A 226,317-nucleotide genomic window follows, 5' to 3' on the forward strand; every position below is an offset into this window, starting at 1 on the left:
AGTGGGGATTTAAAGACCCTCGATTCCCAATTCCCAGGGGAGACTGGGGGAATTATTAAATATAATTAATAAGTGCCATTGTCTACTCTTCAGTCCTCTATCCGCTCTTCGGGGACCACGAAAATCAGCCAGACCTCGATTCATCGGCTGGCGGCGGCTGCAAATCGGTCGATTTACTTTCAGTTATGCAAATCGTCGTGCGGCCGGCGTCATGCGTCACCGCCCAGGAGGAATTCCGCCGCGGAAAAGAGCCGCGAGGAGCGCCTTGGTTTCCCCCGAGACCGCCGATTTTCCCTCTCGAGAAACGGATGGCCCCTTCGAAGTGGTTCTCTCCAGGATAGGGTCAGACCAGGAGAGACGACGGGCGTTCCGCAGTGCGGAATACGGCAGTAACCTTATCCGCCTCCGACCCCGTGCACGGTTTAATGGCTCGGAAGTAACGCCATGGGTCGGACTAGGAGACCGAGCGAAACCAGGTAACGCGGTCGTCAACTGGATCCTGGATCAAAGGAACCCCTAATTCCGTGTTCATGGAAATTTCCAGCCGCCAGGAAATTTCCCTTTCGCTAATAAGCCATGCAGCATCGCTTTGGGATTTATAGAACTTCGAACGACCAAGTTCAGAAGGTCTTACCAGCCTGGTCTGGAGTTTGAGGCCCGGAGAACGAAGGTTAGACCTGGCGCTCTTCGGCCGCCATTTTGGTACCGGGGAGCAGCGCCGCATCTCTTCCTCCTGCACGCCGAAGAATGTCCATCCTCTGCACAAAGGCACCCGAAGGCACCCAAAGTGGACTCCTCTTTTCTCCGGGATCGCGGGAATGCCTGGACCCTCTCCTGGGAACCGAGGATCGCGTCGCGTTAACGGTTATCCGCCATTAAGGCTGAGAGCCTTGGGCGACGCTCCCACGCAAAAGTGGGCCCGACCCGGCATTTTCTGGGCCACAGCCTCGAGGTTGCGACTCACATCTTCGCGGGATCTCGACTTCTCCCTCTCTAAAGACCAGATCCAGCCCAGGGCGTTGGATCCTCTTGGTCCACCCGCGATGCCTCTTCTTGAACCCGACCATCACCCTGTGGACCGCCCAGCAAGGCTCGGACGACTCCAAGTAACCATACCAGCATTAAAAAAATACGTAATTCATAGAACCAAATAAATATCTCTATAAACAATGCCAGAGAAATATTGATATCAAATAAACTGAAATAAATAGTTTTTCTCGGTGGTACAGAAACGAGTGCACTTCTGCATTCCGTCGAACGTCGAGTTCCCATGAGCTCGCTCTTGTCGTCGGCGTGGCGGCGAAACCGATGCGTGTCGAAAGGCGCGTTACACCCGCAATATGGGACGGTGGTCTCACGTTGCATGTCAACCGGTACCGCAAGGTCACCACCAGATAGGATCTAGCATAGAAACGCGCGGCATGTCGAACGGTCCATCGACCATGGACCATCGACTGCCGTCCGATCTCGAGGTCAAGTCCCATGGACCGTACCTCGGCGGTCTCGTCATCGATGGATCGAATGCCATCAGCGGGTGAATACGACGAGCCCAAGATCGAAACCGAGGCCTAGGAGGCCGGAATTTGTCCCCTGTTATCGATTTTCTGGCCGCCGCGCCGATACGTCCATCGATCATCCGATTGACCCGAGATCGGCGAGAGAGAAGCTGGACAGATCTTTCCGAGAGGGTCGAATTGGATGATTTGTGCCGCAGTCGAGGTCGGGCGGCATCGATTGATCGGATTGATCCGCGTCAGGCATCCGATAGCGGATCGATCGCCACAGTGACGCGGGTCCCCATAGCAAAGAAGGACGCTGGAGGTGGAGGGGGACCAGCCTCCAGGAGACGCTTCGGCATCCAGAGGAGATGGATTTGCCGGCTCCTGGAAGCGAATCTTGCGGATCTTCCAGGAGAGTCCCCCTCGGCTCAGGGTCGCCTTTCTTGCCGGGTCCCTTTGTCGGGAGAGATGCAACGCCTGATGGTGGAGGTCGCTAAGACACCTAGAGATCCTCTTGATGATGGTCCACGTTGAATAGTGCCCCATAGGCAGAATGTCTTGGATTTGGGGGTATCGAAATTCCTTGATCCGGGGACCTTGTCTCATCGGGGGACATTTCTTTCAGTCTACATCAGGGCGCCAGAATGCCCTGGAAAAATGGGCAGACCACAACAAAGTACCATCAGCGCGGACCACCGCTGGGCGCTTTATGGTGCGCCCCGACCATAAACGTGGGCGCGCTTTGTCCGAGTAACGGCACTTCCATGGTGCCCTCTCTCCCTCTATTTCCTCCTCTAGCGAGTTCACGACTCGGGATTAGGCGGTCGCCTCGCTGGATGCATGAATATTCAGCTGGAAAGTGGTCGCGCGACTTTGCGCGCCATGACGCTCCCACGGGCGCGGAACTCCCGATTACCTTGCTCGACTTTCCCCCAGCTTGGGATTTTGGGTCCCAATTTTGTGGATGGGTGGAGGGACGCGAGAAGTCTCGGTCTATCTCGACTCTTGAGGGGAAGAGTGGAATTTCTCCCCGGATTCGATTCCCATGGCCCGACCCGCCATTTTTAATTTCTCCCACGAGGGTAACCTAGATCCAGACCTAATCGACTCGAGATACCATCTCACAATGGGTCTTCCGGAAGCTGGCGAGAGGTGTCACCGGCTGTTGATCCTCATTCTACTTCCTACCCGGAATGGCGACTTTGTCCGAATGTGGGAGAAGAATTTGAAGTCTCCATGGGAGAGCAAACGCGGAACTGGAGAGTATGTAGCAGTTTCCGAACAGTGTCTCGGAAAACTGGACCAATCGCATCCGGAGGTCAACGCGTGAACCAGTCGCTCCATATCCCATTGTTCCTGGGATCTGGAACACGCGTGACTATATTTCTAGGATACTCCTACCAGAGGGGCCATTTTCCCTAGAGTTAGGGGACCCGTGAATGTGCGACCTCGAGTCTGATGAAAGTCATTAATTACCCGACTTAATAATCGCTCTACTTAACTAGAAGCCCTCTTGGCAGAGTCTTCGGAGGCTTCTCTAGAAGGCTCCGAGGCGGAAAAAAAATCGCCACCTTTTCAAGGGGTTCGGACTAAAATCCTCAAAATTTCCTAGAGACTCGTTCGCTACCAAGGAGCATTCCAAGCGAAGGATGGAGGATACGGAATCCCTAGGGACTCGATATCCTCGACCACCTGGGCCAGGTACCCTCCAGGTCGTAACCAAATCCGACAATTCGGCGAGGAGTCCTTCGAGCGTTCGATGGCGAGCCAGATGCTCCCCCGAAATCTCGAATTACTCCTAAAAATTCCCCCACATCGGTGGGTCTCCTAACCTCCAAGATATCCCCCGAGAGTTCGAGTTCCTAGTCCCTCTGTGCAGGAATCGTCAAAAGTAACGGCAAAACGTCTGGGGAAAAATTCTTCCCATTTTCCAATCCGGCAGACGCGTCGCTTCCGTAAGGGGAGATATCCTGGTGGGACTTTTTATTCGCGGATTGGTTCGCCGGTTTTTCGTCCTTTTGCGCGAAGGGCGAAGATCGCGCCGACCGCAGCCATCGACGTGGCGTAACGGCTCGATTACACCCAGGGTAACATAATGTTAACCCGTGTATGGATGGATGTGCCTCGGTAGTATAGTGGTCAGTACACCGTGCGGAGGGTACAGTTAACAACCTAAGAGACGTTCGGCCTCGACGTAACACGAGAGGGCCACCGGCATCGAGAGGGTGTCCGATTACGAATTTGTCGCGAATAATCAAAGAACGCGTGGACAGCTCCTCCGGGATACATTCCGCGGAAAAGGATTTCTAATCCTGGAAAAACTGCGCGACCCGTTCTCTCGATGTCGATGTCCATAGCGCTGTCTATGGTAACCTAACCTCGAGGAACTTAACCTAGTCCATGGTAACTTAACCTAATATACCCTCGTTCCCTCCACCCTAGGACTGCGATCTACGTGGGTCACTCTGGATTTCGGGACTGGTGGGGTCGGGATCTCGAAAAAGAAGGAGCAGACGTCCGTGACCGTGCACGGATCGCGACGGACTCGAGGACAACGCTTCGCTGGGGTTGATGGCGCGACTCCTGGAGCCACCTGGAGGCAGCGGCGCGCAGCGCGAGCCCCATTAGCATATCTTCTCACAGCTGAGTTAATGGCCCCCGGTCGAGCACGTACGCTCGCTTTCCCGAGAGGTATGCGCGAGCTCTGGGCTCTCTCGGGTCCACCTACGGGAGCGAGCTGCTCCTAGGGAACTGCTGCACGTTCCAGGAGTTTGTGACACGTTGCAGGAGTCTGCAGCTGCATGCAGCAGTCTGCAGCAGCTTGCATCGGCTCGGCATGCAACGCCAGTTTGCAGCGACTCAGCCTGCTGCAGGACCTTATAGCAGCTCACAGCACCCTGCAGCAGCTCTTCGGCAGCAACCTCCAGCAATCCAAGTGTTCTCTCCCACGAGAGGGCGCCTCGATCCGGATGCACGTGGCACGTAACGGAGTTGCGAAACCGGCCGCGATTCTTTCGCCCGAGTTTGCGCAACGGCGAGCTCTCGTAAGATTCGGGATCTCTCGTCCGAAATATCGATCCTGGCTCGATCGGTCCCAATGTCTCGATTTGCATACGTTGATGGGAAATCGAGAAGGGCGCCGAATCTGGGCAGGGTTTCGAAAAAATCTCACATAATCGGGGAACAGTGCCGATTGTGGAGCGATTCGCCTACGCCTTTGGGCGTAGCGACCGAGTCGAGATTATTCTTTGCCAAGTGGATTCAATGAAGATCCCCGCGAGTTCATAAATTCATGAGCAATCTCTGCACCGTCGATTGCGGTAATAGGCCTCGGTTATGGATTTGACTTTCCGAGCAAGACCGCGGAATAACGCGCAATCGCTATCACGCCACTCGCCCTTATCGCGCCACTTACGATCGAGTGCCCCACCTTCCTTAATAATCCTCCTTGCAGCCGATTCTTGGCTGGTTAAAATCCTTCCCGAATCGATTCGCATCTGCAAATTGATCAATTTTGGCTTCCAATATTTATGGGAGAATTCCCGAGGATCGGTTTTGTCGGGACGAGAAGGACTCTCTTCGGGGTCGGTTACTCGCGGATCCTGGTCCAGAGAGGTAGGTCAGTGTCGGGTATTTTCGGCTCCCCAGCTCCCTCTCTTCTCCCCGGGCCTGGTAGAACCGGAAGATCGACTTTCTCGGGCCCCAAAGGTGCGGGGGGTTCACTTTCCTCCTCGACCTTCGACCTAGATACCCAAGAAGACACCTCCTCGAAGGGCCGGAACCCGATATTCGGTTAATCTGACCAGAGCCGATTGGGATTTCCCGAGGCATTAAAAAGTGCGTTTCTACCCTGAATAGCATATTTCTAATCGATGTATCTAGGTTTCCATTTTTTTTTAACCGCTGATTTTTTTTTTTTCTATCAGAGAATTAGCCTCGATTTCGTTAATCTTGAAGAGAAAAGCAACTTCAGGTCGGACTTCGCTTGTCGCGGGTCCCGATGGGCGCGTCCGCGGTTGCTCGTCAACATGACAGATTGTCTAAATTCACGTGGGATCGCCGAGGATAGCCGATGATCGAGATGTCGGAAGCGTCGATGGAAGTCGGCGTCGGGACGCCCTGCCTGGAGAGGCTGCAACGGGAGGTGCTCCCTCGCCAAAGAATTTCCCAATTTTTCCTGCCCTTTCATAAAGAAATTATCATGAAAATCCTTCAACGAGGTCGATCTTTAAAAATATATCGAAAAGTGGAGGACAAGATGCAGGAGTTTCCAAAGTCGGACTGCCGAGGCGTTTTGTCTTTCCCAGGACGAGATAGCCCCTTCTTCTTGAAGCTAACCTCAAATTATTAATTCACGATAGAAAATATTGTCGCATCTTCTTCCAGGCTCTGGACTGCTTGGACACGTTCCCCTTCAAGGTGACAGAGCTGAACGGCATCATCGAGAGTCACATTCCGCATGCGGTGAAGACCGGAAATGGTCATTTGGATGCCCAAGTAGCCCCAAAAACGGCCTCTTCTTTGCATCTCGACTTCGAGGCCTCCGTGAATCCGGAAACGGACGGTAAGTCCTGGGAATTTCGGCAAGAGTTCATGGAAGACTTTACAAATCCAATTTCCGGAAGTGGCGAGCCGTTTCTCGGGGTCGACACGGATGCAGACGCGGCCATCCCGCGGGATCTGCAAGCGGAGGTACTACCGGATGCGGGGATTCGAGGGATCGGTCACGAGAATACGACCAGGACCCCTGGGCCAGCTTCTGGCCTTCCTGGCAGGGAAGATGGTGTCCTGCACGAGGACCCTGCTGATGACCCCCTCATGGTACATCCTGGAGAGCCTGATATCGGTGCTGCTGCAGAGGTGACTCCTCCACCGCGTTCTCCACATGTCGGACCTATCTAAGAGCTAGGACTTCCCCACTTCCGGTCCAGGCGAGAGCTGAAGAACGCGCGTTGCGGTCCCTCCACCTGGGGAGGATCCTTGGCCAGCTTTAGGATCTCACCCCCGAAGGAGGATTCCACCTGTCTGAGCGGTTTCATCGACCTGCTGAGACCAGCAGCCGTCCAGCTGATCGCCGACACCACCGTGGTGAGTGCCTCCCAGGGTGGGATCCGGACCCCTTCCTTTGGGGTTGCAGCTTCCAAATAATTCCCCCAGCTCAAGAGATGGCTCCAAGCCCTGGCTCTGACTTCCCCGCCATCCTCGGAGCTGCGAAACGCCACCAGGAGCACGGAGACCATCGACTGCTGGGCCTATGAGTTCTTCTTCCACCTGAAGTACCTCAGGGTGAAGAGGGTGCGAGGTGCCGACAAGGTCGGTGAAACTGGGATGGAAATCGCGAGATCGATTGGCAGTTTTGCATTTCCAGGTCAGGGGCTTTGCGATGAACGACGACAACCTCCACACGAGTCTCTGGCACAGGCTGGTCCAGATGAGGGACAACTACGTGATTCTCTACGAGACTCTCAGCGACGATCAGAAGATCCAGGACGCCATCTCGCCCACCTAGGGTCCGGCTCCCAGTTTCCTCGGAATCGAAACCTCTTCTACGTGGCTCGACGACTCCTAGTCTATCGCGAATGTCTGTACACGAGCCCCGGTGATTGTTATTCGTGCAAGAAATCTCATTCCAGCGTCCTGGAGAACACGTGTTGGAAGAACGTCCTATCTTTCGGGTCCTGTCCACTATTCTCGTTATCTTTTGGTGTTATCTCGAAGGAGGCTAGAATACCTAGGGATCATCTCGCCGATCGTCTTCGATAAGCGATATCTGCGGAATCCCCGCGTCTTGGGTCCGTCCTCACCCCTTATCGCGTCGCCCTAACCTCGCTCGTGTCCATCGCTCGTTCCTCCCTTATCATCGCTCTTATCGTTATTGCTTCGTGTTCCCGGCTCGGCGAAGTGGCTCGATCGGCGACTCGCGACGACAAAGTGAAATTTCACTTTCCGTCTGGGATTTCGCAAGCCCCTCGCCGAATTGCGCAAGTGATCCTAGGTCCTTTCGGTTGGCGCCGTCGGGGTTTGCGCAACGGCTTAACGTGAAACCTTTTTCCATGGCAGACAGTCGAGAGGGGCTCCTTCCCTCCCCGTTTCGTCACGACCTACGCCACGGGCCATTGTTGTTAACATTTAGCGAGCGCTTCGCGAAAGACGAGGCTGTCGTAACGTCGTACTTGACATTACGCCATCGGGCCTGCAAGCATTATTTGTAGCCCGGGTCAAGGGGTTAACGGGTCGTCCGGCGACCTTTCCCACTTTCGGCTCCCTCGAGGAACACGGAGAGAGAGAAAAAAAAATTATTCCGTTAATTCACCTAATAACAATTTCATTGAAATGAACTGAAATAATCCGGCGTAATTACGAAGGAACGGTGCAGCCTCTATATTCCAGTTTATCTCGGTGGAATTATTATTCCTTGAATTATTAAAATATTTCGGTGGGTGGATTTTTCCCAAGGGTGGTTTTCCTTCTTTATTAAGCTCGGGGTTAGGTCAGGACCGGATGGACCATTTTTCTTGTCCGGAGTCTGGCCCAAAAGTGATAAATCGGGGATCTCCGACCGCACGGGTCGTATGTCAGTCCTGGAATCCTGCAGGAGCTGGTCCTACTTCTCGATCCCGTTCGTTAGCTTTTCCAGGGACCGATTGTCGCGGTGGTATTGGATGACAGGGGACATTAACGACCTCCAACGACTGCGGGATAACGGGAGCGCGATGTCTTATGCGTTATGCCTCGTGCCTTATGGGACGGGGTAACGAGGATCGACTATCGTCCAGAAAACGTGGAGAGATGCTTCCAGGGGACATTTATCGAGCTCGATCGCTGGAAGCTGCGATGAATCTCGAGAAGAGATCCTTTTTCCGAGCCGGCCGGCGTCTCGGAGAACCGCTCGGCCGGGAGTCACGACTCTGATTGCCGACCTGGTAAAAGTGCGAAAACGACGCCGAGGAGGAAGATGGCGACCCTCCGAAGACATAGAATCGTAATTGGATCGGGTATCGACTAGATAAAAGGAACTCCCGAGCCCGACATCCGGAACCGCCTATCTCTTTTTTTAACGACGATTACTTGATGACTTTAATTAATTTAATAAATTTAATAAATTTATTTAAGCCGTTTTAGACATTGCCTCGACAGGAGGTGCCGAAATGAGGAGACCATTCTCCCGGAGGCGTTATCTATTCAAAGGAGTCGCTGATAAAATCCCACCTCGAGCAGAGAACTGCTGGCCCGTTTTCGTTAACACCGCGATAATCCCTTCCCGCGAACACCTCGTGAAGGACTGTTTGCACATTCCGACGTGCTCGCTCGTATGAGAAAATAATTTCGACGTCCGCTCGACTCGAGGAGTCGCTCGATGATAACCGGGGCTCGAGCTCGATCGGTCGTTGGACTCGAATCGTGTCGCGCTTCGCCGCTCGTTAAACGGCCAATTTTTCTTCCAGTCTGCGGATAACTTTTTCCAGCTAGCGAAGTTAGAAGGAGGCTTGGGCCGTTAAAGTTACCGCTTAACGTCGTCCTCGTTCATCCGGTTAATCCGATTGGTCCGGTTGATGGAGGAGCCTCGGTTAATCGGAATAACTCTCTGTAGAGGGTGTACGTCCTCGAGGAAAAGGAACAGAGGGAGAAAAACGACGCGACGCGCCGCCTCGCGACATATGGCGGCGATGCAACGCTTTCGTTAACGCCTCGTAATTACAGGCCGTGTCGGACTGCGGCTTGCTCGGCCATTAATCAGACAAGTCGCGATGGCCTATCGAGGAAATTCGCCGAATGACGGCCAATCGCCGATGCCGAATCGATTGCCTCGAGAAGGACGCGAAACGGTCGCAGCGACTTCCCCCAAAACGGCGAGAGTCCTCCCCCGTATCTGTCAAATCAAGGAACTCAACACTTGTCGCAAGAATTCCGGAAAGTAATGACCTAGGTATTTATTCATTAATTCCTCATCTTTAAGAATTTTCTCTCCGCATCCCCTGAGCTCGGTCGCTCTCCTTTCGCTGCCAGCCGTTTCGGCCCGGCAGGAAACGCGGCGCACTTTCGCCACGGCCGAAGGACTAAGGTGCAGCTGTTGCTCGGTACTGCATGAAATATTAATCCCTCGCGTTAAATACCAGTTTGCGTATTTATAGCCGGGAGTACGCAATTCATTCAAATCGGCTGCGCGGTGGGAAGGGAACGCGAACGACGTGGGACGTGTCGAAGGGGAGAGAGGAAGAAAAGAAAAAAAAAAAAATTAGTCAAGTCTAAGTCGGATCCGTGGAAATCTCGCTGGCTACTTCCTGGAAGTTTCTACGATGCGCGGGAGAGAGAGAAAAAAAATTGAAAAAGAAAAAATAATGGAAATTGGCCGCAGAGAGCAGGTGGAACTCTCGCGCGGCCGGGGCCAGGTGGAACGCTCGGCGTTGGCCGCCAACGCCCGCGCTGTCGGCTAACGAATATAGGCCGACCGGTGCTCGACTCGATCGCCGTCGCCCACGTGCGACACGCAACCGCGGTGACACGGCAACTTAGCAACGCGTAAAGATAAAGGGGGGAAAGGACAAAAAGAGCAAAAAGTGCGCTCTAAGGCCGGCGACAAGTGGGCCGACCTGCGTCTCACGAGTCGCACACATCGCGTCGCGTCACGCGGCTCGTCCGGCTGCACCCACTCGACGGTGGCGCCCCTTTCGGGTTTAATCGAGGGTTAACCGGGGGTTAACCACGGATTAATCGGCACTCTAAGGGGAGGAAAGAAGGGGACGCTTGGAACTCCTCGTAGGAATTTTTTTTCCAGTTCCTTAAGAGAAGAGAGATTTGAGCAAAGATCAGAAGAGGGGGATTTTTCCCTGGTTTGTTTTTTAAGGGGACCCGGCATATCGGAGACGGTTCCAGGAGGCAAGATGGCGGCGCTGAAAATCCCGGCCGGTTTTTATGGCCAGGAACTCGGGGGGAACGGTTCATCGACATCGAGGTTGACAGTTCCTGAGAGCACGCGAGATGGCAGGTTGTCGGTTGCCGAGGGAGAGGGGACGATGCGTCGCGGCGCAGGGAGAGAGAGAGACGGACGAGGAGAGAGACGGCGCTCGACGCCGACGCCCGTCGGCGGCCTTGCAAGGACGGTCTCTTACTTCTGCTCTCTCGGCACCGACCTAACCATCGGCCCACCATCGGGCCTGCCAACCTCGCCGAACGAATCTTGCGTAATCGCAGGCTCGGCTTCGTCGGCGAGTCGCGAGGTGGAACAAAGCAAGGCGAGACGAGACTCGAAAACCCCGGCTTGGTTTGACTCGACTCCAAGTGAAGCTCGATTTAAGTCGAAAGAAAATTCCAATTGACTCGAAGTAAGCTGGATTTAAGTCGGAATAAAATTCCATGCGACTCAGTGTAAAGCTCGATTTAAGTCAAAAGAAAATTCGAATCGACTCGAAGTAAGCTCGATATAAGTCGAAATAAAATTCGATGCGACTCGTAGTTAAGCTCGACTCGAAACAAAATTGAATTCAACTCGAAGTAAGCTCGATTTAAGTCGAAATAAAATTCGATGCGACTCGCAGTAAAGCTCAACTCGAAACAAAATTCGACTCGAAGCAAAACTCGGAAATAAAGTTCCGCTGGACTCTCAGAACGAACCCAGAAACCCTTCGTAGATTTCCATTCTCCGAGCTTGCAGGAAGGTCTTTCGAGTCGTTTCATGCGCATACTTTTCGCCGGCGCAATCAAACGGTTTACGTCATCCGCGCTACCAATTGCGCTCGTCGTGAGCCAAGGCGTCCATTTTCGTCGCACAAAGCGAATTCCGATCTCATTGGCGCCCCGTATCCCCGATCGGGGGAGTCCCTGCGGAGAGTTTCGAGGTTAGGAATCCGAGGAGTCGGCGTATCTCCCGGTAATTCGTTTTAATTTACTGCCGAAAGTTCCCAGCTCGTATTGTCTGGGCAATCACTCGACCAGATGCGGCGATAAGGAGGGGAGGAATTATTGCGCCGATGGACGGCGTTCCTTATCTGCCCCCGTGACGTCGACAAGGTCGCCCGACGTCCTCCGCGTCGCGTCGCATCATCTCGTGTCGCGGACTCGCCTTAAGGCGCGCAATGGCGTCGCGTGGGCGTCGACGCCGGAGCGCGCTCGCCCGTCGTCTTTTCTTATAATAAACATCCTTCTAAAATTCCTCTTCCCTTCGATTTCCGCATCCCCGAGATCAAAATTCAATGACGTCGCAAAAGGCCGACAAGAGCCATTATGGAACCTCAAGGAGCCCCCGCGAGGTCGGGATTCTAAAAAAAAAAAAAAAAGAAAAAAAGAAAATCCGACAATGAATTATTAACATCATATTTCTATGCTCCTCTCGAAATTCCGCAGAATCGCCCCGGGCGTGGCGGAAGAGCCGTCTTTAAACCGCAAGTCGATCCCCCCAGAACGCACTTTCCGACGCGGAATGCGAGTATCCCTCTCTCTCGTTCTCCATTATGCCTCCTTTCCATCGCAGGCCTCTACGTTACCGTCTCTTGGACCATTTCCTTCGTATTCCCTCCAGGAACCGCCTATCAGGGCAGACGTGGGTTTAGATTTCGGCAAAGGGTGAAATTATGACTTAATTCCCATGAGGATGGGAAGGGAGGATGAAAAATGGCCGGAAATAAGTAGAGGACGACCCAGGACGGGGTTACCGGTCGCGGACTGTAGACCCTCCTTTCCGCCATTTTGCGTTCTTCTTGCTCCTTTTTCCAGAGGGGCGACCACCGGGATGGAGGGAGAGGGAGGAAGTTCGGGAAGGATGCGAAGGGAGAGAAAAGAAAAGAGAAGAAAAGGGAGAAAGATGGCCGCCTCTCGCGCCGCGGCCAGGGAACTCGGCAGGAGGTTAGGTTAGGTTAGAGGAACGACCTTGGGAAGAGCCTTGCAAGGCCGCCATCTTTACCGGCGCGGACGAACGTCTCGGGCCGCTGCACCGGATCTCGCCCGACGAGTTTAGGTGCTCTCGGATTCGAGCTGGCCGATTTTCTTCCGTTTCCTTTTTCCTCCCTTCTTTCCTGCCGCGGCCGAACGCGCGGTCGGTCCGCTCGCGGCGCGTCACTCCCGCGTTACCGACATTGCAGATCCCCGAATATCTCCGATGCCCCTCGACGGAATTTCCCAAAATTTTGGGAAATCGATCTCCAGACCCCCGAGAAAGTCGGCACATGGAGAGAATCGACCAGTGGCCGATTTTCCGCCACCTCTTGCAGGGGACTAGCGATGGAATGCCGCGCCGATCTAGGTTAGGAACTCGCGAGGCCAGGATAAGCGTAATCACCGTCGAGCGGAACGTTCGCGGAAATCTCTCCCCGCACTCTGCCCGCTGTCTATCGGCTATCGACTCCGCGTGACGAGCGGAGGCCTCTGACCGTTGCCCGATGGCTCGCTAACGACGATTCTTTACGACCTCCCTTTTTTTCCAGCCGAGCAGACGCCGCGGCGCCCCCTCGTCCACCACCAATTAGACGAGTGACCTGCCCCGGTGTCACGGGGACACTCCGCGATACCGTCATCGTGCCGATAGCGTAAGAAAAATGCGGCGGAAATTCCTGGAAAGTGGCTCGATTCCTGGAAAACCGAGAAGCAATCCATGGACAAGGTCAGCCAAGAATCGAAATCGGACGGTCAAGATCCCTGGGAAGGAAGGTGGAAAATCGGAAATGAGGTCGAGAGTCGTTGAAATCCCTGATAAGAAACATTGGAGACCCGAAAATGGGGTCGAGAGTCGTTGCGATCGTCGGAAACCCGGAAAAGGGGTCAAAAGGGAGGGAAACGAGCGGCGGCCCTTTTAAGGAGCTTTCCCGGGGCCGCCTCGCCGGGAGAGAGGAAAAGTGGGGGCAACGGGCCCCGCGTGGGCGTCGGGGCCTTGCGTAAGTCGCGGCGGCATTTCCCCCCTGCCCCCCATCCGAGAGGAGGCGAGCGACGAAGGCGTTTTCTCGCGAGTCGACCAGCGAATCGACCGAGTCGCCAATTAAGACGCTATCGCGAGTCCCTCGGGACTCCCCGGTCACGAGTCGATTGAATATTTATCGCCCCTCCCCCCAACCCCCGGGGGTCGGGGGTCGCTGGGCCCGAGTCCCATTTGCCGCTCCTTCGTCCTTTGTTCGTCATCCAGGGATCAGAAGCGGAGTTTGTCCCCTTTCTCTCCCTTTCCCTTCCAGACTTCTAACCCGGGTGGATTCAATTTCCGAAATTTCAATTTTTTTCCCTGGATTTTCCTTCATTTCCCGATTTTCTAAGGTTCACGGGAGGCCTCTCGAGCGAGTCAGTCCAGGTGGAAAAGTAGTTCCGGGAGGCGCGTTACCGGGGAAATTGCGTTCCGCGGTCGGCACGGGTGCGTAAAAGTGCGGCTAAACGCGAGTAAATTCCCTCGGCGTTGCGTAAACGCGAAATGCGCGCCCTGGTAGGTTGGGATCTCGTTAACGCGCCGTTACGGTGGATCTTAAAAGTGAAAGCACTCGCGCACCAGGGCGGCCATCTTGGAGCTCGGAGTTGGCCCGATCGAATTCGATTTTCCGATGCGACGAGGGATTAAGGGTGGAGGGGAGTGCTTTTTCTGTGTCCGTATTTTTACGGAAATTCTCGGCGGAGGAGTTCTGGATATTCCCGGGGCACTTACAGTGCCTGGCGGCGGGCAAAAAGGGTTAATCGGACCTGGTGGTGGTGGGTGGTATGTCGAAAAAAATCCCTAGCCGCGCGGCAGCCTTGTGGTACGGGTTTACGCGGTAATGATGACAAATGACGGCGTAAATCGCGCGACTCTCGACACGAGCGAGGGCAAGGGACGAGCTAGGGACCTGCAGCGACTCTGGGAAAGACCGACAAGGGACCGACAACGAACCGGCAAGGGATCGACAAGGAACCAGCAAGAGACCAGCCGCCATCTTGGTTCCCTCCAACACCGCAGCGAACCCTTTCCGGGATTTTCCCTGGACCCAAGGTCGCATCCAGGATTCGGGGGAGTAGAAAACTTCGGGAGGTGGGAAACTGAAGCAACAAAGGGGGGGCTAAAAAAAGGAAAAGACCGGCCGGGTCGTTCGCCCCGAGTGGCCATAACTCGCGAGGAATTCCTCGCGCGTGATTCTCCCGCCGTTCGCTCTCCCTGTTGCGCGAAACCCAAACAATGGCGACGGACGATAAAATCCTCTCGTGCAACGACCTGGCAAACGCGCTCCCCGCGATATATTCGCGGATCCCGAGAGGAGAAGAAAGAAACGGGAGGGATAAAAGAGAGGAGTTCCCCCGTGGGGCGTCCCGACGCCACTCGGACGTCCTAGATTTCTCCGCGAGTCTGCCGGAGACTGATTACCGATCCCTCGGCAGATAAGGAAGCGCACCTCCACCTGGAGACGTTTCGGTGAAGGTAAAAGAACGGACGAGAAAAAAAAAAAAGACGAGTAAAACAAAGAAACGGAAGAAAACCGGCTTTCCTGCCGGAGGAATCGATTTTTCGAGGTGATAAAGACGTTTCGAGTAGTTGTAAAGTACTCTCTCGGTGATTTCAAAGCGAATCGATCTGCCGTTGCGCGCGCAGCGTCACGTGACGCGGAGTGGGGCGGCGGCGCAAGATGGCCGCCGATCGGTCGGCGCCACCTGGAAAAATCAAAGGGACATTGCCGCGGATTAACGTGGGTTACGTAAAGGGGCGATTTGCATAAATGACCGCGGGACTGGCACGAGTGCATTCGTCATGCCGTCGAGCTTGTGCGGCCCTCCAGGACGGCGTTTCGAGGACAAAACCCTCCTCCGTGGGCTGCGACCAGGTGGCGCCAGGCGCCGTTTCCGCTAAACCGTTCTCTCTCGCAGTTTCCGATGTACCGGATCAGTCGTCCGCGGTTTTGACGTCTTATCGCCGCGCCTTATCGCCCGGCCGCATCTCCGGCCTCTCTAATTATACCTATCCTCCTCTTATTGCGCTCGTCCCGCGCGAAAGGGAGAAGCGAGAAACGGAGAAAGAGGAATCCCTGGAGATTTATAAGGCCGGTATTACGCGTCATAACTCGATCCCGAAGGACTCGCGGACCAAAATGGCGGCCGCGGAGGGGGAAACGAAGAAACGCGGAGGCGGCGGTACGAGGGGGAAAGGGGGACGCAGAAAAAGCACGGCACAGAGCGCACCGACGGGATTTATCGAGCCCGCTAATACCGTCCTCGTCCTCTGTTATAACCGAGGCGCCGATTAAAGAATCGGCTTCCATCCTGGCTCCGACCGATCGGTCGCTCTCGACGCCATGATTCATGATAGTCTCGTCCGGCCCCCTAGATCCCCTGGGTCCCCTCGACGACCTCGATCTCGATCCTCCCCACGACCAAAACGTCCTCTCTAAAACCTTTCCTCCATCTTGAAAATCCGTAAATTCCCTATTAAGAACATCTTCAAATTTCCCACATTTCGGGCATTCCCCTGGGATATTTCCGCGGACTAGCACGTGATATTGAGAAAACGCATCCAAAGACGTGTATTGATAATGAGGGGGGAGTGATAAATAGGAGGAAACGATTTTTCCAACGTGTCATTTTATCATCCTACCGGAAGCATCTACTGGGAGACGCTCGCAGGCGATCGGTAAAATGCCGGACAGGGGGATAAAGAGCGGGGGATAAGAAAAAAGAGGAACGTCGATCGAGAGAGAGAGGCGACTCCTGTGGGAATCCGAGGCCTCGGCACCCCGGCAATGAAATATCAATTAATTGCGCGCGGCCGGGACGCGTCCTAAGCGGCGGCCGCCATAAATATCCGCGCTTTAATGGCGGCCGGGAGCATGCCCGAGGAATCCGTGGGATCGCGAGGCGAATCGCGCCGAGGTCGGAAATTTATCTACTTATGTACATGTACAGGTATACATAACATGTACCCGTACCTGTGACCGCCCCCCGCGCGCGTTTTTCCCGCCGGTCGCTCGACTCTTGAGTGCCCTCCGTCGTCCGCGAAAAGCTCGGAAAAGAAATTTGGAAAATTCTGCCTTGGCATTAGGTTCGATTATGGTTAATCTCGGTAATGCGGATAATGCCGATAATGTGGATAATTTCGGGCGGGCGGATTTATCTTGCATTGCTTTCCCCCCTCTGGGAATGGTCGCCATTAGAGAGGTTATCGGGGAGATTTCGAGGCTCGATCTCGGCGGTCGCGGGTGAAATCCGTATTTACGTCCGCGCTCGTTGCGAATGCAATTCGTTGCGCAAGTCGGTGCACCCAGCGCCAGGAGTGCGCCTCCGTTCCGGCGTTGCGTTGCATAAGAAACGATTGCAAATGTATCGCGGAGCCACCGCGAGTTGTGCACGTCGCCGATTGTGAGCCGGCCTCGGGGCATCGAAATCGGCCCGATTTTCTCCGAGAACCGACGGACCGTAAGAGAAATTCACCCCGGAAGAAGGAGGCCTACGATTAGCCTAGAAAGAAACGGAGGAAAGAAAAGAAAAGAGAAAAAAAAAGAAACAGGAAATTCGCGGTTCCAGGGGGACGCGATCCTGCGACCTCCTCGCTGCGTGAACCGAGGGGGTCGGAAAGGAGAACCCGGGATCCATAGATCAGCGATTAATCGCTCGATTTGCGATTACCGGAGATTCGCTGACCCGGGGTCAACGGCGGCGTGCCATTGGTCAATGGCGTCGTCCCTCTTCCGTAGCCGAAGACGTCCGCCATCGGTTACCGTCGTCCAGGGGTTTCTGCCCCCGGGGGTCCTCATTGAACGTCTATTCACCAGGAACGATTTTTCTGCCAGAGATACCCTCGAGTTCCAGCTTTTCGACGGGACCAAAATGGCGGCTCTCCTTCGGCGTCCCCTTTCGTGACTTCCGGCCGGAAGAGACGACCTCCGCTTAGAGGCCGCTCGGCCGTTTTTGGAGCGCACCGATCGGGTTATTAATAATCGAGCGATCGGCCTTACGGTGTCGCGATAGTGAAACGGGAAATGGAGGTGCCGTTAGGGCGAAGATGGCCGGCGAAACAATTCCGACGGGCCATTAATCAACTCGAATAGTCGGCACTCCAAGCCACGTCGATTCACCTCACGTCCACGCGCCGCCATTTTTCCTGAGACCTCCTGACAAATCGACGAGTCATCGATAAGTCGGAATTAAATTTCACGGGAAAAGTGACCCGCTTCGATTAGCCTTATCCGTATTAAAATTCAACTACCCACGGTGTACGTCGAGCGATGAATTTTGAACGTTTAAAAAAAATTTTTTAAAAAGCGCCTCGCCTGCGCGGCCATCGAAGTCCCCGGCGTTCTCCGGATTGAAGACGCAACTCGACCTTCCCTGTTCCACTAACGACAAACCGCGGCCTCCCGAAAGGGAGGGAAGTAACTGCGAGGATTACACGCGAGCGAAACCCGATCTTACGGATCTTGCGGGTTTTGCGCGGATAGAAAGCCCGACCTCGAAGAGGGAGGAAAAATGGGACCGACGACGTCACCGATAGTGAGGATTTCAACGACGTTATTAGGAATCCTCCTAAAATTCTCTCGCACGGTGGAGGGAAATTAAATGGACACTTAAAAGGGGAGAGAATGGGCATGCTCGGACGTTTTCAGGGCGCTGCACCCTGCTAATATCGCCCTCGAAGTGGAAATTACTCGTGAATTTCGAGGCGAAAGTGTGTACACACGGGGAGTGAAAAGAGACCGAACGGCATTAACGAGAAGGGGTCCACAGGGGCGACTTTTTCTAGGGGTGCAGCTGACCGCGTCGATGCATTCTCGCGTCCCGATTTCACCCTCGATGGCGGTCCCGGGGGTGGAAGGAAAGGGACAAACAAAAAGCGAGCCCCACCCGAGGGCGAGTGCCGATCGCCGGGGGTGAGTGCGTAATCGCTTTACGCATTATGCCTCGCGTAAACAGTGAGTCGGTCGTTCGAAACGTTTCTGCGTCATCCCCCGAGTGGAACGCACCCCCTGGGGGGGTAGAAGAGGACTGCAGGCGTGTTTCGCAGGGGAAACCGTCGCGTTTTATTCCCCGTCAATCGTCGTCAGGTTCTCCGGGTCCTCGAGAACTTTGGTCGGTTTGAGAGCACCCTCGAGAGAGGAAACTATAATCATTCCCGTTTCGAGATGTCGGAAGGGTAGCGGTTCGAAATTAATGCCTTCTACAATTGGCTTTCAGAAGGAGAGAGAGGGAGGAGAGGTACAGCTTAGAGGAAGCATAAGAAGGGGTCCCGTCAGCAGCCATGTTGAATCTTTAAAATCGCCCGTAACTCCCGCGGTTCTCCTTCGATTTTGTTATGGCTTGGCTAGAGGGTGTTATCACAGGGGGTGAATAAGGTGGCGAAGTTTGGAGGTCCTACGTTGGCCAAGTATAAAATGGCGAGGGATGAAAATTTCCAGGTGGGCGTATCGACGCCGTAAAGGCAGATACGGGCCGTTTCTCGCTCTCTCACCTCGGTGGCTCTCTCATCCCGGCGTCTCTCGCGTCCCGACGATCTCTCGGCTTTATCTCTCGGTGTCATCGGAGATAACCCTCTCGCGAGACATGCATCATCCTCGGCGCGGACGGGTGCCAACTCGATTAGCGCGTCGCGAGGCGTCCCGACGCCGGCCGAAATGCGATTAAAATCCGGGATTTCCCCCGAAAGGCGACTCCGCCTCTGGTTGAGAATTCTGGAGCGACTTAAAGGGGGCCCGATCGCTTCGGGGAGACGAATCGGCTCCCGAAATAAACGGGCCGACACTCGGGCGAGCGCGACTCGCGTCCCGATAAAGCTATTTCGAGAGAGCAACGACAAGAGTCGAGTCGCGCCCGCCGGTGACCCTGACCTTCCTCAAGATTCCGGAGATTGCGCCCGCGACCCTGACCTCCTGCAGTCCCGGAGGTTGCCTGGCCCACCGGCGACCCTGACTTCCCCCAAAGTTCCAAAATTTCCACTCCCCAAATTTTTTTTTTCGAACCTTCACATTTCAAGGAGTGTAAAAAAATTTCAGCAAGCTCGTTCTCGACCCTGAGGTTCCTAAAAAATTGTTGAAGATCAGAACAGGCCTTGGTTCAATCCTAACCTCTGAGATTCAACTCCCGAATTCCGCCGACTTCTCTAAGGGGGCATCGCAGGGGGGGGGGGGGGTGGTCGTCAGTAAATCATCGCCTCGCCTCGACTCGGCTCCGGTCGAGAAGCAATGACACGTAGCCTATCAGGACGAGTCTATTAAATCTGCAACACGACGGAATACCTCCTTGGCTATTACCATTCCGCGCCGTAACTTATCTTCGCTGACAGTGCATGCGCATAGAAACGTCTTCCGACCCCCTCTTGAGTGTCCCGTGCGGGAGGAGGCGGGAGAAAAGAGAGAGGGCACGATAGCGGTACGCGCGGGAGCGAGAGAGAGGGAGATACCTCTCGCTAATGAGAGAGCGAGGTACGAAAGAGCGGCCTAACCTTCGCGGTCGGCCTCGGTCCCTGCGAGTGGAGGAAGAGGAAGAGGAGAGCGAAAGAGAGGGAGGAACGGGAATAAAAGAGCGAGGAGGAAGCCAGGAACTCGCGAGAAGAAACGAGAGAAAGAGAGACCCGGAGAACGGGAAGAGGCGGAGAATTCCTCCAACGGGACACTTTTTCACGTTTCCGCCATTTTTATTTCCCCCCCTCGACACCCGCCGAGCGGAAAGTTCCGAAAAGACCAGACAAGAAGACGCGAATGCCGGGCCGGTTATTATTTTCCCGCGAACTTTGCTCAGCCCGCTTGATAACGCTTATCACAGGTGCCGCGAGCTCTTATCACCCCGATATCACGAGTCGGCCGCTCCTTTCCTCGTGCGGATCGAGGCCACCGCGACGAGCAATTTCCGCGACGATTCCGTTCGCCTCCTACCGTAACGCGATCGATTGAAATTCTGGAAAATGTATGAAATTGTAAAAAAAAAAATTAAAAATCCCTCGGAGGGTAAAAATGTCGAGATAGAGATAAAAATGACAATTATTTAGCCTGAATTTCCTCAACGGTGAGCACGTGAAAGTCGTGCGAGCTCGAGTGGACAAGTGACGGGGAAAAGGAGGAAGAAGGAGGGAAAACCGGGAAAGGTCGAAGAGGAGGAGGTTAAAAAAAGAAAAAAAAAAGTGCCAAGCGACAATGGCCCCGCGAGAATGCCGCTAATCCGCCACGCCGGCTCTGCCCTCTCGGGACAACGATAACGATAGCGATCTCGGAAATTTAAATGAAGTCGCTTAAACGACGGCGCGTTATAGTGCGCGCGCAACGGGGCTTTTTTTTTTCCGCCGCGGCGTTATAGCCGCGCCGAGCGCGCGCTATCGCGGGGCGAATTCCTTTTTCGTACTTTTCCCCCCCGAGTATCTCGTTTCCCTCCTCTTCGCCGCTGGTAGAGAGAAACTAAGCGTGTATGCAAAGATTGCAAGCGAGCGCGGAGGTCCTGCAGTAGCAAGAAATCTAGGGGAAAATCTGGGGAAAAGGCGTTAAGAAAGGAATTCATCCGCGGTACCAAAATGGCGGCCGAGTCTGGACTTCGCGGTTTTAGGGGACTCCTTTAGGCTGGGTTAGGCTGTCGGCAGAAAAATGAGGATTGATCCGCCACAATCGTTGATTACTTCGTCGAGGGTCCGCCATGACAGTTGTGGTATCCGCTGAATGGGCGACGCCGAATGTCCCATGAATATGCAGGGTCTCCTTTCAAATATGTCCGGCGCGCGCTATAAACATGTCCGGGGTGTGTGGGTACGTGTACTCGTATTTATGCCCGCGTACCTATCGTCGTGCGTACCGGCGGTGCGCAAAGTGGCGCGATACGCGCGTTTTATCGGCGCCGGCCATCGACGAGGAGCCACTCGAGCGGGGAAGACGAATGCACCGCCTCGGCGTGGGCCGACAATGCGAGTTGAGGGACGTTGATAAACCGAGCCCATGGGGTAAATGGGAGATATGCCGAAGCCAGGGTGACAACCGAAGTGACAATGCAAGATGGCGGATCCCCGTCTAGCTCATGCAAGAGGATTCAGAAAAGGACCCGTAAGCGTCGAAATCTCCTGAGAAGGATTTGCGACCTCGGTAAAAGTCGATAAAAGCCTCGACGTCGAAGATTCCCCAACGTCGCCAGGTTAAATCGCGATAAATCGAACTTTCCCCCCGAGGCGGAAAAACGCTCCCTAATGCAACCGAGGTACCGGGACCTCTCGTGAGAGATAGATGGCGCGTCGGTTTCGAATCGTGATGCGCGACGAGGAGGGTCGGCGAAGGCGAGGGAGAGGGCGAGAGTAATTGTTGTTCCACGGCGATAAACAATGAAGAGCACGAGTCACGAGGTGCGAATCAGATGGCGATCTCTCTTCCTCGTTACGAGGAAGCATGCAGGATTCAGCGACGGGCTCTCTCGGTTGAAGGGAGAGAGGCCCGGCGGCCATCTTGGACGCCTGCCTCCTCGAAATTCAATATCCCCGGCGACGCGAGGAATCCCGGGAATCCAGAAAAACTTCAGAAATCCTTTCCCTCGATTTCACTTCCAGAAGCTCGTCGCGTCGCCTCTCGTCCTTCACCCCCGGGTGCCCTGGTCGCCATTTTGAGATATGATAAATAAATAATTTCAATGGATTTTTCCGTGATGTTTCCTCCCGAGAATTGAGTTTCTAGGTTCTTTTATTGCGGGTCTTTTTTTTATGTCGCAATAGGAGCGCTCCCTCTATGGTACCAACATGGCCGCCGTCAAGTGGAGGGTCAACGAGTCTCTTCTGAAATCTTCCGGACGTCACGGCTTGGTAATGGCACCAAGTGTTACGGTAATACCGAGCGTAACGGGGGGCACGCGGGTCGAGGAGTGCGTTACGCGCATTTCGTAATGGCGGTCCACGTAAGGGGACTCCATTCGGGACGTCGTTATATCGAAAGCGAGCCGCGACAATTGTCCGGCTTAACGACGTGGCTCGCCGTAACGAGCTCGTATTCGAGGGTCCGAAACCGTCCGAAACCAGCTGGACAACCAGCTGGCCCGCTAATGTCGCACCTCGCGACCGCTCGACTTTCTCCCGCCGAGTTTATTTCGGAACGAGGGTCGCGGCCATTTTCCTTCCACTCGAGCACTTATTCGGCCAAACTCGGAAACCCACTCGCTGTTATTGCATTTTCGATTATTGCACGTCGCCAGTCACTCGCTATCTCCGGCATTCCGAGCAGGAACCGGTGGAGACATCGATGCCGGCCACCTGCACAGGCGGTATCGTTCAGCGACAGAAAAAAAATTAATCCCCCAAAACGCGGCCTGATTTCTTCCTTCAAACTATCTCGAAACATTGTCAACACTTAGAGGAGTCTGTAAAAAAATCTAAACCCCACGAAAAAAATTACTTGGAATTAAAAGCAACGCGATATAGGAGGGTGCTGGCGGAGACTTCGATGCTCGCACCTGCACAGACGAGGTCGCGCGGTGGAGAAGAAAAATAAATTCCACGAGAACGCGGCGAAATTAAATTCCTGAAAGTGTTGGAAAAACTTGACAGAGGTGCTGGAACATCTAAAAAATCGTGGGGACGTAGGAAACCGTGTTTTCCGGGGTGAAAATGTAAAATAGGGTGCATAGATGTGCTCGGTAGAGCGCTCCTCGGATTAAGCGGCTCTCGCGCGTCGGCGTCGCCGCCCTAAGGGCAGCCTTTAGGTTTTTACGGTAACGTCCGATCGCGAATAAATTAGTCCCGGTGGCATCCGTGGTATTATTATGTTATTACGGTCGGACGCGGGCCGCGCCATGCCTTTTCTTGCCTATTAATCCATCGACAGGGGCGCATTCTCGAGGGCGCGCGCGCGCAAGCCTTATGAAGCCCGGGGCGTCCATAAACGGCGTCTTAATGGCCGGCAGATACCACCGGCAAATAATCATTACACTCGTACCGACTCACCCTGAAGAGCCATTCCCACCCGTAAACTCTCTTCGGCGACGCTAAAGAAGAAGGTTCATCGAAACCCCCGCTCCCCTCGCCGTAACTCGAGGAAAAATCCCGAATTTCCCGTAGCGTTCCGAGACCCCTTAAGGGTGGAAGAAGAAGATCCAGAGAAAAGACACGAGATTCCATCGCAGGACTTTTCATCGGTTGGTTTTCGCGGTTAACCGCGAACTGTCGGATGAGTTACAACGCGGCGAGGTCGCAAACGCGAATCGAGGATTCGCCGGGGGAGAGGGCCGCCATCTTGGATATCCTTATCCCCGCAGGAACCTTCCCGCCATCTCATTTTTCCGGGTTCCAACCCCTGGTTGATTTTCAGTCAGGATATCGCGACGATCCCGATTTCCGGATCGGTCGAGGACGCCTTTGGAACCGATGACGGAGCCCTAGGGAACAATGACTCCCGCGGGAGTCCTCCTCGATGACAGGACAATGCGTCACGCACGTGCGTGCCGGCCACGCACGTCGCGTTGCGTGACCGATCCGCCGTCCTTCGCGTTCCTCTAGAAGGTGCTCCTCGAGATCGGCGAAAAAGGGGCACTCCAGGCGGAGAGATCGGCAAAAAAGTCAATAGGAAACGGAGGCTTTCGCTCGAGGGGAGGCGCTCGGCTCTCCCTTCGACGTCTCTGCTCGCGGAAACGAAAGACGAGCCACTCGCAACGCGATCGGTTCGTCGGCCTTGGATCCGTCCTTGCGCGACCGGCGACCGGATAATTCGCGAGCCGGTCCGGGGGTTCCGGCGAGGAAAGTCCACTCGAGCTTCCGTCTCGGGTGGCAAAGATCGAGGGATATCGGTATCGATCGCCGCCTATCTCCGGTTTCCCTTCCCTGGGCCGGACCTATCGCTGATTTTTCTCCTGATCGACTTCCGGGTCCTCCTTCAGAGACTTGAAAAATCGGCGAAATCGCGTGCCGACTTTTCTGCGGGTCGGGAAGGTGGAGGGAATTACCCCGGGAGTGTCCCTTTAAGAAGGTCCGGGTATTGTGGCCAGTTGCGCCATTGATGGGGAGGGGATCGTCGGATCGATCGATCCATCGAGATCGGCTCGATCCCCGAGTGCGAGGTCCCCGACCTCTCGGCAGTCTCGCGGCTTCGCGGAAGAATTTATTCCCGACCGATCGCCGTCATGGCGAAAGACACAGCTGGCAGTCGGCTCGAGTGACGCGAACGATCGCCCGTCTTATAACGGAATCGGATTCATTACCGACACGCGATCGCGGACTCGTCCGTCGTCCGGGAAACTTGCGCGGGTGGCTCCTCTCCCTCTCCAGGCAAAGCGAAAAGGAGAGGATAATTCACGCAAAAAAATCGTCCCGATAAAAAGCGTCCCCAAGAAGTGATTAATGACGGTCTTTCCTATCCAGGGGGATTTTTATCTCCAATTAAAAATTGGTGAGATCGATAAGGCGAAAAAAAATGGAGAAACGAAGAGCCGTGGAAAAGTCCGAGGAAAAAGGCGAGCCCGCGAAATCGGTCATCGATCGCTTAATGATCGAGGCTCCCGACTCGATCGGAGATCGAATGCCTTGCCGGCGCCATCGCCGATCGATCGCAGCCTCGATCGGCCTAACGATTGGCGATCGATCGGCCATCGACGGTCGATCGGACGATCGGCCCTCGCGGTTCTCACGGTGGCGAATCGGCGAGTGTCGGGCCCCTTTTTATCGGCTCCTCGGCGGAATCGGAGCCTGGGACTGCGATCGGTGGTCAATCGATCGGGGATTTTCGTAAAAACAAATCGGATACCAGGGACGAGGGGGAGCATCGCGAATGGCTCGGGATTAACGCCGGTGACTTGCGCGATCGTCGCTTCTCTCGCCATTAAAGGCCGATCGGAGTCGATCGCGGCGGACAGATCGAAGCGTCGGATTTGACAGGGCGGACCGATTGCGAATGACAGCGGGGGGAATTTATTTACAGACTCCGACACCTCGTCTGCCCGGCATCGCATAAACGGAGTGGCCGTTGCGACAGGATCGGCTCGATACCGATCGATACTGATCGACCTCGCCCATCTTCATCCTGATTTTTTATTTTTCTCCATAATTCGAAGGAGGTAAATAAAGTCTGACCGACTTTCGAGCCGACCCGAAGACCTAAAATCGGTACCAAAATGGCGGCCATTGATTTCGCATTTTATCGCTCTTTTTTCGCTCTTTTTTTTTGGTTTGTAAGGCGAATAGATGTCGGAGTGGCGCAAAGGAGAGTACGAGGACTTCGCTGCGGATCATCGAAAGGACTTTCTGATGAAGTTGTTCGGATGTTCCGCATGAGCCAATGGGATGCTCGCATGGTTACCGGCGATGATGACAGTAGTTCGATGTGTCGGCGACATCCGCGGATCGCGATTGCCGACCTTGTCCCACCTGCGAATCGACCTGGAAGAGCTGCCACGTAAATTGGCAGGCTCTCCTTTTCCCTTTTCAAATCAGGATCTCCGCTGGTTAATTAAATTAAACATCTCCAAGGGTTGCGATAAAAATAAAAGGAAATTCCTTAAGAGCCCAAAAGGACCTCGAAGAGTCCCATCGGGAACCTGGGAGAATTCAATTTCCATAATTGCAGATTTTTTTCGATTAAAATTAATCGTAGATTAATAAGAGGATACTCATTTCCGGGATCCTTCGGGGGTTTCAAGAGTTAGGCACAAAAACGCGAATTATCGCTATTATCGCGATCCTTAATTACGGATCGCAAGGAAAGGTCCGCCAGGGTCGAAGATTATTATAAAACGCTCCGTTTTACGGCGCCATGCATTTCCAGGGTTGCATCTCGCGGGTGCTGGAGGATGCATCTCATTGGCGACGATTAAAAAAATCCGTTTAATTATACACGAGTTCTGAACCTAATTCTCATTTCACAAAATTCTTAATCGAGTCTGAAAACAATTGAAAAAATATTGAATCAGTGCCTTGCATCTTCTGTAAAGCGCTGCAATGTGGTGCATCCTAGTGGAGGCTGCTGCACCTCGGTGCAGCTCGCTGCAACGCGATACCCCTGAGCCTGATTCCGCGATGCTGGGGCTATTGCACTTTAATCAGCTAGGTAAAAACTCCCGTTGGTTTAATAAATTGACCCCGGCGCATGCGTGGCGCATAAACAAATGAAGGCTGCGCAAAGCCGGCGTAATTACTCGGGGGAGGTAAAAGGGGGCTCGTTACATAAGTCGCCTTCTCGCATCCTCGACCGAGTCGGGACAGCGCGTGAGTGCGAGAGAGACGCAGCGATGCGGGTCGCCGCGGGAGCGAGAGAGAGGCGACTAACGGGCGCAAAATTCCAATGAAACGCGCGTGATTTCAGGGGGATAAAAAAATCGGGAAAAATGAGGAAAAATGAGGAAAAATTGGAAACAAGGAGGAGGCGCCTCGAGGTCGTCCCTCGTCCTCGATCCCGCGTGCGCAAGACCCGTGGGCTTCGTTGAATCACCGCAATCACAGCTGATCGGTCGGAATGAAATATTTATGAATCGTGAGTCATCGCGCATCGCCTGTCAACTCGTCCCTTTGTATTCGGGGAGGAATGTTGCGAAAGTCCGAGTTATGATACGGGGCGTGATATGCGGAAATTAAACCGAAGGAGAAAATATTCGAGGAAAAGGAAACGTCGTTATTGGAGGAAAATGCGGTCATCGGTTCGATCGAGTCGAATATCGATGGTCAAGAGGTTTATCACTGACTCGCCAGTGATAGCCGTAAAAACGTGAAATAACCGCTGATAAGAGACCGAGGTTCCCCCTCCCGGTCGAACCCGGTCGATACCTTTGATCGGACTTTCGATGTCGTCAGCGTGACTCTTGATTTTTATTTCCACTCTTCCTTTTTTTTTTTCTTTTTCTTTGAGGGTGACGTCAAATTCTGGAGGTTTTAGCTTTTTAGGCGAGGCTGCGAGTTTTTTTCACAATTAATCCCGGATTTAGGAATAGCCATTGACGGATGTTATCATCCGGCAGGGTAGAGATATCCGGAGAATGTTGGCGCGATCGACGCCGCCGGAAGTCGCGGACGTGATCCAAGTTGCCGCCAAGATGGCGCCCGGAAACCAGCCAGGAAACCGGAAGTCCTCGCCCGTGTCCTCCGGAGGTCCCTTCGACAAAATTGGGTTTCCAGGAACGAGTCTTCCGACTCGCGGCACGAAACGCGCCGCTCAATCGACTAATCGGAATTCAAATCCTCGGCTAAAATTAATCACGCTCTTACCTCCACCCCAAAGAATCCGGTATTTCCAGAAAATGTCATGAAATGAATTACAGCGACGAAAATACTTCAGAGAAAATCAACTGATAACGCGCCCCGACACCTGTGATAACGCGAACTCCGAATCGCAGTGCAAACGAGTCTGCCTCAACTCTGGCGAGTCTGATTACCACATTTCAGCAAATTCAAGGAAGGTACAATTTTTTTTCTCTTTTCCTTCATTCCAGGTAAAGAGGTGAATTTTATCAACTCTGATAAGAGCGCATCGCGGACGAGGATCGACAGGGAATAATTCGAGGTTAATAGCACCGGACGAGAATACCTCGCAAGTATGTTGCTTGCCAAATGCTTTGCCAAAATATCCGCCAACCGGAATGAACCAGCGAGGAGGAGAGAGAAAGAAGGAGAGAGAGAGAGAGAGAGAAAGGACAGAATCTAGAGCGATTCTAGAGCTCGTCTCGCAAACCCAATCGGACCTCTCCTCTCGATAACGAATCGAGTTTTCCACGAAAAGTGCCCTAATACATATTCGCTCCGAAAACTTAATTTCTAATTAATCGCACTCTGCGCGATAACGCGATAAGCCGCATCCTTGAAAAATCCAGCGTCTTACATTTCGGGAAATTTCGCAAAAATCGCTCTCCGGATTTTTTTCCCGACTTTTTGCGATCCCTACTCGAGCGAGGGCTCGGCTTATCTGCGCGCCTTATCGGCAGAATGATAACTCGCGCGATGATATCGCTTTCTCCCTCGGTCCGATGATTTATGCAATTATCCGGGCGAGTAAGTGAGGCAGGAGGAGGATTTAACCCGGCGGACGTTAAGGGGGGCATTAATCGCGGTTATTAATCGATCCTTAACCGCGTTGGATAACGCGGTTCGGATAAGGCCCCCGCGAGTTATCGCGATGACTCTCTCGTTACGAGATGGATCGAGCCTTTTCTAACCGGGTTCCCGGTCAACTCTTGCCGGGGCATAAAGCACCGAGAGGTCCGTTCCTACATTATGCGGTAAGCGTTGCACCGGATGTGCTAACAATAAGTACACGGTGCAATAAGTACACGCACGGCCGCGCTTACCGTGTTTAAAAAGTGCATAAACCCCCCCTATAGTACGACCAAATAAAAAATCGACTTTAATACATTTCTAATCAATTTTGTCCGGTGGCTTTAAATCGGAGTAGTCGCGATTCCCTTTATTCCTCTGATTGGCGCGAATCGATCGCTGTCGGCTTGGATCAGAGGCATACTATTAGTAATTCTTGGGTCGCCGTAGGCTTCTATTAGCGGGCACAAACAGACCGAATAGATGCGCCGGCCGCCACCGAAATAGAAATAGAACGCGCAACCGCGGCTTGGGACGGTTTTTGCTCGTGTTCCTCGCGTTCCTCGGATGAATCACTAGGGGTTGCCCCTCGCGGCGCGAGTCCCCAGCCCTGATAACCGGGAGCGAGAGTCCCCAATGATAAGGAGGATCGATAGAAAATTCCCAAAATTAGGGAAATCCGTGACAACGGCATAATAGTTCGGATAAGTGATAAGGGAGCGAGCTCGCAAATTCGCGGGACAATTAAAACCACGAAATCCACGCTAAAGTGGGAAATTTTCCAGGGAGGAAAGAAGTAACGCCGAAATATGATTTATGATAAAGAAAAGAAAAACAGAGTCATTAGAGCGGAGAGTGCATCAGAACTCGTCAGAAAAGAGAGGAGCACTCGAGGTCTCCTTTGGCTCCGGCAAAGAGCACGCCGCGAGGTTGAATCACCTCGCTAAATGCAGTTGCGTAATTTTAGGTGGGACGATGAGGTGTACGATCGAAATTCTACGGCAACCGGCCGACACGTCCTATTTAGGCCGTCTGCTCCCGAAGAAGATCCCGAAGAGGATCCCGATGACGAAGAGCATACGTGGCATTCCACCCTTTGCCATCCCCCTTTGGCCTATACGGAGCGCGGGATTATTCATCGTGACCTCACTCAGCATCCAACGCCCTGCCTGCATTAAAAAGCTGTAATAATAAATTCCCTAATTTCCAGAAGAAAAAAAAATTCGGGTATAAAACAGGGAATGGAGAACTCGGGCAGGTTTTCTCGCGTTTTTCCGGCCATTTTCACGTTTCCCGCGTTTCATCCCCCGAGACGGGTAAATCGAGGAGGGAGGAGGGGAGGCCTCTCATCTCGTTTCCTAGACGAAACTGCGGACAATAAATCTCCTCCTCATCACCCTAAGTGGCCGTTCCTCGGCTTCGCATCCCCTAGAAGCTTTCCGGGATGAATAATAAACGCAGCGAGAGGTATAAGGCAGACTCGCGGGGTGCATTTCAAAGTGCATCCCCGTCCGCCATGGACTAGAGAGAGCTTTGAAGAGCCAACCCTGGAGGATATATGCGAGGGCTTTCACGGAGTCTGTGGTCCTCGGTCGAAAATATAGAGGAAACAGGACGAACGCCTTTTACCGAGGGATCGACTCTTCCGACACTTCCAGCTCCCCCTTCGGCGGAATCCGCGGAAAATATGAGCATTCCGCGGCGGCAGTAAAAAAGGAAAATGGACGTAATCAGTCGGGAAAGCGGCCTGGGTCGGTATTTTCTCGCGGGTCCTTTCCGCGAGAACGAAAGAGCAAATCCAGGACGCGCCAGGACCTCTCCTTAGGAGTTTGACATCGATATGCGTGAAAAAAAAGTAATTCCCTTAGGTCGGCATTTTTCTAATTAACGATACTTCTGTCTGCACTAATTATACTTAAAGGATCTAGTTACGGGGAATTAAATCCCGCGTCTCAATGCGGATAAAGTCGACCAGAAGGATGTTTTCTCTCCGCGCGGGACACGATAAGAACGGAATGTCTTAACCGAACAGGACTCGTGCAGTGAACGCTCGTCCTTGGAAGGCTCGGCTGTCGCGTGAGAGGGAAACTTTTATCCAGGGGCAATAAACATACGCTTAACTAAAGTCACGGTCCCGCACTAGATGCGATCTACTTCGAATTCCAATAATCCTGGCGAATTTTCCTGAGAAGGGAAATTACCGGGCAAAGATGCGTTTAATCGGACAAAACTCAAGAGGTCCGTTTAAGTCACGATTTAGGCCGACATTCGTCGCAATGAATTATTTCTTCGAGTAATTATACCGAATAAATATCGCATTAAATACAGTCGCGCATTAATAAAATTGTACATCGGTGTCGTACAAAAATCGCCATCACCGGGATGAGGAGTCGGTCCCGATGTCCTCGTCGCTTTTGTTCCCGGCCACGCGGAGAAGACCAGTCCCAGGAATGCGTCCTCGAGGAGCCCGTTCGCCCCGTTGAAGAAAATCCCGGCCGAAGCGATAAACATTCGTTTATCCCGCGAGGCGCGAGGGCGGCTTCCACCGAGGTCGGAAAAATGCGCGCAAAACGACCAAAGCCTCCAGGAATGTCCCGGGACTTCGGTTTCAGGATCTCCCGGCGAAATCCGAAGGACGTCGCCGCAACTAAGGGACCGCGACGCATTCGATCTCCCTCGCTCCTTTCGGTCTCTCTCCCCTCTCGGCGATGCCATTTCTCCGTCTCTCTCTCCCCAGGGCGACGTCGCCTCTCCGGTCTCTCTCCATCCTAGCGTTATCCTCGCCCCATCTCCGTCCTTCCTTGGCGATATCGTCGCGGCGTCTCGCTCCTTCTCCGGCGTTATTGTCGCAGTATGCAGATTCGAAGGTCGCCGCACAAAGAGAGGCCCGTGGAAAACTCGGAGATTCGGAGGACTCGCCTCCTGGTAAACAGGATCCCCCCTCGCCCCGAAAACTGGCAGGACTCGTTATCCGACTGCAAATCCGGGTCCGCGGGACATTTTCATTTTTTCCGCAAACATCCCGCTAACTCCCGTCTCCTCGGACCTCTTCGATATTCTCCCTTCGATCCTTGTCACCTCGACTCCACTTTCCCCCACCTCCGAGCCCATGAAATACATACTTCAACGTATAATAAACGTTAACCTTTCGACGCAGACGTGCGTAGCAGGATGTCGCAACGCGCTCTCCTGATCCTTGCTGAACTTTGCGTCTACATGTTCATCATACGTTACGTCACGAGTCCTTTGATTATTTTTTTTTCTCCCGTTTTCAAAGGATTACGCGTTATAACGTGCCAAGGATCAGTTTAAACGCGTCTTAATATATATGCATCTCGAGGCGCACGTTTATAGGGATTAATTTGAAAGGGCTTGCAGGAGTCTTGGAGGTCGCTGTGCGCTGCATCTGCATCCGCAGGGACGAAGGGAGAAGAGGCATCCTAAGAGACGAGGGGAATTCTAGCTAGTCCCTGTCCGGCGATCGCTCCTCTCCTTCTTCCCCGTCTTTGTCGAGAGAAGTTCCCGGCTCGGCCTCGGCCGTCCTTGCCCCGTCAAGTAGGCAACAAGTCCGTTACCGGTCGCCTACTAACAGATTCGAAAACATCCGCGTGAACGGATTAGAAAGGTTCCTGCTCGGAGATCGGCGAACGACTCTGCGTAGGAGGGAAAGTTACCAGGAATTCCACCTACTTCGTCGGTTACTTGAGTTCTCCTCGAGATCGGGCCGCGAGGTCGCGCCACGTCGACCCCGCTCGATCCTCCATTTTTTTTCTCCTCTCTCACCATTCCAGTACCTGGAAAATATCCGCTCTGAATATCGATCTACATAAGAAAGGATATTCTAAGATATAAGTATACGCACGGATACGTGGTACCGCATGTACGGGATATTCACGAGGAGGGATTTCTCGCCGACGGGAACCTAACCTTAAAGAGGCCCCGGGGTCCTGGCGCGCGGGGAATTCCGGGGTACGCAGGGGTGACTTCGCCCCTCGAGATATATCCGCCTGCATCGGCTGGCAACCAGTTCCTCCTTCCTAGGAATAATTACCGAAGCCAGGTAATTGCCTGGAATCACGCGTGCGGCGTGAACTTTGTCCCCGGCGAGATCGGGCAGGGCGATGCGCGCGGCCGCCATATTAGGTTGGGTCGGATCGCCTAGGAGTATTTTCGCGTCGCCTCCTAAAGGAGTTTATCGCTCTTTCCTCGGGAAATCGGGACTTTCGGAGAGGGTCCCATATTTACGAAAACCCGGGCGCGCTCAGGTAATTCGGAGGGGATCTCTCCGAAGTGGGTCGGCCGAGCGCGATCGAGAAGGTCGCCATCTTACCAGGGGAAGCCGATGCGGCATCTAAGCATCCCTCCGGTCGCTCCTAAACGGCCGAGAGAGGCCGAGGGGCCCGAGTCCTCCCACTCGGGCGCGCGTTTCGTTCCAAAGGACGCGCCTGCGTGCGTATTACGGCCCGAAGTGGCACGGTTTCGTAACTCGTCCCTGCGCCAGCAATGGCGGCGCTCGCGGAAGAGAGCGGCCTCGGCGGGACTCGGGAGTTTCCGGCGGCGCTCGGCCGCGCCGGCGCGCGGCTGCTCGCGGCTCGCGCCGCCGCGACCGACAGGGGTGGGGGCGGCGAGCGACGCGCGCCGCGCTCAATCCTCAGTGGGCCGTCGCGCGGAGCGGAGCTCCCGAAATTCGCCCTCGTGTTCACCGTCGGGTTAACCGCCATATCCGCCCGAGATGCGAGGCTACGCGACGACGCTCCTGTTCCTCGGCTCTCCCGGAGCCTCCCCTCGCTCCAGCGTCCTTTAGGCGAAGGGAAAGAAGAATTCCTAAGCGGAAGCTGCTAACCCTCCGTCGGGCCGTTCGTTAAACCCGCGACGTGCGCGCGCACCTGCGGCACCGGGTGCCGCCCGGAGTGCCAAGTTCAGGGCCGTGCCAGTCGGCGCTCGCGCCCCGGGGAGAGTGTACGCGAGTGTCGCCCTGTGCCCCGCAGCCCCCGGGAGGCGACGAGCCTCCCCCCGTGGGACCCGCCGGAACCATGACCGCGGATCTCTTCGAGACCACCTGCGTCCCCGGCCACCTCGCTCCCACGCCCCAGCGACTCGAGAGGCTCCTCTCCAAGCAGACCCTCGAGGAACTCTACGACGTCGAGGAGCAGCCTTTCGCCAGGTAACCGGCGTACTCTGGTCTTCGACCCTCTACCTTCAAATAAATATACCTCTGTATCTTCGGACCCTAGTTTTAAGACGATGATTTTATTTCTCCTCGGGAATGATTCCCTACCTCCACGTAAATGTAACCCTGTATTTTCGGACGCTAGTTTTAAGACGCTGATTTTCTTAGCGTGAATAATTGCAGGGAAAAGTTAAGATCGTTATCGTTATACCATTAAGGAGAGACGGACTATGGGTGGGTTTTGATAACGAGAGTAAATCCTGGAATTGGATATTAATTAAATTAATTTTCTGGAGTCTAGAGGCGGTGTATTGGGATTTATGATATGGGGGATTTTTTTTTTTATTTGTGGTTTTAAATAATTAGTCCTTTTCTATCCTGTATTTCTGTACTGAATTATGGAACTTTTCCGTCCGGAAGTATCAAGGCAGTCTCGTGGAAGAGGAGCTCCGGGGGAAGTCCGCGAAAAAGGTCCCCCGTGAAAGTTGACCACGCCGAGAGGGAATTCCTCGCGCGAAATCTCTCTTACGGTATTCCGCGATTCGACGGAAGTCCCGTCGCTCGGCTCTCCTCGTAAACCTCGAAAACTCGGCGGGGAAAATGTCGGAGGGTCGGTCGTTGATTCTCTATTTTGAAAATCCGCGAGAGACCCCAGGAATGCGGACTTAACGCGGGGAGAGGAATTCCTGGGAGGGTGTTGCCCTAGGTCGGGGACCCAGACGGGAGATTTTGCGGAGGAAAATTGGGAGATATACTTTTCCCCGTCCACGAGGTCGACTCCTGACCCTGGGAGCCGTTTCAGGGTCAGCGACGAACCGGAAGGGTACTCGGGGTTAAAGAAAAAAAAAAAGAGAGGAAGAAAAATTCAAGACCCCGTTTTTGCGTTTCCTCTTAGAAGGCCGAAATGTCGGGAAAAATTCGGAATTTTCCGCTGCGAGGTGGGTGGGTCTTGGAAAATGGGCAAATGGACGAATGGGAGGGGGGAATCGCCCCGATGGTCCTTTCGGGTCGTTTTTGGCCCTTTGGAAACGAATTTCGAGGTTCTAGAGAAATCCCCGAATTCTCATGGAATTCTTTTTCGGCGTTCGCCTCTCGCGGAGGGGATCGATAATCGTAAATAAATTGAAAATAAATCGGTAAGCGGGGCGACGAGTCGCGGGTCGAGGGGGTCGGCCATCTCGCGACAAAGGCGTCGTAATCGAGTCGCAACTCGACGCCGGTAGGCGGCTTGTAAATATTATCATGGCAACCCGTGGCCTTCGGTTCGATATTCGCCATGTAAATAAAGCCTGGGTCTCCCCTCGCGCGGATCGATCCTCCGATTTTGCTCGGCTGGAAACGCTCCTCTTCCGCGCCTCCTTCGCCCACCTCGGCGTCTCGAGAGGACCGCCGAGAGAGAGAGAGAGGGGCCGCCATGAGAAATTTTAGCACCGAGTCGAAATTAGCCGTGGCCGGACCGAGTATTCTAAGACCGCGAGGTATGCACTCGCCACTTGATATTTATATCCTTTATTGGCCGGATGGAGCCGCGGGGGATGAAGAACCTTTCGATTGCAGGCATCCTTGTTTTATATTTATTTNTTATTTATTTATTCCACGTTCGATACACCAATTTCCCATTTGGGGAAATGCAGGTGTACGAATGAATGCCGCAGGATGGGATTTTTTTTTTATATTTTCATTTACTCGCGCTTTCTACTTGATTTTCTCTTCGGTGGGCGGATAAATGTGCTGTTGGTTTTTCTATATTGTTTTTTCCCTATCTTATTCAATTTTCCTTCCCCTGGCACGCTTTCTGCGCGCGTTTCGACCGAACTCTCGAGTAGAATCAACACGGGGAAATTCCCCGCTCGTTGCAAGGGCCGCAGCTGCTCCGTCCGGGCCAGCTGGTCCCCAGGGACTGGATGTGCTCCCGAAGGACTCCCTTAGTCTCCATCCTGAATTTTCTTCCAGAGGTCCGCAATGGCCCCTCCCGAGAGGATCCCCGTCTCGGGAGTTCCAGGAAAAACGTTGCAGCCACCTCTTCGTTACCGAAACTCCGAAAAGGGCGGTCTCGGGTCTCTCTCTCTCTCCCACTGAATTCCCATCTCGCGTCCTCCTCGACATCCGTTTTCCTCTCTGTCTTCGAGGGCCGTCCTCGTCGGCCGATCGGCGCCGGGCGCCGCTCCGTCCTTCTCCTTCCGGCGGCGGAGACGAGGAAGAGAGAGAGGGAGAAAGAGACGGACAGAGACGCCCCATTCATAAGTCCGGAACGTCGTACGCGCGAGTCGTCTCTCCGCCGAAAATATATTTATCGTCCCCCTCTTTGCGGCCCCCTTCTCCCTCCCTCCCTCCCTCTCTTTCTCTCTCTTTTTACGAGCGGGAATTGAAGATGCAATTACGCGCGGGCGCATTCCGCTCCCGTTCGGGGAACCGCTTCTTAAATAGCGCCGGCTCGGTTTCTTCACCGGCGAGGAATCGAGGAGGCACGCCGGAATGGCCGGGGAAAAAGAGCGGAAAAAGGATGCGGAGGGAGGGACGAAAAGAACGGAATCCAAGGGGCGCGGGTAAAAAGAAATCCCTACGAGAGTTCACGGTCAAGTTTACACCCCGTTTCTCCTCTCCGTCCATTTCTGCTCCCTTTTTATTTTACCCCCCTTCCCCATTTTGAGGAGCTACGGGATTCCGCTCCACGCGTCTTCGCCATTTTTTTCCGGATTCTTATGTCCCGGGGTACTTTAAATATTTCTCTCCTTTTTTTTTTATATGTATGGATATTTCTCGTGGAAGGCGAATCGAAGGGCGAGGGGGATTAAATTTATACGGGAAAATGGCCGCGCCTAATAGCGAAATGGCGAAACCGCGATTGCCTCGGTGTGCGATTACACCGAGGGGATTACCGGTCGACCTTAGAAGGATATCGGATACTCGGGCAGGTGGAAACACGAGGCTCTCTCGAAAGACGAGAGTCCTCGATCGGCCGCTTAAATGTCCGATATCTCGGGGCTACCCTGGTCTCTCTGCCTTTGATCTCTCTCTCTCTCTCTCACTCTGTCTCTCTCCTTCGCCTTGATCCCGAGGAAAAGCGGCCGAAAGTCATCTGTGGGGAGTCAAAAATATCCTCCCTGGTATGGATTAAGAAAATTAATTATTAGAGGAATTTTCTGATTTTCAAATATATGTTTAAAAGAGGGCCCCTCAAGTGGCAGTAGTATCTACCACAGCAGGCTGAGGAGTGGGTACCTTTTTATTGTCGCAATCGCGGTAACGTTTATTTTTCATTATCATCTCATTCTTCTTCCTTTTTTTTTTCTTAACACAAAGGCTGACCGCCGGTTTATCGGTGAGGTAATGCGGGGAAGGTGGACTGCGCACGCGCGGCCGAGTCACCGGGCTCACGTGACCGAATCGCGGCGCGCCGATTGGCCGGCGCGGCTTGGTCACGTGATCCCGCGAGAGAACGTCACCCACGTGGCAGCCGCGGCATTCCGCGTCGCGACTCCGTCGCGCGCGCGCACTCGGTCTGACGTCGTCCCGTCGATTTTTTCTTTTTTCCTTTTTCATCTTTTTTCCTTTCCCTCCTCCTAGTCTAAACACTAGCGCGCTATCACCGAGTTCTCTCTTTCCGCATCTCGAAACGGACGGAATTACATTTTTTTTTGGTTTTTCTTTCTCGTGCTTTTATTCCTTAAGGATCGATCCAGGGGAGGATCTCGAGACCCAGGGTGAGTCTCCCGTAACTGGAGCTATTCTCGGAGGCTCTTTTTGGGGGAGAAAACTCATTCCGGTCGCCGTTCCTCTTTTCACCTCCCGAGCGATTCCCGACCGGTTCTCGGACTTTAGAAATCGAAACGCCGTCTCTCGAAAATCGAACTTCTCTCTCGACTCTCTTCCGGCGCTCTCTCGGACCCGGAAAGTCTGTCTATCTCTCTCTCGTCCCCTCTCTCTGATAAAGGGACTCTCAGGGAATCCGGCGATTCGTTCACCCTCGTTCTTTCCCCGTTTACCTTTATATGAATTTTTTTTTCAATTAAATTCCCTTTGTCTTTGCCCTGTTTTTTTTTTCTTTTTATTCTTCGCCCGCGCGAAAGCGTGCCTATACGTCGCGGGGTGTCGGTGTGTGCGGGGACGTGCGTGCCTCTTACGTGTCTCTCTATAGACTCGTATCCACGCAGGATGGTCATTCGACGATGACCTGGATGCAGTGAAACCGGCCGCGTGTGGGACGCGAATCGCCCCGAGCGAGCGATTACGCGCTCTCGGGCTAATTGCGATCGGCCCTCGCAAATTACCACCTCGGAGGAGAGGATCGAGGCTTTCCCGATTTCCCGGACGAATTTCGGATCGGGCAGTTTGGAAAGCACGTCGACCGCGATTTTTCTGAATGTTTGGAATTTTTTTTTTTTTGGGGGAATTTTTGCAAGTTTCTAGGATTTTTTTTCCATAATTTACAAGAATGGAGGTTTTACTCTTGTGGGATTTTTAGATAGTACTCTTTTTTTTTTTCGAAGACTATCAGGCGTCTCTCCCCTCGTCGCTTCCTCTCGTCGTCTTTGCAACGGGAGTACATCCTGGCGCCAGCATTGATGCACCATGTGCCCCGTCGGGAATGCATTTACTCGTAGCGAACGATGCACATGCCCGATGCATATAAAAAGCGCCCCCTTACCCGCCCTCCTAGAAGTGCGTCGGTGCATCTGCAACGCGACGATTGTCAGGCGCCGTCGAGTGTCGTAAAGGGAGCTGAAAGGAGTCGATCTTAATGGGGGGGGGGGAAAAAAAAAAAAAAATAGCCACGGGATTTTTAGAACGTTTTTTATTTTTAAATTTTCTGCTGAATTAAAAAGAAATGGAAGAATAACGCACGAAAAAGGTCGTCGCCGGTCTCTCGCGATCGGGATAGAAAGATCCCCCTTTCTTGGATTTTTTTAAACGCCTTTTTTAACATTTTCTGCTGAACTTTGGAGGGAATAAAAAGAAGACAAAATTAGAGTAAGAAAAGGACGGATGAAAATCGTCGAGGGGATCGTCGCCGACTCGGCGGTCTCTCGCGATCGGAATAAAGAGGGCCCGCTTTCTCCGGTGCAGCTGCAGCTGCCGGTAATAAGCGGAACGCGGTTTTTTCCTCCCCGGAGTCGCGACCGGCGAACGTAATAAAGCCGTTCACCGCCGATCGTGTCAGATCGATACCCCTGTTTCTCCTTTTTTCCCTTCCTTCTCTCTCTCTCGCTCTCCTGGCGATCGAACGATCGATCCTACTCCGGTGTCGTCAAGGACGACGGGAATAGCGTCCAACGACGCCGGGGAGACACGAGCATATCCCTTACCTAGGACCGGATTCGAATCGATCGGGATCGATATCGGCCCCCTAAGAATCCGAGTTTAGATCCCTCGCCGAAACCTCGGTATAAAAAAAAAAGAAAAAAAAAATCGAACTTTCGCGAGTCGAAAGGCCGCCGAAAAGGCCGCGGAGGCTAGCGACGGATCGCAAAATGGCGCCCTCGGTGAAAGGTGGAGGGATTTCACTCCTCCGGTCCGTAGGAGTTCTTTCTCCTTCGGCGCGGGACGATTCCGCGGTTAAACGGCCGCATACTGGTTTGGCGTCGGCTTTTAATAGATCCCCCTCGTCCCGATAGAGATCGATCGGTCGATCGGTGAGAGATACGCCGAATTTTTCGGGGGGAGGGCGGGAAAGGATTAATTAATCGCCGCCGTTCTGTTGCTATCCAGAGGTAGATGTGGTTGCGTAGGTGATAAGCAGTCGAGGGCCGATAAAGGGGACGACCAGGTGGAGAGGGCTCGATCCGGGATGGATTCCTGAGATTCCTGAGGGATTCCTCGGGAGTGACTCAACCTGTTCGGCTATGACGATCGTCTTTACCCGAGGTGGACGTTTTCGATATCTCCCCCTATCCGGGATCCGTACGTGTCGACCTGCACGGCCGATAATTCCCGATAGTCCGTGACGAGTCGCCGTGACGAACGGATAGGGAAAACGGCCGGATGCGGAGGTGCGACCTTGCCGTTAATAGGATACTCCCGGCGGGAAAAGGAGGGAATTTCGTGGAGACGCCGTGGATTCGTCACCTGGTCGTGAAAAGTCACACTCGGCGACGCCGGTTTCGAAATCTCCGGCCACGACGGGGCGACAGGCATCTGACTAAGCCCCCGGAAGTGGCTCCTCCCGAAGCCGTGTCTCAAGAATTCCCCAAAAACGCCGTTCGATTAACGATCGCGATAGATCGACGCTCCTCGTACATCTCTTTACTTATTAAATTCATCTTCTGGTTCTATGAATTTTAACGCGAATTCTTTTTTTTTTTGTGAGGGAGGTCATGGAGATGGTACGCGACAAAAGAATTCTCCCTCTGGGGTGAGGGGTCGTGGGGTCGTCGCCCTATCCCGAAAAATCCTCTCTACGGAGGGAAGCAGACATAGGGAGTACCTAGAACCATCAATTTTCAAGGTCCTCCGCCGGGAATTTTTTTTTCTCTCCTTCCCTCTTCCCGTTTCCTTTTTCCGCGAGGCCCTCCGCCGGGCGGGTCTCTTCTCTCTCCTTCATTTCTTTTCCCCCTTTTTCTCACTCCCTCTCCCTCCCTCCGAGCGACGCCTCTCTTTCCCGCGAGAGTCTCCCTCCAAAGTCCGCTCGGTGAGTAATCCCTCAGGAATCTCGCCGAGGAACTTCCTTTCCCGAGGGAGCCCTCCCCCTCGCTTCCGCCCCGCGCCTTGTTATCCGGCGTTAATTGCCCGGAACCTGCGGGAGGAACGGCCCTTCCTATCCGTCGCAGCGATAACGCAACCTGTTCCGAGGTGCCCTCCGTTATCGCCGACTTTAATTTGCGGAAAATTGGATTTTTCTTCCTTTACATTTTTTTTTTTTTTTTTTCTTCCAGGAGGAACTCGGCAATATTAATTTACGCAATTTTAGAGTGCCGCGGAGAGTCCGCTCCGCAATGGCGATCTTTTTTTTTTTTTTGGCTTCTGTTGGGAGAGGAGGCTGGAGAGATACGCGGTCCAGCCTCCTCTCCGCGCCTGGCGGGCGAGAGACGTGAATAATTTACGGCTCGGACGACGTCGAGACTCCTGTCTGAGAGCCCGGCGCGTCCGGCCCCGATTTTTCGCCGGAAGCGGGGCAGAAATTGGGCCTTATGGTCCCAGGGGGGGAGGGGGCCTGAAATCGGGCCCCGAGATGGCCGGAAAGGGCGCGGAAGCCCGCGCTGCCGGGCCCGAGGATCCCGATCCGCGGATGCTGGGACCTTGGGCCTGAGAACGGGCCCGAGAGAGACTCTCCGGCGCGGCCGACTCTTGGTAACCTTCATCCGGGGACCGTTACTCTGCCCCGTGGGGCCCCCCGGCTACGTTATCCGGGTCTCTGGGTCCGTCGTTGTCGACAGCGTCGCTCCGAGGGGGCCCCCTTTCGGTCGGTCCAATTCTCCCCCTCCGGCGGCCCTCTTGCGGTTTTTGGGCCGTAGGGCCCCGTGTCGCCGGACCCGGTCGAATCGTCCTCCGGATAATTGAATGCCTCCGCGTCGACGGGACGCCTCTCCCGTCTGGCTCTGTTTTTCCTTTGTTTCCTGCTTCCTCGATACGTCGGACCCACCGGGCCCGTCGTGCCCAAAGGCACTCGACGATAATTGCCACCCTGTCCGAATCCTCGACTCCTGACACCCCCCGTACCGTCTCGGTGCCAATTAACACCTGACCTTCCGAAAATCAGTCTGTTCCTTGGCCGTGAAAATTTGAGGCCCTCGGGAAAGGGCCCGACAAGCCTCTGCCAAGGGAATGGCGGCGACGCGTTTCTCCGTTGCGTGCCGCGCGGTACGTTTTGCGGTTTTCACGGGCGCTCTTTCTCTCCTCGTTCCTTTTTTTCCTCCCCCCGGGCCCCCGTCCTCCGGCGGTCCCAGAAGCCGGGCCCCATGTGGGCCAGCACGCCGCAAGTGGGTCTCGCAGCCGAACGAACGCCTGCGAGGTCGAGCGCCGCGACGCGGCACGTCGCGGTGCATCGCCGGCAGGTGCAGCGTAGGACCCACTTCCTGTGGGCCCCGAGGGGCCCCTCGGCGGGGCCTTTCCCATGCTCTATTCCACAGGAGTGAGGGGGCAAGGAGTTTTTGCCTCAGTTTTAACGAAGCCCCGCGGGAGGATTCCGCAATACGCGTTAATTTCCCCCTTTTCCGGGTTTTTTCAGACCTCGCGAGGCCGCTCTAAAAATTCGGAAAAAATTCAGTAAAATTCGGGAAAATTCAGTAAAATTCGGGAAAAACTCCTAAACCCTCCGGAGTACTTTTTCATATGTCCGCGCGAGGATTTTACCGTCTCGGCGATATTAATCCACGAAGCGGCGAGCGTTTCGACGCGTCATGTCCGCGCGTTAGACCCGCGTAACGGTGGCGGCCGATTACGAATCGCGTGTGCCAACTGTCGTTCTCGGGGACGTTAATGCCCTGCCGTTTTGACGTAACCCTGGAAAAGCGGGTTTATCGTCCGGGCCCCCGTTGATTTATGGGATTTCTTCCGCGGAAGAGGACCCCTCTCTCTCCTCCATTTTACGCCCCGATCCGACGCCCAGCGTCGCCGTCTTCTCTCTATCTCTCCCCTCGTTCGCTCGGATTTCCGCACACCGCGAGATGCCATTCGCGAGGGTTAATCATTAATTAATAATCCATGTACCCCGAGAATTAGCCGGCAACTTAGTGTATCCATCCCGATCGGTTTCGCACGCGCGCTTGGTGACCGTCGTAAATCAATACGACTTAGTAAATCCGGATTAAGGCTCGTTTAACCGGCGGTACCGGTAATTATCCCCATTGACGTTGTAATCCGGTATTCCCCGCGTTGCGGCATCGGTGACGATTGCGGGGCAGATTTGCGTTTTCAGGGGCCCCAGGGGGCCCGTCCGTCCCATTGGGCCCCATAAATCTGGCCCGGCTCTAAATCACCCGTCGGGCCCAAAAGTAGGGCCAGACATTGAAGACATGACACCGATGACACCGGCCCTGACGATTGCGAGATAATTTCTATACCGTCTCCTTGCCAAAGAGGGGCATTGAAAGACAATAGAAACGGCTAATATTCTAATATTGAACACTACGATTTATACCCGCCTCTCGGAAATCCGCCGGAATTTGGAAAGTGGGCCCAGGAGTCGCAGGTGCGAACTCGGCTCTGCTCACCTGAGTCACCTGAGTCACTTGGGGCCCCCCTTACCCCTTCTTCCCTGGAACCGGTGCCGGCACCACCTGGAAACCGTTAAACCGAAACTCGAAACCGCGGTCGCCGCCTTTCCTCCCCCTCGGGAGGGAATTTTCGAAATTTTCCCTGATAGGGAATCGGGAATAAATTTCTCCCCCCTTCCGGGAAAATCACCTCGGGATAAGATTATCAGACAGGAGGTTGGAAATTTCGAAAGCGTGTCCTGGTGGCCTGGCCAGCCTTAAAAAATTAGTCGAGTGGAGGTTCTTTTTTTTTCTTTTTTTTTTTCCTTACGCCAAGACATTTACGAGCCAGCCCGGGTCTGGCCCCTTTCGCATAAATTAAGCGGAGGAGCGAAAACCGAAGGGAACGAGGGAAATAAAAAGGAAGGGAAACGAGAGGACGAGGAAGAACAACGGGCTCGTCCTCGATTTCCGCGCGCGCCTCCTCGGAAGAGAGGACTCCAGGACGATGTTTCAAATTTCTCGGATATTTCATTGTTTCCTTTTTTTTTTTCTTTTTCTTTTCAATGATCTCTTTTTTGGTTTCCTCCAAGGGGAGAAAGACCCAGGAGATGCCTTCGGCCCGTAAATAACTCAAAAGTCGACGTTCCTCGAGGTCGGCCCTCGGTCCCATTACGGTTTTTCGAGTTCCCCCGCCACCCTGGCCGGGGTCAACGAGTTCGTCTTGTCTGGAGTGCACTAAAGATGTCAAGTCGCCCTCGGAGCCGGCTTTCGACGTGGTCGGGTATCCCGGGTAGGGCGAGACCTCGGGGGAAGGGAGGACAGGGAGAAGGAAGAAGGGTGGAGGGATTATTTCCTTTTACCTTGAAATTTCGTCTCCAGGGGCCCGAATTAACGAGATGTGACTTCCGAAGAGGTCGAGGGACCGATTTAAGCCCCGGTTGGGGGATCTCGGGGTGGCCGTTTAATTTTAGGAATTTATCTCATCGCCTCGGATGTCTTTTTCCGGGCCGGCGGTCGTGTCCGGGTCTCTGAATGAAATACCAAGTCCGCCACGTCGGCGCGGCAATAATTATGAATTATCGCGATCCGCGGCGGCCGGGGCCGGGAAAAGAAGAACGTCGAGTATCAATTCCCGAGGCGCACTTCCGTCGGCGATGCGATTCCATTTTACGATCCCCCACGCCGCGGCGACGGCGAGCGCTGACCTACGCCAAGCTTCGCGGAAGCTCCACGACCAGCCCGGGGTTATTAAACCCATCCGCCGAGGTTTGAGGAAATCCGAACGCATAGGCGAGCTCTTTGAACCCTCCGGGAAACCGCTACGGACCCTTCTTTCGATCTAATTTCTGCGATCTCGAGGGAACTCGCGATTTTTCTGGGGGAACATTCGATGATTTTTCGGGTCTCGCGGAGGTGGTGGGGGTGGAGGAGGAGTGGGGGCGCGAAGCCGTCATGGCGGACGGCGCTCGACGCGCGTCCACCTCGGCACTTTAAATCCTTCTAGAATCCGTTCCCCTGGGAATTTCCGGGTTTTTTCTTCGGAGGATCCTCGAGCTCGATGGCACCCTCGCGCCGCGTCCTCGGACGTGCCGAAATACCCCCCCCCTGGCGGTTTATATTCATTGAATCGCCCTCTCGGACTGGTTACTTCGGCGCACAATGAGCCGGCCCTTCCAATTAGACGGCGCCCGCGGACAATGGCGCGAAATGATTTGCACTTGAATGCGAGCCCGCCCCTCCTCGGGGCGTCCGACGACCGGATGCGGCAGCGACGCGTCGCCGGCCACCGGATACGGTCTCCCATGCGGCCCGGTTAAGAGAAGCACGAACCGCCGTCTTGTCCTCGGATACGGTCCATCTCTTCCCCCCACGACTTCCTTTCCGTTTCGAGAGATAAAAATTCAGCCCTCTTCTATTTTTTTTTTCTTCTTCTTCTTCTTCTTTCCTTTCCCGAAGAAATTATGAAAATGAAGGCGTGTTCCAGGTCGCTCCCACCGACTCGCTTCCCCCGGGGGCACGAGACGTCGCAATTTTCGCTTCCCCGAAGGGAAGAGGGTCTCGCCTCTCGTTGCCCTCGCGTGTCGAGGTTAGATTGCCCCCCTGCCCCCTCCCCAAACCCCCGTCGCACCTTTACGAGGGATCGTTTAACGAACGTGTAGGTATAAGGTAACGTGCCGCTCGGATAAGGTCGAGCGAGCGGGATAATCGCCGGGACGTTTCGCGCTATTCGCCAGCTGCGACGCCGGCCTTCCCGTTTTACCTAGCCCTCGCCATATTTTATTCCCTTATTCATTTATTCATTTATTTATTTATTTATTTATTTGTTTTTCCCTCTTTGTATCAGTCCACGCCATAGGTCCGGAAATCTCCCGCACTTGCCGCATTTTCGAGGTTCATAGCTACGTATTCTCTCGTTCTCTCTCTTTCTACGGTAACCTAGATACTCGGGAAACGTCGACGGGAAATCTTGCCGGCCTAGGGACGGTGGTTATAACAGAATCTCCGAGAGATGGAACCGATCTCGGGTTTATAACGGGTCGTCGATCTTCCTTCCAGGAATAGTGCGTCCTCCGATGGCCGCGAGTCCTCTCTCGCGCCCCCCTCTTCTTCCCTCCTCTTTTCTCCCCCCGGTTGGTACCCTTTCTCGCTAGCCCGTTGCCCTCTCTCTTTCTATCTCCGTGCCCCGCGGAATGCCGACTGCGTTCCCGGCGGGTCGTCGATTCGCCCCGCGAAACTCGTATATGCGCGTCCTCGTCTCTCTCGCGGCGATCGAGGGCGACCGAGAGAGAGAGGGGAAGAATGCGTTTCCTTATCGCACGGGGTTCCTGCTTTTCGATTCCCTCCAATCTTGGCCGATTCGTCTCCGAGCCGCTTCCCACGCGGCCGGGAATCGGGGGACGAGATGCAGAACAGAGCGCGGAGGATTTGGCCAAGTGGAGAACACTGGAGAACGGTGGAGAACGCTAAATGAGTCACGAACACCTGATTTGGCCGTCGAGCGGGACGCACCCTAATTTTGTCGGCCTCGATCCTGACTCATCCGTGATAATAGACCCGGAGGATGTTTATAGACACCCGGTTTTTTTTTTTTTTTTAAGGCCCTCTTCCGTCGGCGCGGCCGGTGGTCTTGCGCAACGCCGCCGCGCGGAACGTCCTTCCCCGAAGGACGGACGCTCCTGGAAGGGCTCGTCCCTGGCTCCTCCTCGGGGTCCTCGGAGTGCCGGGGATATTTTTCCCTGGAAGAGGGGACCATTACCGGGTCGGGGGAATTTTTTTCCGATTTTTCTCACCGCCACAGGGAGCCGGGCGAATTTATTTCCTGGGAGGTTCGGCGGGACTCCGGCGCCGCGGTCCTTGAAAGTAGTCACCGAGTGGGACCTTCCGGAGTATTGATTGGGCTCATCTTCCGCATCTCTCGTGCTAATGGACGTACAATGGCTTGTTTTGTCAGCGGGGAAAGTCCTCCTTCGAAGGACGAATCGGGAAGGATGCTCCGGGAATAGGCATCGACGGTTTCGAGGTTATCCTAGGCCGCGTGGGAGGACAAACTCGATTTGCATTCCGATGAGAAATCGCCTCGTCCATTGGTGTTCTTTTTTATTTGTGGGATTTGTTTTTTCTTTTTTTTTTTTTTTTAGGGGGACTCCGAGTCGCGTTAATCAAATGTTTGTTCGGCACGATTCTCCGCGGATGGGCCGATATTAATTCCAGCCAGGAAGCCGCCGCGTCCTTTACGCGGCTCCGTGGCATTTTTCCTTTCCCTCTGTTTCTTTTTTTATTCTTTTTCTTTTGCCTCCTTTGATGATTCAACGCGCGGCGTAACGCCGTCTAAAACTTACGTCAGCTAGACCGCGAGTTTCGAGGCCGAGTCGGCCACGTGGGTGGACGTCGGCGTTCTTGAAGAGCAAGGCAAAAGGGAGCCACGTGGTCCCTCAGATGGGCAGAGCCTCCTCTAAGAGGGAAATCGAAGCGTGGGTCGTGGTCGTTAAAAAGGAGCGAGGAGAATAAAAAAAAAATCAATTTCACCTTAAAGATAACATTAGCCGTCGATTTTCACCGTTTCATCCGTCAGCAGGTCGAATCGCACGAATCACCTGGGGGTACGGTGGTTGAAATTAATCGGAGGTATTGCGCTTTTCGGAGATTCATTCGAAAAATAAATGGAATAAATTGTCGCTGACATTTCGCTCGGTGCCCGTAATGGGAGCTCCGGTAAAAATGGCAGATGGACGAGACTCGAATCCCCAATGAGGGGGAAGGACCAGGAGCACCGGCCAGAACGAAAACGAACGAGGTTAGGACGACCTGGAAAAGAGAGAGGGGAATGGCCCTCGAAGAGGAGCGCATCCGAGGCGTCCTTCGACGACCGCCACAGTTTGCTGACCTTTTGGCGAGCGAGCGAAAGAGGAAGAGGCCGAGAGGGGGAAGGACGGAGGACGAAGGAGGGGAGGAAATTGATAAGGCGATCTGCCGGGGTAGGGGAAGACCAGGGACGATGATCTCCGGAGGTGGGACCAACTCCTGAGGAGTCGCCGGCTCCCTCTCAGGGTCAAGGCCACCGCGCCAGTTCGAAACCCCGGAAGCCGCCTCTTCTCCCATTATCTCGATTTTCCTCGGCGAGGACTAATTTCGCAGGAATCGGAAATTCCGAGATCCAGGATCTAATTTCTGAAAGAGGAGGAGTAGATGGAAATCGATAGGACGGAGGTGGGACCACCTCTTGCGGGGTGGCGGCAACCCTCTCAGGGTCAAGGCCACCTCCCGAGTCCGAAACCCCGGAGGCTGCCTCTTCGCCGATTACGAGTAAATCCGACGAATCGATCCTTCCGCCTATTTGTTAATTTTTTTCTTCCTTTCTTCCACTTTCCTTCCCGAGCATTAATTTCGCAAGAAATCGCGGATACTCGCCGGGACCGGTCCCTCGGGATTTCGCGACTCGCAGGGGGAGGGAGAGGACCGGTCCCCCCTCCGTCGATGACGAAACGGGAGAAGCGAGTAGCGTCCTTTATTTTCCTCGAGATTTCAGGGGGACGTCGCGTCGATCGGGGGTCGTCGACCTGCCGAGCGACTTTTCGACTTTTCTTTCTCGAGGTCGCTCGAAAATCGATTCTTCTCGACGGGTCGCCGCTCCGGGTATCGTCGCTCGGGTCCCTCTTCCCCTGGTTTCGTCGAACCTGGCCCCGCTCCTCCTTAAAGCGACGCCAGAGCCGCTCTCTCTCTCTCTCTCTCTCTCTCCGTCTCTTTTCGAGGCCGCTTTTGGCGCGCCCAAAGACGCCGCGATAAATCGCACCAGTCGGGCCCGACGACGTAAATCGAGCACCGAGTGAAACTTTTCGCCCATCCCGAGGCCCTCTCGAGGCGCCTCCGCGATCGACACCGGATACTTCCTCTTCTTAAGAGGGGCTTTCTATTTAAATAGGACGAGAGAAGGAGCGACGTCGCGCTCTCGACGCACCTCGGGGGACGCCGCGGCGGAGGCTCCTGCCAAACGAGACCTCGACGCGCTCGTTCGCCGATTAATCGCGATAATTCGCCGATTAGGATGCGGATCGAGATTAACGGTCAACGGTTTCTCAGGAAGCGGAGGTGTAACGGCTCTCCAAGTCGCGTGGAATCGCATTGTTCCCACGGGAAGGTGGTTACGGTCAAACCCCGACGCAATTATCCCGGGCAAGGTGCGTGGCCTTTGACCACCGTTCTCCAAGATGGCGGACCACGGACAAGGAGAGGTCCCGCTTCTCCGGCTGGGTGAACCTCCAGTTCGAGTGTGCACAAACAAAATTAACGGGGTTATTGTAATGTTTCCGTGATGTAGATGTTCTGCCAATTTTTTTTTTTTTTCACAAAAACTAGAGCGGTAAAAAAATTTAGAAATTCCGAAAATTACCGTTTTCACGTTTTCGAGGCTCGGCATTTTCCTAGTGTCGGAGAACTCACGAACGTCTACATCACAGAAGGATTCCAATGAGCCTGTTAATTTTTTTTGTCCAACTCAAACTGGATTACAGGTTCATATAGTCTGCTTCTATGGTCTGGGATTTCGCCGACCATGGAACCGTTCCTTCCTTTGTTCCATCTCCTGGTCTGGGTCCATGGTGTCCGGACTTCCTCGGCCTCCTGCCGTGAAAGGACGAGGAGTTTCGAGGACCCTGAATATGGACAAAAACCGCGTTTCCGAGCTTTGGGTTTCACTTTCCGAGCAGGGCTCCCAGGAAGGGCTAGGTGGAAGAGGAGGTCGGAGGTCCCTCTTGTCCGGGACTAATGAACGCCCTTAAGAGGCTGCGCCTCGCGGGACCGAACCTTAAGTGGAGTAGCGAGGATGCTGGAAGGATGCCGGACCAGGAAGAACCAGGAAGGATCCCGGGCAGCGACGCTGTACAGTATGTACGGCATGCGGCGTACGGTCTCTCCTTCGTCCGGAGAGGGAGAAGTAAATCCCTGGCCCTTTGACCAGGGGTCATCGATCCCGGGTACGGTTTCACCTCTGGAGAACAATTACCCCGGGTACCCCTGGGATTATCGTCGATTTTTATCGGCACCCTGGACCGTTGCATCGGACTATCCCCCTGCAGGTGGAGAACAGACGAGAACGAGGAACGTCCCCTTTGAGGACTTGGTCCACCGTCTAGTAACCCGGACCTAGGGTCCCCAACCACGGGATACCCTCCCTTGGTTCCTGTCTCTTGAAGAAGAAAAAAAGAAAAATTGCCCCGGTGATGGAACATCCGAGTTATATTTCCAAGCTCGCAGCACACTTTCCGGGACCCTCCGAGGAGTTTGCCCGCGCGAGAAAAGTCCGCCTCGGAGACGCCTCTCGGAGAAAGTGCATGGCTTTCTACAGCATCCGATCGGTATGCGATGTCGGGATCACTCGGGCCCGTTTTCGCTGGTTTTCGAGGACTCACGGGAGCCGTTCCCCCGGGTCTCCGGATCCCAGGCTGACGCGAAACGAGGGTCGATGGAGTCCCTGGGGACTGAGAAATAAAGGGGGCGTCGAGGGTTTCGGGATCCCGGAGGACTCTGGAGTTTGGGCATATGGCTCCTCGGGTCCTGTTCCTCGGGGAAATGGGGAAACAATGGGGAAATTGTGCGCAATCGGTCAGGCCTTGCGGGACTCCTCGACTGGCTCTTGCGCTCTTGCTGGAAGCGGCCATGTTGGGTGGTTGAACCTAGGGAGCCGAGGCATTTCTCTCGGTTGGGCATGTCCGAGCTTCCTCGTCGCACTCCCGTCCAGGTGGCCTCTTTTCCTCTCCCTCCCTTCCTCCTCCTCCTCTTTCTCCCGCGGCGAGCCAAAAGTCATAAACCTGGATGCCTGGTGGCCGTTGATGGCTCGAAGAGAGCGAAAGAGGGGGAGGGAACAAAGGGGCCTTGGACCGATCTCATCAGCGGCCAAGATGGCGGCGGGCCCGCTGACTCCTGGTGCGTAAAATTGCGGCGCCTTCGGGCCCCCTGGCCCGGCTCCCGTGTCGGCTCCCAGGCTTCCAGGAAGGTCGTCTCTCCCTCGAGTACCCTCCCCTTCGTGCTTTCGCGGTTTTGCCCTTCTCGCGCCATGTTTTCTCTACTTTTTTTTTTTCCCTCCACCTTTCTGCCCTCCTCCCGTGTCTCCGTTCGCGCTTTCGCGGTTTTGCTCCTCTCGCGTTTTCTCTCGTCGGTACCCCTCGTCCCCTGGGAATCCTGACTTTGGAATAATTCGAACTCTTTTCCTCGGTTCCTTGCAGGGGGAAGTACGCCACGGTGAGGAGATGCCGAGAGAGGTCCAGCGGCACCCAGTGGGCCGCCAAGTTCCTGAGGAAGCGACGAAGGGCCCAGGAACTTCGAGCCGAGGCACTTCACGAGGTGGCGGTGCTGGACGCCGCCGCTCCCTGTCCAAGGCTCGTCTCCCTTCACCAGGTCTTCGAGACCAGCACCGAGATGGTCCTCGTCCTCGAGCTGTAAGCACCCCGAGTTTACTGCTCGATCCCTCGCCACTTGGACTCCGTCGCTATATCTCTTCCTTTTTTCTACTCTACAGGGCTCCCGGAGGTGAACTCCAGATGGTCCTCGACAGGGACGAGGTCCCGGAGGAGCGACAGGTCGCCAGGCTGCTTCGCCAGATCCTGGACGGCATCGCTTGTCTGCACTCCCTGAACGTGGCGCACCTCGATATCAAGGTGAGTCCTGGTATGGTCCGGGTGATCGCGAGGGGTCCTTACCCAATGCAACGGCGAGACGAGTCCTGGGGGGACTCGGTCGGCGCCGGCGTCGCTTGACCGGCGTCCAAGCCGGGGGCTAACGTCCGATCGGCGCTCTAGAGACTCTAGAGACTTTAGAGACTCGGTCCGACCCAGATTGTTATGCAAATAACGAGCGGTCCTGCCAACTGCCGGATTAGAAACGGATTGGAGGCAACGGGGCGCCGCCCTGGCCGAGGAATTCCGAGGTTACCGGGCTGCAGTGGTATCGGGAATCCCCGTCTAGGGGAGTCTAGAGGGAATCCCAGACCCCCATCGGGGTTATCGATATCATCGTCACCAATTAAATTATCGCCTAATCGACTCCCATCGTTCGCACTTTGTCTCTAAATTTTTATGCGACCATCCTTGAAAATTCGATTTTTGGCTTCGGATCATTTTTGGCGTAGGTACACGGGTTTTCGCGTTTGCCAATTCCCGCGGAAGAAAAAGAAAAAAGGGGAAAAAAAATATAATATATCGAAACGGGCGAGTCAAGGCGAGCCGGCGAATCGGCGAGCGTTTCGCGCGAATTAATGATACCCGCGACACCCACCTCCCGGGATTTTTCAACCCGGCCGAGATTGCGATCTCCATTATGCAACCCAATTACCTTTGCGTTTCGCAAATTGCCGTTAACTCGCCGGAGAGAGGAGGGAAGGGAGGGAGATAGAGAAAGGGCAACGGAGACGGATGGAGATGAAGTCGCGAGCTGGATAGAGACGGATAGACCCGGAGAGCGTGTGCCGGGTTTTATCGTACAGTTTTTACTTTTTAATCCCCGTAGCCGCATATTTTCTTTCATCTCACCGCAAATGTGTTTGCGGAACTTTCAAGCGCGATCTTTCGATATCTCTCCTCACCCCGAGAGACTTCTCGAGTACGCGATCATCGCGGACGCGTATATCGCCCCGATAACGAGGATTTTCGTTCCTACGCAGTATTTCCCCCCTTTTACCGAAGATAACCGATTCTTTCTTCCCACTTAACCGACTAGCGACTCGATTTTTCCCAACACTCGGCTAATTAGTTGGAGTTAATTGCTCCTTCTCCCTCTCTCCCTCTCAAAGCAGATATTTCCCTCCTCTCGTGGCGCCATCTACCCGGCGGGGTGCTAACTTCGCGAAGCGACCTCCCCGAGGGGATTTCCCACCTCGACGGATTTATCGCCTAACCTGGTGTATGGAAAAACAATGCACGTTGTAGATAAAAAATGACTGTACGGGATTTCGTGATAAATAAGAAGAATTATAATTCCAACGAATTTTAGGGAAATAATTGAAACGCGGCGGGAGTACGCGCGAGAGTACTTCCCCTCTACCTTGCATGGAACGCTATTCTCAGATGCCCATTCAGGATCTCGCCGACTTTGAGAATGACTCCAGGCAGGGTTCCCAACAAAGAAAGCCGAGAGCCGCCTTCCGTTCCGGCCTTATCGCCCGTGATAAGGATTTTTCGGGCCGTCGCGGGATTTTTTCCTGCTCTCGTTTATTCCCCCTCCCTCGACCTCTCTTCTTTCTCTCGCCGCTAATTAGCGCATTCCTCCTCGGGCTACTCGAATGTCGCTCGCCTCGGGATTCCTCGGACGTCCCTGCGGGGAATCCTGAGGGAAACCTGAGAGTTTCTCCCGGTTTTGCTGAAACTCGCGAATGCCGGGTGTCTTATCGCGGGTCCATTTTCCTACGGCTTAGCAAGTTACTCCATATTATCGGCCGAATTGTCGTAGGCTCTCCGAAGTGGAGGGAAATTATTTTATCGGACATTAATTCCTGACTTTTAATTCGTTAATTAATTCATTAATTTTTTTTTCCTTTCATCGATTAAGAGTGGACGTTTACAACGACGCCCTGGCATTCGATACGAGCCTGTTATCAGGCGTATCGCGAAGTTCGTCGCAAGAAGAGATTTCGTGCGATCGGCGCACCGGAAGTGCGTCGAAGTTCCTCTCTGGGAAGTGATAAGACGGATATTCGTCATGATTTTATGCCCGTCTCGCGGATCTTTTAACATGCCGTGATATTGCGGGGGATATTTTTTTCGTCGGATATTTTGGAAATTGTATCCCCCCTGGGAGTCCCGGGGATCTTCGGAGCTCCTCGAGAAATAGGCTCTGGGATTCCTTCCGATTTTTCCAGACCGCCGCGAACTCTCGGGGATGCATATAGAATGCTCACGGTTATGAATGGAAAAAAAATCTCGGGGGAATTCCTTGGCGAGTCTCCAGGGCCCTCATTGGCTGGGAGCCCACGAATCCCGGCGCCGCTCTCTAAAGCCGTGTTTACACGGGGGGATTTAGGTCCTCTCTTGATTGGCACAATTTTTCCCCGATGCAAAAAGAAGGCATGGCCCTGTTTTGTAATTAATCCCGGTACTGGGAATAATGATAGATTTGATTATCCCGACGAGTGTGATTTTTTAGAGGGAGATTTTAATGCCGGTCGCATGTCCGAGAGTCCGTTGACAGTGAATTTTGGCCGGCGCTGTAGTTAAGAGGCCATTTGTGCGGCCGGCTTCCAGTCGACGCACCCTGCGATATTTCTAGTCGAGGAATGCCAAAAGGAGGCTAGAAAGGGAGAGATAAATGAAAGGGAGGGAGGAGACCGGAGAGGGGGAGAACTTTTGGCGAGCGTGTAATAATCCCGACGGCGCCGAATGCGTCGCTCTTGACTTTCCATTTGTCAGAGTCGGGAAACAAAAGTACCGGAAAGGGCTTCCGCAATTTTTTTTTTAACGTCAGATGGAAGAGGAGTCGAGAAAGACCGACGATTGTCCGGTAAATTTCTCTACTTCGGGGAATGCTCCACATTTCTTTTCGGGGAGTCACCGGATTGGAATGGTCCTGGACATCTGTTTTCTGTCTCCCTCTTGCGCGTGGGGGTTTAATGCGGAGCGAGAGAGACGCGAGACGGCGGACGTAGGCACGCGCGCCGCAGCTGTACTCTCTTTCTGCCGATAATGCGTGTCTGGGTTCCCCTCGGCCCTGAAACGCGCCGGAAGTTTCAATGAGACCGGAAGACGGGGATCCCCCTAAACGGAGACTCCGGTTGGTTAAAAAGCGTCCGCAACGTGTCTGGCTTAAACGAGTCGGACCGGGGAGTGGAATTGCCGCGGAAATTGCAGGGAATGCCTGCTCGTTATTTGGCCGTCTACACGTCTACGACGCAATTCGACGCGATCGGACGCATTAATCGATGCACATTGGCCCCACCTGAAGCTAATCCAGATAAGCGTTCCTTATCGATTTACAGTGAAATAAAAGTGAACGAGCCTATAAGGCGAGATCCGTTGCCGGCCATAATAAAAGGTAGAAAAATATAACTAAACTTCCATCCGCCTCGTGGGTTTTACAATCAAAATCCACTTTTTTTTACTAACCTTCGAATGACGACATCTCGCGGTCAAGCCACGCAGCTGATCCAGAATCGGCGCCATCTCTGAGCCCCCTCGCGAACCCTGTACCCGATTTAGAGAGAGACGAGTGCGTAACTATTTATTTTCCGAGGAATCCCGTTAATGAGAAAATGATAGATAACGTAATAGAGCGAGGTCGGTGGATTTGAGACCGTTTCCCTGGGAATGTTGATTATTAAACCGGGAATGCTTTAATATCTGACGGTTTTTTTATTTTTTCTCTTTTGTGAGGCTTGTTTTTTGCCTTCGGCCGGGCGAGGAGGAATCTTAATTATGTTTTAACGATGTCATAATTACCTCGTGGGTTAAGCTAGGCTGGGATTACTCTCGACTTCACTCGAGGGAGTCCGTTCGACAGTCGGGTCACGTCCGGCGCGTAACTCGGAGTAACGAAACGTAACGCACAAACCGAAGAGAGCAGAGCCGAGTTGCCGCTCGAGCGGGTCCGGTTTAATTCCCTCAAGTGGTGTAAGTGGAGTAAATGAAATCAATGAAACAAACGAGAGGCCCGCCCCCGCTCCCTGGGAGTCCCAGGGCGCGATTTCATTTGTTTCATCCTAACCGCCGGAGGTAAGGAGGTAAGGAGGTAAGGAGGTGTGTGTGTGTGTGTGTGCACACATATTAATTGCAGGTATCGCGCAAAGAGCGAGATTACGGCACGTAATGCGCGAAAACGAAAAGTCCAGCGGAGACGTGAATAAAATCCCGAGGAAAATTTTATAAATTATGATATCTCTTTTATAACAATCTAGTTGACATTACTTTACCGGGGGTGGATCGAAATCCAGGGGTTTGCCAGGAAGAGGGGAGGAATAAATCGAGCGGATTAGGGGCGGCCATTTTCCCCCCGAATGCCGGGGCCCTTTTTCGCGTTCCTTCCTTCTTTCTTTTTTTTTTTTCCCCATCCGGCAACAATCGAACAATGCTCCTGGAGAACGTGTGCGGCAGTTGGCACCCCCCCCCCCCCCCTCGAGGCAACGGCGACAACGGCAACAACGACAACGGCAACAACCACCGGGCCCCATTGTCGGGCCTAGGACCCGGACTCGAACTGGTTTACGACCACCTAGGACGACTGTGAATTATGTTTCCAGGACGACGCACTCGGCCCATTGTTGCCGTTTTAACGGAAGGACGCGGGGGAGGGGCCCCTCCTTATCGGGGGAGTTGCGAGACCGATTATTATTCCGCGATTAATTGCCCGAAGAAACGAGACGGACTTCCTTCGCGATTCTGAACTCGATTCCCCCGTAGAGATTTGAAATTAAGATGCCGGATGATAATTGGAGAACGGAGGCCTTCGACTTCAGGTTCCCATATTTATTTATTTATTTATTTTTCATTTTTTTCGATCAGCTGTTCCATGACGTAAGGACCTCGTTATCCGATTTTTCCGATTTCTTTTCTCTTGTGTTATCGAGTGTCGCGAGTCGCTCCGGCGGCTTAATAAATTAATCTCGTCAATAATTGTGAGTGTAATCCGGAGTTATTTAATCGTTTTTCCCATTTTTTCGTGATTTCAGCCCCAGAACCTGGTTTTGACCGGCGAGTTCCCTGACTGCGACGTCAAGCTCTGCGATTTTGGGATTTCCCGGTACATCAGCCAGGGCGCGGACATCCGCGAAATTCTGGGCACGCCTGATTATGTCGGTGAGTTGTCTGGATTGATTTTTCAGTTTTTTTAGCGGCAAAGATACGTCGCGGACGATTTTTTTTCTATGACTCTTTACAAAGAGACCGCCGCCGACCAAGAGAAACTCAACCTGTTGCGCGATCGGACGGAAAGGCGGCACTTCTTGCTGGCGAATTATTCGCCAATCGGAATCCTAACCCTTTACGAGCGGTGCTTTCGGGCTTAATTGGCAATCAATAATTACGACCGATTGATTAATCAAGGACTCTTCTCTCGCCCTCTCCTCCCTCGTGGCCGATTATTCGAATCGTCGAGCGAGAGTAATTAAAAAAAAAAAAAAAAAACTTGTAGAAAATTGAAAACGTTATGCAAAGAAAAAAAAATAGAAAATCGCAAATAAACATTTTTTTTCAGCCCCAGAAGTCCTGAATTACGAGCCCATCAGCCTGGCCACGGACATGTGGTCCGTCGGTGTCCTCCTCTACGTCCTGCTAACAGGATGCTCGCCTTTCGGGGGTGACACCAAACAGGAGACCTTCTGCAACATCAGTCGATGTCGCCTCGACTTCCCGGACGACCTGTTCGAGGACGTGTCCGAGGAGGCCCGGGATCTGATGAGAAAGCTCATGGTCAAGGACCCAAGGTAACGAGCCCCTTAAAAATGAGGGAAGGGAAGCGATTATAAGTTCCACTGATAAGGGAGGGAAGAAAAACGAGTTCCGGTCGCGCTATCCATCTTCCGGATACCCGGGAGGAAGCGACCGTTTCCGGTCTCCCCTGGCCAGTTCCGCTCGTCCGTGATAACCCGCGTTATCAATCCCCTTTGTTTGTCCGCGACCTCTATGATACAAATTTTTGATGGATTATCTCCTAGAACGATTAATAGAAAAGAATGTTTTTTAAATTTCCAGTGAAAGGCTGACCGTGACGGAGTGTCTCCAGCACCGGTGGTTCACGATGTTCGACGACCCGGAGGCCCCTTTGCCGGTCCCAGGACCGACGAAGGAGGAGGTTTCTTCGGAATCCTCGTCAGGATCTGCCACGAGTCCGGCGAGGGCGCAGAGTCCGGAGCCAGGGAAGGTCGAGGCGGCGAAATCGGTCCAGGAGACGAAGACGGCCTCTTCGACGAGTCCTACGACGCCCAGGGCGGTGTCCTCGCACACGGAGAACATCTACTCGAAGCCGAAGAGCGCCCCGATGCCGGTGAGGATCGGGCTGAGTCCGGATCGACGGGACACCTTCAAGAGGAACATGGAGAGTCTGGCGAGGAAGTTCTCGGGAGGCGCCGAGATCGTCGTCCTGGAGGCGACCGGGGTCCAGGGTCCTCATCAGAGAAGAGCCACCGGGAACCACACGATGCCTGCCGGGGAGGTCTTCAAGTGCACGCCGGTCTTTATCCTGGGAGAGGAACAGCAGTGCGACTCGGGCAGCGACACCGTCTCCGAGGTCTCCACCGACAGCTCAAGCGACAGGAGCAGCATCTACTCGGACGACTCCCTGGACTTCGTCCTCTATGGGAAGTCCCAGGCCAGGGCGAGCTTCCCGTTCGCCGTGGGGGAGGGCGAGAGGTGGCCCGACCAACGGCGGAGTCTGCAGCAGCAACAGCAGCTGCAACAGCACCATCGCCAGAGGATCTGGCCCAGGGAGTGCAGCGGAGTAGTCAGCAAGGCCCTCAGTCGGTTCTCCAGCGAGCCGAAACCCTCCAGCAGAGTCGGACCACCCTCCACCAGCAGGGCCAAGACTGGACTGGAGGCGCTCAGGGAACGGGGGGGCAACCTGGTGGTCATCAGGGAACCCGTTCGCGCCGGCAGGTACACCAGGTACAGCGAGGTCCAGTGCGAGTCCGTCCAGGCCAGGATTCGCAGGTTCCAGGTGCAAGGCGCTTCCTAGAGCGAGGCTCGTAGATATTGCTGACTCCGAAGATGCTGGGAGGAGAGATGAAGACGTTTCCGGCATGGAGGTGCTCGGAGGAGATGATGGACCATGATGAACCTTGATGGAACCTGATGGTACCCGATGCACCATGATGGACCATGAAGAAGCACTGGAAGACCAGGAAGCGCCACGAAGAACCGTTCTCCATCGGACCCCCCGTACTTGTACTTATCGAGTAGAGTCTTCGGCCTCTCCTCGACGTTCACCGGAAACCGGAAGCTCTCCGGCTTTGTACATAGAATGTTGTATGATAGCGCGCTCGGGGGTTCCAGAGGGATCCCCTTCAGATGAGACCGGGGCGGGGCAAGGATCTTCCCCGGGTGTTCCTCTCGTTTTTCAATCTTCCACTTTTTCCTCTCGTTCTCCAGGATACCGGGGAGATCCTTCCTCCGCTCTTCCGGTCACTTGGGAGACTGGCGAATGTCGTGTAAATAGGACAGGTCGGCCAACCTGGAGAGGTTCCTCGACCTTGTATATAGACGTTAGATTAGGTTAGGGAAAAGGTGCCTGCGTAAGGATGGGGCGAGTGGGGGGACCGAGAGGATGCGGAAACGAGGATGCGTTCTAACGGCAGTCCCGACTGTCTGCCGATTTTGATAGACTGATTACGACCGCGACTCCGGCCGAGTCTCACCCCGGTGGCGGGAATCTTGAAAAGTCAGGAAATCTCGATCTCTTACCCGGGACCAGGGGATGGTCTTTTGACACTCTTGTCACTCTGATATCCCGATCGCTTATCAACCCGGTGACACTTGGCAGGATCCGGTTTCGAGATCGCTAATCGATCACTCGGTGCCTTTGTCGCGATGACACTCGAGGGGCGATCATCGTCTCTCCGACTCACTCGAACGGTTTCTCGCGTTTTCTCCTTTTCTTGGCTTTCCTCCTATACACGGAGACTCGAGATATATTTCAGAGCTATTTATATACATATTTATATTTACACGGATTTTCACGTCGACCGGACTGGGAAAAGGATGCTTGCGAAGGGGGACGCCTTTCGAGTGAACTCCGAAAAATTCGGATTTGATTTGTTACAATTCATCATTGGAATTCTTATCCTCGGCCAGGTCGCTTTGGGGAGATAAAGTGGAACGTGGGGAAACCGATGTCCGGCCACCTGGGAAATTGTCGGATTTTCCTGGGTCGCCAGTTTTGCACGAATTTCCGAAATTCTGCTCACACACTGATCCACACACACACACACATGTATACACGATTCACAATTTTCGAATCGTCGGATTCGGAATTTTGAGGACAAGACTCGGAAAGTTTCGAAGTCGTGCCTTAATCGCGCATTCGCGATCCTTATCGAGCTTGTAATCCTCTAATCCAAGATTCGAGAGTTTAGTACGTAATCAGCCTACGAGTGTCCTTAATTATCTCCAGCGATTCCACGTGCACCGAATTTCGTAATCGTGGGAAAATTCGTAAGAGTCCCTTCGACGAGGAGGAAAGAAAAATGAAATGGTAAAAAAAAAAATTAAAGGATTGGTCCTTCGTGCGAATTCCTACCGAAGAGGAGCGTATAAGGAAGTGGGAGATGATTATTAGGAAAAAAAAAAAAAGAAAAGAAAATTAAGAGGGAGAGAGAAAAGTATGTGCGAGGTGGCGATAAGGAATTTCGGGCCAATCGGTGATTCTCTCCCTCTGATTTTTTTAATTCGATAATTCGGGCCCAGCAAGCGATAATGAGGTTATCTAATTTATTTTGGAAAATGCTGCCAAATTTTCGCGGAGCTCCGGTGCGAGGGGTGGGGTCGGCAAATCGGCCGTTTCGGAAACGAGATTTTCTTGATATTTCGATTTTCTTGAGGTACTTTTAAATGCTAGTCACGAGTTCGTCCCTTTTTCTCTCTCTTTTTTTTTTTTCGTTTTTTCCTTTCGGCCGATAAGGCGTTGATAACGCTACGGACACATTCCCATTGGCCGAGGTGCCAACGGGAAATTCGTGTCCGCTCTTTCGACCCAAAATCGGGAAAGAGGATGGTAAAGATATACGTAATCAACTTTTTTTTTTTAATGGTTTTAATTAACAAAAATTTCATCACCTGCGATCTGAGGTGACTGTACCGAATTTATTACGCCGGCGACATATCCCGCGAGCTTTTGTAATTATTACAAAAGCGTTGATTAAATCGGTTAGACTTGTAGTCGACAATCATATCAAAATGGCTAGTGATAAGGCTGTGATGAATTCAGTACGGGAACGTTGAGAAACGGTGTCGGATCGAGTCGTCGACCAGTGGTTGATCGGGAAAAGCTGTGAGGAAAAACCTTAATCCGTCCCCAGAGAAGGAAAAAAAAAAAGAAATGAAAATGCTAGACAATTTTTACACGGTTTCGCAAATTGTTCTCTCGAATGTCTTCGGGATTTCGCAGGAACTCGCCTCCGAAACTTAAATTAAAAAAGGGGAAAGGAAAGGCTATATTTACAGGGGATTTTCTCAGGCATGGATGCAAGTTTATTATGTATGTATATATATAAAGAAAAAGGAACACGCACATAAAACACACAAATTTACACACACACGATCGTGGAGACGTCGCGGGAAATGCGAGGAAAACGCGAGCAAGGGTTCGATACCAGGCGGATCGCGGTGTTTCTTCTTTTTCTTCTCTTTTTCTTCTTTCTTTCGTGTAAAATATATACATAAATATATATATAAATATATTTTATAGCTTCGCTACGTCGCAATGTCGAGGGGTCGCGCGTCCGGCGAGCTATTTATTAACAATTTCCCCCGTTTATCGTAATTTTGCAGATTCGCCACCTTTTGGTATTCGTCTCTCGCCTTGCCGGGACATAAATGAATAAATAAATAATCTCCGGCACGGACGTGGCCCGCTCGTCCGATTGCGGTTAATTATTAATTGTCCTTACAGTTTACTCTGTCCCTATTAATTAAACAAATATTATTTACGCTATTACTGTAACGTTTATCATCGAAAAGGAAGACGATCGCGCAGGCGTGCTGAAAGTACCCCTCGTCACCCCTCCCCGTGTACATAGCTCTTCAGTTATTGCATTAATATTAAATAACGCATATGAAATAAATAAATAAATAAAAACTTGATTAACCTCGATGTTCATTTCTCGCCGTTTCCGGAAACCGCAATTCTCAGCCGTCGATTTTTCTTACCTCGGCTATCGCGCGATGCTTCGTGAATTCTTTCGTATTTTATATTGATGTTTACGAAAATTTAATTTTTTTCAAGCCCCTTGTGCATGATCGGGATTAATGTCGAGGTGCATCACGGGAAATCGACATTCAGGCGCAGTTCGACTTCTTGTAGCACGTCGATGCATCGCGAGTTGCAGTTCTTCAGGGACGATAAAAGAATTCAACCGGACTGCTTCGTAAAAAAATATTTATTTCTGTCGAACTCCTGTCTTAAAAAAAAAATCGAAGAGACTGAGAATTTAAGGGCGTTTGGAAAATAGAGAAAGAAGACGCGAGGTTAAATTTCTTTGTATTTCTATGAATTTTAGTGTTGCATTAATTACTGATTTTTATGGATTTGCACATGTGTGGGTAAATCGGCGGAAATTCATTTTCTCTCCTTCGACCTCGAAAGCGAAGGCACGGGATCCTACCTCGAGAGTATTTCCCTGGAGCCTTGTAAAAAGGGAAAAGAGAAAAACGGGAAAAATGGGGGGAGGGGGAGCGGATAGAAAAAAAAAACTCGAACGAGTCACCAGGGAGCGATCGGTCGCTTTTATGGTCGCAGAAGTGGACGAAACTTTTATTTCTAGGACGAGAGCGTCGCCGCAGGTGTTCCGCGTCGGAAACGCCGCATGTGTCATTCCCGTTGGCTCTTGGCTAACGGGAGCGCCGAAAGGGGACATTGCTCGTTTCCGGCGAACAATGGGAAATAGTTAACAGCCTACGAACGTCCCGGAAATCGCCGAGAGACGGCCGAGAAACGGTATGGAACGATCAGCCGGAAATAACGTCGACTTTTAATTAATTAATTATTTCAAGTAATTAGAGATCGAAAAGGGGACGCCTGACGTTCGAGGTGGAATTTCCTCCTTCGATATTAATGGGAAGCGAGAAAAAAGACGCGGAATTTCGGGGCGATGGAGGTCTCCGTTTTTCTTTAGGCGAAGGAGGGAGAGGACGACAAAAGAAACGGAGATCAGAGGGGGCATCCTCGCTTCCGTGACAAGGCGGCGATAAATAATTCAACGGAGCGTCCTCGCTGGGATAAACAATGTCTTGTCGACCGGGCATTCTTTTTCTTTTTTTCTCCCGAAATGTTGCCTTTATTTCGATTCCGACGTCGCAGGCTCGAATATTCTTGAAATTTACGCGAAGAGGCGGGATAAAAAGGGGACGCGAGATGAGCGCCGCAGAGGCCGCCATGGAATGTAGAATTTCCGCTCGTTTGTGCGGTAATTTCGACGATTTCTTGGTGGATATGCAAAGATTCCCATTTTCTACGTTATTTTCCGGGGTATTTCGATACCTTTCGCGAATTTTTTCGCTTTAATCGAGTCATCAATGTGCGACGCGAGGCGCGCCGAAGAAGATCCAAGATGGCCGACCGCCGCCGAGGAAGCCGACGATTAGAAGGCCGTTTAGACTTGAAAATCGACGATTCTTGCTCGGCAATAATTAGAAGAAAAAAAAAGAAAAATACCACCGACTCGAGATAAAGGACTGCCGCTGACGACAGAGTCATCTACGACGTTTCTTCTCCTCGGGAAGGCGGCTTTTCTTTAACAACTATAAATAGTATTCAATGGTCTCTACTCGCAGGTGATGCGATGATTCACTCCGGACCTATATACGCATCGGCAGATCCTGGCCGTTCTTTCCGAAGGAAATCGTCTCGCGAACGCTAAATATATACGAGAGAAACTGTAAAACCACGCTCCTCCAATTAATTAACGAAACGCCAGGCCGCCGTAATTTTATGTCATGATTTAATCCCAGCCTCCGAGGATCTCCATTACTCCAGCGTCACGTTATCACTCATTCTGCTGTATTAAACCATTATATTTAATTCAGAGAATTCGATGGGGAAGGAATTTTAGATATCTCGAAGCTAGAATTTGAAGTATATTTTTTTGGGGAGGGTTTTAAAAGACTCATAAGTGTCGTTTACGTCGGCGTACCGAGACTCGGTGCAGGTATTTACGCCACGTACCGTACGTATTTTCTTGGAGGAGAATTGCCCTGTAATTAGCGACTCGCCGCCCAGCTTTGGGGGAACTTTAAACGCCCAATCTGGTATCTGGCCAGAGGCTTTTCTCGGCTTGATAAGCCGATTAAAATCCCCCGGGACGAATCGGACTTCATTTTCGCTTCCTTCAGCTTCGCCGTGGCACTTTTCGCCGATTCCCGGGGGAAGCTTCCCGATTAAGCGATCCGCAGACAGTGCCCCCCGGCGGATAATTATCCAGGGCAAATAATAATAAATAATGCGGGAATAATTACGCGGATAACCCCTTCGGGAAGACTTCCTCGCCGACGAGGATGAGAACTTCATCGGCGTTGCGTCGAGGATGGGACTTTTCGTTTTATCTATTTTCTTCCCAGGTGTTTATACATTTTTAGCGTCAATCCCGACGCGGAAGAGAACCATCAGCGAGGAATCCGTAAAAAAAGGAAAAATTGTGTGCGTGATGAGGAAGATGTGGATCTTTTTGCCGGAATTTTTGTCCCATGCCGATCTGCAATTGCGGCACGTCCGAAATAAGAGTAGCCGATAAGCGATTCCGCGGAGTTTACGAGCTCGTCAGGAAATCGAGCCGATGCATTTATGCATCCTGCAGCGCGTCCCAAAGAAACATCCCCACTCGTCACTGTCAAGGAAACTTGTCAAGGGACACCGACTTCACTTAGACTTCGCGTTAAACTTCCCGACGAGGTGCGCCGCATAAATGCCGCGGTCGGCGAGAAAGAGGAAGGAAAGAGAAGGAAAAAAAATAGAGAGAAAAATGGCGGAAGGTCAAAATTGTCCCGTCGAGAAGTGAAAATGAAAGAGAAAAGGAAGAACGGATGAAAGGGCAGGGCGATAGACGGAGAATCAAGGAACAGCCGAGAAAATGGCCGCCGATCGGGAGGCGAGGACTTCCCACGCCGCCGATTCGAAACAATGAAAAATTCCTTACATAACCGAGATTATCGAGAACCTCCTTCCGAATGCGGAGAGTGAATCACGGACCCTTCCCGGTATATCTGGAGCAAATTGGCCTCCTCGAAACAATGGGCCGCTCTTTTGCGTAACGCCCGACATGAGAGCGAACACGGATATGCAGATTGAGGAGCCAAAATGGCGCTCAGGACGCCGGGATTCGTCGCAAAACGTGGTTAACCTCGTAAAGAGCCACTAATCGCATGTCCTGGTATGAATGGAAATTCCAAAATGCATCCGCGAGATAAAAAAGACGCGGAAAGGACGTTGCGCGCCGGCGGTACCAAAATGGCGGCGCTCGGCTCTTTAAATTCAAGTTCGCCGTCCACCTCGCGATGCACGTGCGAGTTCTCGGCGGGGATTTATGATCCAAGAATTAGACACAATAGGCGCGACAAGGAGACAGAGAGAGAGAGAGGCTGGTAATGATCGTCCTACGATCGTGGCAGGTTGTTGAGGATTAATGCCGATGCCTAGTCTCCCTAGGTGGCCTCGGAAAGTCGCGATAAAGCCTTCTTAAACGCGTTTATATCGCGTTTTTCCACTTTATCGGTAATAATGACGTTAGATATAGTTAATAAAATTTCGGGCGCATCTCCGCGTGCAGTATTTAATTTGAAAAAAAGGATCGAATTAGTCCTTGAGGTTCGATCAGGCGATTCGTCGCGGTCGTCGATGCTCGGCCGCGTCTTCTTCAAGGTGGCGGGCAATTTCTTTCTCGTCCTGTATTTTCCCCAGGGTAATCGCATTCTATCCGTCAGAGTCCCTCTCGCGTCCTTGACAAAGCATCCCGCCGATCCGTTCATTCGTGATATATGTATATACATATTCTTATTTTTATAAATTCCCTTTCGCTTTATTCCTCTCCCATTGGGAGAGCGAAAGGCCAGGAGAAAAGGAGGCGCAAAAATGACCCGCGAGGTTCGTCCTGAGATCAAAAGGACCTTTCTCGAGGAGGTAGGGAAATAAATCGAGATCCGAACGAGTGCTCGTTAATTCCCACCCTCGTTGTCGGGCAGTTCCATCTTTTATGCGAGAAGTTCCGGCCGGCCATTTTGTTTCCTTTTTAATTCCCCCGAGCTTCTCCTTGTCATTTCTATTATCAAAAGTGCATGATATAAAATACGGGAAGAGGTGAAAAATTTTCTTCGTAATGACTTTGATTTCGAGGGGGGTCCTTGAGGATTTCGAAATTTCGAGGTTTCGTTCAAGCCCCGAAGATAAGCCCTTTCGTCAGGCCCGATTAGATCAGCTCCTTCCATAGAAAATTAAGGCCTCGGATCTCTGTGTCGAAATCTCGATTTCGTCCCAGAGCCAGTTTCAAATTGAAAAGACACGATTCGGATGCCGGACTCGTCGGGAGCGATGTAATCGCTCGAGGAAACCTCGAGGCGAGACCCCCACGCGCTCATTAACATATTAACGCTCTTAACGGCGACGTTAACTGCCTCGTTGCCAGTCGGGATAAAGAATCCTCGGCGGAGGAGATCGGCGAATAATCGAAGCTGAGAAAAATCCCGCCAGTTTTCGTCCTTTGTCTCCTGCGGCCCCTTTGTCCTTAAAAGAGGACTCGATGCCCACTCGGGACGAAAAAAGGGAGAAAAGGGAAAGTAAAAGTCTCCCTAACGAGGCGCGATCCTTGTCCCGAGATCCTGGCAATTATGCGCCGATAGTCCTGAATTAAAAATTGCGGAGAGTACAAAAAAGCATCTACGGATCGTTAGGACATTGCTCGATCATTAATGGGATCTTCGAGGAGTAAGGAGAATTTTTTGGAGGATTTCCAAGGGAGTGAAAAAAATTTTAGGGCGCCGAAAGGACACGTCCAGGACTTCGCGAAAATGGAGGACTGCTCGTCTCGAAGTCTGACGACTTCTTCCAGATTCTCGACAGCTTTTCCCCGGGGTATAGTTTCTATCTCGAAAGGCTGAAAGACCTAGGAAGGAAACCGATCGAGTCGGTTCGGTTTCCGTATCGAGAAAGGTTGCCTCGAGCGTCCCTCTCCCCTCGCCTTTATGCATATTCCTGCACCCGCCATTTTTACTCTCACTTTATTTCCCCTTCCTCCCTCCTCAGGACCCGAAGTGTCCACTTCCACGATGAAAGTCATCCCTCCCCCCGAAAGTAATCCCGAACCCCCCGGAAGAGCCCAGACCGAAGGTTGAATTTTTTGGGAATTTTCTGGATGGGTGGAAAATTTTTTTTTAATTTTCTATAAATTCGTATGGATATTAATATCGATTCCCAGTCGAAATCGGGCTGGTAGAGCGAACGTACACTCGTCCGTTGTGCACATAATGCGCTCTCGTGACTGGATTCCACCTACGTCAGAGTGTCCACTACCACACGGGGTCCACTCTGGCCGCATAAGGCCGAGCGAGCGAGAGAGAGGCACTTATGGCGAATGCGGGCGCGAGACGAGGACGCCGCTACGAGGTCGGCGGAAGGAGCGAGAGAGACGAGGACGCCGCTATTGGGCGAGTAAGAGGAGCGAGGGAGACGCGACTATCCGCGGCGCGACTGCTCTCCGAAGCTGGGACCGTCATCTCGAGGGCCTCTGGCCAGTTTCAGACTCGCGCTGGACCGTGGAACGTGGAACGCGATTCGAGAACCGTCTCGAGCGCGGACTGCCGATATCGCGCCGCTAATATTTATTATCACCACCTGCGCGTTATCATACACCGGTCGGAGTCGGTGCTTCCGGGATGAGAAGGGAACCCCCGCTCCCAGGAGAGGCTGCTCCACCGAGATTTCCAGGACCTCTTCCCGCAATTAAATAAATCTCGAAATCTCAGAATTTTAGACAATCCCACCTCCTAGGGGGAATTTTATAAATCATTTTCTCGATCACCTGGAGGATGTGGAGGGCTAGCTCCAAGAGCTACAAGTCCCGGGGAGGAACCTGAAGAGTCCCACGAGGGTCTGAAAATTCGGCAGAAGCGACGAAGGACTCGATATCCAAACAGGGTGCAAAATCTCAGATTTTCCAATCGAAGAGATTTTTCTTTAGCGATGAAGAACCAGTGCTTGGCGAGGAGTTCCTGAAGAGGGAGCCGAAGAGGTCCCAGTCTCAGGCGTCTTCGAGAGGAAATTCGAAAGCATGAACGGAGGGATGATTTAAGACTGAGCCGATAATCGATCCACGATGATCTATCAATCGAGCCATCAGGCACCGACCATGTCGTCCACGAGGAAGTCCTCGCCGCGTCCTCAGCGTCGCGGCGCTCAGTCCTCGGGGAAGTCCTCCACCTCGTCCTCCTCTTCGGCATCTTCCGCCAGGAGCAAGCGGTCGGAGAAACCTGCGGAAAAGTGCAGGGGCAGGTGCAGGGTGCAGTGGAGCGAGAAACACGTCAAGGAGGGCCTGGTCCTTGTCCAGGAGGCGCAGCTCGCCAGGGTGGTCAAAACTGGACCCATCTCGGAGTATTACGAGATCGACGCCAAGCCATTCGCCAGGTGCGATTTTCTTTTTTTTTTCACTCCCCCTCTCCCTCACCTTAATTTTTTTTTCCCTCTTCTATATCCCTTCTTCGGAGAGAGCGACGTTTCGAAATTATCGATATGGGGCAAAAGCGAAGGCTGGCGATTTCTGATATCAATGTTCCCTTATCGAGCGGCGTGTCCGTCACTTTGCGACCGTCGCGACGTTAACGTAGGTCGGGCATTAAATCATATTTATTGCTTGATTAATTAATCCTGCTACTGGGCCTGTAGCGTGGTCGGGACATTTTCCAGGATCGCTGGTACACCGAGCGATAGCTCCTGATAACGGCCAATTTCCTATATCAGGAAGAATCATTTTGAAATGATTCATGGCCCTTGTCGGAAATTCCCGAAATTTCAATTTCGCTTATCGAGGGAATTAATTTGGGAATTAATTTCAGGACTTTTATCGGACGACTTGCTATCGATTGGGGTTTTCGTAAGGCTAGTCTTGGGTTTTACTCTCTTGGGAGGTTTTCTCCGATTCACGGCGGATCGATCGGGTCGTTACGCGAGGATCGATCGTTCCCTAATCGGTCCTAGTCTATTGATTTTCAAATCGGATCGGTCCCGTTCGCCGAAACGTGGGCGCGGATGTTTCTTTCTTCGTTTGCGAGCCTCGTGGGCGACGAAACACACATCACGCCTTTTCTCGTCGTATGATTTATGTTATTGTCGATTTTCCCCCCTCGTTCCTGGACTCGACTCCTTTTCGAGTCCTTTTCTCTTGGACGACTTTCGAATAGCTCGAAAAAGAAGCAAAGAAAAATTATTATTACGAAAAGATCTCTCGGGTAATTTTCGAATCCTCGTGAAACCCCCTTCCGGGGTCGACGATAATGTCCACAGAGTTCTGTCGATCGATCCTCTCCAAAGGACCCTTCTGGTCGTCGATAATAATTTTTCCGCAATTTTCGTCAGAAGGGCCTCGAGTCTTTCGGAGGATCTCCCCGACATTCCGCGTCTCTTAAGGCTCGATTCGTCACCGATCGAGCCGATCGATCGGGATCGGAGAATTCCCGAGGCTCTCTCTGGCGTCCTCCAAAATAATTGCCCCTCGAGGAGGCGATCTCTTTTTTGGATTTATTCCCCACCGTCTCGCTTTGACTCAGCAGGTGGTACATCTCGGTCGTTTCGCAATTATCGATTATTACCGATAAATCGGACAAAGAGTGTTGGTCCTTAGGATTCCACGAGGGCCTTGAATTTTTCGGGGGAGTCTCGAAGGGGAGGACACTTTTTTCGCCGACTCGAAAGTCCGATCGGTGATCGAGCGACGATCGATCGATCCGTTTCGGGGCCAGACGGGGAATCGTAGATCTGTCTCGCGTTTCAGTCCCCGTCGGTGAACCTTTAACTCGTTTCATATTCATGGGTATGTTAATGGTCCCGTTTAATGGGCTGGTCATACGCTCGGCCGTCGATAACTCGTTCCCGAGATATCGAATGCGATTGCCTCATCGCCGCGGCTTGCATCCCTAATGAAGCCGATCTAATCGGCTAGCTATCCATTGAGAGCGATCCACTATAAAGCAAGCGCCATTATTGTCCCTCGAGTGGGCATCTGGGCCGACAGATCTCCGAGGCAGATTTTCCTACGTAGATCGTTACGTCGCCGGCCATTTTTTTATTCCCGCTCTCCATCGCAGATCCTTGCATTTCGTAAGACGCGTCGAGGTTTCCTTTTAATCGAGAAAATCCAGCGCCTCGGAGTGATTCCCGATTCCCCTCGAACCTCAATTAAATCGGCATCATTAACTAAACTCATTGTCAAACTCATCCGATGAATTACCCGGAAATTTATTCCCAGGACCAGATTTGGTCCTGGGAATAAATAATCGATTTAAATGGTACGTCTAATAATCCATTGAAAAATCCTGTCTGAAAATTCCCTGTGAGTGTGATTTTTGTTTAAATGTCTTTAAGAGTCCTTTCGTGGTGAAATAGCGTTTAAGGGGGATTTTAGTCGCAAAAGTGGATTTTAAGCGCCGAAGGTGCGAGACTTCTGGCAGGCCTCGGCGACTCCACCCTGAGAGGACATACCGGTCTATTAATAGTGGCCCATATTTAATCAAACGTTATCCTTGCAAGTGTGTTTTTTATTAAATATCTTTGAGGGTCCTCTCGAGGTGAAATAGCTTTTAAGGGGGATTTTAGTCGCAAAAGTCGATTTTAAACGCCGAAGGAGCGAGACTTCTGGCAGGCCTCGGCGTCTCCACCCTGAGAGGACATACCGGTCTATAAATAGTGGCCCATATTTAATAAAACCTTATCCTTGTCGAGCTCGCCGATCGCGACCGGACAACGGAGCTGCCTTCGACCATTGTCCACGGCAATGTCTATCTAACCTTGGACTACTCGGCCGTGCATTTAAGCTGACGGTCCACCTGTGCCTTTCCAGACGGGCTCCTTGCAACCTGCACTTAAATGCATTATCGGGAAACCACGCAGCAGGGTCTTTGTTTCCCCGAATAAAAAACGAGCCCCGCGACCATTCCGATCCTTAATCCCGACGCCTCCGTAAATGCAACGTAGATTTATCAAACAATCCAAAACAACCAACGCCCATCCGCCCATTACGGGCGGATCTAATTACGGCGCTCGGTGCACCGAAAAATGCATCCGGGGATTAAAAAGTCGAAAATGAAGGCGCGCTCTGGGAGAAGAATTGCATTTTTCAAGCTTTCTATTTACTCGAGCGAGGAATTTATCCGGGAAGTCGTGCACGATGTTCTCGAGGAAGAGGGAGGAGGAGCCAGGTTGTTGGAGAAAAATTTGATTTAAAAATTTTACAGAAGCTCCTTGCCAAGTTTTTCTCGATTCTTCTTTTTGTCGGGGAATTTGGGGAAGTCGGACGAAGTGGACGAATCGAAATTTGACGACGAAAGCGACCGGAGAGAGCGGGAAACGGCGACCTTAGCCTTGAAGAGGCGCCGCGGCGCCCGGCCTTCCCTGGTGAACCGGCTGAAAAATCATCCCGGTTGAAATCGTGTTCCTTTCGCGTGATTTCCCGATTCGAATCCCGACATCGGTTCCGCGATCCTCTCGAGAGGCCGAGCCAAGGTCCGGTTAATGCACTTTTCTCGTTATTCCCGCCTCGGCGATTACTTTTATCATCTCTCATTGAACATCCGAAGATGCAGCCGGTCCGCCGAGGACGTTCCCGAATGATTTCTCAAACGCTTCCCCGAGGCTCGAATTAAAGGAATTCCTTGAATACCTGAGATATGGGAGCCTGGTTTCCTGGGGAATATTAATATTTCTTCCTCCCGGGTGCGCTGGAATATTTATTAATTTATTTCTCATGCCATCTTTCGGACTCATTTCAGTGGACAGTGGGCCAGGGTGTACCGGTGCAAGTCCAGGTCCTCTGGCATCGTCTACGCGGCTAAATATTCCTCCAGGAGTCGATTCAACGCCGATTGCAGTGCGGAACTTCGACATGAAATCGCTTTGCTCAGTTTGTGCTCCCAGTCGCCGAGGGTAGTCAGACTCCACGACGTCTACGAGACCCCGAAGGAGATCATCCTGGTGATGGAGTTGTGAGTGAATGTTTCTCCTTCTTGACCCTACCTGACTTGAATTTCTTGTAAAGGGCTGTTGTCCATTTCCAGTGCCCCTGGGGGAGATTTACAGACTCTGATAGACGGCGACCTGGTTCCTCTCGAGGGCGACGTGGTGCATTTCGTGAGGCAACTCGTCGAGGGACTCGCCTATCTCCACGAGAGGAACATCGCTCACCTGGACATCAAGGTAAATTGTCAACGTCGATATTAGAAATCAAAGGTAACGAGGAAAGGAAATGAGAATTCGTCTAACCAAAGGTACATTTCGTTGGTACCATTCGCAGAAATGTATCTCTGGGTCAGTGAAAATTTTTCATGGTCCCCCTGGTAATCTCGATTCCGTTGATAAGATGCCAATCCAGGATATCGAGTATTTTCGATCCTCTTGGTCCAGGATCACCGGTGGAGAGGTTTAATTACGAGCGTCCGCGTCGTCGTTCGCGCGACTCGCGCGACTCGGCGATATTCTCGATAAGCGAGCGGAAAACAAATTGGATTCCCTTTTACGGCAGTGCGCTGGACAAAGGGTCGTATAAAGTCGATTCGGGACCTTCCCGGTGGACTCGGGGAAAAAAGAAGACGAAGCCGAGATTCCGCTCCGGGACCGAAAAGGACGCGCCTCGCGGGTGGGACCAGAAACTCGTTTAACCAGGAATCCAGGGAAGGATATTCCGCATTTCGGGGAAAGATACTGATCTTGCGTAAAACATTAAAGAAAAAAAAAAAATAACCCAAGAGAAATTAGCCGAAGACCGTTGAAAAAAAAATCCGAGCTCCCGGAAAGAAGATATCGCCCCTTGGATTTTTTTTTTCTCACTATTTTCACTATCACGAAAATAGCAGAGATAAATTTAGAGACGTCCGCAGTTAACGGCGGCGTTCGGACGAAATAAATTTCTGGAGTTGGAAATAATTAAGGAGAGGAAAAAAAAAATGAGAGAGAAGGTTTGTCGCGTGCAAGCCGCGTATGCAAATGCGGTTAAATCCGTTTCTGCACGCGCTTTAACATAAAATCCAGGGGTATGAATATTGTTGCATTTAGGGACGGGGATTTGCATACAGGCGGAGTGCATTTTGATGGGCGAGGTCAGTTCATGGAGGACGTTGCTCCGCAGGTTTTCTTTTTTTTTTTTTTCGGACGAGGACTCCTCGTTATCCTCGCGAGTTCGGCGCCCCTTGAGAAGAGGAGTCCTCAATAAGACCCTCGTTATGTCCTTAACCGGAAACCGCAAAAGTCGTGAAAAATGCCACGATGGAATTTATCGAAACCATGCAGGAAATTCGGCTGTCTCTCTCTATGGAATATCTGCACTCCCGACGTTTTAATTTAATGCCGCGTTTTATTCGTCAATTAGCGGGATTATTACGCCGGGTACGGAAGGGGTAAGACGGAGATTTAAGAAATTTTATGGGACCGTGTTTCGAGAAATGACACGGCCCACCATATAGAATTTATGGCGGACGACGGTGCAACGAGTCGGCGCAGAAATGCATTTTCTCCAGTCCGAAGAAGTGCATTCCCGGTTTGGAAAGTGATTACCGACTTGCGTTTGATCTCTCCAAGCGGTAACAAAGTTGGTCGCTGTAAATCTTCGCTCCTATATATACATGTTTATATACGTGCGCGTAAATGTGCAATTACATGCACGCGAAATCCCACTGGCCGTACTTGGGAATGAGCGCGATGCAACTCTGCCGATCGCGTCCTATCGGGGCGATCCGATTACGACAACTCTTAAAAACCGATCTGGGATGATCCATTTTGCAATTAGATTTTTTTTATACAAGTGCCGAGTGCGCTCTAAAATTTCCTAAAATTTCCTGAAGTCGTTCAGGAAATTGGCGACTTCGAGAACCCGAAAGAAATTGTTATTTTTGTTATTTCTGTGCGGATATATACATTTATGGGTATTTGTACCACGTTACTCGAGAGAAATGAGTCCCCGGATTGCAGACCATTCTTAGGGATATCTGCCAGGAGAGCGAAACCGTAAATCCCGTGAATATGTTCCAGGGCAATGCGTGCCCACGCGAGTCGAGGTGACTCCGGTGTCTCTCCCTCGTTCTGGCCGGTGATAACGCACGAATCTACTGATAAGCAGACGAGAGTACGCCCTCGGAAGGTCCAGAACCTGCCAACCTCGCAGGACTCGGCCAGGACGAGATCTAAGAAATGACCTAAGAAATGATTCTCTACCTCTCGAACCGCACCCTGAACCTTACCATGTCGAGAGATCGCACAATTATTAATGGAATATTTTTTTAAATAATCGTACATATACTACGGAATTTAGAGTACAGACATGCATTGTGTAGCCCGCAAAAAAAGGTTCAAACCGTTGAAACGTGCAGAAAGAGTACCTTTTAAGGTCCTTTAGAGTGTACATGCGTGGGGATGCGCTCAGGTCCATACGATGCAGAGGCCAAAGATCGACGTGCACTTTCAGAGGTCCAGAAAGAATTTTTCCATGGAAACTATTGCGATTCTTTATCCTTGATTTTCTCCCTGCCCACTATATCAAGCTGCTCGGGATACCTGAAACTTTTCATTCATGATTTTCGAGATGAAATGTTGCGTGCGCGAGGGCATGCTCATACGTCCGAGGGGCGTCATCCAGGGGGGACATAATTCCTGGAGTTTACGAGCGGCTGATTCGATTCACAATGTGTTTTTATTCCCGCAACATTACCGGGGAAGAGTAACGAAGCCCTCGGAGCTGAATGCACCTCCAGAAGTCACGCCCCAGCGAAATAAAGAACAGCGAGTAGCCGCTTCGACGCCTCCGAAGCTCGGCAAATCACGTGGGCGATTCTTTTATGAATCCGTATTCGGATTTATTTATTTCCGCCCGTACCCTCTTTATCTCGAGATAAAACCCGAGCCATGGGGAAATAAAGCTATCGGAGAAGGAAATTTCGAGCGATGGCCAACGACCCTCCTCTCGGAACGGCTATAAAAGGCGTAAAAAATACTCAAAGGTGAACTCGTATATTTATTTGTAAGTCTGAAAGACGATCCCCCGGGATTTTTTAAGGCGCAGGAAATGATTACCGTCAGACTACAAAAGGCGAGAAAAAAAAATCCTTTGGCATCCTTCTTACGTACATATTCTTTTTTTCACGATGAAAAATGGAGAATGTGCAAAAATGGGCGCGAGAAATGTTATATGGAATTTTTTACCGATGAGACGGTTTGTATTTTTGGAGCAAGTTTTCGTCCTTTCTTTCTCAGGGGGGAATTCACTTGCGGATTAAGTTGTCCTCCAATCGATGATATCGGGAATCGACGACGTTTCAATCGAAGCCCCTCGCCGAGGCCCGGAGGATTTATATTCGACATATCGATCGCTATCGATAATGTATTCCTTATTCGAGCCTGAAATCTGGGGAAAAGAAATGGAGGCGACAAACTACCGACTTCAACTCCTTTTGCTCCGATAGGGAAACGGAAGTCTGTCCGATTTCGCGGACGGAAATCGGGGGGGAAAAAAAAGGGAAAGGATAAAATTCCGCGTTCTCGCGCGAGTAAATTACGACAGTGATAAACTGTCCCGGACTACTTCCTACGAGGTGTTAATCCGCTTTTAGTGTCGAGCTCGTACATAAAACCGCGGCCGCACCGTGCGATACCTATTTCCGTTTTGCGGGGGCCATAATCGGCCGACTCCTAGAATAGAAATTGAAAAGGGGCTTACAGATAGTCCAGATAATCCGAAACCCGACTAGAATTGATAAAGAGGTTCCCCCACAGACTGAAAAAATTCCCCTCCCCCGAGGTCCTTGCCAAGTTGTCCCAATTAATTTTCGAAACATTAATTAAGCCAATCCCAAGGGAGATTAATTTCGACAAGAAGCGATGGCCTTGTAATTTTACATTGTTCCCGTAATTGTTTGCCATTAATATTCCCCCTTTGTCCGCAGTTTTATTGTTATGCCAACGGTGGGTATGTCCTTTGTCGAGAGCCAATTTTATCGAGGGTCGATCCGATGATAATTTTATACTTTGATTACTCCAGCTTTCGTTCCCCCTCCGTGGGAATTAATTTTATTATTAATCAGTGTCAGAGGTGTCATTAAGGAGAGTAATCACGAAGAAATTCTGCTTCAGCCGCAGAATCTCGTCATGATGGGGACGTTTCCGGAGTGCGACGTCAAGCTTTGCGACTTTGAGATCTCCAGGGTGATCCTGGAAGGCACGGAGGTCAGGGAGATCCTCGGCACACCTGATTACGTGGGTGAGTAATCGACGTTATCAAAGGAAAATGCCCGAAAAAATTCCGTTTAAAAATGTCGAAAAACCTCTCTCGCTTTCGCTAACGAAACCCTGACCTACGACACGCCCGAATAGCGTGAGGATTCGCACGTCCGAGGAATTCCGGTGAATATTTGGAAATTCGTCGCGCTTTCACCGAAACGTGCGTGTCAGCACGCCTCGAGAAATTTCGTAAGGTTTCGTGAGATTTTTCGAAATTTCATGAAAATTCTTGTCGCTTTTCCGCACAAATCGCCGCGCCGCGGGAGGTGCACATGCTCGCACCGACACATCGATTCCAGTACCCCGGATCGATTTTAATTACCGATCGCCGAGTAGCTGGTTAATTTGCCGACAGTTCGGTCGGGATTGCAAATACAATCGACAGGTTTAATCGACAAGTTAGCCTTATCGAAGCGGCCCGTGCCACGGGGGGGCCGATCAGCGATCGGCGATCGACAAGGTAATCGACATCGATGATTCCGCCGATGGAAAGGTGATCGTAATTCAGCGAGGTAGTCGTTTAACATCGAGATTCCGCAGTAATTAAGCGATGATAAGTCGATAAGATCATCTCTAGGCGAGGAGATAAACCGGAAGCCTCGGTTCCGCTGATGTCACAAGATTTCCATAAAGACCTCAGACCAGTGATCTTGACTCCCTTTTCCGTCATCTCTGCTCGGTTTCCGGTTTTCAATGGAAAAATGCAGATCGGCGCACTTGTCCTTCTCCTTTTGTCTCGTTAATGACTTGTCCGGTGTTTCTATAATTACTCTTGCCGTTTATACTACCATTACCTCGATGAGAATGATGAGGACCGTCGACAATTCCATTCCAGCCCCGGAGATCCTGCACTACGAGCCCATCACCCTGGCGGCCGACATGTGGTGAGTGACTAAATTCCTGGAAAGGAGAGAAAATTCTTGGAAAAATCCTTGATCGATCATTTTACGATTCAGGTCCCTCGGAGTGACGACTTACGTCCTATTGACGGGGTTCTCGCCCTTCGGGGGTGAAACCGACCAGGAGACCTTCAGGAATATTTCCCTGGGCGAGGTGGACTTCCCTGAGGAGCTCTTCGAGGACGTTTCGACGCAGGCCAAGGACTTCGTGGCCAAACTGCTCGTCCCAGACCCGAGGTACCTGTAAAAAAATGGAATAATAAAATTAGGGCACAGTAGATCCTGGGGATGACGACATTCCCCTGCAGGAGGGTCTAAGAAATTGAGGACGATGAATTTCAGGGGGCGGATGACGGCCAAGCAGTGCCTGCGTCACGACTGGCTGAGAGGAGCCCCTACGCAGGCGTCCCCTCATCTGAGGAGGTACCTGTCCAAGTCCAGGGAGGTGTTGCTAGAAAGGGTGGTCAGCAGGGAAAACCTGCGACGAGCTGCCCTGCTGAGCCAGGCGAGCAGTCAGGTGAGCCTGTCGAGCGAGGTGGACCCCAGCAGGTGGCTGAACAGCAACCTGAGCCAGAGCGAGGTGTGCCTGAGTCAAGGATTGAGTCTCAGCAGGAGCAGCCTGCCCAGCAGCGAGGAGGGTGTGAGTCCTGCGGACTCCAGGACGAGCCTGGATTCCCCTGGGACGAATTTCGCGCTGAGCCAGAGTTGCCTGCTGAACAAGGAGCAGACTCAGGGGCTGCTGAGCAAGGCGCAGAGCAGGTCGCAGGCGAATCTGGACCATGGCTCGAGTCGCAGACTGCTCTCCAGGATGAGGAACCTGAACCAGAGCCAGTCTCAGGCGTGTCTGTTGAATGGGAACGATGGAGTCTCAGCCAGGAGTTTGAAGAGAGCCATGGACCCGCTGTTCAGCAGGTCGAGAGAGAAGCTGTACGGCCTCAGGAGCCTCTCCAAGTCTCAGGGAGTGCTTGGCATCTATAGGAGCCTCGAGTGCCTGAGGAACAGAAAAAACAGCGGTCAGGTGGCCAGGACTGAGGACATGCTGCCAATATTCAGCCAGCTGAGCGTGGAGATCGCCAATTCTTCGGGGTCCTCGGCATCGTCGGCGTCGATGGTCTCCTTGGTGCAGGGGATTCCCAGCCCTGGCTCAAACCAACTGTCTGGGACTCCGCCTGCTGCGAATCCACCGATGATCGACAGGTTGGAGGAACTTGCTGGGGTCGAGGGTTCCAAGTTGGATTCCGGGGACTCTTCGGAGTTCCAGGGGTCTCAAGGAATCCCAAGCGTGGAGGTGGTGGTCCCTGGGGAGGAAGGAGTCTCAGCAGGGGTGGAAATTGTGGTTTCTGGGAATGGAGGAGTCTCGAAGGAGGGTCCAACTGCGAAAATCCAGCGGAAGGCCAGCTCTAGCTATGAGTCCGAGGAGAATCTGAATTCCCTGCAGTCCATAGAGTCCGATACTTTGACAGAGGACTCGGACGAGCCTGCTCCTGGGGAGAAGTCCCTGCTGGGAATCCTGCAGCCCAGCCAGAGGCAGCATTCGGATGTCTCGAGCCACTCAAATAATTCTGGGAATTCCGATGAGAAGGAGGAGCACTCGGAGTCTGAGCACGAGGAGCCGAAGTACACCGTCGCTCAGCTGGTCTCAGCGTTTAATAGACATCAGGAAGTGGCCTCGAAGAGCAGCCTAGAAGCCATCATGACGGAGAAGAGGATCAACGAGGTCAACTTTCCGACTGGGCCCAAAGCGCTCAGGCTCTTCATCCCGGATATCGATATCACCGGGAGCAGCATCGTCAGGAGAAGGACCAGCTACAAGCCCAGGAAAAATTGGGAAGAGCTGAGGAAACGGAACGAAAGGAACGAGGGCGTCCTCAAGGACTTGGATCGTGACTCTGGGAACGAGGAGGATGAAGATCCTCTGGAGAAAAACCAGGACAAGGAGGTCGGGACGAAGGACGACACCCTGAAGACGGATTCTCGACTTCGAGATGGACTCGCCGGTGGTCCCAACCAGGAAAGGGTGGGTTTTAGGAAGTCCTGCATTTTTTGGAAGCCAGGACCTTATTTTCTTTCATTTCAGGACGTGGTAGAAGTTGGTCCCGCGCAATTCAGGACAGACCTTGAAGACTCGGAGAGGACGCGTTTCTGCCCTGAAGTTCAGGTCGGGACTTCCCTCGGTTTAATTCTAGGAATGTGTTGACTTTAAATATTTATTGTAAATGTTGTCGCTCTTCAGGATAGGGTGGAAGTCAGCTCCGGGCATTTCGGAGGGATTCTGGAGGAGATGGAGAACGCCAAGGTGAAGTTCTCCGAGGAGGTGGACCCGAAAATCGATCTCAAGTACAAGCAGTGCGTGGACGGGGTGAAATCCGGCGAGCAAGATCCCGATGAGCACCTCGAAGAGAGGTCCTCGAGGACGAGGCCCACCGGAGGTTCGAGGTACGTAGGAGAGAGAGTGGCCAACTACATTTTCCCGGAAATCGCAGCAAAGGAGGAGAGGGTCTCTTCAAGGTCCGGCCAGGAGAGGAAAAAGGTCGTCCTAGGAACTTCTAGGTCCAGGAACGACTCTCCTCCAGGCAGCGACAGCACCGTCAACCTGAAGGACATCCTGCAGAGCGCCGACTCCTTCGAGGCCTCCTCGAAGGAAAACCTGGAGAACTTGAGGAAAAGGACCTCGATCGCCAAGATCATCGTCAACGACAACCTCGCCTGCGACAGCGACTCGAACAACAATGGTACGGCCCAAAGATCCACATCCGAAAAATGAAGGACGACCCCATAAATCATTTATTTCTTTAGAATAAAAAAAAAAGAGAGAAATTAATATCACGCTGAAGACGAGGTTCCCGGTTTCCAGGAACGAGTCCTCCGGGCTGCAGGCCGGCGAATGGCCAGAAGGACGAGGAGTCCTGCAGACTCTACGTCCCCCCATCCTTCGTGAGGTCCTCGTCCTTGTCCAGCGAGAGCAGTTGTCCTACGCCTTCGAGTGCCAGGTCAGAGATAGGCACATCCTGGGAGGACGTCCAGGGGACCAAGGGGTCCTGCACTTCTTTAGAGAGAGAGGAGAACAGGTGCTCCAAGAGGACCCCTGGACAGGATTCCAGGAAGACCGCTTCCAGTCCCGAAGAGCGCAGGACTTGGGGCAAGGTCTGCACAGGATCCTACACCAGGGCGATGGAAAGGTTCTCCGGAAGGGGTGCCGATGCTTCCAGGAAATCCCCAAATCTCCCCCAATTCCCCAGGGAGCCGGAGAAGACCAGGAGGAAGAGCAGTCCCGCGATGCCGCATCTCGTTGACTCCTAAGGAGAAATTAGACCCTTTAATTAGAGACCTTGAGTTCTTTTCCAGGCAAGACTGATCGACACTCGAACGCGATTTTCGCGGCGTTCTCCGAGGAATTTGTACATTTTAAGGGTGGTTCAAGCGAGGTTTTTCGAATTTAAACACTAGCTCCCTTTCCTCCTTCCATTTTCTCGGATCAGGGAACTCGGTAGAGTTTCGCGCGAAATATACACACTTGCTAGGATTTATTATTATTAGGACGTTTCGCAGCGCACGAGGACGCTGCGGGAGTGCCGTTTTAATTTTAAATAAATAAGATAAAGAAATGTATAACGACGCAGGAGTTAAAATGGCGGCTCGGGAGCGTTTGCCACCAGAATGAGAATTTTAGGTGGAACGCGATTCCCTCGCCAAGGCCGCGTTTCCGTATTCGGTCAGAGACGCGTGATTCACGCGTGTCCGAGGTGAACGCGAGAAACGCGCGTTTTCCGCACGCGAATCGCATTGCGCCTTGAAATTGGAGCACGCACGAAGAGGCAGGATGACATGTTATGTAAAGTGGAGCCTTATTCTCGACAGGCCGATTATTTATTAGCTCTCCTCGGATCGTCGTGCGCCGTCCATAATCGCATTAAATCCTGACCGGTTTCTGTTCTTCTTCCATCTTTTTCTTTTTCTTTTTTATTTATTCCGGCAGCGGTTAAATTCCTGGCTTATCGTTGAGTAATACAGAAACGCTCCTATGGACCAAAATATTCGGGGCGGAGACGACGAAGACTCGAGGAGTTGTTGGCTTTGAGGTCGGCAACTTCCGTTTCCTTGAAAAAAAAAAAAATAATAATAATCTAGAATATTTAAACAATTTCTACGTAACCTCCTCGATTTTCTTATTTCCGAACTCCGATACAGATATGTGTTAACGTGCCGTAAAAAAGAGAATAAATTAAGCGTATAGATAAAAGGGACTTACCTCTTTCCCTTGCTGTTATAAAGAAAAAAATTTGAAGCATCTCGCAACACTGAAAATCCCTCAATTTGTTGAGATTTTCTCCAGGAACTAAACGATGATAAGTCAAAAACAAGAGCCTGCAGTTAGCGTCGTTAAAATTAAATTTTTATTCGTAATACAAAACAAATCGGTGCGTCGAGTGATCGATGGAAATTAACGTACGAATTCGGCCTTACTTTCCGTTAAAGCGAGATCACTCCCATCTGCTTTTCCGCACCCTCTTCCGCTCGCTTTTTTCGGCAGTGCCGGAATCTGCGCGTCCATCCTGAGGTGCGTTTTCGCTCGTAGGCTTCCCAGGAAGTGGAGGAGGTGGTGGCATGATAACGGATGGTGGTGTTATCGTCTGCTCCCAGGTGTGATCGGAGGATGCTCTAAACTGAGAATGATGGGAAATTTGAAGAATAATGAGCAAAGAACTAGGAAATAATTACAATGGAGTGCCACTTACTTGAGTGTTATACTGACTGCGGAAGGCAGCTTTCATCGCAGAAAGTCTATCGCTGCCTGGTCCCTGTCTTTCCAGTTTTTTCACCACTTCGCTGATATCCTTAGTAGCTTGTGACGAAGACCCAGAGCTCTGCGACAGATTTTTCAATTAATTATACACAAATTGCATTTTGGACTCATTTGTAGATGAAATTTTTAAGAAGCGAAACCTGGGCAGGAGGTGGTCCGGTTCTTCCTCTGAAGCCAAGACCTGCACCTCCGATGTTCATACTCTTTCCTTTTCCACCCTTGAATCTGGACTTTCTGAACCATGCACTCTGCATCGCTAGGTCCATCAAACCCTTTGGCACTTCTTGGTTGACACCCTCCAGGTTCCTTACGAGGTGTCCTGCAAATTCCTTGTCCTTCTCAGTGACAAGAGTAAAAGCCGTGCCCTTCTCCCCTGCACGACCTGTTCTTCCTATCCTGTGGGTGTGGGTGTCAATATCCCTTGCAACGTCGTAGTTCACAACTGTTCTAATATGAGGTATGTCGAGTCCCCGAGCTGTCAACAGAGGCCACTTCTCAAGAGGAGTCCGAAAAGCACAATTTCTAAACACATATTTATTTATCATCAAATCGAGGAGCGCAGATGTCTAAGAAAATTCCTGTAGTCAGGGATGAAGTCCTGCAGGGTGTCAAGTTCGAAGGGAGGTTAAGTTACCTGCCACATCAGTAGCGACCAACATGCTGACTTCCTTTCTCTTGAAAGCCGTGATCACTTTATTTCTCTCGATCTGGTCCATGTCTCCGTGCAACAGCAGGACGTCGAATTCCTTCAGCTTGAGATTATTTGCGAGTTCTTCGGCATTCAACTGGACGATGAATAAATGCATGAGACCCTATTGAACTTGGGGTAGACTTAGCGAGGTCATAGGAAACATAACTAGCTCGCAGTCACCTTTTTGGTCACGAATATTAAAAGGCTTCCAGAGCTGAGGAACTGGACTATGTTACTCAACAGCCAGCTCCATTTCCCAGTGGGATTATTGTAGAACACCAGAACGTTTTGCGTGACATCAGTGTTCGCCTCTCCAACGTCACCCTGAACTATCCTGATAGGGTCAGTTAGGACATCCCTTGCTAATTTCTCGACTCTCTTTTTAAACGTGGCACTGAACAACAGGGTTTGTCGGTCCAGCCTGACGTGGTTACAGATTGATCGCACTTGTGGCTCTGTGGAATGATTTTAGTTCCCATAAAATGTCATAATTTACGAAGGAGAATTTTTGATGAATTAAATGCAAACGATAAAAAAAATTCCTAATAGATAGTCATACCAAAGCCCATGTCGAACATTCTGTCAGCTTCGTCAAGTACCAGGAACGTTACCCTGGTTAAGTTTGTTGCCTTCATCTTAACCAGATCGATCATTCGACCAGGAGTAGCAACGACTATCTCAGCTCCGCACTCTAATGCTTTGCTCTGTTCCCATTTGCTTCCACCTCCGTAGCAGCAGCACACTTGTATGTTATAAACTTTGCCAAATTTCTTTGCCTCTTGGTAGATCTAGAGAATGAATAAATAGAGTTAAGTTAGATTTCAAAAAAGGACAGTTTCTAATTATTGATATCGTCAAACCTGTTGGGACAGTTCTCTGGTGGGTGCCAGAATCAACCCGATTGGGCCATCTCCTGCTTGCAGTTCCTTTTGGTCCATTATGTGCACCAGCATTGGCCAAATAAATGCTGCCGTTTTTCCACTTCCAGTCTTGGCGATTCCTATCAAATCTCGACCACTCAGAGCAGCTGGAATGGCTTGTGCTTGAATCGGCGTGGGCTGAATATACTCGTTCTTACGAATAGCCTTCATCATCGCGTCGTCAAAACCAAAGTGAGCGAAACTCGTTACAGGGTTTGGAGGAGAGGGTCCGGACACCTTGATACCCAGGGTCTTTCTCAAATCTTCGACTTGCTGCTTGCCCAGGTTCGCGATTTCTTCATGGACGTTGTAGAAATTCTTCTCAAAAGTCTCGTACTTGATTTCCGAGTGATCAATCGGAGGCAATGGATCTATGTCTTTCTTTTTCGGAGGAGCGATAGGATTTCCATCTTCATCGTACTCGATTTCCTGATCGGAATCCTCCTGCTGCATTCCAGCCGTTGGGTTTTCTTCCATATATCTATAAGCAACAGTCCATTAACATCCTCATTAACATTATTTAATCAAGATATAAATTACCTGTAGTAACTTTCTTCATCATCTTCTCCATCGATGTCAGTCCTAATGCCTTTGGATTTATCCTCCTTGCGCTCCTCCTCATTTAATTGAGCTTCGTACGTATTCTTTTTTACCTCTGCATCAATTCCTGCCATAAATGCATCTAATGGATCCTCCTCGCTGTCACTGTCTGGCTTCTGCTCCGCCTTCTTTAATAATTCATATGTAGGAGAGCCAGGAGCAGGAATATATTCCAAGGTAGAGGCTTGCGCCTCGTCGTCGTCTTCGAAGTACCTATTTCAGTTCGTAATTATGTATGAATGAAAATTGAACGTCACATATCCCATAATGTTTGAAAAATCTCTTCTTACTCTTCTTCAGTTTTGGTACGCTTCTTTGGCATACCCCAACATGCCGACAGTGCGTTCTCAGTAATGGAATTCATTGTGTGGTACCCTTGCTTACTAAGAGCCGTGTTCGACACAGGTGGTGGAATGCTCGTTCCGCTTCTCTTCGTTCCAGTCATCTGAAAGCCTGTGAATCCGAAGCCCTTCGGCTTGTTACCACCTCCTCGGTGGTAACTCATTTTTCTAGCCTTGCAAAAGATCAACAGCACATCATAACCTAAACTTATCTATCTGAATTCCGTTCAAAGAAAATTAAATACAAAGCATCACAGTGCTATACAATTTTTACAAGTTGCACAGAAAATTACATGAAAAATTTATGGACCAAAGATTTCCGTACTTACAGCGACTAGTCAACTTTTGCAAATGTATCATACGAGTTTCAAATTAGAGCAAGTCATGCACGTATGAAGTTACGCTACAGTGATTTTATTTACACTTTATTAACACCATTGCTTCAACAATAGCTTTTAGTAACAAGCGCTTTCGGGAACAGAGGTTAGCTTAGTTTTGCGACCGATTTCTCGATCTGCCCAAGAATATATGCGTCATTAGCAGAGAATAGTCGTGCTCATGATCAAGGTTTTACATCTATTACGAACAACCGCTATCTACCTGCAATGTACTAAAGTTAATACAGGAACTCGTTCGTGCTGTGTGAACAATTTTAATACGCGACAGCATTCGTTGGTAAATCTTTTTCTTTCGCACTTCGGTACTGCGTGGAGAGATGTCGCTGGGAGCGGCGACGATTCGAACCCAGCTGGCGGAGCGCGGCGCGAGCGGAGTCAGTACACGCGCACCTGCCGGCCCGTACGGACGTCACCTCGTAACCTCTCTTCATCGAGCTCCTCGTGTCCCTGGCCCGCTGACCCAAGGAGACGTCCTTCCACCCCGAATCTGCGCAGGAGCGAGCATCCTCCAGGTGCGCCCTTTCCTCTCATTCTGTCCGCCTTCCTTTCCGACCTCACGGCTCAGGGTCAAATTCCAGTGACGCGCAAACCTTGCGGTTCGATCGATAGGTTTTCCGCCCTCGGAAAGGTCGCGAGTCGTCCCGGATTTTTCCCTCCCCTGCCGGAGGAGCTCCAAGGACTTTGGACGCGAATCGGTCCTGGAAGATCTAGGAGAAAATTCGAACATGCCGGCCGATCCTGAACTCAGCAACCTCCTCAGTCGCCGACAAAGGATCAACGAAGAACTCGAAGAGGGCAAGCAAGTCAAGAGGGAATACCGATTCGTCAATGTTTACACCGAATTCCATGAGCTTTCTCGCCGGGAGATCAAGCAGTACGAGCAGGCTTTCAACAGGTGAGATATCCCCCCTCCGACAACTCCCCTCAAGTTTTGCCCCTTTTCCTTTCCTCGCTTCCGCCATTATTCCCATAATCGACCGAATGGTCTGTTTATAAAAAAAAATGATAAATTAATTTCGCAACAATAACCTAATTTAAAATAGAAAAAAAAGCATGCACTGAACCGAAGAAACGTTCCTTTTAAACGTACCTAATAAATGTTTCGATAATTCTAGGAATTAATTATTAGACTTGGATAAATCCATGCAACGTTTCTTCGGACTGATAACAATTCATTCGAGATCAGATCGGTCAAATAATTATTCTTTGAATTTATTGTTATCTATCCTCTTCAAAGGGCCTAAGTACATGTGTATACAATGTTTCAAATTAATCGGAGGCACTTTATCCTCACTGGAAGTTTATCCTTCTTTTTTTTTTTTCTCTCGGGGTATATTGCGAAATTTTGTAATGGAAATTGTGTGCTGCGGGAAATTAGTTCTCGAGGCGCATATCGCGAGACAATCGCCTTCACTTTCGTCAAGGTCTGGCGTGTAAGAATCTGAATATAATGATCGTGGATTTCTCGAGGCACTTTCAGTGTCGTCGTAATTCGCTGGTCTAATGATCGACGCTGCGATGATCCAGGGTAAATCCTGATCGAGGAGAGATCGGGCTTCCGGATCGGAAGTGACTCCTCTCTCTTTCTTCCCCTGCGTTTCCTCCGAGTTTCGCTTTCCTCGGGGTAAAAAAATCCCCTCCGACGTTGCGATTGTTCCTCCTGTTTAAAATCACCGGGTAAACAATTAATTGTTTATAATTTCGTAGAGGAGGGAGAGAATGATCGAGGGAAACCGTGGGAAAAAAAATCTTAATTACCGATCTAGATCTCGAGCAATGAGTCGACACGTGAATTATCAAAGTCTGGATAATGTAATGAGAAGAAAAAAAAAATAAAAAAAATTTCAGAGGTTCTTGTCGATTAATGGATCGGTTGCAAAAGGTCACTTTTGATCGAGGAGGCCTTCACCTCCGACCTCGACCACCTTAGCGATGGATCGATGGAAAGGATCCTCGATCGAGGTGGAGGAGGTCGACCTGGGCGAACAATCGTACCTTCTCCTTGGAGCCTGGGAAGCTGTCCTTTGGCTCTGGATCGTTCTCAGACTTCTCTTATTTAACAAAATCCGAGGGGAATTTTAAAATTCAATTTACCTGGACGGGGAAATTTTTTTGGAAAAATTCCCAATTAGTAGGAAAAGCCCGAGGGAGAGATTGTCTATTTTTTCCTGATTTTTTTTTTTATAGCCATTCGGATCAGATCGATAGCGGATCGATCGACTTCCTCGGGTTCGCTCTTCAAGGTGCGAGCGAAACCCAGGTTGGCCTAAAAAGGAGATCGAAGGTGGCTTCACGAGGAGGTTCGTCCGATCTCGTGGCCATATAAGATCGAGCCTGCTTCTCGATCTCCCGACTTCGATTTCCTTCGACGGGGAGGAAAGAAATTCCACGGGTGCGAGGAAAAGTTTCCACTTTTCCCGGGCAAATGGAAAAATAAACGCGATAAATCTTCCCCGAGAGGTCGACGGGGAAGGGGCGCGGGATTAATCCCATTTGCATAGGTGGACCCAGGTGGAAATTCCAATTTTTTTTTTTCCAATTTCTTTCGGTTCGTTCGTTTCTTTCTTTACTTTTTTTTCCCTATTATTCCCATTGGAGGCCAAATTGAATCGCGACGATAATTCACGGAGAGCTCAATTGATCGCGCCGAGTATTACGGGTCATTGCGCGCAATTCCAATATCGTTCCCTTGGTTTACATATTGATCGGCACCGGCCAATCGGCGAGCGTCTTCGTCGAAATCGAATCCGCCTATTGATTCGTTTTGTCTCGAGTAGCTATAAATAAAGTGCATCGAGTTCCCCCCATTTTTTCTCCGATTTCTTTATTTTTTTTTTTCCTTACCGCCTCAAGGCCGGCCTCGCCTTGGTCGCCCACGGTAATAAATATGAAGGAAAAGAATGGGAGGGGAACGAGAAATGAAAAAAAAAAAGAAAATTGTCTGCCGACAAATTGCGACATTGCGTATCGTTCCGGCCGGTCGGAGTAATGTCTCAAGTTCGAGGATAACGAGGGTAAAAAATGATTCCTCGAGGTGAGCGAAAAGTCGGGAAATTCCCGGGTAACTCGTTAGAGGAAGGAAATCTTCAATTATCATCGGTGATAATTGAAGATTCAATAAATTGAAGGAAGAAAAAAAAAAAAGAAGAAGAGCACCCCCCCTCGGAAGGCCGGAAGTGCTCGGGAAACCCGGAAGGCTATTGCTTCCGCGGAAACGTGCCGCGTTGCGGAATTTCGCCGCGTGGAGGAAAGGAGAGGAAAAAAAAAAATATATGAAGAAAAAAGAGAAGAGGGGGATCGGCACTCGGCGGTTCCGCTGAATCGCGAAACACGAGTGCTCGGCTTTTATTGCGCGAAAATCCGGTCGCCTCGTTAATCCCCGAGCATAAGAGAGGGAAAGAGGGAGGAAATGAAGGAGAGAGGAAGAGGGAGGAAACCAGGGGACGGGGATATTTCGGCCCCCAAGATCGACGGCGATCCTGGCATGGGGCTTTCGTGGGAGGCTTCGTGCACTATTTTCGGCGGAATTACGGTGATTACTGGCTGGTTTAATTTTGGAAATACGTAGAGAGAGAGAGATCCGCGAGCCAGCCGATGGCCGACTGAAATATTCCCCACGGGGTTGAACGCCCCCCAGGAGGGAATGATTATTTATTCCCTAAATAAATAAACTCCCCTCCGAGGTATGGGGCGACCTGACAAACTCGTCTCTGCCCGAGAAATTCTGAGTTTAAAAGAGTTTAATTTTATGTGATGCCGTATTTTGGGTGGGGTTGTATTTTTATTTATTTATTTATTTTTTTTATTGATTTTATTCAGTTTATTTATTGTAATCGATCTAGTTTCGGATCGCCCTCGGTCCTCGGCGCGCGTATCGTCATTCTTTTAAATTAATCCTTTCCGTTCCCGAAGCGGTGCCAGGAGCGACGAGAGAGCTCGCGCGCGTAATCAGCGCTCTGATAAGAGTACCGAGAGAGAAATCTAACCTCAAAACCGCTCCTTTATCGAGGCCTCGACAGGACGGACGTCTATTTTCGTTCTCGGCTCATTTTCGCCCCGTGAGATATCGATTGCACCTCCGGATAAGCCTGCACTCGCGTGCACCTTCGCCTTGCAGTGGGTGCATTCTTAAATTGAATTGTCTACGTACATTCATTTCAATCGCTATTTATACTTACCCCTCGGAAAATTACGTGAAATTCAGGCATGCGGGATTTTTCACGGGTACCCCTCGCCTATGGGAATTTTCCTTTTTCCTACCTCGCGTCGGTACAATAGATCCCCTTAGTACCGGGGAATGCGTAAGGACTTTCGCTCTCGTTGTGCAATCACTCGGTAGTTTATCTGATACTTGGAGCGGATAGAAGGAAAAAGAAAAAAAAAGGAAAGAAAAAAGAATCGACCTCGTATAAGCGTTTCGGCCGAGTTATCGTCGCTGGCCGCGGTTAGGGAGGAAATTGTTATTGCTAAATTGCGGTGATTGGGGCTCCGGAAAATGCCGGCTCGCGGACAATTATCGTCTAACTCGGTCCCTTTAAATCGGCCTGGATGGGATTTTAACTGCGTCGCGTTAACCGCGTTCCTTAAATGCCTTAACTACCGCGAGTCGCACTTGGGCGATTTGCAATCGCGGATATGACAGGGCCAGATACCGAGTTCATTGTTGTGCGACGATAATCGTGAATCACGGCGTGATACGGGGAAGGACTTCTAACGAGGAATAATTTATAATCGCGGCCCGGGTGATCGAGTCCTCCAGGGAACAGAGAAAAATTGCGATTTCACGAGTTATCCCGTGTTCGTCCATTTATTTATCTGGTCGTTTTATATTTATTTAATATTTATTTCGAGAGTTGATGTTAAATAGCTCATGCGAGGATATTATGAGACCGGAGGACTGTCCCGAGACTCGAGAAAAACCGGTCGCACGGCGTGCTGTGCAAAATCTCGGCAATGGCCTGCCGGATGAAAAAAGGAATGAAAAAGGGTTAAATAAAAGAAGAGGGACCCGTCGCGCTCTTTTATTTCCCCGGGAGGATGCGAAAGCGCACGCCCCGGGAATTCGAAAACGAGGGGCCTCCCCATTGCTTCCGAAATGCCGAAATGTCGGCCTTAGGGATGGCGGAGGTTTGCAAATAAAATGTTTTTTCTTTTTTTTTTTTAACGGAAGATATAGCGCTTCGGGGGTGTATTAGGGAAGGTTAGGGTAGGATCAAACGAACTACGCCACGTGGCTCGACGTTGCGCAGGTCGGGGTGTCATCGGTGCGGCATACTTGCGGCCTGATCGCCGTTATTGACTCGAATGGAGCCGATAATGGGGATTTAATCAGCCTCTGATAACGATTGCTGTCCCCAGTCCCTAGACAGAGGCAGTTAGACTCGCGTCTAGAGGAACAATTGTTCTAATAAAAATTTTTCCGTCTGGCGTGGCTCAGGTTAGAGGGCACGGGATTACCGGTGCACCCCATTCGTCCCTTAACGCGGGATAGGTGTTAATATAAATGTTAAAAAATATTCATTAGAAACGGATACGAGGAGGGGGTTGAAGATTAAGAGTGGAGGAATTTTTTGAAGATTTTTTTTTTCCCCCGCCGATTTCGACCGCGAAAAGCGTCCTCGCCTCGAGGCCTCCGAGGGCCTCGTTCCCTCCTTCTCGCCTCTTTCCCTCTCTTGTCCTTTTTTGTGTCAGGGTATTTTCGACCGAGCATGGCGGCAAGTCTAACAATGCAGGTCGAGGGGCGGGAGGGAAACTGGAAGAGGTGGTCGTTGGTCAGGTCCATCCAGGGCCGCTTCTTCAAAAGGCCCGACGAGTCCGAATTTCTACGAGACTTCTCCCTCCGTCGTCGGAAAAGCGGAAAAAAAAAAAAAACAGCCCATTCGTCTTCGGCTCTGATGATATTAATTAAATTCCTATTGTAATGTATAAACCTCCGACTCGGGTCATTTTCCTTGATTTTGTCATGGGTGCTTTTTTTTTATTTTTATTATTAACGAGCTCAGCTGGGAAGTAAACATGGAAGTGTGCATTTCTCATCGCGGCGGGCTGGGAATAAATTTCGGTGTCTTCTATTTTGGATTGTTTCTATATTTTTTTTCTTTTTTTTCTTCCCCTTTCACCGCGATGCGGCCCTGGCCACTACACCAGAGGCTGCGCGCCTCCTCTTCTCTTCTCTTCTCTCTTTTTCTCTCTCTCTTCCTCGGCGAGACCACAGCCTCCGGTCGTCGGGTGGTACCTCTTTCTGGCCGAGTTCCATTTGTCCCGTTCGACTGGGTGTTCGGTCGACCTGGTGGCGGAAATTGGACACCCACGTCGAGCACACCCTTGGCCACGATCGGTCCCACCGAGTGGGTATATTCGCCCGGGAAAATTGTCCGGGGTATTTCCGACCGGAAGTGAGTCACGGAACAGGAACTCGGGGGACACCGGCGAGTCGGCCGATGACTTTTGTTTTCGATTTTATCGGCCCGACAATGAGCAGACCCACCGCGGATATGGATATCATTTTTCACTTTTTTATATATTTTTTTTTCACAATTAAACCCCTAATTTATACAATTTTTTTTACAATTAATCTCGCGATATTCTACTATGCGATATAAAATATAGTTTCTTTTTCCCCGTCGATTGGTCCGTTTTCGAGGAATACTTTTTTTTCTTTTTCTTTTTTATCAGTTCTCGCGATATTCGAGGCCCTCCAAATTTCCGGAGAAATCCGTGGGTGTCGCAGGAGCTGCGTCATCGGATTTCCAAATCAGCCGGTTTCTGAAATCGAGTGACGGGTCATTATCAGCTCTTTCCTACCTCCATTCCGAAATCGAGAGATAACGCCCGAGGTGTGGTATTCCCTTTTCTGTTTTTCAGGAGTCCGGACGGACCCGAGACGGATTTTCTAATTTCTTTCGTTTTTTTTTTCTCTCTCCTCACTGGCTTAAATTTCCGGAATAAATTATCATCTGTATTAATTATACACCTGTCGGGGGCACACCTCGGTGGGCATTATTTTCCCTGATAAGATTTATTGGCCACGTTAGATCGATCCATCGTGACTGGGAGTAAAAGTTATCCGGAATTGATATCGCTAATTAATCCCCATTACCTTGCGGAGAAATATGAAATCGAGAAGTGACTATGTCGTTCTTTCGATTTCGCAACTCCTCACTTTTCCGGCGAGATTAATTTTCTCCAATTTTTTTTTTTTTCTTTTTCCTTTCAAGGTTCGACGCCGGCCACGACGGTTTCCTCGATCTTCCGGAATTGAAAAGGATGATGGAGGTCCTGGGTGCACCGCAGACTCACCTCGGCCTCAAGGCGATGATTCACGAGGTCGACGAGGACCAGGACGGACGCATATCTTTCCGAGAGGTGCACTTCAATTTTCTTTATTTCTGTTTAAATCCACCCCTTTCCTCCTGTTAGGTGAAAAATCTCGAGCACCCCTCCAGGAGGTCCTTTCCACGTCGTCCTTGAAAATGGGAGAAATCCGGCCGCCTCTTCTGGATTTATCCCGCGACCCTGAAGAAGAGAAAGATCGGACGTCGATGCGCCCATTTTTTTTTTTTTTTTCCCCTCGGGCTGCGATAAATTAACGCTTATTAATTTTCTTACCGTAACGGGGAAATTGATGGCCATTAAATTTGCGAGCGAGTGAAGCTGCGAGTGCCGAAGAAGTTGGCCGAAGTAGGGGAAAGTAGGATGTTGTGGTCGACCGAAGAAAGTGCGTAACTGCACTTCGATGTGCCCCCCTCGGGTAATTTCCGTCTAAGGTAGTAAACCTGGAAGTCGCGGAAGAATGTCAACGCGAGGGAGTAGAATGGAATACGGCGTTACCGCGAATTTAATTTCAACCGCGCTCGTAAAGACCCGGGGAAAGAATTCTAGCCGCCGTCGCGAAGTGCCTCTTCAGGGTAGCGACCTGAAGTGGTTGTGCGATCTTCGCAGCGACCTGGATGTGCGGTGTTTGGCAAATCTAATCTGGTTAAATTTGATATGATTAAATTGTTTTTTTTTTTTAATGTTTATTTAACCCTGCACGTTAACGGTGATTCAGAGTCAGGGTGTCATACGTGCGAGTACTTACGTGTCGACCCGGTGACACTTACCTCCGGTGAATCATTCGAGATCGATACCTCGTATTATATATTCGTGTCGCCTCGCATAACGGTCTACGGTCGCATAATTGCACCTCGGTGCGGGTAAACCGTAACATGCAAATTACCGGAGCAGGAGGGCCCTCCCCGTTCGACCCTCAGAATGAAAAATCGACACACCACGGAGTTGGCGATGCCCGGTCACCTAATTACGCGTGCGAGTACCGATTACATGAGTAATGGGTCTCCTTACATATGTATGTACTCTTTATGTTATTCCGAATGTGACTTTGCAAAATGTGGAAAACTCGCAAAATTGGCAATACTCGACACCCTCGTCACGCCGGTCGGGCGAGATTTCTTCGTCGATTTTAAAATGCATTAGTCCTTGACCTAGGATAAGTGTAGGATTATTTTGAGATTGGTGGATGGTAACACTTGATTTTTCATTACAGTTTCTGCTGATCTTCCGGAAGGCGAGGGCTGGAGAATTGGAGCAGGATTCCGGGCTCGGTCAGCTGGCCCGTCTGACGGAAATCGACGTCGACGAGGTCGGCGTCACCGGCGCCAAACACTTCTTCGAGGCCAAGGTGGGTCGAGGTCGTTGGATAATTCATCTCCGATGATATAAACGGAGACTCGGGGGTAAACCTCACCGGTCTTATCGAGGTCCTTCTCTCGATTCCCAGTTCCTCAGAGGCCTCTGCGAATGCAGAGATACCCGGATTTAATAAATGGGATAAATAATCATTGCACGGGATTTTAATTGATGGGGGTAATCGACGGTAATTTTTTATCTTTATTTTTATTTCAGATCGAGGAATTGCGCAAAGCGAGCAAATTCGAGGACGAGATCCGCATGGAGCAGGAAGAGCGGAAACGCGAGGAAGAGGAGAGGGCCCTGAGACGCGAGCAATTTCGACAAAAAGCCGCACTTTTTGGGAAAAATTAGCCTTACGAGGGCCAACCCTTAACGTAGTTTGGAAATCATTTTAAGAAGCGAGACGTAGACGAGAGTTTCCCGATTTCGTATCGAAAGGGGCCCAGGAGGTTCTTTTATGTTCACATTTCTCTTTCTCTTCTCGTTCGTTCAAGATATTCACTTTTCATATATTTTTTTTTTTTCTCCCCCGGAGCCAGATTCAGCGATCAGTATTTTATCAGGCTGTACTTGACGAATTCTTTGGAGTAATTCCATTTTTAATTCCAGGACGTTAGGTCGATTTAACGGACATGTGTTAATTTATTTTATTCTTGATTCGAGGATATTTTACATCGTTTAACAGATTTTACAGTTCGAGTGTGTAGCTCTATTTGTAATTTTTTAGCTTCCTACGAGTTGCCTTCGAAGCCACAATTTTTTACAAAGCTGTCCTTGTTTTTATAGCTGAATTTTGCCTTTATCTGCTGATTCGTCGCAAGGAATACCGCGATCTGCCAGTGTCGTACAAATCCGCAAGTTTTAATTTGTTTTTAACTGTGGGAATGGTTGTGAGTTTTTGTCTTTTATTTTTTTTTCTTCCTCTCCCTTTTGTCACTTTTCTCGAACTGAGGGGAATCGGGAGAGTCGGCGAGGATGCACCTCTGCCGATGAATTTCTAGAAGCACGCACGACTGATGTATAATTAGCGTTTGGTAAGGTGTCTTTAAAGTATAGGAGATGTCGCCTAGGATGTTTGTTAAGATAGTTATGGATTTAGGATAAATAAGGCCTTGTTGATTCGGCGAGAAATTTAAGTCGAGCTCAAGCGATCGTTTCCTCGTACCCTTTGCCTTGTCTTTTATCAGTACAACTACTGTTTCTAATGTTGAACACAGTTCAAGTTTGAGCTCGACCTGAGTTGAAGTTTAAAAGGAATTCAGTCTGGTTGTTAATGTATCCGCCGATAGGAAAAAGTACTTTGTCCCGCACATGGTGATGTTTCCTTTTCCACGCGTATATGTATCTTGTAAATAAAGTTGTATGCATAGTTCTCACTCGAGTTTCAACGCAATGGGGATTCTTAGCCTTTTAGGCATTTCAAGACGTACTTCGGTGTCCTTTTCGGCCTCGAAGTATTCCCGTTAAAATTTATAGGCTTCTCTTAAGATCCTCCTAACTCCTTTACACTCTTGTGAAGCTGCCATGAAAATCTATAATTTAATGACGCTACAAATCGTCTTAGGAATTTCGTAAGTCCCGCTAAATTTGGTTCCGGAGGACAGCGCTATTCGTGGGAACTATTTTACGTGGCTCGCGTAGTAATATCGGTATAGTTGGGAAATTGCTCACGGACTGGGTCGCATGATGGTGTTTTGTGCTGCCCCTTGGTGGTCGGTGCGGGAGGCTAACGTATGAACTCGATCCGAGCTAATGGCGATAGCCGTATGCAGTTCTCGTGTTATCTTACTTCGTGGATATTACTGACACGAGTCCCACCCTTTTTCTATCACGAAAGTAATGTCAGCGTCAGTGACTAAGTACATACTCAATTGTTTGAATGAATGTTGACATTTAGGATTATCACTACATTTCTTTACAAATGGCTAAGTGCCTTGTAGTGATACTCTCGATTCTGTACTTTTGCTACCTAGGTAAGATAAAGTTACTCAGTTGTTTGTAATCATTGCACACGAGGCTCTGTTATTACCGTTGATTTTAGGCAACGCCCTAGAATGCTATGTGTGCACTAATCAGGAGGATAATAAGGAGAAGTGCATAAAAAGCATAAAAACGTGCGAACAAGGCGAAGACGTATGTCTGACGGAGATAGCATGGGGAAGTAAGTGTTACGTCTGCCACTGTATGTCAACTTTATACAGAACGTAAGTCCGATGCCACCGCTTTGTCTCCTCAGGTACACCGTACTGGTCTCAGGGCACCAAGAAGCAATATTACATTTCAAAGCGTTGCTCCACTAAAAAGAACTGCGAACGAGTCAGGCGTAACAACATGCCCGATTGCACTCACATTTGGTATCAAGATTGGAAATGTTCGGAGTGCTGCAAAGGGGACCGTTGTAATTATTATATCATCGTAAGTCTTTTTCTAGATGCTAGAATAACAGGAACCTTCCCAACTTTTCTTTACGATCTTAATTTCCCTTTTGTTCCAGTCTGGTAGCGGTAGGACAGGAATTTGCCTGGTAACGATACTAGCAGTTCTTTTGCCCATGTTTCATTGGAGCATTCAATAACGTACGTCCTGACTGTACAGAATCCACTCCTACCGCATGACACGGTCATGCCGAGTGCTATATGCACTATATTTTAGAATGCAGGAGCTAACGCCCATATTGAAAGTCTCGCGACTACCTACACAGTGTACCTGTGCATTTCACAAGATCATTCCATTAACCACAAGGGCAAAAAAAGAATCTAGTAAGATTGGTACCACGCCGGCTACTACCGGTTCAGCGAGCCAAGCGTGATACCTAGCTTTTAAACCTTTTTTTTACAATTTTATACAGTATGTACTGCATGACTACATACTTAGCTATAAGATCTAGTTTTACGACTGCTAGATGGAGCGTGAAGTTACGTTCGCGTTGGAACTGCGCCCGTCTAGCAATATCAATTTTAATTACCAAATATGCGCCGACACGTTTTTAATCCGTGAAGTACAACTCGGTCCGTCCAATTTTAAATAAATATACCATGTTTTTTAAATAAGATTCCCATCCTACGTGCGGTCTCATGTCATCTGTACATCATTTATCAGCCGGCAATTCACTATCAGGAATGAAGTTAATCAACTGTTTACGGTAAAAATTCCGGCTCTTCGAGATACTATCTGTTGATTCTTTTAACAACCGGAACAGTTATCTCTTAACGCGTTAGATGCTATCGAGCCTCCCTGGCTTATTAACAAAGATAATCGCGCCGTAGAATTCCTCCGGGTCCGATCGGAACTCTCGTCGATATCTCAATCGAACACTTAAAGCCCGCAAGGCAATTCATCAACCGATAGCGAGTACCTTCCTAGTCGGTGAGTCAGCGTCATAAATATTTAAAACTAGGAAGCGCTAATCAACCACCGTTAAGTCGCGTTAACAATGTATAATTAATCGACATAACCAACAAGGAAAAAAAAAAAAAGAACGCAAGATCCGTTAGTGACGATTGCAGGAAAGATCCTCGGCTACCTTGTAACACAAATAACACGCACAACCGGTACGCAGGAAATGTCACCAGGACATCTCGCCAATGTCGCAAGATTCGTTGGCCTTATTTCTCGGCAGCATTCCGACTAAGCGACATTTTTCTTTTTTTTTTTTTAGTTCGCTCGCCGGCCGAGGAGAAGAGGATTTCTAACTTTTCCCCCTGACGAGCTACGCATTATTCCTTCCCGAAGTTTAGACACCGAGTCGTCCCCACCAGCACGTGGACGACCATTTCGTCCGTTTGTTTTTTTTTTCTTTTCTTTTTTTCTTCCCTCCATCCTTGCGACATCGCCAAGAGGAATAACCAACTCCTCCGAGGCACTCCTCCGTGTCCCGATTACGCGCGCCGAATGGTGGCCGCCGATCGCGCAATCGTTACCCCAAATAAGCGGATCGAACGCCTTCGATTCCGCTTTCGTGTCCAAGAGGCCGACAGTCTTCGACTCCGCGGGTCCACTGGCATCGTCTCCGATAAAACGAGCTCGTTCCGCTGATAAGCCGAAAAAACAGCCGACCAGTCAGGACGCCGCACGGTCCGCACTCAGGTAACGCACCTGCGAAGGATAAATTGCGATTACTTGCGACTACTTTCTCCCTATCCCGGGAATCAGGTTTACCGAGATAAGAGTACATCTTGCAATGACCGGGGCGGTACTCGAGACTTTTATCAATGCCACCGACTGGCGATTCATTCGTTCAATTGGAGAAAATAGATCGGCATCGTCAGATTAGCGCGGCGATACAGTCGACCGTCAGCGGATTCCGCTGATACTTTGGACGCTAGTCTTATGTAGGGTACCGAGCACATCCCGAATATCAGCGGTTCCTCTCCTCCGGTCAATTAAAAGTACGAGGAGGGCCAGTAGTAAGTCAATCGACCGTTCAATTGGGACGGGAGAAATCGCCGGGGAAGATCGTTAAGACATTTGGACGGTACTCCTTGTTCCCTTCGGATGTCGCGGTCCTTGGCGAGACCGAGAGAGACCATGGACCGCCGACTGTCCGCACTCTTTACGGTGAGTTACCGCTACGGCCGAGTGACTTTGAAAAAGTACATTCCACCGGCAATTACATAGATATATACGCGTCGTTCCATTTATATTATGTAAAGAAACGCGTCGCAGAGAGAGAGAGAGAGAAAAAGAGAGGGGGCAGGTGCATAGGTGTCTGCCCAGCAAAAGATAAAGAGTCGTCGCGTGACTTTTCAGACGCGGGTAATGCAGTCGCTCGGGCTGGACGCGGTTTTCGGGGCCCTCGGCAGGAAGAAGCGACTCGAGGAGGCCCCTGCGGAGTCGAAACTTGCGAGATGTCTCACCACCCTGGACCTGATCGCCCTGGGGATTGGATCTACTCTGGGCGTGGGCGTCTACGTCCTCGCCGGCTCCGTGTCTCGTGACATAGCCGGACCAGCTGTGGTCATCTCCTTCGCCATCGCCGCCCTGGCCTCGGTTTTCGCAGGTACTCGGCATCTTCTGGAATAAAATCCATACGTACACTTCGCATCCTTCGCTACGTAGAATAAATGACCAGCCTTGAAGACGCGTCATCGAGCACTCGATGCGCGGCTCATGGTCCATCATTTTCTCTCTTTTTTTTTTTTTTTTAATGACTTACCGCCTGACACAACGCTCGGTAATTTGGCAAGCTTAAGGTAACGCCTCGGAACGTGTGTTGAGGAAACGTGTCAAAAGCAACGGTTTGCATCCTAGGGCTCTGCTATGCGGAGTTTGGGGCCAGGGTACCTCGAGCTGGTTCGGCTTACATCTACAGCTATGTGACGATGGGGGAGTTCATCGCCTTCCTGATTGGCTGGACGCTTATCCTGGAGTACGTGATCGGATCTGCAAGCGTGGTGCGAGGACTCAGCACTTACGTGGACGCCTTGCTGAACAACACCATGAGGAAGGCCTTCGAGTCGGCCGCGCCGATCGACGTCAGCAACCTCTCCTCGTACCCGGACTTCTTTGCGTTTGGAGTGACCCTGTTATTCGCGGGTGCGTCTTGGAGATGAAGCTGAAGACGAAGGTGGTAGATCTCCGGACTCCTCGATGATTCCTGTGATTTTGGTTGCAGCCGCGCTGGCATTCGGCGCGAAGGAGTCCTCCTTGGTCAACAACGTCTTCACGGTGGTCAACCTGGTGGTGGTCCTCTTCGTGATAATCGTTGGCTCCTCCAAAGGTAACACCCATCGCTCTGCGGGAATAAAGTCAACTAAGTGGTAATATACGATTCTCGGTTTGCAGCTGATACCTCGAACTGGAAGACTCAACCCACGTGTACCAAGACGGACTGCAAGTTTGGTACCGGAGGGTTTGCACCTTATGGTATCAGTGGCATCATCAGCGGGGCTGCGACTTGCTTCTATGGGTTCATCGGCTTCGACTGCGTGGCTACCACTGGAGAGGAAGCCAAGAACCCGCAGAAGTCCATCCCCATAGCCATCGTGGTGTCCCTCACCATCATCTTCCTGGCGTATTTTGGGGTCTCCACGGTTCTCACCATGGTTTTGCCGTACTACGAGCAGAATCCTGACGCCCCGTTTCCACATCTCTTCGACAGCATTGGATATCAATGGGCTAAGTGGATAGTGTCCATCGGTGCCATCTGTGGATTGTGCGCCAGGTGGTTCTTGTTCGGTACCTTCGATCATCAACTTAGCTCCTTCGCTGACTAACTTATCGCTGCGCAGTTTACTAGGTGCCATGTTCCCATTGCCACGAGTTATCTACGCCATGGCCATGGATGGTCTCATCTTCAAGTGGATGGGGAAAGTCAGCTCCAGGTTCCAGACACCTTTGGTTGGAACCTTATCTGCTGGTCTACTCACGGGTATTCTTGCGGCCATCTTCGAACTCTCCCAGCTGGTGAACATGATGAGCATCGGTACCTTGCTGGCTTACTCCATCGTTGCGGCTTGTGTACTTATTCTGCGGTATGAAGAGAGCGAAGCGTACGAGAAGAAGGAGGATCGCGATCCCAGGACGTTCATGTTTATCGTTAAGCAGCTTGTAAATGCTAACAGGTTGCATCACTCGACGAGACTCACGTCGCAAATTGTAACGTGGCTTGTCTTTTTTTACTGTAAGTAAATGCTGTGGCATTAAGGCAATTACTTACCTGACTGGGCATTGATCTTGTATCTTCTTGCAGTTGTCCTGTGTATATGCACCACTGGTCTCATCTCTGCTTACTCGGATGAGATCACCAATATCGACACTGTTGTATTAGTGGTGCTTGTCGTTCTCGTTGTTCTTTTAATATTGTCCCTCTTCTTCATCTACATGCAGCCGGTGTCCGGGAAGAAGCTGGCCTTCTCCGTGAGTTTCTGAATTCTGATTGGTCTCGATGGGGATTTGTCTTCTTCAAATTAATTATGTCATATCATCTTGCAGGTTCCACTGGTACCAATTCTGCCAGGAGTCAGTATCTTGGCGAACACATATTTGATGATGATGTTGGACACCATGACTTGGGTGCGGTTCATCATCTGGATGGGGATCGGTGAGCATTGTCGAAGAGTGGGTTTTACATCGATCCAACTCGTCGAAGAACTTATGTTTTTTTAATTTTTAAACAGGGCTTATTATATATTTCTCTTATGGCGTGTGGAACAGCGGCATCAGAGAGAAGAGATTTACGGCAAAGTTTGCCTCAACCAATGGAAGTATTAATTTAGGTTTCCGCAACAGTATTGACACTCCAAAGTGTACGTGACGACAGTTGCTGGCGACTGGCTGAGGGCGGTATAAATAAAAGTATTGTCATATCATGACACAAAAATCACATGCAGCATTCCTTTTCTAAGAGTGATTAATATATTATGAAAGGTCTTGAGAATGTCCTTTATTTTTCGTATACAACTGTAAACGTATCCACTGAATAAATATGTTTCTTTTTAACATGACAGGACATGTTGGTAACGGTTCAATAAAATTGCGTAAAAAATGGTTCAATATACATATAGTATTCAATCCTCGCAATTAGATTCCAGTTGGAGAGCATTCGATGCTCCTAATTTAGATCTCTTGCACTGCCAAGCGCAATTGATTTCAGGTTAGGATCTACCAACAATGCACCAATATTAAATAACAACTTCCAATATTCTAGGCAATCTGTTAGTAACCAGCCAAACACCATTATTGTTAGTACTGACTAAGTCTACATACAAAACCTTACAAAATGTAACCTGGATAATCTCAGGAAAGTACATATCACGAACTTCGAGTGACTTTTAAAATTAGCATTTGATCGGTAGACCTAAACATCACAGTTCGAGAGTCACCACAGGGACCTAAATCAACCGAATAAACCCTCGTCCAAACATGCAGCATTAAATATGGCGTTCGAACGGTAATAAATAATGTAGAAAATTCCAACTGAGATTTCAACCTGCTTCGAAATTTTAAGACCAATCGCAGGAGCCAATGGACACAGCATGCCGGAGCATTAGCTTACCCTCTGTTACCTGAATGTAAGGTCACCATAAAATCTTAAACATCCATAATAAGTAACGATAACAATCTCCTGTGCCATACCCTCCACTTATTGGAGCATGGGGTTGTGCACTGTCGATGCATCCGAGTTGGATATGGTGGGTACTGGTTTATCATTGTCTTCCAGCTTTTCTTTCGAATAGTGCAGTTCTTCCTTCTGTCTCCGATTTACTACCAGTCTCACGATGTAAAGAAGAATGAGTGGCAATGGTGTCATTATGGCACAAGAAACTGGCACAACTGAAAGTAGATTATTCATGTCAAGCTAGAAGTGACATAAGTCATGCCGAACTCACCAGTGGTCAAATCTGCAGCTGGTTGGTCCAGACTGAACCGTAAGAGGAAGATCGCGATTCCAGTGTTCTGAATTCCTGTTTCGATGGAGATTGCTCTGGTGTCAGGCGTGGGTTGTCTCATGACAAGCGAGACCAAGTAACCGAATATGTATCCAAGCCACGGCAGACCCATTCCAGCAACAATGATCTTAGAATTGAGACGATCACTGATTAGACATTCTGAGCTTATGAGCAAGGTGTAATTCACTCACCTGCCAGGAGAAGAGTTGGAAGAGGTAAAGGTTTGTTATGATGGCAAACACTACAATGAAGATGATAAGGATAGCGGAGAAGGGTTTCATGATTCTGACCATCAGGCGAGAGAGCCTGGGGAGCTTTTTCTGGATGAAGTACCCAATCGCAAGGGGAAGCACAAGGGCGATTGCAAACATCGCGATCCGAGAGTAGGGAACTACGAGATGAGCTCGCTCGAATATTCGTCTTCCCAATGTAAAGATCCACAATGGCATCATTCCTGAACAGTTGCAAAGCTTGACGATAGATAAAAATCTAGAAGTAGCGTTTAATAATTATATATCAAATGTGTTTTAATTACCAAATGCGGCGATAGTACAGATGGTGGTCATGGTAATGGAGAGATTTATATTCCCTCCGAGAAGTAAGGTCCAGATGTTAGAAGCACCACCACTGGGACTTACTCCTGTGAAAAACATGCCAAGCTGCATCTCGTGATTATCCGGAAATAGAAAGTAACCAACCACGTAACTTATCTGAGGTGGAAATCAATTAAACGACGTTATTACAACCTAAATTATCGATTTTGTTTTGTTAACTCAATGACTTACCACTGGCATGAAAAGGAACTGCGTGATGAAGCCAATGGTAGGTCCGATGGGTTTTCGCAGAGTTTTGCGACATATCTCCCAGTCCATAGCGCATCCAAAATTAATATACAGAATAGATACAAGAATGGCGACACTTGCAGTAAAAATTATATCTATTGGTCGCTGCGGACGAATTACGGTCACTTTGAATATGGACATTCTCTCAACCATCTAAAGGAACAAATGTCCGTAAAACAAGTAGCAGCTAATAAAAACTAAGTGTTCTCGTCAAAATGCAATGTTCATAATGTGATTACCCCATCCACTGTTGCATTCACTGAGACTTCAGCGTATCCTAAGAATACCGCAGTGATGTTAAAAGTAGCATTCCAAAAACCATTCTGAACATCTTTTTCGTTAAATACAGGGACTTGTACGGTAACGATCTTATCGTTGGAGGTACTGGCAGAAAGACTAATATTCTTATATTCTGTTAAAGGTACAGGAACTGTATACAGTGATGATATTGTGCTTGTCATTTCAATTGTCACAGACACAGATTCCATATCTTGGCCCATCGCTTGAACTGCTCCCATAAGGAGCAGTCCTAATATTAAGTATCTCATTTTCTACAAAAATAAAACAGCGTCTTATTAAATCTGGATCAATGTAAAACTATTGCCTATCCATATTATTTTGTACAAGTTACACTGTCATACTGAATCAGCAATAAGTCGAAACTATACTAAAGAAATATCTTAGATAAATATGACCAAGGTCTTTAAATGAAACATTATCTCCCTCTCATAACGCAAAGCAATCAATACATGCCTGATAAGATGAGAAGCACTCTTGGACCTTTACGTGTACAAATATTTACCCACGTATGAATGTTTCTTTGAAAGTAGTTGAAATAAAGTAATAGTTTCATAACTAAATCAAAACGATTTATTTGAACTGCGCAACTATAAGCTCCGCAAGTTACGGCAACTTCCACTTCATCCACTTTTGGAATTACATTGTAGGTCAATAGTAATGGAAATGGTAATCTTTCCCCATACGAAGTATTTTTTTTTACAAAAGTGGCGCACTTCCTTTCGACGCAGTTTCACAGAATTGCAACTAATGCAAAGTTTAATAAAAGAAAAAACGAAAATTCCAGCAATCGATAGACAAGCTTTTTTTAATTCGGAATGTAGGGATGAATTGTTGTTACCCTTTGTTACTTACACAAGAATTGTGCTATTCAAACCACTTAACCGGGAACGATATGTTGCTTTCAACAAACATACTCTTGCACTTTTATGTGCATTTGCATGCCTACTTGTAATTTCGTCACCTAACCTCGGGGTCTATCACGTAAAGCAAATTTAGCGAAAATGTGAAAAATGAGTAGCTGACGTGAGATGAAAGTGCGAGAAGTGAGCGCTCTCGTTAAAAATACGTAATAAACGCTCTCGTTTATGCTCGCAATTCGTGGTTTCTACGTCTTGCATTTATCTAACGTTTTGTCCAAATTACATAAAATTTACTAGATTTCAATCTAAGGATATTTCTCACCGCAGGAAGGATGAAATAACGAACATGCTGACATTGCAGTATAAAGCGCGCGAATGCGAAGTTTGATTTTTCTTAGGTTATGAACAGTTATGAAAAGGAACGCGCAATTCCAAGCAAGAAAATATTCCCTTTTTAACTGAAAATTTGCTGGTTATTGTTACTACTGTTAAGAAGATTCTTATAAGATGGCAGAGAATAATTTACAAGATAAGCTTAAATGTTATTATATGAGGTTATTCCCATTCACCCACTTCTATCGATGGCTCAGTTACGGTGACAGTAAGAATTCTTGTTATTTCTGATTATTGTAGTATTTAAATAAAAAAGACTCACTGTAGATATACATTTTAGGAGACATATTCGCTCGCAGGGAATTCTCCTATACCATTCGTAATGAAATTTATATAAGGTTCAAATCATACATGAGTTTTCAGCAGTTCGAGAAAGAAGTCAGAAGGCTAATACCTTTCAAAATTGATATCGGGGCAGTGTACAATGTCTAGTGAGAATATTTAATTTAATTATGTATGTTGTACTGTCCATTGCTTCAATAGTTTGTATAATGCTTAATTTTTCTATTAATCTAGTCCTTCTCAAGACAAAAAGGGTATTAAATTTAGAGCGGTGGAGAGGGAACTTGTCTTTGATATAGACATGACTGATTACGATGATATAAGGATCTGTTGCTCGGGAGCAAGTGTTTGTCCAAAATGTTGGAAATATATGGTCATCGCTTGTAAAGTGCTAGATCAAGCATTAAGAGGTAGTTCTCAAAATCTAGAATCTAGATTTGTGTGAAAAATTAAGGGAAAATAAGTATTCCCACATTTGCTTTATTTTCAGAGGATTTTGGGTTTAAACATCTGCTCTGGGTGTTCTCTGGTAGAAGAGGCATACATTGCTGGGTATGCGACGAGAATGCAAGAAAAATGGATGGAATAATGAGAACTGCTGTTGCAGAATATTTGCAGTTAGTTACCGGTGGAGAATTCATGGCAAAAAAGGTCAATCTTCCAGGAGACAAACTCCATCATTCTATTAGGTGAAATTTCAGCTCAATTTGAATTCTAAATCTCAGCAGCTTTGTATGAAGGTAACCGAATTATTGACTTCAGCCGTGCCGTTCAAATAATAAAACCCACGTTCGAGGAGTTGTGTGTGATAGAACAAGACATGCTGGGCACAGGGCTTGGTGTTAGGAAGTTCTTGTCTATAATACCTGAATCAACCTGGAAATCTGACTTGAAAGCCTTGTTTGACAAATGTAAAACTAGTCAAGAGCGATGGCAGGCATTCCTTAAATATTACGAGAATCAAAAGCCCTTGGTACGAATAGCTAGTTATAGACCAACTCTGAATAAGTACAGTAATCTGAAAATTTAATTCATATTTTAAGGCTGCAAAAGGATGGCGCCAGTCCAATTTCTTGGTAGAAGAAATCATGCTACAGTACTGTTATCCGAGATTGGACATCAACGTCAGTAAAGGCCTAAACCATCTACTGAAAGCTCCCTTCTGCATCCACCCAAAAACCGGCAATGTCTGCGTACCATTTAATCCAAAAGTCGTGGAAAAATTCGATCCCTTCAACGTCCCCACCATAGATAAAGTGTTCGAAGAAATAAACGAGTACGATGCTAAGGAGAAGGCCTTGAACAAGGAGTACGTCCCTAACGCCAGGATCAAGGGGTACAAGAAGACCAGCCTCAACAAACATATCCACATTTTCCAAGAGTTCCTATGGAAGATGGAAGAGTCCCAAAAGGGCCAGAAAATCATTAAAAGTGGTAGGAATACTACTAAACAACCCCTCTAACTTTACACACACAAAAACAAAGTATAACAAAAAACCAAAATATATTTCAGACATGACGATGGAGTTCTAGAGCAGCCTCAACCCCTGGGAAAGCTCATCGGAGCATCATTCATCTTACCATTGCTGTACATACCCTTCGCGAAACCAAGAAAGTAAAGTACCTAAACTCATTTTTAGGTCTAATAGACGCAGAAAAATGTACAATTCAACTGATTTTTAGGTCCAATAAACGCAGAAAAATGTACAATTACCCCGTCAGTTCTTTTTGCAGTCGCTTTCTCCTCCCCCGACCTCTTCACCTCGCAATAAACACACGGTACTTAACGCTCTTGTCGGAGATACCATAAAACTGTTTTAAACCGTTCTACGGTCCACGTAACGTGGCTCTGCTAACAAAGTTATACAGAATCATGTCGGGTTTCTTCTGCGGCAGAACGCTCGCCTCCATCGGACGAATATGTTCCAGCCTCACCATGGTGAGTCCTGCTTCATCCTTTTGCTAATTGCTTTTCCGTAGAAAAAGAAAACCAGCGCTGCAGGGATTCAGACACTGCAATGAACCCTGTAGACCGAAGCCCGCAAAAGTTGGACCTCCAAGAGCACCTAGCCGATGAAAAGAACCGGAAATGAAGAACGTTGCGGTTCCAGCGATCCTGATCGCATTCTGGAGCCTGACGATCGTCCAGGGTAATTTCGTGCGAGAAGGGGACATCTGCGGACCCCACAATGGCCGAAGGCTCTATCTGGAGCTGGGGGAACAAGGTCTCCTGTACGGAAGGAACATCTCGTCCCCCAGGCCTCCACAGGACCCAACATCCCGGCCACAGGACGAAGCCATCGTGACGAATAGTTCCCACGAGCAGTGCAGTTTGGAGCTGGTGACCTGTCCCTCTTGCATCATCGTCGTCACCTTCAAGAGTCTCAACCTGGCGCACCACTGTAGGGATGGAAGCGTCACCGTCGACAGCCCCTGCAGGTGAACCCTCGGTCGACGTTCCTCCAGCTCCCTGAAACTTCTTTAAGGGATCATCATCGATCGATCGCCTAGCTAGAGTCCTAATGACGCAGTCAACATTTCCAAGATTCACCAAGGTCCTTCTTGTTTCCTGCTGCGGGATCCTGGCGAGTGCAGATGCGACTACGTGTGGCTCTCGGAACCGCCCTACGAGGACGTGTCCGGGACTCCATTTTGCGGTCTCTTTTCGCCAATCACCCACCGATCGAGTACCCGGACCTTGTCGATCGCCCTCCTGTACAGCCAGGCTCACGTGGACGCCTTCACCATCGAGTACACATCCGAGAGTTAGTAGAGAGGGTGATCAGGTGATCAGATAGCACGTTATCGGGAGGCTTTTATCGAAACTTGTGATTTCTTTCAGGGAACAGGATTCACCTGAGTGGGTCGGACGTTGTGGCTGGGATAGCGAAGACTGGGAATGGATCTACCGGGGGCATCTTGACGTCCCCTTTCTTCCCAGCTAGGTATCCCCGAGATCTGGGAATGGAGTACATCGTCACCTGTCCTAGCGAGGCCCCCTCCTGCAGGGTCAGGATACTCTTCAGCGACTTCCAGCTCGCCACGGTCTCTATTATGGAGGTAGAGCCCTAAACGACCTCGGTTCTTAAACCTCTCGTTTAGGGGAATCACAATTAATTATAGTATAGGAGACCCTGAAGGGGTGTCTCGATGCCTCTTTAAGTCTGCAATTTTCAGTTTTACGACTGGAATGGACAACGACTGGACGTCAGCAGCGGGGCCAGGTTTAGACCCCCTGTTATAGTCAGCTCGGGTCCATCGCTGCTGATAAGGTTCTACGCTAACGGTGGCACCGGCCTCGGCTACAAGGCCTTCTACTCCTACGTGGTGGGCCATTTGTATGACAAATCCATCCAGCCGATCACCGACTGCGGAGGATACGTGGAAAACCTGGGGGGCGCCATCACGATGATGGACATAGTCGATCATGGCGTTAAGACCTACGACTGCGTATGGCTTATCAGGCCTCCCAAGAATTTCCTCCACATGAAGACGCATATGTACATTAAGGTCGTCGCGTTCGCGGAGATGGGTAGGTACTGTTCCTGTAGATCTAATAATAATTAGACGATGTACTTGGTCGATCCCGAGACCAGGAAGTCGTTGGTTTCCAGCTGGGACCACGGAGGTGGTGATCAAGCAAGGACCTACTTCGGCTCTGATGCCTCTGGAGGTGTTGAGGCATCCTGTAAGCCAATTGCAGCCGCCAAGACTTCGGGAACACGTTGCTCCAGTTTCCAGTGGATTTCATGTCAGTCTCAGAGGAAGTTTCGGGCCAACCTCCAGACTAGCTATCTCTTACGCCGCGTTCAGCTACATGGGTAATTGGACCGAGAGTTAGTGCACTAGGCCAAGAGGCAGCGCCATTAGTTTCCGATTACTTCTCACCTAAGATGTTCGATCCACTGATTAATTGCCGGTCCGTAATCTTGGAATTGCTTCTCTTTGCAGACTGCTTCACGGGTTCGGATTTCCTCTGCCAGAATCACAGGTGCATCCCGAGTCAGCTGAACTGCGACGGGTTCGATCATTGCGGTGACAACAGTGACGAGCCGACGACTTGTTTCCGCGGTAGGTGCTCCAGGATCTGCCGTGGAAGTCGCAGGTTCTACCTGGACAGGCAGAACGCCAATTGTTACATCTGGGATTCTTATATTATTTTAGAATGGGAGTTGGAGCCCCAGGACAGGAAGTGGCACATCAACAAGGCGAACTATTATTTCCCGAAGATCGACCGATATCCGGACCTGAAGACGGCCACCCTGGTCTTCGTTGCGAGTAGTCTTGGTCTGATAATTCTAATATCAGCTCTGATAGTACTGCTCTACAGGATGGGAGCCAGAGCTCGCCAACAAAGGGAGCTGCAGTCTCGTCTCCAGACCATCAGCGAACTCCTAGGTAGCTTCGCCACCGGAAATAGCATCTGCGTCAACACCCTCTTCAGCCTTAATTCCCACAGTTTTCGACATTGCAGACGGTGCCAGAATAGACGAAATCACGGTATCCGATGACCCTCCCGTGTACGAAGCTCCTCCAGGATATGACGAGGTCGTCAAAGTCGGGTTCGAGCACGAGACGGGAAGAAGAAGAAAACGAAGGAGTGCCTGCAGGGAACCTAGAAGTCGAAGCTCGCCGTCTACGCACTCGTCAGTTATTCGACATTGACCTCATGAAAAAGAACAAGAAATCCGGAACATTTGTCCGGAGGGAAGTGTTCGGATCCATTCACTGAATTACCTTTGTTGCGTCCAGGATCGACATCGAGCAGTTCGTTCCCCTGACTTCGGAAGGTGCCAGCACGAGCAGGAGTAGCCAGACAACCCCGGTTTTATCGGATTCGAAGAGCAACATCCCGGAGAGCCCGCCACCACCATACGTGACTCCTCCTGGGACCATCCCCAGAAACCTGGACATCTTTGGTCTTCCATCCTGCTCCATTGCTGCCAGTGAGTATGCCAAAGGTGCAGTGGAAAGAGGAAAAAAAACGGAGGTAGGAACTAATGCTTTCGTCCAGGTGGTTCTCCAAGCCTGAGTCGCCGAGGTCGCAGGTCTCGCAGGGCTTGGAAGCGCAGCAACACCGACCAGCAATCCTCTTCAAGGACGTGTTCGCCTCAGCGAGCAGGACCATCAGCGTCCCTGGACGCGGAGATGCTGGGTGCGTATCTCCGGGACTTCGAGGCGAACCTTGCTGAACCCTCTCCCCCACAGTCGACCAGCTCCTGCGGTGTTTCGACGAGGGAGAAACCAGGGTACGAAGACACGTCCATCAGTCCCGAGAAGCGCGCCAGAGATCGCGACAATCTAGCAGAAGCGGAAACCTACGAGGGCGAGGTCGCAGGAACCAGCGACGACGCTAAGCTGAGCTGCACCTGCGAGGGAGCCTGCGGATGTGCCAGCCAGAAGGAGAACCTGCTGCAGGACAAAATGCTGGAGCCAGGCTCGCCATGTTCGAAAAGTAGTATAATTAAGCTGCTGGGCAGTTCCAGAAATTCTACGTCTCCTAGACGCACGGGTACCGCGGTGTCCGCCTCTTCCACGCCCCCCGGTACCCTGGGGAGATCCTGTAGGAACTCCTTCAGGAAGGTGTCCGTCAGGTCCAGGGATAGCTGTGTCTCCAGGATCTCCAACATCACCGGCAGCAACAGCTACGAGAAGCTGCAGGATGAGTTCGAAATCATTTCGGAGACGGCCAGTGTGTTCACAGGCCCCAGCACCCTGGCGAACACCCCCATCGACACGCCGAAAATCACCTCCAGGAACAGGTCCCTGTCTTTGAGGAGGTACTCTAACTCCGACATGGATAGCCTGTATGAGGGGATAAGGATTCTTGATACCTTTCTAGCCAGAAGGGGCAACGGCGTGTCGGCTAGAAACCAGTCGGTCGCTGTTATGGTCTTCGGGACCCCGGAACACAGGGCCAGGGCCAGTTGCTGCGAAACCACACCCTGTGTCGATAAGAAGAGGGTCTGGAGATCGAGCGATGGCTTTCTTGGGAATTGACCTTCCTTTTTTAATCCCATTCCGAGGGAAGCGATTGCCAGGGGAGTCTTCTAGGTGGAACCAACCGGGGATTAGCGATTCGTACCTGCGTTGCTAATGCTTGCGGGGATTGTGGTTTTATGCCTTCACTGTTCACGACATGGAAAAATTGTGTATACGAAACTTGTTGCTGATTGTCCGAGGGTCATCTTTTGTCTAATTACTGGTTTTCGTATTTGTCACAGTTCGGGCAGAAAACCGTGTTTTTCTCTTGCTGCTGAACGTAGACTGCTTCGCATGGCGGAAATAGACGTGCTTTTGATTGCCTAGAATTTGCAATTGTTTTGCCCTGTATCAATCTGTTATGTAGGTGTTCAGATCTGATTTTTAATGGCATGTCTGCATGCTTCTCTGTGTGTTAGCGATAGATGATAGCTGTAATTTTGATTCTTGTGGCATTTCCTGCTCCTCGGCAAGTCAAGGCCCGCGATTAATAAAAATTATTTAATGTTGTAAAAAATGGGCAGATCCTTTTCTTTGACATCGTAGAAGACTTGGACGACGGTGAAGAAACGTCGAATGACTATTTCTAGGATGACGAGAAATTTGAAATTCTATTTCATTCCTCCACGAGCTCTTCTAGGGGAATTTTGGGAAGATTGTAGGACCTCAGGGTTACTTGTTGTAATCATTATTAACAACTACTTTTTTCGATGCAACTCACTGTACATTAACCGCATAGTAAAATATACCTCATTTATATAACGATATACAACCATTTTTCCTTTCCGCCGTTTCCCATGATTTTTTCCCATTTTTCCCACCCATTCCCTGATTTCTTCCTTTTTCTTACATAGATATGAAAGTAGAACCACTGGTAAATTTTTCCAGAGAAAAACCATCGAGATACGATATCCTAGAAGTACCGACTTAAGTCCTCTTCCTCGATGATTAAACCTCGGTATCAATTTCAGAATCTACTCGAGATAAAGCCCGAAAAGTCCCGGATAAAATACTGCAACAATTCCATTTTTTCCTCCTCTTCGGTTCATGAAGCTTTATCACCACCGAAAAGCTTTTGCGGAAAAGTTCCAACTCGGCGACTTAGTCCCATTATGGGACGAGTGTTTTGGCGTTTTTCTTGACTTTTAACAAATGTAGAGATCCGCAAAATATTGACCAGGCGGTCGATATTAATTTTCAATGATATGAAGATGGTAATGCTTTGGGCGTGTGGCACAAGGTTATTCTTTGGCACTCTTTGGACCAAATTCTTCATGGTATACTTCCTCTTCTCCTTTTCTCTCCTCGTCTCTTCTTAAACTTCGGACACTTCACCGTAAGGCTATTAATTTCCTGGTATCTAATCCTGGCTTCGAACTTCTCATTCCCAGAGTCAGTCCGAAGCACGTCAACGAGTTTTTAAATATTAAGCGATCTTCTATAGAGGGACCCCTTTGTTCTTTGCTGAATGGAGCCTCCCCCATTAAAATATCTTCCATCAAAGGAAACACGTCACGATCCTATTAAGCGTATCAAAGACTTTCCAAATGGCCGCTAGCAGGAATTATTCGAGGTACCAGCAATATTGCTTCGTGATACTCATCAAGTACTTGGCATGATGTTCACATAAAAATTCACTCTGCTGTTAGAGGGATTTATTCGAGGGAATATTGCTTCACGCCACTCGTCAAGTACTCAACATTGTTGACATAAAAATTCACTCTCTCGTTAAAAGAACTTATTTGAGGCAATGGCAATATTGCTTCATGCCACTCGTCAAGCACTTGGCATCGCTAGCATAAGAGTTCACCCTGCTGACCTCGTCGTCAGTCACAGTGAAATTGCTATCCCCATGGTACCTGATGGTGACTTCGAATTTCCCATTTCCAGGTGTGACCTGAAGCAGATAGAAGTACTCCTCCGTGTCGGAGATCGAATTCGAGAGGTTTATCACCTTATCGACCCTGATCAATTTCTTAAGCTTAAGCGGGGCGCAGAGTCTCTTCCCCTTGGAGTTCTTGTACCCCTTAACGATGTTCTCCATATGCTCCAGGAACTTTTGGGCCCCTTCCAGGGCGATCTTATCCCCAGTGCTCTCAGCCTTGAAGGCGGTGCAGGTGCACCAGTGTGCAGCAACTCCAGCATCCTCGCAGCCCCTCTCCTTGGGCACGGGTTTCAACAGAGTTTGGCAAGTGGAACAACCCGAGCTGGAGTTGGCGATCCCCCCAGACCTGATCAAGACGTCTCTGAGAGTTTCATACAAGTCATAAGGAGAGGTCAGTCTATTAGAATTAATCCTCAGAGCCTCCTGCGCCCTGGGGTCCTGCTCCCTGAACCAGTCGGGAAGCCTGACGTAGATGAAGGGCAGTCGCTCCTCGTACCACCCGACGAAGGTGTCCCTGATGCCACCCCACCTCATGCCATGGTCGCTTAGAAATACCACCATGGAGTCGTTCAGGACACCCTCCCTCTCCAGGACCTCCAGCTTCCTGAGGATCCGCTCATCCATCGAGGATGGCCCGTTCATGGCGTCGTGGCTGATGGAGTTGGTCCAGAAGAAGCCGAAATATGGCACTCCTAGGAAGGTCTTGGCGAACTCCAGGGCGTAATCCAGGATCCTCTCTGCACTGACCTCGGGTCCCGTGCAGTACTTGGCGTTGAAGCGCTTCTTCGAACTCAAAAGCTTCTCCGAAGCTATCATGTACGGCCTTAGATAATAGTCGGTTGGAGGCTGGACAAAGCCAACCTTGAGGTAGTTGAAGGTGCTCAAGCTCGTCTCGTCTTCTCCGTAGGCTGTCACGTATCCAGCATCCCTGAAGTTGTACCAGATCAGGGAACAGTTGTCCAGCCCGTAGAGCTCCTTGGGCTTGCAGTTGCCATACGCTTGCTGGGAGTCCTGGCCAGTCAGGATGGCCATCAAATTTGGAAAAGTGTTGTCTCCCATTTTGTTGTAGCCCTGGATGGGGATCCAACCAGTCCTGGACATGTGTCGTTCGGTACGTGGCATCGTCCTGCGAAAATTTAATCTCGACACGCTGTCGATTCCCAGCATCAGGATGCTGAGTTTCCTGGGCTCCGATGATCTCTCCGACTGGTTCAGACGGTCCCGAACGTGTTCGGGGTTCAAGATCGGATGGACATTCTTGTACACCTCGGTGGATCCCGGTTTTTTCTTGATGCTGGGCTTGGGGTCCCCTCCATTGCTGGTCCTGCAGGACACCACCAGGAGGTCCTGGTTTTGGGGCACCTGCAGCTTCCTCTGGAAGTCCTGGCAGGCCTCGACACTGTTCGGGAAAGTGGGACGCAATTGTTAGATTCGATTGTTAAAACACTAGTCTCGTGTACGTCGACGTTAACTCGTTGAAACGGAAATGCAATTCCGATAGAGGGGTCGCGCTGCAATGGAATTAATGCAAATTCAATTCCGAGGTAATGATACCTAGCATAGATTGCCATTCCTACCTAGCCATTGTTGGAGAGGATAAAAAGAGCCGCTATTACCGGCAATAATCCCAGTCAAGTGTAACATTAAGGCACAATCGTTCCAAGCCAATTGCTCTCGTTTAGCGAAGGATTTGTCGTTGTGCGCCTTAGACGTCACACATGCATCGCGAATAAAAGTGGACAACTTGTCGCTAACTCGAGGCTCACCTAATCGTCGAATCGACGTTTCGACCAGGTGGACTTGTCTCCGGTCTGATAACAGGGGACCAACAGCAAGTCAGATTCTTGTAGAGCTTTCCGACTTCCGGGTCCTCCAGGAGGTAGATACTTCCATTTTGACTGCGCTCCAGGAAAGTCAAAGGAGGCGTTTTGGAGCACGCCTCGTATTGCACTCTTTTTACAAATTTTACTATGGAGGGGTCCATGGGGTTTTTCTCGTGCATGTGACACTTTGGGTTCCACACCAGATAGCCGTCGACCAACTCTGAGGTAGAAACAACCAGTGAGACGAGAATTGGAGGTATCGAGTCGTTTCAAACTTCACAATATGAAGATGGAGGCTGTAAGGAAGGTCCTGGCATCGAAACTGTGCATTTGATAAATATTTAAAAAATTAATCAGAAACGATGAAATTCCGTAGGCGCCAGGACCTTTGTCATGGTTAGCATATTCACTTTGCGAAGTTTCAAACTACTCGGTACGTTCGGTTTGGAGAAAAGCTTCATTGACCCCTCGGATGTCACTTTGACCCCCCGTTAATTGTAATTTTTTATTTTACTTTCAGATGCCTAGCACCGATTTATCGCCACGTGAGCAGCGGCTTCTATACCTTCGCTGGCATTGTAAGACCGGAAGGAGAAATACTGTAGGCCGATATACTCAGGATCGCTTCCGGAGATGAAGTAGAGAGTAAGAATCAACAGACAAGGCAGCAAGATCAGGACGAGGCCGGGCCTTTTGCAGAAGCACTCCTGCAGATGAGCCCACTTGGCCTTCCACATCATCATCCCCGAAAATCTTCGACGTCCTCGAAGTCCTGCAGCCTCCTCTTCAGCGTGGCCTTGTCCAAGATTTTCAGTAGCTTCCTGGGTTCCCCTCCACCCGGTGACATTGCCGATGGGATTTCCCAAAACCGCGGTTCTCTTTTCGCTCTCTTCTCGCCTCTTCAGGGACTGCGCTTCAGGAGTCCTCTGACATGCTGCGGACCTCAGCACCTCGCATTTTCTACTCCAAGGCGGTTAACAGTTTCTAACCCAAAGCTTAATCGTCGATTTATCTCTCCACTATCTCTTATCGCCGTTACACCCACCCACGATTTGGAAACGAAAACAATTCCTTCCCAGAAAGTCCGTCCGATGGAGAGCTGCCGCGAGAACAATGCCGAAGAGTGCTCGACAAATTGTTTAGACCGCGGTTTAACGCAATTCCCTCGGCAATTCTCGTGGAAATTTTCAGCCCGGTTCTCGATAGGCGTCGAATGTTTGGTCTTGACAGTTAATACGCCGGTTATCGCCGAGGTAGTAAAACGTGCTCCCTGCGAAGTGGAGCTCCTTCTAGTTTCCTTCGAGTAGTCCACGAGTGCCGATGAGACTTCCAGGACGTCTTCGAGATGCTTCTCCTCCGAGAAAGAAAAAATCCCAAAGGTCGATAGGCCAGTAGTCGTTGTATCGATTATGCGGAAACGTCCTTTCGTTGTCAATCGATCCTCCATCCCTCTCAGTGCCTGAATTTCCCTCGATCAGCGATCATGCTCTCGACCTTGGGAAATCGGTACCAAAGGATTCAGCTTGAAATCCGCGCTTACCCTCCGTAGGATTTAATAATAATTTCAAGGTGTATCTATGGTTATATAGGGAAATCCGCAGGACCTCGTCAGGTAATTTCGAAATTCGGGCAGGAGATAGGCCAATGGTAGGACGTTCCTTTCCCCTCTCGCGAGATGAACACTTGGACGGGTAGCGATGAACTGAGTTCGCGGGGAACTCTCTTATGGACGTCTGATGTCAGCGCGCATGTCAAGCGCAAATGCGAGGGCCCTATCGGCACATCGTAAACATTTTTATTTCCAGAGCCGCGGCATTACTATCTTATCAAATCTCGGCTGATTATCAGTCTATGGAAAACCCGACGGAAAGTTCCGAAATGCGGAACGCACGAAACGCGGCTTCCTATTTCTTGTCGACGCCATTCGTCGAGGAGCGATTCCGTCAATGAGCTACAATTAGGGCTGCACTTTCTTCTCTGGAAGAGTAGCGCACGAGTCCGCACGACAGGTGCACAGGACACCTGTCCGTTTCCAAAAAGAGAGAGTCAGGTGTCCTCGAGGACGAGTCCTGGGGGTCCGGGAGGTCCTGCGAGCCCATCGCGACCGGGTCCTTGGCTTCCTGAGGGAGCCGACTGCCTCGGCAGTTGCAGCTGGATGCAGTCGCGTACAACTGCAACACTCTTCCGCGATCGGCGAGGCTGCTGCAACTGCGCAACCGTACTGGGCAAGCTTTTCAAGCGGAAGCTCCTCGTATAGGAGGTCCGATATCGACTGGCGAAGTGGGACCTTCTGGACGCAGACGCGAAATCTCGGTTGCAGAGTTCGCCTCTGCAGATTCGCGTAAAATCCTCCCAGGATATGTATAAGTACCGATGGATTCGGTAATCGCCCAGGAAATGCTTCAGACATTTAAGGCGCCGTGAAAGTGGCACTTCCACCCTCTGGAAAACTTTTCGCTAAACAGGGCGTACCGAGTTCTCTGCAATTTTTCCACTCGACTTTGTCCACTCTACCCAATGTCTTTGCACCCATGAAAGTTTATTATTTAAAACTAAAAAACATTCACAAATGAATTTTCCATAAATACACCCTTAGTCGAGCTGTCTGATGTCAGCTGGTTTCGCTAGGAAAAAAAAAAATGGATCGATTGAATTTTTATCTGCAATCGTCACAGCGCGTTAAATCCTGGTCTAGGGTAGGCAGGATACATTATTAATAGATCGAATGTCGTAATGAGTGGCCTAGTTGGAGTCGCCCGTCTAGGTGCGTCCACGTAGGTCGGATTATCGACGAGGTCCCAGAACGCAGTCGCGACATTTGATTTTTTCCTCCTTACGGAAACTAGCACGTCTATACAAGGAATTTTATTGGCTTTGAATCGTATATCATGGTTCCGGGGACACGTGTTCGACGGAAAGCCTCGAGGGTGGTCTAAAGTATCGATCCCGGGAGTCCTTCAGCTCGGAAGTGCCGAAGCTCTAGCCTGAAAGTGCACCTAAGAGACTCCCAAAGAAAGCCTCCAGGTGGAAAAATAATCGATGAAAATAAGGACTTCGATAGAAGACCCTTATCGCGACCCTTACTCCAAAGTAGAGCCATCGGATAATAAAAATGGAATTTTTATTGAAAAGTACGTGCCCTCCGCGAGTTAGCTCGCTAGTCCTTCGTCTAATTAAGATCTAAGTGTCCACCTCTATCTATATCGTTAGATAAGATTACTGTTAAAAAGTACGCGTTAAGTTAATCTACCCTACGCTCCTTAAATATATCTTAATCGAGGTATCTTCTGTTCATCCTGCGTTCCCTTGGAAGAGACAATAGAAAAGGGAAGACCGATGCGCGTTTGTCCGCGATTACCCCCGAAACACTAAAAACAGTAGAAACGATAAAAACGCGACATCGATAGCGAGGTAATCCCGATGCAGCAGGTGCACACGGTGCATCATGCACCTGCAGATTACCCTCTCCCCTTCCCTAGCTTCCCTTCTGCAGCATCGAGCTTGCATCGGAAACGCTTTAGCAGTTTCAGACCGGCCTGATGGACCGAAAAAAGTCCACGCAGGTGTATAAAAAACATAGAAAACAATTTCCAGGGTCGTCCCGAGTAATTATAAATCCGAATAATTAATCGACGCCTTTGGCTCCGGAGAAGCGCGCTGGTCTTTGGTCAAGCTTCCTGCCGAGTGCTCTCAGGATCTCCCTTCAGCTTCCGGAGCGTTTTCCTCCCTCTCGGTGAACGAGTCGAGGTCTCTTGCACCCGACGATACGATTTACATCGAGCTGGGACATCCTGGAACACATATCGAAGGCTTAGCGTCCGGTTTCTCGACTTATCGGACATAAACGAGCGTCCGCCCACGACTTTTGCGGAGCAGCGATAGACGCTACTCGGTAGCGATTGTTTTTATTTCCCCGTCATGAATGCTCACTCGGAGCATTTATTATCCAACTAAAGGACATTTAAACATGTCAAGTCCTTTTCAAACTTACTGCAGACTGTGCAGTTGATCTCGTCGGACCCATCGCCGCACCCATCGCGGCCGCTGCAGGTGATGGCGTCTGATCGACACCTTCCATTGTTGCACCTGAAAGGACAATGTCTAGGTGCGATCCTGCCGCGGTTCCGCGTCCTGCAAGCACCTCTGGGCTCGTCGCTTCCGTCCCTGCAGGACACGACTGCGTTGCAAAATTCATAAGCCGGAAGGCACTGACCATTGTTGCAGCGAAACGCGCCTTGGGGACACCCTGTAGCAACAAACCACGAAAGAAAGACGACGATCAGTCTTGAGTTCTGTTCTCAGGACTCGAGGAAATAAGGACAGACCAAGGGTAACGCCATCGCAGCAAATATGACTGCTGTACCTGGCGTATCGATTGTACGTATCAGATAAGGATATGGTTTATCTCCTTTTGCCTGTTTATTTTTTCAAGGTGGGAGGGTCGATACTGCGCAAATTTTGGGGGCCACTCACTCCGCCTATTGTTGCAGCCGTCCTCGTCCTCGCCATCGGGGCAGTCCCTGGTCCCGTCGCAAAGTGTGGCTCTGGAGATGCAGCTGCCACTTTTTTGACAGCGGAAGGCATGTCGAGGACAAGCTGTCAAGGAACATTCCTCGTCGGAGGCGTCTCCGCAATCTGGTCTTCCGTCGCAGACGAAGAACCAGCTGATGCAGTTTCCAGAGCTGCGACATTGGAAGGTGCCAACTGCACAGCCGTTGGACTTGGCAGAACAGCTGGCATTGACAGGGCCCCGGTAGTGACAGTCGCAGACGCCGTCGAAGCACCTCGAGTTGGAGTCTGCCATGCGACACTCCAGGTCGTCTGAGCATGGCAGGCCCAAACTGACGGCTGTCAAGCTGGCAGACTCGTGACGGTCCGTCTTGACAGGCGCTGAAAGATAACCATGACAGCCCAGATGATTTTCGCTGATTAGGATTCCTCAGGAAGGTTTTGGAATCCTTTGTCGTCTCACCAGAAGTGGACGTGGTTGGCACGAGCTCGGTGATGACAGCCTCGATGACAACTGCGTCGCTGTCATCTGGGAGATCATTGGGTCCAGGCTTGGAGGAGCCCGCGTTGGACCTTGTCACCAGGTTGGCAGGGATCAGGGGAGCTGGTGAAATCGTTGACAGCAGCATGGTCGCGTTCTTCAGCCAGGATATCTGGACACCTTGAAAAATCATCAGGTGTCACGAAAACGGGCTTTTGACAGCGCACGGGTTATAGCTATGATCAGACTCAGGAACTGCCAAGCACCTGTATCAGGATCCTCCTCCTTCTCTTCAGTGGGTTCCGTACTTCCGGGGTCATTTCCAGGTTCCGAATGGCTCTCTTCCTGGTCATTCCCAGGAAGAATCGCAACTGGATTTTGGGGAGGTCTGACCAGACTATCGGGTCTACACACATCGCCGTCGCGACGCATCGGAGCTGTACATTGACAGCGGCCAAAGAGGTCCGGAATTAAGAAATCGCAGTGCGAATCGCTGTCCCAAAGTCGACAATGAGCATGACTGTAGCACACTTGGCCCGGTCTTGCAGCTGCAACAGAAAGGCAAGAGTTTGGAAAAAAATTCACTATGCAGATACCTTGTTACGATTAGCACGCATAGAGTCCGTAAAAAAGTTGCTCCCAAGATGGACCCAGCTATAAGTCCTCGTTCACCCGCGGATATAGCTCTGACTTCACCGGAAACATTTGTTAATGTCGTTTAACGCGGAACTTTCCACGTCGCTCGAGGAGCTCGAAAGAGCCGTGGGCAACTTTTGCGTCGGTTTGTACAACGAGTGTAAACGCAATAAGGAACTGCTCCGCGTAGAGGAGAGTCCTTAGATGAAACGGGAAAGTACCATTCCGGTATACGGGGTGCGCGCGCATCCGCACACCATCTTCAGGTTAGGTGCGCGTAAACACGCGTGAACACTGAAAACCTGCGTTTCCTCGGGGTGCACATTTTCCCTAGCCGTGCGAAAAGGCTCGGCATAAATTCCCGATTTCTCCACGCCAGAAACCCTGAGAAACCTCGTTCAGTTGGGCCCCAGAACGAGGATCCTCGTCGTCCCCTTCATGAAGAATGAACGGTCCCCAGGGGTGGGCTTTAATTATCGTAAAAACGACCCCCGAAATTAATTCCCCTCCTTCGGGGAGATTTAGAGATCCTTCAGGGTGGTCTAAATCATCCTCCTCACTTACGTCCTAGACAAGTGTGGCGTCGAAACTGCAGGAAGCCCTCCTGGCACCTGCAGACTCCGGCCAAGCAGCTACTGTTCGCCACCTTCAGGGAGCACTGGCCCTCCACCTGGCAATCGTATCCCAGAAGTGTCGCTAAAACGTACAAAATCGACCCTTTATTCCCTCTTACCGCAATCACTTCTTCCATTTCTCGAAAATCAACCTCAGCGTCCTTCTACACAAGAAGGAGCGACCTGCACGGACTGCGCAGGTTATATTATAATAATATTAATCCCGTTAATTTCTCTCCATTGAATGTCATTTTTATTACGGTAATCGCAGACCCTCGAGACAATAAGGCGATCTATCTCGACCTATCCCGTGAATTGTTGGGAAGTCGGAAGGACAAGCAGGAATGTCTTGGGGTAGGTCGAGGTGGAATGCCTTTAGCTCTCCAGTTTCGCACTCCTGGCCCCGTCCCGGGTATTCAATTACTCGGCGAGTGGCCCTCGCCCTGGGGATGCCAAAGGAAGCTTTATTAACGAGGAGAAAGAGGAACGGAGAAGATGAAGGGAGGAAGACTCACACTCCAGGCACTGGGTGCCATTGTACTCCGCGAAGAAGGGCTGACACCTGCAATATCCCAAGTGGCAGTGGCTGTTCCCGATGTTGGCCTCGCAGTCCCGATTTCGGTTGCACTCCGCGCCAAGTTCCAAGGTCGGAATCGTCGGCGAGGATGATACGGTACTCTGAAAAAATCGACACAATTATAAGATCGATAGATTCGGTAAAAAACGCCGCGGCATATCTACCCAATCGATCCCCCTTCCTTATCCCTTTGCGGCGACATCGAGCCGTTGCGGTGTAATGATCTCAATTTTACGATATAATAAATTAATCAGCTTTAATATCAACCGGAGCTATTATATTGACCCTCATTTAGGTGTATGCATCGGCCACTGCTAATTACGCATCACGCGATCAATTCCCTCGAACCGCAGAGCTTCACACCGTGTTCAGGTGAGGTTGGAGTACCGAAGGAAATTAACTCGGCATTAATGTACGAAGCGTTCCCAGGGGAAGGAAAAGGCGCGGATAGGAATTCTCCAGGAATCAGCTGAGCACATCCTCGAGGACGCGAAAGGCTGATCTCTATCGAGCTGCCGATGCATCCCCAGAGCATATCCCATGGAACTAACCAGTGCGGAACTGGTCGAGTCATTACCGCCAGTTTTCGCGATTTTTATCGAAGGCTCCTGCGCCGTGTCGTTACCATCCTCCGGCTCTTCCTGTTCGACGAGGAGATACGCTCTTCGAGGCCGCGAGATTCCCGCAGAGCATGTGCAGACCGAGCGCTCTTCCTACTAATCGCTTCCCGGTTTCCCACGATCTGCAAACAATGCGAGCGCAACCTTGCCTAGCCTTTGGGAGGGCCCGGCAGCTCATAGAATAATGTAGGGCTTGGATCGGGAGCGAGACTTGCGGAAGAACGAGAGAAATCAAAGGAAGCAAGCCGAATGAGCGACGCGGCGACGGCCGCCATTTTGGTACCGCTTGGCGAACCGTGGGGACCGAAACGAGAGCTTTCTTTAAGAGGAAGTGGCATCGAGGGGTGAATCGTTCTTGAACCTGAACAATGAAACCTGAAGATTTCATTTTTCTAAGAATTTTTAGAAAAAATAAAAAAGAGAATTCCTTGGGCTGTTGATGCTTTTCCGCCGTCGAAGCGACAAACTTCTCATTAGCATAAACACGCCGCGGCCGGTGCATGGCTGCATAACGAGTCGGCACCGCCTCGGGAATGGTAGTTAGCAGTTTACATAGGGAGCGAAGTGAAATTTATTTAACCGGCAGCGCGTCCGAGGGCACGTGACCGTTGCAGCTGCATCCCGAAGATCACGGGGCGGTATTATGCAAACGACCGGCCAGGAATTCCGTCCGGTCATCAGTCAAACCGCAGACCGTTCCGCGTCGAAGTGCCCACGCGGCGACTTTTTCACCGCTCTATACGTCCTCGACTTCCGAAGCTGAAAGGAACGGGGTTAGAACAGAATAGGAAGACTTATCTCGTCCTGGGACTCCCCGAAGAAAAGTAACAAGGAATGAATCCGAGGGAAATGAATTTCGTCCTTCTGTTTAGGGAGGAAAAAATTGCGGTTGGATCAGGAGGAAGATGACACCTCGTCTCGAAATTCCAATAAATAAATAAATAAATGGAGATGGAAATTACTCCAGGACCTAACCATGTCTATCAATCCTGAAGCGATAGACCCGACCCCCGATCGACGGCGCCCTATGGGGGGTGTTTATTTATTAGGGGCGACATCGGGCTCCCATGGGAATGGGACAAAAGGATTAGCCCGGGCTCCGGATCAGCCTCCACCAGGATGCTGTGTTATCGATCGGTTGACACCCTCTGGTACCCCAAATTTCCCGAGATGAACCCGATGCAAGGACCTCGGTGCATCGCTGACGCTAAGTCTTCGCTTCGGCACCCTCTCCCGACCCATTGTATCCCGGAAGCATTGTTTTCGATTCCTGGCATGATCCCCAATACCCTTCCAGAATCTCTCCATGACGTGTCCAGAAAATGTTTTAAACCCCGTGGGGTCCTCGGATGGGCCCACGAGCGTGTCTGCCCGAGAGCGGTCTCTTCGCAGGACGACTCGCTCGTAAATCGTCCTGTATTATCATAAAGGACTTGCAGTCCCCTCGCCCATAAATCTCGCCACCCCGAGGTGCCCCCGAAGCCGCGAATCGCGACCCCAGGAGGTACTCCGCACTTGGGAATTGATTTGTCCACGTTGGAGACCTTGGGATCTCGATGAGGATAACGCTTGAGGATGTTTCAACCCGGAGGAATTTTCCTCTAAATTTTTTTATACGACAATAAGGCCTCTTGCGTACCAGTAATCGCATCCACAATAGGAAGAACCGTCAGATTATCAAATCTCCACGGTATGTTAAATCTGCAATTTCTTGTGATCAATTCTTATCATTGGGGCGGCATTTTTAAATGCACTGGAATTTTTATGGATATGCAAATTGACGGCGTTTGGGATTTTGGGTCTACGTTTTGGAGCTGGAGGCAACTGTTCAATTTATGGGCATTTTATTTGCGAGCTTCGGGGCAGCTTTTTGTGCGCTCTTCCCGTACTTTTCGCGGACTCTTCGTGTACTCTTCGGCTTGTTTTTCACGGCCACGGCCACGAGCGATCGCACTCGGGAAAGGATACCCCTCGGCCTTAAAGGCCGCGTTTCCAACGGACTGGCTTCGCGGTTATTACCGCGCATCTCAGGAGTTCGACGCACGTTCAAGCGAGCGGTGGTTGCACCGTTTGAGCCGATGCAATTAAAGCGCAACGTCCATCAAACACTCTCGAGGGCTCGTCCAGGAAGTGCAACCGGCTGGGAGTCTCCAAGATGCAGAAAGAGATGTTAAAGAACGAGCTTGCGACCGCTTAAGAAAGCCATGACGGCGCGGATTCGCTATTCACTGGTGGATCGGTGAACGGTTCGGCTGATCAGCTGTTTCTTTCCTTTTTGCTGATCAGCCCTCGGGATCTGCGCAGAAGTCGACGCCAATACACACACATATATATATATCGGATTGCACCTCGCTGCGAACGAAATTGCATCGCCAAGGGGAATGCGGAGGAGGTCATTACGTGACTTCCTCGGTGCAAATTGATCTCCGAGTTAGCCTGGAAATCCCCCCTGAAATTTAATACAGAAAATCCCCCCTAGTGATTTGATACGATGCATTGTTTTTTTTTCTCCACCTCCTAAATCCGATGGTAAAGGATTTTTTTCAAAACCGCTGTAAGGCGATTATTCACCCGAGCACTTGGAACCGGGATGTCAAAATCCAAGGAACGACTTTCGGCAGATGACAAAAGCCGGGGGTCGTCGGTCGGATAATGACCCAGGCGTGGATTGAAAATTAATTACCGGATTCATAAGCGACTCACGTCGGGCTCCTTCATGCCGTTCTCCGAGGAACCGCGTCAGGGTGACCATAAGTGCCCCGTGTTAAAATATCCCATCCAGTTTTTATTTATCCGTGGTTTAGTTATTCCATAGTCTCAGCGAAAATGCGGAAGAAAATTGTTCTATTCTTTCATTTTTAATATCTAAATTTCCCTCAATACGAGACTCATCGATTGCACTATCAAGGCGAGTGCCAAGAAGATTTTTTATTTATTTATTATTTATTTTTTTAATATCTAAATTTCCCTCAAAACGAGACTCACCGATTGCACTATCAAGGCGAGTGCCAAGAGCATTAAGTTCTTCATCTTCCAGCCAACCCAGTCTCTATACGTGAGGGCGAAGACTTCGACGCTTTTTCTCAGACCGCAGCCGACTTTTCCTCGACTTTTCTTAATTTTTCGAAAAGCATTCACCGGATTAAAAATTCTGGAACTCTTTCACGGTGCACTCGGTGCACTATATGCAGTAGAGAGGATGTAAACAAGGAAACCATGCGGCGTGAACGCGTGCGCGATGAAGACTGAACGGCTCTGGGGCTTTTGGCTTGGAGAAAGAGAAATGCGGGGCCTGCTCCCACTTCATCTGCAGATCGTCTTCATCCTGGTCGCGTTGTTCCTGGCGAATGGAGGCGATTTCCCTGAAACAGGTGTAGAATAAGTAGGAAAAGAGCCAGGTGGGGTGGGACGACAGGAACCACCCCTGGGAAGTTGGCCAAGATCCAAATCCAGACCTTGTATACCAAAGAGTCATAAACTTAATCAGAGTATCCCTGACCTCATCCCTTGATTGATAGGAACGTTTAATAGCATAATATTCTTTGTGCAAAAAAAAAGGATCATTCAAGATGGCTTCCAGGGAGTGATGGAAAGAAGCGTAGAAAATTTCCCTCCAAAACGAGTAACGCCTACCGAGCATCAACCTGAAGCCTGTAATCCTTCCACCTGTCCGCGGGTTCTCATACCTAGGTATTAATTATAATTAAACGTCCACCTGGAAGCGGCATTTCTTTCAAAGTCCTATACTATACCGATACCACCCTTTGTGCAAACCATGGACGTAATGTAATTCATGTACCCAGGTTGTCCCTTGTTATTGAGAGCACATTCTAGATCGACTTTGTGCCCGTTCCCGGGGCACGACCTCCTCGTGGGTTCGGGAGCGTCCTCGTTCCTCCACGTGTCCTCTTCCAGGGCACGTAGAGGCCGGATGCAATTTACGTTCGCCTACTTTTGTCATGTGCCGTTCCTTGGCGGGTTAATATTTCCCCTGGCCACCGGGGCCCGGAAAGCGGGGAACCTGGAACGAGTGCCTTCCCCGAGGTTCCGTAAAGCCGCTCGGCGGATCGACCGCAAGAACCTGGCGAACCAGAATATCCGGAAGCGTCTCGGAGGAATTCGCTATTCTCGCAGGCCGGACTGAAGAGTGTCGAAATCGCGGGAGCCCGTTAGGAGAATCGCGGAGAAGATGAGGGTTTTTGCGCGGACGGGACGCGAAGGCCTGGTGAACCAGAAAATAGGAGCCTCGGAGGAACGGTGTCTTCTTCGGGACGGATTCCAGGTCAATGGCGCTGCTGTTATGGCCCGATCCGCGATATAATAAAATCGGTCTCGCTGGAATTTACGGCGGGCAATTAGCATCTATATCCTTGGCCGCGAGTAAAACGAGGAAAGCGCCGCTTCCGTGGAAGCGGCGCTTTTCCCGGTTTCTTCGGACCTCCGGGCAAGAAACTCCGGATGGACGCCGTCCACCTTCTTGCAGATTCCGACTTGCGGATCTCTTACTCGAGATGCCGATTCTTACAGTTAGAGCGTCGACTCTTCGCCCTGGGACCTCGTTCCCAGGTTTCTGGCCAAAAAGTCCTGGCGTCTGGACCCGCGACGTCTTCCACGAGGTGCTCCTCCTTATCTAATCCCTCGAAGAGATAAATTCCACCAACTGGATTTGCCCCGATTAACGCGTCGGTTAATGCAAATGCAATTCAAGTGATATCGAATCGGAGGCAGGTTCAGTTTTTTCCAGCCTCGGCGACGACGTCGGCGTCATTGTGCATGTGTCGTTTTGGGCCCCGTTTTTTTTAGATTTAATGTACTGCACCAGACGAGTTGGGATTCTCTTGAGGTTCCGAAGACGAGACGTGGAGGCTTTACTCTACTTACTCGCCGATCTATCCGGCTATTTTACGATTCTACGTGCCCGCCACGTCGCCGCGCCGCCATTTGCATTCCTGAATCGTTCGCCGGGCACTTCCTCTTCACCAAACCGGGCATCGGCGCCTCCTTCGGGCAACGGCATGGTCGGACGTCTTCCTGGGAAAAAGTACAACGGTTCGGCAGGCAATTTGACTGTTACTGCAGGATGCAAGTACCAAAGGAACCGAAGAAACCAAAGAAACACTTAAGGCGATATGAAAGTTAGGAGAGAGGTCTCGTTTATGAGACTATTCTCCGAACTGAAAGTATCAATTCGTTTGAAACTCCACCAAGTGAACACGGAGGCCTCAAGGAAAGTCCTGACGCTCGTAAAACCCCTACTTTTGTTTTAATTCGTGAACACTTCGAGCCTTTTTTCTCGGGCATGAAATTTCACGGACGCCGGCCTTCCTCGTAGCCTCCACCTTCAGATGGCGATACAATTTCCGACAATTCGATACACCTTAGCGAGGTGTCGTGAAGAAAATGTCACTTTCATGTCACCTTAAGTCGTTTATATCAATTTAATACCCGGAGGAGGACAGTTAAATTAGATGGGAGAATCCTACGTGAACCGAAGAGTTAAGAGCGCCAGCATAGAAAAATGGCGGCCTAAGTCGTTTCCTCTTAAGTCTCGAATTTCGCGATATCCTCTACCCCTTTCTTCCTAGATCCAAGATCCTGGCAGTCCTCGTCGAGGCGAGGAAACAAAGCGTCCGAGAAATTGGTCCTTAAACGCACATCAGCGCCTCGCTCCTGGAGCGTTCGACCTCGACGAGCTCGAGGATCCGCTCGAGCGCGAACACTCGGATCTCCTGGTATACTATCCTGGAAGAATTTACTAGAGGCCCCGATCGATCCGAGCGATCACTCGGAATGGGAGCTGCCCGAGGCTGCTGTCTCCATTTTGTCGGTCCATCTTCGATATGGAGGCCGATTAATTCGAAGATGCGCGCGGTGTCCGGGAACCACTTACAGGGCTCAGCGACTCCGCGCGCTGCAAAGCCACTTGGAGGCCCTCGTATCGCGTATCCATTTCATCCCGCAGAGTTATAGTAATTGCCCCAGGAGCGATACCTTCCCAGCGATCTCAGCTGGCCGTTGAATAAATAATCCCTTCAATTTCCAGGGGCCTCGCAAGTGCGAGTTACCCGCTGATAGGGACGTCAAACATCCGCCGACGTATTCTCGAATCAGGAGCCGGGGTCTTTGGCGGGATCATCCGTTGGAATTCCTCCAGGATGGGGAATTAAGCGGGAACTTTAACCCCCGTAGATGGGGAATGGCGAAGGAAGTGCCTTCCGTCATGTCCTCGGGGTCTTTTTCTTTAATTTAATTATCAGCGGGGTGGAATCTCGGCGGAGCTGGACTCTTGGGGAATGGTCCATATGGCGCCTCGCCATGACGTAGCTTTTCAATGAGCCATTATCAGTGGACGTCATGTGCCGGCCTCGTCGTTTTCTTTTGCGTGTCCCGAACGAGTTAACGGGCCCCCACGTATATTCGTACCGGTTTCTCGTCTATTTCCTTATACTCGGAGGTACAACAACGTTTCTAGGTGAAGGCCTAAACCTCCCACAGGGTGGGCCATCCTCGGCGGGCCTGATGTATTATAAATGGACCACGATGGAGGTTCATTTCCAGCAGAAATTCGCAGCCAGTGTCCATGTCTCTGGAAACGGTCGCATTATTCCTCCACCTGTGGACATGTACAAGGGAGATGAAATCCCACGATACAAGAATTTGGAGGTTTTTTTAAGGCCACGAACCTTCAAAGGAGGACGAGTGCTCAGGCATTCACAAATACCTCAGGTAACGGTACTCGTGCACTGTTAAAAATATTCATTAGAAGTATTAATCAATTTCCACCTTCTAAAATGTATAATAGACGTGTTAATACGATGTATAAATGGAATGGTATAAAATTAATTCCCTGCCAATGAAGCGTCCAGAAAGAGTTAAAATTAGTTAATAAAATCGCAGTATTGCCTTTTTCTTTTTGTTAATTGTATTCCTGAGAATGTTCATAAAAATCGGCGAATGGAGGAGAAGTTGCCGAATACAAGAAATTTTTTGTGACTTGATTGTCCAGTTCCTTCTGATATGCTAATGATCAATTTTATTCTCGAGGTTTCCGAGAAGCTTCCCCCAGCTCACCTTCAGTTTGGATTTAGTTTATGTTTAAACATCGGACTGGAAGAGCCGATTCGTGGATCAGAAGCAGCTGGAATAATCGAATAATGGGGCAGAACTCGTCTGGAATTATAATGGCGGATGGCGATCTCATAATCGCAGACGTCTTCGGACTGCATATCCGGTGCTGTTGAACCCTCGAGATATCCGAGAGAGGAAGGAGCCGCCTCCCCCCACGTGGGAGTGCTGTACAGTTAACTTCTTCATTAATCCAACCACGAAGCCTCTTTTCCTCGGTAACAGCGGTTATCCCGCTCTTAGGAACCGAGGAAACCTTCCCGCCCACCATTCTGCCCCTTGGGCGACTCTAATTGCGCGCTGTTCCTGCCGCTAGTACGCCGCGCGGCCGGTGAGGGCAGTAGTTCCGCGAGGTAACCATTGATGAATGGCACTGTACACATGTACATGGTACGAATAGGGAAGGTGCGTCAGCCCATAATATTGAACACCGATTTCTGGTCTATAATACTCCTATTTTATGGTTTTGGTCGGGTTTTAGCGTTAAACAAACTGTTTTTGTATTCCAACTCGCATAGAATTGTTACGATTGTCAGTCATGGATAACGATAAAAATACTATGTTGGCCGTGCTCCAACTACTGCGGAAATATAATTTGAAGGTAAGAGATATGTGTAAAATGTCAACTTTGAAGGGCTATCGGAGGGAGAGGTTAGTTTCTAATGTCACTTTGTTACTTCGAAGGGTACTGAGGATTTATTTAGGAAAGAAGCGAACTTAACGGACGTTACCTTAGATGGGAATCAACAAACTGATTCTGAAGTAAGCAGTGTATTGTCTGCTTATAAGAGCGAAGGAGATCCAGCACTGTACGAGAAAGCTTACGGCGAACTGAAAAAGTTTGTCGAAGGGTCTCTCGATATTTATAAGGTTTGCGACAAGGAAAGAATGTTATTGTAGATACATTAAGGCATAACAGTATGAATGTTTTATATTAAGAGTACATTTTTTAAAACGTTTTGTTGACAGCACGAGTTAGGCACAATATTGTATCCAGTATTAGTACACATGTACCTGGAACTAGTTTATAATAATCACTCGACCGAAGCTAGACAACTTATGGAGAAATACAGTGGAAATTTAGAGGAATACTATCAAGGTGACTTGAAAAGGCTGTCAAACGTCACCAAAAGGGAACAAATGGCAGGGAACGAACTAACCGACACATTCAAGTATACTTCGGCTCAATTCCATCACTGATAAGTAGATTAATATGTTGTATTAATTAAATTTAATATATGTTAGATCCAATCAGTTCATAATAAGGATGTCGAGGGACACGTTATCGATATTAAAGCGGCATCTACAAGAAAAGAAACACAGTGTTCTACTAAATATTATTCAGGAGCATCTGTACTTTGATATGTACGAAGGGGTTGCACGAAACAAGCAACAGATCGAAGCAACTTCAGGAGCAGTTGTTGGAGAAGCAACCAGGCAGGGTACATTCTTCTAATTTGTACAATTCAAACAGCCTGCATTGCAGTTCTTATTTTAACAAGAAATATTATCGTCAGACAACAAGACAAAAGTTTATTACGGACTGCTGAAGGAACCAGACATTCAGTGCGTTCCTCCTGCTGAAGAAGAGGAGGATGATACAGGGGGAACAGAAGGAGACAAACCAAAAAAGAAAAAGGCTAAGAAGGATCCTTTGTTTTCTAAGAAAACCAAGTCCGATCCAAACGCACCACCTGTTGGCAGAATGCCTTTGCCAAATCTGTACATACATCTTCAAATTATTTTCTAAGAACTCCCATGTGGTTGTTTCATGTAGATACTCAAGTTATATTATTTCCAATGTAGGAAGGACGCAGATAAATTAGAGAAGGTGAAAGCATTAAGGGAGGCATCAAAACGTGTTATTCTTGGGCCAGACAGTTTGCCCTCCATTTGTTTTTATACCTTACTAAATGCCGTCCATGGGTAGGTTGCAATAAATGAATCGACAGCTTCTTTTGTGTATGGATGGGTGAACATAATCGGATATTATCAGTGTAACAGCTGCTGAGGTTGCGGAAGATTCGAGCCTCCTTTCTATCGGATTCAGTGATTCATCGATAAAAGTCTGGAGTCTTGTACCATCGAAGCTGAGGTTAATGAAGACCGGGGAATTATTACAAGACGTCGAAAGAGATGCCGGTAATTTTTTTTTACATTTTTCAACATAAGATTATCATCATAGTCAAATGACTATGACCGGCCAGTGGTACGATTAGTGCTAACAATTTTTATTCTCAGATGACGTGCTGGTGAGAATGATGGACGACAGAACAGCCGAGACCTCTAGAAATCTCTATGGTCACAATGGACCTATTTACAGTTTATCTTTCAGTCCAGACAGAAATTTATTATTATCTTCGTCAGAAGATACCACGGGTAAATAGAACGATTTCTCATTTCTATGATTCTTGGATACTTAAATTAACTTTTCTTTTTTCTTCAGTGAGACTGTGGTCTCTGCACACCTGGACGTGTGTGGTTTGTTACAAAGGCCATTTATTCCCGGTATGGTCCGTGCGATTTTCGCCGCATGGGTATTACTTCGCAACTGCATCTCACGATAAGACTGCCAGACTTTGGGCCACGGATGCTCATCAGCCTCTCCGAATTTTCGCGGGCCATTACTCAGATGTAGACGTACGTTACCGGGGAACCGGATTAAGTTTTTAAACTGTTGTTGGGCTCGCCCTCTACTTGTCGATGACGTCATTCCAGACGGTGCAATTCCATCCCAACTCGAATTATGTAGCGACGGGGTCAAGTGACATGACCGTCAGATTATGGGACTGCGTGACGGGCAGTCAGGTGCGACTCATGACCGGACATAAAGGCCCGATTTACACCTTAGCCTTCTCGGCCGAAGGCCGATTTTTAGCATCAGCCGGGACAGATTGCCGGGTCCTCGTTTGGGACTTGGCACATGGCCACCTGGTCGCTGCACTTTCTAGTCACACAGGCACCATCAATTGCCTCTCTTTCAGCAGAGATGGCAACATCTTGGTATCCGGTAAGCACGCCGATACAGGCAGGTGATTTAATAAAAAACGTAAACAGGTAACCAGGTGACCAAATCGTCCCCGTTTCAGGTTCTCTCGATTGCACGATTCGTCTTTGGGACTTCACAAAACTGGCCGAAGAGATGAGCCTGGAAGACGTCAACGTGTCGCACAACCCTGACGTGAAGACTTGCGTCGAGACTTACCTCCTACGAACATTCCCCACGAAGAACTCGCCGATATTGACGCTCCACTTCTCCAGAAGAAACCTCCTCCTCGGCGTCGGCATGTTCGAAGGGTCTTGAGCCATTTCCCATTGCGACGTCGCGGTACCATTTTGATAAGTTCTTATAAATAAAAAGGAGAATCGAACCGACTCGCCTCGTTTCCGGTCGGTGGTCCCTCTTTCTCCGACTAGCCGCCCTTGACCTGATATGATGTTAATCGCCTGGATATAAAACAATGGGCAAGAAGCGTTTGACGAGGCCGCGTGTTCTTGCACTTGAATGCGAATGAACGGCCTTCGGGGAAGTGCTCGAATGCCCGGCCGAAATTTTACCGATTTGCCATTCAGCTCGTCTATTGTGCCGTCCTTTTTATCGGCTTATTCGTTTGCGAGGTGAGATATGTGTACACCTTCAGAATTTGTACGCTCCAGCGTGTGAAATATCTTTCCCACACTTATTCGGTACTATTTAAAGGGCGCTTACTGCAATTCCCGACACTTGTCATTGCATCCTGGCGAAGGGAATTAATTCAAGGCGCGCAGAGTTCGCTGTACTTTTACGCGGGGATGGCGAGCTGTCGAATCATCCTCATTGAACGCTTTTTTTAAAACTCTTTTTCTGAGACATTTCCGGCCAACTGGATGTTATGTTTCGGCGCCGGCACGTGCCAGAAATAGACGTTTCCCTCGCGTGCTATGCGGGGGGGTGCAGCGACGGCTGCATCGCGGGGTTCCTCGCCTGTTTTAAATTCAGTCAAAAGGAGTTCCTGGGCCGACAAGGACATCTAGTCAACATTTAAAATTCGCCGAATCTTAACAATACTGTCCTCGTTCCTTACGCTGATCCGATACGTCCGAGTTACTAAAAACTGCACCTCCTCGTATTGCAACGCAGCGCAGAGCTCGATTAACTCTTCTGAGCTTTTTCTTGCGATTCTTCTCGGGAATTAAATTCGAGAGAAATGGGAAAAGGTGCAGGTCCGATTATCAGGATGTCCAATGCGAGCACTCATGGGGCGGGAGGGGTGGAGTGCTGTTTCTGCAGGTGTTGCACCTGCATTCATATTGAGTTCCTGAAGACGATGCCAGGCATGGTCAAAGTTGGGGAGACCGTGAGTAACATTAACACGATTTATATCCTTATGGAAAAAAATTATCAAGCACTTATTTCCTGGAACCGCGATCTTCCTTTTCTTTGACGTGTTTTAAGACAAGTTGATGGCTCTCAAGGAACGCCACCCTGTTAAAAATATTCACTACATAAGGTTGTAGTAAAATTATTAATTTAATGCCTTAAATGGTACTCACATTCATCATGAATTTCTAAATAAATTTCTCATTTCATAATGTCGCATTTTTATCCCGTGAAATTGCGTAGGAATATTCCTACGCTAAAATGTGCGTTATCAATTTTACTTGGAAGTATATCATGGAATTTGTTATACCCGATTCGATTTAACATTTATATGATTTTTTTTAGGTGCTCAGCGGCTTGATCCAGAGCCTTTTGATCAATTATGGGCTTCGATACAGTGCCATGATCGGTTCTGCTTTCGAAGGGTCTCTTACGACTTCTTCGGCATGTTTCTTGACCTCGGCTGTTCTGCTCGCTTGTTACATCGTCTCCGAGAAGTCGTACCGGCTCGTCAAGTCGTCTCTCTTTGTACGTCTCAATCATATGATCCATTTTACCATACTCGGGATCTAAACTGATCTTCACTCCCCAGGAAATGATGTTCAACGCCCTGGCTTGCTTCCTATACATGAGTTCGGCCTCTTATTTAGCGTTTTCTACGAAAGTCTTCATCGGGGCTCAGTACCTAGTGACGCCAGGATTCGACGTTTATCCTGCGATGACAGCAGCTTATGTGAGTATTAAGGTGATATGAAAGGGTCATTCTATTATATGTAAAACGTTGAAATATTAATAAAACTTCTTCGCTGCATATTTAATTACTATTTTTTTTCTTCAGATTTTAAGCGGCGTTGTTGGGATTTTGCACGGTGCAGATGCATATTACTCTTACGTGCACTACAAGACCGGTAGATGAGCGCAATGGCATCTCAAAGTGCTACAGAAATGAAGGCGGCGGATCTTTCGTCTAGTCATACGTTCTAACTGGGTATTAAGTCGGCGTCGATTAGGTTTTATGTCAATCCTTGATATCGCGCCTTATTTATTATTCCGAACTTTGTAACGCCGATAGGAGCAGCCTCTCTAGGCTCCATGAGACGATTTTGTAATCCCCGAGAACGATAGCAAGTGGAATCTCTCCGGGACGTTCATCCGGCAAAAAGACTGTAATTGAATGGAATTAAGAACGTTAATTTCAAGCGAGCGCAAATTTCACGTTCCACGCGAAATTAGTTGGGACAATGCAAGCGTTCCGTTGTATTAATTAATTGCTGGTAGCAATATAAGTCCTTATAATGTATTAATTAACTGCTCGTAGTAAGCATTTCTTGCTGAAGATATCTTCTGAGGATGGAAATTGATTTTGTAAAAGTAATCGGCATTTTAAGTCGAATGACGAGAATTCTGTCCTGCGTATTTTATGCATTTTCTAAAAATTATCAGTCGAAATAAAAAAGAAATAGTTTTGGATTAAATTCCGCTTTGCGGCGAAATCGCCATAGGTGCACTTATTGCGAAGTCTGAATCGCGAAACTCGATGAGCGTTCCTAAATAGCCGGTGATCACGATTACTTAGCAGACGGTTCAATGCGTCTAGGACCGGAAATTAGTGGTAAAGTGCCATTGAGCCGTCGCGAGTAAAATAAATGATTCAAGTGCTTGTTTAAACGGACCGAAAACCGGCCTTACTAGAATTAACTCGCCAGAGCCCCACTCTGGCCAAACCGTACGAGGTGCATCTCTCCACAGTTCGGAGTGGACTTCCGTAATGCACCTCCAAGCAGGAATGTAAATAACGCTAAAAACCTTCCGCGAGTTGGGGAATCTCATTAGAAAGTCTCAGTGGTTTAGCTGTAATCGATCAATTGCACTTTTGGCCGCGAGTGTACAAGCGGGTAGTTGTAGTTTCACTTCGAACGAGATTTCCATTCCTTTCTCGAGGCGGCCACTTCCGCGATACCGCTTTAGGAACTCTTAAAACTCTATTTGGAAAACCGTACCCCCCTCAAAATTTTACCACCGATTGATCCGGGAGAAATTGTCATTTGTTCCATCGCGTTAATTTGGCCCACGCGATTCGTACGCCATTTTGAAACACGCGTTAAAATCACCGTATATCTTAAATTCCCTCTTGAGCTCACTTTATTTAAATCGCATTTCACAAGATACCGCCTCCCTTAAAGATTGACCCATGTAGAATCAATAACTGAGTTATATAGGAAAAGTGTACATCGGTACTTTTATTTTGTCCACTTCGTAGATGAATAGGTTCGGCAGAGACGCGATCACAGTTTTCCCCTGGCACTTTCACTCCTTTCTAAATCGACAAGGTCTCTTCCTAGTTCGCAAGAAACTTCCAAACTGGGTTTATATTGACTGGGATTATTAGCCGTACTTTGGTCGAACTGCGTCCATAGGTTCTGCTACCTGTGGAAGGCATTGTTTAACTGCGAGACAGTGAATGGAACGGTTCCAGTTTCTCCGATCCTCTCCTCGCAGGGGGTCTCGTTTCCTCGGTCGGTACCGTAAGTGCCAATCGCCGCATGTGCTTCGAGGTTCTCTTCAGTTCTCTTCAGAGCCTCGAATCAGCCGGCACGCGCACTCCTCATTTGCATCCGCTCTGAAGAGAATCCGATTTTTCCAATATATATATATATATAAAAAAAAAATCATAAACAACCAATAACCAGGATCCACCCATCTTAACCATCTGGTACATCTTTTATTCCTCTTTTTCTTTTACTCCGTAACATTTTAACACTTTTCACCCACTTGTGCACCAGGGAACGTTCAATGTGTGAAGTGAAGAATTCCAATTTTCCTCGATAGAAAATGGACCTGGGATCTCATAACGTCAGCAGCACCTCACTCTGGAGGAAAGGTGATTTCTCTAGTGATTTTAATCCTTACATTATCATTGAACATTGTCATTTTTAGTGTCGGAGCCTTTGAGCGGGTTTTCAGGGATTTTTGGTACACTCGATGCGAGCTCGTCTTGCGGGTCTAGGGAAGACTTTTCGGCGAGTCGGGTCGAATGTTATCGTCGCATTATGCTTGTTTAAGGAAACTCGTTTTGTTAACAAGCTGTGCTCGTATCGAAGCCGCGCGTTCCAGTTTCAATTCCCTCGAGGAATCGCCGAGGAGTTACGTGTTACGCGAGAAGACGGCCTTAGCAGAAATTCCAAGGCACCCGGTTTCTGAAAACGGCGTTTCTGACCTCGATATCAATACTTCGGCCTCTTAACGTGGAATGGGAATATTCGGAAGTGTAAATCTTATGACATTTATAAATCCAGTTGTCGCGAAAGGGGTCCGACTCGGGAGATAAAACGCTTCTCTTTAACAATTAATTAGTTTATAAATGCATCCTCCTTTTAATACTGTCACGATGATACAATTCACATTTAATAATTAATTACCATGCCAAAGAGTAATGAATAATGTCTAACAATTCCCTGTAACTTAGAAGTTTCACTTCGGCGGCCATGCGTAGATTTTTGTTTCCTTTCTTTTAAACGGAGAGGGAAAAGTCAGGAAGCGATTTCGCTGCATTAATTAGTCGGGGGAATATTTCTCGCAAATACTTTCGCCGTTTGAGGTCTGATGGTTTATCCTATACGTGTGCAAGAGGTATTTGAAGAATGCGATACGTTATCACGTCGAGTCACTTTTGCATGGGTCGGCAGATACGAAGCCTCGCCTACCTGTACAGCTTCAAAATGGCAATTAATACAGGTGTAGAGGTTACGTTTTTTCCTATTTGTTAATATCAATATTAATAAAAGGGCTGTCGCATTATCACCCAGAGTTTGGCCCGTTGAGTCCGTTAAAGGCTGACCTTATTTTATGGTAACCATAAGGCATGGTGTACGTGCCAAGAGGCACGTTGGCATAGGGATCCTCGGAAAGGATCAAAGATGTATTCCCTGACGTCAATGGCTGAGGACAATACGTGCGACCGAATTTTCCTATGCATTTTCATGGAGCGTCCTCCGGTGCGTTCGCCTCGGCGATTGATAACGTAAAGCGGGTCGCTACACCTGTCTGGGTTTATCAGGTGCCCCCTGCTCGTCTAGAATTTCTAATCCTCAGGATCAATGGCTAGGAAGTGCACAACTCTTCCGGAGAAGTCGAGATACCGCTCGGAAATGCTAATACAATTTTTGGAAGCCACGAATCTCCCGATAACTGACTCAACATGAATTCCCCGATGAATGGGCGTTACGAGACGAAGGCGAGGACCTGATTAGATTAAAAATGATGGAACGTGCTCTTATTATCTGAACACGCTTCCGGATTAAGAGAAAATTGTATTAAACGTTACCATGCGAACTGTAATATAGGCGCCAGTCCTTCGTGAGAATATCATGAAATTCGGTAGAGTTTCGCGACAAATATACAAAGTTACATTTTATAAAATGACAGTTTGTAAAATTACGATTTGTAATGTTATTCTTTCTGCAGTGGTATGTCATATGGTTTTTAAGGTGACGTCAAAAAGTCTCGCTGTGAAGGTCCACCCATGAAATGTCGACTGTTGAAAAAATTTTTTACGGACATTATTGAAACTTTTAATGAAACGTTAAATTTCACGGTTGTTCCTTATAGCCTTTACATTCACGTTGTGAGGTTTGAAACGATTCGGTACATCTAATTAAAAAATAAAAAAAAGAATAATTCACCCCTCGATGCCACATTCGTATCCTTTTAAGGACTGGCGAATATTCCATTTTTTTTCCTCAGTGCACTATTATCAGCCAAAGTCAAAGTGGCTTTTAATAGTGTTCTGACAATGATAACTCCACTTATCGTCCCTCTTTTCGATTCTATGGAAAAAAGAAGACGCGATGAGGATTTCAGATTGCATCTCTCTCACTGTGACAACTGTGATTTCCCTAATCAGCGGATAGAAACGACCGGCTCTGATAACAGCGGCTAGATGTATAGCAGTGACAAGGAGAACTGTCGATTTCTTATTATTAGGTTTATGTAAGACCGACCAACGTTCCGGTGGCTTTCTATTGTTAAATCCGCGTGACGATCTGATCGAAATGCTCGAGTCTTTTTATACCAACGGTGGTCGCCGTTTGAAAAAAAAAAAAAAAAAAATTACGTTATTTCGACCAGTCCGAAGCCTAGTGCAATTAGGATTAACTATTCCTCGGTTCTCTTAATCCTTTGTATATATTTCCAGATGATGCTTCGACTACGGAAACTCCGTTCTCTCCCGAAGAAGAGGACGCGATAGTGACGCTGGTGGTCGTCCTCGTGGGCGTCATCGCGGCTATAGTTATCCTGTTCAGCATGGGGATTTTCCTCGATTGCAAGTTCCAGTAAGTGGAAGCATCCAGTAATTAATTTAAAGAGACCGATTATATATTATTATTTGTAATAACTAGTATAATAATCCATGAAATGCCCTCGCGCATCCTCCGCTTACTCTGGGCATAGCTCATTTTCATTTCACATTAACTATCAACACTTTATCCAGAGCACTAACACTGTTCACGAAAATTCTCCACACATAGAAAGATGAATATATATATTAAAAAAAAATGTAATTGGGATCAAATAGCAATAATAGTGAGCGGTGATTTTAATGTCAACTTCGCTGAGCCAGACTTCTCAGACAACAAATTGAAATTAGATAACTGCGGTGGCATAAGTTTGACATTAGAAAGGAAACGTAAAATGTAACATAGTAGAAACAGGGAGAGAGGTCCAAAGGAACTGACAAGGTATATGTCCATAGGAAAAAGGAATCCCCGAAAAGACGGAGGCTGAAGCTGAAGAAGCCTCCACTTGGTAGGAGTCGTCGGGACGAAGATGGGAAATCTTTGGCTTCGGACATGTGTCCAACAGGATCTCTGGACCCGGAGAACCCAGGTGACATCGCGGTCTGATAAGGAGAAAAATCGATTCTTAATCGCTTGGGATCTGGAATCAACGAAGGACACTTCCTCGAGGATCACGGGAGCCGGTCCTGCCCAAGGAGAAAGGCTGCATTCATGAGCAAGGACGACTACGGAAAAGAATTCTGTTAATTACAGTCACGTCACCGTAACTGCGGAAGTCTCCTTCTAAACGAACTTCTGAGCCGGTGGTATCGAGTACTAGGATTAATTAATTTATACGTAACGCATCTCAGTATACACTGAGAAAAAAGAATTCATCGAGCCAAGTAAACGTTTCTTCGGATAGTGCCGATAATTGATAATAAATTGGATGCAGCGTTTCTTCGGAACAATGGCAATTTAGTTAAGCCAAATGATTATTCTTTGAATTAACGTAACGATTCATTGGTTCGATGAATGCCTTTTCTCGGAGTAGCGAAGGGCCAAAGATCTGCTCTCGAAAGACATCCTATCCACTGTGATTGTTTATCAACTTCTGTATTTATTGCTAGAGCCTCTCTATTTATTCGATCCGAGAAGCCAAGAGGATTTAATAACGAAATCCCGTTCCCCATCGGTGTCACTTTCCGTACAAAGGGTTCCGCCCCAGGAATCGCTTAGCTCTAAATCCGAGTGATTAACTCGTTATCGTTAAAATTACTCTGTAATTAATTTTTCTTCCGAGCCGCGAGACCGTTACTAATGGATCTGATAAGAGCGACCTGTACTTGTGCAAACAGATTCGGATAGATAAGACCCCGAAAGTGCCTTCATTGTCACTCGGATACCGGACGGATGAGGACGATTTTAGCTCGGGATTCGATAATTGAACATGTTGATAAAGCTAATACGTAATGACGAACGGTTTCGACTAATCATAGGTGAACGTCCATTCCGCACCTGCGGGGAAGACTCGTCATTGTATCGATATCGTAGGTACAATAAGAAGTACGTGCCCCTCGTCACACAGGGCGGGTGTAATCTCTGATACTGTAATTGTATATCCTTGGACACGAGCTGGAAGGAATGTGCAACATCGATGCAAAGTGCATTACCATGCACATGTCTGTACATTACACACACGCGCAACGATAATCGCCGCCCGACGAGTTATTCTCGTCCGTGGCTTAATAAAAATTCACCTCCAATCTTTAATGCTTGCTAAGCTGTTTATTCCTCGCGCAGTGCGAGTAGTAGGAAATGTACTTCGGCTGTAAATTATGCCATTACGGTAGTTACGGATCCCTAGAGCCCTTTTTTAATCCCACATTCACGCCAAAAGTGAGTACACCGGAAGAACATCTATCGAGCCGTTTACTCACTGCGTAATACAACAAATAATTGGAACCGAATCATTTGGATTTTTCTTGTTTTAACTATAGAATATGGTTGTTACATGCACGGCCAAACACTTGGTTGACATGACAATTTTGTCACGAGTGAATTTTCACTCGGTCGATTGCATAAAATATTGCAGTAGATCACGTCAAATATTAAAATAATTTGGTAAATTAGGACACCGTCCGACTCTGCGCGCTGCGCAAGTGTCGAGAACGAAAGCACCTCAGCCGTCCCTGTAACGGGTTTCTTGTAAGATAATTATGCAATTTCCAGCCTATTTTGTGCCTCCACTTGGAGCAGTCAGTTAGCGTCGTCGAATCGCCCAGAAATCGTTCTGGAGTCAGAGTCCATTGAACAGGATAACTAGCGGAATATCGAAGGGAAACATGGGCGGGTCCTCGGACCCGATTCTCGACTTGATACAAATTTCCTCCCCATACAAATCCATTCGCCTGAAAATCTTTGCATTGTTGCAAGGTCGCGTCATTGGTCAACATTTAAAAGTCGTATACGAAGCGGTCAATATCGCGCGTTGATCGTATGAGGTCGAAAATTGAGTCCCCGAGTCGTCGAGCCCATAATTCCTAATTCCATTTGCCTAGCTCCTTCCAAGGACCATGGCAAGCAATGCCATTCTCACGTAAACCCCACATTCTGCCTGTCTAAAATATGCAGCTCTGGGGTCCGTGTCAAATTCTGGACTAATCTCGAAAACTCGAGGGAGAGGGTGCATCACCACCATTTTCCTCTTCGCCCTGGTCATCAGCTGTGGCGTGACGACGAAGTGCCCGCAAACCTAAAAGAAACATACGTTAAATTAAAGTAAATGCATAATCGTCCTGGGCATCAACTGTGGCATCACCAAGGGTCCATGGGGACATTTTTAAAGAACCATTAGGAGTCCTTACCTTAATGTACTCGTCTTGCGTTGCGAATCGCTCGCGTTGTATTCTCGTCATGTACAGGACGTCCGTGTTCGGAAGGACATCTTCCAGGCTGGCGAATTTCTCCTGGGAAATCCCCCTTTCAGCCACATAATTCACGACATGGTCTGGCATGCCCAGGCCAGGAGGATTCACGTAACAAAGTTGAACATTGTAGAGAGTCAGCAACCTGAGTTGATTACATGGGTTAATTTTTTACGTGTGTTTAAGGGGTTTTAGATAGATAGAGGGGGTTGATTAGGAGCTGACCTGGCGAGAGAATGGACGGTTCGCCCATGTTTCAAGTCACCGACCATGGTGATGGTCAGGCCGTTCACTGTGCCGATTTCTTCTCGAATCGTGAAGATGTCCAGCAACGCTTGGGTGGGATGCTCTCCTACTCCGTCTCCGGCATTCAGCAACGGCTTGCGACAGTGCTGGGAGGCTCTCTGAATGGTTTCGAGTAGGTTTTGATAGAAAGAGTCTACCCGAAGATAGAATATGACGTATCTTATTGCATCCTTACCGCGACTGCACCAGGCTCTGGGTGCCTCAGGACCACAACGTCCGCGTAGCCCGCCATCACCGCCACGGAATCTGAAATGTTCCCTCGTTTAATGAGAATGTTGAGAATTATTTCCTACGATACGCAAGATATTTAAGGACCTTCCAGGGTTTCTCCCTTTTTCACAGAAGAAGTCGAGCCGTCCATGTGAATGACGCGACCACCGAGTCTCTGCATGGCTGCAGAGAAGCTGCAGGACGTCCTGGTGCTGACCTCGTAGAAGATCGACGCCATCACCTTTCCCTGAAGAAATTCACTAGTCAGAAGGAAACCACCACGGGGTTTTTCATTGCTGAACGGGAAATTCAGGTTTACCCGCAGAATGTGGTCCAGCGGTCTTTCTTTTATCACGTAGATGCGGAAGGTCTGGGCTAGGTTGAAGATGTCGTTGAGCTGCTCCTTGGAGAACATGTCAACGGACAGGATGTGGTGTCCTGCCAGTCCATGACTCGTAGAGATGTGGGGGATAGTAGAAACAGGAGGGACGAAGAGATTCGGGTTGCTGTCGCTTTTGTGACGAATACCAGCAGTGAATGGAAGAGGCGACAAGCTGCGAAGTCCTCCAAGGACCTTGTGATGGTCCCGGGTGTCCATTTCAAGAGCAAAGTGGACGTTCGACTTGTACGCCGGTTGAAGGAGGTTGGCATATGGTTCTAGAAAACAACCAGAAGTTTAGTTCAAGCTCTGGATGAAGGAGTTAAATTAAACCATTCCTACAAGCGAAGTCCTGTACCGTTGAGGAGCCCATCGAAGGCGTCGGCGAGACGGTCGAGGTCCTTTATTGGTCCAGCTGCGATTTTCTCCAAATTCGGGGACAGGAGTCCATCCAGAGCCGACCCTGGTCGACTGCTAACTTCGACGTTCATTACGTGAGTTCCTGGCTGATGCTTCAGTTTAGCCTGCAACTCGCGAACGTCCTGGCCAAATCCTGGATTGACAAGGACCTGTCCCTCCACGTAGGCCACCTCTCCTCTCAGGACGACTCTGTGGACGCATCCTCGGACCTTCATCCCTGCAAATGGCGTCCACTTCGACTTTGTAAAGCGCATCGCTTCCGGGATGACCCACACTTCGTCCAGGTCGACCTCGACGTAGGTGTTGGCCTGATCGGGCAGGTTGAAGATGCGCTTCGGATTTTTGTAGAACTTCTCCACGATGTCCTGGGAAATAGAAAGTGGATCAATCGCCTTGCCATCTCGCTCCTGAAGTCCTGAATGTACAGTGGCGGATATGAATGTCTTCCCTGCAGATACGGCATCGCCTGTGCAGGTTGGGAGGGCATTGATGTCTCCCAGTGTACCTTACGCAACGTTATATAAAACTGCTCGAATGCATTCTTGACCTTTAGGAAACGCAACTTGACGTTAACACAGACTGGGCACACAAGGTCGGCTGGCGTTGGCCAAGGCGCTCTTATCTAGGGAATTACTCCAATGATAGTAAGGTCGTTTATCGCGATCGTGCACACGACAATCGAGTGACAATGCCTGACTCTTTGTAAGGAAGTGATAACCAACGGCGGGCATTTTTCCTTGTAACTCCTAACAAGTGGCATCGCAATTAATCTCGAGACTTTTCTCTCGTGTCTCTTGACATACCTCCACGGTGAGCTTTCCCTCATGCACGGCGTTTAGCAAAAGCGGAAGTATTGTCTCCAACCCCGGAAATCCGGGAGGCGGCTTCTCCCCCGTTTTCTCCTGGACACTATGTGGAGCTGAAAAATGATTCCATTGCTAACTCAGCAAGTATTTTTTTTTTTTTTGTAAAAGAAGCTCTTCTATGGTATTTGCAATTGGAGATATTTTGATTATTAGTGCGATTATTACTCCAAATTTTTATCAACGGTGCTGTTCGAGCTTTGAAAGCTTTTTTCCAAATTAGTCGAAGAGCTGAACGTTTATCGTTTGGACGAGGACTTTCTATGACAGGATTTACCATGGTCGGTGGCGAAGCAGTCGATTAAGTCCAGATTTTCCCAAAGAGCTTGCTGATCCTCTTTAGTTCCCAAAGTCGGCCTCACTTGACCTGGACCATGACCTATGCGATCGAGGTCATCCTGGCAAAGGAAAAGATGGTGGGGACAGACTTCGCAGGTGACGGACAGTCCCTGTAAATTGAATTCAATTGTTAAAAGGAAATCGCTGAAAGGTCTAAAAAATCGATAAATCAGTCGAGGGCATCTCGAACCTTTTCTTTGGCAGCTCGGATGATCTGGATTTCTTCCTTCCTTGCGACATGGCAGACATGAATCGGCCTATTGTGCAAACTGGCCAGCAACAACACGGCAGCTGTTGTCTGGCCTTCGGCATGTACACACAAGGGGTACTTCTTCGGCCAGTTGTCGAAGTGCTGGAAAGTGCATTGTTCATGTCATCCGGGAAGGGCCTTTCATAATCGATTGCATGCAAGAAGGGTTTTAAAAATCCCATGGACCCGAGTCGAGCGCCATCAGGGACCTAGGATTCTGCAGAAGGGTTAAACCGAAGAGAGGGGACCTTGACCAACCTTAATCCACACAGTGAGGTCGCTCAGGCGAAGGGTTGTAAAGGTCTCGTTGAGGTACATCTTCAAGCCCGCGGCGAGAGGAGCGATTTCGGAGCTGATGGTGTAATTGTCCGAAGAGGCCCCTAGGAAAATCGCGTAATCGCACCTAGCTCCGGCCATTGCTTTCTGTAAGAACAATTTTTTTTTCCATTCAGCGAAACTTGGTTAATCCATTTTTAGAGACTTTTCGTGGTTCCTGCAGGGTCACCTCTTTCGCAAGGGCGAACGATTGATGGTCGACCACGGCTGGATTCGTGTTGGGCATCGCCAGGATCATCGTAATCCCTCCAGATAATGCAGCTGCTGTGCAGGATGCAAAGTCTTCCTTGTACTCGGCTCCGGGGTCTCGGGCATGCACGTGCACGTCGATGAAGCCTGGGAGCTTCAGCATCCTCCTCGAGGTCATGCAGTCGGTGTGAGTCTTCATGCGAGGAGCTTTTCCGCCCAGCATCCTCATGGCCTACAAGTGCCAAAGTATCTCTCTGTTAAGGGATGAGTTTACACTATCCGAGATGAAATTTCGATCCTACTCGGAGCCAGAATTTTAAGTATGATCGAAATTCCAACTTGGGTACTGCACAAGGTCTTTACCTCGACCAAAAGCTTGGCACATTTAACGTCAGTGACAAGAGGAACCGAATAATCAACTGCCAGTCTTCTCGTGCGGTAGCCATGGGTCATGAAATTGGAGACACGACGAGCTCCTCCATTTCTCATCGGCAAATTGATCACCAAATCGAAGTGTTTCTTCGACAGGAAGTCTGCAAGATGGCGGAGTTCGCTGGGGCTGGAGTCCTCGTTGACGTCGATGTTTTCGAAGGTCCATTGCACAGGCTCCACCTAAGAAAACATTCTTATAATCTCCGATGGCAAACCCGTCGTAAACATTTGATAACAACGAATGAAAAGTGAAAATCCAGGTTTCGACCACTGTGGAATTCATTTTTCCTTCCTTCAGATTCCACATTCGCAAGGTCCTCGTTACGTTTCCAGGAAAGATAACCGAGAAATTGGAAAAAAAGATTGGGATTACCAATCTCCAAGACGAAGAAGTCCTTCAGGAAGTTTATCAAGGATCCCGTGCAAACCTGCAGGGATTAAAAGCTGCAGATTAGACGCGGACGTCTTTATCGGAAGCGTCGAACTCTCCGATATGGTTATCGGTGACGTCACGGATTTCAGGTGTCGAGTATGCCAAATGTCTTCCGTGTCTAGCTGACCAATCGAACTCGAGTGCCTTATCGAATACTTTACGAATTCAGCCAAATAGTGGTTCAAAGACCGGACGCGGTTATATATCACGAAGACTCATGCCTCATTCTTTTTACGAAGGTAGAAGAACGTAACACTGTACGATAAAATGATTATCTACTCCTCTTCGTCATGTCTGGGGAGTGAATCTTACTTCCTGCGATTTATGTTACAAGAAGTCTTTCATAATGTGCGCTAAAGTCCATTAGGAGCTTTCATTAACCCGTTTAAAGTGAAACTTCTGATGTACCTGTAAATTTGTGTGTCATGAAAGGCGCCTGATTTAAAATCATCCTTTTGATTTAGTATTAAAAAATTTTCCGTAAACGTTATCGTTATAGTTGTCGAGGGGCTATGGTATCTATGGTGGCTGCAGATATATGCGAAGTCCTCGAATGATCTCCTCGAAGACGCTTGACCTCCTGTTTACGGACTCCTCTAGAGAGCGTATTTATCAGGGCGACTACAGCCGGCGCGAAATTGCTTCCACGAATTTTTGACGTGGGCTCCGTTATCATTCGATAGGAAGCGTTCGATTAAAAACACGAAGCGCGACTCGATAACGCGATAGATATTTATCGAGATCCCTTACGAGCGGACAATCGCAAGTCGTCGAGTGTCGGAGGAAGAAGTCAGCCAAATTCTGAAAGCATGTCCGCTTCCAGGTTCGAGGGCTGACCTCGACCTCGCGAAGGATCTCATGGTGGAAAGAAAAAATCCCAGTGAACCCGATCAGTCAGAAAATCGTGAAAAAAGGAGAAAAGAAAAATGGGCAGTGGCAAGTCGAAGGGCAAGGGCAGAGGCAGGAGATATCCAGGACGAGCACAGAGGTCTCCAGAGTCCCAGCAAGGAAGAAGTTCCCAGGACTTCGACGAGGTCTACGAGCAGGACCTCCGACTTCTCCGGAGAACCATCGTCAGGGACCCCGAGGGCTTCATCCTGAACAATTTGATGATGTGTGTTCAGTTTTTCAAGAATTACGAAGAGTAAGTCTCACCTCCACCCCGTGCGGTGCATCCTGGATAAGTCCTAAAAAATTTCTCAGCCACGTTCCGACCTCATCCAGCAAATACCGATCCTCTTATCAAATGGCTCCCGATAGAGCAAGATATCGGCATTGCCGAATCTCGTAGACCCCTTTTCGAGCATCGAGAGGATTTACAAAGTCCTTAATGGCGGTCCTCCTCTTCGATATATTCCTCGCGATCGATCGTAAATCCAGAAAAAGTACTTCCGAGAATGTTTTAAGGCGATACGCGCCTTCCCAATTAATCTAATCGCCATTGACTCGAATTTACCGAATATTGTTGGAGGTGACATCACCGTAGATTGCCGATCACCACGTCCGCCAAGGTCCCCGGGATTCACAGGAAAACATTGTTTCTCGATTTAGACCAACGTTGTTTTTTCGTTTCCTCTAGAGAGATCTCGCACATACAACAGACATTGGTCTCATCCCGAGAGACGGAACTGAACGAACGTTTGCCGCCCTTGAAGCACACCCTGCTTCCGGATGTTCTTCAGGAGCAAGTATCCCAGAACGTGAAGTTCATATCTATGAGACAAACTTCTCGACCCACGGAGGAACCTCTGCAGCCCGTCAGAATTTACGTCGTAATGGATAATGTTGAAGTCACCGAGGAAGTGTATGGTCCACATTACAGCAGCGTAAACGATGCCGTCACTTATAACATGCTCCTGAAACCCAGCGAACATCAGGGTTGGTACCTCAGAAGTAGTTGAAATTTTTGTCTGACTCCATTTCTTATGATTCGAGCTCAGGATGCCAGGACCAACAATGATCATTCCGTTTGCAGGATACGTTCGTCTCCAGCGATTAGAAGTGACGCCCTCGAAGAAGAATCCCGTAGCCGAGGACGACGTGGACCTCTCCTCCATAGCCGAAGACGGCGACGAGCCCTACAGCGACAACGACAGCATGTTCAACATGAAGTCCAGCCTAGGAAAAGCACTTCCCATCCGCAGTAAGCGAATAACGGAGTTGTCCAAGTCCACCCTGAGCAGATCCCTCCCGGACCTAGGGTGCGAAGAAACCGAGGAAAGCCTCTACGACAGAGCAGAGTCTCACGCGAGTCTGCCAATACCCCGATACCCAAAAAGACCAAAAGAAGAAGACAACTACAGCGCTGGGCCACGATCTTCAAAGTCCCTCAGCTCCGGGTCAGGATACTCCAGAGGATCCCACAACAGGCCGAGATCTTCGAAGGCTCATCCGAAGAACAACCCTGGCCAGCAGACTCCGAACGAGAGTCCTGCCGGCAGCACAAGTTCAGGATACAGATCTGGCAGCTACACCGTGGACAGTGACAGCGATTGTGGCTATGCGACCATAAAAAACAACCCCATAAAGCTTGCCAAACCCGGAGACACGCCATCGGATGCGGAGATCCCTCCGAACTGCTTCAAGAAACTGACCTACACCAAGGATGGGAAGATCTACGACCCTAAAGAAGAGCGAAGGCAGATGCTGAACAACAAGCAACGCAGGATTAAGGTCGCCTTGAAGCGCTACAACTATGACGTGTGGTACTGGAACAGTGGTCAGTTCATGAAGCACTTCATTGATCTTTTTGTAGATCATTTGGCAGCGGATCTAGGGTTCGACCAGGAGACCGTGTCCTATGTCGAGGGCCATGGTGCGGTGATCTACTGCGACAACATAGACGTCTTCAAGACGGCAAAGTACGCCAGCGTGGAGTCCTACGAGGTGATCCCTGGAGTCTGGACCCAATGGCCATCCTGCGCTCAGGAATGGTTGTACAGACCTAGGGGAACATGGCCCACCTATGAGATCATCGACAAGATCAAGGAATTCGGCTGTTATGCCGTACCCGAAGGCTTCGTTCCGAAGAAGGAGGTGAATGCCCAAGAGGACCTCGAATGGCAGCTGACTTTCCCGGCTGCTGAGAGGTTCCTGGAGACTTGTCTGAGCAGTTCGCAAGTCAGGGTGTACCTGATCGCTCTGATGTTGCTGAAGATATTCATCAGGCCCGTCAACTCGACCCATGGGCTGGCCACTGCTCATATTAGGAATCAGCTGTTCTGGCTGGCAGAAGAAGATGACAGACCCTCCAGGTGGCCGGAGAACATGACCGGAGAGTGTCTTCTGAAACTCCTGAATTCTCTCTATCATGCTATCAGTAGGAACGAGCCCACCCTTCCGGACTACTTCATCAAGGAGAAGAACCTTTTCCAAAATATCCCCGACGAGTACCTCCTGCACAATCAGAAACAACTGAAGAGGATCATCGAGAACCCCGTGATGTATGTCTTCCATGCCATGGAGAATATACGCCACAAGAGCGATAAGTTCTTCCCCAGGTTGGACTACGAGAAGCTTTTCCGGATATTGACGCAGGATTCGGAGGATGCTCTAATCTTGGTTAATCCTGCTCTTGCCAGGCAAATCCCAAAGCCTTTGGATAAGGTAAACGATTACACCGCGTATGACAAGGAGTATGATCACCCTGGAGGGTTCTGGGACAATGTGAAGTCGAAGAAGGACCAGCAATACGTCGACTCCAGGAAACCCGTGACTCACAAGACTCTTATCAATCCAAAGAAGGCTCACGACTCCATCGTTGAAATCTCGGTAAGCACCGTATGCTTAAACAAAGTTACCCAGAAATATTTTAATTTGACATTTGTTCATATATTTCATAAACACGTGTAATGAGTTCAGGCCACAAGTGCGGGAATTATTCATTTATTTAGAAATTTATAGCAAATGGGTAATGGATGATAACAATGCTAATGCCTAGTCCTTCGACTTACAGGTTCGCTGCGCAGAGTTGGAGGGACCAAGGTTGAGTGCCTTGTTGGACTTCTTCATCAAGCACTTCATAAAAATGGCAGAGTGTTGCCACCAATATAGGGCTAGTCAACAAAAATCGGTATACCTAAGCCAGGCCGATCTCCTATCAGTTTTGCTGTCGGAGTACCCTCGGTTCAAGGACGACGCGAAGGCGTATCGGCAGAAGATTCGCGCCTTGAAGAGGAAAGCCATCGGCTCGAAATCAGTTAACGAGGCTCCGGAAACTCCGAGGAGGAACATAGATCCTCCGACATTCAGTCTCCCCCTTAGAGAACGGTTCACCAAAGAATCTCTTGACCGAGTCCCCGTGACTCTGAACATGAACAAAGGATCGAAGGAGTACGACATCGAGAGTACGAGCGGCTACGGGTACCGGTCGCAAGTTGCCATTGTTGAGGAAAAAGTAGTCAAAGCAGCCGTCCACAAGGAGAGTCGATTAGAAGAACATGAATCCAGCCTTCCGAAAACCAGAAAAACTCCTCTGGAAGATAAAGACGCCTCGGAGATGGGCCCGACAGGATCCAGAAGAGTCGTCTTCGAGGACAAAGACGGTGGTTCCAAGGCTGAAGAGGCTAAAAGTTCTGAAGAGTTCGGAATAACGAGACCTAGCGAGCCAGAAGACGCATCTTCTGCAAAGAAGCCACATACAGTGTCCATAGCAAAAGGCGAGAAGGATTCATTCCTGACCGAAACGACATACATCTAATTAAAAATAAAAGCGCAGCCACCCATCCGCGTGATCCGCTCGTTAGATTGGACATTCCCCGAATTTGATCGGTGTCACTGTACATACATATAGAACTCTTGTAAATAGTCGCGTTTGTTATAAAAAAAAAAAAAATAAGCAATAAGAATGACTCACCTCGACTCCATGTTCGGTGTAGAAATCGGCGGTGCCCATGCTGGCGTACAGCTTGTACCCCATCTTGTGCAGACTCCTTATCGAAGGAAGCAGCTCCATTTTGTGCTATCAGAAGATAAAGAAATAATTCACTCTTCTCATTCATAGACGGATTAATTAATCCGTGCACTTACTTTGAAACTACCTATGGATAGTAAAATTCCTTTCTGCGGGATGTGGAACCCGGTGCTCATCATTCCCTTTAGATAAGCCTCGTACCGATTGTCGCCAAAACACGCGACCTCTCCGGTCGATGCCATCTCCACTCCCAACATTACATCTGCACCTGTAGATGATAATAGACGGAGAGATGACACTTTTCCACGGAGTATCTTTAGGAATAACGGCAAAGAATGGATAATTAGATGAATAACCTGCGAGCCGGGAGAAGGAAAATTGTGGGACCTTCACGCCGACTTTTCCACATCCTGCCAGGACATCCACAGGATCCACGGTTTCCCCGACGATTAACCGAGTGGCCATCGCCACAAAATCGTGGTCCAGGGTCTTGGAGACGAAGGGGAACGACCTGGACACCCTCACGTTGCATTCGATCACTTTCAATTCGTTGTCCTGGAGTAAATCAGGAATTAGTTGCATTTCTTTGATCTTTGATCATCATTTAAATGCCGATTACCTTCGCGATCAGCTGCATATTAAATGGTCCAGTGACCTCCAGAGATGCGGCGATAGCTCTGGAGATGGTGCGGATTTTTATCAGGGTCTGAGGGTTGATATCTTGGGGAGGAGTGACGAGGGTGGCGTCTCCAGAATGGACTCCTGCATTTTCCACGTGCTCCGAGACTGCCATGCAGAGGATGACTCCGTCATAGGCCACGGCATCCACGTCTATCTCTTTGGCTTCCAGGATGAACTTGGATATCACCACGGGATGTTCCTTACTGACTTTGCTGGCGTTTTTTAGGTAGGACTCCAGATCGTGGTTCGAATGAGCAACGTTCATAGCCGCACCACTCAGGACGTAGGATGGTCGAACCAGACATGGATACCCAACTTCCTCGCAGAATTCGATGGCTGACTTCAGATTCGTCAGCTCCTTCCACCTGGACAGATAATACTTAAGGTGTCATGCAAGTGTCATATCGACTATGGTAAAGAAAAATTCCCATTACCTGGGTTGAGATATCCCGATTCGGTCCAGCATTCTGGAGAACTTGAAGCGATTCTCAGCACCGTCTACGGACTCTGGGGACGTTCCCAAAATTCTGGCTTGCTGTCTGTGGAGGTCCATGGCTATGTTGTTAGGCAGCTGGCCACCCATCGACAGGATAATTCCTTCGGGGTTCTCGTAGTCATAAATGTCCATCACCACCTCGAACGATATCTCCTCGAAATAGAGGCGGTCGCACATGTCGTAGTCAGTGCTGACCGTCTCAGGGTTGTAGTTGACCATGATAGTCTTGCGACCTAAACGTCTGAGTTCTCGCAAGCAGCTCACGGCACACCAATCGAATTCGACGGAACTGCCGATTCGATATACCCCAGATCCTAAAAGTGACTTCGATTAACCCTTTCGATGCCTTTCTCCAATATGCTTCCTCTGTACAGACCCTCAAATCGGGAATTTATCGCTACAATATGGACCAAGCGCGACAAACGTTGACCATGGTGAAAAAGTAAAAAAAGTCCAAAAGAAAGCAAAGTGAAAAAATTCGACTAGTTATGCATCAACGGAAAATTTTATGACTATAGTCGCCCGTGGTATCAAAAGAGTTAGCAATGCCTAAAATCGAGGGATTTACATCTAAAAGTATTGTCTAGTACCTATGACGATTGTGTATCCTCCCGGGAACTCGAGATCGTGAGAAATGCCATTGTAGGTCAGATACAGATAGTTGGTCGTAGCCGGCCACTCCGCAGCGACAGTGTCTATCTGTTTAACAAAAGGCTGGATCTGATTTTCTTGCCGTTGTTTGCGAACAGCGAGCTCGGTGCTCTTCACGGCAGCAGCTATTTGCTTGTCCGAAAAGCCGATTCTCTTGGCGCCGAGTAGAACCTCGTGAGAGAGCTTGGTCTGGTCGAGGTTCTCCAGGAGCTCGTAATAGCTGATGATGTTCCGCATCTTCTCCAAGAACCAGCGGTCGATCTTGGTCAATTCGTAGAGCCTGTCGATCGTGTATCCTGCCTTGATGGAAGCCGCGAGGACGAACATCCTCTTGTCGGTTGGCTTTTCGAGTTCCTCGTCGCTGATGGACTTGACGTACGGGTCGAACCCGGTCACGTTCTCGTCCACCATTCTGAGAGCTTTCTGAAAGGCTTCCTCGAACTTCCTGCCAATGGCCATGACCTCGCCGACGCTCTTCATCGAGCTACCGATCTTAAATAAAAGAAAGGGAGACGTATAAAAAATCTTTCGCTGCCTTTAGTGCTGCTTCAGACTACGATAAGGATGTAGGGCACACCTTGGTGCTGACTCGCTGGAACTTGCTGAGGTCCCATCTGGGAATCTTGACGACGCAATAGTCGAGGCTGGGCTCGAAGCAGGCGGTTGTTTCGCCGGTGACGGAATTTCGGATATCCGGAAGAGGAATGCCCAGAGCTAGTTTAGCAGCCACGTAGGCCAATGGATATCCGGTCGCTTTGCTGGCCAAAGCGGAACTTCTGGACAATCTGGCGTTCACCTCGATTATAAAGTACTCCTCCGACAGGGGGTTCAGGGCGTACTGGATGTTGCACTCCCCCACGATACCGAAATGTCTGATAACGTTGATAGCGGTCGTCCTTAAGAGGTTGTACTCCCTATTCGACAACGTCTGGCTGGGTGCAACAACGATGGACTCCCCTGTGTGGATACCAAGGGGATCGACGTTCTCCATGTTGCAGACTGTTATGCAGTTGTCGTACGCATCTCTGACCACTTCGTACTCGACTTCCTTCCAGCCCTTCAGAGACTTGTCGATGATCAGCTGATTGGAATGAGCCAAGGCTTGCTGGGCGAGTATCTTCAGCTCTTCCTTGCTGTTCGCGAAACCGGACCCTAAACCTCCTAGAGAGAACGCTGCCCTCGCCATCACGGGGTATCCCAGTTTTTCTGCAGCCTCTAGAGCCTGTCGAAGGAGCAAGGATTTTTTTTAAGAGTTGGGAATTAATGGAAAATAAATGTTGAAAGTGGTAAATCAGATAGCGACCTGCTGGATCGAGTAGACAGCGGCGCTCGGCGCGACTTTCTCGTTTATTTCGCTTATCCTCTCCGTGAACATCTTTCTATCCTCGGTCTGAATAATCGACTGTATTGGTGTTCCTAGGATTTTAACATTGTACTTGGCGAAGACACCGTTCTTCTCCAATTCCACTCCGCAATTTAGAGCAGTCTGCCCACCGAAAGTCAGCAGCACCCCGTCCGGTCTTTCGGAGCGTATGACCTGAAACAAACTTAATTGTTTATTGAAGTTTGGGTTGTTCGACACCACGAAGTGATATAAAGAGTTAATCGAATTTTCTGTTCGATACCATCAATGTCTCCCTTTCATCGAATTATAGGAAAACTCCCTTCAGATTCTCACCTGTTCCACATATTCGGGAGTAATGGGCAGGAAGTACACTTTATCTGCCATGCCTTTCGAGGTCTGCACGGTGGCGATGTTGGGGTTTATAAGGAGAGTCTGAATGCAATCTTCGCGAAGTGCCTTCATGGCCTGAGACCCAGAATAGTCGAATTCCCCAGCCTGGCCTATACTGAGACCTCCGGAGCCCAGAATTAGGACTTTTTTCGGACGTGCGAATTCTTTAGGAACCGAATAATTCCTAGTCAAAGTCTGAAGGAGCCTTTCTCTGACTGGGCCATTTTGGAGGCCCTTGGTCTCCTCCTTTACCGTCTCCAAGAAGATGTCGAAGAGACATTCGAGGTCCTGGGGACCTGCCGTGTGTTCAGGGTGGAATTGCACGGAGAAATATGGCAAAGAGGAGTGCACGATTCCCTCGTTGGACTTGTCGTTTGCATTTGTAAACAACGGCTCCCAGTCACCGGGCAAGGTCGAGACATCGATTGCGAATCCGTGATTCTGAGACGTCATGTAACATCTCCCACTTCCACAATGGATAGCCGGCTGATTGTGTCCTCGATTCCCGTATCTGGAAAACAGCAGATATCTTCAATAACGTCCATGAATCTCTTAAGGGGCTCTACTACTGGGAACGTCGAGAAAAATTATACATTTTTCTCAGGCATAAGTATGTCATTTTCTCGACGCTCGGAGTGGCATACCGATTTAAGAGACTCATAAAAATCTCTTAAAAATCTCCTAAGAATCTCTCCACGTATCTTTGTTATTCCCTACCCGACTCATGCAGAGTGGAAAGTTGTACTAACGCCATTTTGTAGCTGGAACATCCTACAGCCAGGGCGAGGAGTTGATGGCCCAGACATATTCCAAAAATGGGTTTCTTTGTACCACTTGTCAATACCGATCGGATGTGATCGATCGTTGCCTCGCACATGCTGGGGTCGCCGGGTCCATTGCTCAGAAAAAGCCCATCGAATTCGTGGACGTCTAGGGGGTGGTCCCAGGGGACGACGTCCACCCTGGCACCTCGACTTAGGAAGCAGCGAAGTTGGTTGAACTTCAAACCGCAGTCCACCACGCATATTCGTGGATGGCCACCCGGGTTGTACGTGGTGGGCGCTTTCTGGACAATTGTCAGGATCAGATGTCAATATTAATTCTGGATAAAAATTAAAAGACACGGGATAACTCACTCGGGAAACCTCAGCCACGAGGTGTCTCTTGTTGGGGTCTGAGATCGGTGGGGTCAAGAGTAAAGATACGGCGTATGGTTCCCCATAAACTATCCTCCCCAGGACGGAGCCTTTCTCCCGGATGATCTTGGTCAAGGCTCGAGTGTCGATTTCTCGAATCCCTGGGACATTTCGTTCCTTCATCCACTGAGACAAGGTCCTGGTGCTCCGCCAGTGGCTGGGGGTCTCGCTGAGCTCCCCGACGATGAGACCAGCTGCCCAAATTCGGTTCGACTCGAACCAGCTGTGGAAACACGGATTTATTATCATCTGAACAAGTGTCTTATCACCGTTCCTTCAAAAACAAAGACACCTACCATGGCAAGTCGTACTCGTCCGTCTCATCGCCAGGGACTCCATAATTCCCGATCAGTGGATACGTGAGGACCAAAATTTGGGCATGATACGAGGGATCCGTCAGGGACTCCGAGTACCCCACCATGCCAGTTTGGAAAACTGCGAAATGCGATTTATCATTAACTAATGCATCCTACAATATTCATTAGGAATATGTATCAGCGTTAACTGGGCATGATAACACATTTATCGTAGAAAAGTTCGGTCTTCCCGCGCAATTCCCATTGGTCTTTGGCTCCTTCTCCTTCCTCATAAGAAAAATAAAAAACCTACCCAGTCGCAATTCTTTTCGTTTAGTATAATTCATATTATAATTATATATGTCAGTTTTGGAGAAATAAGACAACGGAGCGATCTGTCAAAGCGAGATTCCGACCACGTGGTCATTGACCGAGGAAAGATTTTTTATATCTCTCATAATTGCCCATTTTCGCTGGGGGTAACACGAGAGCTCTTCTCGTGTAATTAATACCTTCACAATGTAAGATATCAAAGCACGGTTTAGCTGATAATACGCGCGCCGTTTCTTATCACGAACCGTCGAGAAAAATTGATGACTGGTTCGAGGAGCCTATCTCTCACAGAGCATCCATTCCCCGGGCGAGTAAGAACGGCATCTTTTATCCGACGAGGTGTTCCTATCGTCCGATAAATTAATTCCGAAGAAAGCCAACCAGCTCGCAGGAGATTCGCATGCAATTCTAGGGCGATATGTGTAGGCGTGCATGTCGTTTATTTCAGAAACCGGTCGGTAAAGTTGCTTGTAAAAAAGAAAGGCCAGCACGTGCGCCTCCGTCTAAAGGAGATATTTAATACTGGCGTTAGTATCACTTCAAATCAGTCTTCAAAAGAGCCATTACACCAACGATCAATTTATGGTACGCGAATCCAGGTATTTAATATCTGAAATCGTTTTTTAAGTAACTGATACTTGACACCTGGTCTATAAAGTTGTCCATCGGCGATAGATACTCATTAAGGAATTTTAATTCATTAATAAAACTAAAACAACTTCATATACTTTAAACGAATTGAATTTTCTGGCATCATACATATCCGTCCAACGTTAGGTCCACTATCGCCCGCACGGTCCCCCGAATTTCGGCTAAACGTTGGAAGTCCTTACTAGTCAAAGGGTAAATTCCATTTAATCAACCCGACCGCTAATTTCCTATACAGCATCAAGTGAAACTCTTTTAATCACATGAATTCTTTTCATTTTCCGTAGAAAATGATTTTTTGGCTCAACGTGCCGGCTCGTGACGTCAGAAGCGAAGGCCACGCGCCGGCGCGGTCGGTAAAGTGGCATTCGACCACGTGTTAGGCCGGGGTCCAAGTAACCGCGTCGTGTGTCGCACAGAACGCGGCAAATCGCCGCCTCGAAAATTTCCCACCAATCAAAATCGCGGAAAAAGTACTGCGCCTGTAAAAGGCAATTCTGATTGGTTTTCCATGGTTGACGCGTCGCCGCGCCGCGGTCTGTGTGACACCCGCCGCGTTCAGGAGGACTCCAAACTCGCCGCTCGGGAGCGCGAGAAATTCCCGGTTTCCGGTGAAATAAAGCCCCTCACCGACTTCCCCGTCGACAGGGACCACCGCCCCGAAGCTCCTTCCTGGGAGGATGGTGCCATCCTCCAGGAGGAGGGAGACTTCCAGGTCTTCGTCCTTTAGAACCGTGCACATGACCTTCCAGGAACGGCCGATGCGAGCTGTTGGACGACTACTGTACGTTCGGAACCGCCGTGGGCATTTGACCCGTTCGAAGAGCGCCTGTTGCCCCACTCTTGAATATTGTCCCCCAGGATTGGCCAATTTCCCCTCGAGCCGGCTTCCCGGCCCAATGGAACGCTCCCTCACTTTGACCGTGGCCATTCATGGTGTTTGTCGAATTCTAATCGGAGCACTTGATAGAACGGACATTCTTTACTCTAGAAACCGCGCACATGATTATCGGGGACATAGAACACCGAATAATTATCAGATTTCGGTGATTTAGGGAAAATTCTTAAGGCGGTTTGAATTTCCCGCCGAGATCTCCGCTCCCATTTGAACCGAGGATGCGTCGTGGAACCCCGGGAAATATAAACCTTTGCAGACTCGTAATGAATTATAATGCAATATTACTTAGGAGGGGTATAAAGATATTTGGAACTATATGACCACGTGTATTTGTATGTATAGTTAGGAATAGTTTGGGGAACATTAAGTTCGAGGACTTAGGCGCAAATTCTCTTGTGCGTCCAGGCTTTATCTGCTTTAGAGAATTTCAGGCGATCTGCTATGAGGCAATCTCTTGCATGATAGAATTCCATCATGGAAGGGATCAGCACGTACGCTCCGCTGAAATGGAAATGAGTTTAATTAGAGCGCGAATTATAGGGACTGTTAAATTTATTTATTTTAACGTACACGTAATCGGGCATTGGCAGGGATTTGTTGCCATTGCGAGCCTCTTCGACTAACTCATCGTGTCTTTTTTTTAGGTCGTCCCAGTCGGTTTCTTGATCCTGGTGGCAGATATGTGACCGTATCTTGCAGTAAAATGGTTCCCTGTCGTAAAGATGCTGGAACTTCTCCCTGGGAAGCGTTTGCACGGCGCCTTCTACACGTACCTGGACAATTGGACAACAATAATTCCTCTCGAATTCAAGGTGAGGAAAAAATTCCCGAACCAACCTTCTAACGTTCATAACGTTCTTCTAAAATTCATATTATTCTAAAAGATGGGGGGAAAAAAATTCTGCAATTTTGTCTCGGAACATTTGAAGTCTTGTAACACTTGTACAGGTGACTTGCCTGTCTAGCGACATGTTGCTGGGTGTCGTTATAATAGGACCACAAGAAGCACATGGCAGCTGAGGGGACATTTTTCTGAAACAGGTAGAGCCATAGCATGTCGATAATAAAACCAAATGCCAGCACCAAATCTTTATGAAAAGTGTTTATAAAGTAGCGAATTGCATTTCTTGACACTTGCCAGGTCGTCGACCTTCCGACTGCGATCATCAGTCATGAAAACGAAACCCTCGGAGCTGTACTCCCTCAGGACGAGATGACGAGCGGAGACATTCAGCTCCCTGAAAGAATGATTTCCATCCGAAGAAAAAATATAAACAAAAGATCCGAAGAGTCTATATAATATACTTGGACACTGTAGCGAGACAAAAACTGCTGGGCAAGCCTGTCGAAAAAGTCTTGGCCTCTTGGAGCCAGTCTTTGAACAAGTCGAAGGGATCATCGGACTTCAAGTCGATGCGAGCGAGGTCTGAAGAAAAGGCGCACTTCTTCTGCTGACTGGTGTTCTAAAATCAGAAATGCTTTCCTATACCCTCTACAGACGTCACTGCCTTTAGAAGGGGCAACTCAAAGCCAAGAATGGTCCAAACAATCGAATCATCCCCTTTTTACGTTTCCATCCCTTAGTCGCAGCAGCCAGTCAGGCGCGAGGAATCGAGAAAGGGAAGTCGCCTTGCTCGATGTTTTTGGCTCGATATTCCACTGCGATTCCCCTCTTCGGTCATTACGTAAACGCGAGAGGAACGTGAGTCCAATGAGTTTGCGCAGCGGAAACTGCATCCACAGCGTTTCGATAAGCCTGGGTAATATTATCAGCGATTAGCGTTCATATTCCGGAGGGACTTACCATTCCGATTTGGGCTGGTCAACAGGTGCGCAAGTCTTGGAATCGGACGCGACACTGACTCCTATGGTGAAGGAGAGGAGCCTTATGCGAATGCGTTGACGCATTCTGCCCCTTCCTCCACCCCTCCCACTGGAGATGCTCCCAGAGGCTCTAATCGGTATCAACTGCAGACATTATCAAACCCGAACATGCGTCAAAGTTGATCGGACCTCCACGTGTGAGAAGATACTTTGGACAATGACTTGGGAAGCGATTACATGGAAGGCTGAAATTCCTTTTATTTCTAGTACGAACGACGCGGTATACATAGGTAACAATGACGGGCTAGAAGTCGAGACTCCCGGGATAAAAATAAATTAAAGTACAGCTTCCTGGTCCGACCTCTTCGAGATCTTCTCTCTGGTTGGATTCTCGAGGAAACAGCTGATCGGCTCGCCCATCGAAGACCTCCGATTCGATTCCACAAACGCTCCCTCTAGGAAGCAACGTCCTTAGGCATTGTTATACAATACTTGGTAAAGTTCAACTCTAACTGGAGATTCTCGGTAAACATTGTTCTACGTGCTAAGATATGTACAATCGTCCCTGCGCTCTTCGTCATCCGACAGTCTAGGCGCCCTTTAGTTAGTTTCCTCGTGCAGTCCTTTAAGGATCTCTAACGGCAGGGAATGAATCTCTGACAATTCTCTACCTAGGGCAATATTTTCCTGACCTACGGTGATCCTATCACAAGTAGAAACTCATTATCAGTCGCGTTGATAATACTCCGCTTCCAGAGATCCCATCCCCGAAGCCGTCCACACTCCCAGCGGATCTACCCATCATCCGTTCGCGATGAAGACATGACTTTTGTTAATTCCATGATAAGACTCAGCCAATGGTGGATTCTATCCAAGCGATGTTGGAGGAGATCTTGTCGTAGAGCCTTGGTCTCTCTGCTCCAGCCTTGGAGCACGCTATCCTCCAGCTTCCGACTCCTGTCAAAGCCCATCTCCTTCCATCGGATAACAAACAGAGCATGGGACTTCCGGCCACTTCCTCCTCCTAAAAGAAAAACCGTCCCTTGAATCGCGGCTACAATCCGACGCCCCGTTATTTTTCTACCGAATTTTCTTTCATCGAAATTCCATCCAAGAGTTTATTAAATAATCCAATATCTCTTGGGAGGACTTTCTTATTTTCGTTCAGCTCGGTCGAATCTGCCTAACCGCGAGAAAAAATCCCGCGGTGGGAAGGTTGCTGACCGCGAGTCTTTCACAATCGGGAACAGGGTAACTCACGTTACAGTCATCTGTTGAGAAGGCTGTCTCGGTGCAGACACTGTTGAGAGAAGGTATACTGATGTTCTCGCATCTCTCCATGGAGCTGAGTCTCAGCTGGACCCTCTGAAGCAGATCCCCTTAAAAAAGGAAGCGATCATGACATAACGAGTGGAGTCGGATTTTCTGAGCTAATAATAGGGTCAAGGCAGAAAGTATCATTGTTTTGAAAGCATCATCATCTAGGATGTATATATACGCGGCTTATCTAATTTAAGCACGGGTCTTATCACATTGAATGCAATCTTAAGAAAAATGGCAACATAAGCGGCGTTACACGAACCGTCTCAAGTTTAAAGAACAACAATGGTTCCTGACGCCGGTGAAATTTCAATTATTATAGAAAATCTTAAAAATCTTTATAAACAAATTGAGGCAAATTAAATTCCACGGGTGCCAAGACCTTCCTCATGGTTCCAGTTTAAAACGATTCGATACACTTGATTCGGAGGAGAGTTTCAAAAGGGTTGCGGATGTCCACTTTGGTATCGCCTTAAAGTCCTCGGTTGTTTCAGCCGGTTCTTCCGTAGTTCTTGACTTACTGTTCCTGGCCCATCCCAGGGTGTTGCAGTGGGATCCGTTCGTCGGAATCGGATCACGGCTAGAGGGCAGACAAACGGGTCGAACGAAGTCGGAAAACGCGACGACTGGTCTGTCCAACTTGAGGAGTACCGTTGTGCTTCCTTCAACGGGGGACTTGACCATGCCGATGATTCTGCGCTCTTGCTGCCAGGGCGAAGTGCTGCTCAGCCTGACAGTCCCCAGTCTAGCAGACCACTCTGCCTTGGGTTGGCTAAAATCATCGATAACGAACCCGCTGAATTTTTGATAAGAAGCAGTCCTCGCTTTACGAGCACCTATCCTGGGATATATACATATATGAATTAAATTCTCAATTTAAAAACGGTCAATTAATTCCTGCATTCAGGGACTAGTTCAGCCTTCCTTCACGTCTTAATTTAATATTACAAGTCCCTCGATGGAGATTTTTATATTGAATTTTGAAATTCTTTTTTTAAATCGTGCGCACCGAGTTCTTCATGGATTCCGGAAAAAAGTAAAAACGTACCCCTGGAAGCAAAAGGCAGTTGTCAGCAGCCAATTAGCCGCCACCAGGGTGGCGTCGCAAACATGGACTTCTTGTTTGAAGAGGGCAACATGCCAAGGCCAGTCTCCAGGCTCCGCCATCTTGCTGAGACCGGAAGTCCCGGACCTGGTTCTGAGAGCTTGTATTCCGCATTCTGCGGAATCGGTAAAAAAATGAGGTTGCATTAAAAGGGATTAATCATTGTCCAGGGTCATCATCCAGCAGGAGATTCTTCTTACCAAGGGCCGCGCACTTGACGTACATCACTTCTCTGCTGGGACAAGGTGCACGTACGAAAGTGATCTCCGATGCGGAAGGATCCTCCATATGAACATACTGAACATTTTCCTCCTCGTCGACCTTGACTTCCACGGACTCGACGCCGCTGTGAAATCAGAGAGAAGGTATTACAAAGCGTTAATAAAAATATATATAGACACATAGGAAGAGACCTAGGTGCTCTCGTCACCTGAAAGTCAGGATGCTGCAGAGCGAGCTGGCAGCGGTTTGCAGAACCGTTTCCATTTCCGTTTCCGGCAACGTGGCATTGAGGTTCTCCGTGCAGAGTTTCCCGACACTTCCTTTCTCGTTGAAGACCACATATCCTTCGTCGATGTATCTTGGAAGATGAGGAGTGTCCATAGGTTGGGACTTTACAGACGCGACGCTCTGGGCCAGACTCACTAGGACGGAAGTGGATGGTTAAAAGTCTCAAAGGAGAGCCTTAAGTCAGAAAACTAAGCTACTAACGGCAGTCCTTCTCGTCACTGCCATTAGGGCAATCCAAGTTTCCATCGCAGCGTTTAGACCTCGGAATACAAGCTCTGCCGACTCCGCAATGCACGTACTCGTCGCGGCAGTAAGAGCAGCTCTTCTCGTCAGATAAATCCGGACAGTCGATGACTCCGTCGCAAATCCTTGGAGAGAGAGCTTTGGACTGAAGGTCCTGCACGCACCCTGGGTCCCACCATCAGAAAAAAGTCGGGATACATAATGAAAACAATTAATCGGAATTAAAGGAATAGTCCTCGTACCAGGTTTGGGTCTGCAGCTCCCGGAGTCCGCGTACTCCGGGAAATTGGAGCAGTCCAAAGCTTGTCTGATCCTATCAGAGAGTCGATTCCCACATCCCAGCCAGAACTCTCTGCAGAAGCTCCTGCAGGGCAGGTGCAACACGTCCTGGCCGTGTCCTGGAAGACAGGAAGGTTGGAGAACCTGGCAGATGAAGTCGTAGGCGAGCCTGTAGCATTCGGCGTCCACCAGTTCCCTAAAAATCCGAGTTAAAGGACAGTCAAGCATTTTCTGACAGAGGTGGAGGAGCGAAGGTCCTGGGGACTCATCGAAGGATCACCTGAATGCGATCACGTCGTTTTGCACATCTTCCAGAGATTTGTGGCCTAGGACGTTGGGGTAGGACGTCACGTTGTAGGGCAGATGTCGGCAGTAAGAGAGCTCCAGTTTGCTGCACTTTCTGGGAGGTGGTGCAGTCGTGGTTGGAGGCAAAGTGGACACCGTGGTCTGCATCGACACCTGACTCCTCAGAGCGTCGAGACTTTCCTGGACCTCGATGCTTTTCGGATCCACCGTCAGATTCCCGAGGTATTTCGGATACTCGGAGGTAATCTCGCGTTCCAGGACGTCCACCACTTCGGGGACAGTTATCGTACGAAACAGGGGGTCGAATCGCACGTCGAAGTGGACCACCAGATCTCGACTCTCGGTTCTTAAATTAAATACTTCATGTAAACGCATGAACCTTGGATCTATGGATCCTGCATCCTCAACTGACTATAAAGATGGCAATGCCAGTCCATAATCAAGGGAAAAAAAAAAAAATAATCCCTCTGTTCGCTTTCTCTCCTTTCCGCTTGATAAGAATATCAACACTGCTAAATGCCCATATAAATTGACGTCCCCAATCATTGATTACTTCGATGCCATGATAAAATGCAGTAAAGTGGCATTCTCTGTAAAAAAAATTAATATCCTCTAATCTGTAATTTTTTCCACTTTATGTTTATCTACATGAAACTTCATATACAAGGTGTGTATAGATGCAAATTTATCCCGATTTTTATCAGTGAAGGGAACGCTCCATATATCTTACGTCCTTGGAAAAACTTTGTAAACTTTTGCAATACTTAAATTGCACTGTGCATACCAGTGTATGTACGAGGTCAGTCGGTGACAGTGATATGCTCCGATTTATCGTTCCTCCATTATTTTAATTAGCAAGGTCATCTACCGACTTTGACTCGGGGTTGGAAGATTCGCAATCGCGAGTCTTTCTCTCAGAATGATAACAGAGATAGGGAGAAAGCCGAGTAGAATTTTCCCGCTTGTGAAACGCTGCGGTGAGATCGCATCTTTTAGAGGTTGCATTGGAAAGTCCGAGCGATCTTTAATCGGATCTCTGCGATCTCCTTTCACGGATAAAAGATCCGATCTTAACGATCACTCGCGAACGATTGTTCTTGCTCGATTTAACGCGATCCTGACCGAAGCTAAGCCGACGAGATCCATCTTAACGGGAAATAAGCGAATCGTAAAGTCTTATCTCGAGGCGACATTGCATAATTGTTTCCGAGGGGGTACAATGGTTGCATTAGGTTGTTCTGTTGTTTCCTGCCAACCTATTTAAAGGTTAATGTACACTTCAAACCGACTTAATGCGCCCCCTTAGGGGGTTTAGTAGGTCATGAAATTTGGTTTACTTAAAGTGGGCTCAACAGAGAATTATGATAAAAAAAGGTTTTTACCAAGCCTCGGAAATAGCGAACTTGCGTTTTCCTTCGGACCTTGTTGTTCTCCCGAAATCACGTAGGTCGTTAACAAAATAATCAGTTTAAAAATTAATTCCCAGTCGCTACGAGGCATTTGAAAACATTTCTATCTTAAGTTCCGATTAAAACGTTAAATGAAACAGTATGTATAATATAAAAATTATCAACGCCGATATATACCCATCAAGCGCCAGGATTTCCGTTCCCAGGAAGGACAGCTTCAAAGGACTTCGTCGGAAAACTAAATTCAGTCTGTCTCGATACTCTCTGGATCGAATTCGAAAAGCCTCAGTGGATGGATCGGCGAGTTCGGATGCAAAGGAGTCGCCCTCGATCACTCGGAAAGTCGCAAGGAAAATCTGATCTCCACCGAGGTCCGCCATCAAGAACGTGTCTGAAAGTAGAAAGCATGAAGTCTGAATGAATTCTCAAAGAGGATTAAAGAAAGCAGTTACTAAAGAAAAAAAATAAAGCCATTTCTAGGGGACTCAAAATCCTCCCCACGCAGAAAAAAAAGAATTGTCAATAAAATTGTCCAAACTGAAACAAACGAGTTCGATAAGAACTATAATTCGGTTTATTGGATCGAAATGATTTTTTTAATTTTTAATTAATTAAGTAAAGTCGATCGAATTTTTTTAATGAATTATTTTCCTTTGCGTGGTCGTGCTTTTCGGGGAGGGTAGTCAGAGCGGAATTCCTTCCTGCGAGAAAGGGGTTTCCTCCTCCTCCCTAGCTGCGTAGTCGATATAAACGGTCTCACGACTCTAGAATAGATGTCGTGTCTCACGAAAAGGTGGCGAGGTCGAAAGGAATAGGAAGGTCTCCGAAAGTCGGCCAGTCGGTCGCACCGTTAGCGAATCCGTGTCGGGAGACCTGGATGGTCTCCGGGCGCATCGCGTTCTCGACTCGTAGGTGCTCGGGCTTGAAAGAGCTCTCAGGTCTTAAAAGCTGCATGCATGGGTGCACCGACGCGTGCACATGCAACCGAGTGTCAATCGCAATCGCAGCTCTCAAGCCCGTGCACACCGGGACCGTTTCACAGCTTGTTAACCCCCCACAATGCGTAATTACGCGAGAGGTTCGTAACCGCGTCTCCGACTGCGACAATTGCGGTTTTCCGTTTCACCGGCGCGAGATACGAAAAAGCCTGTTAAGTAAAAGTTCTTCGCGGCATTCTTGGGAGTAATCCTTGTAAGGGACTTTTTTCCGCACCGCGCGCCGGTAACGCGGAAACTGGGATTACCGCTCGCGCTGCGTGCCGATTAGTCGTGGACGGAGGTGCCTAGTTTTTCTTCTTCCTGCTCGACCGATCGCTCGCTTGAGCTCGTACGATTTCTTCGTACATACAATTTAATTTAGTATGTACGTTTTGAGATTTCTGCGAGGCCGGTTTATTCATTTAATGGCATTATTAATGCACGTATCGCTTAATAGTGGAGTGAGGATGGCTCCGAGCTATCAAGGTGTTCACTTACATCCGAGGTAGATGGAGACCCCGGAGAAGAGGAGGAAGAGTAGAAAAGCGGCTAGGACGCAGCATCCGCATCTGTATTGGCCCCCCAGCTTCCTGGTGAACCGGATGTCGCTGTCCGAAGAGAGAATAGAGCTGGGGGTCCCAGCTCTGCTGAACCTCCTCGTGCTGACCGTGCTCACGGATATCTGCAACCGGAAAACAATTAAATCCCCTCGTCGGGAACGAACGATGAGTAAAATCGGTCTTGGTCATCTAAAAACCGAAAGACCAGGACCAACACTCAAGTATCCAAGACCAAAATTCGAGCATCCAAGACCATCCTCGATCTCTTTTCTCGCGATTGCTCATCACTACCAGGAATCCGCAGAAGATTCTAACGTCTCATCAGAGAGTCCAGGAAGGCAATCCCGAGGACTCGCCTCCGCTCTAGCCGCAGCCTGGGAAAGGTGGGCGTCGTCTCTTCGATGGAATTCTGCAACTGCGACTTTTTTATTCCTCTCTCTTCTACGAAATAAGAGGACGTCGACCGCGGGAGCGTTTCACCGTGGCGAGGGGATCCTCCATTAATTGGATTTTTGCAATCCCTACGGATGCGACGGCGGAAACGGAACCCGCGATTGCCGGGCCGTAGATCTTGCGAGATCACGAAATGGCGACGATACCCCATAAAACCGAATTACCATAAACGAATCCCCGGATCACTTTCCGTGCCCAAAAAATTCCTATCAGAAATTGGACCGACCTAATCGATCGTAATGACAGTCGTTACCGCCCGTCGACCCTGCACCTGTAACACCTTTGCACCTGTAGCTCGAGCGTGTTTCACGCTCAACGCGTGAACAACCGGACACCTGATTTACGCGGAAGGAACGCCGAGAGAACTGGGTCGGTTCTCACATTTGTACGGCATTCACTCTTACTCGAGCAGGACCACGTTTTTCCTGATGAAGTCTCGAGTCGACAGAGAAGGAGGCGCCGAGGCGAGTCGATGGCATTTTCAATCTCGACTGGGACGAGATTTGGAGCCCCTCGAGGCGCGAGGATCCTTTTCCAGGATCCCAGGTGAAGGTGTCCCTGGCAGAGTGACCTTTAAGGACTCTCCTCGAGTATTCGTGGGCAGAGGTGCAATCCTTCCGTGCCCGCCGGAGCGTGAGCCCACGGTAACATTTACACGGGGGCGTAGGCCAGGATTACGTCTCCGTAGCGTGGACTGGCTAAAACGGAAGGGAAAAGTGTACCCGGGCACGTAATCCCGATTACACGGACGCTTGGTGCTCTGGAACTGGAGCAACCAGGAAAAAGGTTGTGCCAGACTATTGGAGTCGCAGGGAAGATGCAGGACTCCCCAGAGCGATCAGGTGGAGGGCAGGAAAAAACGTCCTAGGAGCCAAATTTGAGGATTTGGACCGGCTAGGAGGCGGTGCAAACCGTCCAGGAAGAATCGCACGGCTCCGAATTACGTAAGGAGTGTGGGACTGGATTCGGTGCAGTTTCTAATAGAGATCCGGGGCACAATGGAGCGATGAAAGGACGAAAGTCTCGCGGTTCGTTAGCCTAGGGTACAGGAGACTTCGCTCTCCGGTGGTCTCGTAGCCTCTGGGCCAGTTCAATACCCTGAAAGCCAGCTCTGGGCCAGTAATTTCACCGACTGCGCGGAACCGTCCACCTTCCAGAGTCTACCTTGGTTACCTGAGTTCTCTACCTGGGGCCTTTAGATCATGCTCGTTCCCCGCTCTCTACCGCAGCTCCTGGCCCCCTGGCTTTCTTTCCTCGGATACATGCACCTCGATTCTTTCTGTCCCGAGGCCTTTGGGTTTCGCAACCTGGAAAGGTCGGCAAACCCGAATGCGTTCCTTCGTCGGCTGGGAATTTCCTCAGGCTAAGGTGGGTCTGGCGAAAGAACCCGACATTTCTCCCCCGCCAGGAATTTCACTAGGAGTATTGGAAGGGAAGAGATTTCCCGGCCATGGACCCAGAATTTCCTCGTTTTTTTACCAGCTAATTTGCTCAGGCTAATTCTTTAAGGGATTCAAGCAGAAAGTGGTGGTCGAGGACTCCCCGATAGATTCCAAGCGACCGACCATGAACCGACATAAGTACTCGTCCTCGAAGAAGTGCTAAACGTTCCCTCGACTTCTTATACAAAAGTGCTCATCCTTGAAGAAGTGCTAAACGTTCCCTGGACTTCTTACACAGAAATGTCATTAGGAACCCCATCGGAGAAAAAAAAAAAAAGGAGAGGCAGTCGACGACTTCCCGACAGATTTCAAACGACCGACCATGAACCGACAAGAAAGTACTCATCCTCGAAGAAGTGCTAAGGATACCCTCGACTTTTACGAGCCCCTCTCGTGGACCTTTCACGAGGGCTCCTTTATGCTGCTCCGGTTGGCTCCCTCGACTTTTGCGAGATACGCTAATGCAGGATCTACCGTTAGTTGGGCTTCTACTCTTCCCCAAAGAGAATAATTCAGACACGACCCTCCGAGTGCACGCACTAAATTGCACCAGGCTCTGACCGTACTCGAAGAACGGCCATAGCGGCTGTTATGGTCGTAAAGAGTCGGTACTCGGTTGATCGCTTCGGAAACGGCTCCACCGGTACATTCTTCCTCCATAGTTTCTTCGAGCTGGTTTCCCCATAAAACACGTTTTTCTCGACGATACTCCGAAATCGATCCATTGAAGAAATTCGCCCAATTGACTTAATTTCAGAAAACGCTTCCATCGAGTTAACCGCATGAGTACGTCGCTGTCACCATAAGACTTCCTAAAGAAATATTCCAGATCATTTAAAAAATGCTAAGTTCAAAAAAGAAGTCGTAAAGCATTTGGAAATAAATCCGTATCTCGTGTACCTGAGTCTCGAGCACCGCTGTGAAATTTCTAAATGTACCTTGAAGACGCATCGGTATAGTACATTACGGGTATACTATTAAGTATACTATTAACAGTGTCAAGAGTTACTGCCTGAATCCTTCGCAGATTTTGGGGAACTGTCGAAGGTCCTGCTTACTTTTTAGCCCCGTCTAAGAATTCTAGAAGCCGAACAAAGAGAGCGAGCGAGGAGAGGCTCGTTCCCCCTGCAGGATCCAGGAATCTGGAGATAGTTGGAGATAGTTGGGGATAGTTGGAGCTGGATTCTGCCGATGGTGAAGTGTATGTTAGTAAGCAAAGTAACGGTACGAGATTCGAGCTGATGCCCAACCCACCAGCCCAGCCCAGATAATACGTCAGAGCCTTCCGTTCAGCCTAGTTCCTGTTTAGAGTTAAAATTATGGAGAGAAACCAGTGGACCAACTAGCACCAATCTGTGAAGAAGGCCACACTGGGAAAAAATTCCCAGCTCCAATTATTGGTCATTTCGATGCGACAATATCTAATGCGGGGTAATATCGCATTTAACGTCTAAATTTACCTAAAAACCTTAATAACTTTAACTTGATAATTAGTATCCTATCTTAATTCCGACATAAATGTCTCCAGGATAATCGCTGATCTCTGAACTCTCCTAAAGGATCCTTCTAACGGGAAAGCTCGTACGCAGCTTCGGCTATACAGGCCACTTTCACCATCGCCATCGAGGCTATTCCCCGATGACGTTATCCCCGGAACACATCTCGAGTCGAAGTAACAACTCGATGACCGTGCCCCGAAACCGAGGTTCCTAACGGGAGAGACCATCTTGGAGAAGTCCTCTCTCAAGGCCGAGGATAGGAGCAGCGACCTGGCCGACCCACTAGCCTAGTTAGTCTCCTCCAATTATCCCAATTACACCAATTACCCCGGTAATCGTGTCGGAAAGGATAAGCAGAGGTTTCGGAGGCAACGACGACGCGGAAGGTGCGGCATCCAGGAAGCGGATTTTCTCACCTTGGAGTCCCAGGAGGTCTTCCTCTTGTGCTCCGTCGAGACCGTCATCTTCGTTCGCCGTTCCTCCCGGAAGTCCCTCTAGGAGTGTCGCTAGATCTCTGATTCCTCTCTGAGAGAATTTTCGGAGCTGGTCCAAGGCATCGCGCGAGATGACTTTCGGATCAGCAGCTCATCGGAGGGACGTGGAGAAATCTCACGAGTCACTAGTCACTGCACGGAACGGAAACACTTGCGGCCATCATGAGCATCTTCGTACAAGTCTGCAGAACTTTCACGGGGGGATCTCTTTCGAGTCCCCTAAGAGGTCATTAGGACCTCTCAAGAGGCTCTACGCTTTTTATCGGAGGATGGAACTCTCCGAGTCACCGGATGGATCTCCAGGATGATTTTCCAGCACTCCTCGCGGAACTTTCTCCCGTGCGAAAGTTCATTACCTAAAACAGATGCATAAATACTGGCTCAGAATCGAAGTCCTTACCGACTTACGAGGATAATAATTAGACCCGAAATTTCGAAGAAACTGGAATTTTCGTATCACTATTATTTATTACTTTATCACAGCTGATTGACTTCTCGGACGAGAAATTCGAATGAACGAACAGGAAAGAAAAAAAAATACATTTACCCCATTTCTGCTGATATTGAGACACAAAAATGAGGGTATACGGTAATTAACTGTATAAGAAAAGCGTTTCACTTTTCGAATCGAGTCCCTTTCATAACACGCGAACTTACCCACCTCGCACTACCGTGTGATAAGAAGTTTCCCGCGATTCGCTTGTTAGATAACAAATCGGAATTAAGTAACACCAAAGAACGCGTTTACGGGGGTTCTGCTGATATTAATTGTAGGTACAAAATTGAGGGTTTACAGTGATTGGCTATAAAAAAGAAGCGTTCCACTTTCCTGAACGAGTCCCTTTCGTAATATGGGAATTTGCACACTTTTTTTTTTTATAAAGGATTTACGAACGATAGTGCCATAAGAGGTACTTGAAAATCCCGCGCGCACTTATGGATCGAATGTGATAAGTTGCCCTGATAATTTTCTCCCTCCGACCCCCGGTTAACTTGAAATCCGAGTCTCGGGACATCCGTCGAGGATCGCAGAAAATCAGAGACACGCGACGCAAACCGTGAGAGACAGCAAAGACAGGGAAAAACAGTTCGACCTCTTACGACGGCACCGTTAGAGAAACCGCCGGTCCTGACTGTCGGCGAATAACAGAACCGACTCCCCTCCTGGCAACCTACCAGTTTTCTTAACTCATTGGTATTATCTTTCAGGAAACGGATCTCGCTCCTTTTTCCGCAAGGACCACGCACATACGGAATCTAGACCGCTGTACCGCTACCAAGATTTCCCTGGGATAGACTTTAGCTCGTTATGTCGAAATTTGTTAAAGGGGTTCTTGAAGTCGGGTCATGATAAAAGGTCGATCCAGACATGTCCCTGATATGACAGTAACATTCGCCGGACACCGAGACGTCGAGAGGAACGAATTTTTTTTTTTCTTCTCGTAAAAGGCAATTCTATAATGCATTAACAAAGGTCTTTAGAAAGGATGAGTCTCGTCCGCAAAGGGGGAACAATTGAATCTTAAAGAAAAAAATTCTCGCTCTCTTCGCACTGTTCAATATCCCTCGCGGTACGAGCGCGTCTGAATTTACGATTAATTATTACCGATCGATCGATCGGTCAGTTTGGGTTCACCGAGTGGCGCGCAAAAAGGAAGCACTCGCTTTATTTGCACTGTTAAAAGTCCCTTACGGTACGAATATGCTCAAATCAGGCTTAAATAGGCTCGTAATTTCCACAATCTCGTTCAGGATTGGTAATTGCGATCGATCGATCGGCCAGTTTGGGTTCAGCGAGCCGAGTGGAGTGCAAAAAGAAGCACTCGCTCTCTTAGCTCGGCTCGAGATCGGGCTGCAGTCAACGAAAGAACTGCCTCGGCAATTTCTCCAGCGAAGGAACGGGCGATCGGGCACCGGTATAAAACGGGGATTGTCGTGCCACGAAAACAGGAGTGGCGTGTATATAGTCATTGCTCGCTTGTAGATGCACTTTCACGTCTTACCGGTTTCGAGTCCGGTGCAGCCGTTAGACTCGAGAACGGAGGACGCTCCGCGGGTCAACGCGGAGGTCTCTGCAAGGACGACAAAAAAGGAGAAATTACGAGCGACCTCTGTTAGAGTTGACCCTTCGGGTCCCCGAACGAATTGAAAAGGACATACAATCAAGATAAAGGGATGACAAGCCTGAACAATGCCGAAATACATAAACGCGTCACCGCTGCGAGCCACGAATCAGTCGCCAGTCCGAAAAATTGGAACGGGAAGAAATAACAATTTGCAAAAATTAGAAAAAATTCTCAAGTCGTTCTTTCCTTCCACGGGAGTATATTATACATTTTCTAGGGGCTGGAATTTATTTTCGAGCTCCTGCTGACGTTCACCGCCATTTTTCCCCGGTTTAAGCTTCCCGACGAAGAAGTGGAGTTCCTCGGCACGTTTAACATGTTCTTCTTTTTTTTTTCTTTTTTTTTCCCCGGCATTTCTATTCTCTTTTCTTGCAATTCGGTTACCCTTGGCACGGCAGAGGGCCTTGGAAAAAAGATACCATTTCACTTTGTAGGCCGATCGCCGGGCGCGCTCGGAGGCCTCCTTCGAGGTCGTGATTTCAATCCCCGGGGGATTCCTTTTTCATTCCTCCACCTCGGTGGATACTTTTATCTTGATTTACGCTCTTTTATACCGAGTTCTCTTTTTACGGTTTACCGGTTTTGAGCCCCGATGGGGCTCCGAAGATGGCGAGCGATCCGCAGACCCAATTAACGCGAAGGCCCCCTCGAGGTCGGGATTTTTATTCGCCGGTTGTTTAATTAGTTAAGGGCGTTCAAGAAATCCCCAGGCATGACGAGAGGCTGGGAGAGTACCGAGGTGTCTCGAGAAAAGTGAGATCCCCGATCAGCTCGGAAATCCTGATTTATTTGAAAGGAGCTTTCGTTTAACTCTTCCTCGGAGAGGGGTCCGAGCCTTCTCCGAGGCCTCGACTTCTCGGGAAGAATTCCTGACAGAGCAAAGGGGAAACCGAAACGGTACATTTCGACCGAGTCTCCTGGACTGCCTTCGTGAAATATAGGGTTACGCCGACTGTCAAGTGATAGTATGTAATTCCGTACGTGGGTAGCCGCAATAGCGTACGCAACGACATCGCGTTCCTGACATTGGTCGGCTCCAGAAAAGGAACCGAAAACCGCACCAAGGCACATCAAACCTCTCTTATATTTGAAATATTTGCAAAAGATTTACTATAAAATAATTATTCTTATAATTCCCGTCCAATAGCTCCACGTGTTTTCGTTATATACCGTCGCTGCAGAAGTAATGCCGTTTCTACCGGGTAACGCCACGTGTAAAAAACGGTCAATACTTATGCCTCGACCGAATGCAATCCCGACATTGCTCTTCGAAGCCGAAAACCCATACTAACATCAGCACATACCCACTTGGGATTTAATCCACTAGTCCCTAGGTCCCCGGTGTACTTTCTTCGGGCACTCGATAAAGACTGCCGAGTTCCCCTCTTTCGGGATTCTACGTATCCGTCTCCGGAGGGTCGCAGCTGTTCCCCATGCCGTAAGGGGCAGGGTGGCGGGTTGGGTTCTTCCTGGAGGATGCTTCCGAAAAGCCCGTCTCCCTCCGTGCAACGAACCGAGAAAAGAACGACCGTTAATCCCCTCGCGTTCGCGCGTAAATCGCGTGCGGTACCGCCGCGAGTCGACCGGCGATTAGTCGACCTGGCGGCCACCGGAGCACGTTGGAGAACGCGCCGCCCTTCTCCAGAGCCGAGCCAAGCGCTCCTGGCCGAAAGGCGCAACTGGGTCGCACCGCCTTCCACTCTGGTCTAGAGATTTCAGACTTTTTTTTCTTCTTCTTCCCCGCACGGTGTCCCCGGAATCTGCCACTCCAAGGCGGCATACAAATGAGCGTGAAACGGCCTCTCGTTGCACCCAGGTCCGAGGGTCCTCGATATGCATCAGGACACCTGTCGTTGGTAGGACGCCACCTCGAAGAGACTGCAGGACAAGGGCGCTTCCTTCAGGCTATTCTTCGACATCCCATAAGGGGATATCACCTAATCAATTCTTTACCGAGTCGTTTGAAATTTACCCACGGGAACGTATAGACGATAAGGAAGGCTCGGACTCCCGCGAAAAAATTTTTTTTCTTTTTCTTAATCTGTTAAAAAATTTCGGTAAATCTATTATAATGGAATGTCACGTCAGGACTTTCATCGGGGAAATGAGTACGTATCAAGTTTTACGATTTCCCGATTTTTCGAATTCCAAACGAGTCGGTACATCCTGCCCGCTATCTACATATGTAAACCTACGTGTACAGAATGTTTGGCACGAGATGTAGATTAAATTTGAATTATCGCGGGAGGGCAGGTATTTTTAATATACAGTGCAGGTGATACGGTGGCCAATAGGTGTGCATCGACACGTGACAATCGTGACCACGTATCAGGAAGTTAAATTAGACGTTAGAGTGATTTTATCACAGGTGCAATATGGCGACGCATAGGTATAAGGATGATTGCAGCTCGTGTAAAATTGCGACATGAAGCTAATGCGAGGCCAATTTGAAGGAAACCCGTCTATCCGAGTTCTACCGACTGTCAAGTGACACGAGTCTAATCCACCACCTGCCCACGTGGATGTGCATACACAGAATATATATGTATTTAAAAATGCATCTCAAATTTGAACTACCCTAAGAAAACGTTTTCAGCACACGTCGCAGGTGACATGGCGTCAACATACGTGCACCACTGGTACAAACGACGTTAATACCGCGGCGGTTCATCCAGGAAACGTCTGGGTCAGGATTAGACCTCCCTTCCGAGTGACGGTACTCGGTCGACGTAAATGGCGCGCGACTCAACAGGTGTACCGGTAATCTTTCGGTCGAGAGTTCGTAAGTTCAGGACACCACGAGTGGCAGTGTACATACCGCTAAACACGCACCTGTTCCCCAGCCCTGTAGCATCCTTAGATTCGCGTACAGAGCCCGAGAACGATAATCAAAGGGCAAACTATTGAGTCCCGCGCCAAGCGCATATCACACCAGTCCAACCTGTCACCCGTTCCAGCAATTCTAGGGCGCACACCTCAACGGTTGAATTAATTTTCACGAGACCTCGGGGGCACGTGAGCCTTGAACTGTGTAACGGGATTATAGACGGCCGTCTAAATATCGAGTCGCGTAGCTAGTAGGAGCTCGACGGCGTCATTTTTAAATATACCTCGCCTTGACTGGCGACAAGAGAAGCGAAGAGGTAATAAGACTGGTTAGCGTATAAAATAGGCTTTCTCCCGATCGAGCCTAAGCATTCGGGTGATCCACGTCGGCATTACTCGTTACTCGGTCACTTTATTCGCAAGGACAATTAATATATACGATATACATATACATGTGTGTGTACGAATTACGTGTCGCTTAAGTAAGACTAAATATTTTTCCTCTCTCTCGACGGCGCGACCGAGTAAATAAGTGTCCGCGCTTCTTGTTTCTCTTAATTTCTTCTTCTTCTTTTTTTGTCTTCTTTTCTCCTCCTTTCTTATCTTTTTACTTCTTTGTTCAAATCACTTAACCCCCCTCTCGTTCTCTCGGGAGCGGCCTCACTTTAGTTCGCGCCGGAGCTAATCGTAACGATATACAAATTAAAGGTTACTACCCTGTAAGATGCGTAATGCGAAGATTCGATATCGTGTATATTCATATTTGTAGCGTAATTGATACTCGAACGACACTAATAATGGTTCGTTTCCTCGTGGAGGATTGTGTTTAGCGTAGATGTAAATGCATTACTCTAGGCGTTTATGAATGATCTCCCCGAGACCTCGGATTGTACTCCCGTCATTGTCTTCGATGCGAGATTGACCAAAAAGAGAGAAAAAAAAAGGAGAAAAAAAAACCCTAAAAAATACACCAAAAGGTTCACGGGACAAAAAGCTCTCGGAGGCGATTCTCGAAATGGTAACCTACATCGCGGTGACGTAAAAAAAATGGGGAGGGGCAACAAAAAACAAATATATAAAATTCTTCAGAGATCGAACTCGTCGCGGTGGATCTTCCCGAGATATCGCACGGCTGAGATTGGTTAATGATAATCTCACTAAAGAAACGGCACGACCGACGACTCTAAAAACTATACGGTAAAACTGTATCCGAAATAACATGCTACACCGACGGAAAGCAGTCTGCGCACGATTCTTCGATTAATCCCTCTCGACTTTGATTATCTATTTCAACTAAACCTTATCCCTAGGTGGACCAGGATGATTCCGCCAGCCCGGCAGAAATTGTCGCATGAAAAAACGGAGATACGATACACGGCCAGCTGCGACAGTCCGCAGGCATAGAGAAAGATGGACGTCGCACCAGACATCGCCGACATGTCCGAGGGTTCGACGCACTCTCGGCGCTGTAAAGAGTGTCCCGATTGACGTTAACAGGGCTCTTTAAAAGCGGCATACCCATCCGATGGCCGTAAAGAAGCTGTTAACCATGACGCCGAATGCCTAACAGCGTAGATAAAATGAGACAGAAAAAGGATGCCGAGAACAATCCGAGGCTCGAGGGCTGCTGCAACGCCGATCGCGTCCGAAGCCATCAGGCTGTCGCAACTGGCCGGGTATAGCGCCGTTTATCGGTGCAATTTCTGCTGGGCTGACGGAAGAGAAGTAAATCCGCGATAAAACGCGTCGTCAAGGGATCACCCGGGAGTTAAATTAAACCTCCACCGTAGACTACTTTCCGTCAGTGTCGGATCGCCCTCGTCATCTACTCCCCCTACAAGATCAGCATTTCAGCGTTAAGGGGACGTGAAAGTGGCACCCGAAAGGCTCAATCATTCCCGAAACTTTCCTACGAACTGAGTGCATCCAATCGCCCCAGACATTACCACGTGAGGCTACAAGGAAGACCCCGACACTAGGGAAATTTCATATTTTTCATAAAAAATTTGGAAAACAAGAGTGAACAAATTTTTAAAAAATTGAAATTCTATGGGTGTCGGGACTTTCCATATGGCTTCTGTATTCGCGTCGTTAAGTTTCAAGCGATTCGGTATACGCGGTTCGGAGGATAGCTTGATAAACGAGACCTCTTTGACGGCACCTTCGCGTCGCCTTAAGGTTAACGGCTTCTTCTCTCAGACCCTCGGTAGCACGAGGTCCCTACCAGCAGACGGGGCTTTCAGAGAGCCCTGTAAGCTCTATCCGTCCACATGATCCATCGTCAAAAGGACATCGAGCGGATCCCACCGAGACCGTCCACACATCACGTCGAGCCGTTTGAAGGGAACGCTCTTATTTAGGTCCGTCGACTCTTCAGTCCCGGCCAAGAGTGGCGCGCTCGTATAACGCGAGCTCGATCGATGAAATCCCGACCGGACCTAGGAAATGACGCAAACATTCGCAGACCCTCTTACGTGGTAAGAAACGTAAAAAATCGTAAAACTGGGAGGCGAGAGGTCGCCTGCCGGCGACATCGGTGTCGGGACGACGCTGATCAGCAGACCCTCGGGGGTCTACAGGTCGGTGTCGTACCAGGCAGCCACCTGGTTGTTGTCTTGGGGCGGCGCCGGGAGTTCCTCCAGGTGGTCGAAGCTCAGGTCGTCCTCGTGGATCACGTCCATGGTGTCCATCGCACCGTACGTCGATCCACCCCCGATCTCTAGTCCTTGCATCGAGTCTATTGGTATCTGGTCATAACCTGGTCACAGAACGGATTAGAATTACTCCGAGATACGTAAAATCGTTAACAGGCGGTCTGGAGAGGAAATCGGAAGCAGAGCAGATCGCGCATAGGAAGGTACCGGAAGCGGATCCGCAGGACATCGTAATATCAATAAAGGACCACAAGGTTGAGTAAAAAGAACCCCGGGATAAAGTTTCATACCCCGGATTCGGTCCGACCGGCGAGATAATGGGATTTATCCCGAGATTTATTCAACGAATCCAAGCGATTCAAAATGGCCGCCAATCGGTGGGAGACCGCGAGAGCTCAAAGAGAGCGTGAAACAACGGCGTTTAACCGAGCCTGTTGGACTTAAGATAGAAATATTCATGATCTCTCGCGTGCACCGGATCGGATCGAGACCGAGCACCTCCCGGAGGGGCGCCAGGACGAAGAGATCTCCGGTAGACGTTTTTTTCCCATCCTCTTCGTCTTCCTTTTTCGCGGGAGACCCACGGAAATAGGCAGTTAGACGCTCGCGGGGGACTATTGATTTTTCAGCCTCGATAAACAGAGTGGGGAAAAGATGAAAGGCAGGACAAATTACAAGCCGCCGTCGGAGTTGCTTGATTGCATGCTCTTGTACGCTCGGCTGGTCCCCGCGACTTCCTTTACGCTTATCCAGAGAGAAGCGAACGGTTGCTAAGGACGCCTGGGAGAAGTCGAGATCTTCGATTCGACCTCCGACACATTTGGAGCATGCAGGGTCTACCATAAGAGAGAGGAAGAGAGATGCAAAAAGCCGCAGGGGACACGCATTCGAGAAGATCAGGCAACATCGGTGCAACATTTTTACGCAACATCGAGCAACACATAGCCACAGCAATAAGTAGACAATGAGCTTCACCTATGTTACTGCAAGACACTGCCGATAGCCAGTATTTAAATTAAACTCCTTCGGTTAAGCTGCTGTTGAAATAACACAGGGTTAAGTGTGAGTTAAGCCCTGAAGATAGTTAACGTTGGATTAACAGGACTCTAGAAACCGAGACAATGCCCATCAGTCTGGATTAATTCGACAAACGGAATGCGATTCCTCGTGTTAGTGAGGTTTATATCTCTGCCGATTAGTAGGGGCCAATTTTTGGTAACGTTCAGGATTAGCAGCTTTAGGAGTGACGTGATAGCACGTTAACATGGGTCAAGTTCGCCCGGTAACTTACCTTGAGGTTGGTAGCCCCGGCCTCCATGGCTGCTGTGTACACTAGGGGGTCCTTGGCCATACATACCGTCATAGCCTTGGTCGGGACCGAGCATGTCCTGGAGATTAGGTAGCACAACTTAAGGTCAACACAAAACTCGACTAGTCTAACAACCACTTGGACAACCCTCGTTAAGGTTCCTGGCAAGTCCTTTGACCAAATATCGTATAAAATCGCGCATAAATCTAAACGGAAAATAAATAGATAAATAAATAAAAACAAAGCAGGCACTCTAAGTGTCGACAAAGTGGTGTCTCGAGACCCTCGCTAGGCACCGTGGCTAAATTTACCTTGCAACTTGCGCGCACCCGGCGCGCAAAGAGATCCCCGTTAGGTCGTATCTCGTTATACTGAAAGCGAAGCGAACAAACCTAGTGCGTGATCACCAACAAAAAGATCTTGTTATAGAATCCAGCGAGGGTGGCGTGATATTTACATCGCTCAGGGGGGGTGGATTCTTTGAGCAGGAATAAACTGAGCCACGTCGCAAGCGGTGCTACTCTCAGGCAGGGTGGACAAATGTGATACGCTCAAATATGAAAACGTATAATGCGAAAAAAAAAAAAAAAAACCCTGTAGAAGACCAACATTCGATAACGCCGTTTGAAGTGCCGAAGATATCTTAGAAAATGGCAGCTGCCCTTTGGCCGCACTGACGCGGGTTATTAAAATGCTAGTCTTCGATTAAGGTGTAAATCCAAATCCTAAGTGACTATTCTGGCGCCAGTGGCGACACTAAGGGTGCATTTTCACGTTGCACGGGAAATGCAATCATGAGGATTATTCGCCACCGCTGGTATCGCATGATACCAAGCGCCGAATTACCTGAAGATCGGGGCCCATGCCGAAATCGGAGTTGTTCCACAAGTTGGTGTCTTCGCGGAACAGCGAATTAGTTAGCTCCATCGAGAGCCGCTTTTTGTAATCCTGAGGCTTGTCTTCGCTCATGCGGAATAAGACGGCAGCCGCGTAAGTCGCTACCCCCTCGTTCCTGGAATGCAGCAGTTCCGTCAGCGGCGCCGTGGCACCTTCCTGCTCGATCATCTCAGCGCCCTCTTTATCAGCTGCCAGCTCGCAGAGGACCCCAGCAGCGACGCGCTGTATGTTCTCGATCTCGTTGAACAGCAACTGCAGTCCAACAAGAAGAAATCGCAACGATCATCACCAATTCAGCGGTCAGACTCTCGTAAAATGCGGATCCTGTACCTGAACAAATATGGGGATGACGTTTTGAGCACGAATATTGGCTCTATTGTGCGATTCCCTGGCGAGGATGTGCAGTGCACCGACGGTCCCCTCCACGATTTCCTCCATGCGAACCCCATCTGCGTAGGCTCCTTGTGCTTGCTGGCTGCCTGTACTCGCCACCGAGGACCGTTGCTACGCATTAAATGAGAGTTTCCCCCCATGTTTAAACGGAATCGATGATACAGTGTATACTATAAAAAGGTTCAAAGGTAATGAAGAGTGAATAGCTACCCTCTGAGTGTCCTGGAAGGCACGCATCAGGAGCCTGACGAGATGATTTATGGCGCCGTGATCGCGCAAGGGTGCATGATTTGCCGGGCATAGAGCAAGATTCCTGATCAGCCCGATCACCGCCTTGACCAGCGGCCAACGAGACGGAGGATGTAACAATTTGACTATAACTTGGATGCCGTAATTCAGACGGACTGAATTCTGAGCCATCTCCGCGTCGACGTGGCGAGACGTTAAGTGACGCAAAGCGCAGACTGCCGGCTCCGTGATCTCTTCTCGATCACCAGCATTGACAATTGTGCGAACAAGAGCGTCGACTCCACCGACTTGACACACGGTTACCTAGAGTGACAAAGCAATCGCATTTTTATCCGGCGCTCCAATCTATAAATCTCAATTTTAGAGTATCCAGGTTCAACTTGCCTTGTTGCGCTGGTTGTTGCAGGTAAGATTCGACAAAATGCCGGCCGCGCAAGTGACGACGTTGACGTCGCTCGACGTTAGTACTTGGACCAGGCTTTGGAGAAGTCCCTCGAGTCCGTCAACCTTTGTGCCGGCGTCGGAAAGGTTGCGCAAGGTCCAGAGACAGTTCTGCACGAGTCGCTGGCTCGGATTACCGAGGTGCATCGCCAGGGCTTGCATGCCACCAGCTTCGACGATCGCTGGCTTATTGCTGGCGCACACCGACAATACTGGAAGGACGAAAGCATTCGTTTAAAATGTATCGCTTGAACTAGAAAAATTAATACCGTTTCTTAAGCTTCCGTAGAAAATAGGTTGAGAAAGTATTTTACCTTTGAGAACTCTAGAAGTCGTCCAGAGTAACTTCTCGTAATCGTAAGAGCGCATAATGCGCACGAGTTCGATGGGTCCCTGGGAAGCCAAGATGATGAGTTTGCTTTCTTGATTGCCGTATGCTAAAATCTGCAGGCAGTCGGTGACGATTGCCAGAAACTTGACATTGTTTCTCTGAAGCAGGGCTACCATCTTTTGCAACCCACCAGCCAGCCTGACCGCCATTTTGGAGCCATCCTGGTGGAGCAGGAGATTGTGCAATGTCGTAATTGCATAAAAGAGCACAGACTCCATCGGAGAGCTAAGAAGTTTGACGAGAGCTGGAATTCCTCCACTTTTGAAGATAGCGAGCAATCCTTGTCTGTGGTGCGACAAGTTGTGCAGAGTTCCTACAGCTGCTTTGGTGGATTCGAGATCATCACTGTTTGATATGGCTCGCACCAAAGCTGCCACCATTTGGGCGCTGTTCATTATGGCATGACGGGATGCTTCTTTCTTGGACAGCTGATGGACCATCATTGCTGCGTGAGATACGACCACTTGATCCTCATCATTTAGTAGTTTTATTAATTCCGGAATTGCACGCGTCGCCAGGTCGGTATCGTCCTGGTAATTGATTAGATTGACCACAGCGTGTTTTAACATCTGACTTGGTTCAGCCAGACGTTGAACAGCTGTTGGTTCGGCCGGGTCGAATTGTGTCGATGGAATTTCAATTCCTTCCTCCAGAGTCTCGGGGAACATAGCTGCTCTGACACGCTGAGACCGTGTGTGACTCAGCTGTTGATTCATTTCTAGAAAGTTGATTACACATTTTTGTATAACTCCGAATAGTCGAAACTACGAGTTGCTTTGAATTTCATGACGATTTTAACTTAGGTAAAGTAATCGATCACTGTTGACAGAAGTTTTAACAAGATCTTACCATCCACTTGATCCTGGGTGAAGCCTTGAGCAAAACCCTGATCCAGATCGAACATCAGCTGATCTCCCTCCATCTCGTCATCCTCCTTCCCGGATAACGAAGGAGCCTGAGTGGCAGCTCCAGAATGAATTCCAGAATCACCCATGTACGAGTTTTGCTGCCACATCAGGGTTTGTTCCTTTGCCGAACCCATGGGTAACCCGTCATTGGGACCCTGGTAGTTCCCGTGAGACACTGAAACAATAAATTCTCAAGAATCGGCTCTAACAATTAATAATTCTCACTAATTAAATCACTCACTGGGTCTGGACTGATTCGACGACATTTGATAACTCATGGCTCCTACGGGTGAATCTATCCACACCTGGAACGGAATACAAATCAGCCTCAATTCACAAGCAATACCTTCAACCTTCACCCGAAATCATTCACCTAGGAAATCAAACAAACATTAATCGGAGCAGAATTCACTGGGAGAGGAAAAAAATCAGTCCTCGAAATTACAATCAGCAAAAAAACCACTATACCATTTCCACAGAATTCCGTAAATATATTTCCAGTCAGACTGGCATTCATCAGTGTTAAAAAAAAAAAAATATCAACGCCGTCTAGAGCCTCACTACACGGGGTATAAAAAATACTTTCAGATCCCCAAACACAGTGCGGTGTCCTTTAAACACATTACAGCCCCACACACAAAAAAAACCACGTCAGCCACCCCAGAAAAATCGGCCAAGAGTTCGTCCAGACATCAATTAGACGCGAGTTAGACTCCTATCGTCGCCGAATTCACTTCCACTGTCGAAAGGAGCACGTAGGGATGCACAGGAATAAATCATAAACGAGCCCTATGGCCGAGATAAAGGAGGCCCCCAAGTAGCGATCGAAACGTCGGCCTTGCGTATTTCACGGATTCCTCTCGACGAACACATAAATGGCGGCGTGGTAGAGTAAACGAAGGCGTGAATAAAAACGCGTAGGAGGGTTCGAGTTCGAGATGTGGCGGCTCGAAGGGACGCGGCGGACAACAAAGGGCCGGAATGCGGTGTATCGCCGTTTCCTGACAATCGCTGCTAAGCGTTACGTGCGCGGGGCGGAGAGGCGCGGGGTCGATGAGAGACATTGACACACCCAGCGTAAACAGCGAGAGGAGAATTCCGAGCGGCGGCCGGGCTCGCCTCGAGATTTCGGACTTAATCGGCGCCTTACCGCAAAATAGCCAGCCGAAGGTGCAGAGGTTTCCGGTGGTCGAGCTCCGAGGGGCGCAGGTGACTCGGGAACCTTGCGCTCGATTCACCAGCTCGGTCCTTCCTTCCCCTTCGTTACCTTGCACCCAGCTCGACTCGACCGACTAAAGATGGCTGCCGAGTGACGCGCCAAGGGCGCCGCCAGCGCCGCCACCGACGCCCGACCGCTCGGCGAACTAACCACTCGGCTGCTCCGCGAACCCTCACGACTTTTCCCCGCTAAGGTTGAATGGCCCCGAGATTTTCTTGTCCAGGCATTTTCAGGGAAAATCTGCCGGGACAAAGGAACGGTATGGGCAGGTGGGAAGGTTCGAAGGCTTGGAAAATTCTGCAGCAGGTTTTGGGGGTATTTAATGTCCTTTTTCGTTTTGGGGGATAATAGGGTCAATTGATTTTCATGGGGGAGGAAGGATTCCTGGGGGAGAGATAACAAAATGGGTGCTGATATACAAAGACTAATTTGTAGAAACTTTTCGACGGAGGAATTGTTGAGTTTATTGGCGCCTTCAGATATGACAACTATCTATACTGGGTGTTCGTAGGGAAGCACACACCCGGGTGCTGTAGTAAAGAAACTCTGTACTCATTCGAGAGTCATGAACTTGTCGGAGACGCTACCGGAGTTCTCGATATTCTGGGCGCCTGGTGAGGCGGCAACCAAAATGCACGTATGACGGGCGGGAAGTCGACTTTCAGGCGTGACAAACTCCGGTCAGTGACCATTAAAGAAAGTACCAGCAAGGGCGGGAAATTAATTTCAATCGAGGAACGGCGCTCCCGAGTCCGGAGGTGGTAATTTTATAATGGAGCCGCGTTTCACATGCGCACCCGCGATCAAGTCCACGCGAGTAAATCGTCCGGCATGGACGGCGCGGCCGGAGCTGCACGCTCGGGAAATAACGGACATTGGGCTCGCAAAGTAAAATATACTGGCAGTTTGGCAGATACGCCATTCGTTATCGACTGCGCCCACACGCCGATTAATTTTCGGATGTGTGTGATGCCGCCGGCTTCCGTGGTAGGCTCCGTTGACGCGCGGCGCGTCGACAACGCTGGCGAGGAAAAAGTGCCAACCCTGACACTCCTCATTTCCGCCACTCGTAAAGCTTATAGATACATATTTACCGAGACAACGAACTAAATTTTCCACGATTTCCTTGGCCGGCTCTTAGTCTTACTCGTACAATAAGTACAACTGCGAGAATCGGACAACCAAATTGCACTTATATCCCATCGACGTGACATTTTCTGCAATTTTTTTAATTCAAGAATAAATTCAGTCGATTTGAGTGAGATTCATTGAATTGACAAAACATTTCCTCGGTACCGTTCAAACAAATATTCCCTAGATCCAATGAATCTTTCGTTCTCAATGTAGGTGATTAAGCTACTGCACGACTCAATTATTTCACCGTAACTTTCATGGCTTTTTACGTAGGGCCAAAAGAAACCGCCGATTCCCTAGAATATCTCCACGCGGCATAATTACGCGTTGAGTTATGACCGCAGGCTGAGACAATCCCTGATTTACGTCGAGTCTTATTTGAGGGGATACAGACCGCGGTCCCGATAAGTGTCCCCGATAATATGCTAATAATGATTTGTGGTGACGCGGACTTCCGCGTTTAATCCACCTAAACGCGCCACGGCTAAGGAACGGGCCGAGATCGTTTCTGGCCGAGTGCGGCGGAGATCCTGCGATTTCCCGATCTCGCGATCGCAGGATCGTCTTCGTTCCTGGGGCCTGGCTGGGGCCAGCGGGGGGAATCGGGAGAAATCGGCACGTAGGTTTGATTTATTCAGCTGGGTCCCCGAGTGCCCATCAGACGCGACCCACGCTCCATGAGTATCCAATGTCCGCGCGATTCCTCGAAAGGACCCGCATTGGTTATCCCGATGACCACACGGGCGGATCGGGGACGTCATCGAGATTCCTGGCGACCGGTCCGATGCACATCCTGTTCGAGAACAGAATTCCGGATCCCAAGACTGCAGCGCACTCCGGGCCGCCAGCACCGAATAAAATAGGACGACCAGTTCCCGAGAAGAAGTGCCGCAAGCCTTTCCTATCGTTGATCCAGGCATTTGCCACAGCGACTCGAAGAACCTCCCATCATTGATTCCAAGCCTTTGCCATGTCGCACGGACACGTGTCAACGCAACATGGCAAAGGCAACCCATCGTTGACTTTGCGTACAGGGGCCCCACCATATCTCCGTTGTTATTGCTCAAGTTGCCCTGGAATTTCTTGCCATCACTCATTCCCAACTCTTCGCCGATGGACCCCTGAGTCATCCCGGAGGTCTTCCTGGTACCCTGGCGTTAAATCTTGCGACACCTAGGGACACGCATTGTAAGATTTCTGCACGATTAAGCGGAGTGCGCTTTTAGGAGCTGCCTCTTTGAGCGTTGAATAAATAGGGAGGTCTCTCTGGTGCTCCCCGATACATCACGCCGTGCACCCGGGTGATAGATGCATCTGCTCAGCGCGGTGTCTCTCCCCACCTACGCGGTGCGCTTGCTGACACGAGCGTTTATGTCTACATAAATTCTCATTTGAAGCTCGATAATAAAGTAAGCACGCCGGGGGGACAGACACGGTGCTCGGTTCGGCGGGCACAAGGCCTGATACATAGATCACGAGGAAGCGGCCGAGAACCGGCGCGAGAGGAGCTCGTAGGGAGGGAGCCAGGGCTCCGGTATACATTTGCACTCGGAAGGTGTATGCGATCGCATGGAGGGCGTATATGGATGCATCTCTACGAGAATGCACCTCCACCCTGGGCCGACGTCACACGTGGGGCGGCCTCGCGTGTGCGTCTCCGTACACCGTTGCGCACGGCCAGTGCTTAATTATATGCATTCTCAGAATCTGCTTGGATCTCTCTCCACCTAATGCCCGTGTATTCTGCGCCGCTCGTGTTTGCCAAGGGGAGGTGAAACCCCCCTTATTTACTGCCCTCCGTCACATAATGCTCGGCCGGCCTCCCCATCTTTCGTCTCCTACCACGCCGGACTCGCGTCTCCGAGCTTCCACTTCGGGACCGACCTCTTCCCTCGATTATTAATTCCATTTCTGGGACGATCGGGAGGTTCGGATGCCTAACCGGGAGTTTCAGATGGCCATGACCAAAGTCGGTCCTGGTCTTGGAGCCTTGGGCTTGGAAATATGGTCAGGACCTCGAGTTTCATTTTTCGGCTAGACCATCACCAAGACCAGGATTAAAATCGATTTTGCTCGTCGCTAATCCAGTGGAAAGTCTAAATCCCACCGCGGACGGAGAGACGTCCCTCCGCTGGAGGACTCGCGCTCATCGCTCAGACTCGTCCGGCTCGCCCTGGTTTCCCGAGTTTTTCCCGACGGACGGCCGGAGGGATCCCTCTTCAAATTGATCCTGATCCGCGAAAGCACTCTGCAGGCCCTCTCACCTTCGGTGATTTCGGTCCGTCCCGTTGATTTGTCTCCGTCTGGGGAGCACCGGGGGACATCCGGCAGGCGGCCACCGGGTGATGAATCACGCATCGTTCCTCGTCGGCGTCTACGTCGCCGGACTACCCAGGTCCCGGCATCCCCTCGACATTAGTGACGTTAGCCGTGAGACTACTCCATCAACTGCGATCACGGGACCGGGAATGCAACTGCGAATCCTAGCGCCCCGTTCCCTCCAGTCCCAAGGGACTCCGATGGTTAATCCGCTCTTTTCCGCATTCGCGGATTCCCGAAGGATTTCCCGATCCCCAGGATTCGAAGATCCCTACCAATCCTGGAAAGAGTCCTGGAGATACCGCCGTTCCTAAACCTCAACGATTTTTAAAGCCTCAGTCATTTCTCAAATCAGTCATTTTTTTATTTCCACATGATTTCGAGCGTTAAAATCCATGATTTTCTGAATACCCACTCGTACCCATCCCTGAAGACACCTCTACCCTTGAATCTTTGAATTGGGTGGATCAAGGAATTCCACCACGTGGAGACGAATACAGGGATGATCGCTCGGTCCCATCAGGATCCACGACCCCTTCTGACGGCGTTATGGGGATCCTATCGACCGGGGGAGTCGAATCTTGGGGAAGGTCAGAGATCGATCCTCGGGGCGGACACACCTGCGTGTCCGCCGTGTCTGGGAGCCGCATAGAAGTGTCCCTCGCGTCGTGTGGGTGCCGGCTGACAGCTGCTATCGCGGCGGCTCGGATAGGTTATTGGAGGTCCTCAAATGGTATCGAACAAGGTTCTGGTGCACCGGTAGGGTACTCCCGGGACGAGGCGAGGACCGGGCGGGTGATAAGAGGGAACGGTCCCCTAAGTATCTTGGGAAGGCCTCACACTTCCATGCCGTGGACGCGCGCGAGTACACGCTAGTACACGGCCATGTCCTCGTGCGTGTGCTCGTAGGTATCTCCGGACTACTCGCGGCGGAGCAATAAGATACTGCAGGACGTTGGCCATCGCTGATGAGCCAACCCACACCGCGACAGCGACAAACAGGACAGCATCGGGACAGGACAGGACGCGCCGGTCGGTATCAGGACTGTAAATCCGGGATTTTATTCGCCCGGTATCGAGGTTTATAGTGTCCTCAGGCGGCCCGGTGTGCGCCCATGTGCGTGTGCAAGAGTTATGCCCGACTGTCGGCCGCCAAGACGTTTGCATATCTCCGGCCGCACGGCTCGCCGCGAGAGGAGACACCGAGAGATGCCGAGAGCTGCAATTCTGGGTCCGTCATCCTGTAATGTCCTGAAATACAGGCTTTATCTGCGTCGTCGCTTCGCCGACGTGGGTATTAACCGGCTGTCGTACGAATTTAATTTACCGGCCGACGGACCCGGCATTGCGCCGGCTTTTATCGGGCCCCGGGTATGCAGGACCAAGGATCGGACCGGCAACCCCCTTCGTGGGACCCTGCCCTGTATCCTGTGAATAAGGGATGACGGAACCGACTCTCGGGTTACCTCTCCACTCGACGTCTCCGAGGAGCCCCCTTGCAGCGCAAGGACCCCGCGAACACCGTTCCTGGGAACGAAGCTCCAAACTTTCGGATCGAAAGGGATGAAAGTATGAAAAAAAAAAAAAGATTGACAGGGCATAAGAATGCCGTTTAGGAATAAATCCAGGAATTTCCTGCCCTCCGTCCACAGGAATAAGGAACGACGAGCTAACTCGCGATTTCCAAGATGGCCGACGAAGCATAGCATTACCTTCGACTTAATTCCCCCTTTCCTGGGAATGAAGTCCTAAACTCGAAGACCAGTAGATGCGATAGTCGTTACATCAATTAGAGCCTGAAATCCGCTATCATCTCCGCGAAAGAGATCCTTGGTCCAGCTCGTCCCAGGACTTCCTAGGATTCCCCGACGTCAGCCACCTGGAGCCGTCCCTGCGGATCCCGCGACCGCGGAATCGTCGCGGAATCCACCACGGGAGCCGGGGTTAAGGATGGTGCACCGAGCACCTAGGAATAAATCCAATTGCGAGAATAATTATCGCCGCTTATCCGCGATAAAATAGGATATCCTGCCGGAGGACCCGCGACAGGTACCAATTACCTTCACAAATGAGAAGCATTCAATTCAATTTTCATAAATACGAGCTATTCAAATGAGCGAAGGAGGGGGTGAAACGGGACAGAGGGCTGGCGAGCAGCGAGTTTTGGTGGCGGGGAAGTGATCTAAGCGATGCGACAGCGGGGAGTAAGCTGGATATATTGCCGCCTGAGAGAGCGCTGTTTTCAACCAATTATTTCTACTTGTGGTTGCATGACGGGCTCGGGAGGAGAGCTGCTCGGGGGCGGCTGTGTACGAGAAAGAGGCGAGTTAATGCCATAAATACATCAGCGTTATGGATGCCAGCAATTATATGAGCTCCGACGAGGTGGAGCGCGAGCGGGCCAGCTCCCTCTCTCTCTCTCCCTCTTTCTTTCTCTCTCCCATGGTGGATATATACGATATGATCCACACCGGTCGGGGGAGCACGACGCATCCCGTAACCGGCAACTGGTCCGGTTCTCACGTTGGCGCTGGTTCTGGACCAAAGATCTAATTACTTCTCATCTGTCGCCGATCCAACGTCCATCGATCCGCCGAGAACCCCGATCGATCTGGTTCCTGGAGCCTGCGTCCTGGACCAGAGATCGGGTCGAATGACTCCTAGCGGTTAGTTCCACCCTCTCGTATTTTGGATCACAATTTGGGAAAGATGATTTTAATATGAGGATGATCGAAAGGACGGAACTTTATGCGCTAGTCAATTTGACATCTCTCAGGATAACAGACTCGGAGGCTGGACCAGCGAGATCGGATCGCAGATGACTGCAACCAGTAGATCCTTAACAGGCACCGTTTACATGACTCTTCATAAAGTGAGAAATTTTAAGAGGGCAATAAAAAAGCTCTCACCTGGACGCGCAACCAAATTCGAACCGGCTGATGGTGATGTCGAGGCCGGGGGCTGCTCGGGATAATCGCTACTCTCGGCGGCATATTCATCTCGCGCGCTATCTCGCGGTCTTGCGAGGTGAGGCGAAATTGAATCGTCGGCAAGACCGCCTTAAATTACACGTCGTCGCTTACGCCCACGCGTAGATGCGTAACCTACGCGCGACGATTCACGAGTGCGCCTGCCGACCTCATGACCCCCGTATAAGGAGAGGCCATCTTCTCTCTGGTAACGATGCTTTCCGTGAATCATCGGGAAAGCGTCCTCCAGGTTCGACAACCTATCGATCACCTCCCGATCTCCGCAAGTGAGATGAGTAACGCGAGGTGAACGCGTAGCGTCAACTCCTTACAGCGATTCCACGTAAGAAATTATTAAAAAAATTTTAGATAATAACCAGACCCTAGGTAGGGCTTTCATTTTCTAGGGATCCCTAGTCCTATCGATCCTCGTCCTATGGGGAAGGATGTGGCAAATGTAGGCCCTAGATCGATTCTTGCCCTAGCTAGGTCCTGGCTAGGTCCTTTGCAGGATTTCTGCCTGGGACGTAGTGGAATTTAATTCTACCGAGGAGTCGCAACCTCGCCCTTGGCTCCAGGTAGGGATGCGGAAGCCCGAGGCGGAAGCGGCGGCTTTCCTGGCTTTAATCGGGCCTTGGGCCCTTTTCAGCAAAGCCGTGCCGAGTGTTCTCCGGGATCGGGTGGTGCTCGATTCTCGTGCTCGGGGCCCATATTTCCTGGGGGCGTCCGCAGAGGGAGAACGAGGAGTCGATTGCCCGTAGCCGCGGGGTTCCCGGGTTTCCTCTCGGCTCTCCCGTTTAATTCTCGGGAGCCCAATTAAATCAAGACAGCCTCTCCTTCATTATCGGCATTATCTGCGAGGCATTTTTCATAGGGTCTCTCTACCGCGAAGGGGGACCGGGGCGGATATCGAGAGGGGGTGGAGGCAGATCCACGATTCCGTGGAAACGACTCCGACTAAGAAGCAGTCGGGACCAATTAATGCAGACCGCTTCCGCTCTTTCCCTTGGAGCGGCCGGCCGGCCCAACGGAAGCGGCTCCTGCTGGACCGCAGGATCTGCTCCGATTTTCTCAACGTCTTGAGATCCCGTTTAACGAGGATCTTGGCCAAGTTACGAGCGAGAGTTGACCCTCTGGCTCCAGGTTTTGGTCGTCATGTCCCACGAATTAGATGCGACCGGTTCCAGTGTTTGTCCGCAGGCCAATTTATACTATCCGGTCAGACACGGAAAGGAAACGTGGCGCTAACGTTCCGTCGAAAGCAGAAGATATGGTTATACCGTCCGTTTTGACCCCAAATCTAAAATTCCAAGATGTTACGAGAGATTTATGGAAAATTATTGTATCGACAGAAACGTTAATAACTCGATTAATACTTCGAACGTTATGGAAACAATTTTTCGAAGCACTTATAGGCGCCAATATTGCACTGGAAAAATTCTTCAGAGTACTTGTACTCTGATAAGAAAATGTTAAAGGGCCTATAGGTCCCGACGATAACGAAAGGGTAAACGCAGGCCGTTTCTCCTGGAGCGGGCGGCCGGTCCAACGGAAGCGGCATCTGCCATCCTGACTGCAGGATTTTCCGAACGTCCTGGTTTCCCGTTTAATGGGGATTTTAAGGAAGTTACGAGCCAGAGCTGACCCCGCGGTTCCTAGTTCGGGTCGTCGGTAATTAGACGGGACTGTCTAGGACCGGTCCCAGGGTGAGTCCGATAAGTGCCTTCGGCAGATGCCTCGGAACAAAAGCCGCCCTAAAACATCGGCTCGCTAGCTCGACGTTCTCGAGGACGTAAATCCCCGGTGGACTGTCCATTGGGCCAGGAGACGTGGCTATTAGGGCCATCACCGGGATACTAAATGACGTCGGTGGAGAGCGCTTAGTCCAGCTAAGGACGGCATAAAGTTGCGTGTACGAAAATGAATGTTTGCTGGAATTTATTATTGCCGGGCCGCGTCGTAATTCAAAGGTGGGCCCTGGCGTTATCTTCATCAGGATGCACCTCGCGGCCCAGGGCCCGAGAGTGCACCGCGTGAGCCCTTGTGAGACCCGAGACATTCGTATATTAGGTATATTCATATATCTACCCGTGTATATCTACCCTCAATCCTTGTCGTACAACCAGCGATCCTGTCCATCCTGGACGGGGATCCATTGGGCCCCTCAGAGGGGCCCATAGGCCTTGGATCGGCAACCCCCCGTCGAACCTCTGTCCAGCGAACGCGCGAACTCGTCCCCGCTTGGACTTGTGTGTGTGTGCACATGAAGCAACCCACACACATACAGTTTCTGGATTTATTAGAAAACCGCATCGTGCTAAATGGTTAGATACGCAATCGCAATTGCAAGATCATTGATGAAGTTCCTGGCAATCTAAGGCAACGAACGCGCGAACTGATCTCGGAAGCTGTGTGTGTGTGAAACATCGAGTAATAAATATAGTGTGTGGATTTATTAGAAAATTGTTTCGTGATATGTGGTTAGATACGCAAGACCATCGATGAAGAGTCCCTTGGTAGTCTGATGAGATTAAAATCCTTCCACGTGGAGAAGGAGCTTTATGAGACGGTGTGTCAGCACGGGTGTATAGAAGGCTTCGATAGAAATTTCTGTCCCTCCTTGACGTTTAATAGAAGTTACCAGTAGCTGCTCGAAGGAGCAGGATCTACGAACGCTCCTGGACTGGAAATACCGGCGCGTGTCCTGAGATGGCGCCATCGGTCGTTGGATGACGCTCTCTCGCAGCATCCTCTCTACCTCCTGGTCCTCGAAACTTGAGTTATCTTCGGAGAATCACTTCCTCGTCAATTAAACCCCCCTTCAAATTCTAAACCCTGAGAATCCGAATCAATATCAGCGTTCGATAAATTTCGGAAACCTGATTTCCAGGCCCCGAAAAGAAAAAGCTACCGTTTATCTCCTGACCACCGCAACCCGAGTTATCTTGAGAAAGTCACATCCCCGTGAATGAAACTCCCCTTGAAATCCCACCCCCTGCGAATCCCGATCACTCGCAGCCTCGAAGGAGTTCCCAGAAGCCCGATATCCAATGTCCAAAGACAAGAGGCCACCAAACCCGAAAGGATATGCAAATCAACTCGGTGGGCAGCGCTAAACGGATGGGAAAAAAGTGTCCCGGGTTCGGAGTAAGGCACTGTGCGGGGAACAATGGGGTCTCCTTGGTTGATATCCTCGGCTCGGGGTACGTTCGGGATGTCCTCGGAAGTCAAGGGAAGCCAGGAGAGGGTAGGCTCGCAAGGTACGGTGGGACAGCAGGTGCTTTGTCACCGCGGGAATAAATCCGACCAGTCGGGTGCTCATTCCGCCCGCCCACCCCCTGGCGGTGCTCGCATCTACACCCGTGCTTTTGTACCGATGACGTCATTGAAATATGGTTGGGTTTTTCATCCGAGCAGCGGCCGAGGAGACGGTAGCCCCCGCGAGGAGGCTGCCCCAGGTACGGCCAGGTACGCCCTGGGGGAGGGTACCGACCGGGACGCAGCCAGACAAGAGAAAACGTTTTTGTTTCCTAGTGACATTTATTTGGGCCCGGGACGTGGGTTTGCTTTGCATAAGTCAGGTGTACCGGTGTGCGAGTGGAGGCGCACCGTGATATAAATCCTGGGCCGGGCGCGAGGAGACTGCCCACTGGCTACTCGCCTGGACGTCGCCGACTCTCCGGGCACTATGGTGCACCCTGCTCTGCATATAATGCACCCGGCCAGCCACCGGTATACACCGGCACGCATCCATTGCGAGTCGCGTTGATGACCCAAGGAACAACTCCCGAGGATACCCGAGAACAATCCGGCCTCCTCCTGGAATGGCCCCGGATGGATCGCCCGGCCCCCTCGAAGAATTCGATTCGCTCTCGTCGTTTCGGAATCTCGATCTCTCCGAGATACTCGACATCCTTGGATAAGGCTCCGCCGATCTCCGGAAGACGATTGGAAAGCAGATTTTAAAGGAGCTTTTGACAACTTTCCCTGAGAGAAGGTGGATAATCATCCAGGGTCTAAATTGCCGATTTTTATGCCCGGCTATTTTATTCGCTCAAGCTGTGTGATTCTGGTCTTTGGTGGAAATTTATTCTCACACTCAATTGGTGGATCGTATGTCATGTCATTATTGGCATGTTATTGTAAATGATCGGTGTTTAATTTTCTCATCGGACACTTTTCCTCCGATTTGGCGACAACTGTCATCCAAGGACAGGGGGATCGAGTGGACGTCGATTTCCTGCAGAAAATTCAGGGGCGAATTTTCAACCGGGCTCTCGGCGCGATGATATCGAAAGTTTATGCACTCCGCCTATAATAGCCTATTACCGGTATACATTATAATGACTGTACGGCGATGTTAATGGGGATAGTGGCTTTTTGCTCGGCGCGCAGCTCCCGGTAGCCGCTCTCTCTCTCGAGAGAAGAGAGAGAGAAAGAGCTCACGTGTACCGAGAGCTTGGCGGGCCTTATAAGGGCTGTCTCTGTAGGATACTTGGATAGAATAATAGGATACTACCTCTTGGTCTTACTGGCAGTGCCCGCTACAACGGGCGGTGGCCGTCCCGATCGTGACCGGCCTGTCACGAAGCGATGCGAACACCTCGCACGGTCTCGCCCGATACACGGGAGACGTATCCCGGATAATCTACGGCTTTTATTCGCCAGACCCAGACCTTGGAATCTGCCCACCACGTGGAAAGGTTCATTCCTGTCACCTGTCAGATTCCGATGACGAGAAAGGGACCGCTTAAAGCAAGGAAATCATGGAGTTTAACGCTGGAAATCACGTGGCAGTTAGCTTCAAATCGTTGGACATCACCGAAAGCACTGACATTTTAATTTCAATTCTTACCGAATCGCATTGTTGTTCGTCACATGAAATTAAAGGCATTGGCTCTAACGAAGGAAATCCTTTGCATCCCCTCACCTGCCAGACACTGACGATAAGGATGAAGATGAGTCCAATGTCGGCGGGATGGTTGCAGGTGCTTCTTGATGGAAGTCCAGGAGGCAGCGTACCCTCGAGATCATCCAATATCATTTCAGGTGCTCTCGCCTAATAAGTCCACGATGCAGCAATCACCTCGCCTCGTCACCTGGCAATTTCCGATGACGTCCAATGTCACCTGCGTGGTTGTCCACGGTCCCACCTGATGGAAATCCACGATGCGTCGAGAAAATCAACGCCTTTGTCTCGGGAGTTCATGGGCGAATATCCGAGTCGATCCTGCTGACCTCAGGTTCAATTAGGGTGGAACCTGTTTGCTTTGCAGTCGGAATGAAAGCTCAGTCAGGTGAAACCTTAGGCCTTCGGTTGCCTTCCGAATAAGCGGAAATCGCGATCGGGATCTCGCGACTCCCGGGCGCAGGAGCTGGGATCGGTTAATCTCCTCGGCTGGTTTTAACAGTGCCCCGAACCAATACATTACCAGGTGCATGTGTAGGTGGTCGAGCATCGAAGTTCACGAGGATCGGACGCACCAGGGCCCACAGATCGTATCGGCTCGAGCGAGTTTACGTAGAAATCCGCGTTCTGCCGGGACCGGAGCCAGTCCTGGACCAGGCCCCGTCCTGGTATCGCACTGCGAATCGTCTTCTGGACCTCGAGCGCATACATTACAGGACCCAGGAGCGGCCTCGTCAGAATCTTTGGTATCTGGTGTAGCCGGTCCCGACTTTCGGCCGCTATTGGTAGTTAGGATCGCCTCCGCTACCGATGGGAGTCTTTGTTATTGGATTTTGATTCCGGGGCTGAAATTCTGGTATTGCCACTCCTGGGAGTCTGTGACTTGAAACGTGTCCCGTGGAGCTGGGATTTTCATTCTAGGGCTGAAATCCTGATTTTGCCCCTCCTTGGAACCTCTGCTTGGAAAAGAGTCCCATCAATCTGAAACTCCGATGTTCGTTCCAGGGTCGAGCTTTCGATATCGACGTCGCTTGGTACCTCGGCGACAGGAACAGTCCCCTGGATCTGGGACCTGAAATTTCATCCTAGGGTTGAAATTCTGCTCCCAGCCCTTCCTGGAACCTCCGGTGGACTCCGAAAGAGTCCCATCTATCTGAAACTCCGATTTTCATTCCTGAGCCGAGCTTCCGACATCGGGGCAAGGAGGAACCTCAGGGACGGAAAGAGTTCCGTGGAACAGGGGCGGGCTGGGACCTCGTCTCCGCGACGAGACTCCGAAACGTCTGGGACGTCGCTTACTCGAATCTCCTGACGTTTATGGGCCCATAGGCGGTCGGTTGAACCGAGCTGATCGGTTCATAAAGCATCCGGCCGCGATTCCCTGTAGCCACAAATCAACTCAACTGGATCGCGGAGCAGCGTTTCAGCGGTCTGCGGTGCCTATACCGCCGCAACATCCGTACCATCGGTCCATCGGACGGATGGACGACCCTAACCTGGACGTATATACCTGTATGCTCGCCGGAGACGCTCCTCTACACGCCGGGAGGACGAACCGGCGTGATACACGCAACGACGGCCCTAAATCACCGGAGGGCCGAAGGCGAGCAGGCCTCGAAGGATCGCGAGGGAGAGGAAGAGGTTCACCTCGCAGATTTATAAGGAAAAGGAAGAACGACCCGATTCGGGGATTCCTGGGCCGATCTCGAGGGCGCCCGGCGTCGCGGTGCGCGATCGATCGGCCAGTTCTGCCAAGGGAGAAATAGTTAGGGCTTATCGCCCCTGCCATTTTGCCCCTGTAAATTATTGCCTATTCTTCCCGTACTTTACTTTTTATCGAGGATTTAAATACCCACGGGGCTGGTAACGTATGCGAGGCATTCCCCTGGCCAAATGCGATTCAATTACGCAGCCTGTATACCTAAGGGTTACACATTCTTTTTTTTTCAGGGCGGCGGCATTCTCTTTGACACCTTGCATCGTTACCGATTCCTCATCCATCGAATTTGAGAATCCAAGATTTAGCCGAAAGCGTGAAAACTTTCGGCAGCGGAAGTGACCGGACGCGGCCGAAATGAAAGTTCGAGAATGCGGGGGTTCCGGTGCGAGCAGCCATTCCGCGTCTCCGCAGGGTTGTCTACGGTCCCGGCAGGCGTCAGGCCGGATGCCGCGGCGCGCCCGAGTGTTCTTTATCACCGGCGCGGAATGCTTGATAACGTTTGATTTGTTTCAATCGTAAATATCGCCGGGGGTGTAATACCGCGAGGCCCGGCCCGTACGTGCCGCCGCGTCAGGGCGGAACGGCCGCAACAATGCGGTCTTCATCGTCTCCATCGACTCGCGACGAGCGGCGTCGCGGCGGCCTTAAGTCGCGTTCGCATTCCGTTCCGGGAGACACCGAATGTTTAATTCAAGATGCGCCCTAAGGTGCGTGCGCCTTGGCGGAACGGGCCCGCTAAGGGTAGCGATTGATGGGACAGGGAAGCGCGTTTGTTGGGCTAATTACTGTAAGGCGAGGCGCTTACGCGCGCCGCTACATACAAACGGCATTACGGAGGCGGCTATCAATCGCCAGAGGCCGAGGGAAGGCCCGAGACCCGGTATCCCTTATTCGCGACGCCTCTCCGCGATGCGGCCCGCTCCTCCCATTAATTGCCGCGGGTCCGATGCGGCCCTCTTGTTAAGGGGAGCCCGTTGACGCTCTTTGCCGAGGCCGAGCCGTGCGACCTTTTCGTTCTAGGCCTCTCGGTGAGGCCCTTCGCCGAGACCTTATCGTTAAGGAGAGGGTCGCCCTCCCCTGGCCGGTTTCGTATTGGACCTCTCGTTAAGGCCGTCGCATGCCGCGGCGAGATCGTAGCGTTTTCAGCGTTAGATTCATTTCGGAGTAAAGAGGTCGCAAAGGTAAGGCCCACTGGTCATCTCTAATGTTCCCAGGTGTCCAATGAGATTTCGATGTAAGATCAAAGGTAATTAATTTCATTAATTACCGCAGGTTCGATGTAGGTTTTTGCTCAAATTTAAATTTCAACCAGGTACATCCAGTTAGGATGAATCTTTCATAAGCGCGACCCTTCCTGACAGTTTAAGGCTGCAGCGGTCTATAACTCGATTTTTCTCGGACGCACTTATCCATCTCTCGTTGCGTGAAGTATATAAAATAAAGAGGTCGTAAAGGTAAGCTCCACTACTCATCCCTGACGTTGGTGAGGCGTCTAATGGGAGTTCGGTCGGGCCCTGCGGTTCCTGGACCCTTCCGGTGGGCCAGACCAGCTCTCGGGTAGGAGCGAGCCTTCTCGGGGAAGATCGACTATTTGTCCCGGAATTGAATCCTAAGGGCCTCGCCCGACTCCGGGATGCCCGGCATAACCTCCGGCCGACGACATAAATAATCCTGGCCGATAATTAAGACGGTGGGAATAACGCGAGGGCGTGTGCCGCGCCCCGCTGACTCTTCACGGCGTGGCACCCTGGGTCCAGACGCGTACACGCGAACCTCCGTTGCCTCCACCGAGTGATGTATATTGCCTCCTTGAGTTTCGACGAAATCCCGGCCATCCATTCGGCGCGAGTTATATTAATAAGCCTCACGATACGGCGGAATTGCAAGTATGACGAGGAAAGTCGGATTTGGTCTTGGGCTTGCGAAAAGTGTAACATGTCGAGATGTGATCTGCCGATGAGCAAAGTCGGTGTCGGCCTTACAATTTTGGTCTTGATCTTGCAAAAGAGTGGAAAATTTCTAGGTCTGCTAATATCGATCTTTAGTCTTGGTCTTGCAAAAAATGCAAGACCTCGTCTTGATGAACACTCGACCAGGAAAGACCAAGATCAGGACGGCAAGACTAAACCGCCCCGACTCCAGGATGAGAGTTTAACGAGTCAGGATTTGGAGTCGCAGCGTTCGAAAACGGTCCTTCATTTGGTAATGACCAAGCCGAGGGGGAGGGACGGGAACGATCGGGAGTTCTTTCGGAAATGATCTCCCGCAGCTGCGTATTAATGCATAGGTGGTTATCAAGCCGCGCAGTTTATTCGGGGGAGCTGTCGGCCGGGCGGTATTTACGAGACCGCAGCCCCGTCTTTGGGGACAAATTTCCAGGTGTAATTGGGGGAATGAAATCCGCAGAATTTCACAACTCCGGAGGGTCGGCGCTCGAGAGGGTGAGCTCTCCCGGAGGAGGACGCGAGGGTGCGCGGAAGCCCCGTAACGAAGACTCGCGAGGTGGCCGACGAGTCGGGATGAAACGAGGCGTCGGGACGCCTACGCCGACGCCGACTCGACCCCCCTCAGAAACCCCTAGCTCGTTATATCTTCATTAACCGGCACCAGGACTTCTTAGCGCCCTGCGACACACTTCTCCGCCGGTGTCTCCGCGCTGCCGACACCACTTTTTTCATCCCCCTTTTTTTCAACCCCTTCCTGTATCATTTTCAGTTATCCTCCGTACACGGGTAGCATTTTAAATAAAATAATGCAATCGATGGATTATGTCCCTCGGGAATAAAAGTAAAAGGTGGGTAATGCATTTAGTGGATGGGGCGTTCGCCCCTTTTTCGGGGTGTCCGTGGAGAGCGATTTGCAGCCTTTGTCCGGTGGTTAGCGCGTCACCAGGATTCCCGGTCCTTGTCGGGGTGGTTCCCTCTTGGAAACGGAATTCCATGGCGAGCGGGCCCGAAATCGCTGTAAGATCGGGACACATCATTATGGGGCCCAGCAACAGTATAGGGCCCGGAGAGCTACGGGGCCGGCCAGGACGTGGTCGTAAATATTCGGGCGCCAAATAATGCGCCGGACCCGTAGCGACCGACTGCTGCTCGACCCGTAATGAAGGACATCCTCGTTAATTAGTCAATAAATAATCCTTCACACTCGATGGCCAGGACGCAAGGGTGTCCCTGCTCTTTTTTCCCTGCCCTGTCCCTGTCGGGAACTAGTCGTCCCTTGGCGAACCGCATGCTTTACGACACCTATTCCAAAGGCGAACGTCTCCGGAGTGTCCTCGAATCCCGTAAGGATGCATCCGATGGCTCTAGGATCCAATTGTATCCTGCAATCGCGGTAAATCATTGATTTTAATGCTCCAAATCACGTGGAGATTCCAAGCTAAAATCGTTGAAAATAAATCGGAACTCATTATTTTATCATTTAATGGCCACTTTATCACCACTTTATCATTTTATGGCTGAGAATTGTTACGTTTCGGTGACTTTTTTTTTTCATGATTCTCAGTGATTTCTAGCAGTAAAATCCATTTCCTGAGTAAATAAACTTTCGAGTCAAAGGCATTCGGTTATTATTTGATAAGTATATCGTCGTCTGTACAATTCCACGCGAGCGTGCGTCAAGTTAACTACTTCCTGCCTAGAGTCCTTGAAGAGTATATATATCCCAGGACGTCCAACTATCGACTCCAGGATGTGCCCGGGACACACCCGAAACCCCGATAGAAGTCCTGGTCCTTCCACAGCTAGGAGGACCCAGGATCAGCCTCGTCGACGTCGAAGATCCTGGATACGTGTCTGGCGGCATGACCCGGGGTCGGGAACTCCTGGGGATGAGCTTCCAGGAGATGAGCGCGAAGTTCCTTGGCGAAGTTGGTGCAGAACGGAGTCCGTTCCGAGGAGATGCAGCTGCTGCACTCGTAGATGCTCTTCCCAGGATGGAGATTCGTCGAGAGGACGTGCTTCCTGAGGTTCTCCTGCAATACGAATGACCCCCCGTAAAGCGAGGGAGTACTCTTCTATCCCCCCAAATACAAGATAACCTCTGAAACTTCAAAATATATATATAAAAAATAAAATATACCCGCAAAGATCAAAACACAGCCCGGGAAATAATTCGCCCGATAATCCTCGCCTGTGTATCAGCTGCAGGACTGGCTGGCAGGATACCTCGAAAAAAAAAAAAAATGGAGCGAACGTTTTTTCAGGCGGTTTATTGAGGCTGCCCTTAAGTGCCGGAGATGGATGGCCGGTGCCCGGCTCCTTTCGATGGTTTAGCGGGGATAAACTCGAAGACGATGCTCCCTGGGCCGTTAACGAGCCCGTTGCCGGACTGTACCTCCTACGGGCTTACGTTTGCATTGGCTCGCACAGGTACATCCTCGTACCTGGTGCACCGGCCGGACGCGTTCATTGGCCACGGCGGTGCGGTTAAGTGCTCTCGCGCTTTCCCCTCTCGGCTAAGTAGCCGCCCGGAGTCGTAAACATCTTCCTACCAGGGTCCGCAGCATATACGAGCCGTTGATGGCACCAGCAACATCAAATTTAATTTCCCATAAGTAAATCTTTCCATGGGCAGCTCGACCTGCCGTTGGATTAAGGTGCGTTCACATCGGCGCCGCGGGTGGAGTAGCGCGAATGGCGCTCTTTATGGTGGTCCAGCAAAGTTTCCTCGATTTGGCCCAATAATGGTACCGGCTCTTTCGGATGCATCTTCGGACGCGTTGCACCCGTCAGATCCGCCAAATAAATTCGGGGATTTTATTGTTCGTCTCCATCGGGATGCAAGGATGCAACGATGCACCGCAGATGGAGGATACGTCGAGAATGTGGATATCTGCTACCGCGTGGCCGAGAACGTGGCAACGCACCAGCAACCGTGGCCATGTTGCACGTGCACGGATGCACGTGCACCGAGAGCATGGATGAATGGGTGCAATAATATTCCCGGAGGCACCGCGGGAATATGTTAGAGCCCGAGCCAACGAGGTCTTAACCGGCGAGATCGCGAATTATCCCGCGATCACGATACCGGGCCCATTCGTGCCACATCGCCGATATCCGCCCGTTAAAACTATAACGTATCTGTCCGGTTGTACAACTATTACCGCGGTCAATACCGAAGGAGCAATATTTGAAGGCATAAACATTCCGGTACCCCAGAGGTCCCTCAATGTTCGGGTCGTGGTTCGTTTATTTCCTGATTTACGTAAATGGGCGCGGTCGGCTCTCCTCCACCCCTCGAGGCCTCCTCTTCCCGTTTATTATATTAATTTATTCGTTTGCTCGTTTGTTTATTAACGCCGCGGTGGATTCCGCCCGTGGCCCGTTCGATATTGGAAGCCGAAGGAGACGATAAAGCCCGATGCAACGGAGAGGGCGTAAAGGAGGACGGTAAAAAGGAGCCGGTAACCATCCGAGGTAAATCACAACGCTGAACCCGCGGGAAGGAAGCTGGCGCGTGTAATCTCGTTGACGTAGTGCTAGAAGGAAACTCCGCCATTAAACGGGGCCCCGCGTTCGCACGTTCCCGCGTTATTAAAAGCTCCGTGCAAACAGCCACCGTCACCGCGGATACGCCGGCTAGATACGTCCAACGGCTGGCCCGTTTCTTTAAAACGCGGCTCACCCTGGCGACGATTCGCCAGAGGGATCCGAAGTGCCCCATCAACGGGAGCCCTTGCCAAATCTCGAGATAATGGGTTTTAACGACACTTAGGACGAATTAATGGTACGCTTAGAGTTCTGTACAGGGGCTTTCTAGGTTTGGCGCTGATGACGAAGATTTGCGGCTTCCGCCAAAGGGGCTCGTTCAGGACGGGGGAGTCTTTTCGAGAGGCCACGATTTCTGTATTCGTGGAGATCAAGGCACTTGTATGAAGTAACACCATTTTTCTAGAAATTAATGTAACGATTCTTCTGTATTAACCCTCTCTAGATTTTGCGCCTGTAATTCCTGGACCCCTCCAAAGAGTTCCGTCCAGGACCCAGTCTTTTGGCCTGCACTCTTCAGGGCGACTTCCGCCTCCAAGGCGGTCGGTAGCGCCGACTTGAGAGCCACTGAAATGAGTTTATATCGCTATCAAAGAGACACGGGAGAGCTCGAGATGCGGCTCGCATCCCAACTAAACCTTCAAAGGACATTAGCATACCGACCGCCGCGTATGACTGGGCCGTGCGTGTGTGGGCACCCAGTGAGCACAATTAACTGGTTATCTTATCGTGCCGCGGCGCGGCCCAAACATTAAGGTGTACCTTGCTTAATTTACGCCGCGAACTTGGCGCTGAGGAAAAATCAAAGATGGCGGGCTTTTAGAGTGTTGCCGGTGGGCTCGCGTGTGGGCCCCGGCCATTAGCTGCCACGACTCTTCGGGAGAAATCATCCCATGAAAGGCCGCTGCTCTACGAGCGGTCAGTCGAGTCTGAGAAGACTGTCCGAGTTTTAAGGGCGGACGCGAAACGGCCGCGGAAAGTAAAACAAACGTTAAGCGCTGCGTGCGGGATGATCATTGGGTTAACGATGGGACGACACGCGCGAGGAGATCCCCGTTTTACGGCGATCTCGCTCTTGGGTATAATTTCCAAGTTTCGAGGCATTACCAAGTTATTGCTGGCGTAGGAGCAGTGGCGACACCTGTAGGGTTTGTTGCCGGTGTGGCAGCGAAGGTGGCGCCGCAGGTGAGAGCCCAGTTTCGTCCTGAATTCGCAGTTCGGATATGGACAGATCCTCTGAGGAGTGGCTTGCAGGTCCTCAGAGTCCTCGTGCTTCCTTCTATGCCTGCGAATGCGAACAAAATCCATTTCAAACTTAAGTAGAAACGAAGCCCGCCTTAAACCGGTCGATTTATTTAAACCTCATCCCACCGAGGTAACTAAAATTTCAATTCCTTCCCCAAAGGTGCCCAAAGAAAGTCTCGATGCTCTCAAAATCAGGATCTTCTAGACAAGGTTAATTTCTCGAACTTCCCACCTCTTTCGCTAAAACGACCCACGTGCCACCCCACGTGGACGTCGGCGCGCTGTCCCACGTGGTACTCCCTCGGGAGAATCCGTCATTATCCCCGATTAAGTAATCTGGTTTCTCTTTGGAAAATTTTCTTTTCAGTACCATGCGCCTCGTTACCCTGGAATTACCCTATATGGAAAGGACCCATCATCGAGAGGGTCCTTTAGCCGAAGGACTCAGCAGCCCTCCGAGATGTGTGCTAACACTTGATCCGCAGCCAGCTGCATAATGCATCATAACCGCCTCGCAGAAGAGGGCCGAAGTCGTCCGATGCGGAAGTTCCGACCGGGACATAAATCTCGGGGATTCCCTGGACGGTGTCCTGGTAAAAAGGCGTCGGTCCTCTAATTGGCGACGCGTCGCGCGTCGCGTCCGTGGCATTCGCACCAGCGCTCGTGCGACGTCCGCGGTTTATTGCCTGGAGGCATGCACCCGGCTGCACCGAGTGATCATGAGTGATGCTTTATGCGCTCGCACACGGCCACGTCGGCGTGCATGCGCGTGCAGGGCACGCTCGCGCGTGTAATATTATAATCGAGAGGGCCGCGTCGCCGCGTGTATATCAGGTTCGAGGCGCGTGACACGTTTAATTAAAATTCCCCGTGATTTACTCGGCCGAGCACGGTGCGCGTTTTACGCGCCCCGTAAGTACTCAATTCGCAATAAAAAATTGCGCTTAGAACTGCCGGTTCTCGTAAACCGGACCCGTGGTCCAGTTTCTTCCAGGGCTGTCGATTGATCATGGCCCCTGATCGCTCTCCATAATATGGGAAATCCCGAAAATTGCCTAGAAGGCTCACCTAGGATTTCTGGTGCGCCGGGAAAGTAACCGATAGGTTAAATATAGGTTTGTTGGGCAAGTGCCGAGAGGACGGAGTTGACCCTCCTGATGCCGATTTTTAGGCATCGTGTACGTGTTCCAGAGCTGGAGAAAGACGAGCGGGGTATAAAGAGCGGCAGGGAGACAAGTAGTTTTTCGAAATGGAGAAAAAGGCGCATTCCGACACACGCCGTCGTTACACCCGCGCCGGGCTTAGCGTGGGCGTTTTTATTGGTCGACGGATAAAGCGTCGCCGAGCTCGCTGTCGCGCATGCGACAGCTCCGGTGAAAGTGAGACCTGATTTTGATTTACCTGTTGCGGCCAAGCGCGTATTCAAATGACCGCTCTTTCCGAAATGGAGGTGACCATCCCCCGATGGGAATACCTGTCCTCGAATTGAAAGAACAAATGTGACGGAGAAAAGAGGCACTGGGAATTCCTCGATGAAACGCGATCGCACCTATCGCGGTTGCAGACCTGATTTTCATTTTTTTTGCTGCGATCAGGTGAGAATTCAAATGAGCATTTTCTCCCAAAAATTAAGATGGGATGTCAAGTCGAAGGAATAAAAGATGAGGATGAAAAGAGTCACTGGGAATTCGTCGCTGCACCGCGTCCAGGAAACGCGATCGCACCTATGCCCATCGCGGTTGCAGACGCATTATGCACCCGGGCGCGCAATTAATTCCGCACTTCCTCGAAGCCATCGATCATGAGCGAGTGGACGTACGGTTAATGGCGCAGGAATGCAATGTCCCCGTTACGAGGGCCGATAAATTAAGGCTAGAGAGCGATAACGCGAAAAGCTCTGGGAGCAACTGAAACGGAGCTGCGCCGGCATATCGCTCTTTCGAAGGTTTCCTCCGCTCGTCACGAGTCCTTCTAATTGGCTACGAATATCGCCAGGTTGGCCTTCGGGATATCCCGGAGCCCGTAATGGCCATTGGGAGTCTGGAGATAAATTAGCGGAGAGGATAGCGGACGCTCGACCGATCTGGAAGACATTTCTTCAGGGCCCCCGTCCTTCTTCCGGTGTCGCTTTCTCCGCATGGTTCTCTTAAGCCCGTCGAACCTGGCTGCACTTTTTAACACGACCTAATCCTACAGCTACCGGAACGAAGAATACAATCTTAGAGACTGTTCGGAAGAAATTATAGAGTTACTTGATTTTTTATACATTTTTTATCATGCACGTGTAGGACATACCGAAGCTGCATTCGCGTTATCGCGCAAGCTTCTTTTGTTTTTTTTTAATTATGTTTTAATATCGACAGCGGAATTAATTCGCCACGATCCAAAGAGACCGTTTTATCGAATGTCTATTTTTCAATTTCGACGGCGGAATTAATTCGTCACGATCCAAAGAGACCGGGGCGGCATCTTGCAATATGGCGCGGAGGGAGTGAAAAAATAAGACTTGCACGCCTAGTTTCTTTAGCATAAGTTAAATTTATCCCCGCACCGTAGCAACGTCCTCTCAATTTATATAAGCTCTAATCTCCTCTAAAGTAGAGGAGTCCTTGGACCCGTGCGTGCCCCGACACCAATACTTGACAAGTTCAGAGGATTCACGCACAGGAACGTCCCGGGACACGCAGCCGTAAAATATGGATGCCTAGCGTGCTGGGTTGTCGCGATATGTTTGATGCCATAACTTAATGGGGCCCCATCCTTATTTGGATGTTGCTTTCTCCTACGAGCTACGCCTATGTTGCAATTATGCAGCAATACGAGAACGCAGAGGCAGGTCGAATACCTCCTGAGCTGTGTGCTCGTCTTCGCTGCGTAGGGACAGGAGGCACACCGATACTTCCGGCCGGTGGTCGCGGTCTCGTGCACCAGGAGTCGATGAGACCTCAGCTCCGAGGCGGTCCTGAGGACGGTGGGGCATCCCGGAAGTCCACATTTGTACTTTTTTCCGGCATGGCGCAGCATGTGCTGACGAAGTGCGTGCCTGAAACAGTGCCTTTGTATTTGTACTTGTATCTCACGCACGACTTAGCCCACCTTATTAAAAGGAAATATCGAGATTTTATAAAATTTTCCTTGGATGTTTTACTCAGACGTGGTACGCTAATTTTATAACATTTCCATACCATGATACTTACCCCACGTTATCATAAGTACCTTAAGGAAAAATCATTTAGAGAAGACCTCCTTGCGGCAATTCTCCAAGAGGCCTCGCATGTACGTCTGTAGGTACTTTTATATGGTTCCTATTCCTTATTGTCACATTGGCGGTGATCGATCTTGTATCAGAAATTCGGGGTACCGACACGGCTCGAGCCTCGACTAACGTTCTCTAATGATAATTCCGACTAACGAGCACTGGAAGATCGGGCCGATAGAGATGCACGAAACAATGGCGGGGAAAGATCGAAAGCCAAGATGGCCGCCGTCGAAAGTACAATCGGACCCCGGGTCCGCGCAAACCTCCTCGGAGTCTGCGAGTCCCGATGTGGAACGATCTCTCGGGGTGTAGGGATTTCTCCGTTTCCTTTTTTCGGCCCTGCCTTTTCCTTTTCTTTCCCCCCTACGAAGGAGGTCCGATGAGATCGCTCCTCGTCCCATTCGGCTGGAATGTCACGGGCGTGACGGTGGGCCGTTAAATGGCCGCGATTGCGAGAGTGCCGCGCTCGCTGACGGGGCATAGATGTTGATTTAGGAACCCCGAGACGAGGACGAGCCTCGCCGGGCTGAAATACGGCCGCCATTTACAAGTCTAATCCCGGGCCGCGGTTTTTAATTATTAGATTCGTCAGTGTAACGACGACTGGCATTTCTGGAAACCCGTTCTTGGTCGCGATTCGCTGTTTCCGGGAGACTTGGGTCACCTCCTGGGCGAGCTTTGCTCAGAAAATGACGTAAAGAGTGCTTAATTACTTTTGCTGATTTTTTATGACTAACTTTTGATGATTAAACGATGTTGGAATTTTTAGAAACCCATTCCCGGTCGCGATTCGCTCTACCTCCACATCCTGGCATCCAGGTCATATCCTGGAAGACCTTCCTCGTTCGAAAAATGAAATACACCCTATTCTTATCCAGGTACACGTTTAATCGGCATACAATTGGAATACCTATCCATCCTTTTCAATTTTTAAACTCGTCCGTGGAACCACGTTATCATTTTTGGAAACCACTCCTGACATCGAGGAGTTCGGTTTCCGGGAGCTCCAGGATGGGGTCACGTCTTGGAATACCTTCTCCGTTGTCCATAAAACACCGTATAGCATGCCTACCCAGGTGTACGTTTAATCGTCGGAGAATTGGAATACCTGTCCGCACTTTTTCACCTGCCCAAACCTACGGTCAGGAGGTCCCCCTTCGCCCCGGGTCCGCTAGGTAACCTCGTCGCCTCAATCACCTCGACCGGTCAATAAATATAAATCTCCACATCGGGCCGCCGCTAATCAAAGAAAAGGGGGAAAAAAAAAAGTGAAAGAAAAAACTCGTAAATCTGGAGTGACAATTCGTGTAATTAAAATCAAGTAGCTAAGTATAGGACTGGCCGGTAAGGTAGGCTAAAATAACATCGAAGCCCGTCCCTGAGGTTGGAGGAATGGCGGCGAGTCGTACGTGTTCGTCGTACGTAGGTATACCGGGCCGACCTTAGAGGTGGGAGCGATGGGAAGCGAACGCGCGCAGGGGCATTAATTAAAAAGGTTGCGCATTAAAATGATTTGTTTTAATTGGTTGAGCGCGCTGAGGTATTTATGGCCGGGCACGGCTCTGTCCGATCCAGTCCGGGTGGTTTACGGCGACTTCGAGACTTCGGCCCGACTCGCTCTCGATTATCTCCCACTTCGGAGGAAGATCCCCGTGGATGGGTCCGACGATCGATCCGTCCGAATCGATTCGATCGAACCCATGGTCCAGGGAAACCATCACCGATGGCGAGGCTCGTTCCCTCGCGAAATCCCGCGATCGATGCTGGAGATCGCCAGGAGGATGCACGTCTTGATATCGTTTCAAATTACAGACTTGATAAGAATGATTTGTTCATAATATGAAATTAATCGTAATTTCTCAAAGGACATTACAGGCAGTTTTACGTAGCAAAGGGTTATTCCCCCAGGATATCATGCGTTCTAACGCCGGAAATCCCGTGGAAACTAGGTATAAGTCATCAGGAGGGTCTCTGTATAATGTAGCACGTGGAAATTGTCGAAAGCCAGGGACATTGATAAGACTCATTAAGAGTGATTTAGAATCAATGGGAGATCACTTGCTAACTGACATTTGAAGGTGTCAACCTCTTAGGGGAAAGTCGATCGGATGAACTCGAGGATCGGATGCCTGGTGGTCAGGTCAAGGTCTCCCATGGGAGGAGGGGGTGTCACCGGGTGGCGCAATTAACGATGCGAGGCCCCTGCGATTATTTATCACGCTTCGAGGATGACGAGGGCCGGGTCCGGCCCGAAGGCAGAGAACGGGCCCGAATGGTAATTCTCGGATATCGTCGGATGTGGCATAACGCGCCCCGGTGGGTGGAATCGACGATTCGAGACGAGGTGGGATCGTGATGGCGGTGATGGCGGTGCTGGTAGTGATGGTGGTACGATGCCGAAGAGGCCGGACCAAACTGAGCCGAAGGTGATGCATGGCCGACGTTCCTCGGCCGCTCGGCCGGCACGAGAAATAAAGAATAAGAAGAATATCCGCCCGGCCGGGCTCAGCCGGCCCCCTGGAGCAACCGCTGTCATAACTCAATCCCACCTCCGTCCGAACGTCCGTCCACTCGTGCGTTCCTAAAGTACGTCCGTCCTCGCGCGCTGCACCTGCAGCTCCTCCCCGGCTCCGCGTGCTGCACGACCGATGGAAACTCTAGCCGGTCGTTCCCGCCCATATGGGCTTAGCTATTCCTCGCGCATTGTCCAGGCTTAAGGGGATGTGAAAGTGGCATCCGAAAGCTCAATCGTTCATAAAGCTTTTCTACAAACTGGGTGTCTCAAATCGTTTGATACCCTAAAACGCGAATACGGAGACCCTAAGGTAGGTCCTAAAACTCGAAATTTAATTTTTTATAAACGAGGGGTGCTCACTAATCAAGGTGTTAAGGGGATGTGAAAGTGGCATCCGAAAGCTCAATCGTTCATAAAGCTTTTCTACAAACTGGATGTCTCAAATCGTTTCATACTTTAAAACGTGAAGACCCTAAGGTAGGTCCTGAAGCTCGCGAAATTTCATTTTTAATAAACTATTTTTAAAATGCCTATAAAGAAATTTGAAAAGAATTGAAATTTCATGAGTTTCAGGACCTTCCTTACAGTCTCCCTAATCACGATGTAAGGTTTCAGACTATCCGGTGAATCGAGGTGGGAGAAAAGTTTTATAAACAAAACCTCTTCGCCGCCACTTTCACGTCACCTTAAGATTTGGGGTAATCAGGTGCGAGGAGCGAGGAGAAAATTGTCCCCTTCGAGTTAACTCGGTTTCGTAACGCCTTAAGGCCCCCAGGAGTTCGTTCCCGGGGCGCGATCGAAGCCTCGGCCGTGCCTCCTGGTCGGGCTCGTCCCTTCCGGAGATGCGATCTGCAGCGGAAGCGGAGGACGCTGCACCGATTCCGGGCGTCCCGGGACCGGGCGTCCTTTCCTCCCTCCCCGTTCGAGTACTTCCCGTATCCGGACACGTAGGCTCGTAGAGCGCGAGTCTCGTTGTTTGTCCAGGTCGGTGCACGCTCAGCTTCCACCGCTATGTCCATGGGGCAGCCTCTTTCGGGCGCCGTTCTCACGGAGCTCGTTTCATTAGCGTGATACGTGACTATGTCGGAATAAGTTCGAATTAACGGAGCCCAATCAAAGGTGGCTCGCGAGCGTTTCCGCGCGAGCAAACAGCTGGAACTCCCTGGTAATCAGGGAGGGCTCGATGTCGCTCCGAGCCTCGTGGACACGGTCTTCCCTGGAGTGGAGTCCAGAGTGCCGCGTCAGGAAGATTAGGGGGTTAACCGGGGAGAGGGTTAGCAATTTTTGGCTCGGATCGGACCAAACAAAATCCAGGTGTGCCCTTAATGAGTGCAATCTACGCGCGAGCAGGCAAAATCGGTCTTGATCTCGCAGGGTTGATCGTGTGTCTGCAGAACCAGGGCTAGAAGGCCCGGACTAAGGTAATCCGCCAGTCAGCGTTTAACCCTTATAAACCATCAAGGGGGCGTGAAAGTGTTCTCAAGAGTTAATCGTTCATGAAACTTTTCACCCGAATCGATTGAAACTTTACAACGTCAATATGGAGTTTTGGCGTCGCTCCTGGAGATGGTCCTTAGGCACCATGTTTTGGGTAGGTTCACGCCGAAAAAAGTATGCGAGGGTGGAACGACTTCGGTAATTAGCGTTAACCTAATCAAATCCGAAGGGGAAAGAAGGTGATTTTTCCGCGCCTCCTAGACACCGCGGATGAAATAGGCTCGGATTAATGGAGCCCAATCAAAGGTTAGGTTTCCACGCGAGCGAACGGGTAGAATTCCCTCGGTCCAAGAGGGAGGGGTTGACGTCGGTCCTTTCCGTCCGCCGCCCCCGGACGGGGGGGGCCGACGATGCCGCGTCAGGAAGATTAGGGGAGGGTTCCAGGGGGAGGGAAACGGCCGGGAGGCGGTTAACGCTTCGCAGGCGAGGCTCAGAATAAACAACAATATTATAACGCGAGCTTAATTGCGCCGGAGGGCTCGGTAACGGGCCCATAAATCGGGGGCGGACCTAGCCGAGCTGAACTACCCCCGCCGCGCGGCGCTACCCCCCAAGATTCATTTACAATAAACATGTCGCCTGCTAATTTCAAGGTGGGATAAAAAGGGGCCGTCTTCGAGAACTTTACCCCGAGCGACCCGCGCAAGAAACTCCGCCACCCCGGCGAGCGAGAGAGAACGAGGTTTTACTCGCTACCCGGAACGGATCAACTTTTCGAGGTTATAAACACCGTCCCCCTAAAACGAGCGTTGGCGCACGAGAGATGACCGCGACTTTGATCATCGTTTTTAATACCACCTCCTCGAGATGACCACGACTCGGATCTTCGTTATTAAGGGGATATGAAAGTGCCATCCGACAGGTGGAAGTTTCATGACATTATTTTACAAACTGGGAAATTTTACAACATACAATACATAGGCTATAAGGAATTTCCCGAGACTCAGGAAATTGCATTTTTTCATCAAACATTTTAAAAATACCTATAAACGAGAAGTCTTTGATGCCACTTTCGCATCACCTTAAGGACCTTCGGTAGCCAAAGGGTTAACTTCATCCGCAATTGCTCCAAATCCATCCGCTGTACCAAAGGAGTCCTTCCGGGAGGATTCCCGTCCGAATTTCGTGGACAGTCTGTCGTAACTCGCGATCCCGTCCGGGTCGGTCGGAAAAAGGAGCGGCGGCGGAAAAATTCCGAAAAGTCGTCGCCGCGTTGCGGTTTGGCGTCGCTTCAGGCTCGCAAGGTTGGCGAGGCAGCAGGGGCAGGTGGAGTAGGGGGGAGAGAGAGTGAGACACGGAATGGGAGGGGGCGACAGAGAGACGCAGAGAGCGGAGACTTGTCGCGAGGCGGGAGGGCGGAAAGAAGGGAGGCAGAAGATAGTCGAGCAGGGGGGTAGGGGGACGACGGGGGGCAGGGGCCCTGGTCGGGAGCATGGGGGGTGGCCAGGATGGTCAGCGGTCGGGCTATATCTACGCGTCCTCGACCGCAGGCCTGTTTTATTTTATGAATCGCAATATTTCACGCGACAACTGGACTCGCGGGGCGGCCACCACTAAACTGCATACGGGGCCGTGCTTACCGCGTGCCACACCACGCCGAACCGTAGCAACCCATAGCGGAGCACACCACACAACGCCGCGGGACTTTACGCCGGACTCTTGATGGAGAGGCGCCGCGGGTGGGAGAAGGAGAGAGCGATAGGGGCGCCCGCAAGGGTGAGAGAGAAGAAGATACCTCACGGCGGGCCCAGAGGCCGAGATGTGTGCGACACGTGGGACCCCGATGGAGGGGACCCTGCATTGTTCCCCGAACGGGGCCCAGATCGCCATGGCGGCTGCTGGGAAACCTGGGAGCTCCGACTCAGCCTTGGACGGGAATAGCTTACTTTCCTAATACCTCGAATCCCTGGTGCGATCAAAGATGGATTCCTGAATTACGCCGGAGAACCCTGGGACCGAGTTCCCCGTCTTCTCGCTCGGCATGCCCATCTACGTGCGCTCCGAGGTCGACACCGACGGAGGCGGACTTGGAGCGCCATTACTGTAGCGGGAGATAAAAGATACGCGCGCGGCACGCCGCGGTCCATATATGTAAATACCCCGGGAACGCACCTACCGGGCGGAGAGGTGGACGCGCCCGCCCCGGACGTGGGGTAAACCGTACGTATAAACGCATGGTGGAATACCATCTCGAGGTGTGCACTCGTCGGGGGTATTCCTGGAATGGAGAGGGGGTAGTCGGGGGTCCGGAGCTGGACAGAGGGTCTTGGATCCCGTCTAATCCCGGGGGGTGGGTAGGGAAGGAACCTCCCAGGGAGTTGGACTCTGGGCGGGATTAAGAAATCCGCGATTTGGAGCTGGAGGACCCGAGCTCCGGAATCCGTCTCGGGAAATAAACCACCCCAACGTGTCCTTACATCCGGTATAATCTTGGAATCGAGGGATGATAAGCGGTCCAGGACTGGACAGAGAGTCTTGGGTCCCATCCAACCCCTCCAGGTGATCGGACATAAAGTCCTCCCGGCAGGACGCCGGACCTCGCGCAGGACCAAGTCGGCGATCCGGGTCCCGGAGAACCCAGGGTGAACTGCAACCCCCAGCATCCGATAACCTGGGCGAGTCTCGCGAGACAAACCACCCCGACGCGTGTTTCACCCCGGGAAGGTTAACGCGTTCCAGAGCGGGGCCTAATCCCACGGAACGACTGGGAGCGGGACATTAAGCTCCCCTCGTTCCGGGTCTCCTCTTCGGCGTGAGAATAGGTCGACGTTGAATAGGCGCTGTTACCACGGGTAACGCGGTCCAAAGAGGAGGACGACAAGGTGGCCCCGAGTGGGAGGGAGCGCGAGGGAGCGAGACGGAGACGCCGCGCCAGAGAAGGAGAGCAAAGGTGTTAACATTTGCTTTATAGCGGTCGCTACAACCGGCCATGCTTTAATACTTACCGCTCGCGCTATGCGGAGCGCACTATGCAGAGGGCCGGCGGGCAGCGTGCATACGTTAGTATTAGAGCCCCGGTACACTCTCCGCACGTGGGCCATAATACAGGCCCGTTAAATACTAGAATGACCCGCGGGGCTTACAAGCCGCTATGAGATGTTAATACGAGCTGCTGGCAGCGCGCGTGCGCTCTTTGCGTCTCTTCCGATCCTTCCTCGGCTCTCTCGCTCTCTCTCTCCCCTGCCCTACCCCTCCATCGGCGCCTCTTTCTCCCTCGCTCCGCCGTGGCCGCAGCCTCCCTTCTACTCGCACGGCGCCCCGCTCGTCCGCCAGCGGATACGGTCCTTTATTTTATAGTTATGCAGCGAGGACACTTTTACTACTACGCCCGCTTCGCGGCCAGTTCCCTGCGAGCCGTTTATTGTCTTGTATTTTTCCCGAAATGCTCGTTCGCTTATTTATACGCTCTTCGGGGTGTTACGGCCTAGGCGCCGCGCCGCGGGAGGCCGTCGCGGCTTCCGGTTCTCCTGGACGGCCCACCGCCCCCAGGGACCGGATCCCTGGTGCCGGACTCACCTGGAGAACCAGCTGTTCACTGGGTGAGCAGGTTCAGGTGGAAGGTCGCACCCGGCCGGCTCTACCTCCACTTTTCTGCCCGGGCCGATTTTAATCCTCCCGATGGCGATACGCCCCCGAACTATACAAGGTGATTGGACCACCGAAACGGACTTTCCTGTCGTGGCAATTGCGTTTCCTGCCAGGAAATCTCCTGGTGGGAAGTCTTAGACCGGTATTTCATTAACGATATAGCGACCTGCGACGAAGCGCGAATAAGAGGTTCCGATCAGCCGCAGAGAAACGGCGGGGTGGGAGAACTTCATTTGGGTGTTTCGCGGTTCCTCTCGCGCACGAGCGAGAAATTATGAATTTTTTCTGCGACTTTTAATGCTCATCGGTACAGGTGTATTTCGTTCAAGCGAGGGAAATTAAAGCGAGTCGCTAAAGCGCTGATGAAAATCCGGCCTTATGGCGAGCAGGCGAATAAAGTGTGACGGCGTTTCTATGTGTGGCTTGGTAAGAACGAATAGCGAATTGTTGGTGTACTTACTTTGTGTAGAAGGCGTGATTGCACTCCGAGCAGACGTAATCCCGACGCCGGAACGCTTCCTGGGACGATCCTGGAGGGATCCCCACGCAGTCCTTCTCGTGAGCGTTTAGACCGGACCTTCGAGAAAAGGAGGCGTAGCACTTGCTGCAGGGAAAAGGACGCTCGCCCGTGTGGCTCCTGATGTGGTTGCGTAAAGACACTTTGGGGAACTCCTTCTCGCAGAGTGGGCACCGGTACTTCTTCGAGATCTTGTCGCTCGACTCATCCTTGCCGACCTCCACGTAACCGGTGTGCAAGGCCTCGTGGAAGATCAGCTCCGAGTGGGAGTTGGTCGCAAAGGGGCACGTGGTGCATCTCCACGTATCCTCCAGGCCACTGGAAAGGTCCTGGGGAAGGTGGTCCTTTTCTGCGCACTCGTTTTCCTTCGTGTGTCTTGTGACATCCTGGGACAGCGCGAAGAGGAGTCCGCAACGTGGACACCTGAAATTTGTTCCACGACGTGAGACGATTTCAAGCTAATTAATTGGGAATTCCAATAAGTCTGTCCATGAAGTCAAGACAAATATTAATATATAAAAACGTGAAGATCAATGACTGCCACACATGACTTATACCCTATGCGCCACTCTTTATGCAACTTCGCGTGTCAATCGTAGTACTAACCTGTGGCAAAGTTCAGTGTGGGTCTGAAGTAGGTGTTCCTTGTAGGAAGCCAAATCCGAATGTTTCTCTCCACAGTGTGGACACTCCCGGAACTGTAACGACCCTTTCTGGAACTTCCTAGACCTGATTTCTTTGTGTCGCGATGTGCGACGATGAAGCACGGCATCTCGGGCCGTGGAGAAATTCAGGGAACAGAACGAGCAGAAGTAGGGAGCCGGTGGGTCTGTTTCGTTGACATTTCTTTCGTGGTCGGGGCTAATATGGCAAGCTAGTTGATGACGCTGGAGAGATACCAGGGAGCGAACCACTTGGCCACACAAGGGACAGGCGATCCTCTGCTGATACTCGTCCGACCCCGTTACGCTTTCGTGTCCGGTTTCTTTGGTGTGCAAGTAGAGCTGGAGGTTGTACCGGAAACGGCGACCGCAAGTTTGGCAAACCAAGGCCTGCTCGCGACGGATCACCACAGGAACGGAACCGTTCATCATGAACGCTAAGTCCCGGTGACCCTGGCTTTCGAGATGGACCTCCATGTCGGCGTTGCTGGCGCACCAGAAGTCGCAAGGGGTGCACCTGTAGCTCCCTCGGATCTAGGTACGTGAGAAACAGTTCATGAACCATAATAATTCCATCATCGTGGGACTCACCTTATCAACGGTGTCAGCGTGAAATTGGGACCGCCAGTGTAGCAGAAAGGTGTCCTCGGTGTTGCAGTAGAACCGACATGGTGCACACTGAAAGGGACACTGTCTCACGACGTTCGCCATGTTCTCCAGCAGGAACCTCTTCGACTTTGGGCTGCAGGGGGTGGAACCGGCCACCCTGCAGTGGTAGTGCGACAAAAGATGCTTCCCCATCTGCTGGCGCCTGACTCGAGCGTGACACATCTCGCACCACACGATTTCCTTCTCCCTCTTGCGAGTTCTCTTGGAAGTCTCCTCTCTCGGCTCTGCTTTCGAAGTCTGGAAAATGCGCTTCATTACGTGATTCCACAGTAAATATGAATTAGTTATACGTATACGTGTCTTCTTTGGGACACTTACCGATGCCAAAGCCTTCTGATGTCGGCTAGACTTCCTTTGAAGGAAGCTGCCCAAGTCGCGTGGCAGATGAAGGGATCCATCTATCTCCTGGATGCTCCTCCTCGCATGCAAGTCGGAGAGCAAGTGTCTGTTGTATATCAATTTGGAGGCCAGTTTCCTCCCACAGGGTGCACACCAGTACCCTGTGCCAGCGTCGATTCTAGCACCAGGGACCCATTTCCCCCTCGTGTGTCCAGGTGGAGGCTGCCCAGGTAACTCTTGTGCCTCGTACTCTTCGGCTTTCTGAAGAAGACACAGAAATTTGGCATGGAATCAGCGATGCCATCGGAACCATTCATGTTCCACAGAGACCTACTTGAGTCTGAGCGTCAGTGGGCTTCCACTTCCCCCCGGTGTGCGACAGCGGTGGGTGCTCATGGTGGTCGTCATCGGCATCCCCATCGTCATCGCCCATTTGGGCCATGACCTCTTGAGTGATGTTGCCAAGACCCGGCTTCCATTTGCCACCGGTGTGTCCCCTAGGGGGATGCTCTTCATCGGTATCGGAGTACGAGTCATCTACTAGATCCTCGTCCAAACTCTCCTCGTCGGAGTCCTCCTCCTGATGATACTCGAACTCGGAGTACCGCCCCAGACTCGAATGGGCCATGTCTTTGTTCTCGGTAACCAAATCCGCCAGAATGGTGTCCTCTAGCCACACCTGTTCCTGCTCCATCCTCTGACTCTCCTCGTGGCGCTTTCTCTCCGGCTTGGTCATCAAGCTCTCCAGAGAAGCTTCCTGGAGGCCCTCGGACTTTCCGTGATAGCTCGTCGACTCCATCTTCATGGTGGCGTGCATTTGGCTTTTGGTGACCGTGGAGGAGCTGGGCTTCCCGGTCGACGTGACGATGTCTGGGAAGCCCACCAGAGATGGGATCACCAAATGATCCGTGGGGTCATCCAGATCCGTCACGACTGGCATCATGTTCGACAGCTTCTCCTTGCCCGACATATCCTCCTGATCTCCATGGACCTTCCTGCTCTTCTTCCGGGACTCCAGACGTCCCGATCTTTTCCCTCGCTCCGACAAAGCTCCTGACCTCCTGGCGTTGGTCTTGGTGCTGCTCTGCAGCTCCAGGGAGTTGAAGAAGGCGTCGGCGTTCAGGATCTCCGGATACGAGACCGTCGTTGGCGTCGATGGGGGGTCGTGGACCACTTCTGACTTGTCCTCCGGAGGCCGACATCCTGACTGTCGATGCCGAACGTAATTCTCGAGGCCGCTGATCGTCAGGTGGCACTTTATGCAGAAGTGGGTGTCGTCGTCGTCCTCGTAGCTCTCCATAATTCCTCAGGGTGGCCCCAGCTCTGGGTCTCTGGAAACTCGAAAAATCAGACCCGACGTCGACTCCCTCTCTTTCTCTTTCTCTTACTTCCTCGTTTCATCAGTGCTCTCCTGCTAGGTCGTTTTCGCGGAGGTACGGAAACCAGATCGCATGTGTGGCTGCCATTAAGGGCCGAGTACGATCGACCAATTGAAGTTTTCGAGCGCTTTACGAGGTCGTTATGTCGCAGGAGTTTTATTCGCGCCAGTGCTCGTGGCCTCGCTAATTACGAACAAACCGTTTTCGGGGATCCTTCGTGTACCGCCGCGTCGATCCTCATAAAAATACATTCGACGTAGCCGCCCGATAAACGGTCAACCTTCTTCACTGGAATCTTACTTTCGTCTCGGGTCTCCGTCTTCTCGATTCCGAAGAGCCTCGAGATCTCCATGAAAAAAGTTCAACAAATTGGACTGACAAAATAAACCACCCTTCGAGCAGGAAATTAAATGCACGAAGGGTTACTTCCCTGTTTAATCTGGATAACTACAAAGTACGAATTGATCTGACATTACGTCGAACTTATGTATGTGGTTAATTTCATAATTTCATATGGCGGTTATTGTAGCAACGATGGGATCGGTTTCATGTGTTTGTGAGTAATTCTTTATTTTAGATAAGTAAGTAGGAAACGCAGGGGAATTAATTTTCTACGTGCGTAATTGGGAGCTTTAATCAGAAAATCGTGTTAAGGGGGGTCCGTTCGAATGGAAAGAAGAAGATTCGGGGAAAATCCCGGAAAAATCGCGGGGAGGACCGAAGGCGCTTTCACACGGGGTGGCGCAGGGGTGGAAGGTTGCGAGACACGGCTCGAGAGGGCGGAAAGCCGAGGACAATCGCATTAGGACGTCGCGACGGGCTTGCACGTACGGGGTCGCGACTAATAGGCAAATTGAGCTTAATATTCGTCGAATGGAAGGGAAACAAGTTGACGCGCCATGCGAAGGCCGAGGGTGCAAGGGAAGATCGGTCGATGCCGCTCGGCCGTTATTCGGACGACGACACTTCACCCCGCTCGCCTCTCGCGCCCGCCAACCCCTAGCCTCCCTACCGTTTCCAAAGTCTGGAACCACCCCGACGTAACGTCGAAAAAGAGGGATACGGAGGGGTCCTTTTCCTCGCCCCGGGTTAGAATGAAATAAAACCTTGCAACTTGTCCATCCTAGCTTGGTTTTAAGTTAAGTTAATAAGGAGACTGAAGAATGTGGATTTTCCATTTTTTTTTTTTAACAGAGGATTTTATAATCAACGCATCAACGGCAAAGAGGGATGGGATTTACCTTGAGTTAGAATGAAAAAAAAAAATGTAAAATGTCCACATTGATTTTCTCTGGATTTCTCTGAACGCCCCGAAGAGACGAGTCCACGAGGGCATGTCAGGTACGGTTTAAAAGTGGCAAAGTGAACGGAAGGAAAAATGAGGATTTTCTTTAAGAGAGTGTTTTCTATCCCACGCATCATGCCTGGTTAATCGGGTTAAATTCAAAGTCCCCGGAGTAGGCCTCGAGGAGCAGAGTCGACGGATCGACGCGTGCGCTTTTCCGTTTCACCCCCTTTCAATCCCAAGTTTCCACGAGCGGGGCTCTTGCCCTCGGCGTACTCCGTGAATATAGCCGGGAAAAGTCGAGGGACAAGTTCGACGGAACTCGTCGAAAGCCGGACCGAGAAAAATTGCGGCAGAGAGTCTCGTCACCCGGTTATCGCTCCCTCGTTCCGGGTTTTTTTAGGTGTAGGTGGGATGAAAAAATCGGTGCGTCCAAGACAGAAAAAGAGGTTCGATCCATCGAGGCGAGAAAAAGCCCTTATAGGCGACGTACAGGGCGTTAATTGGCGGATTTGCGGATCCGCAGGGAGGTTGACGCATCGGCGTTGTTTCTGACGAGAGTCCTCCATGAGTCGGGGAAGGAGTCCGGGGGTTGACCGACGAGCCAGGTCGACTAATCCTTCACTGGGTATCGGACATACCGGAAAAGCCCGGCGCACCTGATGCCCCAGGGCAGGTGAGGCGAAAAATAATGGATTAATTGCCCGTGGCTCGCGGAAGCTGCGAGGCGGCCCGGAGAGCCGCCGGAGGTGGGAACTTGTTGAACGCGCGGACCAGGCAAATTTCACGAGTCGGTGGTCCGCGAGTTCCGTGACTTTTCACCACCAGAGAACCACCCGGATGATTCCTTCCCAACGTGTTCGTTCCCCGACCCCGTAAGTCAGGCCGCACCCCAAAGACAGCAAAAGCTTCGAGAAGCCCTCGACACCCCCCAGAAAGCGATCCCACCCCCTGCCAGACCCGATCTACATCTAACTCAACCTGCCCCTCATTTTTCAATCTTCCTCTCTAAAAATGATGCCTAACCGCATTAAACGTCCCTCGCACCCCTTTACATTTCCTTCCCTACATCACGAATTGCACGTAATTTCAGACTGCAATTCCGCACCGTTCCTTTTTAGGTCCTTTTCACTAAAGGAAAGGGACGTTGCAATCCACCCGATCCCGATAAAAAATCGCGAAGAAATCAATGAGCCACCCTCTATTCCTCGATTCCTCTCCATGCCCCTGGGACGAGCAGGTGGACCCCATGGCCCTGGAGGGGGACCTTCGCCAGGGCACGGTGACTCCATCGTTAGGCCTCGGAGGAGGTCCGGAGTCAAGTCAGGGTGGGCGTCGGGTCTCGACGTAGTCTCGGCGAAGTAGGAGAGTTCGGAGGTGACCAAAGGATGGCAGAAAGAGAAGGGGCAGTCGAGGGGCAGGCCAGGGGGGGTGCGGGCCGAGGGCGCCGTAAGGTCCGGGGAATATTGAGCCGCTCCGTTAATGTTTATAACGACGTTACAGGGTGTCCCGGTTGGCTCGCGTGTGGACGTTAGGTTTGGAGCGAGGAGGACAGGACCTGACATAAGCGCGGGGGTGTGTATGTAGAGCACGTACTCGCCGGCTCTCGGGTTCGAAGGAGGATGGTCGCCGGGGGTGGGTGGGCGGCGGGGGTGGTCTCGNGCCACCCCCCGCACCACCCCGGCCTCCTCCTCCGAGGCGGCTCTTCCTCTCGGAACCGAGCCGAGGCGGCCATGACACGTGTCAATCTACCGCAGACGCCCGATCGATACGGACGGACCTCCGCTCCAGCCCGACCTACCCGACCTACCCGACCCCTCCCGAGGCGACCGAGACGAACCCACTCCGACGTCCGAGTCTTAGCTTCGCGGTTTTGCCCTGGTTTTACCAAACTTCGGGAGGAAGGCCGCTCCGTGATCGTTTCCAGGTGGAGGAAGGGCGATTTGTCAGCGTTTCCAGGTGACCGGGGTGCTACGGACGGTACTTATCATTTTTTTTTTTTTTTATGGAAGGGTGAGTGAACCAGGAGTCCGATTCCTAGTTTCGCGGTTTTGCCCCGGTTTTTTGCGAAACTTTTTTGGTTTTTCTGAACACGAGGGGAAAGGCCGATCTGCGATGGTTTTTACGTGAGCAAAAATTTCGGGACGGCATATTTGATTTTTTTCAAGGTACAGAGTGGATGCGGTTTTTTTTTTTTTCATACAAAGATATCGACTCCCAAATTGCCGATTCGCAGTGATGATCGTTTCACGAAGTTCTCTGTGTACGAGAGGATACTCGACACACCGTGGAGGAGAATTCAGGACTCTCTTGAGGAGGCCTTCCTTTCGGCCCCCGATTTCTTCTTTTTTAAAGCCTGGTTAATTAATCACGGACAGCCGTGCCCTCGTGAATAAAATTATCGCGAGGGGGGAGAGGAAAAAAAGGACAGGCATCGTCTCGTAAAACTTTTATTGAACCTATTCGAATTCTAACGAGGACATTCGAGATCGTTTTCTAGGCGATCACCGCGAGACTTTACGTTCCGGCGAATTAGAACCCAGTAAATGGAGTGGCTGTCGGCGGAAAACGCTGCTTTAATGCCGGCACGATTGCCACTTAGAGTACCGGCGTAGGAGTTAGTAGAGAAAAGCAAAGAAACTTGAGAAATACGGGACCGAAGAAATCGGCGACATGCCGCTGATCCCCGGAGTCATGGCCATTAAGGCGGTGGGTACTCTTGGACGAGGATCTCGAATCGGAGGGTCGGTATTTGCGGATAGGAATAAATTGTCGGCACCTCCACGAGCTGTGGATGGATTTTGGCCTCGAGGTAAGGAGCCTCCTCGAGGATTTTTCACTCCTTCGCGCTTACGTTACGGCACGCTGTTTGACCAATCAAATAAACGTTTAGACGTTTTCGAGGGCGCTCCGCGGCACTAATAATAGACGTGTACCTCTGCCGGTAATAACCGGGCTGACAGGAAGCCGGAAAAATGTTAGGCATGTCGATATTTATTTGAGATTACCGCCCCGAGCCGAGTGTCATCCCTGTCGCATGCTCCGAGGAGTCGGGAGGGTCTTAACCCTTCCAAGGCCCGGTGTCCTAATAATAGGACAGATCGTTTCATTTCCCAGTTTTCTTGCTAAAGTCAAGGAGGACGCCACTGGGATCAAAATGATCCAGTTTCCAAGCAGGGGAACAGCTGTACCTTCTGGTAGTCTCGGTGACGTTAGGCATGGTTTCAAAAAAATTCAGAGTTGATGGTGCACCCTAATTCAAGCAGGGGAGCTTTTGTACTTTTCAGCTACCACGAGGATAGGTCATGGTTCCCTAAAAATCCAGGATGATGTCTCGAAAAATACACAAGTCGACGTTGGATCCATGGAAGGGAATTTCATCTCCATGCCCTCGGGTGGTGGTTCTTAAAAAATTCGGTATGGTGCCTCGAGAAATGCCCAACTCAACGTTGGACCCCATCCAGACGGTTTCCTCCACCGAGTACGTCGTTCGAAGCTGGTAGCTGCATCAGCGGGATTGCGTAGAGGCTCGGCAGCTTGTTTTTTCGGATTCCTAACACAGTGCCGTACGATATTAATTAAGAAACATATAAGTCAGAGGTAACGCATGCGCGGTCGGCAGAGCCCGAAGACCCTGGGGGTCCGTCTGCGACTCCTCCGGGGTGAAACATCGTAGCTTGGCTTTCAAACAAGTCCACATGCCTCGCTCCGTCTTCGCTTCATCCTTCTTCCAAAAATACATCGATTACCGACCGTCACCTCAACCCTGGGCTATTCTCGAGCCCCGAAGGAATGTCTTACTCGAGCCGGGTTCCGGTTCTAGATGGGTCGGCCTTGTTCCCCATTTTTCATCCGGTTCTTATTCCAAGTTCTGCACCCCGACGCGACCTCCACCCCGCTGCACCCAGACGCATTTGTTCCTGCATTAATGAATGCATAATGCGCACTTTCTACGTGTCGCCGCACTTGACCACCGTCCTCGGGTCGACCGGTCGTATCGAACGGGTCTCCTTGAATTCGTTGGCCAGGATCGGTGGCTCGGGCATGGGAGGTTCGGATGGACCCGGAGATATTTCGGGATCTAACGTATCAGCGGGCGACTATCTTCGCCGGGGGCGCTGGTTCCGTCGACGGCCCCCGAGGAGGACCGTCCCGGCGTACTTTATTTTACGAGGTGCACTTATTTCAGGTCCCAGGGGGTGACTGCGCACCGACCGGGGACGCTGTGCACCGACCCACATTGTCGCGTTGCGTAACCTCGAGTGCCTCGCGAAATATTCCCCAGGTTTAGTGGATCTCCTTGGACGAAACTTGTCTCCAGTGGACGAAACTTGTAGCGGGGAACCATTCGCGAACAATGAGACTTAGTCTTGCGTGGTAGTCTTCATTCTTGTCTTGGGGTTAGGGCAGGGTCTTGACTTTGCACTGTCTGCATTTTTCCCATTTTTCCCTATTTTTTGCAAAATTAAAACCAAGGCTACGGTGGACTTGGTCCTGGTTCCGCACGTTAGAGTACGAGTCTTGCCCAACCGAGTGTTGGTTTTGCCTGGTGGTCTCGATCTCGCACTTTTTGCCCTTTCTGAATTTTTTTTTTAAATACCAAGTCTTGGTCTTGCACGCAAAGTCGAATTACTGGGCACTTGTCGCCCTGCCTGACAGCCATTCTTCTCCGCTCTTTTTAGCGAGACAGGTGGATTAGTCAACTCCGTACATCTACGTCCATAGCACTAGACGTCCATCGAAAGGTTCCGACCCTTCAGCTTCTTATCCACACCCTGCAGGACGTCCAAGAGACCCCAACCACCCTTTTTTCCTCGACCCTCCACCGTGGAATCGCCTTATCGGACCGTGATTTCCGTGATGCCCAGAAAGTAGTTCTCGTATTCCTATCTGGCATCGTAGCAATATCTGTCAGTGGAAACGTGGAAACGGCAGTCGCCGAATCCGTTCCGCATCCAGTCTTATGAGACCGCGAGGACCATCCCAGTGGTGCGGCTGCTTGCAGACAATTCCACGTGGGTCAGATTTTCGTGGTTTTTAGCTTTCGATGCAGACGATAGGGACCGAGGCATTGTGCGGGGTATTTTTATTGGGCTCCTATAGTAGCGCTAAGTTGCCATAGTCTCCGGTCTTGGGCAGTACTCGGTTGGTACTTTCCCGGGACTTGGAAGCCGGCTGACGCATCCGAGTCGCAGGGGAAAGATGGCGAAGGGCGATGCAGGGACGTTTTATGGCTGTTTACCGTATTTGCTAAGGATCTGGCAGTCGGCCATTTTCAACGTAAATATGCGGATACGCGCGTGTTCGTCTTAACGGCGGAGAATCGAAGGCAAGGCTTCCTTCCTGGTATCGAGGGTAAACCTTCCTCTCCAGGAAGACACACGTCGTCCTGGCAAGCTTCACGGATGCCCAAAACTCTTCATTCGACCTATACTTCCGGACCGAGTCGTCATCGAACGCCATAAAAAATATGGATACCCCAAATCTCTACCAACGAGATGGAATATATAAAAGCCCCAATCCCAACGATAGCGTTTACCCTTCGCGTCGAAAATCAAAGAGGGAATTAACGTTCTTTTTATGACATCTTGGAAATTCTATCTCTACCCTTAAATTCCAATAGATACGCATAAAAAATTTCGCACTCTTGGGAAATCACGTAATCGGTCAACGTTTGAAATTTATACCCGAAACTGTCAATTCCGCGTGCAAAAATTAATAGAAATGCACTCAAGAATATAATCGTTGGGTTTCGATTCTCATGGGAATTTTTTTCGCATACGAATATATACGCATAAAAAATGACGAATTCTTGGGAAATCGCGTAATAGGTCAACGTTTGAAAGTCTTCCCCAAAATGATCAATTTCGCCGAGGAAAATCGATGGAAAGAATGAAAGAAATGGTTGGTATATCGGAGCCTCGCGACGACTCATCGGGATGACCAACGACGAGAGAGCAGGATCCCAGGGATTCCTCGAAACGCGGGTCGAAGTCGCGGAATCCGCCTCGGCGAGAAAAACCGGCCGCGAGTCCGGCTCGTCGCTAAATCGTCGGGCGTGCACTTTTAATTGACAGGAACGTTTAGCCGTAATGAACGCCGCTGGACAAGAAGCGGGCGCGGAGCGTTCTCGCCGCGGAAAGAGAGATAGAGAGAGGGAGAGAGAGAAGAAGCGCCAAGGAAGGAGAGGGTCCAGATCGAGAAAGAGGAAAAGAGAGAGGGCACTCTTCCTCCGGGCGACCATCGGATAGAGACGCGGCGACCGAGCATAAACATCCGCGGCGCGTCGTGGACGGGCCGGGTCGGCTGCGCGTGCTCGCCGGGGCGTGGCCTGGGAGTCTACCTCCACGGCAGAGCCGGCTGGGGATACTCTACGACGCTATAGATCACGGAAGCTCCGCCTGGGAAAGGGTTGACTGGGCGGAGCCACCGGCGCGCGGTCGGCCCGTAGCGCCGCGCGCGGCCGACCTCCGAATCGCGCGTCACAACAAACTCGGGGAGCCTGGCTCGGAACCTTCCGCCCCCGCGTTGAGGCTCCCCGATAGAGAGAGAGAGGGAGCAGAAGGCTAGGAAGACGTGCAAGAAGGGTCTCTATAAGGCCCACGGTCCAACGACTCCTGGAGGTGGTTTATAATTTCCCGTAACGTTCCCGACGAATCCAGATCCAGAGGGTCGATACTCCGTATATCGTTGAGTGTATAGGATCTCCCGAGATCTAGTTTTATTCTCTACCGAGAGTTCCCGGAGTATTTCGTTCGGTACTCCGTAGTTCGCAGCGCAGGGTCGCTGGGCGAGTTTGAGGTTAGGTCACGACATCGCCCGATACCGGCGTCCTGGGGGGCGCGGGGGCCGGGATTTACTTACGTGGAGGTGATTCGAGGCGCAAGGAAGGTGATCCGACGGTTACATAGCGCGGGGAGTGGGCGCGAAGTCGGATTGACGGGGAAACTCGAGAGACTCACAGGTGTTCCCTCGCGCGGCCGTAACTACGGTCGGCCGCCGCGGCGCGGCGCTGGTCGCGATGAACGCGGGTCTCGGCGGCGCCGCCAGAGGGCGACCCTCCCGCCGGGCGGGAACACCTGGGGGCGGAGGCCCCGCCCACCCTGGACTCTCCTGCGGCCCAACGGGCCCCATCGTGCGCTCAGCATTTGCTGGGAGCCCCTTTCCACCGCCCAGCCGAGCGCGGCGCTATAAGAGGGGCGTTGCGGACTTACCTGCGTAACTTCGACGCAGGTTAAGTACCGGGGCCAGGTTCGGTTAGGTCGAGTTCCCCCGCAACGTGCAGGTTATGCGCGCTGGTAGCGCTGCAGGTTAGGGGCGCCGGTAATTCAATCGAGGACTCGCCGGCCTTTGCACGGGTTAGGTGTTGCGCCTCTCGAACAACGCCGATCCGCGCCGGATGAAGAATCGCCGTTTACCGTTGCATCCGATCCGCTATTAAATCTACATACACCTGGACTGGGTGCGGACACGTGTTCGGATCACGCCGCACGTAATGCCGCCTGCGGCCATGTCGGTCATCCGGCGTAGAGGGTCCGCTAAGACCCGATGATGCTTTTATTATCTTATTTCTTTGGAAAAAAAAAAAAATGGAAAAAGCAATGTTTCCCAATCCTATGTAGTCATTCGTTGGGCCTGGGTCGCATGTCGTAGGTGCACCTGCGAGGGTTAGGTCCGACCAGGTCTCGTCGGGGATCATCGGGCGTCATCGGACGTCATCGGGTATCGTCAAAATGCCCCGTCCTGCCGCGAATGTCCTGCCGAGTCCTCCCGAGGGATCCGTCCGGGCGGAGGGGTGCCGCCAATCCGCCCACCCTACCTCGCTCATTCACTCGCGGTGTAAACGGCGCGCGGCCTCCCTCCCGCCCGGGCGGGCGAGCCGCCCGCGCCCCCCACCACTCGGCACGACGCCGCGACGCCAGACCGCGCTCAGTCAGCGCTGGACCGCCGCCCGCGAGATTTCCTACGCACGCTCCCACCGAACCGATCCGCGCGCGCGCGCGCGCTCGCCCACCGAACCGACCAGGGCGCCTGGGGAACCAGCGACCCCCGGCATCCCATCCCCAGCCACTCGACCTGGGCAAGGAAGTGCGCGGTCGAGACCGACCTCGAATTCGGCCAAGGAGTCCGAGATCAAGCCCGAGACCGAGGATCGGCGACGCAGGATTTCTGGGAGGAGCAGGTGAATCGAGGCACTCCCAGCGAGTCCAGGTCGACGAGAAACCCACCTCTTCGAGGAAGACCGAGGAGGATGGACGATCGGCCCCAACTGGGAACCGGCGAACCGGGAATCCTCCTCTTCTCCAAGTGACGCCCTGGGCTCGCGCCTACCTCTGGGAGTTCTTTCGCGACCTCCTCCGAGACCAAGGACGCGGGAAGTTCGCGGCCTCGCGCGATGCTGGGGATCCCCTGAGGAGGACCACTTGTTAGCT

General features: G+C 50.3%; 20 protein-coding genes across 34 annotated transcripts; 11 read left to right on the forward strand and 9 right to left on the reverse strand.

Moving 5' to 3' along the window:
• The first annotated feature begins 33,049 nt into the window (after positions 1-33,049).
• LOC105700995 (serine/threonine-protein kinase 17A) lies at positions 33,050-60,950 on the forward strand. Its single transcript, XM_012427366.1, has 6 exons — positions 33,050-33,544; positions 50,403-50,615; positions 50,696-50,834; positions 55,829-55,955; positions 56,353-56,581; positions 56,850-60,950. The coding sequence occupies exons 1-6, from the start codon at positions 33,414-33,416 to the stop codon at positions 57,826-57,828; spliced, it is 1,818 nt and encodes a 605-aa protein (XP_012282789.1). The 5' UTR covers positions 33,050-33,413; the 3' UTR covers positions 57,829-60,950.
• Positions 60,951-66,619: 5,669 nt separating this feature from the next.
• Positions 66,620-80,334, forward strand: LOC105701008 (serine/threonine-protein kinase par-1). Its single transcript, XM_012427387.2, has 10 exons — positions 66,620-67,473; positions 70,830-71,042; positions 71,115-71,253; positions 75,175-75,301; positions 76,157-76,205; positions 76,278-76,457; positions 76,563-78,237; positions 78,298-78,378; positions 78,454-78,952; positions 79,075-80,334. Exons 1-10 carry the CDS (start codon positions 67,166-67,168, stop codon positions 79,518-79,520), a joined length of 3,717 nt encoding a protein of 1,238 aa, XP_012282810.1. The 5' UTR covers positions 66,620-67,165; the 3' UTR covers positions 79,521-80,334.
• On the reverse strand, positions 79,897-84,074 carry LOC105701007 (ATP-dependent RNA helicase DDX42). 4 transcript variants are annotated; one of them, XR_001104175.2, is made up of 11 exons: positions 83,526-83,740; positions 83,176-83,448; positions 82,576-83,116; positions 82,275-82,503; positions 81,896-82,170; positions 81,659-81,809; positions 81,165-81,499; positions 80,957-81,085; positions 80,685-80,884; positions 80,470-80,556; positions 79,897-80,317 (listed from the first exon to the last, which is right to left on the reverse strand). XR_001104175.2 is itself a non-coding variant. In XM_012427386.1 (10 exons), the coding sequence occupies exons 2-10, from the start codon at positions 83,738-83,740 to the stop codon at positions 80,702-80,704; spliced, it is 2,331 nt and encodes a 776-aa protein (XP_012282809.1). In that variant the 5' UTR covers positions 83,741-83,744; positions 83,906-84,074. The 4 variants fall into 4 exon arrangements, 3 of the variants coding, with proteins under 3 accessions (XP_012282807.1, XP_012282809.1, XP_023290086.1); XM_012427386.1 differs by lacking the exons at positions 79,897-80,317; positions 80,470-80,556 and adding an exon at positions 83,906-84,074 and having other exon boundaries at positions 80,702-80,884; positions 83,526-83,744; XM_023434318.1 differs by lacking the exons at positions 79,897-80,317; positions 80,470-80,556 and adding an exon at positions 83,906-84,074 and having other exon boundaries at positions 80,702-80,884; positions 83,526-83,749.
• A 283-nt stretch (positions 84,075-84,357) lies between these two features.
• Positions 84,358-94,041, forward strand: LOC105700933 (EF-hand domain-containing protein D2 homolog). 2 transcript variants are annotated; one of them, XM_012427242.2, is made up of 5 exons: positions 84,358-84,486; positions 84,584-84,869; positions 91,192-91,339; positions 92,520-92,654; positions 92,879-93,016. In XM_012427242.2, the coding sequence occupies exons 2-5, from the start codon at positions 84,700-84,702 to the stop codon at positions 93,014-93,016; spliced, it is 591 nt and encodes a 196-aa protein (XP_012282665.1). In that variant the 5' UTR covers positions 84,358-84,486; positions 84,584-84,699. The 2 variants fall into 2 exon arrangements, with proteins under 2 accessions (XP_012282665.1, XP_012282666.1); XM_012427243.2 differs by having other exon boundaries at positions 84,358-84,869; positions 92,879-94,041.
• Positions 94,042-94,448: 407 nt separating this feature from the next.
• LOC105700935 (CD59 glycoprotein) lies at positions 94,449-95,712 on the forward strand. Its single transcript, XM_012427244.2, has 4 exons — positions 94,449-94,638; positions 94,707-94,826; positions 94,902-95,080; positions 95,160-95,712. Exons 1-4 carry the CDS (start codon positions 94,587-94,589, stop codon positions 95,238-95,240), a joined length of 432 nt encoding a protein of 143 aa, XP_012282667.1. The 5' UTR covers positions 94,449-94,586; the 3' UTR covers positions 95,241-95,712.
• Positions 95,713-95,837: 125 nt separating this feature from the next.
• LOC105700931 (cationic amino acid transporter 2) lies at positions 95,838-99,991 on the forward strand. 3 transcript variants are annotated; one of them, XM_023434360.1, is made up of 10 exons: positions 95,838-96,031; positions 96,324-97,222; positions 97,415-97,664; positions 97,916-98,200; positions 98,280-98,384; positions 98,450-98,828; positions 98,896-99,287; positions 99,357-99,523; positions 99,599-99,707; positions 99,784-99,991. In XM_023434360.1, the coding sequence occupies exons 2-10, from the start codon at positions 97,160-97,162 to the stop codon at positions 99,918-99,920; spliced, it is 1,887 nt and encodes a 628-aa protein (XP_023290128.1). In that variant the 5' UTR covers positions 95,838-96,031; positions 96,324-97,159; the 3' UTR covers positions 99,921-99,991. The 3 variants fall into 3 exon arrangements, with proteins under 3 accessions (XP_023290128.1, XP_012282660.1, XP_012282661.1); XM_012427237.2 differs by having other exon boundaries at positions 95,838-96,751; XM_012427238.2 differs by lacking the exon at positions 96,324-97,222.
• A 42-nt stretch (positions 99,992-100,033) lies between these two features.
• Positions 100,034-103,187, reverse strand: LOC105700932 (P3 protein). 3 transcript variants are annotated; one of them, XM_012427241.2, is made up of 8 exons: positions 103,050-103,187; positions 102,137-102,448; positions 101,841-102,050; positions 101,591-101,765; positions 101,247-101,509; positions 100,996-101,182; positions 100,742-100,939; positions 100,034-100,671 (listed from the first exon to the last, which is right to left on the reverse strand). In XM_012427241.2, the coding sequence occupies exons 2-7, from the start codon at positions 102,443-102,445 to the stop codon at positions 100,749-100,751; spliced, it is 1,335 nt and encodes a 444-aa protein (XP_012282664.1). In that variant the 5' UTR covers positions 102,446-102,448; positions 103,050-103,187; the 3' UTR covers positions 100,034-100,671; positions 100,742-100,748. The 3 variants fall into 3 exon arrangements, with proteins under 3 accessions (XP_012282664.1, XP_012282662.1, XP_012282663.1); XM_012427239.2 differs by having other exon boundaries at positions 100,034-100,939; XM_012427240.2 differs by lacking the exon at positions 103,050-103,187 and adding an exon at positions 102,651-103,007 and having other exon boundaries at positions 100,034-100,939.
• Positions 103,188-103,274: 87 nt separating this feature from the next.
• LOC105700963 (DNA primase small subunit) lies at positions 103,275-105,442 on the forward strand. Of its 2 annotated transcripts, XM_012427308.1 has the most exons (7): positions 103,275-103,658; positions 103,731-103,881; positions 103,967-104,142; positions 104,223-104,421; positions 104,495-104,705; positions 104,776-105,166; positions 105,246-105,442. In XM_012427308.1, exons 1-7 carry the CDS (start codon positions 103,565-103,567, stop codon positions 105,263-105,265), a joined length of 1,242 nt encoding a protein of 413 aa, XP_012282731.1. In that variant the 5' UTR covers positions 103,275-103,564; the 3' UTR covers positions 105,266-105,442. The 2 variants fall into 2 exon arrangements, with proteins under 2 accessions (XP_012282731.1, XP_023290066.1); XM_023434298.1 differs by lacking the exon at positions 105,246-105,442 and having other exon boundaries at positions 104,776-105,237.
• Positions 105,443-105,610: 168 nt separating this feature from the next.
• On the forward strand, positions 105,611-110,280 carry LOC105700960. Of its 3 annotated transcripts, XM_012427305.1 has the most exons (11): positions 105,611-106,171; positions 106,328-106,497; positions 106,575-106,792; positions 106,910-107,264; positions 107,347-107,553; positions 107,684-107,803; positions 107,897-108,130; positions 108,192-108,378; positions 108,485-108,678; positions 108,747-109,512; positions 109,575-109,742. In XM_012427305.1, exons 1-11 carry the CDS (start codon positions 105,822-105,824, stop codon positions 109,600-109,602), a joined length of 2,829 nt encoding a protein of 942 aa, XP_012282728.1. In that variant the 5' UTR covers positions 105,611-105,821; the 3' UTR covers positions 109,603-109,742. The 3 variants fall into 3 exon arrangements, with proteins under 3 accessions (XP_012282728.1, XP_012282726.1, XP_012282727.1); XM_012427303.1 differs by having other exon boundaries at positions 108,747-110,280; XM_012427304.1 differs by having other exon boundaries at positions 108,207-108,378; positions 108,747-110,280.
• Positions 110,281-110,416: 136 nt separating this feature from the next.
• LOC105700962 lies at positions 110,417-115,626 on the reverse strand. The gene is made up of 3 exons (XM_012427307.2): positions 113,988-115,626; positions 113,366-113,642; positions 110,417-112,998 (listed from the first exon to the last, which is right to left on the reverse strand). Exons 1-3 carry the CDS (start codon positions 114,163-114,165, stop codon positions 111,453-111,455), a joined length of 2,001 nt encoding a protein of 666 aa, XP_012282730.1. The 5' UTR covers positions 114,166-115,626; the 3' UTR covers positions 110,417-111,452.
• A 398-nt stretch (positions 115,627-116,024) lies between these two features.
• LOC105701065 (sortilin-related receptor) lies at positions 116,025-124,016 on the reverse strand. The gene is made up of 8 exons (XM_012427486.1): positions 123,845-124,016; positions 120,178-120,340; positions 119,613-119,744; positions 118,679-118,960; positions 118,395-118,592; positions 117,896-118,312; positions 117,414-117,668; positions 116,025-117,213 (listed from the first exon to the last, which is right to left on the reverse strand). The coding sequence occupies exons 1-8, from the start codon at positions 123,887-123,889 to the stop codon at positions 117,194-117,196; spliced, it is 1,512 nt and encodes a 503-aa protein (XP_012282909.1). The 5' UTR covers positions 123,890-124,016; the 3' UTR covers positions 116,025-117,193.
• A 4,438-nt stretch (positions 124,017-128,454) lies between these two features.
• On the forward strand, positions 128,455-131,355 carry LOC105701058 (transcription initiation factor TFIID subunit 5). The gene is made up of 11 exons (XM_012427480.1): positions 128,455-128,585; positions 128,669-128,854; positions 128,954-129,156; positions 129,230-129,426; positions 129,502-129,706; positions 129,791-129,910; positions 129,981-130,126; positions 130,226-130,363; positions 130,431-130,624; positions 130,703-130,994; positions 131,074-131,355. Exons 1-11 carry the CDS (start codon positions 128,523-128,525, stop codon positions 131,286-131,288), a joined length of 1,959 nt encoding a protein of 652 aa, XP_012282903.1. The 5' UTR covers positions 128,455-128,522; the 3' UTR covers positions 131,289-131,355.
• A 107-nt stretch (positions 131,356-131,462) lies between these two features.
• LOC105701059 (protein singles bar) lies at positions 131,463-133,819 on the forward strand. The gene is made up of 4 exons (XM_012427481.1): positions 131,463-132,321; positions 132,690-132,872; positions 132,937-133,077; positions 133,183-133,819. Exons 1-4 carry the CDS (start codon positions 132,172-132,174, stop codon positions 133,258-133,260), a joined length of 552 nt encoding a protein of 183 aa, XP_012282904.1. The 5' UTR covers positions 131,463-132,171; the 3' UTR covers positions 133,261-133,819.
• Positions 133,820-134,915: 1,096 nt separating this feature from the next.
• Positions 134,916-139,393, forward strand: LOC105700828. Its single transcript, XM_012427018.2, has 4 exons — positions 134,916-135,057; positions 135,128-135,225; positions 137,539-137,677; positions 138,097-139,393. The coding sequence occupies exons 2-4, from the start codon at positions 135,177-135,179 to the stop codon at positions 138,245-138,247; spliced, it is 339 nt and encodes a 112-aa protein (XP_012282441.1). The 5' UTR covers positions 134,916-135,057; positions 135,128-135,176; the 3' UTR covers positions 138,248-139,393.
• Positions 139,389-156,414, reverse strand: LOC105700826 (CAD protein). The gene is made up of 26 exons (XM_012427016.2): positions 156,283-156,414; positions 154,672-154,810; positions 154,316-154,598; positions 153,929-154,245; positions 153,123-153,690; positions 152,748-152,981; positions 152,022-152,666; positions 151,384-151,936; positions 150,732-151,107; positions 150,236-150,662; positions 149,973-150,171; positions 149,733-149,884; positions 149,560-149,664; positions 144,203-144,451; positions 143,820-144,071; positions 143,573-143,737; positions 143,255-143,416; positions 143,003-143,174; positions 142,666-142,781; positions 141,801-142,227; positions 141,383-141,720; positions 141,169-141,310; positions 141,029-141,099; positions 140,773-140,951; positions 140,488-140,692; positions 139,389-140,375 (listed from the first exon to the last, which is right to left on the reverse strand). Exons 1-26 carry the CDS (start codon positions 156,392-156,394, stop codon positions 140,178-140,180), a joined length of 6,786 nt encoding a protein of 2,261 aa, XP_012282439.1. The 5' UTR covers positions 156,395-156,414; the 3' UTR covers positions 139,389-140,177.
• On the forward strand, positions 145,452-149,515 carry LOC105700827. The gene is made up of 4 exons (XM_012427017.1): positions 145,452-145,848; positions 146,284-146,582; positions 146,680-148,475; positions 148,660-149,515. Exons 1-4 carry the CDS (start codon positions 145,631-145,633, stop codon positions 149,401-149,403), a joined length of 3,057 nt encoding a protein of 1,018 aa, XP_012282440.1. The 5' UTR covers positions 145,452-145,630; the 3' UTR covers positions 149,404-149,515.
• A 446-nt stretch (positions 156,415-156,860) lies between the features above and the next one.
• Positions 156,861-158,513, reverse strand: LOC105700927 (pyridoxine/pyridoxamine 5'-phosphate oxidase). 2 transcript variants are annotated; one of them, XM_012427221.1, is made up of 7 exons: positions 158,355-158,513; positions 158,120-158,281; positions 157,856-158,013; positions 157,689-157,788; positions 157,508-157,582; positions 157,121-157,323; positions 156,861-157,051 (listed from the first exon to the last, which is right to left on the reverse strand). In XM_012427221.1, exons 1-7 carry the CDS (start codon positions 158,355-158,357, stop codon positions 156,928-156,930), a joined length of 825 nt encoding a protein of 274 aa, XP_012282644.1. In that variant the 5' UTR covers positions 158,358-158,513; the 3' UTR covers positions 156,861-156,927. The 2 variants fall into 2 exon arrangements, with proteins under 2 accessions (XP_012282644.1, XP_012282645.1); XM_012427222.1 differs by lacking the exon at positions 158,120-158,281.
• A 94-nt stretch (positions 158,514-158,607) lies between these two features.
• On the reverse strand, positions 158,608-172,993 carry LOC105700926 (atrial natriuretic peptide-converting enzyme). 2 transcript variants are annotated; one of them, XM_012427220.1, is made up of 13 exons: positions 172,402-172,993; positions 168,894-169,327; positions 165,022-165,205; positions 163,724-163,937; positions 162,112-162,483; positions 161,795-162,027; positions 161,511-161,717; positions 161,230-161,443; positions 161,000-161,145; positions 160,743-160,914; positions 160,216-160,466; positions 159,635-159,753; positions 158,608-159,398 (listed from the first exon to the last, which is right to left on the reverse strand). In XM_012427220.1, the coding sequence occupies exons 2-13, from the start codon at positions 168,939-168,941 to the stop codon at positions 159,225-159,227; spliced, it is 2,334 nt and encodes a 777-aa protein (XP_012282643.1). In that variant the 5' UTR covers positions 168,942-169,327; positions 172,402-172,993; the 3' UTR covers positions 158,608-159,224. The 2 variants fall into 2 exon arrangements, with proteins under 2 accessions (XP_012282643.1, XP_012282642.1); XM_012427219.1 differs by having other exon boundaries at positions 160,216-160,490.
• Positions 172,994-174,315: 1,322 nt separating this feature from the next.
• On the reverse strand, positions 174,316-182,457 carry LOC105700928 (armadillo segment polarity protein). Of its 2 annotated transcripts, XM_012427223.1 has the most exons (10): positions 182,316-182,457; positions 181,407-181,470; positions 181,107-181,340; positions 180,181-180,975; positions 179,810-180,078; positions 179,387-179,728; positions 179,114-179,287; positions 178,733-179,035; positions 177,869-177,965; positions 174,316-176,681 (listed from the first exon to the last, which is right to left on the reverse strand). In XM_012427223.1, the coding sequence occupies exons 2-10, from the start codon at positions 181,441-181,443 to the stop codon at positions 176,497-176,499; spliced, it is 2,436 nt and encodes an 811-aa protein (XP_012282646.1). In that variant the 5' UTR covers positions 181,444-181,470; positions 182,316-182,457; the 3' UTR covers positions 174,316-176,496. The 2 variants fall into 2 exon arrangements, with proteins under 2 accessions (XP_012282646.1, XP_012282648.1); XM_012427225.1 differs by lacking the exon at positions 177,869-177,965 and having other exon boundaries at positions 176,509-176,681.
• A 16,726-nt stretch (positions 182,458-199,183) lies between these two features.
• On the reverse strand, positions 199,184-216,521 carry LOC105700760 (zinc finger protein 836). Its single transcript, XM_023434335.1, has 8 exons — positions 215,556-216,521; positions 215,201-215,482; positions 214,805-215,131; positions 214,158-214,747; positions 213,495-213,974; positions 205,021-205,218; positions 202,038-202,215; positions 199,184-199,414 (listed from the first exon to the last, which is right to left on the reverse strand). Exons 1-8 carry the CDS (start codon positions 216,519-216,521, stop codon positions 199,184-199,186), a joined length of 3,252 nt encoding a protein of 1,083 aa, XP_023290103.1.
• Between the last annotated feature and the right edge of the window lie 9,796 nt (positions 216,522-226,317).

The sequence above is a fragment of the Orussus abietinus genome, unplaced genomic scaffold (genome assembly GCF_000612105.2).
Source record: "Orussus abietinus isolate OABI.00-Male unplaced genomic scaffold, Oabi_2.0 scaffold9, whole genome shotgun sequence".
In the NCBI taxonomy this organism is placed as follows: domain Eukaryota; kingdom Metazoa; phylum Arthropoda; class Insecta; order Hymenoptera; family Orussidae; genus Orussus; species Orussus abietinus.

What these genes read in the sequence shown, in the direction of transcription:
- LOC105701059 (XM_012427481.1), top strand. Translation starts at nt 132,172, where the DNA reads ATGGGAAAAGGTGCAGGTCCGATTATCAGGATGTCCAATGCGAGCACT. An exon ending in TCGTCAAGTCGTCTCTCTTT is followed by an intron (nt 132,873 to 132,936) that starts GTACGTCTCAAT and finishes TTCACTCCCCAG; the next exon opens with GAAATGATGTTCAACGCCCT. An exon ending in CTGCGATGACAGCAGCTTAT is followed by an intron (nt 133,078 to 133,182) that starts GTGAGTATTAAG and finishes TTTTTTCTTCAG; the next exon opens with ATTTTAAGCGGCGTTGTTGG.
- LOC105700995 (XM_012427366.1), top strand. Translation starts at nt 33,414, where the DNA reads ATGACCGCGGATCTCTTCGAGACCACCTGCGTCCCCGGCCACCTCGCT. An exon ending in ATGGTCCTCGTCCTCGAGCT is followed by an intron (nt 50,616 to 50,695) that starts GTAAGCACCCCG and finishes TCTACTCTACAG; the next exon opens with GGCTCCCGGAGGTGAACTCC. An exon ending in TGGCGCACCTCGATATCAAG is followed by an intron (nt 50,835 to 55,828) that starts GTGAGTCCTGGT and finishes TCGTGATTTCAG; the next exon opens with CCCCAGAACCTGGTTTTGAC.
- LOC105700960 (XM_012427303.1), top strand. Translation starts at nt 105,822, where the DNA reads ATGAAGAACGTTGCGGTTCCAGCGATCCTGATCGCATTCTGGAGCCTG. An exon ending in CATCGAGTACACATCCGAGA is followed by an intron (nt 106,498 to 106,574) that starts GTTAGTAGAGAG and finishes GATTTCTTTCAG; the next exon opens with GGAACAGGATTCACCTGAGT. An exon ending in CGCCGCGTTCAGCTACATGG is followed by an intron (nt 107,554 to 107,683) that starts GTAATTGGACCG and finishes TTCTCTTTGCAG; the next exon opens with ACTGCTTCACGGGTTCGGAT.
- LOC105700827 (XM_012427017.1), top strand. Translation starts at nt 145,631, where the DNA reads ATGGGCAGTGGCAAGTCGAAGGGCAAGGGCAGAGGCAGGAGATATCCA. An exon ending in TTTTTCAAGAATTACGAAGA is followed by an intron (nt 145,849 to 146,283) that starts GTAAGTCTCACC and finishes CGTTTCCTCTAG; the next exon opens with AGAGATCTCGCACATACAAC. An exon ending in GAAACCCAGCGAACATCAGG is followed by an intron (nt 146,583 to 146,679) that starts GTTGGTACCTCA and finishes TTCCGTTTGCAG; the next exon opens with GATACGTTCGTCTCCAGCGA.
- LOC105700928 (XM_012427223.1), bottom strand. Translation starts at nt 181,443, where the DNA reads ATGAGTTATCAAATGTCGTCGAATCAGTCCAGACCCA. An exon ending in CACCCAGGATCAAGTGGATG is followed by an intron (nt 180,976 to 181,106) that starts GTAAGATCTTGT and finishes TCAACTTTCTAG; the next exon opens with AAATGAATCAACAGCTGAGT. An exon ending in TCATCCCCATATTTGTTCAG is followed by an intron (nt 179,036 to 179,113) that starts GTACAGGATCCG and finishes GTTGGACTGCAG; the next exon opens with TTGCTGTTCAACGAGATCGA.
- LOC105700932 (XM_012427241.2), bottom strand. Translation starts at nt 102,445, where the DNA reads ATGAGATACTTAATATTAGGACTGCTCCTTATGGGAGCAGTTCAAGCG. An exon ending in CTGTACTATCGCCGCATTTG is followed by an intron (nt 101,510 to 101,590) that starts GTAATTAAAACA and finishes GCAACTGTTCAG; the next exon opens with GAATGATGCCATTGTGGATC. An exon ending in TCCAACTCTTCTCCTGGCAG is followed by an intron (nt 101,183 to 101,246) that starts GTGAGTGAATTA and finishes CTCAATTCTAAG; the next exon opens with ATCATTGTTGCTGGAATGGG.
- LOC105700963 (XM_023434298.1), top strand. Translation starts at nt 103,565, where the DNA reads ATGGCAGAGAATAATTTACAAGATAAGCTTAAATGTTATTATATGAGG. An exon ending in GGGGCAGTGTACAATGTCTA is followed by an intron (nt 103,882 to 103,966) that starts GTGAGAATATTT and finishes CTATTAATCTAG; the next exon opens with TCCTTCTCAAGACAAAAAGG. An exon ending in GCTAGATCAAGCATTAAGAG is followed by an intron (nt 104,143 to 104,222) that starts GTAGTTCTCAAA and finishes CTTTATTTTCAG; the next exon opens with AGGATTTTGGGTTTAAACAT.
- LOC105700826 (XM_012427016.2), bottom strand. Translation starts at nt 156,394, where the DNA reads ATGTGCACGGTTCTAAAGGACGAAGACCTGGAAGTCTCCCTCCTCCTG. An exon ending in CCCTGTCGACGGGGAAGTCG is followed by an intron (nt 154,811 to 156,282) that starts GTGAGGGGCTTT and finishes CGCATTTCGCAG; the next exon opens with TTTTCCAAACTGGCATGGTG. An exon ending in ACCTCACTGTGTGGATTAAG is followed by an intron (nt 143,417 to 143,572) that starts GTTGGTCAAGGT and finishes TGCACTTTCCAG; the next exon opens with CACTTCGACAACTGGCCGAA.
- LOC105701007 (XM_012427384.1), bottom strand. Translation starts at nt 83,740, where the DNA reads ATGAGTTACCACCGAGGAGGTGGTAACAAGCCGAAGGGCTTCGGATTC. An exon ending in CGTACCAAAACTGAAGAAGA is followed by an intron (nt 83,449 to 83,525) that starts GTAAGAAGAGAT and finishes GAACTGAAATAG; the next exon opens with GTACTTCGAAGACGACGACG. An exon ending in CCAGAGAACTGTCCCAACAG is followed by an intron (nt 82,504 to 82,575) that starts GTTTGACGATAT and finishes TTCATTCTCTAG; the next exon opens with ATCTACCAAGAGGCAAAGAA.
- LOC105701008 (XM_012427387.2), top strand. Translation starts at nt 67,166, where the DNA reads ATGATCTATCAATCGAGCCATCAGGCACCGACCATGTCGTCCACGAGG. An exon ending in TCGCTCACCTGGACATCAAG is followed by an intron (nt 71,254 to 75,174) that starts GTAAATTGTCAA and finishes ATTCTGCTTCAG; the next exon opens with CCGCAGAATCTCGTCATGAT. An exon ending in CAGCGACTCGAACAACAATG is followed by an intron (nt 78,953 to 79,074) that starts GTACGGCCCAAA and finishes CCCGGTTTCCAG; the next exon opens with GAACGAGTCCTCCGGGCTGC.
- LOC105700760 (XM_023434335.1), bottom strand. Translation starts at nt 216,521, where the DNA reads ATGGAGAGCTACGAGGACGACGACGACACCCACTTCTGCATAAAGTGC. An exon ending in CCACTGACGCTCAGACTCAA is followed by an intron (nt 215,483 to 215,555) that starts GTAGGTCTCTGT and finishes TGTCTTCTTCAG; the next exon opens with AAAGCCGAAGAGTACGAGGC. An exon ending in CCTACGCCAGCAATAACTTG is followed by an intron (nt 199,415 to 202,037) that starts GTAATGCCTCGA and finishes TTCGTATTGCAG; the next exon opens with GAGAACCTCAGGAAGCACGT.
- LOC105701058 (XM_012427480.1), top strand. Translation starts at nt 128,523, where the DNA reads ATGGATAACGATAAAAATACTATGTTGGCCGTGCTCCAACTACTGCGG. An exon ending in AGACGTCGAAAGAGATGCCG is followed by an intron (nt 130,127 to 130,225) that starts GTAATTTTTTTT and finishes TTTTATTCTCAG; the next exon opens with ATGACGTGCTGGTGAGAATG. An exon ending in TGGCAACATCTTGGTATCCG is followed by an intron (nt 130,995 to 131,073) that starts GTAAGCACGCCG and finishes TCCCCGTTTCAG; the next exon opens with GTTCTCTCGATTGCACGATT.
- LOC105700926 (XM_012427219.1), bottom strand. Translation starts at nt 168,941, where the DNA reads ATGACGGTCTCGACGGAGCACAAGAGGAAGACCTCCTGGGACTCCAAG. An exon ending in CAGTGACGAGAAGGACTGCC is followed by an intron (nt 161,444 to 161,510) that starts GTTAGTAGCTTA and finishes CTTCCGTCCTAG; the next exon opens with TGAGTCTGGCCCAGAGCGTC. An exon ending in CCTGGGATGGGCCAGGAACA is followed by an intron (nt 159,754 to 160,215) that starts GTAAGTCAAGAA and finishes TCCTTTTTTAAG; the next exon opens with GGGATCTGCTTCAGAGGGTC.
- LOC105701065 (XM_012427486.1), bottom strand. Translation starts at nt 123,889, where the DNA reads ATGAAGAACTTAATGCTCTTGGCACTCGCCTTGATAGTGCAATCG. An exon ending in TCGCCTTGATAGTGCAATCG is followed by an intron (nt 120,341 to 123,844) that starts GTGAGTCTCGTT and finishes CGATTTTTTCAG; the next exon opens with AGTACCGTATCATCCTCGCC. An exon ending in ACGCCACACTTGTCTAGGAC is followed by an intron (nt 118,961 to 119,612) that starts GTAAGTGAGGAG and finishes TTTCTGTTGCAG; the next exon opens with CTGCAAGACCGGGCCAAGTG.
- LOC105700933 (XM_012427243.2), top strand. Translation starts at nt 84,700, where the DNA reads ATGCCGGCCGATCCTGAACTCAGCAACCTCCTCAGTCGCCGACAAAGG. An exon ending in GACGCATATCTTTCCGAGAG is followed by an intron (nt 91,340 to 92,519) that starts GTGCACTTCAAT and finishes TTTTCATTACAG; the next exon opens with TTTCTGCTGATCTTCCGGAA. An exon ending in AACACTTCTTCGAGGCCAAG is followed by an intron (nt 92,655 to 92,878) that starts GTGGGTCGAGGT and finishes TTTTTATTTCAG; the next exon opens with ATCGAGGAATTGCGCAAAGC.
- LOC105700927 (XM_012427221.1), bottom strand. An exon ending in TGCGACTAAGGGATGGAAAC is followed by an intron (nt 158,014 to 158,119) that starts GTAAAAAGGGGA and finishes TTCTGATTTTAG; the next exon opens with AACACCAGTCAGCAGAAGAA. An exon ending in AGCAACATGTCGCTAGACAG is followed by an intron (nt 157,324 to 157,507) that starts GCAAGTCACCTG and finishes CCAATTGTCCAG; the next exon opens with GTACGTGTAGAAGGCGCCGT.
- LOC105700935 (XM_012427244.2), top strand. Translation starts at nt 94,587, where the DNA reads ATGGCTAAGTGCCTTGTAGTGATACTCTCGATTCTGTACTTTTGCTAC. An exon ending in TCTGTACTTTTGCTACCTAG is followed by an intron (nt 94,639 to 94,706) that starts GTAAGATAAAGT and finishes CGTTGATTTTAG; the next exon opens with GCAACGCCCTAGAATGCTAT. An exon ending in GACGGAGATAGCATGGGGAA is followed by an intron (nt 94,827 to 94,901) that starts GTAAGTGTTACG and finishes TTGTCTCCTCAG; the next exon opens with GTACACCGTACTGGTCTCAG.
- LOC105700828 (XM_012427018.2), top strand. Translation starts at nt 135,177, where the DNA reads ATGGACCTGGGATCTCATAACGTCAGCAGCACCTCACTCTGGAGGAAA. An exon ending in CACCTCACTCTGGAGGAAAG is followed by an intron (nt 135,226 to 137,538) that starts GTGATTTCTCTA and finishes ATATATTTCCAG; the next exon opens with ATGATGCTTCGACTACGGAA. An exon ending in TTCCTCGATTGCAAGTTCCA is followed by an intron (nt 137,678 to 138,096) that starts GTAAGTGGAAGC and finishes ATATGTCCATAG; the next exon opens with GAAAAAGGAATCCCCGAAAA.
- LOC105700962 (XM_012427307.2), bottom strand. Translation starts at nt 114,165, where the DNA reads ATGATGATGTGGAAGGCCAAGTGGGCTCATCTGCAGGAGTGCTTCTGC. An exon ending in GTCTTACAATGCCAGCGAAG is followed by an intron (nt 113,643 to 113,987) that starts GTATAGAAGCCG and finishes TTTCTACCTCAG; the next exon opens with AGTTGGTCGACGGCTATCTG. An exon ending in AACGTCGATTCGACGATTAG is followed by an intron (nt 112,999 to 113,365) that starts GTGAGCCTCGAG and finishes TTTCCCGAACAG; the next exon opens with TGTCGAGGCCTGCCAGGACT.
- LOC105700931 (XM_023434360.1), top strand. Translation starts at nt 97,160, where the DNA reads ATGTCGCGGTCCTTGGCGAGACCGAGAGAGACCATGGACCGCCGACTG. An exon ending in GACTGTCCGCACTCTTTACG is followed by an intron (nt 97,223 to 97,414) that starts GTGAGTTACCGC and finishes GTGACTTTTCAG; the next exon opens with ACGCGGGTAATGCAGTCGCT. An exon ending in GGAAGAAGCTGGCCTTCTCC is followed by an intron (nt 99,524 to 99,598) that starts GTGAGTTTCTGA and finishes ATCATCTTGCAG; the next exon opens with GTTCCACTGGTACCAATTCT.